The 243,793-nt window shown below is 41.1% G+C and overlaps 3 protein-coding genes across 13 annotated transcripts; 1 reads left to right on the forward strand and 2 right to left on the reverse strand.

The window, feature by feature from the left end:
* Positions 1 to 39,752: 39,752 nt before the first annotated feature.
* Positions 39,753 to 94,104, reverse strand: bcl11aa (BAF chromatin remodeling complex subunit BCL11A a). The gene is made up of 3 exons (XM_031741131.2): positions 93,757 to 94,104; positions 89,178 to 89,627; positions 39,753 to 45,633 (listed from the first exon to the last, which is right to left on the reverse strand). The coding sequence occupies exons 1-3, from the start codon at positions 93,809 to 93,811 to the stop codon at positions 43,391 to 43,393; spliced, it is 2,748 nt and encodes a 915-aa protein (XP_031596991.2). The 5' UTR covers positions 93,812 to 94,104; the 3' UTR covers positions 39,753 to 43,390.
* Positions 94,105 to 107,138: 13,034 nt separating this feature from the next.
* On the reverse strand, positions 107,139 to 223,609 carry LOC116321318 (regulating synaptic membrane exocytosis protein 1-like). Of its 8 annotated transcripts, none has more exons than XM_039621958.1 (33): positions 223,056 to 223,609; positions 218,941 to 219,015; positions 187,608 to 187,818; positions 183,826 to 183,837; positions 161,247 to 161,518; positions 156,836 to 157,530; positions 148,154 to 148,194; positions 146,044 to 146,157; positions 145,814 to 145,913; positions 141,206 to 141,329; positions 138,347 to 138,393; positions 135,968 to 136,080; positions 135,744 to 135,874; positions 135,012 to 135,183; positions 134,676 to 134,823; positions 134,373 to 134,429; positions 131,444 to 131,606; positions 130,893 to 130,997; positions 130,367 to 130,426; positions 126,546 to 126,635; positions 125,270 to 125,353; positions 123,581 to 123,637; positions 123,177 to 123,242; positions 119,295 to 119,404; positions 119,085 to 119,203; positions 117,061 to 117,221; positions 116,757 to 116,971; positions 115,907 to 115,939; positions 114,761 to 114,926; positions 114,190 to 114,302; positions 113,986 to 114,087; positions 113,707 to 113,846; positions 107,139 to 109,533 (listed from the first exon to the last, which is right to left on the reverse strand). In XM_039621958.1, exons 1-33 carry the CDS (start codon positions 223,214 to 223,216, stop codon positions 109,315 to 109,317), a joined length of 4,476 nt encoding a protein of 1,491 aa, XP_039477892.1. In that variant the 5' UTR covers positions 223,217 to 223,609; the 3' UTR covers positions 107,139 to 109,314. The 8 variants fall into 8 exon arrangements, with proteins under 8 accessions (XP_039477892.1, XP_039477891.1, XP_039477890.1 ...); XM_039621957.1 differs by having other exon boundaries at positions 131,444 to 131,609; XM_039621956.1 differs by having other exon boundaries at positions 131,444 to 131,609; positions 135,968 to 136,083.
* A 12,287-nt stretch (positions 223,610 to 235,896) lies between these two features.
* asrgl1 (asparaginase and isoaspartyl peptidase 1) lies at positions 235,897 to 243,412 on the forward strand. 4 transcript variants are annotated; one of them, XM_031741129.2, is made up of 7 exons: positions 235,897 to 236,123; positions 238,404 to 238,636; positions 239,072 to 239,214; positions 239,522 to 239,676; positions 240,230 to 240,351; positions 241,962 to 242,072; positions 242,824 to 243,412. In XM_031741129.2, exons 2-7 carry the CDS (start codon positions 238,441 to 238,443, stop codon positions 243,027 to 243,029), a joined length of 933 nt encoding a protein of 310 aa, XP_031596989.1. In that variant the 5' UTR covers positions 235,897 to 236,123; positions 238,404 to 238,440; the 3' UTR covers positions 243,030 to 243,412. The 4 variants fall into 4 exon arrangements, with proteins under 4 accessions (XP_031596989.1, XP_039478110.1, XP_031596990.1 ...); XM_039622176.1 differs by lacking the exon at positions 235,897 to 236,123 and adding an exon at positions 236,143 to 236,733; XM_031741130.2 differs by lacking the exon at positions 235,897 to 236,123 and adding an exon at positions 237,436 to 237,609.
* Positions 243,413 to 243,793: the final 381 nt, after the last annotated feature.

The raw sequence follows: 243,793 nt of genomic DNA on the forward strand, positions 1-243,793 counted from the left end.
CAAGTACAACTGGGTGTTCATGCACGCGTTCTGCATCCACACTCGCAGCAGATCTCTCAGCAGCAAGTCAAATAAACAGTTTGAACAGGGCGGTCAGGTACTGCATGGTTTAACAGGGTTAAAAGTGTTTTAAAGAGCCTGCTGAAAGGTGCTCGATAGGGAATGGGATTTTTTTTCTGACTAAATCATTTTTTGTGCTCATCTGCTCGCAAAACCCCTGCGATAAAACCAAGTTAAACCAGTATGTATTATGTAGAATTTGGCCCAATGCTGTCACTGCTGTGTTGTGAAAGCATTTACTCTTTTTCTTTTTGTGGTATAGAATTTTCATGTGTTTGGAGCACATAAGTTTAAAATCTTTTAACACGTTAGTTGCAATAGCAAAACATCTGACGCTTCGTTTACTCCACCAATTAGGTCACATTTTTCTGTACGTCATTCTTGCTGTCTCTAAACACGATAGCTCAATGAATTCTGGCAAAACTTTGTAGGGTGTAGAGTGGGGTCACGTTAACGATCCGTTTAAATTTGGCCTATGCCCACCAAAGTCTTCGAGGTAAATCTTAACAATTTATTGATCGAAAACAGCCTTACAACCTCAAAACTATGAGTCTTACAAGTGTGGTGTGCATTGTCAACATGTAGAAAGCAGCGTATAAATATTTAAAATATCCTGTCATAAACCTCTAGCCTGCCCTTCAAGGGTAAAAGATTGAGCTGAAGTTCAAAAAGATAATAGTGCTATATAACATTCATCTTTAAAGACAGATATAAGAATATATCCACTTAAATAAAAAATAATTGTAATCAAAATTATGTCCAGTATATTGAAACAGGTGTCACTAGGCCATAAAACCAACGCCTGCACTTTGGACTTGTTTTTATTGCACTACAGACTTTTTTAGCTCTTAGTTAGTTTAAGTGTATTTAACAGTAACAAAGAAAGCAAAAGTAATACACAGAAAAACAATACTTTTCCCTTTAAAGAAAACACTGAGCGAGCTGCCTCGGTAGAGGTTTGCACTCTCCATATTTTGCATGTATCTAAAACAAACCCAGTGTTAAAGGGTTGCCAATAAAATTGAGGTTGGTGATTAAGCCCTCATTAATTCTTCTTCACAGCTATCTTTGACCTTATGACATTTTCCATTATAGCCAAGAAAAAGTTAGAAAAAGACAATCGAGTTACTTTTTTTGACTCTTTGATTGCAAGAGAGTCTTGTCTTATCTTGTGACTTACTTACTTAAACCTAGAATTTATCATTCTAACTCTTAGGCTTCTTTCATTCAAACTTATTTTATCTACTTCTTAGACATACAGTAGTTATGTGGGGGGATAGGTGGTTCTTACATACAGCCTTTCCATCTGTGAGAGGAGCAAGCACTAAATTATAAAGGGTGCAAATGCCTGACCTCCTTCTCATTTCTGTGACTTCACCTATCAAAAAAACATGCCGAACTTGTACATTGCAAGTGCAATTGTGACAACACACATTATTTTCCTTCCATCCACCTTTTTTCTTCTGCTTATTTAATCTGCATGGGGGCTGGGGCCTATCCCAGCTGTCATAGGGCGAGAGACAGGGGTACTCCCTGAACAGTTCACCAGTCTTTTGCAGGTAGGTACTAATGACAAAAGGAAAAAAAAGAAAAAGCAAAACCCAGTATGCCAGTTTAGAGATGGAAAACATAACAATATTTTATTTGAATGCCATAAATATTTAAGACCACAGAAAAAGTTACTGAACCTAGGCTATAAAGGAGACAGTATTCAATTATGTCCATGTGCTTCGTGTTAACTCTAGCCAGAGTGTGAAAAAGCACTGAATCACGGGACACTAAAGCCAGACAGATGAAATAGTTGTAGGTACTTCAGCACCTTTTTAGCACAGGGTGAAAGAGTCTTTGCTTAAGTTTTCTACTGTGTTATGTAATATCCTCCCACACCACCACACTAGCCTGATTTGTCAGACATCTAATGAAAGAAGCAGACTTCTGCAGACTGTAAGTACTTATGGTGGGTTTATTAAATATATGATGCTTTCAGTCAGACGACCTTGCATCTATATAGATCATCTTTTTTTATTATTATTTCATTTGTTCATTTGAAAAGGGTTTCATCTTTCCACTTGGGGTCATCACCAATGACGACTTAGACCTCAGAGGGTTAAATTCAGTCTGAACTAAACCACTTCACTGATGCACCTCTCTCAGAAAAGGTCAAATATAACTCCTGCTAACAATAAACAAACTTGGGGGAAACAGTCTGTTCTAACACTGGAATTTAATAGAATAAGATTTTGCTTCTATTTGGGATCACGTTTCCAAATATTTTATCAAAACTGTCACTTTTGGTGTGGTGAAACTGCTGTACATGCTGGCCTCAGTGATTTGCAAACCATCAGTGCTAGTTGATGGTTACATTGAGTTAACAGAGTGAGTTTGGTGGCATCATAAAGGTCCTTGGGGCAGAAGTCCAGTTAAAGTTGGTTCATTTCAAAATGCCTTCATTCACTAGAAATTACTACCTGAGGACGTTTTTCCTCCTTTATTAAACAGTGTTGAATGTGGTCATAAATATTGTAGTAAAGTCAGTTCCCATAGACTCCGCATTAAAATGGCCAACTTTACAGTATTTAATAAAAGAAGTTCACACCTTCCCTATAAAAAGAAAATGTTATTTATGCCATACCCAGAACTGCAAAATGCCTAAAATACATGACTTCATGTGAAAAGTAACATCTTCAACTTTCTTATCTGTGGTTTAGCAAATGATGCTTTGAATGCAAGACTTTTCTCACTTTAGCTTTAACATTATAATTACTGAAACTTTCAGTCATGCTGTTCAAGCAGAATTCACAGTGACCACAGAAGATAAACGGCTGCGAAGAGGCAACATTTTCTCCATCTAGAGTTCTTTATGTTGTGACACCACCCCGTCAATCTGTGTTAATTATTATTCATCTCTGGCCTGGTTCTAGCAGAGGTTTCTTCCTCTGGCAAATTCCTTCCCACTGTCACCAAATGTTGTTGATATTTGGTGGTGTAAAATAAAACTGAAAGAAAGAAAAAATAGCAACCATCTCTATTTGGTTTGCCTGCTTAACTCTCTGAAGTATGCCATAATCAGTAATTATGTGATTTTTTTTAGAGCATCCTCTCAAGTCTTGGCAGCCATGGAACAAAGAAAATAAAGATTCTGACATGTATTAAAGTGTATTTACTTTTTTTTTCTTAAAAAAGTACTTTTTTCCTGACTCCAAAAAAAAACAAAGAATGAGCGTTTTGGGGATAGCACTGGGACTGGCAATGTCTACACCTCGCAGGGTTATTGCTGTCCATTTTGACGAATGTGAGACAATAAGACAGGCCCCTCATCATTTGAGAGCCTCATTTCTCTTTCATTTCTAATACATTATATGAATCACTTTCAGTGACCTCAGTTTATGAAATCTCCCCTATAAATAAACGTACTGTTCCTTTTCTTACCTTGACCGGAGCCAACAGTACATCACCGTCCGTTTGGGTTTAACAGGCAAAAAGGTGTAAGGAAGCCTATTTCCTTACACCTTTTTGCCTGTCACACACACAGGCTGAGACACACTCAGTCTTTCCAGGTTCTTGAGGCCCCTCCTATTGTTCACAGAACCAACAGCGCTCTGGTCATTGTGTGTGAGGAGTGAGTGGCGGTGTGGCGGGTTTCTGTCTGGTTAGGCATTGATTCAGTCTGGGACTTGGGTGGAAGGTCGCAGCCTTGACGGTGACCCCACTACCAGCAAGGCGGTAAATGTCTGTGAACCTGTGTGTGGGTTCTTATTCTTATTTAAATGGAAATATATGAAAAAAAATGTACTTTTGTTTTTTTAAGAAGTCTGCTGCATGTCTGCTGTTTGGGGATATTTTAAAAATGTTTAAGATGCTCTTATGTTTCAGAGAGCGTATGTGTGTTATCCCCATGACAAGCTGTGTCTCATTAGGTCCCGGAGGAGGTGCAGGGTCACTCCAAAGGTAGAGGAGATCGATCGGGAAGGATATACCCCTCCGACACCCCGCTATGCCCATCACCTGCTGTACACGCAGCTAACAGAAACAGAAAGACACAGTTCCATCAAATCCCAGAAAACACTTTATTGTTGAAACAATTTTAACACAGTTTCTTACCTTCAGCTTTCACTTCCCTGCACACTCACACACGGACACTGTTAGCGGCCACTGTTTAGTCCGCTACTGTCGGTTTCTCTGCATTGACACGTGACAGACAGGCGCATTAACAAGTAAATGAATACAAAAGAGATGTAGGCACACAGTGAAGGACAAACGCAGTGCAAAATGACCTCAACATACGCACACACACACACACACACACAAACACAAACACATTCCAATCTAAATTACGGGTGCAAATTGGGTGAAGGGGGAGACGCAGGAGGGGGTTGGAGGCAACTGAAATGGAAGAGCCGGACTGATCAATACTGCTGGAGATTTTCCTCCCTCCACTCTCCTCTCAATTGTCATGCTCCCTCAAAGCAATTAAAGGCACTCTGTCTCTCTTTCTCAATCTACCCTCCTTTCTTTCTTTCTTTCTTTCCCTGTCTACATGTATCTCACTGTCACTTCTTTCTTTCACATTTTCTTTCCGTGTCTTTCTCAGTCCTTCATCACCACACTTTCACGCCCTTCTTCAAGCGCATTTATCTTGTGGTAAAAGCATTGTACATTGTCCCGTGCTTTAATACCAAGTATATCTTATGCCTAAGTAGGTTAAAAATAAAGGCTTAAAAAAGAATTTGAAAAATCCTGATCCAGTCCAGCGTTCTGCTGTGTTTGTTTGCCCAACACCTGCACTTAACAAGCTAGCTCTATTTAAGACAAAAAGGGAAAAAAGAAAAGCATTGAGAGTATATGACATTGTAATAATATGAGATTTATGGGTTTGCTTAATAAATGTTCCAACTACGTATTACACTAATCCGACATCACTTTTTTAACATAATCTTGTTTGTTAGTATTAGTGTGACATGTTCAGTGTTATTTGTAGCAGTGTGTATGATTTCATCGTTGCCCAAAAGACTTTGGTGCCTTTTGTCTGTCTTTGTAGTCTGCGGTACACCTTTTCAGATATTTTCTCAACTAAAAGGCATTCATAGTTTGCACTCATGTTTCACTCAGAGGTGTAGGAAAAGCATTAGATACAACCACACATCCAGCCAATCGCTGTGCACTCTGGGTGTCATTGTTTGCTATGCGAGCATTCAAAAATGAGTAGAAAAGGGTTCAGGGTTAGCGAAAGCAGATTTTTTTCGTTTTCCCAGGATTTACAGTCACAAACTTCGAAAAATGTATTTTTGATGTTTGATAACTAGAATTTGATGTAAGTAAATAACTGCAGGTTATACTGCAAAACTATATTAAAAATATTTCAGAGTAATAGGAGGAAACCTGGTGGCTATAGTTCACCTACAGGGTGGTCACAAGATGGTCTGGAGTATTGGATCACGGGCTGGTTCTCTCTTCTTTTAGCTTTTTTCTGGCAAACTCTAATTGACTTTAAGAGTTTTACGTATGGTTAGATGCTCTGAAGTTGTTTTTCAAATCAACTTTCTTTTTTAATTTCCGCCCTCATGGATTTTAGTCATCCTCTGCAGTCTTTCAGTCCAGTGTTGCTGAGACACCCAGTGCATCCAAGTTTTTTAAACGATGAACCAGATTGTTGCTATTATGTCTGCTTGATTTATCATGAAATAACAAAAGACCAGGCCTCACCTGACCATGAAACTGTTTCTCAGTCAATCATCCCATTAAGTGTGAACCTCGGAAAATGGTGTGTATAAAAATGGCTCTAATTTTTAAACACTTAATGTAAAAAAATTTAAACCCCTTGAATTACAGCTGAAAGTTTACACTTCAGTTGCATGGAGGTCATTTGATTTATAACCTATTGTGGTGGTGTACAAAAGAAAAACAACAAAAATTGTGTCTTTGTGCCTGATATTACTTGAGGCACTATATGACTCTTGAAGAACGAACCGATTTCCCAACATAACCTATAAATTTGCGATGGTCCATGAGCTGAAATTACAATTAGATCACAGCAACAACTGTCTTTGTGATTATAGCCTTGTAGATTTAAAAAAAAAAAAAAAAAAAAAAAAAAACATTGAGAAAAACAAATGTATGAGAATATGTATTAAATGTAATACAATAGCATGAAGAAGTCAATGCATCAATTTCATGTCTAACAAGCCTAACTCTTGTCCACTACCCCTATGAAAATGAAAGTTCTGAAAAGGGAAGTTGCACTATTTAGACATTTTTTGGGTAAATGTTATGTTTACCATCACAATTGCAAAGAAAAAAAAGACTTATGACCTGTGGATTTCCTCCATGTCCACCAGCTGCAGAGATCCAACACAGAGTGTGACAAGCTTTGATCAGCTGCTCTGCTGGTTATCCACGTATCCATTTGAGCCCGGCTAAACTGCTCCACGAATGCAGTAAATGAGAAATGTGTGAAAAAATCATAGTCTACATATAGAAAAATGTCTTAGAAGGAGAAAATTAAACTGTATATTTGTGCCAATTTGCACATGCTTGGCACTATTTATTTATTTATTACATGCTTTGAGGTCAAGTCTGCACTATTATCATAATTTCATTCCTGCTCCATCTGTGACCTTGCTGTGAAATGAGAGATTGCCCAGTGTGTATTTGAGACACACAAACACATTTATACACTAACATTTACAGGCCAGTGTCTATTTGCCCTCACACACACACACACACACACACACACATACACACACACACACACACACAGCAGGTGGCCACAAACAGAAGCATACAGATGCTAGGTCAGGCTGTACACAGCAGGTCAGTGTTGGCTTTGTGTAACTCAGCATGGTACCAACATAGATTAGCACCAGTGTGTTGAGGTAACACTTGGCTAAAGAGCCGGTACATGGGTATTTTAATTAGTCATCGACCTTAGCATACACCAAAGCCAAAGCATAAATATGCGTGCTACCGTGTGGTTGTTATAAGAAAACTTATTGATAGCACTTTCTGTTACAGCTGAGTGATAAAGGGGTAATAGTTGGGTAACAAGGGAAAACATGTATGCAATAACCAAAGTAATAACCACTTAATATCCAAGTAATTTCATGGATGCAACCATGGTTCTAGTTGAGTAACATTTATGTAACTTTATGTAATTTCTGTAACTGAATAATAAGGACCCCTAACTGAGAAATTACCACATTACAGTCTTGTTACCCTACTATTACCCCTTTTATTATCGAGCTGTAATAAAAAGTGGTAATGAAATAATAAGGCTACGCTTAACCATCATCAGCCAGAGTTTGCTAAAGATACTGTGTAATACATATTGACATCTGCAGTCAATACAATGTTGTGTATATATATACAGTGTTGGGACTAACGCGTTATTAAGTAACGCGTTACAGTAACTACGTTATAATTGTGGTGACGAGCACGGTAACTAGTTATTATGCCAAAACCAGGAACGCGTTACTCGTTACTGGGATTTAGATAGGCTCGTTACTCGTTACTTCGTGAGATAATAATGCGTATGTGATAGTCCCCGTAGGGAAATTGCTCCTCTGCATTTAACCCATTCACCTAGTGAAGCAGTGGGCAGCCACCAATGCAGCGCCCGGGGAGCAGTGTGTAGGGATGGTACCTTGCTCAGGGGTACCTCAGGGTAGCCGTTCAGTAGAGTTGAACCCATAACCTTCCAATCATGAGGCAGCTGCTCTACCTATTGAGCTATCCCTGCCCCTGCCCTCGTGTGGTGGATATCGCGGAGCTTCCACAGATTCAATAACATTAGCAAGTGGTGGAGGCCAGCAGGTGGATGAAGGAAAAGGGAGGCAAGAGGAGAGACCCGAAGCGGCCGCCGGTCCGCGTGTCAGGTGAACTGAACTTCAGGTAAGAAGTTATGACCTGCAGTCTATCGGAGTCAGATATAAACCAAGTTTAGGTGGAGTTTATTTTCGGTATGCTGACATTTTCGTACTGCGTGCTAGCTAGCATGACGGAGTTTCTATACAGCTGTGTGGGTGCTATGTTACTGATGTTGAACTTTATTTTGTTCATACGGTTAATTATTAGAGTTGCCAAACGTGCCCTAAAAAACAGAGTCGTCTGGTATTCAGAGAAAATATTACGCGTTTCGTACTGAGGTGGAAAGGAACACAGTTTGTCCCGGACTTCAGCTACAATGAAAAAGACACAAAGCTGAAGCTGCACAGCTGCCTCTTCTTCTCTCATTCTCTCCTCTCCTGTTTCTACTTCAATCACGAAACTGATCAATGATCAGCTGATCGGCTTTTCTCTCTTGTTTATTTATCGCCCACTTTGCGCCAGAAAGAGGAAACCAGCGGATGTCGCGTTAAACAACAGCAGCACGTTTAAGCTTGATCAGCTGTTGTTAGAATTTATTTAATATTAATTTCTAGTATCAGCTGATGTTTGCTGGAGCCACAGCTGTAAAGCTGCTGGTCATGATATCGGTTTGGTTATCTGGTGAGAGGGAAACATGCAGATGAAACCAGGAGATGTCCTTACTGAGTCATCAGAGCTGAACAGGTGATGGAGAAACAGGTTTACCTGTTAGGTGACATGAATGAGTTGAAGGGAAGTTATGAGCTGTTTCTGAGAGACAAATAACACCAGGATCCTTTTCTACATAGCTGACAGCTGGTAACTGTGCAGGGGCGGATCTAGCAAAGTGTTGCCAGGGGGCAGGTAGGGCATTAACAGGGAAAGGGGGGCACAAGGAAATACTTTTCTTTATTATTCTCATTTAAAATGTCTCGCTTTTAAAAAAATAATTATCTGAGTCTTACAACAAACGATTGATAGATTGATACATATATACCATCACTGTCACAACAGTGTTTGTTTTCATTCAAAGGCTTTATGATTTTTCCTATAATGGTGGGCCGGTCTCTAGTCAAAATGCCCGGGACGATTTTTTTGTCCCAGTCCAGCCCTGGATGCAGCTCATCTGCAGTCTGGTGTTACCTACATCTTCCTATTCAGAAGGCAGAATTTCCAAGTTCTGAGTACAATCAAAAGCACCACGACTGCAGTTTTTGTGTTGGATGTAAAAAGCAGGCTAGAATCATGGCGGCGGTCAACGACGGTCCAGGCGTGATTTCTCTCGTGGAAATGTGCACATTATTTTTCCTTTCTATTGGTAGGTGGCACAGTGCACTTGTGGCAAGTAAGCAAGCTAGAAGACTGGCAGTCTGGCTGGGTATCCAGTTACAGAAGCAACACATTAACAAGAGAATTCTGAGTAAAACCAAAGTTACTTTCCCTAGTAACTAGTTACTCTGAAAGTAACGAGTAACTTGAAGTAACTGAGTTACTTTTTTAGAGAAGTAACTAGTAATGTAACTAAGTTACTAATTTAAAGTAACTTACCCAACACTGTATATATATAAACATATATATAAGATTGTTATAACCACAGCTGGCCATTAGGTTGTGTCAGTAACTGGTTAAATGAATGAGCAGGAGGTTGTTGGGGTGAATGGTGGGTGTACCCTTTCATGCACTGTCCCATTTATCATTATTTTAGATGGCAAAACCTCAGTGCTAAAGATTTTTGGGAGAACTAGTGTGGGCTTTCTGCTGCTTTCTAGAAAACTTTACAAAATCTTTTTTATCTTTTTTAATCTTTTTAATTTATTTTTTGAGAAATCCAGAAATTTAGACACCCAGAACACATAAGCTATTCATTTTTTAAAAAGCACTTGTCTTGAAAAACTGCACAATAGTTTCTTTACTGACTTGGGAAACAACTTTTTGTTTCCCACGTTTCCCTGATGGAACTGCAGATTGTGATATAACAGCCAAATTGAGGGGAAATAGCAGACACCAGGTTCAAATATACCTACTGCTTGAGGCTAAAAACGGAGCATGGCCTTTAATAAATGTGTCTGGGTTTTAACCCTGTCAAGCCAGAACCATGAAATAATTTCAAGAAAATTTGTATATAAAATTTGTATGTACATTTGTATCATTTTCTGTTACATTTTTTGCAATGCATTGATTAATATTTTATTTTGCAGTTTATTTAGGTTTTTCAGGAAAGAAAAATGACAGTGATGAGGTCTCAAGAACTTTTCATACATTTCATGTATCAAATATGATACACTTTGCTTTACACGGTTAAGTAACAGCTGCTTTTTCTGAATTAAACCACACCGTGGCTGTTCACTAACTTCAACTTTAAGTGCTGCAACATGCCTTCACTTAACCATTACAAATGTTCTGCTTAAATCCACTCCCAAATGTACACCCCCACATCTTTTAAAATATACCATTTTTGCATTATTGCCAAAAATACCATCGTAGCAGTAACTTAACTGGCATTAGTCTTGCAACGGTAGTGATAACAGCATTGTCTGTAGTGTTTGTAATAATATCAGTTACACCGTGTTGTTGTTGTTGGTGAACTTAAGTGTCTTCCCATTCTTTATCCCAGTAGAAGAGTCTCTGTGTCACTTGGGCTCCCTTAGGTGTTTGGCGTGGGGGCGCAATGTCACTAAGAGAGAGCAAGAATTGCATTGTGGTACTCTGAGTGTGACGCTTCGCCTTCACAGACAAATCGATTAGAGACAGTTCACCGCCGTGGATGCTTGAGGCATTTCACATAGAGGAAGAAAGGGAGAAGCAGAGGAGGGAGGGAGCAACGGTGAGCGCTGAAGTTGGCCCTCCCCCAACTCATTTTAAGGCAAGCGTGTCCTGCCAAAAATTGAATGCATAGACACGTGACAACAATACATTGTATATTGTTTCGCCTCTAGACTCATAGAACATTTGATGTGACATGACATGGTAACAACATTGTTTGGCTTAAAAACATATGTTTTTCTCCTTTATGAGAACATTTTAAATATGGAAGGGATTTAGGATTTTTTTAACCCAGCTAACCTCTTATTATGTGTGTAGGTTGGAAATACGGACCCAGATCCCTGCTTGTATTATTTCACACTGTCTTAGAATCCACATGCCTCTAAGGGCCAGAGTTTGTTTAACTTTTAATATAAACCGTTTCATCACAAGGTCTATTAAGTTGAGGATAATCTCCAAGCCTTTCAGAATTTTCACAACAACTAGGGAAATTAATTTGATGAAAAGCTCCAGAACAGCTGTTTAACATACAGTTAGCTTTGGGTTTCCTTGTAGCCACGTACAACATTTTGAAAACTAGAAACAATACTACTTGTTGGCATCAGTGTTTTTCAGTAAAATGTTTTTCATTTGGTTCCAAACAGGAAAGAATCTCCAACATTAATGGACCTGGTCTTTAAACAACTTTCTTTGCTACCCATCTACAAGAATAAACTTTCAGTCTTGAACTGTATTTGGATGAAAAGATTTGAAAATTCTTCCAAGGTCACAAATGAAGCATACATAAGAAGACCTTGTGCTCAGATAAAGGAAAATTTGAAAATTTTCACCCCCTCCATCTGTTAAACTTTTATCCCTCTGAGGTCTGAGTCGTCACTGAAGATAACTCTCACTCTAGGGCTGGGTTTATCACCAATGATGATTTGAGTCTCAAAGATAAAGGAATGTCCATTTTACTTTCTGCTCTGTTGATGCATCTGCTGGTAACTGATCTGTAATTCCAAAACCTGGTTGTACAGACAGATATTTCATGTTGCTTTTACATATATAAGAGGTCAAATGCACGGCAACATAAGAAAACGTAGTAAAAAGTACACAAGACACAACAGTAGTCTAATAAAAGACAATTAAAATAGAAAAAAACACAAAGGAAGTCGAGTAAAACAAAAGAGATCTTGAAAAAAAATATCCGAAACACAACAGAAGAGATCAATATGGTGGAACAGCTGTGGAAGAGACGGAAACCTAAACATACAAAGGCTCGCACTGAGACACAAAAAAGGGAGGATTCAGTGATGTTGTAAGGGGGAGAAAAAGATGCAAATTAACATGTTTTAACTGCATGATTCATAAAATACTTTAGATAAATTTCCTATTAGCCGTTTACTGTTAGCTTGTCACTTCTACAGCTGTTCCATCTCATTATTGTCTCCCCCAAAAAACACTTCTGCTGTTGCAGCTTTCCCCCCCTATTTATGTTGTGTTTTATTTAACTTTCATTTTGTTTTCTGTGCTATTTTTACTATTTGCTAGTGTTTTCTTATGTTGCAGTGAACTGGACCTGTCAGGTCCACCATACACATTTTTAATATGTTGCGCTTAAGTTACAATCACAGTGTGCAATTCATGAAAACAAAGCTCTGCCAAAACGTACACAAAGACAAATAGTGTAATCATCCTTCTGTTGTCAATTTTTGTATGATAGTAGTTAACTTTATATTGACAGGATTTCTTCATATTGTGTTGGTTTTAATGCATTATATTGAAAACTAACTACAGAACACAAGTATATGTTTTAGGTGAAATTATTCTTTAGGATAACATCTTTTAACAAAGGTCCTATATTCCCTTTTATGCTCTGAATATTAAAAAGTTAATTTATTATAAACACATGCAGACACCTTCCTTGTCTCCTCCATCGCACACACACACACACACACACAAACCACAAATTGCGCCTCCCCTTTGCCCTGTCTGGGCTGAAAGGTCAGAGTGTCTGGGAAAGCCTTCCTGGGATCCCCTTAAGTCATTAAAGGTCACTTGCATTGAGAGCAGACATATAGGCAAATATATAGACACTAGCTACACTTATAGCCACGCGTTTAAACATGGAGATGAGCTGCGTAGAAGCGTTCGTAAAATGAAAAATGGCTGTCCCATGTGTAAATTAAAGGACACCACACTTTCAAATGAGCCTGTCAACATGCTCTATAATAAGCCTGAGCTTGGACAATAATGGTGAAGGATATTTAAAAGTGATATTGACTGAAGCCAGACAGTGTGAGCTTCAAGTACTGGTGAATGGCCGCATTTTCATTGCTAATGTTTGATTTTCCTTAAATGAAGTCAGCTCATTTCAAATTAGTGCCGCCGCTGACATGATAGGTGAGAAACTTCTATTGTGATAAAAAGCACAAAAGTGGTGACAACGGTAACACTATTTAAGAAGAGAAGTGTGTAAGACTGAAATGACACCTGTCATGAACATGGTAGAGTCTTTATCAACGTTAATTACTGCTCTCATTAATTGTCCTTCTGTCACTTAAATAATTTCAGAGCCAGATTGAAGTCAGAGATGCTTTTTGTAATGACAGCTTGACATCAGAATTATTAGAGCTCGCTAAAATTAGACTGAAAAATAAATGTAGGTGTGACACAATGTTATGTACTTTCAAAACCAAGTACAATATAGAAAAAACATACAGAAAATCTCTTTAGTTTTAGTCTTTGTCAGTTTAGTTGAAATTTCAACACAAGTGACCTGGTGGATGCTGAGAGGTCAAAGAAACTGGTATATTTCTATTTGTGTATTACCAGCAAATTTAATATCGTGAGACACATTTAAATGTGTTATGAATATTCTTTAAGTTCAACTACAGTTGTTAAATTTGGAGTAATGATTAAACCAGTCATTGCTTGGTTGGTGTTGATCTCTCAAACTAAGTTAAACCTTTAAAATAAAGAGACATGAATGTCTGAAATACCACCTAAACACAGTAATAAACATTAGTAAAATCCCCCCAATGGTGTTGTGAAGTTTTATATCAGTTCAGCTTTGATGCAAGTAAAACTGTGAAGCCACTTGAGATGACTGCCATGGTAAAGACCCTGTCATATCACTCTTATGCATACATTTATTTATGTAGCACCAAATCACAACAGGCGTTGCCTCAAGGCACTTTATTATTGTAAGGAAAAGACCCTACAATAACACAGAGAAAACCCCAACAATACAGAGACAAGCACTTAGTGACATTGGGAAGGAAAAACTCCCTTATAACAGGAAGAAACCTCCCACAGAACCAGGTTCAGAGAGTGGCAGAGACAGAACAAAAAACCCTGTGAAAGAGACCCAGAGATTAATAATAAATAATGATTAAATGAGGAGTGGTGAGTAAGCACATAGCAGTATCGATGGTTAGCTAATAAGGATGGAGGATTTGTACATCCTGTCAGGTATGCTGTTATCCTGCATTTATGTTCACTTTGCCTGAATGTAGTACATGTAGTAATGTAAACTGGGACCATATAGTTACAGAAAGTAATCCTGCAGTGTAATGTGTACCCACTCCTGTCTCCCTCTCATAAAGAGTCCTTGATTTAGCTGATTGCAGACCAGGGGCAAGAGCCATGCTTGCCGATTATGATAATGGCAGTCTGTGTTAACAAGAGGCCTGATCTGAAGTCTGAGAACGGACTGTGGTGATCCAAAAACTGACCCCAGTTTAGCATGACAATGGAGCTGAGGCCTTGTTGTGTTCGTCTTTCTCTCTTTCTGTCTACTTCTCCTTTGTTCATTTGTCTACAGCTTGGAGTAAAACATATAGTGTATTTTTAGACTGGCCTGTTGGTCAGCGATAGAACCACTCACTCCAAAGTCACGCCAGTAGATCAGTTGCTATTTAAGTTCTCCACGGTACCACATTAATGGTTATATGATGTGTCATTCAACCGACATTTAACCTTTTATGAAAAGAAACTGCATGTTGTTTGATTATATATGGGGCCATAAGTACTTGATCATTAGAAACAGGTGAACATGAAACATCTATGATATACAGTTAAGGTGCTCAAAACCATAAACCTAATGCTGGGTGGATCAATAAGATCTATTCTAAAATGCATTGATATTTTGGAGCTGGTAATTCTATAAGTAGTTTTAGGCTAACGTGCAGCATAGTTATAGACAGTGAGCTGCATGAGTCAGAAAATAAAATGCTGATTCTTAGTATCATCTACCAAGATCATTGTTTTACCCAGTGACTGTTGGATGTCAATGCTTCTGTAATTGGTTGGACTTGAACTGTTTAAACTAGTGAGGTCAAGTCTATGCAGGTTTTTCCCTAAAAGTATAAAATATAAAGGAGATCTATACTGGGTGACCTATGACCTGGGTTAGGTTTGGTTCCCATTAATGTCAGTTTCCTTATATATAATTTTAATTTTCACCTGTTAGGAACACCACAATGGAAAAGAGAAAAAATAATATTTTGTGCAAAATGTTGTTGTGGTTGCATCCACACTGATGATAATAACTAATCATAAATTACGAGATTGTTCTAACAGCTAACCTCTGAAAAGAAGACGGGCAATTTATTATTTTTTACCTAAAATCACTGTCACACACTTGAGTACTCACACAGACCATCACACTAAACTGTCTGGGGATTATTCGAATAATTATGAATAATACATGAGTGTTTCCCCTCCCCCTGGCTCCCACTGCTGCCTCTTATTGGCTTTGGCACACTGCCACTCATTCACTACTGTCGGCCAGTCGGTATGTCTGTCTATCTAGCTGTGGGACCTCGACACAAGACGCGCTTCCAACAATCAGACCTCATTTTCCCTCATAAAAAGAAGATCAGTGCTGCCCATGACCACGGCAATCACATTAGCAAAACCCTTTCTTATGAAAACAGGCCAAGTTTATGGAGCAGGGTAAAATATGGGGTAGCGCTCAATCACCAAAACAGAAATATATTGTTCCCAGTTTTTGGGTTAAGTCGGTATGAGTTTTTAAAGGCTGTAATATTTTAGAATGTAGCTGCCTACAGGGAAGAATTTGTGCCAGTATATACTTTTAACAGCATCAGTGTTACAATAAACCATTTCTTTCTTTTGGGATTTGGTTTTCACTTAATTGTCACATTTGGGTCTTTACACCTGTAAATTTCTTTGACATCTGGAAAGCTGACTACAAGAAACGACAGCCTATTTGCCATCAAACATATTCTAAACCTTGACATGCAAAGATATAAAGACAATCGCTGTTAGTCTGCAGTTGATTAATCAGGGTCAGTTCGTCAAATGAAACAAGGTCTGATTGTGGACTGCTTATTCAATTCAATTCAATTCAATTTTATTTATATAGCGCCAAATCACAACAAAAGTCGCCTCAAGGCGCTTTATATTGTACAGTAGATAGCACAATAATAAATACAGAGAAAACCCAACAATCATATGACCCCTATGAGCAAGCACTTTGGCGACAGTGGGAAGGAAAACTCCTTTAACAGGAAGAAACCTCCGGCAGAACCAGGCTCAGGGAGGGGCGGCCATCTGCTGCGACCGGTTGGGGTGAAAGAAGGAAAACAGGATGAAAGACATGCTGTGGAAGAGAGACAGAGATTAATAACGGATATGATTCGATGCAGAGAGGTCTATTAGCACATAGTGAGTGAGAAAGGTGACTGGAAGGAAAAACTCAATGCATCATGGGAATCCCGGCAGCCTCACGCTCTATTGCAGCATAACTAAGGGAGGATTCAGGGTCACCTGGTCCAGCCCTAACTATATGCTTTAGCAAAAGGAAAGTTTTAAGCCTAATCTTGAAAGTAGAGATAGTGTCTGTCTCCTAATCCAAACTGGAAGTTGGTTCCACAGAAGAGGGGCCTGAAAACTGAAGGCTCTGCCTCCCATTCTACTTTTAAATACTCTAGGAACAACAAGTAGGCCTGCAGTGCAAGAGCGAAGTGCTCTAATAGGGTGATATGGTACTACAAGGTCATTAAGATAAGATGGGGCCTGATTATTTAAGACCTTGTATGTGAGGAGCAGGATTTTGAAATCAATTCTGGATTTAACAGGAAGCCAATGAAGGGAAGCCAAAACAGGAGAAATATGCTCTCTCTTTCTAGTCCCTGTCAGTACTCTTGCTGCAGCATTTTGGATTAGCTGAAGGCTTCTCAGCGAGTTTTTAGGACATCCTGATAATAGTGAATTACAGTAGTCCAGCCTGGAAGTAATAAATGCATGAACTAGTTTTTCAGCATCACTCTGAGACAGGATATTTCTAATTTTAGAGATGTTGCGCAAATGGAAGAAAGCAGTCTTACATATTTGTTTAATATGTGCATTGAAGGACATGTCCTGGTCAAAAATGACTCAAGGTTTCTCACAGTGTTACTGGAGGCCAAGGTAATGCCATCCAGAGTAAGAATCTGCTTAGATACCATATTTCTAAGATTTTCAGGGCCGAGTACAATAACCTCAGTTTTATCTGAATTAAGAAGCAGAAAGTTAGCGGCCATCCAGGTCTTTATGTCTTTAAGACATTCCTGCAGTTTAACTAATTGGTGTGTGTTACCTGGCTTCATGGATAGATAGAGCTGCGTGTCATCTGCATAGCAGTGAAAATTTATGCTATGTCTTCTAATGATGTTGCCTAGGGAAGCATGTATAATGTAAATAGAATTGGTCCTAGCACTGAACCCTGTGGAACACCATAATTGACCTTAGTGTCTGAAGAGGACTCTCCATTTACATGTACAAACTGGAGTCTATTAGATAGATATGATACAAACCACTGCAGTGCAGTACCTGTAATACCTACAGCATGTTCTAATCGCTCTAATAGGATATTATGGTCAACAGTATCGAACGCAGCACTGAGGTCTAGCAGGACAAGCACAGAGATGAGTCCACTGTCAGAGGCCATAAGAAGATCATTTGTAACCTTCACTAAAGCTGTTTCTGTGCTGTGATGAGCTCTGAAACCTGACTGAAACTCTTCAAATAAGCCATTCCTCTGCAGATGATCTGTTAGCTGTTTGACAACTACTCTTTCAAGGATTTTTGATATGAAAGGAAGGTTGGAGATTGGCCTATAATTAGCTAAGACAGCTGGGTCTAGAGATGGCTTTTTAAGTAAAGGTTTAACTACAGCCAGCTTGAAGGCCTGTGGTACATAGCCGATTATTAGAGATAGGTTGATCATATTTAAGATCGAAGAATTAATTAATGGCAGGACTTCTTTGAGCAGTTTTGTAGGAATGGGGTCTAAAAGACACGTTGATGGTTTGGAGGAATTAATTATTGAAGTTAACTCAGAAAGATCAATTGGAGAAAAGAGTCTAACTTAACATCGATGGTACTAAGAGTAGCTGTAGATAATATTACATCTGTGGGATGATTATTGGTAATTTTTTCTCTAATGATAAAAATTTTATTTGTGAAGAAGTTCATGAAGTCATTACTAGTTAACGTTAAAGGGATGGTTGGCTCAGTAGAGCTCTGACTTTTTGTCAGCCTGGCTACAGTGCTGAAGAGAAACCTGGGGTTGTTCTTATTTTCTTCAATCAGTGACGAATAGTAAGATGTTCTGGCTTTGCGGAGGGCTTTCTTATAAAGCAGCAAACTATTTCTCCAGGCTAAATGATGATCCTCTAAATTTGTGACACGCCATTTCCTCTCCAGCTTACGAGTTATCTGCTTTAGGCTACGTGTTTGAGAATTATACCACGGAGTCAGGGACTTTGGATTTGAGGCCTTAGTTTTCACAGGAGCTACAGTATCCAGAGTCGTACGTAGTGAGGAGGTAAAATTATTAACAAGATAATCGACCTCTGTTGGAGTAGGTATCAAGGTAGCCTAAAAGCCAATATATAAAATACTCATATTTTGACTTTCAGTTTTTCATTTTCATATATATCTGCAACAAATAGGTACAGAAGAGGATTAGGGCCACTGGAAAAAAAAGATTAAAGTCAGATTTCAGAGATTAAAGTCAGAATTCTTTTTTTTTTTTTCTAGTGGCCCTATTCCTCTTTCATAAATAGTCATAAGATTGTGACATGTAAAAAACTCAGAATTTCTAGTAATCGTTCCTCCCTCGTTGTGTGTTAATTGTGAGCTTTGTTGTCATTGTTGATGCAGTCTCAAGAAAAATTTCAAAAAGCAAATTTTCAACTAATATTTACACGAAAGCATCTAGAAATCTGTGAAGATTTAGTAAACAGATATTTACCACACAAATGTCGCTACCTTTGAAACAAATGGGTTTATTCCACTTGTACAACGTGTGAAGCTTTTTCTAATAATTGAAAATCAAAATTTACCATTTCCAATGTCTCTTTAATTTTGGCACAAATTGTTTAAAAAGCCAAACAGATGACATTTGAACAGAATACTACTTTTTGATAAGTGCACAAAAATCAGAGTGCTAAAAGAGCATCATTGCTCTTTTTCTGCCCAGCAAAAAGCTTGTGTGTGATCGCCTGCCCGTGTTGCAAACAAGCAGGAGAGATGAAAGGTTGGAGGGGAAATCAATAGCTCCTCTGAGGACATCGCCTGACACAACCTTGTCAGACCGGGCAAGGATATTCTAGGACACAGAGAAGTAAGGAAGGAAGTTCACTACCAAATGTAAATACAAACACAATTCACAATGTTGAGGTTGAAATATTTTATCTTTTAAAAACTGCTAAAGAGGAAAAGTCTCTCCTACAAATACTACATTACCCATTAATACTGTAGGGTCCTTTCACAAAAAAGATTTATGCTTCATCGAGGGAAAAAAAAGCCCTTTGTCTTTCTACCATCTGCTGTTGCCTAAAATACTCCAAGTTTTGGTTGAGTTTCTTGGGTTCGGCTGTTAAACATGCACCACATTTCTTCCAATCCATCGTGGCTGCGTGAAATTTTCAACATGGTCAAGGAATGTTTGCGTTCTGTATCTGAGAACCGTTGGATCTAAGCAACCATTAAACCTTGATCCCTGAGACCGACTATCCGTTAATCGCCTGGACGTCACTGTACTTCCTCCCCATTCCTTCGTCACATACGATAATAACATTACGGTCAACTGACACAATGTGCAGTGATGTTGGGCAGGGATGTGCTAGGACTCACGCAATTCACTGGCTCAGACAGTACCACATGGGGGATTTGTTCCAAAATCTCTATTAAGGTGAAAGGTGAGCTGGGGTCACCAGACTGCTTCTGTGCCATCTATAAGTGTGTATGCTGGCGTATTGGGAACAGTACAAGCTTGTGTACAAGTATGCTCACCCTTAGACAGTTGACTCTGAGGCTTTAAGAAGGCGAATCAGGTCATCAGTGTAACCGGGGGACAATCACCAGTCTGCTGTCTGCATAGAAACGCACACACACACACACCAACATGCACACACACACCTCTTGTCCTCCTCTTTCTTTCTTTCTTTCTTCCTTTATACCTACAACCCTTGTAAGAGAACATCATTATACCGCAGGATCTATCTTATGCGTTGACAGGACCATGTAAAATACATGGAGCTTGTCTTGGCTTAATGTATTGCTATGGAAGCAGAGGAGACCAGCCTAATGACCACATGGCTTCATTATTTCAAATATTAATGTAATTTCCCTCCTTTGTGTTTCCTGCACATTATAAAGCAGACCACCATCATGGCAGACCCACTGTAGGATGTAGAAAAAGTAGACCATTTAATGTGCATAATCCACATTTTATCTGTTCAACACTGTCAAATGGTACAACCATCGAGAAAAAAATAAACCAGTGATTATTATGATTTAATCAATAGAAAAAGCATTATTTGTCTATATATAATTTCCATTCTCTGTCCTCATGCCCACAGTCAGTTAATAGTGGTACTTCCTACCATATATTAGTTTTAATGCATTTAAGCCCTGCATTATTACTTATTCTTAAGTCAAAACTAATCAAAAAACAGAATTTCTTTAAATGATGTGTTTATAAATTAAAGCTTATTAGGCTGTTTAAAAAAAAACCCAAAAAAACAATTATTTCTAAAATAAACGTCTGAAAGTTATGATGCTGACCCAAATTGAAATATTAATATAAACAAATAAAGAACAATAATTAAAGCTAAATATGCTGAAGCAAAGGACACTTCACTGCAACTTAGCTAGCTAGTATAGTAGGCTAGCTGTAGGTATATTTTTCTATATGGAGGTTGATAAAATATACTATTTAATATAGTAGATAGTAATCGCCAGTGTTAGGTGTAAAAGTGGCCACAGTTGTTACTGTTAATACAATACTACATGCATACGTTGGCCCTGTGATGGCAGGTGTACCCCACCTTTCACCTAGTGACAGCTGGGATAGACTGCTGCAAATTAGAGACATCACAAGAAAATGGATGGAGGTTTGGATGTAACACATTACTGTACTAAATTTGGTGCTCACATTACAGGTAGTGATAGATGTTGTTACTTGCAATCTCTAACCTTTTCTGTAATCTGCATGATGGACAGTCAGAAAAACAATGTTTTGAAATGCCTTTTTATGAACACTTGCATGAGATTGTTTGACCTTAGTTCATGATGGAGATATAACAGAAACAACAACAGAGGATCGGAGATATACATATTACACTGAAGTGACAGAGAAAATGTGTTCAATGTGCTCACGCTGGAAGCATTTATCCACCACTGCAAACACTTAACCAACTCTTTTTAACTTTTATGAGAACCATTAGATTTCTATGTGATGCTAACCCATGCTGGACCCAGAGCGATGCTCGACTGGAGTATATGCTGACCCCAACCAAGCAATTCAGTTCAATTCAATTCAATTTTATTTATACAGCACCAAATCACAGCAACAGTCTCCTCAAAGTGCTTTATATTGTAAGGTAGACCCAACAATAATACATACAGAGAAAAACCCAACAATCATATAACCACCTACGAGCAAGCACTTTGGTGACAGTGGGAAGGAAAAACTCCCTTTTAACAGGAAGAAACCTCCAGCAGAACCAGGCTCAGGGAGTAGCGGCCATCTGCTGCGACCAGTCCAGTTGGGGAGAGATAAGGAAGACAGGATAAAAGACATGCTGTGGAAGAGAGCCAGAGATTAATAACAAGTATGATTCAATGCAGAGGTCTATTAACAAATAGTGAGTGAGAAAGGTGACTGAAGAAGAAACACTCAGTGCATCATGGGAATCCCCTAGCAGCCTACGCTTGTTGCAGCATAACTAAGGGAGGATTCAAGATCACGCGATCCAGCCCTAATTATATGCTTCAGCAAAAAGGAAAGTTTTAAGCCTAATCTTATAAAAGTAGAGATAGTGTTTGTCTCCATAATCCAAACTGGAAACTGGTTCCATAGAAAAGAGGCCTGAATACTGAAGGCTCTGTCTCCCATTCTACTTTTAAATACTCTTGGAACCACAAGTAAGCCTGCAGTGTGAGAGCGAAGTTCTCTAATGGGGTGATATGGTACTATAAGGTCATGTGGTAAAAAGACAAAACTTTTTACCAGGTAAAAGGTGATATAAAACAACAGCATGTAGCGTCATACATCTCGTCAGGCGATGGAGCTATGGCGGGGCATTTACCAATCAGAAGGTTGGTGGTTCACTTCCTGACTCCTCCAGTCTGTATGAAGCCAAGATAATGAAGCCTGAGTTGTCCCAGAGTTGAAAAGCACTACAGAAGTAGCACTCGGTTTACCATTTTACCCATATATGTTCCTATTGTAGAATCACTATTGCTGTTTGTGAAGTCCACTTTATTAGTTCTAACAAAAATCAATTTGTTCCTTACAAGAACAGAAATTTCTGTTGGTAGGTGTAATATTTAAAGTTAATTTTTAAATTGATTGATTCTGTATACAAGGTTTAGCAAAAGGAATCATCCGATTTTGGATGGCTATGTGTTTCTAAGTAACGGACATAGAAGCTTGTGGTATTTTGTAAAATACATGGATGAATATAAAGTTTTACATAGTTGATATTGTAAAACTTGTAGGGAGTCATTTGATTGTTGAGGTTTTCTCTGCATTATTTGATCTTTACCTTCCAATATAAAGCACCTTGAGGCAACTGTTGTGGTATGGCGCCTTATAAATAAAATTGAATTGAACTTAACTATCTTCAGTTTTTTCTTCTAACTCTTTCTTTTCCTCTTGTCAATCTTCAACCTCTCCTGCCATTCATAATTAGACCGATACAAATCCTTTCTTGATCTTTTCTCATTCCAGCTTCACATATCCATTGCATACCTTTCTTTCTTCTTTGTTTCTTTCACTGTTTTCCCTTTGCCTTTTCCTTCACTCTTTATTCTCCTTCTCCTACATGTACTGATGCCTCTATTATTTTTTCTTTTCACCTCCACTTCTCCATTCATTCTTCCTTCCTTTCCTTCTTCCTGCTCTTCTCACAGATCGCGACCTTCTGCCATTTTTCTTTTTCTCCTCATTTCCTCCCCTTTGCCAGAGAATCAATTTCTGCCCTGGGCATGGTCGACATCCCTTTTCGCTGCCACAGACACGCACGCACACACACACACACACACACACCTTTTCGCAAGGCAAATAGGAATATGAATTACACACATCCACACACACACCCTTGGTGTGGTCAGGCGACTTGGGCTGACCTTTTCACCGATTCCCGTTATTAGAGAAACTGACATTCAAACCTCCCCAGCCCCCAGGACACTGAGAACACTCCTGTACCACACAAACACACATACACTTTCCCTACACTTTTTTGGTCTCAGAACCTGACTGTTCCATCTCTCAAAATTTAACCGTCCGGCTTTCAAACATCCATCTGTGGCTGCTGGTGTAAGGTTCCCTCATTAAAACCAACAGGAGTGCCAGAAAGGTCCAAGTCCATCTAAATCCAGGAAAGGAAAAGTGATCCCTCTGTGGGGTATGCTGATCAATATGTGTGGTTTGAAAAAAAAAGTCTTAGTGTGTAAAACTGTTTTACCACTTTTACATTCCACTGCCAAAAGATTTATAATCCTATATTGTTTTTGATCCACTGTAAGTCAGGCAACAACTCAAAACTTTCAACTCTAAATTAGTTTCATTAAAACATCATCACATGTTCTGTGTGCTTGATTTGTAGGCTGATTGCAGGCATGTTGAGACTTCAGATGAAATACTCACCACATCACAGATAGTCCACTGATTGAGATGATTTGTATGCACTGTTCTGGCAACACAAGGCAAAGCAAGCATGGAGAGTCTAAGTACTTTTTTTAAAGGGGAACTCCAACAATTTATGCATGAAGGTCAATTTTCCGCTCTTGGGGAGTACCCCTGGGGAAGTTGGCCTGTAAACATATCTGAATATCTGAGGCTACATCCCCAGTGATGTCATGCAAAACTAATGTCTTGAGAACGCCTTTAGCTTACCCATGAAGTCACTGATCTGCACCTTCAGCACCTCTGCTTTGAGAGCCTGTAGAGTTTGCAGATCGCAGTATGCATGTTGTAACTGTGTACTGTCACCTGAGGGCACTGTCAAAAATATGTGGAGCAGCTAGTATTGTGGGCTACTCTTGTTTATGTTTTTTCCTTTTGCTAGTTCTTTAGCTTAGCCCCAGCAGCAGGAAATACAGAAGTCTAAGTACACAAAGAATGTCTTTGTAGTCAAGTAAAACCAAGTGTTAAACACAATAAAAACTCTCCATGGATGGCATTATGTGTGCTTCTCATGCTTCTTTTTAATGTTTTTGTGCTTCTCCTCCCTCTGGTTCAAGCCATCTTTTCAAATAGTCATCACTTTATCTTCAAAATGTGCCATAGCAGTGGTTCTCAACAAGAAAAATATGATGATTTATTTTATTAATGGACAAAGGATATCCATAGTTACATGGCTCTGTGAGAAAAAGGATCGCACAGCATTTCATAAAGAGAACATCATACCAACAGTTAAACATGGTGGTGGTAGTGTGATGATCCGGGGCTACTCTGCTGCTTCCGGACCTGGATGGCTTGCCGTAAATGATGGAATGATGAATTCTCCTCTGTATTAGAAAATTCTAAAGAAGAATGTCCAAGTGCATTTGTGTTATGTACCAGGACAATAATCCAAAAACACACCGGCCAGTACACCTTTGAATGGTTACAAAAAACAAAATGAATCCAATTGAGATACTTTGGCGTGACCTTAAAGAGTCGGTTGAAGTTTGAAAACCGTGGCTGAATTAAAACAATCCTGCAAAGAAGAGTGGGTCAGAATCCCTCTACAGTGATGTGAAAGTCTCATTGTCAGTTATCACAAATGCTTCATTACAATTCTTTCTGTCAAAGACGGCAAAAGCAGTTATTAGGGTTTGAGGGCACTTACTTTTTCATTAAGTTCCAGGTTTGAAAACCTTTTTAAGTTAAATAATGAAATCATTGTGCAAAAGACAGTGTTAAGGCCATTGCACACTGACATGTTGTGAAAACACAACTGGAAATTCAAAATTTTTCAGATTTGGATTTAATATGTATATACCAAACACGTGATGCAGGGAAAAAAAGTTCAGTTAACATCAAATGATGATGACAAACAAGAAAAGGAAGAAACATATATTTTGGATTCACCCCATTCCCATGAGAAGGCATCAGTCAGGAGCTCCAGAAGTTGAAATTGTATCAAAACCTCTTTCGTACATATTTCAGGATGTCAATGCCTCAGTCTGAGCTCTTGTTAGCAGAGCTGGAACCCAAATGGATTTATTTTACTATTTCTGTTTCCAGTACTGGTGCACGTTTGAGCTACAGCACACTTGCTGGCAAATGCAGTTTACTGATTGGTCAGATCTTTTTATTTAGATCTGAAAAGCTGAAACAATAATCCTGGTTAAAAAAAATAAATGCCTCAAAATCGTCCAGATTTCACAGTCAGTGTGAACGCAGCATTAAGAACTGATGAGTCCTAAAAATACTTTTAACACAGGAACTATTGACACAGATTTTATGTATACAGAACTTTAGGCTTGATTTTTGTTTTGGCTAGTAACAAGATCTAGACTGGTGCCTGTTTTAGCCAGTATCAGCTAATTTCCAAAAACTAGAAGCCTTTACCTTATAAATGATTTCTGATATATCGTTTTTCCATCTTGGTGTTCCAAATATTCAAAGAGTCTATACAAAAAGTTGATGTTAAACTAATCCATACCCTATTCCTTACCCTAGATAACGTACCAGTGGCCAGGTGGATGTTAAGAACCAACCCAGGGTATAGAAGGCAAAAGAACATTATTCTAATCTGTCAGTCTAATGTAATTATCACTACAGCTTGTCATTTGTCATTTATTATTGCATCTTACTTCTGGGGTGCCAATTCTATGCATTACAATTATGAATAGATTTCTTTATTAATCTTTTTTTTATAAATTAAGTCTTCCCAATCTCTACATTTGTCCAGACTGGTGAAAAGCATTAATGTACAGGAATTAAGTATATACACATGTATGCATTTATTTGTGCATGACCTAACCACAAGCACTAATTGAGCATAACAATACCCTCACTTTGGTCTTATTTAAAATGGGCTGAACTGATTACTGTTATTACAGTGAAATGGTGCCTAGTTTACTGGAGCTGGCCTCAGCTCATTTCAAGTACACACACTCACATACACATGGATGGAAAATAAACACAATCAGCTCAGCCTGTGATCAATCTATCATTACTTTGTTACTGTGTTTTAATAGGCCCAATGGGTGGATGAATGGAAAGAAGAGATGAAAGCAGGGAAATGTTCACATATTGTCTGTGTGTGTGTGTGTGTGTGTGTGTATGTGTGCGCGCGCACACCTCTGTCTACAGTTTGATAATCCTAACAAGTTCCAACATGTGGGCCCTTAGCAGCATAATGGACTCGGATTAAAGCCATCAATCACCTGAAAACTGATTGCACCTAGCAACTACAATAACCTCACACACACAAACCGGTCGTGGAATGACAGTAATGCACAAATCTGCTTGACCGATCCTGCATTGACGAGTGGCAAGCTATGAGCAGTTCTTTGGTCATTTTAAAAACACTGAATGTCTATGTGAGATGCACATGAATGTGTATGTTTGCTTTAGCAGGCAGCCTCCCTGCAGTTTCACTCAGCACTTCTTACCTGTGGGTGTGGCTGATAACAGGTGTGTATGTACCTGTGTGATCTTGTGTGTGTACAAAGGTGTGGATGGGCCAGTAGAACAGGTCAATCATATGACCAGTGCTTAGGGGCATGGAGTGCGTGGGTGTGTGTGTGTTTGTGTGTGTGAGAGAGAGACAGAAAGTGAAAAAGAGAGAGTTTCTTTGTGACAGTTTCTGGGAAAACAAAGGGAAGACTGGCATAGAGCCAGCTGTGTATGTTCAGCTGTGTGTGTGTGTGTGTGTGTGTGTGTGTGTGTGTGTGTGTGTGTGTGTGTGTGTGTGTGTGTTTGTGCGCGCATGTGTAAGTTGAGGTGGACGGGGTTATTCTGAACTACACCAGCCGGAGGCGATGGGACAGATAGCATACTGTACATGTACACCTCTTTTCTTTCTTTCACTTATCACCACTTTGCCTTTTACACTTTTTCGGCCCAATAATTTGATCGTCTTTGCATTCAAATATGTTTCAAAACATGACGAGAGTGATTAGGGTTCCAAAATGACAATGTCTAATGTCTTCTTTGAGAAATAGCTCATCAATTATGGCAGTCTATAACTCTCCCATGTCTATAGACCTGATAGCTTCAAAGAAAGACTACAAAGAAGAGTGTACATCACCCCCTCGCTCGCTCTCTCTCTCTCTAGCTCGCTCGCTCTCTAGCTCAATCTCTCTCCCTTTGTCTTTTTGTTTCTCCTCAGTGACCCAGAAAGAGAAAAAGCCAACTCATCAGGTTCACCCTCCACCTGTAAGTCAAAAATAGAGCTAGTTGAAGAGACAAATACACTTTCTGTTCCAGGAAAAAAGGAAGTAATGTAATATACAAGTAACTTTAGTCAGTGTCAGTGGATTTTAGAATTTCCCAAGCCAGTTTGACCCCATTTCTGAGCGGTGCAAAATGTTGGAAGTATAGAAAACACCAATGATGACAACTTGACCACTAAACCTGTTTATGGCTGCTGTCTGTCTGGTTTCATTTGTCACTCATGAATTCTTGAGAGATAATTTTACTTATGTGAAAGTCTGGAAAGTTTGTGATGAAGCTGTTAATGAAGGCAAGCAGTACTTCCACAAAGTTTCTTTTGTTTGTTTGTTACCTTTTGAAATTAGTTTTTGATTTACTTTAACAGACCCGACAATACCAGTGTACGTTTCTGTTTAAGTCATTCGAACAACTGATCTTTTTTCCTTGTCTGATTTGTAATTTTTTTTTACCAGTCTTTACAGACCTGAAAGGGTTTATTCAAAAACTTTGATGGGAAAAATTATATGAAATTACAGGCAATTCCAAAGGCTTGTTTCAGGCTTTATGAGCTATTTCTTAGGACACTGGTAAAATCTAGCATCAGGATTCTCAAATGTCCACAGTAATAATTTTTCCATATGGATGTTTAGTGGCCTTAATATCTATCATGTTTATCATTTCAATACAGCAGACAGACAAGCTAATATTTGCTCATTTTAATTTTTTAAAAACAGCAAAGATGATGCCTTTGGCAAGGACCGGATCATGAGAGTTAACATCTGGAAGGGAACATGATTATGTGTAACAAATTCCATAGCGTTAAATCCAAATCTTGATGAGGCATTTCAATCAAAGCTATAAATGTGAGCCTCGTGGTGGCGGTAAATAAAATGTTAGGGGATTTCCAAAGTTGTTTTGATGTTTATGAAATACAGATCTACAAATTTCAGTCAGTTCACAGAATAACTGGACCAAAGAGGTGGACCAAGCAACCTACGGACCAATACTGGCATCATACAATGACTAAAAGATAATCAATATATATATATATATATGTTTTAGAAAGTTTTCTTTGCCTTTAAATAACTTCTCTTTAAGATTTAAGAAGCAAGTGGAGTCAAAAACAGGACAGAAATCTGTAAGCAGTTTAAAGGTTTTATTGAAAGAAAAATAAAGAGTCAACAAAAAGGTGGAATCTGAGGTTGGTAAATGGACTGGTTCTTACGAAAGCTAATTAGCAAGAGGAAAGCACAATCCGGTTGTTCAGTGATGACGCGACGAATCCTACTTCCTTTTGTGTTGTTAACATGTTTAATGCTTTGTATTTTCTTCTATTTATCTCAAAAAGCTCCTAAAAACAGTCAGTGATCACCGTTGACCTCCCTCGGCTTTTATTACCACTAATCATTTATTTAAGCTCAGTTTTTAAAACCTTACGATGTAACTACAGCACAGCCCATGCAGCAGTATATGAATAACTAACCTCGTATTGTGGATGGATTATCTCAGTTGTTCTCCTGGCTGAAGTTTGGTCCGTTTACAGCATCCTGCCATGCGATTACATTTGTTCCTGACCACTGAGAACACTCACGTTAACTTTTATCAAGTGGAAAAAAAGTTAGCTTGTTTATATTATGCTAACATAGCTGTGTCGCTAGCGGTCACGTAGCACATCATTATATACCAGCTAGCCAAACTTCAGTAACCCTACAAACGTCACTGCTGTTTAGTTTTCTGTCTTCATTTGTGTTGGAAGTGATAGCAGAGCTGTACGTTTGAATTTGTTTCTAAACCCCTGCAGTCAGGACATGCTATATTGTATTTAGATGGAAGCTAGCGAGCTAACTTCCTGCTAACTTCTAACTCCGTTAAATGTCATAAATTCCGTTTTCATGGATGCCTGGATGTTAAACTCAATTGTTACACCTGGTAGAGAAGAACGCTGATCATTTTATTAAAGATGAAAGACTTTAGACAGTGTTTTAACTCTCAGTAATGCCACAGTGATCATTTGATATATGGACCTGCAGCAGAGTTTAGGCCCAGACACGGCTAGTGACGTCAGACTGAACAACCGGATAAAATAATCCAGTCTGGGCACATTAGAGCAGTGGTCCTCAACCTTTTTTGCGCCACGGACCGGTTTAATGACAGACAATATTTTCACGGACCGGCCTTTAAGGTGTCGCGGAAAAATACAACTAAATAAAATGATACGACCAAGACAAACACTTTGGTATTTAGTAAATACAATATTAAACGCGAATTCACTGTGTAATTGTGTAACTTTATTAGCAGCGTCCTCCTGAAATGCGCCAACAACATTGAGAGTAACATCCTCCTCTCTGCCCCTTAATGCTCTCTGGTTGCTATGGTAACGTGTAAATGGTTCTTTCAAAATAAGACACACAACTATAACACGGGAAAAGACCCAGGGAAAACCATAAATTTCACACCATACGGTACCGGTACCTTGGGGACAGCTGCATTAGAGTATAACTGTGGTTGATGGAACAGTCTGACAGAGTGGCCGGAGAGGCTGGGATATACATGTAAAGTGTGGTGAGATGATAAGGCGTTGGTATTTTACAGCATAACACATACAGAGTTGATGGTAATTAATATTTTATCAAAGATGATTGCTTGGGTCAAGGTGTCCTTTGGTGGAAGAACTTGGTACACTATGGCAATTTCAATATGCTTGCCATTATCCAACAAGCTTGGTTGTAAATCGCAGTATTTTAACTCAGTCGTATAGACATATACTGTGCCTCCAGTAGTGAACACATTGAGCACTTGTGAACAATTTTTGTATGTAAAACTTTATATTGAGCCATGTATTTTAAAATTTACCGGTGCTTCTTTGCCCATTACTTTAAAAAAAAGATTCTTTTTGATACTCCCTGTTTTATGTCCCACGACGGGGTCAACAGGTCTTTCAGGGGTGCTGACCCCAGACTGAAATGAATATAAAGTTTACAAAACCAAAATTAATTAATTAATTAAAGTTGGAGTTGACGTTTTAATGATTCTAGTTTTGATTCCAGTTTTTGAAATAAAGGTACTAATTCCCCCTTAATTTATTTTCAACCGCTCCTTTAAACAGCTTTGTGATTGGCATGGAATATTAAAACAGTAAACCGGTGTAAAAGAAACTCTTTCCATGGAAAGGAGTTCCTGAAGGCAGGGTGAGGCTGGTTTCACTGCAGGTTTTACCAACTGACACCTCTTGCAGCTGTTGGGAGTCTGTATGTAAGTCTGTTGTGTGTATTGTGCTTGTGAGGCGTTCACACGCTTCCATGCAGTCCCGTGGTTTTAAGCAGACACCGAAACCTGGACCTGGGTGAAGAGGTGGGGCTGGAGGCTGTGTGAACGTTAACTAGACGCAACATACTAGATACACCCCCACCGCTTTTAAGTGTACCCACACATGTTTAGTCTTCCTCCTGCAACCAGCAACAAAGGTGTTTAGTCATGTGAAACCCAAGCCTCAAACCCACAGGTTGAACTTTGACCTTTCACACACACAAATGAACGCGCAGGAGGAAAATGAGTGGAAGAGATTAAAGGGCAGAATGGGAGTGTGTGTGTGTGTGTGTGTGTGTGTGTGTGTTTGTGGAGCTGGGTTATAGATGTGTTGTATATATCCACACAGGTTCCAGACATAACATCTTAATTTTTTTTTTTTCTTTTCCAACAAAGGTGACTGCCCCCCCCCCTCATCTGTGTAGCTGCAATTAACCTCCATAACCTCGGTGTGTATGCGTGTATGTTGGAGATTTTGTGTCCTAAACTTGGTTACACAAGATGGGCATGAGTCTCCAGGGTCATCACACAGACACACAAACACACCCACACATATATTCACACTGATAATCCATGCCTTTCCTGGACATCCTTTTATCCAGCTCAGGCCTCAGGGATTTTCCGTTAGCCCAGCCAGGCCGAGAGGCCTCTTTCTAGGGTCAGAGATCAGAGACAGCCCTTAATGACCCTGGAGGATCCGAACCCAGTGTAGCCCTTGCTGCCTACTGCTGCACTGTGAGGTCGAGGGGGGGTTAGAGTACAATTGGGGAGGATGATATAACCGAGAACATCATCAAGTGCAGTCAATGAGTGAGCTTATTCTTTTCATCTTTCAGCCACACTGCAAAAGGGTTATTTGGTGTTTATTGGCCTTTACTGTGTTACAATATGAAATCCCTGAAAAATAACCAGCATTTTAAACTGTCTCTGAAGTGGCACTCATAACATATTAGAAAGGATCATAAATGCTTTATAAGCATTCCAGTTGTTTCGTAATTTTTCTAACTGGAGCAGGAAGCCATAAATACAAGCAAATGATTTAAAGTGTACATCATCTGTCTGACATGTTTAAAGTTAATGATGTGGGTACTGATTTGTTGTTTGTCACAAACAGCTCATTTTAATATCCAGTTATATTTAAGGAAAATTGAAAGATGCTTTTCCTTTGCTAGCCCCACATGCTCATTTGACACATGTTGCTTTGCTTCCTCCTTCACCCTCCCCCACCCCTTCATTCATTCACTCATTCATTCTTTCATTCATTTACTTTGACAATGAATTTGAACTTCAGACTGGGTTCGAGGGGTGGGGTGAAAGAATGAAAAGAAGAGAAAAGGGAGGGAGGGTGCTCTCTTTTCTTCCACTAAGCCTACTCTCTGACCTTGCGACCCTGCAAAGGGCCAGACACCCTTCCCCCTTTCCCCCAGTTTCCTCAACCCTTGGCATTCTCAGTTACACCCTCAGCATATGCAGTTTTTGAAGTGAGTACGGCAATGTTGGAGGGGAGACAAGGGGAACGCAGACACAAATCAACACACCTGCCATCACCTGCTGTTTGATTTATCTTTTCTCCACCTTGCATTCCTTCACTGAAAGGCTATCAATAGACTTTGACCTCTCATGGCTCAGCTTAGCTTTGTGTGTAAGCATGTGTGCACTTGTGTAGGCTGGGGGTTGACTAACTGCTACACCTAAAATTGATTCAAATAGCACTGTATAATATTATCAGCAAGCAGTGACAGAGGAGCCACACATTTCTTACTAAATCAAGAAATTTGCAAATAATCTTCTCTTCTAGGAACGTATCAGAAACACAGTCAAAGCATGGGCAGTGGGGGCATGATTATAAGGCTCGACATGTGATTAAGTAACTTCGAACGCCGCTGTGTTTTCCACGGTGTTCTTTGAATAGTCTCAACAATTCCAGTGGCTACACCAAGGACAGGTTTTGAAAAATAAAGCATTCAACACAGTTTTATTTGTGGGAATAAAAACCTTTTCGTGCTCATGAAACACAAAAATCCTCTTGTAAGAATCAATACTCTCATCAAAACAAGGCGCACGGTAATGACACAAGTTGGTGAAATTGCAGCGTTTTAACAGCGAAGCTTGACATGCTGTTGTTTTGTGAGTGAGATACAAAGATGTACCTGTGGCTTGCTTTTGTCTGTCGGTTGATTTATGACAAATGCAAAAGGAATCTGACACACACAACTATTTGAGTGGATTAAAATGCAACTTTTACCTGTGACATAGACATTGTGCCCTGTGACTTTATCATCCATGCCAATGCACAATGACAGTTTCTTAAAATAAATGTTTTTTGTTTTATTCAAAATCAAGGAGGTCATAAAGTATTTGTTATAAATTAAATTACCAACGGATTATTGTTTGCAGTGGTTATAATGTTGAAGTTCCACTCTTCTTGGGATCTACCTGGAACTGACGATAAATCATAAAGACACCATACTTCACTATTATTACCACAATTAGCATTATTGTTTTCTAATTATACATTTAAACTTTTATTTCTAAACATTTTTACAGTGCAGCATTAGCATTTTTCTTTTTACCGATATGTTAAGTTTGAAAAGTTCATGCACCGCCTCCTCCAAATTCTTGCTCTGTTAACACAAAATAGGGGTACCAACACAAATATTTGAAGAAAACATGGGGTTTGTCCAGCAGTCTGCTGAGCTGGGCAGTTTTTCCTAATGTTTGACAATCAAAAGCCACATACATGTGCTTGCAGTTTGTATGGTGGCCCATGGAGGACAAACACACTCCAGATTAAGAAAGAGGAAAAACACAGGTTTGCACTGGGACACAAGAAGTACAAGATTCTTCACTGTTGTAAGAGAGAAACAAATAGAAGATAATGAGAGTTTTAATCACATGATACATATAATACTGTTGAAAGAAACGTTTGCAATTTACTTTTGCAGCATTTGCAACACTTTTGCAGAATCAGTGCTCTTTGTCACTGAATCTGTTATGGACAGAATTTCTAGGCACAGTCAAGTGGTAGAAGGCTTCATCCATGGTGGTCTCAGTAAAGCAGTTTGCAGCTGAGTGTGAAGAGTTGGGGATGAGAATTAGCTTCTCCAAGTCCAAGGCCATGGTCCTCAGCTGGAAAAGGGTGGAATACCGACTCCAGGCAAGGAACCATTTAGTGCCTCAAGTAGAATTGTTTAAGTAGCTCAGGGTCTTGTTCAGAAGTGAGGAAAGCTGTAGACTGACAGATGGATTGAGGCTGTAATGCAGTCATGTGGACGCTGTATCAGTCCATCATGGTTAAGAGAGAGCAGAACATAAAAGCAAAGTTGTCAATTTACAGGTCGATCTACGTCCCCAACCTCACCTATAGTCATAAGCTCTGGGTAGTGACTGAAAGAATAAGATTCTGGATACAAACAATGGAAATGGAAGAGTTCAGTCATTCAAGAGTAGCGCAGAGTACTGCCGCTACTCAAAAGAAACCCATTGAGGTGATTCAGCTATTTGAACACCCAGGTGACCAGGATGCTTCCTTGGTGCCTCATAGGTGAGGCGTTCATTACCCAGGGATACTGGAGAGATATTTTCTGATTGGCCTGGGAAGGCATCAGTTTCCTCACTGACTAAAGAGGTGTTCTGGGTCAACTGCTCAGGGTGATGTCTCCTGTGACTCAACACCAGATAAGCAAAAAATGGATGGATGGATGGTTCTGTCAAAGGGTATCTGAAGCTGCCACAAAAATGGAAGCTATTTGAACTTTGACATCTCTTTGTTTTGCTCACAGTTTGATTTCATCTCAAAACAAAGCATTGTTGGTTGTGATGGGTTTGAGTCTTGCCTAGTCTGTCCATCTTACAGATGCTCCTAAAGGTCTATGGTGACGTTGGTCAAAAGGACAGAAAAATACGAAGATGATAAGAAAAATAAGTATCTCTGCAGAAGCTAGCTGAATACTTTTTTCTTTTCCTTTCACGTGATAGATTAGCTACCTTTTATATGTTTCAGCTATGCTATACAGGTTATTCAAGTTAATCAAATGGCATCACCACCATGAACCAATAACTCTATTTTCACCTCAAAGGATGTGGACAAAGATTTATTCTGTGGTTCTTAAGTCAGTGTGTTAAACTGGAACTCCTACACAGCGGCGTTAAGTGTGCTGCGGTCAAAGGCAGTCATTATTCCTTTACTGGCTTTGATTGCATTTTTTTATATAGTGGACTGGCCTTGTGGTCATTATAAGTGCTAAGTAATGTTCAATGACTTTCCATTATAGTAAAAGGCATTTACTTTGCTGCCTTTTCCTATAGACTGCGGTGGTCAGTGTATAATAAACTGTTCGATATGTATAGACATAGCTTCTTCTATGTATGGCAGAGGGAAGCTGGCCAAGACAAAATGCACTTCTGTGGTACAGATGCCAACATATAATGAGTTAGAAGTAAGACAGACAAAACACATTCATGCACACACATAAATTCCTTTTCTTTATCAAGATTCCATTGGAACACTGTCACGTCAAGGCCACACAGTGACAAAAGCAATGTGAAAACGTGCTTTCGAAGGTCTTTGGAGAATCTCTTATTGTTGAAATCCTGCAGGCCAAAGACAAATCCACGGGAGTTTATGGAGGACTGCAGGTCATGGTCATATAGATTTTATAATGGTGACAAATGCATTATACTTTTCACATAAACCAGCACAGGAGAGGCCTGCTTAAGCAGAAATGACTTGAATGCTTCACACATTTATAACATGAATTTATCACAGAAAGAGAAAATGAGCGGGCAGTGGTAGGAAGAAATAATGGTGCTGATTTGTTTCATTTGCCCAGTCAGTGCTGCTGATGACCAGCTGTTTAGTCCTACCATGTCAATATATACTATACATATACAAAATATATATACCATGCCAATATACACGAAGTATTCGCTTGTCTGCCTTCACAAGTACATGAACTTGAGTGACATCCCATTCTTAATTCATAGGGTTTAATATGCCCACCCTTCTCAGCTTCAACACTTCTAGGGAGGCTTTCCACAAGGTTTAGGAGTGTGTTTATTGGAATTTTTGACCATTCCATAAGGATATTTGTCCTGGTCAGACACTGATGTTGGATAAGAAGACCTGCCTCACATTCTTGTCTCTAATTCATCCCAAAGGTGTTCTGTCGGGTTATGGTCAGAGTTCCAGACTCACTCATGCATGTCTTTATGGATCTGGCCTTGTGCACTGGTGTAGAGTGCACACGAGTTATACCACTGCATCCCATCCTTTGTATAGTGCTTGGTGATGTAGAGCTTTGATACAGCTGCTCTGCCATGTAAACTCATTCCATGAAGCTCACTACACACTGTTCTTGAGCTAATCCGAAGGCCACATGAAGTTTGGAGGTCTGTAGTGATTGACTCTGCAGAAAGATGGAGACCTTTGTGCAGAGTGTGCCTCAGCATCCGCTGTGATTTTAAATGGCCTACTACTTTGTGCCTGATTTGCTGTCATTCCCAGCCACTTCCACTTTGTTATAATACCACTAACAGCTGACTGTGGAATATTTAATAGTGAGGAAATTTCACAACTGAACTTGTTGCACAGGTGGCGTCCTATCGTGGTACCATGTTGGAAATTGCTGACCTCCTGAGAGCGAACCATCGTTGTCTGTAGAAGCAGTCTGCGTGCCTAGGTTTTTGATTTTATATATCTGCATCCATGGAAGTAATTGGAACATTTTAGAAGTGAATCTCCTAAAAGTCAGGACATGAAAGTAACTTAGCAAACTTAGTTGCACAAACTTTGCTTTTTAGTTTGTTTTCCCTCCATCCCTTTGCAGCCTTTGTTGTTGTAGGGAAATTTGAGGCTTTTGCACCTGAGGGCTGCCCAGTACAAGTGACATCTTTAAATGCTCTTCTCTGCACCAGCTGAGGTTCACTGCCTTGGTGAAGGGCACCTGAAAGGTAGCAGGAGAAGTTGTTACTCCCCCAGCAGCAGTGACTGGAAGATGTTAGAAACCTGCTCCCAGTCCCAACTATACAAAGTAAAAGTGCTTTGTGGAGGAAGTAATACATGTCTCAAAAAGATACTGGTCATCATACTTGTAGTTTTGTATTTATTAGACATTTCAACAGACAGACAACAGACATTTCTGTTCCTTTGAGCCCAGAGATAGTTTAAGCAAGTTAGTGCAAGCTTTCTGACCTTTGACATTGTAGAAATATCAGCAAAAGTTAAAAATCATAGATCATCTCTGAATTGCGATGTTTTGTGCAAATGCATGGCCACTTATTTCAACCTAACATAACTCTGTCTTTTTGGTGCTGATGCAGCAGTATTTCCCACTTCTTGTGGGGTTTTGAATCACATCTACTCTTTAGGTCAGTACCAGCATGCCAGGTTTGGATAGGATGTGAACAAATCATAAATTTGTTTTTGACCATAAGTCTTATTTTTATTGTAATACAGCATGGCCACAGTGCTCGCTAAAGCTACAGTAAATAATAAAGACAAATAATTGACAACAACACTAGTTGTTGTGTTCCCAAGAGGATGCAATATGCAGATAAAATCTGGACTGGTTAGTGAATGGAAAATAACAAGAAACTTTAATAAAGAACTTACTGATAACGGCACTGTGTAGAGTAATGGGAGAGTCCAAAACAGTGATAAAATCTAAAAGCATGAAATCCAAGCTAACAGTAGCAAATGGGAGAATGAAACAAAGGAGAACGGAAACATGAGGAACATACGACAACCTGTCAAAGACTGAGGAAGAAAATGGCATCTAAATACAGACAAGCGTGGGAAATGTGGCAGGATAGTGGTGCATTTGTTAGCACTGTTGCCTCACAAGATGGTGGGTTTCAATGCACCATCTGACCTGGACCTCTTTGTGCAAATTCTCCCTAAACCTACATAGCTTCTTTCTGGGTACCCACAGTCAAAAGACATGCAGTTAATTGATGATTCTTAACAGACAATAAGTGTGAATGTGAGTGCAAATGGTTGTCTATCTCTCTGTGTTGGCCCTGCAACAAACTGGTGACCTGTCCAGCTCATACCGTTCCTCTCACCCTGTGGCAGCTGGGAAGGAAGCTCATACAGATAAACAGTAAGCTCTGGACAAAGGTGAACACAAAAGGCACAGGAAAAAAAAGCAATCAAAACTCAATAAAAACCCAGATGTAATCAAATTCAGGATGCCACATAGATTAAATAACAGACAAAAAAGACCATGACACAGGTTTCATTTAATGTCTTAACATCCACAAGGTTACCAGTGACCTGTCTACAGCAAGAGTTATGTTTTGTGACAAGCACATTAGAGTAAATTAAAGTCTCACACATCATAGCACTAATCTTTAAACAGGAGTGTTTAAAGACTTTTTAACTCCAGACAGGTAAAAATTCTATAAAAAGGAGTCAACATTAACCAGATACTAATCCTAACTCTAGATGGCTCACATCAAGAAAATGTTCATTTTATGATCAGTATCCACTGTATGCATATACTAAAGAGTATGTGGAGTGTTGATCAATATTATAATATTAATAGCTTTGAAAAAGATTAAAACAAAAGAGAGTGTACACATTTCTGGACTGTTTAAAGATGTGTTGATTTTTTCTTATGTTCCTTTAGGTGATCGGGGAAATCCTTTATTATGTTTCCTGTTTTGAATGATTCCCACTAAATGATATTCACAATGAGTAAGTCTTACATGTAATAGAAGGTATGCTGGTGTTTTATAAGGACGCGCACGTGTGTGTGAGAGCTGGATAGAGGGGTGTGGTGTGTGAAGGATACAGTGCTGATTGATCCTGACAGTTTTATGAGGCTTTGTGACTACTGAACAAACAGAGGGGTAATGGTAGATAATGATATTTACTTAAGTACATTCTGTGAAAGTATATGCATTCATATGCAGTAAGTGTATATACACATGTGTGTGTATGTGAGACTGAGGTCCCATAAGGGACATCTATTATCAGCAACAGACACTCACTGTAGTCTGAGGAGTGACAGCATAGTGCACACATGTGCTTTGAGATAGTGAGCAAACTAAGTGGAAATAGTATACCCACGTGCACTAAAACAGCTGGGCTGTGTTGACCAGCAGATAGGATGGCACATGAGTATCATGAGTTCTCGCAACCCCACCCCCCTTGGTCAGTGCACTGACTGCAGACACATGCACACACATACACAGAGCAAGTAATATAGTGGCCATAAAGTACTTGAGCAAAGGCTAGGGTGAGGTTTGGGGTGGAGAACTGAGTTCATTATGTTCAAGGAACAGTGTAAAGCAAGTGTGTCAAACATCAGTCCCGTGGCCTAGAACTGGCCCGCCAAAACACTCCAATTCAACTCACTGGATGGCTTTGGAAGATGTGAAGAAGAGCAAAGATTTTGGACTTTTAACTGTATCTTCATAAGTTTTAGAGCTTTTCCTACTGATAAAGACAGCAAACAGATAGTTACAACAAAATAACTAAGCAAGAAATGAACAATTAAAACTGACAGAAAAAAATTACAGAAAAGTTCATGTTTCTTCACTTTATAAATATATATATAAACCTACTTAAAATGTAGTCCCAAAGAGTCCGTATGCTGACAGATTTCTTCCATGACCATTTCTTCATTATGCAGAAAAACTGTTGAAATTCTACTTATTTGTCTTATATTCAATGTGTGGTTAAACTGTTTACTGAAAGAAAGAGGATTTTCCCTGGTCTGGCCCACTGGCCCAGGTCAAAGTGGGTTATATGTGGCCTTATAGATTCAAAAAGATACAACAGTAATTGTTAGATGACGAGTTTGCAAGTAAAACATAGCTGTAGGGTGGGGTGGGGGTAATTACATACACATACATGCATGCATACTTGAGATAACTTGACACACACACACACACACAGTGGAGATAAGCAACAAGTGCCATTATACTTTCATTTTTTTATTAATTGTTTTTTGATAAAGGGACAAAATGGGTGTGTGAACAGGATTATGCAGACATCTGCCAGAAAACACAGACAGTGGTTTTCCCAATACAACTGAACAGAGACCCCAAACAAGTACAACAGAAATTAAAGAGCTCCAATGACCATTGGCCACCATTACAAAAAAACCAAATTAAAATTTAAAAAATTAAAATTATAACATAATCAAAAAAATAAGAAACCAAAAAAAACCAAAAAGAATCCATTCCATGTCTCTGTTTTAAACAGAGCATATAGGTAATAATAAATAGTAACTCCCATAGTAAAAGATAAAGTTCAAGTTCAAGTTACAACAAACAGCTCTCAGAACAGGAATAGAAAAGGCTGATAACAAAATATTCCGCATTGCCATTTACAAAAAAGTCTCAACTCAAGCAGGCTTCTCCACGTCCCCCGGGTCATTTTTAAATATGCTTTGCATATGAAAGTATACCCAATCTAAATATAAAGCACCATTTAGTATTTGGCAATGAAAAAAACTGCAAAACATTTAATTTCTTTTTCAACGTATTTATTTTGACGCTTTTTCGTAATCCATGTACTGCATATGAAGTTTTTTTTTCCTTTTGTTTTTTCCCCCCTAGCTTCTTGATGTTGGAATGTCGTCAGGTGGGAGGGGTGAGAGAGACAGAAGCACACAACAGAACAGGCCGACGTCAGCTTGCATTACTGCATACAAGAATGGCAGCGGGGGGGGGGTGGGGGGACAAGGGAAGGAGGTCTGAACCAAAAAGCAAAGATATGTACAACCACCTCTGTGGACAGGAAACAGCAGCGGCCATCTGATGGCCCCACGACGCCTCCCAATGCCACATATTTTAGCTGCTTTTTATGTTTTTTTTTCTTTTATTTCTTTAAACATACAAATAATTCGCACTATATTATCCTGCCAAATTAAAAAAATATACCGTGGCAGCTTGGGATTTTTTTTTCCACTACCAAAAGAAGGTATGGTAAATACCTTTAGAGAGAACAAGCAACAGTTAAAAATACGAGCCTCAATATAAATACTATAGTGCCTACTCTAAGTGAACATTGAATTCAAATACAATTCTAGAAATACAGAAAAAGTAGACCATAAATGTGTTTAAGCATAGGAATCGACATGAGTGTGCATTTTCCTATATTTTAAGTTCTTTATTATATATTCATATATAATTTTAATCCTTTCCCCAATGTATTTCAACCTGAAGAGCTGTGAAGAGCCAAGGCAAAACAAAATACAAAAAAAAATAAAAAATCACAGAGTTAGTTTTTTTGTTTTGTTTTTTGTTTGTTTGTTTTTCATCTTTTTTTTGTATCATTTCATATATACTGTGATCGGAGTCTTGAACACCACCAAGACGCTGAGGAAAAGAGAAACGACAATTAAACTTAAATACATCTTCCCCTAAGAGAGCGTGAAGTGTTATTTGAAAACAAAAGTTTATTTTCATATCTATAATTAAAGGAAGATTTATACAAAAAACAGATTCTTGCAGTGTGGGCAACACAACTTGGAGTGTCAGTTGACAAGCCAGCAAGGTCTATAGATTATTCAGGTACAGATGACAACAACAACAGCTCCTTTAAAATAAAGAAGAAAGAAAAAAAGTGGATGTTACAGTGGCCAGCAGGAATGAAGACTGTGTCCATTTGACGGCCATGTAGGAGCATCGGTTACTCGTGTAACTCGCTGTGAACCTTTGAATTTACAGATCTTGCTGACAACAATAAATTCTCAGCCCAGGCTAAATGTTTCGGATTCCAGGGGTAACAATTTGACAAATGGTCAAAGGTGAAATGGCAAGGGTACAGAGGTCATGAGGGTGGAGTTGCAACAAATTATGTGTCTCAGCTTTTACTGTTCAGAACAATGGGACCCTCATTGTCTGACAGCGTTTCAGTGAGGTTTTCGTCCCCTTCGACGTAAACTTGTAAACAGGAAAAAAAGGAAACAGTGCACTTTATGTCCTATAAATGACAATCTAGCTTTTAGACTCAACCTGCATCGGTGTGGGACAATGCACGAGAGATGTCAGTACGTACCCCAGGTGGAGTGACAAGTGCTGCGCTGTGAACGGCTTGAATGAAACAACAAAAAAATTCTGCCTTTGGGTTAAAAAGCAACAGCAAACAAACAAAAAAAATGCTCTGCATTAGCCTATACACACTGATTAAAATTATCTCATTTTGATTTTTTTGAAAGAGCCCTAGAGTACAGATAGATTTTTTTGCAATTCTCTATTTTTTTTCTCTGCAATAATACTTATGACCCTGTTTTGATACTGGAAATGTAAAGTGAAAGACATTGCCTCTAATCCCCGTAATATGTAGCTTCCAGTTCTGTGTAGCTTTCTGTCTGTCTAGCTTGTAGTTATTTCAATGCTCTCAAATAAAGTTAGCCTCATTTGGAGCTCATATATTACTTTATGCATTGTTCCACACACTGACGTATTGAAGCAGCGTTGTAGGTTTGTGCTAACGCAGATACATGACACTTCTCAGCCATGCGTTGTATCCCTCAAATTCAGGATTGTACACTACAGGTTACCGTTGTTTTAAAAGTACCTCCTTACCAAAAAACAAAACTACAAATAATTCAGATATACACAATACTGCTTGTACCATGCTTGCCATGAAATCCACATATTAAAGATAGCCTATTGAACATGTAATAGGTAGCTAAATGATGATTAAAGAGAACTCGCTGATCTTTCATCATGAATCATCACAGTCCATTTGAGCAGTCAGGTGCTTGATGCAAGGACCTTCGCTGGGTGGCTTATGTGACCCCAAACTTATGCCAGATAAGGTTATGGCCAATGCAGTCTAAAGATATCAAAGGCACTCTTTCTTATTCTACCGAATGATAGTACAAATTGAATTCTAGCACACCCTTGTCTTTTTTAAAGAAATTTCGAGGCCCACTTACAGTTTAGTCCTCAAGCCAATGCATGTTGTTGTTTTTTAAACCCTGTCTGAACATGGTATCTTTTAGAAAGATCAGGATAAGTGCATTTCCAGGGTTGTAAGAAATGGATCAAGTCAAAGAATGTTCACTTTCCATGTTACAAAACAGAACTGTACATGATATGTGTTACAGAATGTATGCAGCATGGATGTATCTTTCTTGTCTTTTCTCTTTTTGAAGAATAAAAAGAAAAAAACTGAACAAGAGAAAAACAGCAACACATTTACTCAACAACTAACCAACCAGGGACAAGTTCTTTTCTTTTTTTTTTCTTTGATTAGCAAAAACATACTATGCATGCTGACTAATTCTTAAAAATGGAAAAGGAAAACTCATAAAAGAAAATAGTACACAACATGTAAATTATTGCACAAGAGAAAGGCTCGAAGTTTTGCGTCAATGCAAGAGTATTGCCCCGATACAGATCATGCATTCAATGAGTAATGGAAACAGGGTGTGCTGGTGCAAAGCACATGGTCTTAAACTTCTGCCAGATTGGCAAAAGTGGTGTGTTGGGATTGGGGCAAATCTACAAGGGGCAGGGAATAAACCGGGGACTGATGGTGGACATAACTGCGGGGAAAAGGTCCCATTGTTCGGCCTTCTACTCTGACTTAATTTCGGTACTCAAAGGACGGTCACTGTGCCATTTTTTCATGTGTTTCTCCAAGGTGCTGTAGACACTGAAGGGCATCTGACAAATTTCACACTTGTACACGTCTTTGCCCACCTGACCATGGGTCTTCATGTGGCGAGTAAGTTTGGAGCTCTGGGCACATGCATAATTGCACAGCTCACACTTGTACGGTCTTTCCCCTGTGTGGCTGCGCCGGTGCACTGTCAGGTTACTGCAGTTCTTGAACACTTTGCCACAAAACTCACAAGTATCACTCCTGCGGCCGTCCTTGGAGCTGGGTCGCCCAGGACCACCGAGGTGTGGTGTGCTGCCCCCACTGCCTGTACCACTACGGCCTGACATCCCACCATCCAATTCCCCCGGAGGGGTTGAGAAACGCAGGCTGCCGTTCTCTGAAGAATGCTCCGATGAGGATGCAAAGGGCGATTGTCTGGAATCCCCAAAGTTCAGAAAAGGGTCCTTGAGTTGTCGGGAGGCAGCATAGCCAGCCAGCCACTGAGAGTAGACATTCTCAGTGTTAGGGATTGTAGGAGTGGGCAGGTCAAACTCCTTTTCCAGCTTGATACGTTTAGAGAAAGGACTGAGTGGACTGGGACTACCTAGAAGCAGTTTCTTGGAGAGGCCGACGGAGGCGGACTCATTAGGTGATGCTCCTCGACCGTTGACTGTTGAGACTGAGCCCTCCTCCCCACGATCGGTTTCCAGCACTGAGTCTCCATCGCATATCTCACGATTGTGGTGATGGTCTCGGTTGAGGTGGTGGTGCAGGTGGTTCTCTTGGGCCATGGCATTTCTTTTGTGTGCATTTAGGGCTTCACTGAAGTGCTGCATGCTTGCAGCAAGACCCATCCCCTGCATCACCTCAGGCAGCGAACGAGGGATCGACCCCTCATCAGCCACTCCTCCCAGTCGACTTCCGATGCTGCCGTTGTTTTCATGCTGACGTGCCGTTTCAAGGTTCAAGCCAAAGTGATAGCTGTTATTGTTTCGTCTTGCTACCCTCTCTCCATTCTGCTCTTCCTCCTCCTCCCCCTCCTCTTCCTCCTCCTCTTCTTCTTCCTCCTCCTCCTCTTCTTCCTCCTCCTCCTCTTCTTCCTCCTCCTCCTCTCCATTTTCACGTAGCATACGGTCATTCTCACTTTTCAGCTTGGCCACCACTGACTTGAGGGCATTGCTTGCGCTGCCCACATGCTCACTAGTTCCAGGCTCCGGGGATGAGGCTGTAGAGAGCCCGTCTTCTGACTTGCCTGTATTTGGTGAGGACGATTTATGCATGTGTGTCTTCATGTGGCGTTTCAGTTTGCTAGCCTGTGTACAAGCATGATCGCATAAGTGGCATTTGTACGGCTTCTCTCCTGTGTGGCTGCGCCGGTGCACAATGAGATTACTCTGAAACTTGAAGGCCTTGCCACAAAATTCACAACACTTTGATTTCAACTGGGTGGTAGAGGAGGGTGTAGCCCCTGTTGAGGGGAGAGGGGTAGTGGGCGTGGTCTGAGAGCCTACAGGTGACTGCATGGAGCCTGGAAGAGGCGGTGGAGTAGCAAGATATGGAGGTTTGCTGCCCCCTGCACCTCCTGTGCCTCCACTTCCTCCTCCTGTCTGGAATGGCTGGAGTAAGCGTTGCATGGGGCTTGGTCGGCTCGGGGACAGCGGGGGAGTGGACCCTGAGGTGTTGCCCGCCAGTTCCCGAAGCCGCCTTGAGAAGTCCATTGTTGGAGGGGGATCTAGAGGCAGAGGAGGATTGAGGCGCAGCACCCTGTCAAAGGCACTCGGGTGGTGGGCTGCCAGCGCCAGCTCCTCTGGGCTCAGGTGGTGGGGGTCCAGGTGGTTCCTTGGAGGGGGGCTGAAGAGGGGTGGTGTTGGGGGGAAACGCTGATGATGGCCACCACCAACAGCGCCAGTGCCAACGCCACCTCCTGCTCCAACACTGTCCCTTCCACCTGAGCCCGAGCCAGGGATGCGCAGGAGGTTGAAGGGGCTTGCATCAGGAGGCAGATGAAGGCCATGAAGTGGAGGCTGAGAAGGGCAGTCTGCGCCTCCACCAAGGGAGGAAGGGCCACCCATGCGTGGGGTCAGAGGACTGCCATGTTCACTTTCCAGGTAGATACGGAAGCCGTGGGTGTTCTGAGCATGCTGCAGCAAGAACCAGGCGCTGCCATATGACTGCTTACATGTAGTGCAGGTATAAGTGGTAGGCTCCTCCTTACCTGTTGTGACAAAGAAAAAAAGAACGGGGGTTAGAAGAATTGATCAGTGACCTTCAACACGATGCAGACTTTGTTACATCTGAAACAGTTAATGTTATTGTATGGAAGCTGGATTCTTTTAAACATTTAATGTTTTTCAAATGCTGCTCATTTAGTGTCATTTGACTCATTTTCATTGACACGGCTGTACATGAACAGTGCTATATACGGAACGAAACACATGAAGAGCAACTCTGTTCTCAGCTGAACCAGTCTTTAAACCTAAGGCCTAACTGTTACAGCTTTTAAAAGTGGTCGGCACATGGTGTTGAGGGCTTTGCAAATACAACAGTAGCTTTTATTGAGGTCATGCCCCACATGAGTAGCATGTGAGAAGTGTGTGTGTGTCTCTCTTTTTCTCCCAGACTGCTTTGGGACATAATTTCTCCCTTTAGACTGACTGTGAGTCCTCCATTGTCAGCAGGAGAACAAAGAAACGGGGCTATCCCAGCGGACGACCACTTCCCACTGATCTACCAAAACAGAGGCTCACTGACAAGCACACACACTCCCGAACACACAGGAGAGACAACACAGAAGAATCCTCCAAACTTGTAATTTACTACTTCCTTATTTCTCCAGCAACAACCTAAATACATTAACCACCTGATTCACTGGGTCATTGGAAACCTGTCTGGGGTTACAATTAAGATTAGATCCATCCTGTTTTATAGATTTTTTTTACCTGCCAGGTGGTGTACTGCAATGACAAAATATGTGACTTCATTCAAAATGTAACATGTTCTCCCTTCTGAAAATTTGCCTATTACACATACGGTTAAAGCAAAATTCAACCGTCACTCGTGGCAGGCTCCTGGCAATCTGGTGGGTGACCTGGAGGTTGAAGCCATGAGTAGTCAGAAATGCTTTTCTATTTTTAGAAAAGCATTTTGTATGCAAGTTCATTGATATAGACTGTATTTTAGAGTCATATGTACTGCCCACACTCAAATGTGCATGCACACCCTTATTCACACAAACACAACAGAGCAGCTCAATCGCCCGAGGATGGTATAACAGTAGGAGTGCGAAAACATTTAGGCTCCAACTGGAGAGGAAAAATAACCCCTTGAGTCTGCTTCAAAGCGTCTTCTGTCAGTGAAGCATGTAGAGTCACTTGGAGACAGCAACAAGAGGAACATCTAAAACAATAATTGCCTTTGAATGGCCCTGGTGACGATGACCTGTGGCAGGACCCGCAATGCATGTGTAATCTCATTAGGGCACTGATGGACGGCCATCAGCTCGTTTACAAGATTAGATGATAAACAAACCCCCCCATCACTGCCATTCACAGTGCCTTCCACTATTAAGCACTGTGCAGCGAGGGTACATTAAACAAAGTGAACATGCAGATATGCACATTTTATACATTAATGAGTTTATGCATGATCAAAAGCCCAAAGCAAAAGACAAAATATTCAGGTAGACAGTGCTGCTGTGAATTAAGGTCAGTCTGGAATTTTAATTTACACTAAAACAGAAAGTAGCTTTAGTATATGACTAACACCATAGCTTTGTCCCTTTCACTACCAAAAATCGTAAAATATCTCATTTAATGCATAAAATGCTTGAGCTGTTTTCAGTGTGTGGGTAGAAATAGAGTTATTTATGGAATAACAACAACTGCAATGAAAAAAAAAGTCAAAAAGTTGTAACACATAATAAGCTGAAACAGGTAATATTATTTCAAAAGCAAATGGGTGTCGTTCTCGGGGTCGTAATATTGATGCTAATTATCTCAGATGATTTTTTGGTTAAAAGCTATTTTGTTGAATCGTGTCGTGGACAATAAATTACAAAACACCCCATTAATATGTAAACAGGTTAGGTGGGTTGTAAAAATACACACTAAATTGGGACGTATCACCTGCTAATTACTGGCAGAACAAATATGGCAAATTAACAGTGATACTAAAAGGATGTCATGGTTTACGCGGAAGCTTTTAGACGTCGGCACACTGCAATTTACCTCTAATAGCCAGAAAGAGAAAGTCAAAGAGGTTTTAGGGATGGAAAAAAATACTTCAACAAATACATGCAAAGAGAAAATCTCTGTGTACGAGTGTGTTTAAATGAGATCTAATTTTACTGACAGTACAGAGCTTACAGACAGCGATTTAAATTGACAAAAGATATGTTTTTATTCACATAAACGACAATGAATTGCGACAGAATAGCTTGTCGTCATAAAGAAGACATGATTGAGTTAAAGTGCGTGCGCGTGGGGGTCTGTCTGTCTGTGCATTTCAGCATCTGGTCGAAAGATTCACATTCATTTCCCTTCCCTTTTCCTCTCCCGGCTTCTCTTTCTGTACACACACACTTATCCCATATGACCAACCATTTGCAAAAGCAGCCAAATTATGGATCATTAAAATCGGCACAAATTACCACTAATTGTAGGCACCTGCAAAGGATCTAACCTGTGAATATCATTTGCATTATCAGGACCAGGGAGGATTCATTTATTTATTCATGTTTTTTTTCCCTTTGGTTGATCTGCTCTGGTCTTGGACACTGACAATAAAACTGCACTTTTTCTACCTGAACAACGGCCTTCCCCTTATTGACTCGACAGTAATTTAAATTAAAGGTAAATCTATTTTTTGTTTTGTTTTTTTTCCCCTGACTGCCACGACTTTGGAAAACAATTTAAAATAATACTCTGATAGCCCAGAACTAGGGTGAGAGTTGAGGTTCTATTAGCTTAGAGCCAATAGGTTTAAAGGCATCTGACATCATCTGTCATCATCCCCAATTGGTCACGGCAGATGATTACCCCTCCCTCAGCCTGGTTCTGCTACAGGGTTTTTCCCGTTAAAAAGGAGTTTTTCCTTCCTACTGTTGTCGTTAGATCGCTGGGTTTTTCTCTATTATTGTAGGGTCTTTACTTTACTATATAAATCTCTTTGTGGCGACTGTTAAACTGAATTTAATTAAATCTGTATTTCAAATAATCTAAAAGTTCAGGCTTCAGACTCCTCTAAACACTTGGTTTCCGACAAAAGCTGACTTAAAGAGATGGGCAAGTTGCCTAAAACCACTTGTTTCATTCAGTGGTTGAACACAGGATGCACCGAGGCTCAGTACAAAGCTACTCTAGTAGAATCCAAGCACAAGAATATGGAACTGGAAGTGAAAATAATAGGTCCCCTTCAAGCAGTTACAGTTTCAAGCAGTAATTCTGAATATAATCATCAAGGTGCCAGTCTGACATCTATATTTTCATACACACAAAATGAATGAGTCCAACAGAACATTAAAAAGGTACAATGTGTGCTGAGTTAGCACAGTGTGAGCAAGTTTAAGAACAAAAGCTGCCCTGTATCTCCCAGAAAAATGTCACTCTATTACAGAATTTTCAGGCAGAATAGTATCTGAGGCAGATTTTGCAGCAGTCAAAATATAACTATTAGTAGGAAGGAAGTCTAATATTTGTCTTACTTGTTGAGTAAAAAACAGAAACGCTTGTTATATAAAACTTAACTGGAGCTTCTCAGGAGTTCCAAAATGTGCATATGATTTAGTCCAGTGGGACTGGGAACCCTACAAATAGATGCAAATCAAATCTGACAAAATAGGAAATATGTTTCTCATAAGGAATAACCTTCATGCCTTTGCTTCTGACAAAAATGCCTCTTTGGCTAAAGCGGTCACATGTGCAGATCATTTCATTTGTGCAGACGCTCACAATAAGCTTTGTTTTAAGACATCTTGTGGCAAAATGTTTGGGAATCACTGGTTTATCACCTTCTTTGAGAAAAGTTTCTCTCTATATGTGTGGTTCTGCTCAAACTGATACTCCTACAATACTATACAGAAATCTTTTGCTGAGGATGCGTTTGCTTTCCGGCCGTGGTGAATGTGCACTAAGTGTAAGTCCTCAACTGTGTCATTAAATCATGAGTATCTGCATATTCATAATTTTTGATTTATTCTGTGTCTATCCCCGGGAAAGGACTGTCATTTGATTAAAAAAAGACTTGTAGCATTATAAAATGTTGACATTACAAACTGTCTGAAAACAAAAGAAAAAAATGTTTGTCTCTGTATAAAGATGTGTGTAAAGTAGTAAGTAAAACAAGTAAAAGGCACAATAGTATAACTCTTAAGCTAATATGCGCCTTTTTGACTCGTAGCTCAGACTTGTCTGCATGCTGATTGAAACTGTAAGGTTAATGGATTTTAGAGTAGGCGACCGCTCCACTCTGTCTCCCTGTAATATACTCCCATCAGCCACTTCATTAGGCAAACTCTCCACCACTCCAAGGTAGAAAAATGAAGTGAGAAAGTGGAATGGAGACGGTGGAATGAAGACAGATCTAGCCAGAGAAAGAGAAAGAAAAAAGATGCGATAGAAGTAATCTCTGTGGTTTAAGTTTAGATAGAGGTGACAAATACCTCGCACAACTTTAAAGTTTGGTTGCACGTGTGCACCAGGTATATGGAAGGAGACGGGTGGGCAGATGGGGGAAATAATAACATCCGCTTCTTTACCGAGGGTAAATGTCAGAGCCGTGTGCCCACTAGTGAGACTCCAGAGAACACACACACACACACACACACACACACAGTTTCAGAAATGTCCTAGCACTCAATAGCAGCCATGCTACAGTGACAAGCGCAAGCATTAAGCCTTATTAAGCCAAGGGCATTGCCTGGACACTTATGCGGTGCTAGATGGGAGAGAGAGGCAGTAAGACAGCTTGGCTCATGTTTCACAACTCCTTTGTGTGTGTGAGAGAGAGAAGGACAGAGTGCAGCAAGTTCCCCTGGCTCTACCCATCCCTCTCAACAACGAAGTGTAACACTCTGAGCCAATGGCTGCGTAAGGGGCTGAAATAAAGCCAGTGCACCAAAGTGTACAGCGACAAAACGGATCAATTGAGGCCAAAATACACCAGAGCATCGTATGTGATTCGGGATTATGGAAATTGTTCCCCCAAGTCTTGGCATTCAGAAGGTGAAAAATAATTATTCTAACAGACACACATCAAAATAATTAAATGCATTGCTTGGTGGTCAGGGTTAGGGTTAGGGTGCTGCACTTTGATAGTCTCTCTCTCTGAAGGCTAATTTGTTTTACTTCACATTTAATTTTAAGCCGTTCTTCTGCTGTTATCAACAAATTTTTTCCTTTGCTTTATAATTTTTATGTCAACTGTGCTGTAACACTTTTTTCTTTTTCCCCAGTCATACGGATACAGCCACTTAAAATGGCCGCCTCATCCCTGACAGGACCATGATGGAATCCTGACCAATTGCCGGCTGACAGATGGCCGTAATGATATTCCCCGCCTGTGACGTGGACGATGCAACCAGGAGCAGTGACGCCCCTGAGCATCCTCTCTATCCTGTCACTGTGAACACATGTAAATTGTATTCCAGGAATCACTGATAGAAAGCATTAACAGAACAATCACCTTCTTTGTATTTTGTATAAACTTTATTACAAAGTTCAAATGAGGAATTTTTGCTTTTTTCATTTTAGCGTTTGTTGTTCAGCTGCTGTGCTTCATTTGCATATCGTCACCTCGTAACGATCATGAAATAAGAGCCTTCTGCAGACAAGCAGCAACCCCCATGTGAGAGTAACACAGAGTGTGTTATTGTGGTTAATACACCTGCAATCTTTGAATTTATAACTGTAACTTAAAAAGATGAAGAAGTCATTTCTACTTAACTGAATGATCTCACAAGTCAGAACATGCCTGTTTAGTTTATTTAGGCCTCAGTCAGAGAAACGGTTTTCATTGCAGAGCTGCCTTCAAGAAAACTTCGACATCAGAATATTTGTCTTTTTATCTTCTCTCCTCTTTGAAACAAATTGAAGATTTCAACAGAAACAACAAAAACTGAATTTCAAGTAGGAAAACCCTAAATTTATGGAATTCACATACTAGTATAGACTGTATTTTTTTGGTAGTGTTATAATGTCCCATTGTCGGCCACAGTGAACACATATCATATTGAATACTATAGCCACATTTTTAAGGTTTAAATGGCAAAAAAATCTTCTTTTCTTTAGATATTCAAAAACACTTGCTTACAGTATTTGAAACTGTTTTCCACAAGTTGCTGCAGTGACACATGACCTGTTACCTCCAAATGTTTCATGCATCTCTGTGTAACCAGAACAAGACATGTTGGTGGCACTAAATTGAAAGTGTCAGTGTATCTTTAAGATGGCAGCACATTTACAGTATAAAATGCTTTTTATTGAATCCACCTCAGAACGTCAGCCAGCATAGTGGTCTGTCCTTCAGCCAGAATTCTGGCCTGTAAATTAGCTGGACTGCCACCATTACATCCCTCCACAACCAGCTGGGAAACAAAAATGGATGCCAGGTCTTGGCTACCTTCTAAGACAGACCTACAACTATCCTAGTGGCTTTACATGAATTCTTTTAATTCTCTATCATTTATGATGATTTCTCCATAAATCCATCCTCCTTATTTCCTTTCTTTTCTTTTCTCTTTTCTTTTTTTTTGTACAAGCTAGGACTCTCCTCTTTATAGCCCTCCCCTCCCTTGCTCTCTCTCTCCTCCACCCATCGGTAGTTCTCTGGTGGTGTCCTTGGCTGGGTCCACCTCTGGGCGAGATGATAGTAATTGAGGTAATGGAACATCGCTAAAACAGGATTAGGTACGCATACTGAGAGTGAGGGACAATGTCCCTTAATACAATTTGGGATTTCTATCGGAGCCTCAGGCTTTCAGGATCTGCTGCTTGTATTTACATCTGGGCATCGCTGCTCACCCCTGATGAACCCCTGCTTTACCTTAAAGCGATACCTCAACATTTCACTAGAACTTCAGTTCTTTCCTTATGCTTCAGCAAGCATGTCTTGCAAAACTGGGGTTATGTTCATTTATTGTCAGATTAATTTTCTTTTCCTTTTTTTAAAGAAAGAAAAAAGAATGAGGAATGTGCTAAAGCAAATAAAAAGAGAAATAATTGAGCTGTTATATCTTGGTAAAATGTAAGCCACTCAGTGCGGGTCAATCTGATTTTCAAGGTATCTAACAGAATGCTATTAGAAGAATCTGCAAAAAACTGCAAGAGCTAATGTCTATGATTGAGTTCAGTGATAAATATGTATAACTAATAAACCTAACAATTAAAGGCTTTAATATTTTCAATGATTCGTTTGGTTGGGGCAATAAAAGTTTGCGGAAACATCATGACTTGGGTTAAATGTTCCCCATCAAACAGTCAATTTCAGGGCTGGCCAGACTGTAACTTTAAAAAGGGCACATAAATATAGGCAATAAATATATATTGCAGTGATGCATACATGCATCTAAGGAACATCTAACATATTTTATTGTAACGAGTTCTGCTCACCCTTGGCCTCACTCTCTCTACACATCCTCAGTGACTCAGATACTTCGGTCTCATACTTGATACACTGACTTACTTACTTTACTATATAAAAAGTCGGTTGTGGCACGGGGAGCAAACCATACCAAAGAAAATGATTTTTAAATGGCTTCAACAGGACATTGAAGTTATTGACTCCCCTATCATAAGCCATCCATCGTCTTCGCCTCCCTCCATCTTTCCCCCATCATACAGCACTAAAGTGTAGCAGCTGTGGCTTGCCACTTCTTCCAGCCTACTATACGTCTCACAAGCAGTTAGCCATATCATTGTTGTCGTGTGAAAATCTTGCTACCCTAATTATGGTCGCGTTTCAAGTTTGTCATCTCGGAGCAGCATGTTTGTTTGAGCTGAAGAACATCAGTGCCCTCTAAACGAAACCATCTTGAGACCAAGTGGGTTTAATTCAGAAAGATGAGGCGGTCAAGTTAAAAACAAGGCAATTACAAAAACCATGGTAAGAACAAAAATAAGAGTTTGGCTGCACTGCATACTTGAGTGTCATCCTATTATAGTGTCACTAAATTCCTCTAATTGTTATTTTGCCATCATTTGCTGTCGTGCCCGTGTAGCGAGTTAAATCCTGCAGCTCCTTTCTGTGCAGTCCATAGAAAAGCGATCTGTACAATCCTCCTGTCCCCCAATTATTTTCCCCTTTATGCTCGGGCCTTCTTACTAACTGGACGGCAAACAATTGGAATGCAAACAGTGGCAGCTGGTGTCCTGTCCGCTCACTGAGGGGAACGCTGCAGTCAAATAATAACATTACAGAAATTGCTCAAAAAGAAGCGGCACTATGCTTGGAAGGAAATCAGCCACCATTACCAGCTATGAGTCACCAGCTAGATCAAAGCAACTTCCTCAAACACTGCACTTACAAGGCAAGTATGTCAATCCTATTGCAAAGAACAGTTGTGTATTTATAGACCGGGGTGAACGTACAACAGCAACTACCTTGCAAGATAGGGAAAAGGTTCAGTATTCCTCCTTCTTGCTGTTACAAAGCACCCTGAAGTGTTTGTTCCCTCGAGATGGACTCAAGGACTCGACTTCTTTGACAAATGTAATGACTTTATTTCTACATTCCATACATTTTCATTGGCGTTTGCATCTGCTGGTCCAGGAGGCCTTTGACCTCATCTAGATTCTTTTCCTTACAAAAAAGAAACAGCTGTGCAAACATACAGGTAAGGAATGTTCATCACAGCATTGCTTTGACCCTATCTGACTGTTCACAAAACTGTTGTGTAAAACTAAGGCAAATGCCAGGATGCTTTTAGTACCACCCCCCTACCCCCTGCCCTTTGTTATGATGACATACTAAAGACACTCAAGATACCGAAAAGTCAAAACATTATTGGAGAGTGATGACGGAGAAAGGTGAATTTAGCAAAGCAAACTTTTTAGCATTCCTTTGAATGTGTGAGGGTGGCCATTCAACAAAAAAAACAAAAAACTTTTCACATTCCAACTCCATTCCAATTCGCTGACACATGTTGAACCCTGATAGTGCAACATGGCCTACAAGATGTACTTCCTCAGAAATTATATTAAATTAATTTCTCAGAAATGATGAAGCTATTCGAGCTGCTTAGTGAAAGTAAAAGTAAAAAAGTGCTTGTTTGAATGCGTGTGAATGAGGCAAGTTGTGTTGTGTGTAAAGAGCTTTGAGTGTTCAAGCAGAGTAGAAAAGCACTATAGAACCAGTCCACTTACTATATCCCTTTTATCTGGTTTATTGAGTATGACAGAGTATTCCAGTTTGCATGAATGCACCCATGGCACTCAATGCCATAAGTGCATTCATGCTTGAGTATGTTCATACACATGATGACAATCGTCATACAATCCCCAGTCAATCTGAGAACGTCTTGATAAAATCAATATATATCCCGTGGACCATCAGCTTTCTTTGCAGCAGAATAAAGTTCCAAAGTAAAGACAGAAACTCTGCAAAATAAAAAGTATATATTTTTATCTTCAAAAGAAGGCAGATCAATCAGCAATGAAGTTGCCGGATTTATAGATATTCAATCAAGGTGAACATCCAAATAAAATAATACATAAAAACACCTGCCAATGGCAAAGACCCACAATCTGAACTTAAAATAGCTGCGAACAAAAAGAAGTCTCCAGACCTGACAATAATGATCTGGTATTTTTGTGAGAGAAAGAACGGAGAATGCATTTGAATTACCAAAAACAACAATGAATTATTGAGCCAGTCTGATTACATGCTGTGTGTGTGTGTGTGTGTGTGTGTGTGTGTGTGTGTGTGTGTGTGTGTGTGTGTGTGTGTGTGTGTGTGTGTGTGTGTGTGCCCGAGAATGTGCATGTCAGTGTGATCCTGCTAAACAGCCATACACTGTAGGCTGATGAGCAAAAATACCAATACCGTCTGTCACTGTCTGTGTGTGTGTGTGTGTGTGTAGGATATATCAATACCTTCTGTCTCTGTGTTTGGAACCCCTGCTGGGCTACAGACTGTGCGATCTGCAACTCTCTCACCACTCTACTTGTGTGTGTCTGTGTGTGTGTATGTCCATCCAGCCACCCATTATAGCTGCAATGTGACAAAGTTTCCTTTTCTTTCTCCTTATGGCATACACAAACACACACCACCGCTCACTCGCTCTCTGTCTCTCATGCACACACACACACACACACACACACACACACACACACACACACACACACAGTAATGTATCTCGTAAAGCCTGTTCTAATGACACAGCCTGGGCCCTTAAAACTGTGTTTATAAATGTAATTAAATGCACCGGCCTTTGTAGAAGCATCCAAGCACACTGTAGCAATGATCCAGTGTGTGTGTATGTGTGTGTGAGGGAGTGTGTGTGTCCATTTAGAAGACCAGTGCTCATGATGGCAGGGACAGCCTCCACTTAACCCTAAACCGCCACGGTGAAATTACAGAGCATCCAAATTACAGCACTTATGTGAGCAGAGAAAGAGAGCGAGAGACTGGGGTTTGAAAGAGGAAACTTGGTCCTGACACACAAACACACACACACACAATACTCAGTGACTCAGTGTGTTGACTTATACTTAAAACCCATGATGTAGAAACTTTCCTTCATCTTCTAATCTGTTGCAGATTGCTGACCTTAATCAGATTTGGAAGAATGGTGCAGATATTTGATCGATTACATACTTTATTAAACCCATATCCTTTACAGAAATGATGGACATTCCCATAGGTTTGTGGAGTCAGCTTTGTTTGCAAGATATGGTATCAAAAAAATCAAGAGGATGACTGCCAAAATACAAAGGTTTACCTCTGACTGATAAACCAAGGACACTGTCCACTTATACGATGGCAACTTGTCAATCATAAGGTAGTCACACCCTCGAGTCATACCCCGTATTCAACTCTAAACTGCACCAACTGCAGGCTATGTCCGTGTTTCATGTAAAGTCTATGATCAGACCCTTTATTAAATTATGTAAAATGTTCTGTAGCATTTTTTTGTATCACTTCCTAAAGATGGAGTAAATAAAATGCATCACGTACAGTTGTAGGCTACATTTCTTAGGCCACATCCAGGCTGACAGGCTGCTCACTGATTTGACTGCAGCAGGAGTGAAATATGCAAAAGACTGCAGCAATTAGAGTCCTGTCCACCCAAAAAGTAAAAACAAGTTTGAGCATGAAACTTTTGCTTCAACTCAGTGCAAAATTATCCAGCCACTGCCCTGGCACCAAGTGTTCATGAATATAGTCAATGTTCTGTTCAATTTACCATATGGCTGTTATTTCAGCCCTTAAATGGAAACCTCTCAATCACCGGTCTAGCTCACCAGTGACTGTAAGCACCACCAAAGGCCTTGCTGTGGGGAGAAGGTTTTACTGGCTAACACCAAAAGCCACAGAAACAATCACTTTTCTGTAAATAGGTCACATTCAAAAGCTTATGTTATGTAACAGTGTTATGAATGGTGACGCTAACTTATGACATTCACCAGGTGAACCACTTAGAGGTAGACTGCATTTAACAGAATGCTAAACAAGGATACTTTCAGACCCTAAAGTCACCTTTTAATGAACTGTTAATGCAGTTTGGCTTTTCAGTTCTTCTGAGATTTCCATGAGTATGTCAAACAGGTAAAAAAAAAAAATGGTATGGTGACCCTGACAGGCCAAATGCACTGTCAGGTATTAAGCGTGTGTCAGTGCAATCCTTCACATGTCACTTCTGCAGCTGGTCCGTCACTTTAATGTCTCCCCAAAAACACTTCTGTTGTTTTCTGAGATTATGTTTTTTTTTTGCTTCTATTATGTGTGTGTGTCTTTTTTACTTCTGCTGTGTTTTCTGTGCTTTCTGAGCATGTCTGCAGCTGTAGTGCATTTGACCTCTCAGGGCCACCATACGCCCCTTTGGTGTCTGAAAATCCATCTACTTAGCATGTGGATAAAGCAAAATCCAACCATAACCCCGGATAGTTCACCTGTGATTTGGTGAATATTAGGAGGTTCACATAAAATCCATCAAAAAAATGTAAGGAACTGCAATCTAATGGATATGGAGTCAGCTGGTTGTTTATAAAGTTACTAAATGATCTGAAGTAAACATTTAAAACACTGTTCAGGGAGTCTGACGACAGCGGGAAGCTCTAAAGACAATTTAAAGTCTCTCTTTCACAGGATCTTCTGTCAAATATTCTCAGTCACTCAGTGATGTGCAGGTGTGATTCAGATGCAGTAGGTAACATAAATGATTGATCAGAATAGGTTGATGAACTTTTTCCTAAAAAATACACATGCTTTGTTATCCCTGGAAACACACACATACACACTCATGTGTAAAATCTCTGATGAGATAAAAGCTCATGCTGAGAAGAAGCAGATTTTCTCTAGTGCCACAAGCAAGAGGTTGGTGGTCACTAAAGGCACACGCGCACACACACACACACACACACACACACACACACACACACACACACACACACACACACACACACACACACGTTGGTGTATATACACAAAGCCAGTCTGGTATTGAGTGATCTGAGGGACCTGCAACAGCTGCCAAGTAGGACAATTCAGTCATCAGCGTGTGTGTGTGTGTGTGTGTGTGTGTGTGTGTGTGTGTGTGTGTGTGTGTGTGTGTGTGCATGCATGTGTGTGTGTGTGTGCATGCGTGTGTGTGTCTTGCGGTGACCACAGTGGGAGATCACTCTGAGCCGAGCAAACACCTCAGCTGGCCGGAAGCCCACACACACAATCACACTCACACACACAACACAGCACTTTGCTTCCTCTCTTCATCTAATCCCTCCTGTGTCCAGTTGGCTTCATCCCTCCATCTGTCCATCAACACTGCATACAGGTGGCTGTCCTCACTCTTTCTCCCCCGTATCACTCGATCCCTCCATCCCACTTTTTCATTTTTCCTACACCTTGATTCCGTTCTCTGCCTCTCTTCTTCCCGACAACATCAAAATAAAAATTAGAAAGGAAGGGGAGGGCAAAACCATGGAAATTAAGGAGGTGGTGTGTGAGCAGACACAAGAGGAGCACGATGAGAGCCTGAAACACAAAGAGCCCCACACAAACCCTAACCGCCCACACACACACACACACAAAAAAAATTTACAGCAAGATGTGGACAAGTTGTGACTCGACCGAAGAAGCTGCCAAAAAACCTTTCGCTCACCTATTCTTTCACTCCCTTACACTTTCCCTACTCGATTTCCTCCCTCTATCCTTCCATCCCTCCCTTCTTTTAATCCCTCCATCTTCCCCTCCCAGGTGGGAAGCACTCAGCGCCGTCTCTTTAATTGTATTCATCCGACAAGGCCAATCGATAGAGGACATATTTAATACAAATTTATGACTATCAGCCATCAGCGATAAAAGGCCTTTTTTTTCTCCTTCCAAGATAGCTCTTGCTTGTGGTGAAAGAGAGAAAGGGAGGAGGAGGAGGAGGAGGAGGAAGAAGAGGAAATACAAGCCATCCTGCTTTTAACACAAACAGCCTCCCACAGTCTCACTGTCCGACCTTGGAGAGATATGGTTTAAGCTGTAGGAAAAAACATGAGAATTCAAGATTTTTTTTCCTTCTTCTTCCTTTTTCCTTTTCAGAAACAGCTTTAACTTCAAGAGGGTCTCGGGTGTATTTGGGAGGTTTTTTTTGTTTTGTTTTTTTGTAGAAAGGCATTTGATTTTTAGTGCACAGTTCACAAGAGGATTTCAGAATGGACTCCGGCGCAGCAGCAATTTTTGGCAGGCACAATAAATAATTATATCGACAGGTTATTTTCAGATTTGAGTGTGATAAACTGCTCCTCCACTGGGGGAAATTACAAAAACAGAAGCCGAGTGTGCCATTAAGATAGCAACATGATATACTTTACATTCTCAGGGTTGAATAAGTTGCGTTTTAAAAAGGCCATTTCTGGCTATTTCCACAAATTGCTGCCTCGTGAACTCGTGAAAGAGGAAGAGTCGTGCGTTTGTGGAGAGTTCAATATTACATTGCCTATCAAAGTTTCAAGGTTTGCCCACTGTTCTGTTACTTTCAGAGACAAACAGCAAAAAGGAGTGTTGCAATGAGATAAAGCACGAAGACAAACTCCCCTTCAGCACTCCTTCACAGCCTTGTCTACTTAACAAACACTGTAGGCTTGATTCATTAGCGCTGCAGTCACTACACCCCGAGAGCCCTATCGATCCCCCCCAGACGTTTTCTACAGGCTGGTGGAAAAAAAAAAAAAGACGAGCAGAGAAAGATGGAGAAACCGAGGAAGGGAAGAAGAAGGGAAAAAAAGCCAGAGAGACAGGCTGAATATATGGCTCTGTTAATACGGAGCGAGCAGCAGTTTACCTGCCTCTTTAAATTCATTCTAGTGTGCGAGGCGACTGTGACGGCTCCCGGAGAGAAAAGCCCCCCACTCGTCGCCAAAGGAAATCTTTCTCTCTCCAAGAGAAACAAGGTGTGCATGAGCTGGAACTGAAGTCAGAGGATGGAGAGATTTTGGGGGGTTTGTGTGAAACCACCAGTCAGATACATTGGAAAGGCAGTGAGGGTTAGTATTTTGGGGGGGTTGACTCATCCTCAGTGAGAGAAAGTTTTACCCTGGTTCATGCCCCCGTAAAACTCATTTTTATATAGCATAGTGTCAGCTTTCAATCATCAAAGGAGCTATGGTAATCCTTTAATGCACACACACGGGGTTGGCTTTCTGATAAGGACACAAACTGATCAAACCTGCTGCCCCACCCACATACAGTGTGAGTGTGAAAACAGTGTGACAAAAAAAATCAGATTTCTGTCAAGTAATTTATGGCAAGAACAACCAACATATGCATTATTCATTACAACGTTTGCCACCATTTACCCTGTTTTAGACTTTACAAGCTGCATTTAATGCTTCGTAGCTTTTAAAACATTATATTGTGCAATATTTAATATATAAGAGTTTATGAAGTTGTTGTAAGCACCTGTATAGACTTCTACTATTTTAATATAGCATTAACCATTAATTAATAACAAATTTATAGTTAATTAAACTGTAGTTAAAAATCATTTTTTACCATTACTAACCAATGGTGAAATAAACTTTTATAATTCTTACTTATTAGTTATTAATAGTTTGTTCAACCATGTGACTCACAGGACACAGAGGCCTGTTCACCTTTACTAACTGTTTGGTTAGGTGTAAACGTTACACTTTCTTGGTTGGGCTCTGGAAAAGGTTACAGTTTGGTTTCAAAAGTAACCAGTAACAGAAAAAGATACCTCTGAGTATCTGACAGGCTCATAAAGCTGCACAGTAACACTTAGTAATAATTAACAAACACTCTAAATAATATCATCTCTTATTGGCTTTGACACATAGAAATATCTTGAATTGCTTTTATATATGCAGTATAACATTACTTTATGTATACTAAATATCTATATAAACAGTGTTATGTCATAAGAATATAACAGTTTGTCACCTAAATATAAACCTATAGAATTGCATTATTATTATTTCGATATTTTATGTTTATTTTTTATTCCAAAAACTAATAACAAAGCATGAATAAGACTATTGACTATTAACACAACAATAAGAACAATTATTATTAATTATCTTTTCAAATAAAGTTTAATTAACTATGAGTTTTTAATTTATAACTGAGGATTATTATGAATTGTTAGGGTTATGAAAGGCTGCTGTCACATACAAGTTAATAAGGGTTAAAAACCTTGAAATATTAATATGTTGCTGAATTTCGATATTCAGGTATTTGTGTAAAATAATTATAGTTACAGTTTTATACCTTTCCCCATAATACAACGCCTCACCTGTTCATTTACATGTGTAATGTAAATGTGTATGTAAAACAATATTTTTACAAAAGGAGAATGTGAGGTTGCAACCCTCTGAAACTTCTGTCATGTTGGATGTAAATGTGCATAAGACACTTATTTTTATACGCAAGAATTGAAATACAAAATCAGATGTTATATCACAAAAAAAGAATACATCTCCGAAAGCCACCACACCGTCTCCCATATTGTGTCACCGCTGGGGCTGTGAAAAATGGTTCCAGCGTGCCGGTGACCGGTCAGCACCTGCGTGAGTATATGGTACAGACAACATTTCTGAATGATAAAAGACTTCTGTTAGTGTGTGAAACGGTATTCATTTCTGCATACACAAACATGCTCACACACACACACACACAATGACATATGCCTGGGGCCAAGCCACCAGCAGTGGACAAAAAGGCCAGTAAATAATTGAGAGGTGTGAAAAGCAAAGCAGAGTGGGAAAGGAGAGGGCGATGGGCGGAGCTACAGTACATGTGGAGCTTTTTTTTCTGCTGATCTCGTCAACTTTGAGTGAAATAAGTGCAGTTTAATGCTAGTTTCTCGTGTCTAAACATCTTGTTGTCTGCAGCTTTGTGTGTGTGTGTGTGTGTGTGTGTGTGTGTGTGTGTGTGTGTGTGTGTGTGTGTGTGTGTGTGTGTGTGTGTGTGAGTGAGTCTAGGTGTGTCTGTGTGTGCTGTGTTGGGTCCAAAGATGCTCCATTAGTGATTTGGAAAGTGGTGTGGGGGCCTGGCATTCCCATCAGGCCCAGTATGGCCTAAGTGCTGCACCACACACCCTCTCAAACCCTCACCAACCCCACCCTCATGGACACAGCCTGGATATGGGACCCACCCCAGCCCCCCTTCCTCCCAACTCTCCACCAACCCTTATCCCACCTAGTGGGACAACCTAGTAGCGCCTCTCAGTCCAAAACACCACACACATACACACACACACACACACACTTATTCATGGTCCACTAATGACCAAACCCAAACAGCTCCCAAACAACTCTAAAAAGCTATTAGGAGAGGGCATTTTGATGAGGAAGTGATTTTTTTATATGCCATTAAAAGCCATGGATAAAATGGGCGTTCGCGTAAATACAGCCACAGGTCGGAAGGGGATAGCCAAACAAGGATAATTGAGAAACCATACTTCCCCCCCGAGATAAAGGTAAAGGAGTGTCCACATGTTGCTCTCTGTTAGTGAGGAGTAGTTGGCCAGTAGTTTCCTCAAGTTTTAAACATACTTTTTATGATCTTTTATTCTTTTTACCAATTAATTGTGAACTTGCATTTCTTTTTTTAACTCTTAAGCTAGCTCTTCTTTACTGTTGCTGCGGGGCCTTAAATACTTGTCCTCCATGGCCTCATAATTCATGAGATTTGTTAAAGTTCGCTTATTATCCTCATTCCCTGCTTTATATTTTTGGGAGTTTCTAGGACTGGCTTTGCATAATTCAGAGTTGCAAACAATCCTTATTTATTTTGGTGCAATCCCTTTCATCTCATTCATGAAACAAGTTCCTTTAGCTCCACCCCCTTTCCCTTTAAGCTAACTTGTTTCTGATTGGCTGTGTCCTCAAGATGACCATATGACCACAGTGTTCGTTGGAGATGTGATAAAGGACCTTAACACACTTAAAATTTGCATTTGACATTTTATAATTTCCATGGATGGATTGTAGTGATAGTGGTGCATAATTCTGCATAGAAATTGTCCTCACCTTTTAACTGTCCAACTGAAGAAACTCAGTCACAGAACTGAGTCTGTCATTCAACTCAATGACAAACTTAAAAGTGAAGTTCCCTGAAGAATGAATTCCCATGCACAGACACACCTGCACTCAACGCTAAATGATTCAAAGCATTTTAGTGGCGGTTTTAGAAACATCTGTCTGTTTGTCGATTCCTTTGGACTTACTCTATACACAGGACCTTGAACATCTGTGTTTTTTCCGGATTATGCACCCATCCGTTGTCATGATTTGTTTTATTTTGTATGAAGTTTCACCAAATTTGGATTATAACATTTAAAATCCTCTACAAAAAGCATTGTGTCATTGTAGCATTTAAGATCATGTAGTTAATAAGTTCTCCGTCTAAACCTGCAGCAACTACAGCGGCTCCTGACAGGGAGAAAGGAATTCTGGTTCCAGGGTAAACAGGTTCTGTTCCTCACAAGTGGATAGCTTTGGGAATCTCGTCAGCTCATGCTCAGACATGATTTAAGGCTGAACTCTCCGCGACACAACTTTTTCCTAGAAGGAGATGGCGAGCTTGGTGTACCCATTTATTGCTATCCCTCCTCTTCCATTTCTCTTTGCACCTTAATATTTTTTAACCAGTTTTTTCTCTCGACCATCTCCTTTAGAACAGATGTGGGACGAGAGAGGAAGACAAAACACTGGTCATCATCAAGCAAATTACACCTACACACACCTACATGTTCACACACACACAAACATACACACTCCTGGCTTATTCAGCTTTATCAGCAGGTCATTCAGCACTTCAGCAGTATTTGCACGGCCTCGTGATAAAAGAAAGAACACAAGTGAGAGAGAGGAAACATTCAAGAAGCCTCTGGGCTCAACACACACACACACACACACACACATCCACACATAGAACACACAACATTAAGGGTAGGATATCTTTCTCCTTCTTGTTAGCTTTTAATAACCCACAAGGCCATCATATTCATAACAGCTATTAGGCAATCTTTAGAAAAATGCTTCCTGATGAGAAGGTCAGTCAGCCTATTAGAAAAGCCTATTGCTGTTTTTCTGATCATAAATCCAGCAGAGTGGCCACACGTGTAGAAAGAACTCCTCATTAGAGCCACCAGTTGCTACACTGAGTCTCATAATGACATTAACCTCTATTACTGCTCTGAAGAGCAAGTCAGAGTCTTTGTGCTTTACTTGTGCACACAAAGCATATGAAGAACATACAAAATATGAAGCCTTCTTATAGATTAAACTCCCTTATAGGCTGGGCCATGTCTATTTAATGTAATTTGACCAGAGTACTGCTAATTTTATAGTACTCAACACCAATGGATGAGAGTATGAACAGGACCATGTTACCAACAATTAAGCTGCACAAATAGGACTATAACTTTAAAGTAAAAAGTGTGAATATCGTTTTTGGCACAATGCAAAACAATTATTTAACACAAATTATATTTAAAACCTTAAAAATTCTCTGCACTGATTTTTATTTCTGATTAAATATTTAGATTTTCCTACAAAAAGTAACATTTCCACTTCAGAATATCTCCAAACTTTTATTTTTTATTTGTCACAGCAGGAGCGGTACATGTGTTGGCTCATCTTAACAGGTTTTTCATCTCGCTATTAATGACACCTGATTGCCTCGCTGTGACAAATGTCTTTAATGAAAGAGGCATTTCAAGAGTAAACTTTTCATTTGAACTGTTTTCCATTAAAGAACAGGTTGCTGTGAACACTTCAAGTGTGTTATTTAGAGTAGAGTGACAAAGACACTGCTCACAGAGGACGGGTTTTCTATGGATTGAATTGGAGGGGAAAAAACCCTCAGATCTTAAAATATAGATATCATTATATTCTGTACGTATTGATCCCTCTTTATTTAGCCTACATGCCTCTTTTGTATATGGAGGCCATATAGCAATGTGTCAGGTACACAAATTAATATTTCCTTAACGACAAACTTTAGTTTTACTACAGGGCAGGAGCTCCCTGACCTTGTAAAATCATGCACCACTTCTCTTTAAATCAGTTATACAATTGCTATATTTTCTCAGACCTGCTACCTGTAAGCTATACTCCTCTCTCTCTCTGTCCATCTAAGTCCCTCCCTCTTTTGCTTTTTCTCATTCCCTGCAGCTGAGCCTTGTAAATCAAGTTGAAACATAACTCTGCATATGAGTGTGTGTGTGTGCGTGTGTGTGTGTCCATATACTGCATGCTACCTACTAACCGCTGCCAAAAAATGTGTCCCAACCGCCCCCTTCTCACCTCCCTATATGTCTCTGCCTATAGGAGGAGGAAGAGCCAGAGGGGACGGAGGCGTGCGTGTATGTGTGAGCGTGTGTGGGATTAAGTTTGGCGCTATCTGTCAGGGTCACATGGGTTGAAGGAACATATCCTGGACGCTTATCTCGAGTGGTGCAGAGAGACAAAGTAACCACACGGTCTGCAGGTCTTCATGTAGAAAGAAAGAGTAGTTGAAAATAAACAGCCACTTTATTTCATCGTAGGAGCAGCTGTAAAATTCCATCTGAGTATTAATCTAAGTAACATCAATCTCTTTCAGCAAGTTAGGCATTGGTGATGGATAAAATAACCAGATCCAGCAAATTACATACCTAAACAATAAAGGTATTTCATATTAATCAATCAAGTCCAATAAGGCCATAAAGCAGTTTCCACACTCACTTCCAAGAATGCCCAAATTCCCTTAGTCAAAGCATTAAAGTGCTGCCTAGAACACAATTTTCACAAAAATGTGCCCGCTTCAGTTTTGCTAAAGAATGAGGCCAGGTCTGTTTTCTCCAGTCTGCAGGGCAGAACTGTTTGATTTGAAAAGCCAACACAACATAGTGCAGCATCGACTGAGTACAGGATCAGAAAACAGTAAATGTGACTAACACAAAATAAGTGGAATTAAGTTTTTAAAGACAGACTGCTGATGGTGTAAATTGCACACCAGAATTTATAAAAACAACGACACGTGACACATTTTCTGCCGTCATACCACATAACCCAGTGTGAAGTGTGCTGTGGCAGCAGCTCTTGAAAACAGATATGCCATTAGCTTGAAAGTGCCACAGTCCTGAAACATGGATAATACACGCTTCAGGACTACTCTGTCTTTATCAGAGTGCTCAGGTAAAGGAAGAGGAGGCTGATTCAGGTTCTTTTAATAAACATTAAAATTCTCAGAATTACATCCTGTTATGCGACAATAGGCTCACCCATCCATGGTGTAGTTTTTCTTCTTTGAATGTAGGCTCATCAGAGCAACGCACAGGAAACCAAAATAATAACCAAAAATGGGTCTTTTAAAAGTATCAAGCAAGCAAATAAATGAATAAATAATGCTATCTTTTGAGTTCACTTTTCAACCCCTTTAAAAAAAAGGTTCAAATACTGAGACAAATTTTTTTTTAATTTTCTGCAACATGTCCTGTTTTTTCAAAATGAAATTGATTATATTGATACTATTTCATGACCAATGTAAATCACACTTAAAAGTATGATTTCAGACTACTTGTTGTGTTTTTGTCTTTATGTTAGCTTTCAGAGCAAGCATAATAACAAAGTACCAGGTTTGCAGTAGCAAATGTTGGATATATACTATTCTGTTGAGTTGTTTTGTTATTTTTTTTCCCACTGTGTTATCGTTTTTACATTTATGATAGAACAGCTACACAGTAACACCTTGAGTGAAGTGGGTGGTTGACTTATTGATTATCACTGAAGTAGCATAGATAGGAGTGAGCAGAGTAAGAAAGAAAAAAAAAACAGATTGTAATTTTCTTGCCGGGTATTAACGTATTTGTTTTATAAAAGATAAGCACAACGAACAGTTACTGCAGCATTTACTGTGAGGTAAACGTTACTTTTGAGCAGCTAAAATAACGGACACACAGTGCATAAACCCCACTATGAACAAAGTCACGACTAAAACAGAATTGGAGCAGACTTGATAATCACTGAAACTGAACTGTAATAAAATAGTGTAATCAGAACCTTTGAATTCTAAAAAACATTTGAATTTTAAATCATCAGCTTAAAAAGAAAAAAACAAGGACATCAATTGCCTCAGACAAGTTGAGTTCTGCCAAATTCTTTGGGTTTACAGTGCGGTTTTGGAGGCCCCTTTAATGCATTTGGCTCTTCACCTTGTGCCTGGTAGTCCTTTTCAGTAATCAGTCTTTCCCTTTGTTAGAACACTGTAAATATCACAGCTTGTGTTTACTGAGCTTGCACTGCCTGACTGACTAGTGTGCCGTGTACGTATAAATGTTTGAGAACTTCTGAGACTGAGTTCTGCTTCGGTTGCTGCTGTGGCATCCCTCACAGGCTCGCAATAACACTGCCACTGGTCATTTTTTCATTTTTTTTTAAATGTCATACAGTCAACAGTGTCAAAGACGTGAGCCACAGTGTTTCTGTTACTGTAATACAATGTAAATGTAGTGTTCTGAGAAAGACTAATGTGGTGTCAACTTGTGATTACAGCTCTCGTGTTAAAATATGTTAAAAAGAGACCAGTTTTAACCCGACTCTGGCACGACGGAGCTGAGTAATTTTTATGCAGAAACAGTGTGAATGTAGCTATATTTTTTATACGTTGCCGAAACTGTGCGCGAGAGATGGAATGTGTGTGTGTGAGCGAGAGGAGAAAGTGTCAAAAGCATGCCATATTTAGGCCAGACTGGCACAGAGCGAAGACACCGACTAACTGTTGCTTTTCACACATCGTGCCGACTCTTTCTACCATCTGCCCTCCCTCTTTGTCTCACTGAGCGTCTGTACGTCGTTCTCCTTTCCTCTGTCACTCCTTCCTAAACTGACGCTCTCTGTCTGGCTGATAAAGTCTTGGCTATAACCTCCCACCACCTCCTTTCTTTCTCTTCTGTCCATTAAAAGAGCCTCAAGGTCTCAACAAGGCAGCAAATATATCTATTAAAAAAAAAACCTGACGGCCATCATAGCTCTGTTAATGCACTCTCTGGCCTTAAAATGGTTCCTATTTGAATCTTTTCCCGACAGAAATGGTGTTATATCAGGAGTGAAAGGCAGCGACTAAGTGCCAATATGTGTCAGAGGGCTGGTGGCCGCAAAAAGAAGAAAGAAAGACACAGGGAGAATCGTTCTCATGGTCTGCTGGTATATTTAGACTAGACAACCAGAGCACAGAACACAAACCACCGTGACTCACACACACAGCGGAGAGATTACAGACACACACATATGCACAGACACAAATACACTCATTCATACACAAATCATGCTCAAATCAATCCCGTCGCAGACAGCCACGTTTCGCCTCAACGGCCTTTCGCATTTCTCACTACCCGTTTTCGTCAGGCCTGCAGCCAGATGTTCGCGCACAGGTGAAAAAGAGGAAATGACCAGTATGAGTGATAATACTTGGTGGGGCAGGTGTCAGCAGCGGTCTGAAGGTGAAGTGCGGCTGAAGTTTAGGTGCTAACTGGTACATTCAGGTTCCTAAAGCAGCTTGGACTTTACATTATTTCCTTTCAGGCATGTTACAGGGATACGGTTCAGACTGGCTTACCATAATTGGAACTACAGATCCAATATATGGACACAGTTACCATTTTACATATTTTAAATCAAAATTTCCCCTCCAAAGCATCCCGTGTTATAAGTGTATCCTGTTAAATGCTCAAATTTTGCATCAGAGAAAATATTACTGATGACATCATCACAGAGTTATTTTCTCCAATTTGTTGAAGCTCCTCCAGACACACAGAGGTAAAAATCAATTTATTATAAAATGTAAAAAAAATTGATCTTAGTGTTCTTAGGGACAGCACAAAGTCAAATTCAGCTTTAGTTACAGCCGATCAACTGACCTCAGCGTTAGCCCACATCAGCTCACCACTGACACAACTGGCAAATCTCAGATTGGGCTACTATTTAAACTGCACATCTGCTGCTTTGCAACCCACTTCTTTCTTTTAACTAAGTGGTCCGAACTAAAATACAGTTCTGGTCCCAGTACCACTCTTCTCATTACTAATGTACACTAACTAGAAGCAGTTCATTTAGATTTTCAACTCCATCTACTAATTAAGGTTATTGAAAACAAGTAAGTGGACGTTTATGAAGGTTTTTTTTTTAAAGAAGAATGATTTTTCAGGAGCTAACTAAGTTTTGAGTCTACTCAACTGCAGTCCATTTTGTGTTTGAGGGTCAAACACACAAGCATATGGAAAGTGCAGATTTCACTGAAGACGTCATTAAATATTAGCCTGAGTGGTTTCCTGTATTTGTCCGACCTTTGCTTAGTGCAGTTTTTTGTTACTTATCAGTCTGGATGTGGTATCTGTGATCGGGATGGGCTCTAACTCAAACTGTACTTACATTATGCCCACTTACGGAACCTGAAGGTGTAGATTTGGCTCATTAGCACCAGCAGAGTGGAGCTCAGCACCAGTCTGACAGCAGCGGTTGAAAACATTAGCATTCCACACGCTAACAGCAAGTGCTCCTGTAACCCTGGCCAGAGACCGACGGCCAGCGGTTGGGGGGCCGTGTTGAGCTAATAAAGTCTGTTAATTTAATTGGGCATTGGGTCAGTATGTCTGTCAGTATGTGTTTGTGTGTGTCTGTGTGTGTGTGTGGCTATAGCTGGCTAACCCCACCAGATGAGCCTTCACCCCAATCACAGCCCCCTTTTCTGCTGGCAGCCTGCCGTTCGACTTGGCAGACACACACTCGCGCGGGGTCTGGTGTGCATGTGTGTGTCTGTGACTGTGTGCACACGCATGCATGTGCGCTTGAGTCCGTGTGCGATTGCACAAGGGAGAGAGGATTATAGATGTTGAACATACACACGCAAATGAGCACAGGGCCTGACTGGTCTGCATGGCGTGTGTGTGTGTGTGTGTGTGTGTGTGTGTGTGTGTGTGTGTATACGTGTGTGTGTTGTAATAAAGCCAGCAATGTTTTACTGGCCCGCTGACACAGTGCATAAAAAGATCAGTGGGCCAAATCCATTAGTAGTATAATTGCATTACATGGTAAATATTCCTAAAAGGTCAATATCTCCATTTGAAGCATCACCATCATCACAGAGGGCTGCAAACAAAACAGGAATTCTGGGATTTTACAGAAGCTCGGGCCACAAAATTACACTTCTAGGCATCTATTATGGAAAAGATTTGGCCAGCAGGACCGATTTTCCACCTCAAAATGAGTCAGCGTCAGCTTGTGGCAGTCCAGCCGATGATTGTTTAACATGCTGAGGATCTGAATTTGATTTTAATACTCCGAAATTCAAAATTTCATAACCAATATCGCCAGTGGCGCCTGGTCGCTTTTTACTCGGGGGATTTAATTGAAGTGATCTTGGACTGAAAATGAGCACGGGAAAGAGAGAGAGTGAAGCAGACAGAGACGACGGGAGTGTGGGCGAGCGCGAGACAGCAAGCGTGTGTGAGGAGCTGAGAGTGAAACTAACTTAATTTGGTGTTTATGTAAAGTAAGTCTGTGCATGTGAGCGTATCAGAGATCTATTTTCAGTGACGACGAGGGATTAAGACACTGTTCGGGGGGTTGTATGCAAAATCTTTTCCCTTTTTTGACTACTCGGGAACTGACTCTATAGCTACATAATTTTCCACATGCATATGAATGAGATTCATGATAACAATGAACCAATGAAATACCATATTTGGTAGACAATTACAAATGTCACAGCCCTTTTCTAATTTCCAGATATAACACCCTATGACATAAGCGTATGTGAAAGCGGGGGATGAGTGAAGTGGTGTTGAGGAGACCCTGCAGAGTATGGGAAAAATAATCACTCGCTCAAGCAGGAATTGAATGCATAGCTTCAGCTTGGTAGCATTCTGTCCTGACCAACAGCAGCGACCTGCCCTGTGCTACTATATGAAGAAGAGGCTCATGTTTGGATGGCAGAGGGACCATAGTTACACACTGTGACAGGCTTGTACTAATAAAGTGCAAATTCACATTTGAGGACAAAAATAATGCGTGACGAAGGCTTCCTGAAGATGCCTGCTAAAAAACGACTATATTAAAGCAGCTGCTGGCTAAAATTTGTGCCCACACTATTATTTTGTGTAATTTCCACATGCTCGAAGGGCCCTTTGACTTTTCATACCAGAAAACATAAAACTAGAGTTTTTGCAGGTGCTACACCATGAGAGACGAATGAGAAAGTATTTTTAGTTTTGTGAAAATGCACTTTATATTGTAAGATTAAATCCAACAGTATTAGAAAGAAGCCCCAACAATCAGACAACACTACTCCCCATGAACAAGTCTTTGGCGATAGTGGGAAGGAAAAACTCCCTGTTAAAAGGAAGAAACCTCCAGCAGAACCAGGCTCAGGGAGGGGCGGCCATCTGCCCCAACCAGTTAAAGATGAGAGGAGAGAGATGGGACAAAAGACACGTGTGAAAAGAGGTGAGAGAAGAAGAAACACTCAGTGCATCATGGGAAGCCCCAGGGTCACCTGATCCAACACTAATTATAAGCTTTTAAAAAAGCAAAGTTCTAAGTCTCATCTTGAAAGTAGAGCGGGTGTCTGTCTCTGAATCCAAACTGGGAGCTGGTTGCATAGAGGAGGGGCCTGAAAGCTGAAGTCTCCCATTCTACTTTTAAATACCTTATGTAAGTAAGCCAGCAGTCTGAGGTGTGTCTTTATGATAAGATGGGGCCTGATCGTTCAAGACCTTGTATGTGAGGAGAAGGATTTTAGATGAAACTCTGGAATTAACAGGAAGCCCGGCCACAAACCATGTTTATTTTCACAGGCCCACTGTGTACTGATTCGAGCACAGCGGGCCTGACTGACTGACTCGCCAACACTGTCTACGTTATTAAAACCAATATCTGACATAGTTGCATCATTGACTTCAGAAAATGAGAAGGCAGATGGAGAAGAAAGCCAAAAAAAAAAAAAGAAACAGGAACACAGAAACACATAGAGGCAACAAAAAAGGCAACACATACTGCACAGTATGTACACTCAAACACACACATAGCCTCCAGGCTATTGTCCTCCACATTTAGGTCACACCGAAACTAACAGCTTCACACACACACACACACACGCACACACACACACACACACACACACACACACGTTCCCCAGGAGGTTCTCCTCACCTGCAAAGAGGCCAGTTTGGACACAGTGTCAAAGATTAAACCTGTGTTTTATCTCAGAGAAGGGGGCTGCCTGGGGGGAGAGTGTGTGCGTGCGTGCATGTGTGTAGGTGAGTGTGTGTGAGCTTATGTGTGTTAACTCAGTCCCCGTTCACTAGAGGGCAGAGGGTCACTGGAGAATACACTTTTTCACTGACACACGCACACACACAGCTGCCCTTCTCTGTGTGCGCGGTCAAGTAGAAAGGTGGATCTGTGTCAGGTAGCAAGGGTATTTACTGTTACTGAGACAAGCAGGCCGAGAAAACACAAACACAGCAGGGGGAGAGAGTGAGGGCGAGTGGGGCGAGCGACTTAGAGGAAGACTGGAGGAAGAAGCAAAGGAGAAAGCGGAGAGGAAAGAGGATGGCTCACGATGCTTCTCGAGCCTTTCAGGGGCAAAAAAAAATGCAGCTGTGTGAAACATTGGAGACTTAAACAGGTGGAAACAAAGCACATCATACTACTCTACACTGCACTTTAATAAGTACACATGTTCACGCAAAAAAACACACAAGCAGCAGATGTCTCACAGTGGTGGTGCAGGAGAAGCAGGTGGGAAAAAGTGTGAGCAAAGATCTGACACACTGCAGTTTTAGGGAGGAAAGCCGGGTTGGACGTCCTGCGTGTGGATGATGAAGCAGACTCTATCACAAATTAATTAGAGTGCGACCCAAAAACAGCACACAAAAAACCCTGCACACACTCCTGACCGTTCTACCATAATAACGTCCTACATGCGCACCGCTTTCTCGTCCAAACCAGCTCTTATGTATCAAGAAACCACGCTCTCTTAACCTCCATTAACAACTCTGTCCGCTTATGCTACACTTTTACTCTCACAATGAAAATGTTTTATGGCTCAAACAGGACGCACAAAAGAGGGGATTTACCTGTAAAGCACACTTCTAATCTTTGCTGAGCCTTCATATAAAAATTTAATTCTACTTCTGTTGTTCTTTGCGTGCTTTTTTCTTTTTGCTGATATTTTCTTAAGTTGCAATTTGTTTGATCTCTCAGGACCACTGGAAATAAATCTGTTTTTATAGCACTGAGCTAAAGAGAGAGAAGGAAGAGAGAGAGAACATTATAAACACAGAAAACAATCTGATGAACCAGCGCTGTAAATTCTCCTTCACTGCATCGTGAAATTAGCTAGATTTTCATGTCAAAGGTGAAAGGCCTCTCAAAACAAAGCTGCCAACAAAAATTTTCCCTGACTGCCGGGTTCATATTATCTGTGCAGACTCACAAAAGCTTGGGTCAAAAGTGGACAACAGTGAGGTGGATAAAGAAAAGGAACTTATTTCCTTTTCTGTTTATACATAAAAAATAAGGTTGTATCCTGAACAAGCCCTGGAGACAAAGAAAAAAACTCTGTGCATCCCTGAAAGGCCTTTTTGTTTATCTCTCACTTTGCTTATTTATTTATTATTTCTGCTCTCCTGCCATGCGGCCGGGGGAGCGAAGGACCACAGGTGCTCGGGTGAATCCGATGGACATCTGCAATTTATCATTCATACGCCACTGATGGCAGGCCGGGCCGAAATATGGCACGGTAAACACAAACCATAGATCATTCACGGACGCAGATACACACAGACAGGCGTCGACGCACATAAACACACATCCGTGCGCATGCACGTACCTAAAATGCATCTTTGAAGACAGATGCTTTTATGCGTTCACAGAGCTGGACACGGGTCACACTACAACATGTTTCTTGCAGCGTGGTGTAGATATCTTTTTCTTTCTATCTCCTTATTCCGCTTTATCTTTGTCTCTCTTTTGGGAGTGCTCGTCCCCCTCCCCTGCTTTCACATCTCCTTGTTGATTTCTAATTTGCTTTGTAATGTGTAAAGAGCAAGATTTTGTTTCTCTTGAACAATTACTGCTTCCTTCTCTTTGGAAGTCAGAATATAATCCAACTGACTTCTGACCTTAGTTCAGTCTTTCCTTTTGTTTAGTCATGCATAAATAAAGAGATGATAGCATGCCCCCACCCACCCAGAAAAAAAAAATAGCTCCTATATAAACTTTCCTTCCTTAAATGCTCCCTGCCTCCAAACTTTTAATCCAGGCTTTAGAGGGATATATCACAGTGGGACATCACTGCTGGCCTGCATCTGCCAGAGTGAGCTGGGAGCTGATTTCTGTGTTTACATAAGATTAGAGCACAGGGAGAAAAGAAGGTGGCCGATATGGTAGCTCCAAGCCAAACAGCTCTCATTTCTAATGCAGCAAAAGCCATAAACAGCCTGCAGGAGGGAGGGGGGGGGGGCTGAGGAGTGATATAGCCAAAGGTAGGACCAGTGAGTAACACCACTTCCAAGCCTGAGGCTCTGTGTGTGTGTGTGTGTGTGTGTGTGTGTGTGTGTGTGTGTGTGTGTGTGTGTGTGTGTGTGTGTGTGTGTGTGTGTGTGTGTTTGTATGGGCATGATGGCCTGCTTATTCTGGATTTGGAGCAGTGGTCACTGATCTTAGCCGCACTTACAACACTGTGATATAAAAACCCACATGAGAAAGCCCGACTCAGGTGTTTTTGTCAAAATAGCATTTAAGGGTAAAATTGGAAGGATTTAAGAAGTGTACTTTTTTTGTGAGACAGAATTTGCTTGTGATGGATTAAAGCTGAAAATTCCAATGTGCATCATTGGCAGGGAGGTGTATAGAGGTGGGGGTACTGTGACTGCAGCTCAGCCACCAATTCAAAAAGGCAACAAATTAAATGCTCATAAGAACAGACTTCTGCAACAACTCTTGAGAACCAAAGAAACAAAGCGGCTTTTCATAGCTGGGCACTTCCTCTGTTGGCAGTGTTTGCCAACAGAGGATGCTAATGCTATAATGTGTACAAACTAAGATGTGGAGACACCTGAGGGGTGTGCTACAAAATGAGATTAATGGCTTAGCGAACTATGTCGACCTTAAAGTCAGAGTTTTTGTGTCATGAAAGTGGTGCTCTTTTTACCTGACTAAATGAAAGTTGAACACATAGTCAGGAGCAGGCTATGACCTGGAAGCGCCATGAATGTGGAAACTTTTCATCACAATTCATCAAGTTAACAATTTTCTGCAACACTAATCTCTTATCTGAAACGGCTACTGTTAATTTTTTAATGTCCTTTATATATTTTAAATCACCATTTCATCATTATCATCTGATAAGTTCTCTGATTGGAGTAGGTGACTCTCATAGGGATCATTTTGTGTGGAAGAAGAGTCACATGACATGCTCCCTGTTATATAAAAAGGCCCAGCAATGTTTCAGGCTCTGTAACATGGCCAGGCTTTCTGTTTCAGAGCCTAAAACAGAAATCTTAACAGAGAAAGTTGATAAGCACTGTTGTGATTTCCGTTATCTCTAACTGGGTTTTAGGTTTTGGTAAAACCGTTCACCCAACAAAGAGCTCAGCAAGCCTCAACAAACTGCTCCTTGGTTAGTTAGTAAAGTCTAGTCTACTTTAAGTTGGTTTAAAAGTAAAGTAAAATTTTATTTGTATAGCACCTTTCAAGACAAAAATCACAAAGTGCTTCACAGAAAAGCTAAAACATAAAAACAGAAATCAACCAAAAGCTAGTTTAAGACGATGGGTTTTTAGCTGTTTGTTAAATGAAACCACTGAGTCCACAGATCTCAGGCTTAAAGGAAGGGATTTAGTCCAGTTTAGTCTAGTTTTTAAGGTCAAGAAATAATGTATAGTGTGCCTGCAGGACGGCTTGTTGTAAAAGACGCTACGGCATTCTCAGCATGTATTTCAGGACATGTGTAAAGTCATGGGGTCCAGTTTACAGTGGCACTGAAGGTAAGAGCACACACAGAGTCCACGTACCACCTGGCCTATCATATGTTGGACATGAAATCATACACACAGTATAGCTCCACCAACCAACGATAAATAACATAATTATGTGACAGCCCTGTCAGAAACATGACTCCAAATCTATACAAAAAAAAATCATAAAGATTTCTTGGTCATGGCTTTTAAAACTCTCATGAGGACCAATGATTTGTGTCTCTCCAGACGCACATATTTACAGCAAGCATTTCACCAGAGCACGGCATCTTTCTACACAACTATGTGAGGTTTAGCTCCTGCACACTCCTACATATTGGACCTGTCGTGTACCACTGGTATCAACTATGTTTCTCCAGCCAAACATGCAGCATAAGCAAATTGCCTTTAAACATACAAACTGGCCTACAGAATTCTTTTTGATGTGTGAAAGAGGAGTAAATGATATAAGATATTAAGTTCTCGTTTTAATAACGCTTTATGAGGAACTTCTATTTTTTTTAAAGTGCAGTGGTGTAAGCATACATGTGCTTGACCTGCTGACTATAAAAAGCTTCTTTTCTTGTCTACAACCATTTTACATCAACGCAACTCAGCTACTCCTATCACCTCTGATCCTTGTTAGTGACGGGTTGAGGTGAACATGCCGTACTTTATTATACTGGCAGAAAATACAGCAAAGCACATCCAAGTAGAGGGCAGTGTCAGAGTCTAGAAGAGTCAACATTCCTAACGTAGACATTTTTAGAAGAAAAATCGACGGTATCAAACACCTGTCACCTGCACCCAAAACAACAAGAGTGCTGCAAATATTCCCAGAGCAATGCAGTAAGAAGAAGAACTAAAGAAGCACAGGATAAAGTACTGGCCATGTGCAAATAAATGCATCTTAAAACAAACAAAAACCCCCATGACAGTTAGAGCTAAAAGCTCTCCTCTTTCTTCCAATATTGCAACCAGACAACCAACTGACGTGGACGTGCCCTTAAGCAAGGCATCAAACCCACTGAACCTGCTGGGCAGCAGCAGCAGTGTGAATTCACACATAGTGCGTAACCCTCCCTCCTTCCTGCTGATCCTCCTGACCCCGGCTGTTGCTGTAAATATCTGCGTGCTCCTGCACTGTCAACTCGCGCTCAGTTACACAAGCAACAGTTCCACGGAGGTTAAAACTGTAGATTTTACTTCCTCCTGTTTTCTCTTTGCCTTGCCTGCATCTGTCCCATCTGTCTAACTCTATGTGCGGTTTTCCTTGTTTTCAGTCTTTCCGTCTCTTGACGTGAAGGTCTCGGCAGGTCAGGGGCATTAGTGGAAATTCTGCTGTAAATTTCTCTGTCTATTTGAACTTTTTTGTTGTTGTTGTTGTTTTTATTTCTTTATTTTTTTATTTTTCACTTTTCTGCTTTCCTTTTTTAACCCTGCGTGGCACGGTTTCCATGCCAGCAAACCGGTCTGAGCTAGTCCTGCTGAATTATAAGCGCACGCGCATATCTGTGTGTGTGTGTGTGTGTGTGTGTGTGTGTGTGTGTGTGTGTGTGTGTGTGTGTGTGTGTGTGTGTGTGTGTGAGAGAGAGACCGAAGGCTGTGTGTGCAGGTAGATAAAAATGAGAGTGAGAGCTTACATTGAACACCAAGAGAGGGTTAATATGCAGAGCAGGAGCGAGGAAAGACGGTGTGTGTAATCACGTGTGCGTGATGTGAAGCCCCCCCCAGCACACACACACACACACACACACACACACAGACACACAGAGCCTTATGACACCAGTCTCATCAAACAGTTGGACGTCGGCCAAGTTCATCTGTTAATGGACAGTCGCCACTAGGACCCAGTATTCTCTATCTCACTCCCCTGCCTCTTTCTCTCTCTTTTTCTCCCCCTCGCATCCCCTGTCCCCCTAGGGCGTTCTACCCCTATGCCCTCTCCTCCTCATCTCCCCCATGTTTCTGTCTTTCTGCCCCCTCACACCCATTCCCTCCCCTCATTTCTCTCAACACCTCTCCCAGCATTGCAGATTGGGGCCTGCGTTTCCCTCGAACAGCAAAGATAAACAGTGTGTGTGTGTTTGTGTGTCCCTTTGTCTTGTCTGTCTGTCAGCAGACGGCGCTCGGGGTGTGTTGCATGCACACACAGACACACAGGCATGCACACACACCTATGCAGTGGAGAGTACCTTTGAACAGACGGTTTTCAACAAGCTAGAAACAAAAAAAATAAGGACGGAAATTACACAAAGGCCAAAAGATGAGTTAGCTTCCATTAATTTAAAGGAGACAGACTGTACCTGTGTGTCTGAGTGTGTGCTTGTGTGTGTGTGTGTGTGAGAGAGGGAGATCAGCAGTGTCAGCTACAGTCCTGAGCATGTTGAAACACATCTGTATTCCTGTGGAAAACTGCAGCACAGGAGAAGAAAAAGTGAAGAAAAAAGGGTGAAGACGGACAAAGAAAGTGAAAAGCAGGGAGAGTAATTCATCAAAAGCAGGTGAAAACGTTTAAAACACATGAATTTTTTGCAGGGGCAGGAGCTCAAGGAACTACTCTCACACGTCTTCATTTTTTTTTTTTTTTTACATTTAAAAAGACGTCTCCATTTTTAAGCCCACTTTATTTTTATTTGGCGGAGGTGAGCATTAGTAAGTGTTAAGTGCAGCTGATGTGACGTCCGATGTAATTTGGAGGGCAATTTTGTCATCATAGCTGAGGTTAAATGATTGTGTGATTCTGCTGCAGGCTGGGAAATCTTAAGGACTCTTGAAGATTTTTATGATTTAAAAAACGTTCCCACCTTCACAGGAGAAAAAAAGAAATGAGTTACTTTTTGTTCTTCTTTACATCCACCTTAAAACTTTTTGTTCTTAAACAGTTTTATTAAACATCTGGACAATACTGACTGCCACTGCAGTGTGTTTGGAAAAAAGGCAAAAATTCTCATTTCTTGCCTATTTTCCTCTCCCCTTCCAACAGTGACTGTTTCCACACTGACCACACACACACACAGCAAACAAGTGTACTGCTAAACACCCGCGCACACCCAGACAAAAAAAAAGTCTAAGAACTAGATTTTAGTGGTTCTTTATCTGTTTTTTTGAGGGGTGGGGGGGATAAATTATCCATTAGATTTCATCATATCTTACTGGGGCAATTACATCAAGAAAATGATAGCGGGCACAGGATCAATTATGCATGCCCTTGGCCAAAGACCAAGCATCGGGCAGAATGAGAGGGCATGTATACACACACACACACACGAAGAAGAGGAGGATCTCATAGATGTGGCCCATCAGTTCATCTTACTGCCTAAAAAGTTCATACGCTTAATAATTTAGCTGTGTTCTGGATACAGTTTCCCAGCTGAATATTAACAACTTTGAAGTGAGTAACAGCAGCCAGAGGTATATATTGTGTGTGTGTGTGTGTGTGTGTGTGTGTGTGTGTGTGTGTGTGTGTGTGTGTGTGTGTGTATTTGCAACGGGGCTAAAAGAGACCTCAGGAAACAGGCCTCGTGAGTCCCACCAGAGACAACCCCTTGAAACACACACACAAACACACACACACAAACACTCACACACACACTCCTTCCACTCGACTGCGTCCATTACACCACCGTTTGTAACATTGCTCATTTCTGGGCAATTAAGAATTCCTTTTCATCGCTATGTAGGTTCACATATCTCCCTCACAGCGCTTGTACACAAACTGGGAAGACATGAAGAAAAAGAGGTGTGTTTGTGTGTGAGGCTGAGAGAGAGGCTAAAAAGATGAGAGGAGGAAAAGCAACAAAGGGAAGCGGAGAAGAAAACATGAAGATTAGCACCCTCGCGTTAGTTCTTCTTGGTTGCTGTTCTCACTTTCTTAATTGTCCAGCCTCGTTATTTGATAAAAAAAAAATGGCTTGATTTCATTGACTTTTTCCCCCTTTTGTCTTCCTCTCACAGGAACCTTTTTCAGAATGAGTTTCTTTTTGAAGGCGTGCGTACAGGTGCTTGCATTTTGTGTGTGCACGTTTTTCTGCTGAGTGCAGAACAATGGAATTCATTTTCTTTCCGTCTCTTTTTTTTAAAGAGTTTTCACCGATGTTTACAGAGAAACTCACTTAGCAAGACGAATCGCTGTCTCCAAAATGGCAGCCTTAGATGGAGCTGGGGAGGGACGAGGAGGGAGAGAGAAAAGAGAGGTATCTGACATCTGTTTGTTCAAGGAGAAACAGAAAGCAGTAAGAAGGGGAGGGCGCTAAAAATGAATAGGCTGACAGAACGAGAGAGAGCAAAAGAGAGATGAGCTTTGAGAAATCATTTTACCATGTCAGGACCGACACGTACAGGAGCGAGCCAGATGGTTTGCATTGGGTGTGCTTTGTAAATTTGTGTGTGTGTGTGTGTGTGTGTGTGTGTGTGTGTGTGTGTGTGTGTGTGTGTGTGTGTGTGTGTGTGAGACGAGCAGTGTAATGAGGGAACAGACGAGACATCATGTAAATTAAATATGTCCAATCTCTGGCTCGCCTCTCAATCTTCACACAATAAAAAAAAAAATGTTACTTTCATTTATATCAGCCTAAAAAACACACCCAGCTCACACAAACACACACCCACATATCTCAAATGCAAGGCACAAATGAGAACATACACACACACACACAAACACCCCTTGACATGCCAGCTCTGACAAGCGTGGCTGATGTGCGCCACGAATGTGCATGGTAATAGGCCAATCAAAAATGCAAAACAATTGGCAATTACTGTGAGGACCTAATGGTCATTAGAATTTACAACTAGGTAATGAACTAAAGTCTGCCCACTGCATGCATATTCATAAAGCCATTTGAGCTTTGAAGATTAAAGTAGTGCTTAAAATTCAAATGAGCCTCCGCAAATTATCAGGAAAAGTCAGTGCCGCCGCTGCCGCCGCCGCCACTGCTGCTGGTCCTGTGTGTGTTGGTGACAGCGATGGGGGAGTTCCCCATATGGGCTGTTTGTGCGTTTATGTGTGTGATTTTTTTTTTAAAGTATTACTAAGCGATGTGTTCCTCAGCATCTCAAGATGGAACAAGAAAAATTACAGGTTTGTTTGTTACCTGACATATCACATGAAAATAATTTTCTGTGGCAATGTGATGTTTTTTTTAACTCATGAATGGAAATATTCAATTAAAGGTTTTTAAACGATACCAAATACATTTGAAATGTATTACAATTCTTTTTTTGTGATTCCACTCGAACAGCGATGTTTTTCTTCTTTCAAATAATCAATATTAAAAGAGCAAATACTGCCAGAAACCATGGGATCAGGTGTTTTCCTGGGTTATGATCCAACAACGCTGTCTCCTACAGAACTATTACGTAATGTAAAGGATTCAGAAACTTAGCCAAAATTCGACTATATGCCACAATACCATTTAGTTGAGGACAGCAACTACTGGAACTGTTGAGCGTAACAAAATGCCGTTTGGTTTTTAACAACTCACTGGTTCTGGAAAAAGAAGAAGAAGAAAAGATGATACACAGTGCTGCTACTTGTTAGCACTGTCTCTCATGAGAAGAGTAGGGAGCATCATCAAACCAGATAACAATATAATTTTTCTAAAATGTTGCCATTCGTGGGTAAAGAGTCAAATCTATTTCAGAATTTGCGACAAAGCATTTTAGGAGTAAGTTTTTATTATCTTTTATTAATTGTTCATCAATGCAGATTAATAAAATAGCTGTTTGCTGTTTTGCCTACAAGAATTTGCATTTGCAGCTGGAAATGCTGATTAGCATGTCTGGTCAGTATGATACTGGCTTTGCAAAATAAAAGAGCGAGGCCCATGACATACCCGCTGGAAGTGAATGAGGGAGCGTTTCTGGCTTCTTGTATTTTGGTGATTTTAGACTGCAGGAGTCAGGCAGTTGTCTACTCTGTTGCAGAGAGTTGAACGCGTTAAACAAAAAATGGAATGACATGCGTTATCCTACTTTGAAGAGGACTTTATTTGGCACTACAAAGTGCTTTCAATTTGCTGACGAAGGACAGAAAGTGGAGGGAAAAAGGTGGCGGAAACAACAGAAAGAAACAGACTGATGCTCGTAATGCCAAATAAAAGATTAGAGCCACTCATACAGAGCTGTGCGTGTACAGTAAACACACACACAGTCATAGGGTGTGTGGTGTGTGTGCACGGCCCTCTTCTGCAGTTGTAGTAGCAGTTCAGCCAAGCGGGGAACATAAAACCAGAGCAAGGAGCCAGGCTCCTCCACACATATGAACACACATGCACACACACACACACGCGCATTGCCAGCTCAGCTCTGGCACACTTCACAAAGGGATGTCCTGCATCCACACTGCCAGTTCACACACACACACACTTGTGCCATAGTCATGCAGGCATGTTGTAATGACAGGTACATCTGCATGTACATGTGAATATATGCATGCGTGTGTACGTGTATCTGTGTGTGTGGTGTTTAGAGCCAGGCTCTAATCCAGTGGCCTATATAAATAAGCTTTGTAGTGTATAAACAGTTTTATGAACAGCCCTTCAACTGGCTTCAACATAATAAGAGAGCTGCGTTACATGTGCACCCCCGGAGCAGACCGAGCCGAGTGCGTGTGGAATAAACACACACACACACACAGCGAGCAGCGAGTGAGCCAAAAACAGCAGCTTTCCCTCTCACCACGAAGAAGTAAATGCAGCATGGATGTCGAATCATTCGCATAAACACAAAGAGCCAGATCAATAAACAATCCTCCATCACAGAGTGCGTACAGTAGTGGGCTTTGACGTCACGGACGTCGCGGACACGCTGTCACCGCTGTAAATACAGCAAACTGCTTTTTCTTTTCTCATCGTGCCTGCTGCTGTCATTGTTTTGGAATGGGGTTTTGCCGGCCATGATCATCTGGAGGTGGTGGGGGACGGGGGTCTTTTTGTTTCAACTGGTCTGTCTCCGTGTTTGGCCGACGTCGCTGCGGCGGAGTGTCTCCGCCGCACTTCCCAGGGATCAGCTGTCAGTCAAAGTGTGTGGGCAGCGTGACGTCTTTCCCTCTGATTTTTCTTCTTTTTTTCACCCTTTGATGTTGTTGTTGTCTCTTGGTGGCGGTGGTGATTGCTGTCCATGCCCTGTTCTTTTTATATTTATTCCAAACCCACTGCACATATAAAACTCATCACTTCCTGTGGAAGCAGGGTGTTTTGTCCCAGGAAGACTCAGCAGACAATGCTGTAAATAAAAAAACTGCACTTGTATCCATTTTAAATCATTTCCCACAGAGCTGACAAAGCTGATTTGCACTGTAAAAAATAAACAAAAAGAAAAAGAGCCTTCCATGTTTTGATCTTCCCATTGCACCTCATGTAATTTCCCACTTCTTAGACAGTTCGTGCTCTTCTTCTACTCAATTCAAGTCAATTCAATTCACAACAGCAGGCACTTTCTATCCTCCTAACATTCACGAGGTCACCAGCAACCTGTTCAGGCCTAGGTTCAGGTTCACGTCTAGCCTTTTGTATAATATCTTCATCAATCAGACATACTCAAAAGGAAATCGTACAAGAGAAGTAGCATGAAATACCTGTTTTGCATGAAGCTGAGATGCATTTTATCCCTGACCCTAAACAAGTGGTTCACCTGGCGGATGTGAAGAGGTTAATTAAAGTAAAAACTAGGCGACATCAGAGTGAGATTCCCAATCATCCGACAGTCACCTGTGAGCAAGCACCTGACAAAAGTATGAAAGAAAGAACGCCACATTAAGAATTCTATTGTGTGATTTTAATCTATTTGTTATTAATATAATGAGCACTTTTTATTCTACATTGATTATGCCATGATCCATGTGCAGAGGCATACTCAGCACATGTGCACACGCTCTCTACTCATCTACTTACTCCAAAACCACCATAAATGTAAACAGTGTAACATGTGCAATTTGAAACACACGCTTCCTGCCCAACCGGGCGATGATTCGGAGGAAAAGGCTCCAGCTACTTTTGCAAAACGTTTTGCATAAATAGTAGAAGCTAGCACGCCTTTGCAACAATAATACATCTGCTTTGCATTTGATTGAAACGCTGCCATCTTCTAAGAAGCGCTATAACAAAGTGGATCTGACGGTGACAAAGAAGCTCAACAGATCAAAGGTCACAGCAGCCGAGGTCAGCCTAATATGCGTCCGTTTCAAAGAGTCTCTGCAGGAATGTCACTTTACTTTCCTTTGTTAGTCCTGCTTCAGTCAAGAAAGCAGCTGTTTAATGTCCCCTAGGGGAGTCACAAGTAACCCGGCTGATGTTTCTGTGATGTCATCAGGGTTACCTCACGAGTCAGCCTCACAAACCACAGCAACCGGGTTTGAAGGATGAGGGGAGAGTCTTCTAGAAGCAACTCTCGCTGCAAGGGCCCCCCTCTTTTCTAGGACTATGTAGATTTACTGTCATTTCAGTGGTCTGAAGGACTCACAAACTGCACTTGTACAATCAGCAGTCAAATCTGATAAAGACTGCATTTACTTATTTTGGGGCAAAGTCAGCAAACCTTTGCCCCAAAATAAGCCTTTAAAAAGTTCTACTTCTACTACCATCTTTGAACTCTCCACCACATGTAATGTGTATGATGTAGAGGCAGCGAGGGCTACAAACGTCAGGACACATGATGCTTTTGCTGTGTCACTGTCCAGCATTGCAGAAGTTCAAGATAAATCACTAGAGTAGCTCTCTAAATGAAAATCCAGGCTATGTTTTTGTTCAGCGCTGTGACTTATGTAAAAAAAAAAAAGAAAAACTATGAGCATTACAAAGCAGGATAAAGGGTGAATCAACAGGCTTGTCTTTGTTTTATTGCTACTCTTTAACACTCAGCACCAAAAGGCTTTTTTTCCCCTTTGCTGCTGTCCATATGCAGAGCTTCAGTTACTTAATCATGAATTTTTTTTTGTGAGCGTACATTAAGGCCTCTCTGAAGGATTATGAACTTTTTCCACTCATCTCAGTGTGCAGCATGCTCTACCCTGCTGCTGATGTTTCCTCGCACACACCGGCAGCGTTTACGTTCGGCAGGCTTCCTTCAAGATGCCGACAAAAGCCACATTCCCACTGTTCAAACGCTGCACTCGAGGCCGCTAAACAAAACGCCGAGAAGGGAAAGAATGAAAGAAAGATGGACATAAAGAGAGGGAGGGGGCAGCAACAATAGATTAGTGATGGCAGCCAGCGTGTGAAATCTCTTTGTAGGCTCGCCGGGATGTGCCACAGCACGACACACACGCACACACATGCACACACATACACACACATACACCGAACGTACTGTAATTGATTCAGTATCAATTGGCTGTCCTGGATTTGCATTGACTGTTAATGTTGCAGCGAGATCAAGAGAGAACGAAAGAAAAAGAGAGAGAGACGCAAGAGCCAAAACGGAAAAAAGAGAGGACGAGGACAGACGTGAGATGGAGAGCGAGCGGTCTGACACCAAGCCAGGCAATGAATGGGTGTTAAAAATGCACTAATGTGTATTGAGGTGGGCAGCATTAGCCGGTGATGATAAGCTAATTGCTAATCAGTAGATCATAGACTAACAATGCTCATGTTACGAGGCTTTGAGCCAGGATGGCTCCTCAGTGGGTTGACTAGCATGAAGAGCTGCATTTGCTTTTTTTTTTGGAAGGAAGGAAGGAAGGAAGGAAGGAAGGAAGGAAGGGAAAAAAATGGGAATGATAAATTTGTCTCGAGAAATGTAGCGATTTATCATCGTGTCCAAGCGGCGATAATATCTGGGTTAATGAGCTAATATTGATAAGCTAATTCAGCTTATCAGCCAATAATTTTCAGTGAAATCACTGGTCAGTAAAGACGAGCAATTCTCCGTACTGGCCACGTATCAATTTGAGCTCATTAACACAAATATTAGGACTGGTTTTCAGCCCTTTGTGCTAATTATGAGAAATCAACAGACAAATCGGGACAGCGCGGGAAAAAAAATGCATTTGCCGTCAAAGTAATCCACGAAGAATTGATGCTAAAATTTCAATTTTCAAGCCTCTTTTTTTCAATTTGAGTAAAAGGAGCAAAGATGAAGACGCAGCCATTCACACACAAATACACACACACAGACACACACGCGGAAGCCCCACTCTTTTGAGACATTAGCGATGCTGTTTCTGAATGAGGGATGCCTCAGGGATTATAATCAGAATTTTCATCTCAGTCAGGGATTAATAGAATAAATGGGCAAGAGAGAGAGAGAGAGAAAGCACTAAATGTGTGTGTGTGTGTGTGTGTGTGTGTGTGTGTGGGGGGGTTTATGCTGGCTTTTTTGCATCACCGATCGGCATTTTGCCTGTACAGTCCTCACTCTCTCTCACACACGCACACACAGGTGTGTGTCAGCTCTACTCGGTCGGGGCTGTTTGATATGTAAATAGCAGCGTTCCGGCACAAGTCGGACGCTTTGTGTTCCTCTGAGCCTCACAGCGACTCTGTGCTTCTCTGACCACAGACATATTTTACAACAAGCAGCCGGAGCATCATTATATACACGAGAAGATACGTGCAGGAAAACGTATGCAGCGATAAAAAAAAAGGGAGGGGGGTGCTGTAAAATAATTCCTCCAATGTGAGATGAAAAATATTTGGTTGTTTCTAAAAGAAAGCAGATGGAGACGGAGCAACAACAACAAAAAAAAGGGGGAAGGGAAGGAAAAATGAAGATGTTATGGTCCTATTTTATCTGGTTTAAATAAACAGAGTGCGTAATAATGAGGCAAAAACTAAACCCCAGTAGAAATTGTGAAAATACTGAGATTAATAACAAAGCACGTGTCTACAAGTCTTTGTAGATTTTTAAAGGCATTAATTGTATTGCTGTTTTAAGGCCTATCTGTGGGAGCAGAGGCCTCATACACAGCAAGGAGGAAGCAGCAGCCCTCACCTTGCTTTGCTTGTGTGTGTGTGTCATTGTTTTTGGATGGCAATAATCTCAGCTGAAATTCCGACAGATTATTACTTTTTCTTTCACATATTTACTCCACCGTGACAGTTTGAGGTCAATTACGATGAAAGCTATGGGTTTGGTCGGGATGGGAGGGATAAGAGAAAGAGGAGGAGGAGGGGGAGGGAAACGCTGGCTTTGATTATCGGCTATCAGACTGAATGTGTTGCGCAAATTCAGCATGTGAGGTTTGTGCTGGTGTGGATCCAGCGGTTGGGAGAAAAGAAAAGAAGAGAAGGGGGAAAAATAAGGAGAGCGGACAGGGTGTAAATAAAGCAGACGGACAGTTTAAAGGCTGGGGTTTTCCTTTTCCAGACAAAAATTCCCAACATTTAATAATAATGCTCGGCCGGTCTCCCGTCCACCTCGACATCGACATCAGACAAGATATATAACGCTGCCTTCTGAGTGTACAGCTGTTCCTACCAAGACGTTCCCACACACAACGCTATTGAAGCAACCAGACGCCGGTATTATGATGTAAATCGCTCTAATAACCCAGTTTAGCTGGTGAGCGTCTGAGTGTGTGTGGGAGTGGGGGTGTGTGTATGGGGGGAGTGTGCAATCAAACATGCAGACGCTAAAGAAAGTGAAAAAAAACTCTTTCTAGATCCGTAGAGACAAAGGTCAAAGGTCAAACCCATCCAGTTTCCTCTCCTCCACTGTAAATTTTGAGCTGGTGGTTTAGATCACGTTTGTTTCCTCAAACACTGAAGCGGAAAAAACAAACTGCAACATTTAGGATTCCCGAGTTATGTTCAAGCGACGAAGTGTGCTGCGTTTCACCTCTGATGTGTTTCCGCTGCTCCGTGTCATCTCCCTCTCTCTCTGTAACGGCTAATTTAGTACAGGCAGCCCGCCACTAAAAACTACTGCTAATTAAAATGCACAAGAAAAAAAAAAGAAAGAAAGAAATGGCGCCGCAACAAATAATTAGTGGCGTTAAGATGCTTTAAATAAACGACTTTCCCTCCATGAGCAAAACTTTTTTTTCTCCCCCCATCCCTCGCTCTGCTCGCCTCTCATTTGATTCCTGGGAAAAGGAAGAGAGGCGGAGCGGCTAAAGTGGAGGAAAAATTGCCAGTTTTACCTATGAAGTCTGGCACGGAGGTAAACTCAGAGAAGAAGAAGAAGAAGAATGAAAGCTGATGGAGAGCTGGGCTGCATTTAGTCGGGTAAGATGTGGCGGTGGGAAAGGGGGAGGTGAAAACCACACCAAGAGCAGGACACATCTGCTAGGGCCACATGAGAGGGAAAAACACACACGCACACACACATTTCATGCACACAGATTCTCTGCACCTAAACTCAAAAAGAGGCCGCAGTTACTCCCCAGACTCAAAGTCACACACAAACACACAACTAATGCTGACCAGTGGCACCACAAAGTCAAGGTCACCCTTAGCTCTTTGCAACTGGCCTGTGGGATTTAGTCACTGTGGCCAAGCTGGGCAAACTGGGAAAACACTCACATTCCATAACGCACAAACACACACACACACTGGAATTTTAGGGGAACTATAGAAGGGGTACACACACGCTTGTTGTTGATAATAACACACACGTAAAAAATTTTTTAAAGAAAAAAAAGAAGAGAAAGACGCCCTAAACCACACCACGGGGTGTCAACACAGGTGAACACCTGTGTGTTGTTTGTCTCACAAAGCCCCCCCACACACACACACATACACCTCACCCGCTCACCCCCTTCTAACCACTAACAGCCAATCAGATTTCTGTCACGTGTGTGTGTCTCAAAAAAAAAAAAAAAACAAACAAAGAAGCTTCCTTGGACATAAAATGTGAAATAATAAAAGCAAGAGCTCACGCTGCAGAAAGCACACACATCCGCTCATCCGCAGCAGTGAGCGCATCCAAAACACTGAGGAAATAATCTCGACAGTGAGCCCGTTAAAACACCTACAGGTGACATTTCTGACTGCGTCTTGGTCACTTTCTGGCTTCTGTCTGATTTGAATGGTTTGTTCACACTTAAGCTGATACTGAGGGGTCCTCTGGGGATATGATCTCGCCACATGGTGGCTGTGCTTGAATCCAGAAAGAGGTGATGTGTGTTGGTTGGGTGTGAAAGCAGCTCTGGTTACCTGGGAGGGGCTCCTGTTTGGGGCAAATGCCCCGGGGTGATGAGAACCGGTCATCATCTTCATCTGCCAGTGTGGCCTGGACACCCACTTCCAGCCTCCGGCTGCGCAGGGAGCCCATTGCGGGCGAAGGAGTGAGGGCCAAGCCAGGGGAGGGTGAGGGGGGCTTGTCCAGCCCCCTGCCCACAGTGAGGCAGGGCGGCCCGTGGCATCGCTTCCTCTTGTGCTCAATGAAGAGCAAGATGTCCGCCAGGGGGAAAGTGGCCTGGCACTGGCCGCAGGTCAGCAGGTCCTGCTCCAGAGACGGGTGAGCGTCATGACCCAGCCGGGCCAGCCGGCCCACGTTTGAGCCCGGGTGGTGCCCGTTGAGGCTGCCACTCTCCTCCGAGTTCTCCGAGCAGCGCTCCGACAGCTCCTCCGACGAGACGACAGCCGTGGAGAGGGGCTCAGCTGCTGGCGAGTCAGAGGGGAAGAGGGAGAGAAGAAGACAGGGGTGGGAGGAAAGAGGGAAATTAGAAGGTGATGCTTACTCAGAACAGAAAAGCAAAAACCACATGTTTATATTTTCCTTTTTTTTCTCTCCTGTAATTCGAACCTATTAATACAGTTGTTTTTTTGTTTTTGCAAGAATTGATGACAAGGAAGAATCCACAAAACCTCTCTCAGTGTGGATCACAGTTAGAGAGACACAAAGCTAAATAAAAGGTCGGCATGCGGCACGCACAATAAGGGGGGGGAGAAAATGTGCCTTGTAATGATAGAAAAGCATGTAATACAGGGAAAATGATTACAACGCGAGCCGGTGTGGATCACAACAATAAATGGTGGGAAATTCTATCCTGAAAAGCTGCAAAGCTCCAATCAGATTGCTCCAAGATAACAATTTGGTAGCCAATGAGAGCTTAGAAAATGATGCTTAAACACAGTATTCACCAAAAGAAAAATAAAATCAAAAAAACTAAAGATGTGGACGAGTTTGACTTGCCTAACCTTGTTTGCAGAGGGTTTGATCCTGTAATCAGCAGAAGGGAAAACTGTCACAAACATGTCCAACATATGTGCCGGGGAAAGGGAAGAGAGGGCAGGCTGCACGAAGAGAGTGCATCTGTGTGTGTGTGTGTGTGTGTGTGTGTGTGTGTGTGTGTGTGTGTGTGTGTGTGTGTGTGTGTGTGTGTGTGTGTGTGTGTGTGTGTGTGTGCACGCGTGCCCATGTGTGTGCATGTATGCGTGTGGGAGAAATAAAACTCTTCCCTCAATCCTCGGCCTCGATTACATGTGGCTGACTTATAGTTCTTAGATACCAGGCTCTTGTACAGCGGGAAAATCGCCCCAAAATGAGCCGTTCAACCCGATTCCTCACCCCTCCGAGGCCGGATTAACTCCTCGCTGCTTTTTTTTTTTTTTTTAAGAAGCCTTTTGTGGAGGCCAGACTCGTCCTGCAGCAGGAGGGAGAGGAGCGGCGCAGTCGGCCGAATTAGGGAGGCGAAACGGGAGAACATAATTCACCGTCCCTCTTTTAAAGAAAATCTTCCAGTCCAAGGTGAAGAGTGTGACTCTGCGCTAGCCGCCTGATGCGTGTTGACCTTCTTTACTCAGCCGCCAATTTCACATTTTAATGAACTTAAGACCACAGAGAATCAAAAAATAGATTTTAATTTTCACTGTCTGGCTGATTGGTACAGATTTTGTCTGATAACAGGGATAGGTTAGAGCTCCTGCGTGTGTGTGGGAATGCATGTGTGTGTGTGTTAGAGAAAAACGGGGGGGGGGGGGTCTAAACGTGGACTACATCCCCTCAAGGAAATATCATCAGAATGCCGCAACCCTGCGCGACATCTGTGCGCAAACTGGGACATGAAGATAACATGGTAAATTCCACCAAGACCGCAGCCGCTGCTGCTGCCCCATCAACACCCCCCCACCCACCCACACACACACACACACACACACACACAGTCACACTTCTCCTCTTTGATTTAACTTTGGGTCAACACAATGCCACACAAGTTACACAACAGCTCCCGGGAGGAGGGCCGGAGGAAGAAGAAGGGGGCATTAAATTCTCCGGATAAAACAACAATAACAACAAAATCTAATGGAAGCTGCATACGCCCCTCACCTATAAAGTTGAACTTGAGAGGGGATGTCTGGGGTGTTTAGCAGAGCATGAGGAGGGGAGAGCGAGATATCTTAAATAAGATTTGATTCTTTTAAAAGTCAAAAAGCATATGAGCGCTAAATTCAACGAAACATGTTTAAATGAGAGCCGTGTGTCTATTTTTAGAGCAGTGCAGGTAGGTGAAATAAACAGGCAGAGAGGAGCAGAGAGGAGGATTATGTGTCTAAATCCACATGTCGGAGCATGCACAACAAAGCTATCACATTTCCTAAAGGAAGGGGGGTGGAATGACTGTAAAAAATAAAGGTATAAATGTTTCATCAATTAGGAAATCATTTCAGCCAAGTCCACCGTTAAAGTTCCACCTCTCTCATCGATCTGTAAAAGTAGATGTTTAAACTGCTGGCTGACTGCCTCCCAGAATAATAATAATTTTTTAAAAATACCATCTTGGCAAAACATGAAAATGACTGATAATATAGTTTATTCTAGAGGAGGAAACATCACTGAAAAAAACAAACAAACAAAAAAACCCCACTGTTAACGTTTTAAATCCAGGCTGGTCTGTATGTGTAAAAGCAAGCACTGGGGCTGCGATGAAAATGATGTTCTATAAAAAACAGAAATGTAATAAAATTAAAGAAGAAGAAGGGAAAAATGGATATTAAAAACACAGGTGCTAAAACTGAAAACTGACCACACGATGTTGATTGTTTTTTTCTGAGGCCAAAAAATCTGAATTGCTTTAGTAACAATATTTATGCAAAACTAAAATAAGTGTGTGTGTGTGTGTGTGTGTCAAGTGAGAGCTATAGGGTGGGGGGGGTGTCAAAAGTCTGCAGAGATTATGTATATTCTGAGTGTAAATAAATGGTGCACAAGAACAATAAAAAAGAAAGTAGGTTTGAGGTGATGAAGAGGAATTCAAGATGGGGATGTATGGTGGAGGTGGTGTGTGTGTGTGTGGGGGGGGGGGTGTCTCCCTGCTTTTCTTGTTTTCTCCCCCCTCCCTCCTTCCTTCCCCATGTCTTGTACACTCGTAGTAGCCCGTGCAGATAGGGGCGGCAGTGAAACTCATCAGGTTCAAGTCGAGAGCCGGATTTTCTGATCGCGCTCTGCCTCCTAGCGACGGCACGCGGTCATTGTGACTGTCACCCAACTGGACACACACACAGACTCATACAGACACACACACTCTGTCTCACTCCAATAGCCTAACACGGGCTACAGCCAGTCAACATACCGAAACACCGAAGCGTAAAGATGCCCAAATTCCCTCGTTTTCGTGTTTGCGGGGACTTTCCGTCGCTGAAAACGCTGCGAGGCGGCGCACCGTGCGGCACATGGCGCGGTGATAAACGCCACTTTGCCAGTTGCCCTGCAGTTTCTCAGCACACTCATCTGCTCTCTCTCAAAATATCACGCTGAAATAACTCTGATGAAGTGGAATTAATTAAAAGATCCGGCGATAAAAGAACGCCGTGCGTAAAAGTGGATTCTGTCCACGGAGTTCAAACAATTTTGTCAGTTTTTTTTCCCTCACACACGTTGCAGCTCCAAAAAACCATCAGGCTGGCATTCATATCTTACCTTAGCTCTGTATAGCTTTGGAATATTTTTTTAAGTTGGTCCACATTTATCTCTGTGGAAGGAGAGAAAAAAAAGACGAACAAAAAGACCGAGCTGGCTATGCTGTCGTCCTGTTGCTGTTTCTTGTCTTTAACTCTGAACTGCAGGAGGATCTGCACTTTCAGGAAGAAAGCCTCTCATCTAAACTAAACATCAATAAACAGCTTTTACACGAGGCACAGGAATTTTTTTAAGTGTAAGAAAAATATCGATCTGTGTCGTCCGTGTTGCTGATACAGAGACTGTCAGACACGAGATTTTTGTCCCCCCCCCTCCACTCGGTCCAAAAATCCACCTCCAAGTTTTTTTTGTTTTTTGTTTTTGTTTTGGGGGGTTTTCTGAAAATAATCCAAAAATAGAAGAGATGTGAGAGCGAGCAGATGAACGAGCAGCATGCAGAACTAGCAGGCTGCGATATTCCGGGGTGAGTTCTCCACGAAGCTCTGCGGAGAGGACGCGCTCTGCTACCGGCAGCCCTGCGCGCTTCCACTGACCGGAGCGACCGCGGGGGCACCGGAGCCACAGCGAGTACGTTTAACAGCCCACAGAAGCGAGAAGCTGCGGCGGGTTTATACCCACACACGCAAAACTTTTTCTCTGTGACAGGCTTTGAGGAGGAGGGGGGGAGAGATCTCCGAGCAGCTTTTACGCACGGAGGTGTCGCACTTTTCTCGCCACGCTGTTTAAGTCCAGATGACCGCGGGTCCGAGCGGTGCGTCCGGTGTCCAGGAGCTCCAGCTTCGCTCCCGCCCCCTCCCCCCCGAAAAAATCGTAGCTGAATGAAGTGAAAAGGGACCCAGAAATGACATTTTGTTTTTCTCATCTTTTACTTACGCGAAAAATCCCGTTTGCTTAAGTGCTGGGGTTTGCCTTGCTTGCGGCGAGACATGGTGGCTGGCGGCGGCGGCGTTCAGCGCGGATCACATCGGGGAGAGCCAGGGTTAGAGAGGAGACTCCGGTGGGGCAGAAAAAAAAATATCTTCATCCAACGCCTCTGACATCCACAAGAAGAGGAGGCGGAGGGGCAAGGGGAGGAAAAAAAATAAAAATAAATTAGAAATAATATAAAGATGGCGCGGAGGCGAAGATGGATCGCGGGATCGCCGTCATGGCTTTTTTGAGAAAGGAGAGCAGAGAGAAAAAAGAGAGAGAGTGAGATAGAGGTGGATGGAGAGAGAGAGAAGGGGAGAGAGATGGAAAAAATGGCAAAGCCCCCCCTCCCTCCCCACACACGCCACCCCTCCCCTCAACCCCCCTCCACCCCCCCACCCCCCTCTGAGCCGTGCAAGTTCAAGTGCACGGACGTGACGTTCCCGGCGAACTTGAACGTCAGGCGATGGACAGACACCCGACATACAAAAACATGGGCAGGGCCGAGGCACCCGAGTGGGAGTGGGAGTGGGAGGAGGGACGGACGGGACGCGCAGTAACAACACCAATGGACGGTCATTAGAGAGAGAGAGAGAGAGAGAGAGGGAGGGAGAGGCAGAGAAAGCTCGGAGGGAGGGGGCTGGACATGAGAAATAGACCCGGTGGAAGCCAATGGACACAGAGATCAGGGGGGCCGGACAAGAGGCACTTGGAGGGAGGGAGGAGTGTGTGTGTGTGTGTGTGTGTGTGTGTGTGTGTGTGTGTGTGTGTGTGTGTGTGTGTGTGTGTGTGTGAGCGAGAAAGAGAAAGAGAGGCAGAGATGTCTAATGAAAGCAATATGCAGAAAGAGAGAGAGAGGTGGACGCAAAACAGGGCAAGGGAAACCGCGGACAGGAGCTCACTGGAGGGGGCGGATATGATACTGCTGCATATATACAGGAAGAGAGAGAGCGAGAGAGAGAGAGAGCGCGCGCGTGTGTGTGTGTGTGTGTGTGTGTGTGTGTGTGTGTGTGTGTGTGTGTAAAAGTCTGTTGCATGTAGCGGCTTCTGTTCCGGTTCGACAAAAGCGCGCAAAAAATAAGAAAAAGAAAAAGAAAGGACACAAGCTCACCTGGACCGTGGACGCGCGCGAACAAGCATGTGTCCTTAAAGCGCGAGCTCGGAGGGTTTGAGGTGGGGGTGGGGAGGGGGGGTATCACACAGAGAGATGCATGTGTTAAAATGACAGACAGCAGCTATCCGGTTGCAGTGAACAGGACAAACTGGTCGGGCAGCTAAAGAAGCACAGGCACCGTCTATACATGCGCAAAGTGGGATGTATCAGTGCTGACCTCACGCAGTAATAATAATCACAATAATCATAAAACACACACTCGTGTTTTGGAACAGTGTTAAAGTGTCAGACTCCAAAAGCCTAAAAAGTTTAACAAATGATTTACACGAACGTTGTTTTATGACTGGTTAAGTGAGTGAGGCAGACTGTACAGCACAGTGATGCGCGATCATTTACACCAGCCTGACTTAACAAGGTCAGAGGAAATCAAAGCCTTCACTCCACCTTACAAGCAGGGTTTGATTTTTATTACTGATTGATTTTAAGAAACTGCTTCGTGTCCTGAAGATCATGCCGGGGTCATTCACGCGAGCGTCACACACACTGTGCAGAACTTTAACGGTGATATGAGCGTGTATTTTGAGTGGGGGTGTGGGGAGTATGTGCCCACACACGATGGGCACTACAGGGTCAACCCATTGCTTTCTTTCTCCCTATCCAAACTGCAGCCCCTCGCTGGCGGCGGGACAGTTAGTGCCCGCTGTAACAACTTTGAGATGAGCCTCAGGTTCGAGCTGCTTGCGGTACAGGGGAGGGTGTTTTGCTGCTGCTGCTGCTGGTGGAGGGTGGAGAAGAGGAGAAGGAGGAGGAAGAGGAGGAAGAAGAAGAAGAGGAGGAGGAGGAGGGGGAGAGCTTGTAAATACTCTGGTAATAAAGGGGGTTTGGTGATAGAAGAACGCGGGGCTTAAAACGGCAGCAAAGACGCGACTCCGCCGGTTTGTTCGGAGGACGCACAGAGGAGAGAGTACCGCCGGGGCCGGGCGGAGGAACCGGAGAAGGAGATCGTTGCGGTATACCGGGAGGGGGAGAGAGGCAGACGGAGAGGATCTCCCGGGGAAAAGAAGGTAGAAGCTCGCGAAGCACCAGCGGCTGCTGAGCGGGAGGAGAGAGGAGGATCTGGCGGCTGCTTCTGGAGACCCGGAGATACGCGCACTGACCGCAGAGGACGCGCACTTAATACCGAGGGGGTGGTGGAGGTGGAGGTGGAGGGAGGCAAGGCAGAAAGGAGGAGGAGGAGGAAGAGATGAGTGGGGGGTGGGGGGGAGAAGAAGAAGAAGAGGAGGCGGAGGTTCAGCGTGACCAGTGAGTGAAATATTTCTGCAGGTTGCAACTCGGTGCGTGGCTTATTAGACCGACCGGTTGCGAGGCGAGAGTGTTCACGTGTGTGTGTGTGTGTGTGTGTGTGTGTGTGTGTGTGTGTGTGTGTGTGTGTGTGTGTGTGTGTGTGTGTGTGTGCCGGGGGCGCGTGCACGACGATTATCCCACATAGGGTGATTATCCCGTTTGCGAGCGTGCGGTGAAGTTGAGGCAGATTTAAAGCTGAGCGGAGCAGACGGGTTTGATTTACGGCTCAGAGTTTGATACGAAACAGGAGAGCAGAAGAAACTACAACATCTGCGTTATTATTTAAAAGTACAATAATAATATTTATAAAATAATCATAATAATAATCCGTGTTACGAGCTATTCTGTGTGAGTGTAAATAAGAGATTTGTGGATTATTTAATCCAGTGTGTCAGATTTTAACTGTAACCCGTGTGTGTATGCACTTGTGCGTGGATTTAAAATATCACATTAAGTGACATTTAGTTATTTATTTATTGTAGGTGGGCAGAGAAAAGCAAAGGAATCCAATGACGACAGAGAGAGGCATAAACCTTTCATTTTTCTGTCTTCACGGAGCGCGTTTTGTTTTGTTTTCTTAGACGTTACGTGGACGTTCATTGTGGATTCCCGGGTTTAGTCTGCACAGTTAGGGAGACGTTTGTAGCGATTTGTTGTTAGAAATTTACTCTTTTTTCCCACTGAGGTGTGCATTAATCATTCAAAAGCTGCGTTAAAAAAACAAAACAAAAAAAACTCCGTGCTGAATGTTTCCTCTCTGAAAGCGTTAAACACGGGTTAAAGTTGCCTCTCATTTGATAAATGACTTGGTCCGTTTCAAACTGGGATAAACCGGGCTGGGTGGGGTTGGGGTGGAGTGGGGGTGTTTCGCTCTCTGTCCGGGGCATCTGGTATCCTGGGTGGCCTGTTGCTCCTGTGCTGGCGACAGGCGGCCACCGCTTCCACTAAACCTGATCCTGTAACTGTAGAAGCTGACACGCGGAGGTGCACCTGAGTGAGAGAGAGGGGGGGAGAGAGAAAACACCCAGGAGGAAGCTGGGAATCTGTCACGTGACTGATCACTGCGGACAGGTTGTTCTAACTTCCTGATCAGCGTTTTTTTTGTTTGTTTGTTTTGTGGCGGGGGGGCGGGGGTGAAAATTGGCTCCGTGTGATAAACTCTTCAGGGTTGCGCGCGCACAGTGGGGCACGAATGTGACGTTAAAACTTGTCTTTGCTTGTTGTAAACAGGCCCGGACCATCAGCGTCCTCTGGCACCCGCACTTATATAAGGAGGTTTTGTTTTTGTGTTGTTTATTACCCCCGCGCGCAGATCCGAGAACGCCAACCTTGACCTCTGTCTACACCCATCTCCATCTGTCGGCAACAAAGAATGTCTCTTCCTCTTCCTCTGCTCCCGTACATACACTCTAAGTCACGGCGGGACATTGATCAAAGCCCGCAGAGCTGCTCGGACTCGGGGAGTGAGCCGGGGGGGGAGATATGTAAATGGCCGGCGCGTCGCCTGATTCCGTCATAAATCAGTCAGGCTGCATGTTTAATGCTGCAGCAGGAGTGTGTGTGTGTGTGTGTGTGTGTGTGTGTGTGTGTGTGTGTGTGTGTGTGTGTGTGTGTGTGTGTGTGTGTGTGTTTAGCTCACTGAGGTCCATATGTAATCTTTTATTACATCTCTGTGTTTAAAGTATGTGTGTGTGTGTGTGTGTGTGTGGTGGTGGGGGGGGGAATGCTCAGGTGTGCGCGCGCAGATAAAGAGCAGACAGCAGAATGTTAGCTGCTCCGTATGTAGGCCACACTCCTCCTTCTTTAACTTCACAGTTTCGCGCTCAGCACTTTTATTCTCCGGGCACACCTCAGTACGCACACTCACACACACACCGGGTGACCGGACACTGGAGCACTTTGACGGGGGGGAGGGGGTACAGGGCGTCAGATCGTGGTGGTCACATGAGCGCCTTCCTCTGCACGCACGACAGCTCCGGGGAAATTGAGGTACTGGGGGCGCATTTCAATATATGGAAATGACCGGGGGTGGGGTGGGGTGCGTGAGTGTGAGTGTGGGGGGGGCTCCGGAGATAAATCAGCTCCACACACACCCCCTGCGTCCCTTTCCACGCTCTTTTTATCCGTTTCTCTCCTCCTGTCTCCTGCTTTGATGCTTTTTTAAAACAATCTTAATCTTATCCAGAATCCTGTGCGTAAGAACGCGCGATGTAAACCTATGTTACCGGCCTCACACACACTTACAAGGTTCCACCGGACACGTTCCACAAGCGGATGCGGCCTAAAACGCTCCCGCTTGTGTAAATGAAAGGATCCGATCTCCATCCTGCCAGTAACAAGAGCACACACACCCGAACAATTCGCGCTCGGCTGTTTCTTGAATTTACACACAAGTGCGGATTTATTTGGAGAAGTCAAACCTTTCCATTAATTTCCATTAATCGTTAACTCGGTTAATACCTGCAAACCTGCTTCTCTTATTCGTTCTCTTCGTTCCTGATCCGACAAACCAAACACAACAAAAAGCTATAAGAAAAAAAAAAACAGAAAAAAAGCTCCAGATCCCTGTAAAATCTAGTCTCTGCCTTTTTTATAATTCTTTTTTTTCTTCCTGTCCTTCTTTCTTTCTTTGCGGAGGAATTTCAGGCTCTAGTCCCCACACATCCCCACGCATCCCCACGTATAGAGAGCACACACACACACACCTTTTTTTTTTTTTGATCCCACAAAGCTTTACAATAACGCGAGCGGGTTGGATTTTTTTTCTTTCCACAGCGCGCCCATTATCACATCTGGAGATGTGCGCGCACGCCGTTGCGTCGGAGCGGTGGTATTAGATGAAATCAAGCGGGATTACACGGCTATAGAGCAAATTATCAGACGCCCCCCCCCCATTACACGCAGACACACCTTTATATGCTTTCGTCCTCCCAATCTCCTTTTCTTGTGTGTGATGTGACGGGAAAGACGGTTCTCAGTCAAATTAAGCGGAGATGAGAGATTTTAAACTTCCGGTCAATGTTTAGGAGGCTGTTATTAATGTGTGGCTCACACCGGAAGCAGACATTTATTGTGAGTTTTGCCGACCGATAAGGTCAACTGGGCACGCCTCAAAGGACCACAAACCATCCATCCACCTCCATTTACCCATCCTTAGCATACACAGGGGCGTTAATGGTGGCTAAGCCTAAATTGTTGTTAATTTTTCCCTAAATTGGTTCCTATGGGGATGAACGGCAGGAGGGGAACTGGGCACTCGGAACAGCCGAGTATTCGTCTGTCTCCGGGCCTGCAGATGCAGGGAGGGATGTCAGGATGTCAGTGATGTCAGAGTCTGGAGATTCCTGAGGGCATCACGGCTGCGAGGTAGCACCATTTTAAGACTCGACTGCAGAAAGCTGACAAATAATCCAAAGCCATTTGGAAAGTAATTTAGGACCAAGTATTATTGAAAACAGCTCACTGACTGAGTCACACTGGAGGAAACACACAAAACAAAACTCCAACAAACTTCAAAGCTGCTTTAAATTAAGAGCTGTATGGGGTGCTTGCTGTACGGGTGCATGGTGTGTGCTTGGATGGTGTATGGGTGGATGGTGTGTGGGTGCATGGTGCTGATTAGGGTTCAAACAGCGACTAGCTTCATCAGGTCTCTGACACTCACCTTTTCCTGATCAGAATGAGCCCGGCAGCGCATGCGCTTGAAGTGAACGAAGCCTGCCTGATGTGTTTTATGTCGGGGTGAATAAAACCACAAACTCCATGATCGCTGTGACATAACAGCATAAAGACCGCCATTCAAATCAACAAGCTTCCAGTTGCGGTCGCGCTCCTTCTTTATCGTGTCCAAACGCGGACTCTAGCGCCCCCTTGTGTCCAATTGCGATCAGTCTGAGCACGCGTGTGAATATAAAAGGGACCCCCGCTTTACAAAGCGCAGAGGGCCCGGAGACTCGGGATAAAATATAATGGAGATTGATTTCAAATGAAAATAAATAAATACAAATAGTATTTGCTTTATTTGTTCTTGTTTTTTCTCATATTAATAGCAGGAAAAAATACATTTTGGCAAATAATTAGGTGATTTTACTTTCTGATACAAACTGTTTTATTCATGTTTTTTTGTTTTTTTTTTGGGGGGGGGGGGTTAAACGTAATATAAATATAAATTCACTGATGCCTCAAATCACCGAAATCATTCAAAGATTAGAAACTTAAGAAGAGAAGCAGCAGCGTGAGAGCTGCTGTTCAAGCAAGAACAAAGAATCTCAAATGTCGTTTTTGTTTTGTTTGTTTTTCAGGAATTTTTTTAAAGAAAAAAAACTAATTAATTAAAAAAACTCAGAGCCCAGAAATCCGGAAACAAATCCGCAAACAAGCTCACCTCTCTGCTATCTGCTCATCTTCACTGAAAACACAGCTTAACGGTTAAATGCGCCGTTTATGATCATATTATTCTTATTTGATTTTTTTTAAAGCGCCGAATTTAAATTGTTTTGAAAGATTTATAAATGAATATTTCAAGTAAAGGTACCTGTGCAGTGAGCTGTCACTGTGCTCTGAAAAATCTGTAAAATATTTTATTATAATAATAAAATATTTGCACATCTTTTATATATATTTTAAATCTTTTATATTATTATTATTATTATTATTATTATTATTATTATTATTATTATTATTAAGAAATCGTGATCAGAGGCTAAATGATAGCATACGCCATAAATCGGGCCGCTCATCGGAGAGCTTGAAATGATGAATCCTGCTTTTTTCCTCTTTCTGTTTTTGTATGAATATCAATATTTTGCAAAAGCCGCACAGAAAGAAGGGGTGTGAGGCAGAGGAGGCCAGAGCTGTACCCACAGTGAGCGGCGGTGCGGCCCGGCTGAAGGAGCGGGGAGCAGTGAGTAAGGACTGATCTCACGGCACCGACTTTCTAATGAGCTCTGAAGCGCTGACACACAGCCCTCCACGAGGGGTGGGTGGGTTTCAAACCATTAGCACCGAGTGGAGCAGTGTGTGTGTGTGTGTGTGTGTGTGTGTGTGTGTGTGTGTGTGTGTGTGAGGCTGGGACTGGTGGAGTGAGGCTGCATGACAAATCTAATGTGACATGACACCCTTCTGTTTCAGTGTGCCTGTTAACCAGCGGCCGTCACACTTCCCCAATCAGTTGACTGCGAACACACAAAAAAAGAAAAAAAAAAAACTTGTGTGTTCGCAGACTGCGTCTCAGAGGACGACGCGCCACGGCTGACAACATATCATTATCATAAGTGCTCAATTATACGTTATATTGTAACATTCCACAGGACGGAGGCCCTCCTCCTCCTCCTCACAGCGGAACTGCGTCCAGCAGAAGAGGAGGTGACCACACTCACTCAGGTTAGAGCAGCAGATGGAAGCAGCCCAGTGTCCTGGTTATTACTGCCTGTGGCTCGTGCTGATTAAGGCCGAGCACTTTTCAACATGAAGTCACGACGTGTTCAATAAAAGCATAGAGAAACCACAGTAATATTATTAATAATAAAGAAAAAAAGGGGGGTTGGGGGGGCGGCGCAATATTGGATCAGACCGACCAAATTTTAATATGTTAAATTTACACGTGGCTGCTAGTTAGCGGTGTCATTTAAAAGATTACCGGACAGGTGATCTGACTGGGACTTGTGATATGAAATTTCACTCCTTATCCTTGGCTTCTTCTCTACATTGTTATTTGTGCAGTAATAAAGTAGCTATTTATTTTATTACTGAGAGCCACAAACTTTTTTGTTTTTATTTGTGGAACCAGGAACCCACCACGACACTGTTCACGTGTTACAGATGTTCTGTAGTCGGTCTACAGTTCGGTACAAGAGCGCAGCAGGAATGGAAGATTTTACTTTTTTCGTTAAGTTTTTTGTCTCACTGCAGTGAGTGCAAACTGTAGACTTGTGTTTTGGGAAGCTAAATGGACTTTTCTGATTTGCAATATGTATATGAGACCAGTTTGTGCCATAACACCACAGATGCCACACTCGGTCATTTTAACAGAATAAAATGTAATGAAATCTTGTTTCTCTTGCTGTTTTTATTATTGTCTCTTTTTGTTTGTTTATTGCACTGAGTTTGACACATGCTACGCATATATGTCATATGGGATTGAAACTCAGTAAGTCTGTATTCCTGCAATCAAACGCTCAGAACAGTGGTATAAAAATAAAGATCACGAACAAAAATCTTTTGCTTTTTAATGCTTTTTGGCTCCACCTGCCCCCCCAGAGGTGAATCATCACTGCAAATGGGTACAAATTTGTTTGGAGCCATCACTTTGATCATTTCTGTCGATCATTTCCACATTGTAGATGTTCCACTTACGCGTTTTGGTGATAAAAAAAAAAAATACCTTAATGAGAGCTTGAGGTCTTTTTTCCTTTAATTTGTCACCTGTTCGTGTGAGTATGTCACTATATGAAGCATTTAGTATTTTGAATGAATTTTATGGGAGCTTTGGGATCGGGATTCACAAAGTAGCATTTTTATGTAAAAGAACAGAAAAAGTACTATCAAAAAAGCAACTATGAAAATGTACAGTATATGTATACAAGCTGGACGCATTCCTTCTGAAATATTTGTCAGGACAACAGTGCATCACCTGTCTTAGTGTAAACCACGCATGACAGAGGGAAAATGAGATCCAATGTTTCTGCCAGATTTGCAAATTGATTCGTTTCAAGTCACCACTAGATGGCACTAAACAGCTACAAATGTTGCACCTGGGGCTCAAGCGCTTCTTTCACTAACGTACTGTATGTGTGTCAAGTAGTTTAGTAGCTTTATGAGTTTAATTGTGAGATTTAAAAAAAGCCAGAATATTTGTTTTTGTGGCCAGTGAAGACAAAACCCATGAGAAATAAAAATGAAATCATGACACAGGCTGAGTGTAAAGACAGTATTTGCTCAGGAGGCTGGATGTATTGTTTACTATCAATCAATCATAAATGCGTCAGAGAACTTTCCATTCTGTCTGCTCTCGTAAATGCACCTCCTTCATATCAGCTCACAGTTAGTGTGTAACAAGGTTTTTATACTTAACTAACACTAAACTAAAAACTAGAAGTGAAAATACATTTTTGTTAAATAAACTAGACTTTTGGCACTGTTGCTGTTCACAGCAGGTTTTTTCTGTGTGGATCGTGCATGTTCTCCTTGTGTTTGTGTGGGTTCTCTCCAGGTACTCCAGCTTCCTACCACAGTCCAAAGATATGAGGTGTATGGAAATCCTCCCGATTTCCATACACCTTTTGTCCTCAGGGGTCAAAAATGACCCGAGGACAACACAAGGGTTAACCCTTCGCGTGCCAACGGTGGCACGTGTGCCTAGGGTTGCCGACCCCTGGTCTAGAAGATCTCAAAAGCAATGCACCGTGTCACATTTTAAAGAAACAGCTAGGACACAAAGTCACTGACAGCTCTCAGTCTGGAAGGGGTTTCAAAGCCATTTCTAAGGTTTTGAGACTCTAGTGAAATGGTGAGAATGATCACCCACAAATGGAGAAAACCTGGAAGAGCGCTGAATCTTCGCTGGAGTGGCCAACCAAGGAGGTCATAAAGGAACCCAGAACAACATCCAAAGAACTTCAGGCCTCACTTTTCTCAGCTAAGGTCAGTGTCAGGGCAAAAATGGCCTCCATGGGAGAGTTCATGGCACATGTCACATGTTACAAAAAACATCTCGATAATCCCCAAGACATTTAGGAAAATATTCTGATGACTGACAGTAAAAAAAAGCCAAACTTTTTTGAAGGTTTAAATCCTATTACATGTGGTGTTAAACTAACACAGCATTTTGTGAACAGAACATCAAACATGGTTGTGATAGTCTGATGGTCTGGGGCTCCTTCAGGACATGGATGACTTGCCATAACTGGAGCCTATCCCAGCTACAATAGCGTGAGAGGTGGGGTACACCCTGGAGAGGTTGCCAGTCTGTCGCAGGGCTACCACATAGAGACAGATAACTATTGGCACCTTTGTGCAATTTAGAATCACCAGGTAACTGATGGCACGCACGACCATAGCTGGACTGGCCATCGGGCATAAGGGCATTTGCTCGGTGGCCCGATTATTTTATTTTTTTATTTTTTTATTTGGTGGTGGATTGGCCAGACGCTGGTCGGTGTGTAAAAATAAGTCAGTTGTTTGGTGTTGGCTATGGCGGAGCTTCCACAGATTCAGTAAAATTAACAAGTGGTGGAGGCCAGCAGGTGGATGAGGGAAGGGGAGGCAGGAGGAGGAGAGACCCGAGGCAGCCGCCGGTCGGAGCGTCAGGTGAACTGAACTTCAGGTAAGAAGTTATGACCTGCAGTCTATCTGGGTCAGATATAAACCGAGTTTAGGTGGAGTTTATTTTCGTTGTGCTGACTTTTTACAGTCAGTTACAATAACTCGTATCATGTGCTAGCTAGCATGACGGAGTTTCTATACAGCTGGGTGGGTGCTATGATTTTATTGATAGTGAACTTTATTTTATTCACAAGGTTAGTTAGTAGAGTTGCCAACCGTCCCGTACAAACGGAATCGTCCTGCATTCAGAGAAATTATTACGCGTTTCGTGTTGAGCTGAGAAGGAACACAGTTTGTCCCGGACTTCAGCTAGGATGGAAAAAGACACAAAGCTGGAGTTATTGTGTCTTTGCTGCACAGCTGCCTCTTCTTCTCCTCTCATTCTCTCCCCTCTCTCTCCTGTTGCCACTTCAATCATGAAACTGATCAATGATCAGCTGATCGGCTTTTCTCTCTTGTTTATTTATCGCCCACTTTGCGCCAGAAAGAGGAAACCAGCGGATGTCGCGCTAAACAACAGCAGCACGTTTAAGCTTGATCAGCTGTTGTTAGAATGTATTTAATATTAATTTCTAGTATCAGCTGATGTTTGCTGGAGCCACAGCTGTAAAGCTGCTGGTCATGATATCGGTTTGTATATCTGGTGAGAGGGAAACATGCAGATGAAACCAGGAGATGTCCTTACTGAGTCATCAGAGCTGAACAGGTGACGGAGAAACAGGTTTACCTTTTAGGTGACATGAATGAGTTGAAGGGAAGTTATGAACTGTTTCTGAGAGACAAATAACACCAGGATCCTTTTCTATGTAGCTGACAGCTGGTAACTGTGCAGGGGCGGGTCTAGCAAAGTTATGCCAGGGGGGCCAGGTAGGGCATTAACAGGGAAAGGGGGGCACAAAGAAATACTTTCTTATTCTCATTTAAAATGTCTGGCTGTTATTAAATAATTATCTGAAGCTTACAACCAAAGTTTTTATCTGACGTAAATGAATAGAAATCATACATTTACCAACAAGACAGTGTACATCACTGTCACAACAGTGTTTGTTTTCATTCAAAGGCTTTATGACTTTAATATCTGGGGGGCCGGTCTTTAGTCCAAATGCATCCATAGACTCGAGACACAATGCATTTTTGGGACTTTCAGGTGTATGGACCAATGTTTTATTTTCTGATCAAACCAGAAAGCTTTAATGAGCAGCTAGATTTGTCTGGCATTAACTGGCTGAGTTAATGCCAGTTAATGCGACATCAAAGTAGCTGGAATCCACAGCTGTGTGTGTTCATGGAGCTTGCATTTTCACCTGCTGGACATCACTACCTGACAAGTTTAACTGTCTTCAGAACATTGCAGAGGCCTTATTGACAGTATTTGGCTCTACATATCTGTGTGAGCAGATTTTCTCTCACATGAGTGTCCTCAGTTAGCCGTCTGAATGTTGGACACTCGGAGACCTGTGTCTCTGAGTGGGAGACCAGAGATCACATTAACATGTGTGTCTCTGTATTAACAAACATACCATATTGGCCCAGTTTATTTTTCTTATCATTGTTGTGAGGAGACCATAAATAGCATTTGTATTTTCTGTTGTACAGTTCATTTTCTGTTATGGAGTTCTTGTTATGAATAAAAAGTGTCTTTTTTTTGTTTCAAAATAGCTGATAACTATTCGCTGATAGCTGCCAACATTTGCAAACAAATATAATTCTATAAAGTGGTTCTATATAATGTGTAACTGTTCATATAGAGCGTTATTAAATTTATTGCTAATGCAATCATATGGCACACTGACTTCTGAGGAAATTTTAAATGGCACTCGCCATCAGAAAGGTTGCCCACCCCTGTTCTAGACGGCTTCACTTTATCAGACAGCTTCTATTTGATTGATTTCTTGATTCAACAGGTCTGGCAGTGTGACTGTGAAAGTGAACTCAGCTTTCAAAAAAAACGTGGTTAATGACAGTTAATTCATCATTTAACAATGGGGGTGGCAATTAGGGCCAGGCTGCTGCTGGCATCATTGGTCAGGTCCAGCCATCTTCTTGCCTGCCTTAGATGCCAATCAACCCGCACTCTGCATACTTTCTATCTCAGTGCTCCTCTGTCATTTTGTGCAACTCACCTCCTCAGTCTTTGCCTTGCCCTGGTCACTCAGAGCTCCATCCAACCCTCCATCTTCATCTTCATCACCACCAGTAACTAGACTCCAGGGGGTCCTGTCCTAATTCTATTACCACTCGCATTGCATTGTGCAGTGATGGGTCAGTCTAATTGCCCAAAAGCTTAATTCATTTCTGCAACTCTATAAATTATGCTCAATAATTCCAAATGACCTCTCCTTATTGAAGCATATTTATAGCCACTTGGAACTGGATCTAAAAGTGAGACAGTTAAGACACAAGTGTACCATCATGTTGCTCATTACCATCATTCACCAAGTTTGTGCTTCGGAAATTGTGAAGAAATGCATAAAAAAAATCACATTCAGCATATGACATGTGCCTTTAGCCATCAGCTACACAATAACCTGGGAGCACTGGGTTCAAAAAGGCCACGCTCTTCTTCCACACAGTCTTTTATTTGTAAATAATAAAAATGAACTCTTGAATATAAAACATACACATCAGTAGAGCCACATCTGTTATACAAACAAGAACTGTTGCAGTGAATACTTCATCTTTCGTCTAGTATCGTGGTTTGGGAGTGGGGAGCCATGGGCTGTAAACAATCAGTATTCCTGGAGTAATACTGACAAAGGAAAGGGGCAGTCGGCCGTACCGCCAAGTGCTTCAACAAAAAAACATCTGCAAAATATGTCCGCAAAACCAGGTTTCTTGTTGGCTTTAGAAGTCCAGTCCAAACCAATAGTAATAAACGGGGGGAAAAAACATGGTTTTCAGGAAGAGAAAGTAAACTTTGCTCCAATTGGTTCTGCTTGTTTTTCTGCAACTGGGACAAAATCAAAATAAAGGCCTATTGGCGCCCACTTGTGTCTCGTAGCCACTCAGCAGCTCAAGCACTGGACGCGTATTCCCCTCAACAAGACCAGGAATGTTTGTGTGTCAGCGATGCTTTTGTTCGTTCATAACTTAAGTTCAAGCCTAATTTGTATGTACAAAGTGTGCATGTCTGCGTGTATTGGTGACGGGTGTACAGTCAGATACACTCTTTTTTATATTCATATATCTATATCTTTATAATTTATATCAAACTCATAATGATACTTCATATACATTTAGCTGTTATACACACATTCTCTATCTCTGTCTCTAGCCCCGACCGTCATAAACTACAGTTTAGACACCTACATCCTCGGATACACCAGGGGTTCGAGTATGCTCAGTACTACAGAACAGTACTGTTGTTCAAAGGGTTCAAAGAGAAAAATAATTCAGACAATTTCTTTCTTTTTTTTTTGGGAGACTTCCTAATACGGATATTTAGACCCAGAGTGGTAGGCGAGGCCTGGGTGGAATTGTCACCCTCCTCCCCCATTAGATCCGCTCCTGTTAGGGGGCGGGGATGGCTTGGCTTTTCTCGGTTTGTATTCATATTCAGTACGAGCAAACTGTACAAGAACATGCAACATACAAGCTGGCCTAAAAGTATGTGGAACTAACACACATAGTCTAGTCTTTTTTTCTGTTTTTCTGTTTTTTGAGAATTGTTCCTTAATTTGTCTCGTCTTTCGATTTTACAAAAAAGTAGAGAAACGAACCGAAAAAACAAAACGGAACGAAAGAAACGTGCATGCAGCTTGGGGGCCGGGGAGGGGGCGTCCCCGAGTCATGCTGCTCCCTCCCACAGGGGGAGTTCGAGGGGTTCGGGGAGGGGAGGAGACGGGCGGTGGCGGTCGGGCGGAGGGTATTCAAAGAAATGCGGCCTGGCCTTTGTCATTGGCCATTGGCATGCCATCGCTCAAAAACCAAACATAGACATACACAGAGGGAGTCTGCACCATGTGGCACCATTCTGAACAGTAGGCAAAAACAAAGGCAGGAAAAAACAAAAGATCCAAAATCAAAAGTGAAATTCTAATCAGCAATTTGGTCTATGTTTTCTTTCCACATGGAAAGCGTTTGGCCTCGATTCGAATGAACGAGTCCAGCTTTTCTTGTCAAGGCTAAGAATGTGCGAGTGCATGTGCAGGCTCCCTTTCCATCACGGTTAAACGGGGCCAAACGTCTGTCCCCTCGAGCTCATCACTATCGCCACGGTAAAACCTGAAGAGACAACAGCCGAACCTGTGAAGCCGCAACTATTTGCTACTTCCACACTTTTCCCCTGTGGCCTGGCTGTAAGCTCTACTCTGATTGGCTGGAGGGTTACTAGGCAGAGAACCCCACTTTGTTTGGGTGCTCTGATAGAGGATGCACAAGGAAATATGGAAAAAAGAAAACAATGTTGGACAGAAGCTTCCACTGCTGCAGGTCAGAGGAGAAAACAAAGAAAGCAAAACTTTGAACACAAAAAGGTGTAAGGAGGAGGGAGAGGGAAGGTGTGAGACGTGATTGTCAGACTCCAGCTAAGCTTTGATTGGCTAGTTCTATCTCTCCCTCTCTTTCTCGCTCGCATTCCCTGTCTCTCCGTCTGGCTTTTCATCGTTTGAACGAGGGCTTCTTGTCGACATCCTCGGGGCGTGTTGTCACCCCTCTGCTCAGTAGTGGTCCAGTAGCTGTGGTCCATTATTCTATTTTGTCACTTAAGGGGTGTTGAGGGGTAGGCGGTCACCGTCCGGTCACTAGGACCGAACGCCCGGCGGCGGTCCTGAGCTGTCCAGTGACGTCTGAGACGCCAGCCGTGTGAGCGGAGCTAATGTAGGGTCCACCAGGGAGGATGGTGGAAAAAGTTTGTACCAGCCGATCACCGTACTAGAGAGGTCCAGCTCCTCCAACAGTATCTGTGCTACACCCATGAAACATTTGTGGTCCAATCGTCCATAGTCACCCCACACTATCACCTGGAGGAAAGAATGGCAGATGAATTGATTTAGGATTAACTGAAAATACAAAGGTACAATTACCGCAACACATAACCTTAAAGATTTCCAGGTTCAAAGTGCAAAGGAAAACGAAATGCTCATCATAAAAGATTTTAAAATGCTTTATGCATCACTTCAAATGACTTACTTACCATTTCATTTTACTTACAGTTAATTATTTCTTTGTTTCCTGTAAAAACCTGATTGCAACTAAGTATTTGTAAGCAAATCAAATCACATAATTTCTAATAAAATACACTGAAATTCCTTTAATTACAGGGGACTTATACCCGTAGTTGTGGCCCGTATCATAGTGTTAATGTGTTCAGTTCTAATCCTACTAATTAAGTCACTAAAAACAATGCACTTTCCCAGCACACTAATTTTTGGGGTTAAACAAAACCTTGTAATTCCAGAAGAAGGTTGTAGTTCTGGAAAGTTCTCTTTCCACAGAGGAATCATGGAGCTCTGTCAGAGTGATCATCGGGTTCTTGGTCACCTCCTTTTCTAAGTCCCTTCTACCTCGATCACTCAGGTTACCCAGGCGACCAGCTGTAGGCAGAGTCCTGATTAGGGATGGGTATCGTTTAGGTTTTATCCGATACCGGTGCCAAACCGGTACTTTTGAAACGGTGCCGGTGCTTAAACGGTGCTCAAACCGGTGCTTAAAGAATGGAGAACACAAAATTGGTCCAAAAACCTCTCATGTTTAGCTGTTTTCTGGTAAAAAGATAACAATGTTAGCCTTTTCTGCAGCTATAGGGCATATATGGTCTCACTCTTGGCTGGAAGCAGTGCTTAAACAATGGAAAAAACACAAACTTTGTCCAAAAACCTCTCATGTTTAACTGTTTTCCACTTTTTCTTTGGTCATTTTAGCCTTTTCGGCCAGGGTGAAGGGAGTATCTGCCATCAAACAAGACAGCCGCATGTAACTACGACGGTGTTTGCTAGTTCACCTTACATGCATTAATTTAATAACGTGGTTAGCGTACTCAACGTTAATTACACACGAACAACATGAAGCTACTCACGCAGAGGAGAACGGCTGCTGCTGCCATCATCATCCGTCATCATTTCTGCTACACTGACAGGGCTAGGGGCCAGGACTCTCCTCTTCGGGTTTTTGGGGGATGTTGCTAACTCCGGGTCCGATAACAGGCACCACACCCGCAGTAGATGTGCTCGGTGTGAGGTCTCGCAGCAAGCTATCAAACACGGCGCATTTCTCGGCTTTAAAAAAACCCGCTATGCATCGCCAGGTGTTTCATCAGATTTGAGGTGTTACCTCCTTTGACAGTATCACAGTATCAGCTTAAAGCACTTGTTGCAGGCTGCTGAGTTTGCATCTTTTGCTGTGAAGTACAGCCAGACTTTTGATCGCTTCGCCTTGGGCATTTTTAATCTGTAGCTCTGCTCTAAAAGAACGTACGTACCTGGCCCCGCCTACTATCCTCAGAAACGTAAAATGATTGGCTAGAATTGGCTCAGGAAAAAAAAAAGCACCAAAATAAAGCACCGAAATGTGCGCTGCTTTTCGGTCTGGTTACTACCGTTTATGTCAGCACCGGACACCGGTACCCATCCCTAGTCCTGATGGTTCCAAATTTCTTCCATTTACAGATGATGGAGGCCACTGTGCTCACTGCGCCATTCAGTGATGGAAACATTTTTCCCCTGCCTGTACCCTGATCTGTGCCTTGATACAATCTCGGTGTCTCTGAGGCCTACAGACAATCTCTTGGACTTCATGGCTTGGTTTGTACTCACACGCACTGTCAACTGAAGCTGAATTTACCACCAAAATTTACCACATTCCCAATTTACCACTTCCCGAGCCTTCCCATAGGAACATGAAAGGTAACCTTCCGCGTCCCTATGATACGCGCCGGATTGTGAATGGACTCCAATAGAATGACGCTCCCAGCGGTAACAAACGTTCCAGCCGTGTATTCCAGCCCTAACCCTAACCTTAATCCAAACCATAACCACAACCTTAATTGCATTAGCCAGTGTTTTCCAAAGCGATTCATGACAAAGTAAAATAATTGTACAAGTGTAGATCATTGCAAATGGTTCTCATGTTTCCGAACGCGTAACATACAGACGATTTGTCACATATCGTCGGTATGGTACGCTTTGGGATGAGAACGTGTTGCAGATGGACTGCAATCAATCAAACTGCTGACAGGTGATCAGTGGAAACAGGAGAGCGTCTCGGAAAAGCTTGTGAATGTACATGTTATATTTAGTTTTTTGTTTTCAGTAAAGCTGCAATAAACCTTATTTTACTTTGTAATTATGGGGTACTGTCTGCATGAATCTGAGGTGAAAAATGAATTTAATCCATTTTAGAATAATGTTATAACATGTGACATGTACAATAACATTAATGTGGAACACGTTAAGCACTGTGAATACTCTCTGGAGACACTGTGAAGGCTAAAGACAATTGGAAAGTACCATAAGTCTATTGTTCCAAGAGATATTGTTGACCATAATATCCTATTAGAGCGATTAGAACATGCTGTAGGTATTACAGGTACTGCACTGCAGTGGTTTGTATCATATCTATCTAATAGACTCCAATTTGTACATGTAAATGGAGAGTCCTCTTCACACACTAAGGTCGGTTATGGTGTTCCACAGGGTTCAGTGCTAGGACCAATTCTATTTACATTATACATGCTTCCCCTAGGCAGCATCATTAGAAGACATAGCATAAATTTTCACTGCTATGCAGACGACACGCAGCTCTATCTATCCATGAAGCCAGGTATCACAGACCAATTAGTTAAACTGCAGGAATGTCTTAAAGACATAAAGACCTGGATGGCCGCTAACTTTCTGCTTCTTAATTCAGATAAAACTGAGGTTATTGTACTCGGCCCTGAAAATCTTAGAAATATGGTATCTAACCAGACTCTTACTCTGGATGGCATTACCTTGGCCTCCAGTAACACTGTGAGGAACCTTGGAGTCATTTTTGACCAGGACATGTCCTTCAACGCACATATTAAACAACTATGTAAGACTGCTTTCTTCCATTTGCGCAACATCTCTAAAATTAGAAATATCCTGTCTCAGAGTGATGCTGAAAAACTAGTTCATGCATTTATTACTTCCAGGCTGGACTACTGTAATTCTTTATTATCAGGATGTCCTAAAAACTTGCTGAAAAAATGCTGCAGCAAGGGTACTGACAGGGACTAGAAAGAGAGAGCATATTTCTCCTGTTTTGGCTTCCCTTCATTGGCTTCCTGTTAAATCCAGAATTCAAAATCCTGCTCCTCACATACAAGGTCTTAAATAATCAGGCCCCATCTTATCTTAATGACCTTGTAGTACCATATCACCCTATTAGAGCACTTCGCTCTCGCACTGCAGGCTTACTTGTTGTTCCTAGAGTATTTAAAAGTAGAATGGGAGGCAGAGCCTTCAGTTTTCAGGCCCCTCTTCTGTGGAACCAGCTTCCAGTTTGGATTTGGGAGACAGACACTATCTCTACTTTCAAGATTAGGCTTCAAACTTTCCGTTTTGCTAAAGCATATAGTTAGGGCTGGACCAGGTGACCCTGAATCCTCCCTTAGTTATGCTGCAATAGACGTAGGCTGCCGGGGATTCCCATGATGCATTGAGTTTTTCCTTCCCAGTCACCTTTATAACTCAGTATGTGTTAATAGACCTCTCTGCATTGAATCATATCTGTTATTAGTTTCTGTCTCTCTTCCACAGCATGTCTTTCATCCTGTTTTCCTTCTCTCACCCCAACCGGTCACAGCAGATGGCCCCGCCCCTCCCTGAGCCTGGTTCTGCCGGAGGTTTCTTCCTGTTAAAAGGAAGTTTTTCCTTCCCACTGTCGCCAAAGTGCTTGCTCATAGGGGGTCATATGATTGTTGGGTTTTTCTCTGTATTTATTATTGTGCGATCTACTGTACAATATAAAGCGCCTTGAGGCGACTTTTGTTGTGATTTGGCGCTATATAAATAAAATTGAATTGAATTGAACTGAATATAGAGTCTATGGCAGTTTCACTGTAATGTCCCCAATAACACTCTGACCTTTCACTATTGATACATTTTTAACTAGAGCTTCTTCTTTCAACGAGTTTTCCCATAAAAAAGTGATTCATGAAAAAATGTGATCATTACCTGAAGCACCTTGCCCTGGGGACTCTCATCGAAGAGCAGGTGCTGCTGGTAGAGCGGCTCCAGGGTCTTTCGTGCAATCTTAGTTTTCTTTTTGGCTTTACATGTTCCATTATCCAGCAGGTACACTTTTACATAGGGAGCTGAGAGAGTAGTGAGGAAAGGGTAAAAATAAGTTTTATGGGAAAAATCAGGGACAGTAGGAAGGTTGCTTTAGGTTGCATCCACCTTAATTTAACTGTAAGTGCTACAAGGAATTAGTTTTGTATGAAAGTGTGTTACCTGGGAGGGATTTAGAGCCTGGTTTGGGGGTAAGGCCTCGTGCCCTGATCACCTCCACCTCCAGCTGGCCTTTCTTGTCCATCAAACCAATCTGAACATCACCTGTGGAGGTTTTTACAAACAGACCATTTCAGAGAATACTGTGCAACACACAAAATCTATCTTTCTCAAGGGAGCAGCAGAGCTGATGAAGCTGTGACTAACCCATAGCTGGTGTCGCCAGCGTTTGTCTGCCCACTAGCTGACCGGGGCCTAATCCATCCAAGAAGTCGCTGAACTGACTGTCAGCACCCAAACGCATCCCTGAGAAGATCAAACTGACATACAGAAACACAAATGAAACCTGTCCTCAGTTTTTGACTCCATCTAGTTTTTAGAGAATCAGTAAAAACCTTTTCCAAAAATTGTTAACAGCATTTTGTGTTTGTTGTTTAGAAAGATAACTTTCTGTGTTCCCTGCAGCCAAAATAACAAAACAAAAATGATCTATTCTGATTGCTAAGAGTGCTACAAGTAAGTAGTAGTCGCAGAGTATTCACTGATGACAACTCAGACCTAAGAGGGTTAACGATCAATTTAATCATTATTCAGAGAACTAGTATGTTTGTTGGAGTTTAAATGAAAAAAAGACCCCAAAAATTGAGCTCTTAGAGGTTTGATAGCCCCCAATTCCTGCAGTGCAGACACAGGAAACATATAAATACATCAGAGGAACACTGACAGTGCCCTCTGTGTGTTGCCCTGTGTTTTGGCAATATTTTCAGCATGTACGTACTTCCCCTCAGAGCTGTAGCTGTTCATGCTGCCGTCGGTCGACTCTCTGCTCGCCTGTCGGTTCATGGCTGACCCTCCTCGTGGATACTCCACCGCCATACCCGTCTCCACACTCCTCTGGATGCTGCTGCTGCCGGCCTTACCCACCTTCTTACCTGCTGACGCTTCTGTTGCAAACACAGGAAAACGGGCTTTAGCCACTGGTCTTTGGATGTGCCATTCAACCCTAGGTCCTAATCAGTAATCAGGCGTCTCTGATGGATTTCTCTTTTTTTTGTTGCAAAAATTCAACATGATAACTATAGCCTGAGATGTCTCTCTTTGCAGGCCTTCCCATGCAAAATAACATCCCGCGGTGACCTCACCAGCATTTCAGTAATACACTACTGTATGACAGACAAATCTATGCAAATCTTTAGACAACACTTTTATTTGGGAATTGTAAAAAAAGAAAATTAATGGTACTTAGGTGATGAGGTCACTGCAGGAAAATCTGACTAAATCTGACTCACACCTCAAACGTTTAGCAGGGATGGAAAGGCAAAACTCAGAGGGTTGAGGAAATAATACAGTGTGTGCATCAAAAAGGAAGAGTTCAGTCATTTTCAAAAGCCTGCTGTTTGTTCGTTTGTTTTTATCATAAACACAAAGTTCTTTCAGACCCACTTTAATTTTAAATCTAAAATTCAAAGACAAATATTGAATTCTCAGCTCATGAGAACACTCTGAATTCACTGAGTCAGGCTTCTTCCATGACCGAACCAGCCTTTAAGCATAATGGTGAAACAAGAGGGTGGAGTAAGGAAGCGTGCCAGAAACAGGGTTCAGGAACGGCTTACGGAGTGCTGGGAACATTCATCCTTCCTAACTGAACCACTTCTCCTTATGCTTTCTGTGCCTGACTTTGCCCTGTTCTGCCTGGGTCTGTGAAAGTGGGACGTGAATGTGATGTTACATCTAACTGCTGCTATACAAAGTACTTAAGGACTAATGCTCCTCCTAGTGTACAATGTGGTGTCACGCTCTGTTAATGATCCTGTATTTACTATTCTGTGTGGGGCAATTACAAATCAATTACTATTATTACACAGTTAACCTTCCTCCTTGTTGTATCCTACAGTCTCTGACTTCCTGCCTTTTGCTTTACCTTTCTGTCTGTCCGCCGCCTTACCCGCCGCCTCTGAAATAACACACATAACAACAACAAAGCCAGTAAACAATAGCAACATCAGCACACTGGTTACACTGGTAAACTTGTACATATTTTTAAACTTATTCTTCAGGATTTAGTGACCACACTGTATTTATATATGTGTGCTTGCACACTATTTAAACCCTTTAAAATCAAATTACTACTTATGAAATCCAGCTTGCTTTGTGTAGATAAAGAAGCATCGGATTAAGGAATCGAGTTCAGTTTAAAATGTTATAAATGTTATAAATGTGTCCCTAAAGTCCTTGAATTGTGTATTGAAGCGATATCAACTAAAATTAAACTAGGGCTAAGCCATACTTTTGTGCAATGTGCACCAAAAGATGGTGCAGCAATTCATTGTAAGTCATTGTCATTGTAACCAGGTCCATTATTAAGAGTCTGTTCTCGTTTACAGTAATGCCTGGGGAAAGACAAAGCCTCTCGAGGAAAGCTGGGGCACGGCAAAAAGTTAAGAAAACCAAAAAACCTTCCAGTACACCCACCAGTACACCGCTGTCGTCTGGGGGTGAAATATTTAGCAAAATTCTGCAAAAAGGTAGCCTATTAGTAAGTTAACTTTTCTTGATGAGTTCTTGAGTAAAATTGAATTTTTAAGTGAAAACTGTTAACATTCTTTCAGAGTTCATTTTTGTAATGTGGAGATGTATTTTGGTCATTTTTGAAAGTTAACAGACTCACAACACAGAAAGACAGAAAAAAAAACAACATTCAAAAGCTTTTCCTTTTGGACAAATCTTTCCACGTCGTTTTTCTTGGACACTTGGTCAGTCTGTTGTCTGACCTGTCTGGCTGAGCTGCGAGGTACTTCGACTCCTTCTGGACGGCAGGATGGCGACAACACGCTGGCTCAGGCTCGAGCGCCGCTTCTTGATCCCGCTCCCCAGGCTCCCGAGTGCCGTGTCTGACTGGCTGCCGTCAGCGTGCTCCATGCCGTAGATCTCGCCACTGATGCTGGTGCTCTTCATCATGTGGCGACCCGATGCGCGCATGGCTCGGCTGATGGTGACATTATAAATGATTACACATGTTGTGATACCCTATTTCAAAATGTTTAAATGAGAGTGTGTGTGTGTGTGTGTGTGTACCTGAAGCGTCCCCGGGGTCTCTCTGACTGGATGGACATGTAGCTGGTGCTACTGATGCGAGAGGCACTGCTGGTTCGAGAGATGGCTGAGACGTCGCTGACATCACTGTCTGAGGACTTATGGGAAACATTTTCACTACTCCTCCTCTGGTCCTTATAGAGCTGCATGAACCACACATCATAAAACAGATATTTTAGAAAACTGCTGTGAAAATGAAGCAAGTAATTGTCAAGCCATTGCCATGGTGACTCGACACCAATCACATGCTCCAGGTTTAAAGCTGTAACAATACACAAGCAATAGATGGATTGTAATCACCTGCAATCATCCTCAATGACTAAATGAATGAAGCTAAATTTAAATAATTATTTACGCTTGTCAATTTTTACACTTTCTTCTGGGAAAAAACCCCAAAACAAAACTGACATTTATTTTAGTTTTGACAAACTCAATCAATATGAATAAATTTAATATAAAACAACAAGAACACTTATCTATGTCCTTATATGGAAGCCTACTTTCACTATAAAATGCTAGCACTCTGCTGCTGCATCCTGATTGGTGCATTTGCTGATAGCACTACACGCTGGTTGATAGAAAACTGCTGTTAGTTACAGAAAGGGATTTTACAACATTACATTTGGCGTACAAGCTATTAAAAATCTAAAACTTGAACCATATCTATTGTCTTAATCAATTACCAGGAAAAATAAAACTGCTGCTCTTTGGCTACAGCTCACACGCACGCTTTATAACACTGAAAGTGGTGAGAGCTCTTGACTGCCAGCTAGTAAACGGATCAATAATAGCACAGTCATCTTAGAAGGATTAAAGAAAATATTAAAGTGAGTTGCTACAGATAGTTGCATGTGCATTAAAGTACCTCAGCCATTCACCATAATATGTTAACTGCTAAACTAAAAGTTGTTTTCCATATAGACTGTGCATCATGATGCATCTTTTGGTCTGAAAAGTGAGTTTGAAGAGGAATAACTGCAATCTTTCTAATGACCAGGAGAGGGCAACTCTGAGGTTTTCATAAAGAAGTCTTCTTGTATGGACAGCTAAAGGGAAAGAACACATTTCACTCCATTTTTCATGGCCTCAGGAAACTCTTTCCTGACATGTTTATGGTCTCAATCACTAGTTTTAAGCTGGTTGTTTTGTAAATCATAGTACTCATTAGAGTGAAAAGGGAGGATCAAGCAGCACAAACCTACTGGTTGCTACCATATGTCTCCCTTGGTTTACCAGTCAGATGTGCTACTTGGGATCAGTGGGTGACATCACCTTAGCCATGCCCCTCTTTTAAATCTTTTTAAAGTCCATGCAAGCCTGTACAGTGACAGAGTTTGTCTGTTAGTGGTTGCAGTCAATGAGGAAGTAATCTGCTTCCAACTTTCCACCTGAACATTTACTTCATTAAGCAGCCAGACACTCGTGCATTGCCATATAGGAGGATGACAAATTGCAGGGCAACCGGCAATCTGAGTTGTTAGGTGGGACGAGGCTACTGTACACTGGGAACTCCAGCTGCTGCTAATGTTTTTAGATGCTTAGATGCATCCAAGCTCTAATCACCTTCCACCTAAATGTTGTGTTTGTTTTGTCTGCTATATTAAAACAGCCTTTATTTTCTGATTAGCCTTCTGTAATGCATCACACAGGCAAAAAGAAGAAGTTAAACTACTGGCATATACATATTTTTAAATGTCACAATATCAATATTAAGCTATCTTTTCTAAGGGAAAAAAAATAGAGAAAGCAGCCGGTATGGATTATACATTTCAAGATTCCAAGCGTTAACTCAGGTCTTGAGTGGCTGCCCATTTGGAAATGATTCATTTTATGGAGTGGTCTTCACCATTACCGTACTGTAATTTATTACTTTCTCAGACAGTCAATGTAATTCGCTGCGATGCACTTGAGCAGCATTATGGTTCATTCTTTCTGTCTGGCTGGAACCTTTATTGTCCTCCTCCACTCTCCAGACGAGCTTGTTTTAAAGCGAACGGTCAGGCTACCTCTCGTTTATTCTTGAGCGCTCGGTCCAGGTCCTGTTGGCTGGAGGTGGCTGGAGCTGAGACCCGATTGGAATGAACCCTCATCTGGAGCTGACGGACACGCTCCTCTGCTACCAGGGCTGCATGGTGAAGAAAAGAAACTTGATAAACTAGTACTTAATCGGACACTGCACAAAAGTGAACCCTATGTGGATCAACCTTTATTTGTACCTTGTTCTACAGTGCTGCTCTTGGGGGGAAGCTGTGGGAGTTGCCTCACTCTGCGAGTTGATGAGGACGTCACCGAGGAGGAAAGAGACCCACCACTTTGGAGGTGTCCCCTAACACAAAACAACATGACGGAAAGCAGAAAACAGAAGGGAGAGGGGAAGGGGAGACATGGTGGAGAGAAGAAGTGTGAATACAAAGGAAGGATGAAAAGTGTGAGTATGGGAAGAAGGGAAAACGATATTAAAGTCATCACGTTTGCAGTCGAGAGTGCCATTCGCTGGTGGAATTTGACATGTCTTCACGTCATCCCATTCATACAGTGAACAAAATGTTGACAAGTACTCAACACCGGATGAACCTGCTGCAATTTCACATTTCTTGACGTTAGGCGAGTATCACTTAACATAAGGTTGCAAAACAAAGACATGACGACAGAAGCTATAGGAAGAACATCGATGTTGGAAACAAGACAGCAGCAGCAACATTTCGATCAAACATCATATTCACAGAGTGAAGCAAAGTGAGGCTTGTTTGGGGTTCACAGTGAGGGACTCTGTTGCCAGTAAGAGAAGCAAATCAAGATTTAAACAGTGAAACAACGCACTGAGAAAGTGAAAGCCTTCAAGCACAAATCCCACAACGACTGTACACATCCATCCATTCGACACATCCATTCTCACATAACACATATTCCCTCTCCTACTAGAAATCTTCAAAGTTGGGGCTCCTTTCCACTGGACCACTAAGAACAAGGGTTATTCATGACATTTTGTCATTTTATTTGAATTATAGACTGCAAAGAAGTGGTTTGCAGCTTTTGGATCTGGGAAGTGACACAAATGTACAAGTGCCTATAAACCAGCATTATTTCTAATGGCCAGCAGGGGGCGACATCTCTGATTGCGAAAAAGTCTGGCTGAGTAAAAGTCTCTTTTGACAATTGGCCGCCTTTTCACTCAATCTAAACATTTTCTTGATGAGTCTATGGTTTCATCCTAGTGTCAAGTCTTCTTGACACCTTCAGGTTTTTAAGTTTTATAACTTGGATTTTAGGAGACCTGGTATGTAAATGGAATGATTGAACACATTTAACACAATTTATTGGGCTATATGCTGAATTTAGAGGTTAGAAACAAAGTAGAAACAAAGTTAGAAACAAAGTATCGTTCTGATACCAATACCAGCGTTGGTATCAATACAATACGCACCTCTACCGGGTTTGTCAATCAGAGGCACCCTTAGCTCACCCATTCCTGGTCATTGATAAAATTACTGTTAAATGAAGCTTATTCATTGTCTGAGTATTAAAATGTTGAAATATGAACACTTACCACAAATTTCCACATCCACTCAGAAATTACACATACAAACAATGACTGCAGAGTCCACACAACACATATACAACAACTACACAAACAGCAGCAGCATCCGATGAGATGCGGCAAAGACATTTCACCAAAAACACATACAAATGCTGACAGAAGGATGCAGCAGCAGCCCTGTGTCTTTCCTCTCCACGAGTCTCTACAGTGAGCAAACAAGACTCTGCCTCTGGTTAAATGAGTTAGAGGAAGGCTGATTTAAGGGGAATCCCCTTACCAAGGGGACACAGTGGGGCTTTCTTTCCCCTGGAGCCCATTTAAATGGAGGTGGACTTGTTTCTGGTGTGCATACACACGAGAGCCATAAAATCCCAGAGCCTCAGCAATACAGTGTGTAAGAAGCAGCATGCAGGGACAGAAATGGGGTTGACGAATGGGAAAAATGCGGGGAAAGGAAGAATACATAAAATATACAAGAAATAATGTTAAATGAAGGCAAACCTAAGCAGAGTCGTTTTCTTATGAGTAACATTAGTTTAAATTTAATTAACATTTTAACAATACAAACTTCATGAGAAAAGCATGAAAAAATTTGGCACGAAAGCAATTTATACACTCTTAACCATGTCTCCAAACACAATGAGGACTATTAATAGTTTTATGCTTATGTGTTCGCAGTCTGAAGTCGCAAATGATTGCATGTCCCTCAGATAGCGCTAACCAGCATATGTCAGCTAGCTTTATGGTAGTAGACTGCACACTGGACCAGCTGGACCAAAATATATTAATGGATCTTGATGGAAGACAACAGCAATTTCAGATTCAGTCCCAACATTAAAACCAGGCAAAACAAGTAACACACTGATTTCAGGTGTTACAGTTTACAACCGCAGCCATCTCATTACGCTTTATATTGTAAGGTGAACATCCTATAACATTTATATTAGAGCACCCCAATGATGAGACAACCCTCTATGAGAAAGCACTTGATTGTTGATTATGAGAAGAAAGAACTCCCTTTTAACAGGAAGAGACCTCTGACAAATCTGGCAAAGCATCAACAGGAAGTAATAAAGAAGCAAACCAAAGGATTTGATGCCAGCATCCCAGTGCAACAGAACAACTGTAGGGGCAGACTCCATGTCCCTACAGATCTCTCCCAAGGTGTCATAAAATTTTACAGGGTGGTTTTAATGTTGGTGTCTATATAAACATTACAGAGGGTAATGTATAACGCAGATGTTCTTATAATGAAAAAGTGTTTACATTATTTTTTAAATATGTTTAGCTGGGTGTGCAATTAAGGCTTTGATTCAGTGCATATTTCCATGTGCCTAATGAAGCCCTGACCCCTGGGTACTCTACTCAGTGTTAATAACTGGCATTTTTACACATTATCATGTATTATCAGCAGCTCCTATTTTTAAGAAAATATTAAACACAAAACCTAATTTCCTTTTTTATAAGCATTTTAGCACTTTCACTTTGGAGATGCTAATAGTAGCAATTATTCATCATATAAAAAACACAAAGATTTTTCCTACTACTTAACTGAAAGTCTTTAGTAGCCTAAACAAAGGGACATCTCTATGGTATACATGCAGTGGAAGAATCTAACACTTGTGTAGCACTGTCTAAAAAATAAAGCCCTGCAAAACATATGTGGTAAAACCAGCAACATAAATTCCTGGTGTGACACATAACATTTGTATCAGAATATCTACAAGGACCACATGGAGCCCTTGGGAAACATGTACTGACACTATGCTCCATATCTCTATCATTTATTGCACGATGATGTACTACACTGTCACTGCAGATCAGCAGATACATTCATCTCCACTGAAATCAATGTGCACTTACAGGCTCTTTCTGACCACGACAAGACAGAAACAGCCAATGAAAAAGGACCCCAAGTGATAACTGAAATTAAACTCACTAATTAGCTTGTGCTTGAAATTAGACAGTGGCAACCCCTTGAACTGAAAATCAAACTGTCAAAACTGCTGTTCCTGCAGTGGTTCCTTGCATGTCCTACAATCTCCACAGACTCTCATATTAAAATGCTGATACAGGCAACTTTACTCAATCGGACTAGTGTCATTTGTGTCAGTGACCTGGTTCTCTTCATCTTGTTTGTGCTATTGGTGCTTTTTGGGATATTTTTAGTATAATTATATGACAAATAATATCACCTGCTGTCTGGTACAATCCATTAATGCTACTTTATTAGTCTGCTTACTTAGCTCTAATTAGCAGATATATATGATGCAAATGTGCCACCTTCTGGCTCTAGCAGCGAAACACAGTAGCAGCCAAGGTGCTAGCATTATGACTTTGAAATTTTAGAAATCCATGCTAGATTTCACAGTGGTTGTGTCTAACTGTGGCTAAGCATTAAGGGCCTCAAAAAATACGTGGACTTATTTATAACTTTCACAACTACTATCTGCTTCCAAGTACTAAAACACAGCTTCTTGCCAGCTGGTGAATGCATCTAACAAGCTTTGTGTGTAAACAAGCCACCTGAAATATGCTGAGCGTGCAGCACACGCCTTACCTGCCACTGTCAAAGAGCTTCCTGCCAAGAGTGTGACTTTCAGGTGTTTCCAGGGTCCGAGGCTTCCTGGAGAATGGTGGATGAGTAAAGAGGACAATACACCACAGAACAAAAAAAGATGGATGGATGGGTGAATGAGGGGATGGAAGAGAGCATGATGGTGGATAAATCATTTCAATTTAGAAGGGCCTGACTCTGTCTGGAGCAGTCACTGGCCTTATAAGTTTATGATCTGTAAAACAGGAAATAGGAGGAATCCTGTGATGGATGGTATGATGATGATAGGAATAAGGGGTGTTATACAGTCATGCTTCATCTGTAAGTGTGCCTGTGTGTGTGTGTGTGTGTGTGTGTGTGTGTGTGTGTGTGTGCGTGCGTGTTTGTGTTCATAAATGTGTGTGTACCTCTTCTTTGTACTGAGGTGAATTAAACTCTCTTGAGACGGAAGTAGCATCCATATTCTCCATTCACGGACATGAAGATGACAAGGATGATCCATGCACCGCCCCACGCACAAACACAAACACAAACACACCCACACAGACACACACACACACACACACACACGATCACACTTATGATGTGAATTGTGGATTGCATGAATTTTATACCACTAATGAGCAATACGCCTTCAAAAAGAGACTTCTCAAAGACTAAGAGGAGAAGGAAAGCACACAGAAGCTGCGGATGCAAATTCCTAAAACAAAAATGTAACTCGGAGAGACTGTGGGAAGCAAATGCATTTGGGCAGGATTTCACACCAGAGCCAGTACAAACTACCTTAACTTCAAACGAGCACAAACCTGATACTAAAAATCACAAAGAACAGAAAGTCAACTAAACAAAGATACAGCAACAACAATCACGACCAAAAACTGCTGCTACCACTCTTTGCATCAAAGGGCAAGCCAGAAAAACACAACCCACACACTAAAAGCCACACAAATAACCCTTTACACAATGTGAGTGACAAAGTTAAACAAAAAAATCAAACTTGTATATGCCTACAGGACGTTTTTTTCATTGGGACAAGTTCTACTTTGTAGATCGTATTCACTGTGATCAGCTCATCTATTACTAAAGTTTGCAGCAGAAAGGCTAAATTGCCAAAAGTGATAATAGATTGTGATTTTATCTTGTATTTGTCCAAATAGAAATGTAGTCAAAGTAAAAGGTAAGTCAATAGCAATAAACCTATATTTCTTGTGTATATTCTTGTCTGATTGATGTGCAACTACAACTAGAAGGTTTTAGCGTAGCCTAGCATACAGTCTTAGATTAACGAAAAAGCTAGTCTGGCAAAGTCCAACCAAAGTATTACTGCTGGTGATATATTTTCATAAATGTTACCTAAAATATCCTTTGTAATTGATTTATGATGACCTCATGAAATTTGAAAGCCAAAACCTATTGCTCTAGCAATAAAGTTGTACTACATGCTACAAGTGTTGCCAATGTTTTGAAATCTTTAAAACTTTTTCCTGTTTTTAATTTTGGAAGTAGATAAAGTCATGTCCAGACTTCCCCTTTACTAAGGATCTAAACCTTATCCACCCAAACCTCTAAAGCTCACTAATCAGTTGGCATTTGTTATTTATTGTATAATTAGGACAAAGTCAGGCTAGTTATTACCCCATGTACTGAGTTTAGGCTAGTTTGCGCTATATTTTGCACTAAAATTAGTTTAATTACACTTGTTTTATATGATACAAGATAAAGTCACTTGCCAAACTTGAATTGTGGAGAGCTGAAGAGTTGGAAAGTTGAAAAGGTTAAATTGTAAAATCACTACTAGCCCTTCATAGAAATATAACAATCTGGCAAAAAGAGCTTGGCATTTGCCTCAACCCAATAGGGTTTGACAAAAATGTGTTTCTTACTAAAACTACTGTAAAAAAAAAAAAGAAAGAAAAAAAGAAAGAAAGAAAGAAAGAAAGAAAGAAAGAAAGAAAGAAAGAAAGGAAAAGAAAAGAAAAGAAAAAGAAAGAAACTCGGCAAACTTTTGTGTTTGGGTCATAATGGCGTGAGATTTTAAGGCACAAGTCAAGCTCCAACAAGAAGCAATTGGGTGAGAATGGTCCACAAAAGGGTACCTGTCATCTTCAGGGGAAGCATGTTGAATAAGAATCCTTGGACTTGCCGGACGTCTTCGGGGCAGGGAATGGGACAAAGATTTTCTATGCGTACACATACAAAATACATCACCCATAGGACCAAATTAGCAAGTCATTAAAAATTCAAGAGATTCATGCTTTTCCAGTGTCAGGAAAGCACACAATAAAAAGTTGTTTTTGCTTGCCATTGCTATGGGTACATTTTGACTACCTGGGAGTAACAGAACAGGCTGTAAACACAATATTAGCACGCTATCACCTTATAAACTGAATATGGCAAATTTGTTAGCAAATGTTTCCCCATTTTCACATTCCACATTAGCTTTATTTTGTGTTGTGTTTCTAGACACTTAAACGCAAGTCTATATTTTTCTTTTAGCTTTAGCTTTTCTTCTCATTTTCATGGACAGCAAAGATCATTGTTTGGGCATTTGTTTCTGCATTAAAAAGTGATACACGTATATGTGAATCCCATTGTTTACAGTGCAGTTATGTTATCACTTTACAACCAGAAGGAACAACATGAACAACACAGTGACTCTGAAGTAAATGGACAAATGCCAACAGGACTTTTGTATTAAGCATTAAAAAGACAAAACTAACTGAAAAGACGGTCTACTACGAAGCAAGTTCAGAAGAACCAGGCTTTTTTTATCTTTGCTTGCAGGGTGGGTCTACCTTTGATTAATGCTTCGCCTGAGGTTTTACAAAGGGATTTCACTAACCAACAGGTGACATCACAGTGACTACGTCCATAACTTATATACAGTCTATGGGCTCAAGAGGTTTACTTATCGTGTCTCTTAGAATTAGTAAAACTGCATCATTTACACTTATTTTTGCTAAACAACTGATCTTGCTTCGTAGTACATCCTTTCGACCGTCTAATGTTGGGAATAATTTCAAGGAAGTGACAAATCAAAAACTGTAAGGTACAAGTAAGGTAAACTGATTCCTTTGTCTGATAGCTGGTTATGGAGTTGTCTTTAAACTGACCCGAATACTCAGAATGCTGCTTGCCAATGAGACTGTTGAAATGAGCGAAAATCACAACACCTTCATGCACAACCTTGAGGACAGAGGTAACAAAGGGGATTTGCTGGAATAGTAGAGTGGTGCATAATAGTGGTGTAGGTGGGGTGAGGAGGATATCAGGCTAGTGTAGGATCATTCAGAGGTGAAGGAACTACAAAGACCAGGGAAAGCTGAAGTGCAGGAGGACTACAGGAAGGGGGTTGGGTACAGAGGCTGGTACCTTTCAGTCTCTGGTGAGGGGGCATGATTGTTTGGAGCCAGACAGTTGGCACTAGCGCTCCTAACCCTGTCCAGAGAAGGCTGCAGATCACTAGAGGCACCACAGCACAACATGCCATCCAATGGAGGAAGAGGAGGAGGAGATGGAGAGGAGACAGGGTGGGAGGACAAAAACAGACACAAAGAGAAAAACAATGGACAAACAGAAAAAGTCTTTTAAAAGAAAGTCTGGTTAGATTTCCTAAATCATAATGTTGTTCTAAGAAATTAAACCATGACTGACCCAGCTGGTGTCAGGATGGGAGTGTCTGTACATTGTAATGGTTGACATGGAGATGGAGTATGGAGGAAAATGTGTCTTCTAGCTGTTACTGCCAAAACTAGACTGATCGATCTCTGCACTTTTCCCAACGCAGAACACTTAAAAATCCATGTTAACCATCAGCCATCATCAATGTGTGTGTGTGCCTTACCGATGTGTCACCTCATCATTAGACCACAGATGTGTGGTGGAGCGGCATGTCGCCATGACCATTTTCAGTCTCACTACAGAGTTACTTATTTAATATGCAAGCAGTGTGGAGCTAATGATGAAATGGAAATTTCAAAAAGTGGAAGCGTTTGTTAACGAAACTAAAGAAATGAAAGAAAACAGGTTGGAAACTAATCAGAAGCCCCTGCTGTGATGGAAGGACTGAACCGTTAACCAATCCAATATAAGTTGACACTGGTACTACAAATTGCCTGATGGCTTCAGTATGCTTCAAATGGAGCGCGAAGAGCAAGAGCAACATCTAATAGCACCTCAAAGAACATTTCTGACAATGAAAATGTCATCTGAGTCGATTAGTTTGTTGTCTTTTTTCAATCTCACAGTCATACTTGTTCTCTGTCGCTCTTGGCTAGGAGTGCTCAAGTTATGACAGCAGACAAAAAGTAGGCACCATTTTTTGTAATCAAGTTCACACAAGTAAAGGTTCTGCAGAAACCCTTTAATAACTGCTGTTAATAAACAGTAAAATGATAGAAACTTTTATTAACGCCTTAATGACCGTGAATGTTATGCTACATAACATTATACTGAAGCTCTTCTGGTTGTTTATCCAGTTATCCAAAAACTGCATTAGATCAGTGATCGCTAAAGTGTGAGTTCTGCAAGAGGTCATTTACAATAAAAGCTGTTGATGGTGAATCAATTTCAGAATGTGAGCCAAATGAATTTATGAAAACAAAAAGATGAATAATAGAATGTACTCATGTAATAACTTTTGTGGATGCTCCTGAAGAAGACATCCATGCAGGAAGCAACAAGGACTGATATGCTTGAACTTTCTCAACTTCAAGGCAAGTGATTGTATGAAATACCAAGAAGGATGCTGTTGGCTGGAATGTGAGTGCATATTAAATACAATATAGCGTTACTAAGGCAACTAAAGCCTGGATTGTCCTCAAGCGATTAAATGTCTGCAACAAAGCTGCAGGTGACGAGCAAATTGTTCCCTGTGCTGTTGCCCCTTTGGTATTGTGTGCTGATAAGAGATACTGCATTCTTTTAAATGGCCAGCAGGGGGAGACACCTGATGTCCTTTTGAAAAGAAACATATGGGGAAATGAGCAAACACATTCAAGTAAAGATCCTTCTGAAAACCTTATGGGCTCAAATAAACATCTGAAGTACTATATAATGCAATTAATATTTATTGGGCATTTTTTTTTATTACGGTCCCCCTTAGAGGGATAACTTTATTTATTTAAAAAACAAAAAGCAAAATGTTCAGCTTGAGGATTCACCAACAACAGGTGACAACTCTGGGCAGGTCAGTCTTTTACATACAGTCTATGATCTACCTTGGTAAAATGCAAGTTTTCTAAAAGCGGCATGAGAATAGGAATACGACACAGGGAAAGTCCCTTCAGATTTGGACACTTTCTCCATTTGAACCATATTGAACCCGTAACTGAAGACTTACCTATTTGCCTGTTTGTGGAAACCGCTGAACAAAAGTGGCATCTTAGGTGGCAGTGTGTTATTGTGCCTAGTAGGTCTCCTGATGTTAGCATGCATGCAGCAGACACAAGCAGGAAAGGAAGCAGGAAGGAAAAGGAGGAAGAGCAGAAAAAAAGTGTATAGGTGTGCATGGACAACAGAAAGATACAAAGGGGGAAAGAAGTGGTATCTTATCCAGTGATTTCATTGATTTTTGATTTGTTAATTAATTAGATTTATTTATCAACATGTTTCTAGATATTGTGGTCATTGCAAAAATCACTGGCTAAGATTTTAGGGTGTTAAAGCATAAGTAAGCACATTATCTCTGCATTAAGAGCGTACAGTCAGCAGCAGCCAGATCTCTTCTCTACAGACAAACTTAACACTTTACACCCTCCTTCCCTCAAACACTTCTGTGTGTATAAAAAGTACAAAAAGTGTCCTAGGTTTAGACACTAACACAACTACGGTTGTATATACCTCTAACAAAGGTAGATATAGTGTAACTTACCTCTTTGGCTGTGTGCTCAAATGGCAATGTGAGAGTCATTACACTACACGTGAACTTAAAAATATAAATAATAATCAGTAAGAGTCATTACATGAAAACTGTCACGTTTGGGTTCCTAACATTTAAAGGGAAAAACAAAACCCCAGAAATATAGTTTCCAGTGACCAAACACACTAAATCCAAAAATGTCTCCTGTGTCTCATGTAATATATGTAATAACTATTTTGTATTTTGTTTAAGCAGCACCAACACTTGTCTCTTAATGAGAAATGTAGCAATCAAGTGTGAAAAAGAAGTATTTTTGGATGAAATAATATTATTCATGTTTTGAATTCATTTAAATTTTTCACGTAGAGCCATGCAGGTTTACATAGGCTTACAAACAGCACTGTATATGTGTATATGTGTGCATACTGGTGTTAACTTTGACCACATAGAGAAATTCAGACACATTATTTTGAATTTTTCTATCCAATTGATTCTACCTCGTCTCAGGCTATAGTGTTGGCTGTATTCCTGTGACTGGGCCAAGCTAACTAACTGACAAACGAGTGTATTAATAAAAAAGATATTTGACGAGTTTCTGAGCTTTCAAATCTTGTATTATTGCAGGTTTTAAAATATGCTATGAAACATAAAATTCATTGTTTGGCTTTGACCAGAAACAGGAGGACCAGTACAGTTTCCATGGAATGACCCAAAAGCCTTCAGACTAAATAAAGATATTGGAGCATCATGCAAAAAGTGCCCTAAATTGTTTCAGTCAGAGACAGAATTGGTGCATATTCATCATTTAGATGTATGAAAGCAGGTGAACACTGAGCAACATTTAGTTTTAAGTCTAGCCCCTGCAAACTGTACTGTTGGACTGATTCTTGAAAAGCAGTAAAGTCTGAAACCAAGCATGGTCCTGTAGTGTCCTCTTGTGGATCTGAGGCAGCAGTACAGCTCGATTACCACAGGATTTCAGCTCACTGGCCTCCTTTTTGTCTCGTTATTTAGAGATGACACATTGTGTTTTTCTTACAGTTAATACATTTAATGAACGGATTAAAACCAACTAATGTGTCTGTGTAAGGTCTGATATAACTCAGTTCTCTTTTGTAATGCTGGGAAGTCAAAGTTTGCATGGCATTTCTTTTTTTGTATACATTTTACATTACACAGGATTTTTTTTACCTTGATTTCAGAGGCATATTTGTTTCACTCTTAAATCTTTTCCCAAACAGTCTTGAGCGACAGACTGCAATTAGAGACAATCTGACAAAAACACACCTCATCCACAACCAACATGTAAACATGTCACGATTGGCCAGTTTACCTGGTGTGCAGGCACTCAGCACTTTTGCCTCGCATTGATTGGTGGATCGTGAAGACCTCACTGTGGTAACCATGGGGATGGATGACATATGAGGAAATCAACAACAGTTAAAAAAAACCCAGAAGAGCAGAGGGGAGAAGAGAGTGAACAGGAAAGAGAGCTTTGGCTGGTTCCACACAGTCACACAGATTCAGAAATTCAGTTTTGCAACCGAGAGCTTTCAACCTAAACACTGCGGTCTGAGGTCACCTCGTGCAACATGAAACTCAGATCAAACAGATAGCTACGGCATCAAACGCTTTTCAAGAAACAAAACAAAAACAGACAAAAAGCAGCAACTATTTAAATCTAAAAAAATAGAGACCAGTAAACAAAATTAGACTTGGCAACACTGATACAAGCACTCACACTCTGTGCACACTTTTTCAGCGGATGCGGATTTGCACAAAAAACTAGGGCCTCGTACAACATAAAGCAACTCTGATGACATTTACACTACAAGTGGTGACCAAACACAGGCACGCACCTGTCGTCCAGATACCCTTCCCCTTGATGGCGACCTCTACCAGCGTCGTAGTAGCGGGACGGAGAACGAGAACGGCGACCGTGAGAAAGCTCATCATCCAGGCTCCTGAAGGAAATGTAAATAAATAAATGGATGGATGGACGGATAAATGAGAGACTGACTTGTGAGGTTAGTGGTCAGGTGGTATTGCGGCACACTGCTGCTCGGCTTCATTTAGCTCAGTCACTAAAAGCAGAGCTGGCAGCACTGCATGTTCTGAGCCAGACAGACATTTCATTAGTAGATGGACTCAGTTTGCTGGCTTCCACAAACGCTCATGTCCTGTCTGTTTTTCCTGAATCTTAGTTTTGCCTCTTCCATGCATTCACTATCCTCTCCCTAGGCCGATATCGGTCTTTTTTAAGTAATCATCGTCAGACATGAATCGACAGAGCTCTTTCACAGGACTCAGCAATCAGTCCAGGGCAGTGGCGTTCAAGACAATTTATGGCTAAAATATAACCATTTGGGAAAATAAGGGGGAGTAAAATCCTGCCTTACTCAACCCTCACCTCTGGGGGGGGACATTGGGTGGCCGCGACCGGATGCGCCCCTGCTCCTCTCGATGAGGGGAGACTGAACGAGAACGTATGTGATGGGTGGGGGTCCTCTGCTGCTCAGGCACCTCCAGGGTAGATGTGGGCTCCCGCTGCCTCTCCCTGCCACGTCCATCTGCTGCTATGGAGAAATGGCAGCACACATGCACACGTACATAAACAAGATCATAGCAAAGTAAGTGCAATTCAGAGTCTATACTTTAATACTGACAAAAACTTTATCAGTCTGTTAAATTCATAAGAAAGGAACGGTATTAAGTAGTACTATATAATCCATATACAGTCTCTCGTTGAGTGAATAATATTACTAAAATGGGTTTGTTAACTCTAAGGTTTCCCATATGATCCTGGCAAACATTAATGATATACAATGACTGTCATTATGCATACATGGGAAGATGCGTGGGCCTTGAAGTTGCAAAAATGTGCTAATGGCTTTAAAATATGGCTGCTAGTCAAGATCAGTAGTGGAACATATAGCCAATATAGCCAGGATGAATTAGAGTGAAATTTATTTCTCTACAGTATCTTTTTTTAATCTGCATTGTTCCTTATCCACCACCATATCTGCATGCCAAAAATTTATACCAAAGCCATACATTAGCTACAGTCAGGCCGAATTACATTTATTATTTGCCTACAAGACAGAGAAATGATCAACTTCTGAACTGTTTCCACTTATAAAGAAAAAAAAAATCATATTAAATCATAACATCTGTGACTAAATCTGTTAACAGTTTACTGTTTTTATACCATGTACATTTAATTTCATTCTAGTCACCTGCTAAGTTCTGAACTAAGCTAATGTCTATTACCCTTACAACATGCTATTAGCCTTCTACCCATTAGCACTAAAAATACAAAGGAATTCATGATACTGGCTTACTACCTCATATATGATAATTAAATTCATGTTCATTTTCTGCTACCTTACAGCATTTGTTTATAACTAAGCTAATGTCTGCTACCCTCACAACACATTCTCACCAGAGTGATCATAGTGTATGTATGTCTGTTCCTTAACTCTTCCTCGATGCATTAATCAGTCTGGATGAAACTTATTAAATAAACCGTGTAGGGTACCAGGATTACATCTGTATAGCTTTTGGAATAAATCTGTATACATGAGGTTGACTGTTATTAAATTTAGCAAAAAGCCTTTTATTTCGGTGGTATTTTATGGTCACTGGAATGCGTTGTCATGCATGTCTGTAAATACCTGTTAATCAAACAATGATGCTAACACTGCCTTTAATTGATTTGTCTTATTACATGAATATGTAGCTTGCAATGAACAAGAAGAAAGAAATATATGTAATTTTTTATTCATTTGGTGTTTATGTACAGAAGTTTTTGCATTCTCACTATATACACTGATATAGATAAAATAAAAACAACAATTTAACATACGCATCTGTGTTTTAGCAAAACACTGCAGGCCTAGCTAGTTTAAGTTACATTTTTATACCCAGAGAGGGTATAAAAAACACAAGAATTCATGCTCATAGCCCTCACAACATGGATGATTCACTTAATGTCAGTAACCTGTTAGATGCATTCCTCTCTATAATTATGTTCATGTCTGCTAGCCTCACAGAATGTAAGTTTAGCTTTATTCCACATGCAATTTACTTATATGCCAGTAGCATGTTACCTTAAAAATCTTATGTTAAAATACTTATAATTTTTAAAAATTTTGCTAATAGCCTATTAAATTACATTACTTGCAAGTTTAAAATGGATGTAGCCTCCGAATTCGAATAAAAAAGGCAATATGTGCCTTTGCCTGCCTTCTGAAGGCCAATACACCAAGGCCAGCTGTGGTTGTAAAAACACTTTATTCCTACAGAAGGCTGTGGGAAAACAGCCTTCTAACTAAACACTTTCCTGATGAGTTTATGTGCTCAGTAAATAATTTTTAGTCATAAATAAAAAAATATGATTTATTTTGTAACTCTTGTTCATACTTTGTTTCACCATAGAACAATATACAGGGTATGGTCATTGGCTAATGACGTGTGAATGACTGATTGTCGTTAGCCAATGACTGAGACCCCTTCCTTGTCACAACACTTTTCTGGAAATCAGTGTGGTGATGGTAAAAACGCTAAGCCCATGGCTTCAAAACAGAATGTTATAAACCTGTGGATGATCTCACAGTACACACATGCATCTTTTAAACAAAACACTTCTGTTTTGTTTGAATTTTTTTTGCAAGCTTTTGCAGCATTTTCTTTTTCTGTTTCCCCTGTGTTCAACTACTCTGCTGTTTTTTTTCTTAACTTGCATTTGACCTCTCAGGGGAATCATAGTTATCTCCAGTATGGGCCTTTCAAGCACACAGGCCCCACAAAAAAGCCCCACTCACCTCACCACATGATTTTTCTGTTTAGCAGCCAGTAAGCTGGTTTTAAGGGTTTGCACTGGAAGCTAAAACCGCTTATTTTAGACATAAAATAGGCTGAGGGACTGTACCAAATACAAGTATAAGATAAATGAAGATTATTTTAAACTGTAAATCTGACAGATTTGGTAAAGTACACAAATATGCAGTTATCTTTGTACACTACTAAAGTACTACTGCACCTACTATCCACATTGGACTTATTGTGAAATGACCACAATCGGTCCCTATTAATGGATAATTAAAAAAAACCCAACAACAACAACAACATCTGGTGCAATCTAAGAAGTTTTGGGGTCATTTTAAATCTCAAGTTATCACTTTTTAACCAAATAACTTCTGGATTACGAACCAAGTCTAAATGTAACCACTCTTCAGCAGCTCTCATTTTTTAAAAGCTATAGTTACAAATAACACCAAGAACAGAAGTGCAAGCTGCAGAAAACCTGCAAGTAAAACTAAGAAACAGTCCCAACCCACCTTTAGATACTACTGCTGTACCCTCATCAAATTCAGCCTCTGTTACACGCTGAGAACCTAAACAGTAATAGACACACACACACACACAAAGATACCCACAGATGTGTACACACACCACACACACATATATATGGATGCACACATCAAATGCAGTATGAGGGAAATGGAGTGAAAGCAGACATTTACATAGACATGCATGTTAAACTTTGCTTATGGACAGGATGCGTACACTTACAAGCAGAAATATATGAAATAGCTTATGCATGTCATGTTGCACACGACACGAGATCTTGACAGACTTACGCTGCAATTTCTTGCCAGGGGCGTCTATGTGTCGTCGGGGCAGGTATGGGGAGGGCTGGGGCAGTGGTATGGATGAGACATCATGAGTTTGGAGGGGATACCAGTGAGGCTTGTCATCCAGTAAGGCCGTCTCTAGCTCCACCAGGACCTGTTCAAGTCATCAACCACGCAGTAAATATGTGCTTTATAAAGAAGTTAGATGTTTAAAGGTTAGGGTTAGGCATTCGTTTTTGATGGTTAGGGTTAGGGTAAGGGGCTAGGGAAAGCATTATGTCAATTAGATGTCCCCACAAGATATGAATACCCAGCATGTGTGTATGTGGATGTGTGTGCTACCTCTCCCAGAAAGATGCTGTCCTCCTCTGGAGACCTGGGTTGGTCCCACACGGTCAGCTCCAGCATGTGGTTTCGGAAATCCCTGCGATGGACGTGACTGTAGACAAATGTCTGGTTCCACTTAGGCTCACAGGTCTTCTTCACTGTTTTTGTCCTTCGTTTGCTCTTGTCGCTGTGTTAAACAACACAGATTCTTGCCTTTAAAGTCAGTTGAATGTTGATTTTGATTCTAGTCCCATTTGTGCTTTATTCAGCTGAATGGAACTGCTTTCCTTAAATATAAACGAGATGCTAAACTCACAGTGTCTTTTCCCAAAAAACCCCTCTTTGATTGTGTTGTATAACATGATTACTGAAGATGTATTTTATGCATGTGAGGTCAAGGTCATCATCTGTGATCACCCTAACCCTGACTATACTATCAGAACATGCAATTTTTGTTCTTTTTCCAAACTGTTCTTCCGAGTCTAAGGGACTAAACAATACTCATTCAATATCAAAAACTTGTGCATATTGTATTATATAAGTATATTCGACCCCAAACTCCAATGTTTTACATTAAAAGTCAGGTGCATGATTTGTGCAGTTTGCATAAAAGAACCGTGTCCTAGACTTCGTGCCACAAGGGTTGTGTTTTTTTTTGCAGCTCTTTTGTAAATGGCCATAATTTTAATGCCAAATGAGGGCTAGGCATTGTGACTGTTCAGAGTGCCTGTGTCAGGGTTGGCATACCTGCGGTCAGGGAGGAAGTACATTTTGACATAGGGGCTCCTGGGCCGCCCATCAGGCCGAAGAGAAAGCTCCACAGCCTGCAGCACGTTCACTATGAGCTGGTGACCCACTTTATCGTACCACAGCTTCAACTGGATAAGAAGCAAACAAAAACAAATTCGATGCCATGTCTTCACATTTGGCAAACTTGAAAGGTCCGCCACAGTTCAAGTGCCCATACTCACTGAGAGTCGCCCTGGCATTAACTGCGGAGCATCTTGGAGCATCCCGGGACTGGAGGGAGACAGGACATTTAAGGATGGTCTCTCCATCTTCTGGGACTCAAAAGAACTGGAACCTGCTATGAAGGCAGGGAAAGCAATATGTTTGAAATCCCGAGCAGGAAACGCCAGCTGTCTTTCAGAAGGGAGTCAGACTGAAAATGTAATCTGCTCCAAATCCAAAACCAAAGGTGCGTTTGTTACAGAAACTCCAAACTCCTCAGAAAAGTTCACACAGAAACAGTTTAAAGTATAAGTCAGCTAACCTGTCAGCATGACAAATCACCACACTTCTGTCCTAGTTAGAGTCCAGCAGGCTTCAGTGTAACTTGGGTCACAAAAGCCTTATATTCAATTACATGATCAAATGTCATCTAACTAACTGCCTACAAGGAAACCGATCTTCTTCCTCTAACATTCATCACAGATGTCAGACATCAGTTAGTTTCAGGAAAAAATGAGTCTAATTAGTCACTCCATGCAATATTAGAGGACATTATCAGCCACATGTTCAGAAAGGGAACAGAAAACATCTAGTACTCATCAATCTCCACGTGTTTCAAGGGAACCGATTATGCTCATTTCAAACATGAGATTTTTATTCTTAGACTCTATTAGGAGGGGCGCACATAAGTGGTCCGCAGGTGCGCATTCGCTGTCAAAATAAAAGACGCGCACCAGATAAGAAGTTGCAACGCGCGTTTGCGTACATAAGATTTTCTGGAGGAGGACAGACATTTGTTTAGGACTCTTAAAGATGTCGAAGAAGCAAGCTCCTTTAAGCAATTACTTTGGTGTTCCTCCACCTCCAAGGAAATGTCAGAAGGAGTCCGAACCGCAAAAGAAACGCGTATTCTCAGAAAAGTGGTTGCAGGAGGTGAGCTGGCTTCAAACAGATGATGAATGCACAGAGATGTGGTGCAGAATATGCCGTGAAAATCCCACTCTGGTGGACAAAAACAGTGCCTTTTATATGTACGCAAACGCGCGTTGCAACTTCTTATCTGGTGCGCGTCTTTTATTTTGACAGCGAATGCGCACCTGCGGACCACTTACGTGCACCCCTGTCTATTAGAATACCTTTGCATGATTTATTATTTGAAAAAAATCCTTATTTATGTCATACTGGGCTTTCTGGGCACCTCTTCATCATCCTTTGTCTTAGCAAGAGCCGTTTGGCTTAGATGATCATATTAGGACTATCTGCCCTTAGTGATGTCTCGCAGAGCCACAGATAGAAAAAAACTGTAAAGCAGTCTGAATCCTGAGCTCTGCAATCAATTATACATACATTTACCTCATTATTTGATACTCTGGCTATGTTTAAGATGAGTGTCTGTTTTAAAGAAACCACTCAACATTTTAAGGGCCAATATTTATCTTTCTTGCTGGGAGTTAGATGAGAATATAAATACCAGGAAGCAATCAGTTTAATTTAGAATAAGAAACGAGGCAGGAAAATTTCACCAATAAATTAGCTCTTAATTTAAACAATTCCAAAACAGAAATAACTGGCAGAACCACTGGTGGATGTCATCTATTTAAAAAAGTATAATTTATCTATTAATTAGAAAAGAATAGGATGGGAAAAAAAGCACGTAGTGTACAAATGGCAAGGCAACGCAACTAATAGTCTTTATACCTCACCTTTACAACTCTACTAAAATACAGAAGGCGATATTTTTTTAACCAGTGCCTATGGTACATTTGTCTGACAGTACTGTAAGTTCAAAGTATTATTATGATGACTTTTACGCATAAAAAGCTACTTTCAGGTGCCCATTCGTCACAAAGGGTCACCACAGTGGGCAGCTGTGCATGTTTTGATTTAGCAGAATTTTACACTGGATGGTCTTCCTGACACAACCCCAAAAGGATCTACGTCTCCAGCTAGAATCAAACCAATAACCTTTTGGTTGCCAGGTAAATTTGTAAACCATTACACTATTGAAAGGACATTTATGAATTTTTTAATTAAGTGAATTTGCTCATTAATTTTTCCACTAATGAAAACCACAAATGTTAGTTTTTTACATTTTTGTGAACAGTTGAATAGTGTTTTTTAAAAACCTTTGAGGTAGTTCTTTCAGTTTTTCTTGACTCATTCACACAAAACCTAATTCTTAGAAAGGAAGCAAATATTTCAAAATTTTGGACTATTCCTGTAAGTTTATATGACATAATATGACATCCATAACATAAAGTATATTAGTACATCGACAAACTTATTTTTTGCTATAATTCATATCATACAAATGAAATCAGCCAGATATACAGACATACGACATACATAGGTGGCAAACAAATACAGAGCTGTCTCAACATGTCAGAGGAGATACCTACTAGATTCTAATGGAGGGTGGGACGTGTCGGGGATTCTTGGGATATCACTGAAAGAGAAACAGCAAAAGCACATGAGTCACAGTTGTACTAGCACTGAAGTCAGACTAAGAATGTTGGATGTAAAAGTGACACACAGGCGTGCATGCATATTCAGACAGTAGTTACCACGCAGGGAGAAAGCAGCACTGTAAACAAAGGTTATTTGGATGTTGAGATTAAAGGATCATGTGGTTAAAAAAATGGAGAAGCAAAGGGAGATGTGAGTAGAGCAAAGCTCTTCCCGTGACTGCAGTGTTTCCCAGACTCACTCAGTTCTGTTCGACCAATCACAACTGGAAATTATAATGGGTGAAAACCATTAGCTCATTAGCGTCTATCCACACCGCCATCTTTTCTTATCCATCACCACAACCCATGGGAAACACCAGAATCCACTGCACCAGCTCAATGTAATGTAAAGGAAAAGAAATGGTAATCTGTGTAACACTTATCAGTGTAATTTTCTTTTTCAGTTGAATTTTAAAGTGTGCTAATCTTGGATTCACACCAGGTATGTGATGGTTTTACACATGAAGAGGCAGTGTTTTAGAGGTTTACTTACCAAACAAACCAGTATTCAACAATCAAATCCCTAAAAAACATTCTTTCTGAGAGAAATTCAATTCAATTCAGTTTTATTTATATAGCGCCAAATCACAACAGCAGTCACCTCAAGGTAAACTAGCATAAAGTCTGGAAATAGCTAGGCTAGTCATCTCCTACCTTCAACTTTGTACTTAATGTATAACTGTCAGACTGAAATTTTCTTATTTCTATTTCAAGTTGAAAGAAAACTGCTTCATTTAGTAAAATTTTTACTAGTAAATTCAAGTATTAAACTGATAAGTGTTTCATGGATCATAGGTTGCCTTGAAACACATTCCAAAATCAAAAATAGGAAACATGTATATGGAAAAAAAAATATTGCTTGCTTTATGAAACCCAACTTCAGTAATTCAGAATTAAGGTACCAGGGATACCGTGTGCTGGATTTTACTCATAGACTGTATATAAAAGACAGACGTAGCCATCACAACATCCAGTCTTTAAGTGATAACGTGATGAACCCTGCTTCCGGGCCCAAACTACTGCGTTTAATAAGGCTGTTGTGTATTTAATATGTTTTAATGATGTCAGACCAGATTGGCCAGTGCTTTGAAAAGTCCTGTTCTTCCAAGTCCTGAGGATTGCTTAATGTTGCCATCCTTAATTTTTAAAAACAGAAGTCGCAGCTGCGTAGTCATTCTAACTTGTCAATCACAAGGAAGGCTGTTTATCTGACATGCCATTCTTATCGCCCTTTTTGACTCCAAGTGGGACCAAAATTTAACAACAAAACCCATCATGTTGCATTCTATAACAACTGACACTAGAGACTGAGACCATAAACCCGTCAGGAAAGTCTGGGCATAGAACAAATGAGCAGCAAGGCCATTTCCTCAAAGACTTCAATACAATAAGACTTTTGAAAGCCAAAGGAGTCGCCCTCTTGTGGCCATTTAAAAAAATGCAACTTTACTGGCTTGCTGTGACCGTCTTTTATATACAGTCTATGAATTTATTCGAGGGTAAGACTTAATCAGGAGTTTAAAAAATAGGAATTCCAGATGCTGCACAAACAGCTTAAAAGCTTGCGAAAACACTGATACATTGATGGATGTTTTCCGCTGGCCGTTTTGCATCCCAACAGGTAAACTTGCAGTTTAATTTAGCACACAGTGCAGCTACTTTCATAAAACCGTATAGTGATATCAATTAGATTTTTCACTTAACAGTATAACAGTTAGTTCCTTTAGGGATGCAAAATGGCACCAGCAAAACCAAAATAGTTTCCATAAGCGTGGCAGAATTAAAGGTCCTAAAAAAAAAAAATTAAAAAAAAAGATTACTTACTGATATTTTCTATACACCCTTCGTGAGTGTTTGGAGAGAAATTCATATATTCAACTTTTTTTTCCATCAATAAGCAGAAAGGTAAAATTTGAGAGCTGCACCAGTAGGCACTTTACTTAACCCACTGGACTGACCTTATTACACACAACAACAAAACATATTCAAAATACCTGAAACCAGCTTGCACCCTGGTTTGTGTGACGTTTTTTGGAATGACAGCTCTTGAACAATAATAAAAAATGAGAGGGTGACACCTCAAAGTCCCTCTCTTTGAATTAAATTTTTCCAATGCTTTGCTAATGTTAGCAATGTAAGAGTTAGCGAGTCTGCTAAATATAAGGCAAAGTTAGTGTACCAGAAAGCATCAAATTCAAAGTATCTAGAGAAAAATGAACTTTTTTTTGTTTACTGATGACTTTTGATACTAATGATTTGAAATGATACACTTAGAGTTAAAAATAAATTTTACTCAGGGACGTCTACTGCCTTCAGAAGTATGTTCATAACTGTGCTTGTTGAGTTTTGCAATCCATCGACTAAAAACCTCACATGCAGCTTCTCTTGTCTTTAATGGAGCTTACAGACAGTTTTATTTGGTCAATAATAATTCAGCTTTTACCATCCGACAAATAAAAGCAAGTGCTTTTTTAAAGGGGACATATGAGACATGGCTATCTCCCATTCCAAAACTTGGCAGCTGCAGGCAATGGCCGGTTGTTTTTAATACGTTGAATGCAGCTGTACACCCACCATCAGAATACAAATGTGCATCATAACCTCCTGCTTTGTCTGAGGTCAACTCTGAATCCAAATAAATGTTGCCTAGTTAAATAAGGGTTTAAATTTACAAATAGACTAGTACCTGACAAACCAGGCAAAAACATATGATTCTGACAGTATATTGGACGTGTTTCATGCCTGACTTACCCAATAGGCCTGGATACCACCAACTCCACTTGAGGGTCAGCTTGAGACTCCAAGATGATGTTGTAAACCTCCTTCATAGTCGCTCCCGGTAACAGCTTCCCGTTCCACTGCAAAACCTCGTCACCTGAAATCAAATGTCCACATTGTCATAACTAGCTCAAAAGCCATGACAAAGTAATGACTGTTGACAGGATTAATACAAAACAAACTTTTTATTTGAAATTAACAAAACTAAATAAAGTTATCAAAGGACAAAAAACCTTAACATGACATATGTCAGTAAATGAGTCAGGAATATTGGCATGTTTGAACGTGTGCTAATGTAGCAAGTGAAACATTGTTTGGGAAAAGGAGAGCACAAAAGTCTGCAGCAATAATAGCTTAGGTGCAAAGTTATTCTTCCCCCTGAGGTAACAAGTGGAGCATGCTTTTATACAGGGGAACACTGGACCTAGGTGTTCCCAATCCATCACCACCCAACCACACCCCACTGGACACCTGCAACACAAAACACAAAGACAAATACAACCTCCCAGCCTACGAGTCAAAAGAGACAGTGTCGTCAACTGGCAACCTACACCACCACAGCCTACATACTACCTTAACCTTAGCAGCATGATCCCACGTAAGAACATCTGTCAATATGTGTGACCATGACCACTTCCACATTTTTAGATCTCTTGATTAGCACACACTAGAACTACAAGTTCAGAGACCACGCATCGTATACCACAGATATATAGCATGTGCCTTCCTCAGACTGGTAAGGGAAGTGCCATCTTCCAGTAAAAGTTCCAGCAGAAACTGTGGTAATATCCGACCATGCCTAAGAATTACATCAGCTCTTTTTTTTCTTCTGTTCTCTGGCCAGCGCCTTCCCTTGGCACCCCTTGTTGTGGCCACAGCTGACATCGGCCAACAGCATGCCCGTTGTAGATTACTAATGGATAGCAAATTCACATTTAGCCAAGTCAGTGTTCAGTCGGACTGCAGACAGACATTTAAAAAAGGAATAAATACACAACATATGAATGCCACAAATGTGATTCTATACAACAACATCATCCAGACAGACAGTATAGCATTCCAGATTTTTAATCAATAGGACCTGCCAGTATCACTCGAACAGATAAACTTTACTCATAAACTTTGCACATCAAACTTGGTCAATACAGTCATCCAATCATGGAAGTGGAAATGCAACAGGCTTAGTGATACTGACCTTGCCAAAGGTCTAAACAAAACCTGAGAGTGTTGTCACATAATGGGACAAGAAAACAAGGGCGCTAGAAGCTAGCCAGCTAGAAGATGATGGGTCGATGATGTTGTTTTAAAGTATGAACTTGACTTCTGCATCCAAGTACTTACACTTGTCAGCTGACACCTAGTAAAAGTGCTGCTTAATGGGGAATATCAATAATCATATGAATCATCAAATGAATATGGTGAGTTTGTGAACGTGTGTCAGCAAATAAACGTTTGAAATTTTTCCAACTCGTCACACAGAACTAACAAATTATTCATATTTCTGAGAGTTTTGGTGCTTTAAACCAACCACATGCCTAATTCCCAATACCAACCTTTTCCCTTTCTGTTACTACTAGTGACTGGGTAACCACAAAAGTGTGGTTTCAACAGACAGAGCTGTGTTTTCTTAAGCAACTCTGGTGTAGAAATTAAACAACTCTTTCGTGAGATCTGCTTCACCACTGTGGAAGGACCTGGCCTGAAAGAGGCATCCAACAACAGGCAGCACTTGATCATCAGGACTGAACTGGCACCACTCAGCCTGCTTCGTAAATGAGCTTCATCATTCCTTGCAATGCAGCCAACTTCTATTTTGCCAGCTGCCTTCCAATGTATAAACTATGCTGGAACTCATTCACATAGTCAGTTTAGTTTTTTTGGAACATTGTCATCCTTAACCCTCAACAAACCCTCAACACCGTATACAGAACAGGCAAACACCGTGTCATTGGGGCTAAAGCCAGTTCTCACTTGTGAAACGTCTCTGGCTGTCAACATTAAGCACTGAAAAACCCTTCTCCCAAAATCTGCCTAAGAATAGTGGCTTTAGCATCTGATGAAAATGCTCCAACAACCCTGACTTGACCTGTCCAGGGTGTACCCTTCCTCTCGCCCTAAGACAGCTGGGATAGGCTGACCCTGACCCTAACAAGGATAAGCACAAGAGAATGGATGGACAGGCCCTGACTTTGTGCTGATAGGCTGATGACTGGAAGTGCTGCACCTGAACTTGTTTTAACAACTGGGCAAACATGGGAGGTAAAAAATAGAACCCTGATCATTTTTGGATCACTTTAGGGATTTCAAAGATAGAAATAAATTGTCAGCACGTCACTACAGACCTGGTTGTTACCAGTTGTTAAGGATATGCAACTGGGTGATATGACATATGACAGTAAAAAGATATTTTAGCTCCAACATGGAGGGAGGCAAAGGACCCACAAGTTAAGGAGCATATGCTCAAAAGGTTCTTCTGAGAAGGATATTGGGTATTCTGTCATGAAAATAAAACCATCCGGTGTAAACGGTAAATAAGCACCATCACAGGGAAGTTCTTCACATAAGGAACACAAGTGGAGTGTAGCCTGATGTGTTTCAAAACAAGGTAAGTTCGTAACCATACTCTCAACTGAAACAGCTAGTCTAGCAGACAGATTTACTTGTTTTTTTTCTTCATAGCTTAACAATATGCCTTCATATGCCCTTTTTCCTGACAGAACTTTTTGAAGTGTTCTTCCAAAACAACAAGACCCAAAAACTCTTAAAGAGATTTTATTTCTGAAGCTTCACAACACAGGTTGATATTATTCAACAAATCAAGCAAAAACTCCAGGTAGTAGCTTATAACCTTTCCTATCATTCCAAAACTCCTGACGATATGAACCATCCCAAAACAGCTGCTTTCACTAACTCAGTGAGTTGGGTTTGATGCCTACATTTGGCTTCCCAGGTACTTGCCATGAGCAGTATGTTCTAATATATTCCAACACGATTTTTGTTAGTTTTCTTGCGGCCAACAAAAGTATCGCAATATTCGGTCAAACTCCCACATACTCTGACTGGTCACAAGACAACTGCAGCACCAAGGTGTAAAATTTGGATAGAACCACAATCTGAAAGGCACCCACTTCTTTATCAGTAGACCACTGTCAAGGAAATAGCCAAGTGACTTGTTCCTAATCACTGCCACACAACTCTTCAAGAGGTTTTACCTCTGAAGATGCATGCCCAAGGCTGATATTATTTAACAAATCACATGGGAACTCCAGGTAGGGCTGCTTATTCTCTTTCCTACCATTTCTAAACTGGTGGCGACAGCCTCTGAAATGGTAGGAAAGCTAGGTATAGCCAAAAAGTTGCATCGCTTCTAACTGCCTAAACAACACCTAACTAACTCAGGCCTAGTCTTCAAATTGAAAAGGATAGAACAAGGAAATAACTAGCATCTGGCAACAACCTCACACCGATGAACATGCACACAAGAGAAAAAGTTAAACTGCATTCAACCTGACACACAACCTAGCAAGAAACACAACCTAGTAAATCCCAAAGGAACGGTGCTGCTATGCCTTACAGGAGAAAAACTCCAATTCAAATTGTTACACATCAACATGTCAACACTTACGTTTCTTTGGTCAGGCAAAAACATGATTGTTCCAAACAACAGAAATTTTTCTCACCCTTAATCAATCAGGTGGAAGGACAAACCGGAAAACACCAGCTAATTGGGAAATTATCAAAGACCAAGGCCCAACTTGTTAAGACTGGTTCAAAACCCAATATAATTAATGGGACGTTACACCATTAGTCAAGTAAATGAATAGAATTGTTCTTTTTGAAAAACTACATAAAGTAACCAAAGGGGAAAAAAATGCTATATGTCAATCAATGAGTCAGTGGTGCTAGCATATTTGTGCTAGCGTGGTGTGCGAAATATTATTTAGGTAGAACAGCTAATTTTGGCTGGTCCTCCAAGGAGTTGCCACAACGGGTAGCTTTGCATGTTTGATTTTTTTTTACACCGGATGCCCTTCCTGACACAACCCACAAAGGGATTTGTGACTGGATCAAACTAGGAACCTTTTGCCTGTTAGCCAAATGTGTAAACCACTACACTAGAAAAGCAAAAAGGTCTGCAGCATATGGAGTTAAGGAACACACAGGAATACTGAGCCCAGGTGTTCCCAGTCACTGATGACACAACTACACCACACCGAGCACCTGCAACACAAAACAAAAAGATACTAGCCCTTCTAAACGTACTAGCGAAAAAGCGAAAAAGACAACCTGCAGCATGCAGCAGCTGAATAGACGAGGTCGTCAGAACGTACAGCGCATCAGAAGTTGTTATGGTAACAACAACTAAATTTTCACTTTGTTAGGCAGGATAAGTGTCAGGGTATCAGGTAAAAAAAATTTTTTTCTTATATCATCTATTGCAAGACATACAATAAGACTCTCTATGTGACAAAGCTTATTAAACAATAGTAGTTAAGACATTTCGATATTTATAAAGACCTTACATTTGACATTTGACTTCCCAGCATTTGTGAGAGGCTACTGTGACAATTTAGTGGATACCTGCTCTCAGATGTCCCACCACATCAGCTAGGCTTCCCTTCTTAACCTTGGTGATGAAGGCACCTAATCTCCCTGACTCTGTTACTCTGCCTCCCACCACCTGAAGAGAAGCAGACAGCAACAGTTAGTGAGAAACATCTGACAAATGGACAACACAGGATGTCTCAGTTAGAATTAATAGACAAAAAAACAATTTAAGAAACTGTTTGGATGTCTGTGTGACCTCTGACCTTTAACCCCAGTAAAGCGCCAGCTTCTTTAGGCATGGCAGCAGTTCTCTTGCTGAGGGTGATCCGTCCAATCAGATGGTCTCCCTCCTTGGATGGCTGCCAGGTTACAGGATGCTGCAGCAGGACACAGGAAATGGTAATAAAAATGAGCAAAGTGACACTCAGACATATTCACAAATATGCACACTTATGTCACTGGTATTTACTTCATATACACTTTGACACAACACTTTGAAAACTATCAATAATTCAAACTGATTACATAGCTAGAGTTAGCTTTAAAAGACATAAGATGTAGCTTTTCAATTCAAATTTTAAGTGCACAAAAGTCTTGTTTCCTAAAAGTTGTTTCTAAGAGAAAAGTGGATACTACTCATAGAGCTAGGGTCTGAATGGTAAGCTTAACTAAGATAATTACCTCCTAGCTTCAACTCAGTACTTACTGTAAAACTGTGAGACTGAAATCAGTTTTTTATTTTCATTTTTAAAAACTTTGATTACCATTTTTTATTCTGGATTCATGTACTAAACTGATAAGTGTTTAATGGACAAGGCTTGAAGGCCATTCCAAAATCCAAAACAGGAAGCATGTATATGGAATAAAAAAAAAAAAGTTCTGCTTTATTTTTGTAACAGGCTGAATTTCTGTCTATACTGTAGCTGTAAAAGATGCAAGCTCTGACAAACCAGGATTTCTTTTGGATTTTTATCTTACTGACTGAACTTCTACTGGCCACAGTACACAGACATTGCATTTAGCTCTGCTCTAAGAAGCCTCGATACAGCAGAACTGACTCATTGCAGTGCAGCTATAACGATAATGAGTGTAACTCTCCCACAGGTACAAGAAGAAATCATACCACACTTAATGTTTTAATAATTTCAGGTACCATAATAAGAGCTGTAAGCCCATATTAGACTATTTAAAACTTCATAAATTATTTATCACTCTCAGTTAGCTGCCACACAGTTCAGATCAGTCAGGAGGACCTCAGACAGCTGAGCTGAGTTTATTCATTCAAATAATTCCAAGTCAGTATCTGCCTTTGTAATTATAGCATCATTGTTTTGGCATGGATATTTACCACAAATAGCATGACCTCTCTAGACTCAGCACACAGTGATTGTTTTTGACCAGGGTTTTTAAGTCACTGGTCACCACCACGGTCTTTAACAACATAAACATACTATCCGTGTACTTCACAACAGTAAAGTAACCATAGTCTTTCAGTTTTGCTCCTGCTGTAAATGCTAAAAATCCTGCTGTTCATTTTCTAATATTGTTTACACAAGACATCATGTGTTTTACATTAATAGATTCTTCAGAGTAATTTAAAAAACAAACTTTGTGGTAAGACATACAACCGACGATGCTAAACGAGGACAGGGGGATCAGACTGAAAAGAGACAAACACTCCATTTGGCACTATTTAGCACTCCAGTACAAGGAATCTTGACCGTCTCCAGTTAGTCCAGAATGCTGCTGCAAGGCTTTTAACCAAGACACGAAAAAGAGAGCACATTACACCAGTGTTATGTTCATTACACTGGCTTCCAGTACATTTTAGAATTCATTTTAAAATCTTGGTACTGACTTTTAAAGCTTTGAATTGTGATGCCCCTGCCTACATTTCTGATCTTTTAGAATCCCACACTCCCTCTCGCAGCCTGAGATCTTCTAATCAAAGGCTGTTGGTAGTCCCACGAACTCGTTTTAAGACTAGAGGTGATAGATCTTGTAGAGCGGTGGCCCCCAGGTTGTGGAATGCTCTCCCTCCATCTTTACATTGCCTTGATTGTATTTATTCTTTTAAAAAGCAGCTTAAGACTCATTTATTTAGATTGGCTTTTAATTAGATTTGTGCTGTATGTTTGATTATTAATGTATTTTATGTATTTCTGTTTTATATTACTGTGAAGCACTTTGTGGTTTTTATCCTGTGAAAAGTGCTATATAAATAAATTGATTTGATTTGATCCACATAAATGTAGACACAGTTGGGACTTTAATTAAAATACAACAATAACACCTGAACAACTTCATGCTGATTTTCAAAACTAGCTTTAATGTATGAAAAAATATTAATCAGAAGGAAAAACACTGACTTACATGCCACACAGTGGGGTCATGTGGGTAGCATTCCCAGTCGCCTGCAAGAGAAAAGAGATCAGTTGAGCTGGATAGATGTGGAAGTCGCAGAGGAAACAATGACCTCCCTTATATCTTCTTCTTCTTCTTCTGCTTTGCACACACACACACACACACACACACACACACACACACACACACACACACACACACACACACACACACACACACACACACACACACAGACCCTGTATACACAGCACATACCAGGAGTCCTCACACACACAGCTCAGCCAAATTTGGGGGCTCTTCAGAAGGTACTTGTTTACAATGGGGAGGCTTAAGTTTATTGAAAATTCAAGCCTGGGCTGGAATTAGAAATGTATCACCACGGCAGCAGGTGGCCTAAAAAGTTTTCCACCGAGGCAGCGATGACACCAAAGGATGGTTAAGCCTTTTAAAACGCTTTAAATCCATCCAAGACACTTCAGAGATTAGGTGTTATTGATCTCCTCCAGGGGTAATGCAACAATGTAAGGCGAAATGAAAGTACAAAAGCGCGTCAATAACAGATCTTTTCTCACATTATTTAGGTATCAGGCATAGGTTGAGCCAATGAAACAAATATAGATATGTGGTAATAAATTATATTTGTTGATAAATATGTTTTAATAACCACTAAATTGATTAGCTTATTAGGTGATAATAATACTAACGATCAGTTTTAAAGCTGCTATACATCATAAAAGTTCTCAGATAACTTAATATTGTTAAAGTCTAAATCACGAAATAATTTCCAGAAAGTTCTATTGTCTTTTAATATGGAGCATTTATTCACCGTTCTGACAAATTTATAAAAATTAAATATTATTTGCACATTATTCGCACTTTTTCTACATCCAAAAATGTTTGCAGTTTATTGCTTAAAAATGTATCATGCAATTTACTTTTTTTTCTGGGCGGGCCAACCGGTCGCAACAGATGAACCACCCTTGCGTCATGCGATTGTTGGTCTGTTCTCTGTTGTCTTTATATGATTGTAGGTCTATGCCTTTCAACATGTTGCTGTGATTGGGCGCTGTATAATAAAAACTGAAGTGAACTGATGTAGTCTTAAAAACTCTCAAAAACTGTATGTATCAAACATGATACATGAGACGTTGAGGGTTAAATGCAAAGATATTGTTATGAAACTTGAGAAAATTGAGCTAAATAAATGCTAAAATTAAAGCTATGTAAATATTCATTCAAGTGCTTTTCAAAAGTATACAGTGGAAGAAACTGAGCACAAAAGTAAGAATAAAGTTATTAAAATGAGTAATTAATGATTAATGTTTTCTTTGTGTCTTTAAAATGTAAATTGCAGAATCATTTAAAACTGAAATGCAAAATGTTATTTCAAATTAATAAGCACAGAGTTTAAAGGTCATTTTTTGTAAATAAATCTATAAATCTTCCAAAACAAACCTAAGGCATCAACAGGTTTTAGAAAAATAACAGATATGACTTTATGCCCCCAAAAATCTATATATTTTGTTGAAGAGATATCAGATGAAATCATGAAATCAAACTAGCCCCAGCCATACTTTAGTATAACATTTATCTATACCACAAGTAGACGTAGCACGTCAGTGTCACCTTTGTTTACGAAGGCAAGGCATTTACATATTCAGATTTACAATGGCAGCCTCCTAAGGCAAAGCCTCTTTAAGAAAAGGACTAAAAATAAATATCAGGAAAGGCAGCTGTCTGGTGTCGAAGGTTTTTGTTATACTTTGTGGATAAAACTTACAAAAGCAACTTTGAACCAAAAATCAGAGAGTGAGTAAGTTAAAAAGAAATTTTATAGCACTTTTCACAGATAAAAAGCCATAAAGTGCTTCACAATAAAACACAAGAAATAAAATCATAACATATCATAACAATGTAAAGCCACAGAATAAAACATAGTCTGTATAAACATGTGCTCAATTGCTTTGTGAAGGAGTTAATGGAGGCTATACAATGTAAAGACAGTGGAAGAGAATTCCACAACCCCGGTGCCACTACCTGAAATGCTCAATCTCCTTTTCTATTAATTAATTATTAATTTATTCCTAAGATTGTGTTTAGCTTCAGCTGGTGACGTTGACCAAAACCCAAAGTCTGTACACACGGGCTGCAGGGCAGTGCTGCACCGTGCGCAGGACCTCGACGACACTGTTATGACCCGGAGTAAAACAGAGCCGAGCATTCCTAGGAGCCGGGGAAGCTATGAGGTTAACGGCTTGTGACAACTTATAGTGATATTATGTAATCTTAAAGCAAATGCTCTGGTGATAGACAACCCAGTTCTTAGTTTCATAATTTGAGCGTGAACATAATTTAATGCAGTGGGTAAGCCACATGGCTGAGTGTGTGTTTTTGTGTTTCGGCACTTTTAATGGCAACAAAGAAAGAGAAAACTCCACTACGATCCTAATAATAAAATATTTACAGAAACCCATCAGGGTGTTTCATGGCCTACAAGGAGCCTTTGTGGAGGGTGAATCCACACATAAGGTTTATCCACGAAATTAACAGGCAAATAGTCTGAGTTACCGTGTGTTAATTTTATGACATTTCTGGAGATTTTACTTTGACTGTGGCTAAAAGCTCTTTGGGAAGGTGGCTATGCAGGAACAGCCTTGGCCACATGGCCTAAATAAAATTTATTCTTTATAAAGAAGAACCTGCACTTTGACCAAAACCACGGGAACAGAATTTATCCAGTCACAGCTCAACAAGACTTTGGCATTTTGTTTTTACAGTGTTGTTAAAACCAAACAAAGAGGAGAAAAAGCATTTGGAATGGAATGTCAAATAAAAGCTGCAAGTGTTACCATGCACGGTTAACTAGCTTACTATGTCTAATAGAGTGTGAATTGGTCCAGGATCAGTATTACAACTCAGCAATTACATTTTCTGAGCATTCTAGAGCAGGAGTCAAGAAGTTAGCCAATTCTTTTTAACTATCACTAGCAAACCAACATGAGTACCCTAAATTTGCCTAAACCAGCAAACCTAACTTAATAACATATTTATTATGTTGCATAAATTAATAAAGAAAACATTTGCAATGCTTACCATTTATTCCAGAAGAAAGCTTTACATAAGCACAGACTTTTTTTGTTGCAATGCTATAACATCATAATAATGTGATTGGTCAGTTGTAATGCTGATCATGGACAAACATTATTACGAAAATACAAGAACAACACCAACACAGGGATACAGATACACCCTCTAGTAGTACTGTAAGTTATAATGACTTTTTGACATTTATCCATAGCAAGGATTGGAGATTACCCAGATGGCCACTTGAGGACTCGAAACAATAAGCTCCGTTGGAGCAGCCTTTCAACGCCTCTCTCTGTCTCTTGCTAGCAAAGTTGACCCAGAAAACAAAGTAAAGCTAGTTTTCAGCTACGAGCCCGACACAGAATCCAATGTATTAGCCAGAGGTCCCTTTACTACAGTTCGGAGGCGCGGACCTTTTTTATATACACGCGGAATAATTTTCTATACGAGATTGCTGCAAGTAAGTGCAGCCTTACCTAATGTCCACCCTACTGTTACTCATTTTATATTAATATTTAAAAATCTAGTTGGTATTGGTATGGCGAGTAACCTTAATAGTAATAAATCACACAGAAATAGCACATTCATGTAGTTGTAAAAAGCTTGATAACATATTAAGTAATCCAAAGTATTCAGAATACAGTACTCTAACGTAACAGAATACGTTACAAAATACATTTTGGGGCATGTATTCTGTAATCTGTAGTGGAATACATTTTAAAAGTAACCTTCCCAACACTGGTTTGTTAATTAGTACAGACAACATTTAGTACAAAGAACATGGAAATACCCTACACTGTACGAGTACCATCTACTGTTTATGACTGTTTATTCCCAAGTACCAACTACTTGACATTACTTACCCTATCACTCAAAAGTCAGTAAAAATCAAACAAGTACCAATATTGTACTTGTTGTACAGTGGCTTGCAAAAGTATTCGGCCCCCTTGAACTTTTCCACATTTTGTCACATTACAGCCACAAACATGAATCAATTTTATTGGAATTCCACGTGAAAGACCAATACAAAGTGGTGTACACGTGAGAAGTGGAACGAAAATCATACATGATTCCAAACATTTTTTACAGATAAATAACTGAAAAGTGGGGTGTGCGTAATTATTCAGCCCCCTTTGGTCTGAGTGCAGTCAGTTGCCCATAGACATTGCCTGATGAGTGCTAATGACTAAATAGAGTGCACCTGTGTGTAATCTAATGTCAGTACAAATACAGCTGCTCTGTGACGGCCTCAGAGGTTGTCTAAGAGAATATTGGGAGCAACAACACCATGAAGTCCAAAGAACACACCAGACAGGTCAGGGATAAAGTTATTGAGAAATTTAAAGCAGGCTTAGGCTACAAAAAGATTTCCCAAGCCTTGAACATCCCACGGTGCACTGTTCAAGCAATCATTCAGAAATGGAAGGAGTATGGCACAACTGTAAACCTACCAAGACAAGGCCGTCCACCTAAACTCACAGGCCGAACAAGGAGAGCGCTGATCAGAAATGCAGCCAAGAGGCCCATGGTGACTCTGGACGAGCTGCAGAGCTCAGGTGGGGGAATCTGTCCATAGGACAACTATTAGTCATGCACTGCACAAAGTTGGCCTTTATGGAAGAATGGCAAGAAGAAAGCCATTGTTAACAGAAAATCATAAGAAGTCCCATTTGCAGTTTGCCACAAGCCATGTGGAGGACACAGCAAACATGTGGAAGAAGGTGCTCTGCTCAGATGAGACCAAAATGGAACTTTTTGGCCAAAATGCAAAACTCTATGTGTGGCAGAAAACTAACACTGCACATCACTTTGAACACACCATCCCCACTGTCAAATATGGTGGTGGCAGCATCATGTTCTGGGGGTGCTTCTCTTCAGCAGGGACAGGGAAGCTGGTCAGAGTTGATGGGAGGATGGATGGAGCCAAATACAGGGCAATCTTGGAAGCAAACCTCTTGGAGTCTGCAAAAGACTTAAGACTGGGGTGGAGGTTCACCTTCCAGCAAGACAACGACCCTAAACATAAAGCCAGGGCAACAATGGAATGGTTTAAAACAAAACATATCCATGTGTTAGAATGGCCCAGTCAAAGTCCAGATCCAAATCCAATCGAGAATCTGTGGCAAGATCTGTAAACTGCTGTTCACAAACGTTGTCCATCTAATCTGACTGAGCTGGAGCTGTTTTGCAAAGAAGAATGGGCAAGGATTTCAGTCTCTAGATGTGCAAAGCTGGTAGAGACATACCCTAAAAGACTGGCAGCTGTAATTGCAGCAAAAGGTGGTTCTACAAAGTATTGACTCAGGGGGCTGAATAATTACGCACACCCCGCTTTTCAGTTATTTATTTGTAAAAGATGTTTGGAATCATGTATGATTTTCGTTCCACTTCTCACGTGTACACCACTTTGTATTGGTCTTTCACGTGGAATTCCAATCAAATTGAATCATGTTTGTGGCTGTAATGTGACAAAATGTGGGAAAGTTCAAGGGGGCCAAATACTTTTGCAAGCCACTGTATATTGTGCATTTATCCGTACCTGTTAAAGGTTATTAAACACAGAAAGATAAAAGAAATTCTCTTACATTTAACAATATGTAGTAATTTAAACTAATCTGTGATCATGTGGTTAAAAATTCTTTTTTTAACTGCTGGCTGCCTCGGAACTGAAGCTAATTTTAGCTTTACACTTCAGTAACTCCATTTAACTAAGATTTAACCACAAAGAGACAAAACTCCTTTTATTTTGTAGCCTTAAAAGGCTACTCTTTAAACAGACTACATTTTCAAAAACACAAATACGTATCTATGCTAAACAGGCTATGCTAGAACATGACTTTACTTGTTTATCTTAGCCTACATCTTACACAGGGCTAGCTAGCTCTACAGCAAAGGGGCTGTTTGTTTATTTCTGTCTGGTGCCTGGTACAAGGAGACTACATGTAGACATTGAGTACATAAAGGACCTTTTCACAAGGTTCATGTTTATAACAAGACTAATGGAACACCAGCACACAGAGTAACTATTAGTTAGCTTTTAACTGTAGCTGATAAAACCTGCCAGCAACAGTTATTTTACCTGGCAAACTTGACTATAATCAATAAGTCTGCCTTTATTTACATCTCTATAAAATCCAAGTAAAACCATTTAATCTAAAATGCAATAAATTAAATACTGCGTGACAGAATTCTCATGTGTTTGTATCATGTTTCCCTTTCTTCTGTTGAGAGTGTGAGTTGGTAGCGCCTGTTTGTATGTAGGACAATACTTGCACAGATCTACTGTGCCCCGAATTTACAATGATTTACATGCCTGGATGCTCCTTAGCTGCCAGCAACCACATCTTGGCGCTGACCTGGTCTCAGTCTCGAGCTAAAAAAGGAAGCAGCGAATTGCTGCCACACCAATGTGTTTAAAACCTGGCCTGACAGAACACTCTCATCCTAAACCTCCACATGATAAATGTCACAGCGGCTGGTGTGGGTCCAGGATGGCGCTCCACCCTTTACTCCACTTGACTCCACAGAATGCTCCACACTTTTGTTGGTTTCCAGTGAAAATAAAATTTAATGTAGCATGAGAATACAATCAGTGTGATTGTTGGGTTCTGTTAATTATTATTAGATGAGATGAGGAAAAGAGAGGTGAACTCTAAGAGTCATGAGTGGTCTTTAAAGGCCCAAAAACCTTTTTAGAAAATCTATGTATCCTTATGTTATCATTTAGCTGAATGACATTACTTAAGTTTGCTGTTACAGTACATGTCTCAAAGGGTCGAACTGCTATCTAACTGCTATTTATGACTAGCTACTAACTACCTAAGAACCCAACTCTCATCACCAGCTACGATCCTCTGGACTAAAATTCAGGTAAGTTTGTGAGAGGAGTTTGCTCTCTACGCAAATTTCTTGATCCATTTTGAAATGACAGGGCCCACAGGACGCTAAAAGTGGCAAAAATGGGACTCCCAGGAAGTGATATAAAAACAGCAGCTCTGAAATATGAGACTGGTCATATTTAAATCAGGCAATGCTTTTGTAGCACTGGTTACAAGCTGCTAAACAGTGAAAAATATGACTTCCTTCCAGCTGTGTATATTTATTTATGGCTTGTATTATTTTTAACACAGTTGGATACATAGCAGCCAGCCCAAATGCCTTGGAATGGTTAGTAGTGAAGTGACATAACCCAGCTTGGACATGACAAGGTTAGAGTGTAAACAGTTGTGTGTGCTCAGGCTTGGGGACATAGTTGGCTACGCAAAGCCACAGAAGGTCAAGCCTGGGATTAACTGGGGTCAAACTGCCGCTGTCACAAACACACTACACACACACACGTACATGTGTTCTCAGTGTGGGATTGTCCTCCCTCAGGGCCAAGCTGAAAACAATACAATATGACACACAGGAAAACGTTCAGATACACACACTTGTTAACGTGCATGGCAGTTTATTGGGTAGCTGCTCATTTTGACAACCCGGACTGCCGGCTACAGCCTGCTGCATGCACGGCACACAAAACATTAGAGAATATCACAGGACTTGCCACGTTTCTGCAGGCGCAGTCAGACCACGCCTCTCAAATGTTGTCTTTGCAAAGCTTGTTCTCAAGCCGTTTGGTGTGTAACACATGAGGTTTTAGCGCTTCACTAAGCATTATAAAAAAAACTGATAAACGAGCAGTGCTTCTCCAAATCAGGAGGTTACATCAGAGTCGCCTCACCTGTGATCAGCGAGCACACGCTGTTAAAGAAGCAAAACGTTTGTAGACTCAGAGACTGACAAAGTGCAAGTGAGGATCACAGATGGAAACCAAACAACTCTCTGCACTTCTTAAATTCATTTCCCATAATATATTGGTCAGATGGGAGCGTTCATACACACTACAAATGCAACACCAATACAATGAAATGCATGATGTGAAATAAATTCTGTTAGTAATGTGGGGATTTTTATGTGCCTAACGCTAAAGACCAAATACAGGTGACCCACACAGTCTACTGGGTGCCCTGGAGACTGGAATATAATAAAAAATAATATAACATTAACACAATGACCTCCAGGGATCCCACTCTGGGTTGTCCATCGGGATCTAGTTTGGTTTTTTTTTAAGTAATTGCTTCACATGTTACTTAGTATAGCTACAGTCCAGCATTAAACTCTTTACAAGTGAGAAAGCACTAAATGAAGATTTATGTTCATTCCAAATATTCTAACCGATGATAATCCAAAATCAGTGGATGAATGTGAGCTAAGAAAGTAAAAGAATATAAAGTTTTAATCTTTATGTGGTGGTCTTTATGGACTTTCCAGCTGATTTTATATATGCAAAACATAATAATAACAGCCGGCTAATAAAATATATAATATTTATATTTTAAAATATCTAAATCAAAAATGTTGTTGCTTGAAGAACAAGGCTAATGTACCGCTCTGACTTAAGATGCCATAAACAAAGGGTAGGATGGATCATTTCCTCATCTTCTGTCAAAATAAATATCTCATGTAATTGAATGGACGGATAAACAAACAAATGACCAGACAGATATCAATATATGCCACAGTTTCTTCATGAACAGAAGGTAATGATGGATATTCTCTCACCTCTCTCGCTGACACTTTCAATCTCAGCATCCTCACAGCTGCTGTACTCAGGCGTGGTCCCGCCCTCCTCCTCTGAACTACTGATGCTCGTTTGTCTCTTCCCTCCGGCCCCCTGCCCTCGTTTTGACTTGTAGGGCCGCGGTGGTGGCGGACGCAGAGATTCCGATTGGTCAGAGCTTAGCGAATCGTTACGCAGCATGCTCTCAGCTTTGTCCCGTTTGGTCCGTTTCACTGAGGGTCCCTGGCCCGGGGCTGAGCCAGGACCTGAATCAGGAGGTTCTCTGAGTTCAGGGGGAGGGGCTTGCTGTGAAAGAGCATGTTCATGCAGCCCGCCTACCCCACCCGCCGTCCTCTGTCCAGGTCGGGCACCGTCCCCGACCTCACCTCCCCCTACGCCTGTGCCTCGACCCTGCCCGGGCACAGGATGTCCCCTGCCTCCAGGAGGGATGGGCCCTGCTTGTCGAGGGGGCGCACCGGTGTGGTCCATGTGATGGTAATCCCCCTCTTCTGTCCGTCTTACTCCAACACCTCCCACAGGATCGTGCTCCAGAGAACGTCCCTTTGTCAGACGCCGACTTTCCCTGCGTTCCCTAGACTCCCCCCTGAGGTCCCGATCCATGGAGACTTGGGTCTTCAGCCGGGGCTGGCCTTGCCGCCGCTCTCCCCGACCAGCTCCTCCACCCCGTCCATTCCTCCTGAGGAGGGAAAGTATACAGAAGAGGGGTGATGGCAGACAAGATACTGGTTTGCTTAGAGAACTGTTCAGCAGGAAGCTTACAACGGCAACGTGTTAGTGACAATGTTACACAGGTTAATGCAAACTGAGTCATTGTTTTAGCCTTCACTGCCAATAATAATTAACCTGTAAATCAGTATCTGTCACTCAGGGTGTCACAGGGCATTACATCATCACTTAACAAGTCAGCGATAGGGTGTTTTGTCAGACGATCTGAAATTCCAAAGTTTTCTGTTCCCATTGAGCTAACAATAAATCATCACATTTGCGCGTAAGAAGGCGCTTCAATGAATATGATTCATTTGGCGGAAAGTGAGTCACAAACCGAGCATCACAGACAGCTGTGACAGCACGTGGAAGGTGGAAGACTTTGGTTAATGTATGTGGCTGCTTTTAGCTTCTGCTTATCCAATGTATCCACTTAAGCCATGTGTGACAAATGCCACTGGTGTGATTTGCATCTGTTACCATTTCATTGTTAACATTAGTGTCCACTAATAGAATGTCACAAGTGAAAACTCATTCTACTATTAAGTGTGCTGGAAGTAGCCTCATTCTTCCATTACAATGAATGGCATAGGAAACAATGCTAAGAGGCATAATCCATCATTGTATAATGGAAGCAAATGAGGAATGTGGGAGATGGTGCTCAATAACACAAGCATTAGGACTGCTTTCTTTCTGTTGGCTGAGACAACACAAGATAAAATGGGCACTTTTTAACAATTTTACAAATTTCAATCACTTGCTATAGCTCTGAAAGCAATATTTTCACTTGCTCTTGAGGAGGTTTATGAAGTTTGATTATCTGCTGAATCCAGGAATTGATGGCTACCAGTACATTGTGGTTCTTTTGAAAGACATGGCTCTTGAAGAGGAGCATCTCAAGAAAAGCAGTATTAATCAGTGAACCCCACAAATCCCAAATTATGGAACTAGCAGAGGTCAGAATTAATAGACTAGAAAATCAAGATATCTTTGGCTCTGCCTTTTAAAAAATGTATTGTATGTATGTATTGCTAGTTCTCCAGCTATACATAAAGGGAGTGCTGAAATGCCATTAGTGCAATAAATACAAAGCAAACATTTGGTCATCGAATAACCATTGGCTGGCCATCCTTTCCACACATCTGATGTGGGATTTATGGTTGTGTGATGATGTCTGCTTGCAGACATCTCTGCAGAGATGCACTTATGTGCAGTGCTCTTGGAAGCCAGGAGTGTGATGGTGATGACAATATAAATAGGTCAGAGACTGACTGGTGGAGAACGCAAAAGGATCAACCATGAAGGAGAAGAAAACAAATGAAAAAGTTACAAGAAATATAGAGAATGACTGCCATGGACACTTTAGATAATAAATAACATTTTGCTTCACCTCATCTATCCATTCTCCTCCGCTTATCCTTATCAGGGTTGTGGGGTGGCTGGAGCCTATCCTAGCTGGCTTCACCTCATTACAAAGATTCTTTGCATAATATGACTCCTGTCTTCTCCACTCCACTCTGCCCCCTAGTGACAACTCTAAGATCTAGTTGAGGATCTGCAAAGCTCCATGAAGGAGTAATACGTTATGTAACATTAACATGTCTCTGCTAAATTTCAGACAGGTAAGCACATGTAGATATATGAACATGTTATTTTTAAATTGATTTTCAATACAGGTATCTGATCACACCTCTTCTTAACCAAAAAGGCTGTAAATCAATTGGGTTTTAGTTTTTTTTAAAGAAAACAAAAAGACATGTTTTTGCTGTTTATTGCAATAATATGAGAAATATTCCTGGTGTTAGAGGATTTGAGTGGACCCACTGCTGTTCATGGAAACAATGTCAACATCTGTCTTTTTACAGTGTAGTTTTTATTGTTCTGTCAGCACCAGCTCTGGCGTGGGAGATGACGTCCCAGTAAATATTGTCAGTAAACATTGGGAAAGGATATACACCAACAGTATATTTTTACTTGCTTTACGTGTTTGTTTGTTTTTCTGTTTTTTTAATTCTTCAAAACAACCTAATGCAGCGATGTTAGTGGTCATTGTCTTTGGAAGTGATATGATCTGAAAGAGAGTACCATCACTCCAGAGTGAGTCCAGCGCGTGCAGCACCTTCTCATTTTTCAAATTAAGGTGGACCCCTCCATTACTGAGTCACAGTATCAGAGAGTGACAAATTACGGGTGAATCATATGCTGTTGCCTTCACAGTACTCAGACCTTAGATGGATTGATCACATTCTGTGTGGGAGTTTTTTGAGTATTGAGCTCTTGTCACCTCATTATGTAAATGTAGCAGCAATTTTACACGTTGATCTTCATCTCTGTATCTGCATGCTACCATAAAATCCACAGGGTACCTGCACAGATATTAAATGTTGCTGCAAACAGAGGAAATGTATAAAATTGAGAGGTGTACATAGACTCATCATGGGCATGGACACTTAATGGAAATATTGGGCTTTTAATTGTGTTTAATTAACTGTTCTTTTTCAGGGATAGAAAAAAATCGTACAGCATACAATGTTAATTACTTTATAAAACAAGAACTGGGTGCACATTTTTATTTATATTAGTATTATTATTCTCATTATTAATATTATTATTTTCTCTAATCCACAAAAGATCTAAATTATACACACAGTCTCAATTACATGATTCATGTAGAAAGAATGATTGATTACAACTGGTAGTTTCTCTTTCCAGCATAACGAGTATTTGTTTTAGTATTTGGAGTATTTGGACTGACCAATACACAAATGGAAAGTGTGCTGCCACATGAACAAGTCAAATGCCTGAAACGTTTTATGGTCAGACAAATTTAAGCTACTAACCACAATGACAAGAGGTATGTTTGGAGGAGTAAAAGCGACCCTTTCAGAGCTAAAAAAAACTGTACCAGCAGCCAAGCATGGTGGTGGTAGTGTTCTGCTCTGGGCTAGCGATAGTAGTACACTGTAAAAGTTAATAATGGAATAATGAAGAAGAAGGACTACCTCCAAATTCTTCAACTTCCCCACAGATCAACAGCTGGATGGTTGAAACAAAATTGGGTATTCCAACAGGACAATGATCCCAAACACACATCAAAAGTGGTTTTGAGATGGTTAAACAGGGTCATATTAAGCTTGTGGAATTCCCAACGCCCCAATCTGAATGTGGACTACATTTCAAAGCTGGGTTCATCCCAGGAAAACAACCAATTTGAGTAAAAAATATCAATTCTACCAAGATGAGTGGTCAAATATCCAGCTAGAATTAAGTCAGAAGCTTATTGATGGCTACCAAAAGTATGTGGTTGAGGGACAACATGCATATAATTAAACCTGTAAGTCTACTTTGACCCCATGTGGATTTGAGAAAATCCAAAATAAATGCAAACCTGTGCAGCCAATTCTTGTTTTGTAAAGAGATTAAATCAATCATTTCACCTTGGGAAAAATAACTTCTGACCACAACAGCATTTAAAAAAAAAACACTTAACACATAAACAACTGTTTATGAGGCTTTGTCAGGAAATTACTGTCTCTCCTTTATATTTTTACATTGAACATTTCATACTTTTTCAGTGATGTTCGTCGCACCCATTAGGTAAAAGAATAAAATATGTCTTTTGTTTGCCCATGTCTGCATATCATTCTGCCACAGAAACACAGGTTCTACTTTATAGCTCTGCCTTACGTGTCTCGTGGTGGTTCACTGAGCGACCGAGCATCAGTGCCAGGTGCGGTCCCAGGTGCGCTCGGTCGGTTGGGGTCGTAGATTGCAGTGGTGGACCCCGGTGGTGCTTGGGAGCGAGATCTGAGCTTCTTATCCCCCGGAGCTTGGCACACTGACGGCTCGCTGACGGCTGAACCGAGTCCAGCGGGCTTCCCGGGCGGCCCGGTGAACCACTCCCCTGGCTTGGTCAGAATCTCCTGCTGCTTTCGGCAGTTATTGCACACCCAGATCACCTAAGATAGAAGGAGCATGGGTGGGGATTACAATGACAGCCATACGACACATATATCTTTATCAGCTAATCTGCCAACAAGCTGTCGTCACGGAGGTTCTGCACAAACAGATCAGATAATATATGACATATACTTGCATAACGCACTAGTGGTGTAGTGGTGAGGGGCTGAACGCTTTTCACATTAGTATCACAATATGGTGTCGAAGAGAAAGGAACTATACTTTACTGCAGTTAGTAGAAATCATCTCAGCCAAGTATTTTGCCAAGCACTAATCTGAGGCACGGCTGTGACTGTCAAACAGGAAATGGAACAATGCACTTCCTAAAGAGCTGCTCTGCTGCCCAGAAAAAGGTTTTTATGGAAGCTTTTTAAGATCAACATCAAGGCAGTTATAGCAGGGAGCAGCTTTGCTTCCACTGTGGGCCGCTCTTGGCCTCCAAATGAGGAACACAAAGCCAACTGGATAATGAAAGGATACTCAAGTCGCTGCCAAACTGATATCTCCTGTCTTCTTTCCTTCTATTTGTCCCATCACACATATGCACACCGACTATACATTGGCTGTGCTGATGCACTACGGCAAAGAGTGAGTCCAAACGCAGACACGTGACACACGCATCAGACCCACACAGCTGAGTGAATTGCATAACCACTTCGGGATGTAGTGATTACTTGATGTTAACCCTTTTTGACAGTGACAGCTAATTCAGTTTCAAGCGACCAACAGACTTTGTACCACGTACAGTATGTGGCACACTCAGACTCGGCTCCAAACAAAGCATCAAAGAAGCCTTTGACGCCAGTTTCCACTACTCAGCTGCTGTTAGATACTGCATTCATTCTATGAACAGACTGTAATCACTACGTTAAAGAAATGGCATCAAGTATAAATTGACACTTTTCCCCTCTCTGGTCCACTTGTGCTGTGCAGCTAATGCCTAAACCTGCATTTCCTTCTAATGGCCATCAGGCGGCGACTCTGGTTTCAAAAAGAAGCGTGATTGGAAGCTTTCAGCTACTTTGGACTGTAACCTCAGTAACCTTTATAGTTTAAAGTCTTGATGAGGACAACATAATGTTTATTTTGTGCACCGTGGTCCCCATTAAAGCTGAAAAGCTTTAGGACAGGCCTACTGAGTGACTGACTAGTCACTTCTATAGACTGTATATTAAAGATGGATGCAACCCACCACCATCCTAGCGCTTCCTATTTATCATGTTTTTGACTATATATGCTGGGTTTATAATTGTTTTTTTTAATTGTTTTTAATGATCATTTCTGCTGTGTAGCTATTTTATATGTTTATATGTTTTTTTGCATTTGTTGTGGACAGCAAAGAAAAAATATCATTGCACAGGGCAACATGTTTTCCACTGTGCATATAGCAAAAAACTTGAAAACTTATTCAGTGTCTGTTCCGGACTTGGCCTTTCTGTTGCTCTCCCCAACTTCAGCTTTCCATGTATCCACTATCTTCAACCGTCTTCTTTTGACTATATTTCTAGTCAAAAGAAGACTTCAAAGAATCTAAACTTCAGAACAGGGTATTGCGAAGATGAGTCAATCTATGGTGTTGAAGTATTCAATTCAGTTCTATTTTGTTCTGTGTTTACTATACCAACACGTCAGCTGTGAGTCTTCACTCATAACACTTTGGAGGTATTTCATACCTGCTACAGTAGCTTTTCTTTTTACATCTGTAGAGCTTGCAAAGCTTGCAGTCGTTTTTTGTGGTCAAGTGAAAAGCTCAGGAGTACACAACTCTTTTTCATGCTGGCTTCTCCTTCATTTTGGTCTAATACTTAGATTTCGATTTTGCATTATTATGATAACATAAGGTGTCGTAAAACCACCTGATGCTATGTCATCATCAATGTCTCTTGTCAGCTCCACTCCACGTGCTCAGATGAGGAGGTGTTCTCACAGTGAGAGCAGGGAAAGCACCCTGTCTGTAAATGACAGCAGTAAACATTTAAGACTCTCACACTAAGACTTTTTCAAATAAATTAGGTGAAAAAGATTAACACTTGATTTATTTCAATCCAGTTCCCATTTATTATTTTATAAATAAATACCAGAGCGATACACATTTATACCTGGACATATTTATTTTACCTTAGAAAGTTGCAAAAACAGTATAACAGTGTAACTAAAGCCCGATGTTGCTTAACACATAAATTTTTAACAGTGCTATAGGACTGACACTTGGTATCTGCATGGTATCTTGGTATCAGCATCAAAATTGGAAAAAGTTTGCTACATTTTTGTACACCTGACTCACCTTTCTTGCTTTCACTGCTAAACATGGAGAGATCACTTTCTGATACCTTGAATAGTTTTTCTATCATTTCTTTTTTTTCTTAAAAAATAAAATGAAAAAGATTCAAGCTGAGAAAAGGCAAATGTAACATCTTTGGAGCTTCAGCTTTAGCCTAACTAGATTTGTCAAAAAACTGAGCACAGCAGCAGCTGGTAACATCCATCCACCCATTCATTTTCTTAACTGCTTATCCAGTTCAGAGCTGCGGGTGGGGTGGGCTGGAGCTTATCCCAGCTGTCACTGGACAGGTCGCCAGGGCATCACAGCAGCTTGTTACAGTAAACTTTACTCAAAAGGTCACTAACAAAACTAACAGAGGGCTCTGTTCTTCTGCTGTGCTACATGGCGGCTGGTCTTAAAAACAACAGTTTCTCTGTGCGCATTCTTCACCACCATCAGCTCATATTGATAAGAGGTGTGGGCTACAGCCCAGAATAGAAAGGCAGAGAGAAGCAAGGACGGCTCGCAGTGTGAATGTAGCCTTACTCAAAGTGATATGAGAGCCAGAATGAGGAAGAAGGAGATGACAGAGGAAGTGAGGCTGGGCGGGAAATAAAGAGACAGTGAGTGGATGGAGGAGGAGGAGGGTGAGTGGAGGTTAGAGCCGGTCCCACTCCTCCAGCCACCAGGGTTCTCATTACTCCTGAGCACTCCCCAATGACTCTTTAAAGAGAGCTAAAATAAAACACTCTGGCATCACCCCGCTTTCCCAACTCTTCTTCTTACCATCTCTCTCGCTCCTCTTCCTCCTCCCTCCTTCCCGCTCCCTCACCCCACCACTTTCCCTTCCATTCCTCCCTCCTCCAGATTGCTTTTGATTAAAGCTACAAAAGCCGAGGAGAAAACAGCTTTACACCAACGCAGCTATATTTATCCTGCCAAACACCCCAGCACCACCGGGGAGAGAGGGAGAATGTGTGCGCACACAAACACACACATATACACAGAGCAAAGAAAGCAAAGAAAGCAAAACACTGCCTCACGTGGGACATTATAGCTTCGGTGAAAACATCCACCAATCTGTGATTTTTCTGCAGCCAGACCGCCAAGGCTGATGGCTGCCAGATCGACACTGCAACGCTAGCCTATTCGTCCGTACATTGACAGGTGGGCCGACATGCCTCGCAGTCACACAGGGAAGTTCAGTGCTTTCCTAACAAATATTATTGGAACATCTTTATTTCATTTCTTCACTTGGTCAAAAAATCTTTTGATGTTAAAAAGGTGAAAAGAGAAATTTAATTTCAATCTCAAAATTAATGAAAAAAAACCAAAAAACACTTGAGTCACATTTGCCAGCAAAGCTATCGTTTATGCTAATGTGCTAAAAATCTCTTCAAACGGGACCAATTAAACTTTTACTTAGAGATGGCACGATACCACTTTTTTATGTCCGATACCGATACCGATATCATAAATTTGGATATCTGCCGATACCGATATGAATCCGATATTGTGTGTTTTTTAATCAATAAAACTGTTTTTTTTAATATCTTGCTGCATTTTGTATAAGTTCATACTCAAGTTTAAATAAACAACAACACTAAAGCTATTCTGTTATACCTGTGTGTAAAAAATATACTGCACCCAAAATATTTCATAGTTCAGCAACACTGATCAATCTAATAAACCTTACCTAACTTAAAACCTAACTTAAACCTACTCCATCCTCCCTATTCTGGTATTTTAAAGAGTACTTAGCAGAAATATTAAGCAACCTAACTAATAGGGTTGCAAACTCCCAGCAAAAAAAAATAGGGAACCACCCCCCACCCTCCACCTCATGATGCTTAATCGATGTAATCAACTTTAATTTGATGCAGGGTGAAAAAAAATGCACAGAAACAAATTATTTTTCAAGAATAATGAAATAGATTCAACATCTTTCTTCAACAGAATTGCAGAATTCACAGACGGTACCTTCCCAAAGGAAAAAGTACTATAGCTTACTAGGGTATATTAGACTTAACAGTTACTATATGCAGTAATGGACTTCTATACATTTTACATCAGATTAAAACTTTGGTTGTAAGATTCGGATAATTATTTATTAAAAGCTAGACATTTTAAATGAGAATAAGAAAGAAAAGTATGTCTTTGTGCCCCTTTTCCTGTTCATGCCCCATCGGCCCCCTGGCTAAATTTTGCTAGATCTGCCCCTGCACAGTTACCAGCCGTCAGCTACGTGAAAAGGATCCTGGTGTAGAAAGTAATATTAAATAAATTCTAACAACAGCTTATCAAGGTTAAAGGTGCTGCTGTTGTTCAGCCGCTGGTTTCCTCTTTCTGGCGCGAAGTGGACCAAAAACAAAGAAGAGAGACGGACTCCCGACAGAAAAGCCGATCAGCTGATCGTTAAGCAGTTTCACGATTGAAGTAGCGGCAGGAAGGTGAGGGAGAGAGAGGCGCAGTCGCTCCATATATCGGTTGTTAAGCTTAACATGGGAATGCTTTACAAACATTCAGAGATGAACTTACACACTTGCTTTACTTCTCTCTGGGATAACTTCCTCAGAGATGAAATGCTGGTTTGGTAGTGAGGCTACAAATACACACAGCCGCTCTATCACGTGAGCACACTGCTCCAACGTGCTACGGTTATGAGCCGAGTTACGCGGTGTTGCAAGTTTTGTGAGGTGTTTTTTTTTATATTTAATGGATCGGATTACATTTTTTATTTTTCGCCGATATCCGATCCAGTAATTTAGGTCAGTATCGGACCGATACCGATACGTAATATCGGATCGGTCCATCTCTACTTTTACTTATTATCTGGAATGTAATGTTGTACTTCTAAATTCAGACATAAGTGATTCTAAGAAACACCATGTCTACTTGGTCTCCAATAACACTGTGAGAACATTAGACTCCCTTTTGACCAGGATCTGTCCTTCAGCGTCCACATTAACAAATGTTCATGATGTCTTTTTTCTTCTGCACAGTATTGCTAAACATCCTGTCCCAGAATGATGCAGCAGGAAAACAAATTTGAGCATTTGTTATTTCTAAACCACACTTTTGCAATTTCTTTTTATCAAGTTGTTCTAAAAGCTCCTAGATAAGCCTTTAGTAGAGGTGTCAAACTTATTTTTCATTGTTGGCCACATTGAGACCACTTTACTTTTTGGTCCCATTGTAAAAAACCTAAAATTTCTATAGTAGGTAGTAAAAAAACTATCAGCAGGCTTACTTGTGGTTCCTAAAAGTAGAATGGGAGGCAAAGCTTCCAGCTTTCAGCCCGTCTTCTGTGGAGACAGCCACCCACGCTTCTTTTAAGGCTTAAAACTTTCCTTTCTGATAAATCTTAGAATTAGGACTGGATCAGACCAAACCATCCCTTAGTTATACTGCTATAGGTTATGTGCTAACCCAAATTTTGTTTCCTCTGTCATAGACTACAAATTTTAAAAACAACTTGCCTTTTAATTGGGAAATTGTTTTTGAAGCAAAAATGCTGTTGAGGTCTTTCTCTCATCAGCTGTGTTTGGTACTGAAGATGACACTGATACATTTTGCAAATTACCTTTGCTGATTTACTCATTCACAGGGTGTGCTTTATACTTACAATACACAATTCACAGAGAAACTTTTTTTTTACACTTTAGAAAGTATGCAAAGAAAGCTTGATCAGAACAACACCATTAATACCTTTGGCTTGCTTCCCGTGAAAAGAAATAATATGGACAAGATGTGGACAATTGTCATTTTAGTCACATGACAAAAAACTATGGAAAAGTGAGGCAGGGAAAGGAAAGTAGAACAGAAAGTAGAACACTGGTGAAAATCTATTTCCGAATCCCCGTTTTATGTTCCAACTTTAAGTTTAACACAGACTTCTAAATGAGCATTGTTCATGATAAAACTAAAGGCCTTCAGACAAAGAGGATAATGCAACATTTAACAACATTCTGACAGAGACGCCTGCCGCATATTTTGCTGTCAATGCCAATTACATTTGCCTTGATTTTACAGTGTTTCATTTGATAAAACAGGCTCCTACACCACCAACTACAGCTGATGATGGGGTGCAAGGTAGAGGGCTGTTGTAACGAGGACCTGCAGCCGCGAACAAAAACAAGCAGTTGTGGTCAGAGTGCATCTGTGGGTTAAGACTTGTTTGTGATACTTTTTCTGACACAAAGTACTTCGAAATTTAAATCTCTGCAAAAGAGAAACTTCAGAAACAGTATTGTTCAGTGTATGTGTTCCACTTTACAAGTCTTTTTGAAGTCCTCCCCCACCTACTACCATAAACAGAATCCAAATCTGTGGGAAACCTGCAAAGATACATAAAACGTACCACAACTGATCACTTGAACAATTTTACACTCTTTCTCTGAGCGATCCCTTTTTTAAATACAGCCAAATTGTCAGCACAGATGCTGCTTTTAACATATACCAACAGTTAAAAACATTTCAGCGGTGCAGCATCGTGGTAAAAGCTTGCATGTGTTAGTGGCAATTTTAGGTGTAGCGCATGATACAACAACATAACGCGTTACTGTTGTCACTTGAGTAATCACGTTGCAGTTTCAGTTTTGTTGTTGCTAGTGTTACAAAAGTTCTTAAATGGTCTGCATGACTGGCAGATAGAAAAAAAACATCAAACATGCCATTTTCTTTCTATTTATACATTTACAGTTTGTGTGCAGGGAAGAGGAAACTAGTGACGTACTCTATAGTTTTTTAAGGGTGTGGAGATATGGATACTTACATTTTGTTTGCACTAAACCATAAGAGTGTGATGGTGAAGTGCAAACTGCATCAAGGACATGAACAACTGCATAATACTGCTAACATAACATCAGGCGAATCTACATGTGGCCCCTTAAAATAATCTCTTGCCATCCCTTGTGCCACCCTAGTGTTGCATATGACAATGCCTATTTAAAAAAAGCTACCATTAAGCTAGCATTAACACTTTGAGCCTAGTTACATGTAACACAGAATATGTAGATTACATAATTGTAACCCCCCCTCCCACCCTCACCCTTTGAAAAATAGTCTAGCCTACAGTGTCCCCACAAAACTGCTTTATTAATTGTTGCCAATAGCAAACAGTGTCTATGGCTTCGGTGAAAAATATATAATTTAGTTCATGGCAGTACAGATTTATGATTTTTTAATGTAAATGTAATCATGTAACACACTTTTGAATATATATCTATTAAACAAATAGTGTGAAACTTAAATTGGGCTATTTTCTCTGCCTGTGCCACTTGGAGTAACAGTTTCTATATGGCATTAGACACAGGGGCACCTCACAACTCTGGCACATCCAAGCAATGATAACTGTTGCCTCTACTGGACTTTGCAGTAGATGCACCGCATATTCCCAACAACCTAGTACCACTTGGTAGGCTCAGTGGTTACAGGAAGGTATCTTGACATGCATCTCCTGGGCCTGAATCCCTTGATATGTATCTTCTAGGCCAGTACCCCGTTGTTACATATATTCTAGTTCTGTATCTTCTTCGGCAGCAGCAGCATTAGCAGCAATGCCTGTATCCTAAATAAACAGGCTCCCTAGATGCATTATATCCTCTCCAAGGTTTTGACGCAGTAGCTCTGCGGACACTGGGCTCTGTTGGGGTGACAGACCTGGTCCTTGGGAGCCTGGCGGTGCAACGACACTGACACTTCTTGAAATGGAAGTGAAGCACTTGATGGTGGAAGCAGTTCCAAAGGGGAGGGGGGAGGAGCAGAAAGCCACCAGGCATCATCCTGTGACATCACAGCACCCTGTTTCTCTAGAGTTAAACTACGCAAACAGAAAGATAAGGTTTGAATGACTGGACTCAAACTAGCTGTGTACGGCTACTTTCATATCTCCTGAATTTTTAGCCTCCCTCAACATTAGAGAAGCACTGTGGAATCATTTTGACAGAACAAAAGGCAGCCAACATCCAACAAAGTGCTTTTGCTATCCTCCAAGCAACCCGGAAACTATTCCTGAAGACCACTTAAAGAAAATACAAGAACGCTATTCAGGCTGTGTTAAAGAATAAAGGCAGCCATAGCAAATATTGACTTTCAAGCTCAAATTGTACCAAACAATACAAATTCAGTTTCTGTCATATATGCTATACTTCACGGTAGGTCTTTTGTAGCTTTTGTTTTTTGTCCTGTAGATTTCGTGAGCTACAAAAGAAGAAAGTGCCCCTTCCCCCCCAAAAATAGCTTCTCTTCTTCATTCACATTTTTTTTCTCTAATAAGACCTTATATATCGCGAAGAGTGGCAAACACAACTCACTTTATAAAGCTTTGCAGATCAAATACTTCTGGTTACTCTAACATTAGCTGTTTAATATATAGTTGAATTCTCTTGTTAGCAAGAAATTTGATGTTCACCTTCTAGCTAGCTAGCCTTCCACAGGCTAAGTGCAGACACAAGGATGTTGCCATAAGCCCATGGACCAATGACTGTAAAATGATTGTACTGTACTTCTACAGTCATTGCCACAGACCTGTAATACAACACTAGTGCATGTTAACACATAGCTAACCAGCTAGCTACCTCTACTAATAACTAAAGTTGAGCAGAGACTAAACAACGAGCTCATTCCTCATCAGTCACACTGCCACACTAGCCGTTGGGGTAAAATAGTCCCGTGTTATCAGTGACATTTTTTTTCCTTTGAAATGATTCCTGCGTGTGCTGCACATCAGTTACCAGTAAAAGAAAAAACTAAAAAACAAATTGCGCATGTCATGATACTTACTCCTCTCAGTCTCCAGCCATGTCGGCGTCATCAGAATACTGCAGGTTTTTAGTGCGGACACCATAGCATTCCTCCCATGTGGGTTTCATATCTACAACCATTCTGACGTACCTGCCTGGCATCGTCCTTGAATTCAGTATAGCCGCTACTTTTTGTTTTTTTGTTTATTATTTCAAGTACATATACAAATATGCTAATTAGTGTTGTACAAATTCAAAGGGTACAATGAACTGCCAGAAGGAAAAGCGATTACAGAATCAATATAACCATATAAAACAGAGATAATGAATGTTGACATAGATACAGATGTTCACATGACCAAGATGCAAAATGTGTATCTGTGTTAATTTGTATTTCTGTAGTACTCCTTAAGTATAGCGTTCCATGTCAGCTATTACTGATATTATATATTTAAATAATAACTACACTACTTCTTTTCCCCTTTTGACTGAATAAAATAAACAAAAAACCTGCAGTCTTTTTAATGCTCACCAGAGACAATCCCAGCCTTTGCAAGAAGGCTATGATTCTGCATAATGAGTACTTTTAAGACACTATAGGTGTGAATTTTATTCAAGTAAATAGTCTAAATATGTACTTGTTTTGTAATTTTCCAAAACAGTCGTTTGATATAAAACAAACATTAAACTCTTTTCATTTAACACATCTGTTAGGACACAAGGCTGCATGTGAACCGTCTTTTATTTAAAATATTCTGACTTCCAATGGCCCAGAGTTTTCCAATGTCTGCATGTAAGATTTTTGCTGACATCATTAACTCATACATCACAGCCAATCATAGAGCAGGATTTTTAGTACGCAGTAGTACGCTCTGCAGAGATATTTCCCTTATAAATCATCTCTTTAGAAGACAGTTGACTGACCAGAATGAATTTAGGCAAACACAGTTTTCATTATAAAGTAAAACATGTGAAACAGAGCCACGCTGCAAGCAAAACAGAGCATTTTCATTGTACACCAAGCCACAGTTGGCATGTTTCTACATCTACATTATTGTGTGGGAGTGACATGTTTTTGGAGCACAGTATTCAGAATGACCCCCTGACCCCAACCCTAACCCCCAAACTCTGGCTCTTTGTAATCACATTATGATTAGCAAGAGCATTCAGAATGCAGTTTTCAGAATACAAAGCAATGCATAATGTTGTCTGTCTTATAGTGTGACAACGGTGGCCTGTCTTGTAATCTGTATTCAATACTCATCAGGTTATAACATGTCATCACTGACTAAAATTTAGGAAACCTTGTCCTACCCAGCAGGTCTCGATGAAATGAAGAGCCATAACGGATTTTTAGATCTTGCCTGGTATCTGAAATCTACAAAGAAATAAGACGGTTCTTTGCTGAAGTGTTCAATTCTCCACTGTGTTCACCATCCCCTTACTTACTTCGCAAGCTGTCATTTGGAGCAGATAAGGAGCGTGGTTTTATTTGTGCTATTGGAGAACGAACCAAACCCTTCTCTGTGGGTTCAGCACAACATGCAGCATCTCTTATTTCCAGCAAAAACTCAAGCCAAGATCCCAGGAAATCAACAGGTACAAAACCACCGACTGCTGACCAATCAGTTCTCTGGAAAATACCATCACCGTTCCAGGAAGAGCCCATGGCCCTCGATGCACAGATAGTAAGAGAGTGTACAGCTTTGTAGGTTCACAGTCAACCACGTCACGGCAGTCTTAAGTGGTTGAGTTGAAGGCAAGTGCACTTTTTTTAGGTTCTTGAAGACATTTCTCCTCTCATCTGAAAGGGTTCTTAGTTCTAGCAGCTGATGGGTTAGTCCCATCAGGTTTGTTATTATAGAAATGATATTATATATATATTATTATGTTCTTGTTATATACCTTCATATAGTTACATACAACAGGTTATCACACAACAGGTCACCCAGTCCTGGTGCTTGACCTTATTTCGAATTTACAAGTAAGCCTACTTACCATTTGTTTTTTACTTTTTTCCTTACTTACTTTTAGACTCTTTCACAGTCCCAGAGCGGCCGCTGAAAAACACTGAACTACAACTGAAACTTTCTTCCACACCATAACAAAGTATCAAAGCACCACGTACACAACTTTAATTCATGTAAGACCTCCCTGTGTCTTCATGACAGAGCAGTAATAACTTACTAACTTAACACAGTCAGTGTTTCTGGCCAGTTTTCCAAAAATAGAATTTGTCATAAACTGCATGAATGATGAATGTGTATATGTGTGTGTATGTGTGTGTGAAAAATGAAACCATGGAGTTAAATTTGTCGGTTGGCTTTAAGGAAAAACATGTTTTAGGTCAGTTTCTGAGGCTGGTCATCTTCCCTGCCGGTGTACTTCCTCTCTTGCGAACACTTGACTCCTGTCTGGAGCATTTTTCATGTTTCACTCCTATGAGATGTTCTCGACATGTTGATACTCCATAACAAATGTCCAGTCTTGTGGAGATATAGAGCCGGTGAGCTGTTCTTTTATGAGAGACTCACTTAATCCCAGAGTAATCCCTGTATTAGATCACACTCTGATGGAGAAACAATCAGAGAAGAAGGAGGAACTGTTGGCAGAGAGACTCTTACACACACAAAGAAAATATATATAACCGGCTCCTCACAAGAGCAGTGATGCAAACATGAAGATCCAAACGTCTTCTCTTTTTCACACACACACACACACACACACACACACACACACACACACACACACACAAATTGCGACAACAGCAGCAACATGTCATGTGACCACAATGAGACCAACACCAACACCCCCCCCCCCTCCTTGAGATGAGTTTGTGAGTGAAGGAATGAGCAAGAGCAGGAGAACAGCTCCTCCACAGATGGAAACTAGGACACCAAACCCCTGTGTGTTTGTTTAGCATCCTGCTGCATCAGAACGTGTTTGTGCGTGGCCATCTGCGCCTATGTGTCTGCTCCTGTCAAGGAGAGTGGCTATGCATGTGTGCATCATTACTCGCACACATGTGTGTGTCTATATATATATGCGTTTGGATAACAGTGAATAATCCAGTGATGGAATCTTGAAGTTTGAATGCGGCTTGTTTGTTTCCTGAAGAAAGGAAGCATCCACCAGGTCACTGGCAGACCTCTTCAGCACAGATTTAGGTATGTTACAAGCTTGTCACATGATCAGAAACTTGAAACATTTCAAATCAACTCTTTCACAAACATTTCACCTTAAAATTCCATCTGGATATGATAAGTGAAAATTCCATAAGAAGGAGCAGATGTAAACTTTTAACCCCAACCGTAAACAGGTCTCTGGTGACCTGGTAAAAACGTTAACACTGGAAAGAGAGGCTACCTGTATTGAGCCAGTCAACATATTTTAAGTCAGATTTGAGTGAACCAGAAGCTTTAATATTCTGGTCATCCTCCAGTTTATTTCCATCCAGTTTACTCAAAACATGACTCACTGTCATGTTACCCCTGCCAGCCAATATTCTACTAACATCTTCCGACGCCTGCTGCTTAACAGGTGAAACAAATAGCACATTAAAACCCAGGGAGGGAAGTGGGTGGAGAGGAGGTAACCAGGAAGTAAGATCAACCAATGACAGCTTGACGTATTGCACTGGCAGCATGCGAGGGCGTCCATAAATCCTGCAGTAAGGATGAAAGACTGCCACAAAGGAGATTAGTGTCCACAGCAGCTAATGAGGTACTATATCAGCACAACCCGGCACCCGCAGCAACACATACACACATACATTACACACATCTCCATACACAGAAATCTCACACACTAATAAATGCACTTGCAGGCACCCGAGTGTATTGTATTTGTACCCATGAAACAGTGGTCTCACAAGCAAGCACAGAGCATGACAGGCTGCACACACTAGTACAGCACAGGTGTAGATACAGGAGCCGGCTTTACCTGCACCTCATCTCTGTCTCCAACCTACAAATATTGGGGTTCCCCTAAAGTGAGAAAATTATTAAGGACACTGTGCCTTATCGTGGCAGTTAATGTTTGATTGCATGTTGGAACACTTTGTCCCCAGTCACCAACACAGTTTCCACTCATACACTGAGTTGTAGTACTGCAGGTGAGTTCAGTGATGACGCTGTGCTTACCTTTTTTACCACTGTATAAAAAAGGTAAATTTCTAATCTAATCTCTAATCAGCACCTGTTAATGAAGGTTTGCTTACATGAGAAAATGAGTAGCCATTTTCTTAACCCATTATCCAAACAGATTTGCGTTGGGGTCGAAGCCCTTCTCAGCCGATATTTGGCAGGAACCGCAGTGCGCCCTGAACAGGCAGTCAGTCACAGAAAACTCACACAGGCACAGAAAGGACATAGTCAAGCAACAAGTTCAAACCCAGAGTGTGAATGGTTGTCTGTCTCTCTGTGTTAGCCCTGTGACAGACTGGCGACCTGTACCCCGCCTCATGCCTTATGATAGCTGGGATAGGCTCCAACCGTCTGCGACCCTGATAAGGATAAGTGGATGGATGGATGAAATAAAGTGAGAGAAAAAGACGTTCACACCTCCACAGTTTAAATCATGAATTTTAAGACAAAAAACCTACATAAATAAATAAACTAGAATTTTAAATAAAGTTGAGATGTACTCTTCAGCCCTGTTCACTAAAAACACATTAAAGACTTGCATTTGAGAATCTATGAAATCTGTGCTATGAACCTATGAAAATCGATTCGCCCCTCCCTGGACAGCACCTGTTCGACCTCATGACCTCTCGTAGGAGGTACAAGTGTTTAAAAAGCAGGACAGCCACGCTGAAAAGCTGCTTTTTTTTCTCCCTTGAACACTAAGCCCAGTGAGTGGACCCAGTGAGCCACACTCACCATACTTTTATATTTTTGCACATGAGACATTGGGTCTCAATGGGACTACCTCCATAAATAAAGGTTAAATTTTTTTTAAAAAATATGCTTTTTTAATGTTAATATAGTCACTATTTTTCTCGCCATTTTAATTTTGCTCAAGTACAGCAACAATCTTTATCCTTTTATCTTTTATTTCATAAACTCTAAGATAAAGTATTTCTGAGTATTTACAGCTCACAGTTTTCACAGACTAGAAGGTGGTGGCTTTCAAACTGAGTCTCATCTGTATATTTTTACAATTACAGTATCCCTCAGAAGGTTTTCCAGCTGGGTGGTATCTGGTATCCCCAACATGGTGTTGTTCAGATATTAATCATCATAATAATGTTGATCCAAAATCAACATTGCAACTGCCCAGTCACATTTTTGTGATCTCATACCTTTGCAGGGGGGAAAAGTGAAAAAAAAAGAAGATTTTTTTCTTTATTAATTTATACAGTGTAATAAATATATTATCAAGTTAGGTTTGCTGACAGCCAAATTTAAGTTCCTCATGTTGGTTTACTAATGATAATTTTTAAGAGCATTAGCTAACTTTTTGGCTAAAGCTAACTGAATGATCAGGCCGTGTTACTGATCCTGGACCCACATTATTATGATTTAGGAACGATACTAATATGAGGATATCAGATCGTGTGCTATTTCACAAAACTCAGAATTCTACATAAAGGGGTAACCACTAACCCAAAAACTACCGCAATGGGCAGGGTTCAAATGGATGTTAAAAGATTAGCCTCAAGCTACAGGATTCATGCCTACTTGCCATAGCAAAATTGAAAAGCTTATGAAAGACTAACTTTTAGGCCAGTGTGCATGCTTCAGACATTATTTGAAAAATATCAATTGCTTGCCACTGCTGTTTCTCAAAATGTGTTTGATTAGCAGGAGACTAAAACTACTAACTAAACCCCTTTTCCACAACTAAATAAATCACCTACTGTAAAATCTGATGGATGGTAACAAATTAATCCTCCAAGATCTAAGACACCCCTGACCCCAACCCTAACCCCTAAACTCTGGCTCTTGGTAATCACATTATGTCATGTTTGTTATTATAATAATGTTTTACTAAGTATTGGCAATCATGGAACACTGAAAACAATCATTCTAACTAACAGAAGTGCATCAATTGTGCTTTTCTTTAAAACATAGAGTAGGGTTACAGTTTTCACCAGTGATGACTGAGACTTGACAGAAAGTTAAGCCTATAATAAGTAATTACTCATTTGCTAACTTTACTGAACTGACGAAAGATACAGACACTAAAGGCAGCATTAACTGTCTATATATGATTTTTATATGAATAATTTTTTACATTAATTTCTATGAATAATGTGCCTTCCTCAAGTACAAGGTGTCTGTGTATGTGTGAGTGTTTGCTCTTAAGAGTGTGTGCCGCAACAACCAGGAAAGAGATGGCCCCCTTAAGGCCAGTCAATGAGAGACGGACGCGGAGACGGACGCAGTTAGCAAGACTGGCGATCAATAGTAATCATGAGGCGCTGTGGCGTTTACAGCGGATGACACATCGCTCCGGCTTTTTCTACAGCACTGCACACCGACACACAGTGGCGGTCCTAGCCTGTTTGTTTGCGAACACTCCTCTGCCCCCCACACACACACACACACAAAAAAAAACATGTTAAGGATTGTACATTAACATAAAACTGTTGTCCGCACACACATATGAAGAGCGAGAGAGTATGCATAGTATGCAAACAGCTACCAAACAGCCATCATAATTCGTCATACAATGAGAACAGGACAAATCAACAATTGACAATGACTAATTAATATTGAAATCTGTAACATAATGTATTGTTTGGAGTTTAGTCTGCTACTGTTACTATTTTTACCATTTCTTCTTGGAGCAACTGTAACCCACATAATTTCCTTAGGGATTAATAAAGTATTCTGATTCTGATTGTTTCAGGATGACCTGCCATTATCCAATGATACATCTGCTTACCTGCATCTTTTGTTCGTTTCTCCTCCTCTTCTTTTCTGTTTTTTCTAAACTGAGCACCTGATGGCTTTGAACTTTTCTTGTCCATCTTCTGTTGGTTTTAATTTTGCACTCCAGTATGACCCAACCCGTGGATCACCACAACATAATCTAACAGACCTACACCTTAGTTCACAGATTCACTTTGTCTAGGGTGTATTTCTGGGATTTCACACAACCCAGGATTCAAATCATGAATACATAATGGGCTTGGATTTACAACATTATGAATGAAATGTGCTCTATTTGGAAGCAGCAGGTCTCCCTCCCCTTTCGACGGGTTATGTGTGAGACTTTAAATCATCAAACTGTAAATTATAAATTTTAAATTGTTATTGATCCCTTTACCCCGAGTCCTAAAGTGTATATTTATTTTCTTACTCTACTATATTTATTGTTCGTTTACTTGCACTGCTGTAACTGGAGCCTCGTCGTCTCGTCTCTCTATATACTGGACTGTATGTAGCGGAGATGACAAAAAGTTTACTTTGACTTCAGCAGCGCAGGGCGCACCGAGGGCTCTCGCGCACTTTTCGTGTATAGAATTTCGAAAAAACATCGGTGCAAATTATAAGTCTGCATCATGATGTCTGGTGTTTTCGTGTTTGTTGGTTTGTTTTTATTTTGTTTTATTTTGCGAGTTGGCTATTAGATGCTGCTCCAGCCAGCCAGAGAATCCCCCGCCGCTCCGCCCTCTCCTCCCTGTGCCGCAAGTAGCAGTCGCACCCTGCAAACGGAGGGCGCCCTTACTCCCAGCAAATGGGCGATAGAAAACCGATCGGTGCCTATGACATTCCCAGTATGCGCTGGCTGCCGTCGGGGCAGCATGAGTACGAGCATTTTTTTTTTTTTTTGCCGATGCTCGTGATGCCGCCCCCCATCACGATGCCCGTATCTAAAACCGCTACTGCCGACACAAAGCAGCACAGAGCCATAATTCCTTGTAAGCCTAAATCAATAGATATACATTTACACAAGTGTGAGGCACATACTATTTTTTTAAGTATCTTGGATTGGATTTTATTTCATAGGATAAAACTAACTTTTTGCCGTAGTGGCCAGCAAATGGAAGTAGAGTTAGCTACATGCTGTCCACTATACAACACCGTGATGCTTCTAATAAATCAACACAAGCATGACACAAGCGTGTCCGTGAGCTCATAAACAACACCCTCAGGAAAAGATAAGTGTTACATTATCATGAGGGCAAGATAAACTGAGGTGATGAATGTACATGCTACCAGTCTTAAAGATAAGACATTGGAGGAGGCTTGAAGGGAGGGGAAATACACTGCTAAAAAAATTAAAGCAACACTTTAAAAACACATCACATCTAAATGAAAAAAAAAACATGCTGGATATCTATACCAACATGGTCCGGGTCATGTGTTAGGAACGAAAGGATGCCACTTGGTTTGATGGAAATGAAAGTGATCAACCTACAGAGGGCTGAATTCAAAGACACCCTGTAAATCAACGTGAGAAAAACTCATGCAGCAGGTACTCAGTAGTTTGGATGGACCGTGGATACTGTCCTGGAAAATCTCCTCCCAGTTCCGGACTAGGGGATTACTGAGATCCTGAACAGTCTGAGGTAAAACCTGGTGGCTGGATAGAATAAAACATGATTTCACTGAGGTGTTCCACTGGATTTAGGTGAGCCAGGAGTGGGGGGCAGTCAGTGATATCAATTTCTTGATCCTCCAGGAACTCTCTGCATACTCTTGCCACATGAGTTCAGGCATTGTTGTGCACCAGGAGGAACCAAGTCCCACTGCAGTAGCGTAGAGTCTGACATTGGGTCCAAAGATTTCATCCCAATACCTTAATGGATATGCCTGCCCAGACCATCACTGATCCACCACCAAAGTGACCATGCTGAACAAAGTTATAGACAGCCTAACATTCTCCACGACTTCTCCAGACCCACAGGGCGCAAGTGGAGGCCTGCTGGAGATCATGTTGTGGATTGGCAGTGCGCATTCTGTCCCTCCTTGCATAAAGGAGCAGATACCGGTCCTGCTGATGGGTTTCTGCGGCCCTGTCCAGCTCTCCTAGGGTAGAATCTTCACCACATTCTTGAGACTGTGCTGTGAGACACAGCAAACCTTATGGCAATGGTACGTATTGATGTGCCATCCTGGAGGAGCTGAACTACCTCTTCAGCCTCTGTAGAGTCCAGGTATCACCTCATGCTATCAGTAGTGACAGTGATCCCTAGCCAAATACAAATCTAGTGAAAAACAGTCAGAAATGATGAGGATGGAGATTGGGGGTTGTCTCATTGTTGCACCTGTTGTAAATTTCAGTAATACTAAGCAGCTGACCCTAAACTTAAGCAATCAGAAACGATTTATGTTAATGGTCATAAAAAACAACCATATACAGTACAACCTTCAATTTAGGTGAACAACAAATTCATTTTCAGGAGACACAACAGGTGGTATTTAGTAATTGTTTTGACACCCAATCACGACTGGTGTATGAATATTAGCTGCACTATTCATACATGGGCACAATCCAACATGACACAGAGATTGTCATAGGGGCCTGACAGGTTACAGACTGGCTCATGTCTTTAGGTGGAGCTAATAATGTTAAAGATGGCCTTTATACAGCCATTTAACTCCATTTCACTTTAGTTTCAACCTCAAAATAATTTAACTCCTAAATGTATTACTAAGAAAAAGGAAGGTATAATGTCTGCATTCTCTCGATTTGCCTTTAGAGTTCTGAAAGTTTTGTATTGTTTTGTATCCCTGCCAGTAATTCTGAATGAGAACTGGTCTAAAAAGAGCAATCTACCAGCACCTAGCTGGGTTACAGCCACATAAAACCCACCCCCCTGATAGAAATACAGCCCTGGACATTACCATGAAAGCAAAGAGAGAGAAAAGAGGTGTTTGTGTATTTGTGCATGTGTGACGGTGAAGTAACACAAACAGCTCTCCTGTAGTTCCCCATGAGAGGAAGAATCAAGACTTCAAAAATGGCCCTCTCTGCAAGAAACACTTGGCTTCAGTACAACAATACACACTCATCTCTCCACTAGAGCACAGCTATCACTGCAGATAATGAGCACTGAATATCATTAGCACAACACGCTAGCCTGCGTGCTACATGCTCCACATCCCTGCGCCTATTAAAACTTTATTTATCCTTGTATGCATCCATCTACTTTCAAAAATGCTCTTTGAAAAGCAAAACAGCTCATTTACCACACTTCAGAACACGAACACGTGTGAGAATGACAGGGAAAAATATAGTGACTATTAGTGTTTTTTTCAGTTTCCTGCTTTATATTACCTTGGAATGTTTAATGAAAAAAGTGTTCATTTTTAAAAGCATTAGTATTTTTGGTTGCTGTTATGAAACACCAACAACTTTGTGCGGTAAGCGCTGCCAGTTCAAACATGGTTATAGCCAAAGTAGTACAAAAATGGCAAAGTGGTGTTAAAGCTGTTACGAGAGGAGAATTAAGAGTTGTAAAGACAGAATGATATAAAAACATCCTGAGTGGTTATGAAAACAAAAATTATATTCTATACTTTAATCTTCTTCCTTTGGCTGCGCCTTCATCACACCCTATACCTAGCATCTTCTTCTGTCACACTAAGCTCCTCCTTCACTACACCCATGAACTTCTCTGTGGTCTTCCTCTTTTCCTTCTGCCTGACAGCTCCATATTCAACATCCTAGCAACTCCAAAATTGAAGGAGCACAAAAAGTAAAATTTAAAGACTGTCGTATGCTAGCTAGCTTAATGATTGTTAAATCAATTGGGTGTGATTTTAATAGCGACTAAGGAAATGCTGTAGTTAAACAATGGAAATGTCAAACTGTTTTAGAAAGACTGATGAAATCTATGCAGAAATACAATGAGTTGTGTTTACTAACAAAAACCCTTTTAGCCTTCAAGGTTTTTAGACCTGAATACCAAATAATGATTAAAACATAAATTATAGAAACTAGAAAAGTGACAAAGTAGTTAAAAAACACATCAAAACGTTTTAATATAAGCCAGTTAAAATCTAAGATGACAGACTTGCATTCATTCCTAATATACTTCTTGACTTGTCCACTGCCTGGGGTGCATGCGCAGTTGGTGCATTGTAAAGTCTCTCATGCTCACCATGTGAAGACGAAGCTTATGCGTGGAATCACAGACACTTAAACTGTAATTAAACTCTTGGTGGTCCCAGGAACAGCACTGAGCTTGTAAGGTCATATGACACGTCCTGGTCCAAAGAAACTGCAAAATTCAATTAACACGAATACAGTCCAACTACACCCTATATCAGGGGAACCTGCTGTGAAACTTATTGTAGAACAATTTACTGTTTGACCAAAATTCCACAAGGATAAGGACAAAGAAACATTCTGCCACCTACATCTTCAGGAAACCATCATGACAACAACTAGGACTTCATCATGTGATTTGCCAACAACTAATACTGCTTCTGCCACTGAGAGCGCCCGCAGGGGGTGCATTTCAGAGAAAACTGTGTTACGTCCATGGAATGAAAGATTAATAATGATAATGACAATGGCACAATATGGAGTATCATCTAATAATATGCACTGTCAATTGTCACTTTTGCTCTCTTATAGTTTTTTCATATTTTTTGTCATTATCTTGAATTGCTAACCAGTCATTGTTTTCTATGAACTGAAATAAATTCAAGTGTGTGCGACCTCATAGACCAAACACGACCCTGTTTAGAAACACTATTAAAAAACATTTATAGTGATCTGGGCTTTACAAACTACATATCATTATATCGCTCAGAGCCAGAATTATACTTGCCAGTGCTTTCAATTTAACTTTGAGCGTTATATTTGAGTGCAGTGGACAAAGCAGGGAGTAACTTTCGGTTCACTGTGCCAGCCAAAATTAAAGTAATTAAATGAATCCGTGTCAAGAGTAATTCAAACCTGGTCTAGTGTCCGGCTACATAAGGTCTCCATTCTGCCAAAACCTTCCTCTTTAGAGCCGGTGCCTCGCGTACCAAGCTTTAGTAGGGAGGGACCACTATGTACAGCACACCAAAGCAGTCTTGGACACTCGTGGCAATCAAGCCCAGCCAAACATCAAAGTGCTGGTTTGACAGCTGCCCTAAGGAAAGTCAGAAAGATGCTAAACCCACACACAACTACACAAGTAGGGGAAGATGTTAAAGGCATCTCCACCAGGTACACCTGTGATGCAGTATCATGTTGTTGAACAACCAGGCTTAATGAGAATGAGGAATTTCTCTTTACAGCAGGGGACCAATGCACTGAAACACTTGGGTCAGTAATCCCAACATACAAGCCACATATGACAGCCAGTAAGGTGTTATTTAAGCTAGGCTGCAAGTTCTGATATGTTTGGCCCATTTTGACACGTACAAGAGTTAGTTGTGGGTTCTTTGGGTCGGTTTTAGTGTCCAACAGTTCAACATTTGGAAAAACTGGGCAATTAAAACTAGATTTAGAAACGTATTATATCTCTTGTGGTTGCCTGACAGCTTAGGAGACAACACCAAAGGGTTAACAGACAAACATAAATCAGATAAATCAGTCGGATAAAGCGGATGAGGATGGATGGATGGATGGATAAATCAGATACAGTTTTTGTTTTTTGCAGGCAAAATCTGTGAAATTATTGTAAATCATTACTATAGCTAGACAGCTAGTGAATATATGCTGAATGTGTTGACAGAAGGTGTTCACAAAAAAGACAAATCCTGCTTTAAAACAACACCATAAGCTAGCTACAAAGCAAACATGTCACAATCAACAAATGAGAGATGACCATGGATAGGTAAAACAACAACAGACACACCAGCTACCAATATGTAAACACAACATCCATTTCTTGCAAGAATTAGGATTTTGTTAACTACTTGTGAACATGCTTCCAGTTAACTACTAAATCCCTTTCTAAACGGATATATAATAACTAAGCTCTGTTCCACATTGACAATATTACACATCTTAAATGTCAAGATGATGAGTATGTTTCTTTTCTGGGCCTTGTAATCTCCCTATGTTTGCCTAGGACTGCTGCCACTTCCTCCCACATGTTTTCATTTGCAAATCTAAAGTTGTTCATACAGTGTATTGGTCTGTGTGCATCATCTGCCTCTGAGGTGGCAGCGTGCATCTGACTGCAAGAATATCTTTAAAGCAGATGAGTGTTTAGTTTTAGTCTCGTTATCATGCAATAAATTAAATTGTAATTGTGCTGTATTCACAAGGTAATATTTTCACAATAAAACTAATAGACGTGTGAAGACAGAAGACAGGGTCTGTTTTATGTACATGCATTTTCTTAAAGGTTTTGAGTTATGAGCTCCAGAAAAGAGAGAAGAAAAGATGCATCACTCACCACTTTGTCCTCCTGCAGCCCAGTCAGCCATCCATGTATAATGAAAAGAAAGACAGAAAGAATGTGAACTAAAAAATGGTATCTGAAAGCATGGCAATGATCCTACGGTGCAAGCCTGCAAGTCACAAACACTGTCATATGCAGATATTTCAGTTTCCAATAATATTCCCATCACTGACGATGAAAGAAAATGCATTGCTCTTTAAAATGCCTCATTTACATCCACCAAAAACCCAAATACCTAAAGGTTGCTGGCCTACAACAGCACATGACAAGACTCTTCCATGGTTTTAGCCTCACTAAATTAACAACGCTTTCAAAATAACTTTTTTACTTAGCCTCTTAAAAGCCACCAGATCATCTAGTGTTACAGTTGGATTGATGTTACCCCCATTTTATAGACTATAATCTGTTTAGAACACTCCAATGGAAAAACTTTAACTAGATAAATCTGAAATGTCAAATGGCGTGAGACATATTTTAAAACGTACGATCTTCTGGTTTATGAAAATGAGGTTAAAGCAAAACTATAAACCAACTTCAAACTGAAAGAAGAATACAAAAATCTATATGCTCTCTTCTCAGTTCAAATATGAACATAATCCATTTCATTGTTTAAAAGCAAGTAGAGCTAAAGCACACAGCTTAGATGCCATAGGAATTAAAGGCAGGGAAAAACTGCTGAAGCTCTTTACTCTGTCCAAAGGCCTACCTACCAGCTCCTCTTGAGTTCACTAGATAATAACAATAACAATATAGTAATGTAACAGCTTCTTCTCAACCTAAAATGAATCTTTAAGCCACTGAGGCCACCCAAGTGATTAACAGACTACAGACTGTCCACAAACATTAGCAACAAGTAGTAGCAATCTCTGGTTACAGCTGATTCCATCTAAAATCAAAACTGTACTGTTTATGTACAGATTAAACCAACACTTAGTTTAATATTGAGTTTTAGAGGTAGGCATATATTTAAATTAATGTTTGGCTAAGTGTTATCAATCTACAACCTTTAAACAAACCTAAGCTAATCTGCTAATGAATCTGGCTCTAGAGAAAGAGACATTATAAAAAACACAAGGCTCCAACTCTGCAACAGAAACTGTAACAGTTAAAGCAGAACTTCTCTTTAAAACCCTTTCCTGGGTTTTGGTGATGACCATCTTTAATGATGACCCGAATTTGAGCTGTATGCTGTCAAAATGTATATTTTTAATTGTTCTATAAAGTCTTGACAATCACTGAATGAAAAATAATCATCAATTCTTTGTCTCCAAAACATAGGGTTGGGGTTTGGGGCTAGGGTAAAAGATGATGACTAGAATTCTGATATTTTACTCAAATTCCCAGAAAGAAGAAAAAATAATTTGTTTATTTTTTAGTTCTTTTTTTTTATTTTTTTATTTTTTTTTTTACAGTGGCCCTAATTCTTTTTCTCTAATTCTTTTTCAACAAAATACATGCAGTTTTGTATCCTAATGACCACTGAATAACAAATTATTACTAATTTTTCTGTTTGACTCTCGCGTTAATGAAACTGATAAAGATTTGCTTCTGTATAAATGATTGTATTCCTTTAGTTATTAGAGTAAATGTCCAGTGGTGGTAAAAATCAAGCCGGTATTCTTGAGTAATTTCATGTCTTCCCTGTGTCGTAGTATACATGAGTTAACGCATGTTTTCTGTTCACACTGAGCAAACTTAACAAAGTATAATTAAACAGAAAGTCAAACACACTAATAAACAGTGCTGTGCGTCTGCTTGTGTGTATGTGTACCTTAGATACATGTACCTTTCAAACAGGTTCCACTAAATGTAACACCCACCTTTTCCTGCCCCCCACCCACCAGCTGAACTCTCCCCACGTTAGCCACTAACTAATTAGGATGTACTTTTGAGCATTTGTGTGTTTGTGCATGTGAGGTCATTAAATGCCACAGCGGCAATTCAGGCGAGGGGGGGGGGCAAGAGATGGGATGTCACTTATTTCAGAGGAAGACTTGCCTCCCAGCATCAACACACATGCACATACACCCCACTGTGTGTGTATAGGGCACCTCCGGACCCCTGGCAGAGCGAGACAGAGTGGGAGACACCCCCCCCATCCACTGCTCAGTCTAATGCCCAATTAACCTTTACCAGGTCTCTCACACACACACACACACACACACACACACACACACACACACACACACACGGTAACACACACAGAGCTCATATACAGTACATTTTGACACACATGGCGAGCACATACAGTACGACCCATGGCTCATCAGCTCCATCTGAGTTCCAACACCTGAGGCCTGATGTGATGTTCAGTGTGTGCTTTTATCACCAGCTAATTGTAGGAAGTATACTGAGTGTAGATTTAGGTTCAGTTGCTTATGTGTGTTTACAAGGTTACCATAATTAAGATAAAACCCATTATATTGTATAATATAAGACTTGCATCTTGAGGATAACAGCATAAACTCAGCAGGAAAGCGAACATGCGTAGGTTGTGCACAAACAGCGTCAGTCCATCTAAAATCAAACAAGCCTGCTGCTCAACCATCTCAAATTTCCTAGCAATAATTATACATGTCCAAACTTTGGCTCATTTAGTTTTAATGCAAATCAGAGATGGTCGAGCAGAAACTATTGTAAAAATGTGATGATTTGAGATTTTAGCGACCCAGGTCTTTAATGAAACGTATGCACATATTTACATACCTTCTTTTCTGACTTGTGATTAGAGCGCCATCTGGAATCTCCAGTATTTTGTTCCTCCTGAACAAGACGACATGCTGATTTTTGCTTTAGTGGCACAACTTGTCGTACTTGCTCAATCCAGCAAATACAACAAGTCGATTCATGCTGGAGTCATTTTTGCAACTAAGAAGTTTATGTTAAAAAGTATTGTGCATGCTTTATTTTACATTAAACTATATGCCAATCAGAAATGGTCACAGTCTTTTTCAATATTTGTATTAAGGTGTGCTCAAATATGGGATTTTGCAGGACTGCTGGAGTTTTATTTTTTCATATTATTAGTAGCCAATACTTAGACATCTTTTGGGGAATCTGTCCCAAATGACAGATTGTGGTTCATTTTGATGTTAAGAAAGATCAGTGAAAATGTCAGACTTTTATCTTTGAAATATTCCTGTTCTAATGTTGCCATGTCTGAAAAAAAGGCTCGAAAGTGGGTCAATGGACGCGTAGGAATAAAACTCAGCATAGCTCTTAGTTCAGTATAGTTTACACACAAATAAAAAAAAGGAAAATACTTCTATGTTTATATATTACTGTGTTTTTTTACATTAACCTATTTAATTCTGTATTATGGTATCTGTATACTGTTCATTTTACTAACATATAAAGCAGTTTGGGTCGTAGGATTGTGATCATGTTCTTTTTTATAATACAGAAAAGAATCCATATTGACTTTAAGATATACAAATTAAAGAGCGTGTATATCACTCGATCTCATACTTATGATACTTTTTAATATCAAAACTCTTCAAATGTGACAGTGCTTTATTTCTTCCAGACAGCTGCAGCTCCATCCGGGAACTGATGCATGGTGTTGTTTAGGAGAATGAGTTTCAATTCAACCTTTAATAACGATATAAGTATTATCTTTTGTCCTCCATTCTTTTTGCCCTTAGCACTGAAACGTGTGGAGGATACTGCATTACACTTTTGTGAAGGCAGGTTTAATATTTGCTATATTGCTGTGTGCTACTTCACAAGGATAAAAATATGTGTTTTTGTGCTGAGAAAGTGTAACCTTCCCTCACCGTGTTGGATCGCAGGGACACTCGCCCCCCACAGCGAGCACAGAACTTGGTCTGGCAGTACGAGCACAGGTTCCCACAGCCATCTGCGAACTTGGTCTTGTGGCAGATGCCACAGGTCGGCGCGTCGTCCCGGTGAACGGCCGAGCCCGCCGCTGCCGTGGCCTGTCGGATCACAGTCTCTCTGTAGCTGGATAACTGCTGCTGGATACCTCTGCAAAAAAAATCAAACAGAAGCATGAAGACTTCTGCATTTTTGAAAGGAGGTCACATTATAAGTTACCATCTCGGGATACATCTCAAAAACTAAATGTGCAAGTAGACTTAAAGGAAAGGATGTGTCAAATGTCACCCAAGCTCTCTTGAATTTCACAGATGTTCTTTTCACTTCAGTCCAAGAGTATTTCACTCCTTACTGTGTCGTAATCGAGCTCTTTACCGTTTCAGTTTGTGAGGACATGTTTTACTTTCTATTTCACCATCCTCAGCAACAATGCACGTCTCGGTGATGCTAAACACAGCAATGGTTTGAGCTGTGAGCTGTGGATTTATGTGTCACCAATGCTACAATTTACTAATCAGAACAAGAGTATAACTTTTTTTTAATGCTAGCATCCACAGCTTCATTATGAAAGTTAATTTAATTTATTAAATGTGCACTCATCCCACTCTGTGAACTGGGAGGTAAAGTATAAGTTTGAGGTTCTATCCACATTAAAAACCAAGAAAGAGTCCAGCATGCATATTTTAATCTAAACCATTAACTTTTCATAAACTTAACCAGGAAGATTTGTTTTGTAAACCTAAGTAAAAAAGAACTGTTTTGCAGCACCACCACTGCCTTAAACTTTCTCTAACAACCACTTGAGGCTGGTTAATCTAACTGGCTAATACTCAAAGTATCACACTGCCTCTGCTGGTTTAGTCCTCATGCAGAAGTGCATCCTGCTTCCAGGTGTTCCCCAGGTAAGGGACACAAATGCACCTAGCCATCCATGTGAAAAGAAAGCATGACCAGGACACTTTCTTCCATTGCTCTGGGGTCCAGATCTGATGCTCTTGTGCACATTGTTGTTACTTTTGTACAGGGGTTTAGCTTGGGCAGCCTGACTGGTCTGCAGCTCTGCTGCCCCATGCACAACAAACTGTGATGTTCTGTGTATTCTGACACCTTTCTACCAGAACCAGTTGTAACTTTTTCTATGGTTTGAGCTACAGTAGCTCGTCTGTTGGATCGGACCTCACGGGCCAGCCTTCACTCCCCATGTGCATCAGTGAGCCTTGGTCTTCATGACCCTGTTAATGGTTCACCACTGTTCTGACCACTACAGACTGGGAACATCCCACAAGCGCTGGAGATTTGGAGATGCCCAAAGCTGACCCAGTCATCTAGCCATCACAGTTTGGACCTTGTCAAACTCACTCAAATCCTCACACTTGCCCATTTTTCCTGCTTCAAACATCAACTTGGAGGACAAAATGCGCACTTGCTTCCTGATATATCCCACCCACTAACAGGTGACAACATAATCAGTGTTATTCACTTGTCAGTGGTCATAATGTTATGTGTGATCGGTGCAATGTTTAAAGTGGCTAAAAATAGAATGAAATAAAGATCCTGCTGCATCTGAACAAATTCAACTCTTGTAAAAAAACAAACAAACAAACAAACAAATGGTATGAAAAATCATGAATCCACAGACTACTACTGCTTTGATCCACTAGGTTTCAGCCTTCCACAGTAATCCCACACACTGTGGATCACTGCAAACGCAAAAGGTTAAAGGACAGAAAGATACAATACGGAATTACAAAAGAATGATTGTTTTATTGGATAAATAATAAATAAAGGGGAGGAGAAATGAACTGAAACCACAGTATGAAGGAGACAGTTGTTGCATTAAGTTCAGTCGATATCAGCCGCTCTCCATACTCTCTGTGTTTTGGTGCAATCAACTTTTTTTGTGTGTGTGCTTTTGTTTCAGGCTGCTTTGCCAATACAAGAAACTCTTCGAATCGATATGAGAAAGAGAGGGGAAGAGTATTGGTTTTATCAAAGGCATTACAGTATGCTGATTAATTGGATTTCACACTGTGGAGATTGAGGAGAGAGCAAATAGAGGGGAAACAGACCAAAGAGGAGAAGAGCTGATGAATAAGGTGAGGACACAGAGGATATACTTTTTTATGTTTCACTTCCAAACACTACTCGGCAATAACATGTACTAGGCCACAGGCATTTATTAGAGCTGAAGAAGACCAGCCAAATTACACATAATTAAAAACTACATTGAGTGAAATGACAAAAATCATAATACAAAGACACTGTGATTTAATCTTAAAAGCCAGGAAGAGCACGCAATTTAAAAAAACAGCAACAAATGAGGGCAAACTTACAGACAAGGAGACAAAAGTAGGACAAGCATGGTCCGGAGCCCCTTCTCTTCATCTTTTAACACAGGGTACCCTCCTCAATGCCATTTTCAATGTGCTTAAGAACAAAAACCTTAAAAAAGTGCAAGTTGGGAGGCAGGTAGAATTCAATTAATTTCAATTTTATTTTTATAGCGCCAAGTCACAACAACAGTCGCCTCAAGGCAGACTGGGACCAGTTTTTTCTGTTTTGACTCGACGTTAAGTTAAAGCTAAAATGACAAAGTTTTCAGTTCAAATATCAGTTGTCTATCTGCATCATGGTTAGACTCATCATGACAACACCATCTTTTGCCCAAAACTTCACACCTTCCATTTCAGACATTGAAGGACTCCTACAAAATTCTGTCTGCCTGCCCTGCATGTTTAAGAAGAAAACATCCAGTGGGTCATAATGTGAATCTGCACATCCACACATGTGCTCCTGACCAAACGCCAGTATGTGATGACCTGCAGGTGAAAGCGGGTTGACTGTTAGTCCATTCACTGTTTCACGACAGGAAGCAGGTTGAGCATTTCCCCATCTTGGTCTCATGAAACTGAATTTGTCAAGCGACGGGTGGACAAACCATACTGAAGTCTCACGTACGTCTTGATGGTCACCAAAATTTGTATCTGCAAGGGAATTTCATTCAACTCACTGCTAAATATGGAATGAAGAATGAGACATAAAGTCCTTTAATATCACGGACATATAGAGCAGCTTAACAGTTCATCAAGGTAAAGCTCAAGACATTTTTTGACGACCATCAGGACTGAGTGAACCCTGTGGCAAGTACTGCTATGATGATATGTCATTTAGCAGTACTTGCCCTAACTTTATTTTTCATTGTAAATGAAAACAAAATAGAGATGTAGAGATTTATATAGAGATATTTATATAAAATATAAGCAAATTACTATAAATGCAACAATCTGGGGTTTAATTATCAGCCTGCAGGTAAATTTAGATGTGACCTGAGTAGGATACAATTTAAGGTTTTACAAGTGGAATCTTAAATTACTGACCAAAGAAATCAGTGCATGTGCTGTGTCCCTAAATGCCACAAGCCTGGCAAAAAAAAAGTGCCTGTAGAACGGCTTTTTGCTAGTAATGAAATAAGACGCCAGTGAGCTTAGGGATGATGTGACATTAATATTTATGATATGTTAGAGAGGGAAAACAAAGAGGAAAGGAGCAAGTCGTCAAAGAAGAGGTGGGAAAGGGAGAAGAGACCTTACAGGAAGAGAAAATAGATAATTAGAAGAATAGAAGAAAAAGGTAATAACTGGGAAAAAGGAGAAAAGACCAAAAGGATGTAGTAAAATTAGAAGAAAGGAAGGAGGATGGACGAGAAGAAAGACGACAGGAGAGGACATACAGTAGGGAGAAAGAAAGGGAAGAAAACAAAGAGGTGAACTGAGGGCGGAAAGCAAGGGGAGGAGAGATGAGGATGAGACGAAAGAAGAGGTGGGAAGAAAAGAAAAAAGGGGAGGAGAGGAAAACAAACCAACAAGTCACAGAGACAGAGAGGATCCATGAAGAAGTCAAAAGAAGGAAAAGGGGACATGAGGATTAAAAAATAAGACAGGAGAAAAGGAGGGGAAATGAGGAAAGGAAACAAGGTGGAATGGTGGGGGGAGAAAGTGAAAGGGAAGAAGAAGAAGAAGAAGAAGAAGATGGAACAGGAAATAAAAAGAGAGATGAAATGAAAAGTGAAAAGTGAAAGAATGGAGCAGAGGGACAAAAGAGAAGCAGGCAAGTGGTTTATATAAGAAACAGCAACTGTTTAATCGCACTGTCATAAAGACAAACTGCTCCTTATCCCAATCATCTAACAGAAATCCATGCCTTTGTGGCACCCCGGTAACAAATCAAGGGGAGAAAAAGTGCATACAGAGATGAGGTTGTGGTGGAGGAATGGATCAGACACAGGACACACCAGATATTAATGTCCCGTTGTTATTTTTAGATTTATTGCTCTCAGTTTAAATGTATTTTTATCTCTCCATCATACTTTGGGCAGTTCTGGTTACGTATAACAGCACTAACCCTGTTACAGCACTGTCTGTCAGACAGGCCTGCTCCCATCTGATATCTGTATCAGCAGATAACAGAAGACCAAGATACTGGTACTGTGTGACTGTTCCCACGTGAAAAGTCACAACATAACTTCTCCGTCCCAGCGGTGGTCCTAGAGCAACGTTACCTCAGATGCTTCAGGAACAACATCGAGTGTAGCTGCTAAACCCAACAGAACGCGATTTTCTGCAGCACTACTTACAGACCGGGGCTCAGCGGTGCAGGATGCTCCCCCATCGGCTCAGGCGGTAAAAAAAAAAAACAAGTTCCAGCAGCTGAGGCCCAAGTAATCAAAGTCCAACAACTAGTTGTTTGCTTAAGATTTGGCCATTGCTCCTTTGGGTGCAACAAGACAAACCGTTGCCTCTAAATACACCCTTCAGAGATGTCAGGGCCCAGTAGGTGAAATACAAGCTTTGCCTCTGTAAATGTTAGCACCTGCCCACACACACACACACACACTTCCTGGGAGTAACAGGCAAAGGGCACAGAGAGGTCACCTGCTGCTGCAGCGCTGCAGGATTTACTTCCTGATCCGTGGCTCTCACTGAGCCCGCCCTAACCCACGGCTCCATTCAGCTGCTAATAGATTTAGACCGGTATCCAGTACGGACTTGATTTATGGAGCCTGCGTGGTTGATTATGCGTATTGTCGATCTGATCAATATGACACCAGTTGTCCGTGGGGAAGCCTTCAACCTGAACTGAATGAGACGCTGCTGTTCAGATTCAGCATGAGAGGGATTTACATTGAGCCTTTTATGACAATTATCAGCATCTTATTTGTTATTTCAGAGGTGTTACTGTTGATGACGCATGGCTGCAGTCCAAAATAGCTTCTACTGGTATTAGGTCTAATAAATCCATGTTGGCTGGAAGTAAGTATTCCGAGTATTAAATGCACAGAAGGTGATCGGGGCATTTGCTCATCCTTAGTACGTCTCATTTTCCTCCATCCTCAAGATCATTCTTTGTTGGGGGTTCAGTGAGTTCTTTCATTTTTGCCCCCAAACATTTAACTTCTACGTTTCCACACATTTTGACACATTTTACCTTTGTCTGTTATTTTTCTATTATTTCAATGTAATAGGCTGTATATAAAAGATGGATGTAGCCACTGTGAAGTCACCCATTCTGGGCCAGTCGTACGGTTGGATATATTTACAACTTGTGATTTTTTTTTTCATTCAGTGACCAAATATATGAAAAAATCAGAGGTCACACCCCCACTCTCACATCCACAACTGTGGGGACTTTAGTTAAGCTAAAGTGCAGCTAGATTTGATTTAGAAAAGCTGAGAGTAGTTATTCTAAAGACAGAGATACAGAGAGCCTCACTGAGCCATGCTGAATTGTCAGCTGGTACCAAACATTGTGTTTTCCAGGTTGGGTCTAAACTAGAGATGGCACGATACCACTTTTTTATGTCCGATACCGATATCATAAATTTGGATATCTGCCGATACCGATATGAATCCGATATAGTGTGTTTTTTAATCAATAAAACTGTTTTTTAATATCTTGCTGCATTTTGTATAAGTTCATACTCAAGTTTAAATAAACAATAACACTAAAGCTATTCTGTTATACCTGTATGTAAAAAATACACTGCACCCAAAATTATTTTATAGTTCAGCAACACTGATCAATCTAATAAACTTAAACCTACTCCATCCTCCCTATTCTGGTATTTTAAAGAGTACTTAGCAGAAATATTAAGCAACCTAACTAATAGGGTTGCAAACTCCCAGCAAAAAAAAATAGGGAACCACCCCCCACCCTCCACGTCATGATGCTTAATCGATGTAATCAACTTTAATTTGATGCAGGGTGAAAAAAAATGCACAGAATTAAATTATTTTTCAAGAATAATTAAATAGATTCAACATCTTTCTTCAACAGAATTGCAGACTGCACAGATGGTATCTTCCCAAAGGAAAAAGTACTATAGCTTACTAGGGTATATTAGACTTAACAGTTACTATTTGCAGTAATGGACTTCTATACATTTTACATCAGATTAAAACTTTGGGTGTAAGATTCAGATAATTATTTATTAAAAGCTAGACATTTTAAATGAGAATAAGAAAGAAAAGTATGTCTTTGTGCCCCCTTTTCCCTGTTAATGCCCTATCGGCCCCCCTGGCTAAACTTTGCTAGATCCGCCCCTGCACAGTTACCAGCAGTCAGCTACGTAGAAAAGGATCCTGGTGTAGAAAGTAATATTAAATAAATTCTAACAACAGCTTATCAAGGTTAAAGGTGCTGCTGTTGTTCCGCCGCTGGTTTCCTCTTTCTGGTGCAAAGTGGGCCAAAAACAAAGAAGAGAGACGGACTCGCGACAGAAAAGCCGATCAGCTGATCGTTAAGCAGTTTCACGATTGAAGTAGCTGCAGGAAGGTGAGGGAGAGAGAGAGAGAGGCAGTCGCTCCATATATCGGTTGTTAAGCTTAACATGGGAATGCTTTACAAACATTCAGAGATGAACTTACACACTTGCTTTACTTCTCTCTGGGATAACTTCCTCGGAGATGGAATGCTGGTTTGGTAGCGAGGCTACAAATACACACAGCCGCTCTATCACGTGAGCACACTGCTCCGACGTGCTACGGTTATGAGCCGAGTTACGTCGTGTCGCAAGTTTTGTGAGGTGTTTTTTTTATATTTAATGTATCGGATTACATTTTTAATTTCTCACCGATATCCGATCCAGTAATTTACGTCAGTATCGGACCGATACCGATACGTAATATCGGATCGGTCCATCTCTAGTCTAAACTGGTGCATAAAACTTCAGCAGTATGGAGGACCACAAGAGCCACGCGCATCGAAATAAAAATTTCTGTGCTTAAATAATATTCATTATTTAAGCACAGAAATTTTTATTTCGATGCGCATGGCTCTTGTGGTCCTCCATACAGCAGAATGTATAAAAAAAGTATGTAAAACATTTTATTTCATCCCAAATGCTAAAACCAAACCTATGTCTATGCTGCTATCTGTTGTCTATTCTGAGAGTAGTCATTTCCAAAGTGTGGGTCGATGCCCCCTCGTGGGCCGTGAAGCTACTGTAGTGGGCCACAGAAAAAACAGAAATTCAGTTTGAAATTAAGTATGTACAGTTACATATTTATATAAATGTATTTGTATAAAAAGTAGATGAAAACTGGTGATAGGAGGTGGTTAGTTTCTGATGTTACTCATTACTCTGACATAAATTTACTGCTCTTGTGTTAAAGTTTGTGTGCCAGTGGTAGGTGGTAGCAACAGAGTAGCAATTTATAGTTAACAGCCTGTGTTGTTTGCATTTCTTAAATGAAATTTTCAAGAAAATTCATCACTTTCTCTTATACTTTGAGTAAAGTGAAGATTTCAGATTGGCTGGGCCCAATGGGATTTTCTGGTTTTTAAGGTGGCCGCGGGACTCTTGGCTTTGGGAATGGCTGCTGAAGAGGATCACAGGGGGGATGGGGCCCAGCCCAGCTGTTATGGTAGCACGGTACGACAACGACAAAATCACCCAGAGAACATCGAGAAAACACGTAGAGTAGGAACATACAGTATTTACACAAAGGCCACAGCTAACCTGAAATGGTTTTTTCATCTATGATTTACAGTTATGGGTCAAAGGATTTTGATCACATGACATCCCAGCTTGTGTAAGCCCATAGAGTGAGGGTTCTCAAAGTTCCCCCAAAGTCCCCAAACAGCCACTAGAGGAATTTTGCGCAAGTGAGAAAAGGAAAAGATTTTAATTCATTTAATACATTTAATTCATTCAAATTCATCCACAGTAACCGTGAGCACAAAGCCAGACTCTACTCAGATTAGCTAGCCATCACGTGTTATGTAAAAGCTGTAGAGTGCCCTCTGGTGGTCAAACTATGCAATGTCAACACACATAACACGGTTGCAGTCTCATCTAATATCAACAGAAACTCAGCAGCAGGAACAGTAATGTGCTCTTGTTTCTGTGTGTTTTTGCTACAAATCTGAAAAATCAAGTTATCAAATCTTCTGTCACAGGTGAGAAAAAAAACATCTCCATCAAATAACAGCCCTGGAAAATGCAGACATGGATGGTAGTAGATTTAATGAGAGCAAGAGAGGGAGAGGACAGAGAACAAAGGGAGGGAAAGAGAGGCAGTGAGCGAAAAGATCAGAGGGAAACGTACAGAGCGACGGAAACACGGACGGCGAGCTCATTAAGAAAAATATCCATATTCAAATGTAGTGAGACACAAGGTTAAAGCAAAGTGAGAATAAATGCTTCACTTTCTTATGCAAACACACACATGCTCCAAACAAACTCGCCTCATTTTCCCATCACAACATTCGATGGAGCTCACTGCTAAACAACTAAAACAATAAACCATGTGTGTGCGTGTGTGTGTGTGTGTGGTGGGCGCATATATAAATATTTTAAACAAAGGATCCATGATTCAAAGCAGAAAACAGCATTAACATAAAGTGTCTCATAATTAAGCTTAGCAGTACTAACAAACTCTGCTCTCTGACTCTTTGCATGAAGGGAAACCAAAGTTTTGTCCGTGAGAATCTGAAATGATTTGGATCGCATACGCATACCAGATACAGACAACAAAAAAAGGATTCATCATTTAGTCTGGTACTGAGATGGACAAATCCTGTTTTGGTCTGTTTCACTTGTATCCAAAGAAGAACAATCCCAAACTTGGATTATTTTGTTTAACCTCTTAACATCTGCCAGGGTTAGGACTGAGGGTAGCTTTTATGTGTGTGTGTGTGTGTGTGTGTGTGTGTGTGTGTGTGTGTGTGTGTGTGTGTGTGTGTGTGTGTGTGTGTGTGTGTGTATGTGTGTGTTTTTTCCTTTCTGAAAGCAAAATGCTAAATAGGAACATTTTCAGAAACTAGACTGTGTAACATTTAAATGATGTCACACATTTGGGATTACATTTTTCTGTTAAAGGCTTTTTCCAAACAGATGAAAATTCTAAAAGAGCGGACACTAACCAAAACCAGGCCCTCCTTATAATACAATACATCATGTCTGGGAGAGAATATATATATATATATATATATATATATATATATATATATATATATATATATATATATACATACATATATATGTATATACATATATATATATATATATATATATGTATATATATAAAAAACACCCATCTCGCCCCTCTGCGGGGCGGTTTATCCTTCAAGCTCGGGTCCTCTACCAGAGACCTGGGGGCTAGAGGGTACTTCACGTAATCTTGGTAACGGCTACGGGGATCCAGGTTTCAAGCTTGGCCATGATCCTATCTTTCAGGTCAGTTCCTCTCGCACTCAACGATCCTTCAACTATCGCATTTGGGGCTGTGTACCCAATCTCGGGTGGGGGGTGATGAGATATATATATATATATATATATATATATATATATATATATATATATATATATGACCTGAAGGATAGGATCATGGCCAAGCTTGAAACCTGATCCCCGTAGTCGTTACCAAGATTACGTGAAGTACCCTCAGAAGGTCTGCTAGATGATGTTAACGCAGCACTACGGATGATACCTATAAATGGTGGTGGCTAACCAACCGGACATAGTGGTGGTAGACAAACAGAAGAAGACGGCCGTAGTGATCGATGTAGCGGTTCCGAATGACAGCAATATCAGGAAGAAGGAACACGAGAAGCTGGAGAAATACCAAGGGCTCAGAGAAGAGCTCGAGAGGATGTGGAGGGTGAAGGTGACGGTGGTCCCCGTGGTAATCGGAGCACTAGGTGCGGTGACTCCCAAGCTAGGCGAGTGGCTCCAGCAGATCCCGGGAACAACATCGGAGATCTCTGTCCAGAAGAGCGCAGTCCTGGGAACAGCTAAGATACTGCGCAGGACCCTCAAGCTCCCAGGCCTCTGGTAGAGGACCCGAGCTTGAAGGATAAACCGCCCGCAGGGGCGTGCTGGGTGTTTTTTTTTTTTTATATATATATATATACATATATATATACATATATATATACAGCCCCAAGGAGTTAAATAATAATAACATACAGGTCCCCAAACAGAAGATGCAGAAGCCACCTAGTATCAGACAGAATTGCCACCTTAATACACTCTTGCGCCCATGTCCACGGAATCAGGCAAACATGAGAGACGTACCTGTGTGTGTTTGTGTGTGTGTTGACTCAGCAGGGATAATATCTAACGAGAAAATGTCAGAATAATTCATTGAACGTAATACAGAAAACCTCCAGTGCATTTTAGCCTGTGCCTGAGTTTTATCTTTCATGTAATACACATCTGCACCATGAGCTGATGGAGATGCAGCACAAAGTGGTGTGGGACTATTTTCTTCTGTGGATAAATACACATTTAGTCGTGCCTATTTACAGAGGCAGGATGGTATAGGTGGGAATTTGAAGTTTGTCACCTAGTGTTGCAGCGTGTGTTGCTGTAATATTTATTATAATATCTATTATATTTTGCTCATTTACTTTTGAAAAGTAAGAAAGCATTTGAGCTACAATCCAGCATGTATTTTTAGTCTTTAAGTCTATTTTTTGTTTGTTTGTAACTACAGCCATACTGGGCTCAGAGACAGGTGACCTTTGCTCTACACTGCTTGAATTCCTCCTGTGCGGACACACAGACTGAACTCCAGTTGGTGCTACCCTTTAATAATTTGACTTTGAAGTTGTATGTCTATTAGTGTAATTGATATTCAAATGTTCCATACAAATAAAATCCTTCATTAAAACATCCCAGTCAAGAAAACTGAATGCAATAGCACTGGCATGTGACTTTAGCACATAAAGTTTTCTTTTGAGTGCTGGCTACAGTTTGGAAACTGCAGGCCACTGTCCTTCTCAACTGCTCAGCTCACAGGTTCAGAGGAACTGTGTGTTCCAACCTGTGTGCCTCTCATGACCTCCCTTGAAACTCTGCTGCTAAGTTGTGATAATGTATAAATATATAAAGCTTTACACAATATAAACAGATACATAAAATACACAACCTATTGCTAGTTGGCTAAGCCTATCACCAGTTGGTTTCTTTTCTTTCTTTTCCTTTTTGGAGGGGGGGGGGGTCATAGGTTGTTAGCTATGACAAAATAGCTAACAAGCTAACCTGAACCTCCTGCGTGTTAGTTATTTTTTTACTACATCTGTCAAAAGTTTTAAAAGGTGCATTTCATCTGGCAAGGACAAGCCACACAAGTAGTCCTTGCCTAGAAATTTAAAAACAGATTTCGATTAAAATCAAAGTGAAAACAATCGCTGTCATAAAACTTCTCTCTTGCCAACATCCGTTATACTTCTCACTTGTTTGTATCCATCCTTTACATCACTGCCATCTTGTGGCTGCAGTTGGCTATTGTCTCTGGAAGCAGGATTAATCCTGCTTACCTTTGACTCTACTGACATCCGTAGTATGCTTCAGTTTTATGGGTATGTTTGCGTCTCATTAACAATGGACTGAGCTTGTCAACCTATGAGGCTAGCAACTTTTTTCTGGTTATTTGTACATGCACATTGTGGACAAATCTATATTCTTTCATAGGAAATTGCTAGAAACCACTGTGCTATGACGTTACCTCTGGCTCTGTTTTCACTGCTCTGAGATCAGTTTCTCCACCTTTTACTAGATTTACAATTAAATTAACTTCTGTCTTTCATTGTCATAAGACATATGTTTACTCTTACTTGCCATGACGAACTTAGACCAAAATAAGACGTTTTTAATAATTTTTAATAATACATTAGCAAAGAAAGCCTTGATGATGGAGAGGGGATATCAACTGCAGATGTAGGCTCCACCAGCATTTTCAAATTAGCATCTAGAAAAACCAGTGGGTTAAATGAATGTATGAAGTTCAACCACCTGTTTTCATTTTTAATTAACATTCTAATTCTCCTGTAAATTTTAACAGTTTATCATGTCCCACAGTGCTCAATGCTTTTATTTCAGCTGCAATTTTGTACAATATTAATAAAATGCTGGCTTGGGGCACACTGTACACCTCCAATGAGCTGAAGGAGGTGGCTGAGAAGAGGGAGGTCTGGTTATCTCTGCTTAGACTGCTGGCTGGCTGGCTGGCTGGATGGATGGGCAGTTTGAGTTTTGAAATCTTTTATTTTCAGCAGATATTTTCTGGTTGGTTTCCTTATGTTTATATTCTCAGGCCATCTTAATTCTAGTTTAGTTACAACCTACAAGATCTAAAACACGGGTGCCAGTAGGTCATGAGCAAGACTGTATAGAGCTCGACTGCATCCTGAGGTGGCAATTCAGCCATTTAATTCGTGTTACAGCAGAACATGAGTGAAAGAACATGGTGTAATAAAAGTACTTTTTTTCCAAACACTTACATTTATTTAAATTTACTTGAGGGAGGTTAGGGGTTGCCATCTCAGCATCCTGTCAAGTTCATCTCTTGCTAATGACCTACTAAATTTTATTCAGGTGTGTTACAGCAGGGGCACATTTAAAAGTTTCAGAACAGCAGCCCTCAAGGACTGGAGTTTGACACCCCTGATCTAAAGGATCCACTAACAGTGTCAGTGGACAGCAGCCAGTGGCAGACACCACAGGCCTCCCCTAGAGGGCCCTTGTTCACGCTTTGATGGATCAGAGCTGTTTTAGTGGCACAAAGGTTACTTAAACATAACTATGCAAGTTTTATTGTGGTCGCTGCTGGGTGTATATCACATCTATTACTAGAATTGCACATAGGGTTCTTGAGTTCACTGCAAAAACAACAATTAATCTTCAGGCTAATTGCCACAGAGTGAACGAGAGGCTTTTGGGACCTGATGAAGTTGCCCATATAACCTTATTACCAACAAACAAATGCACCAATTCTTCACCAACACTGTCTTTTTGATTTATATCAGCTGAATCTAAAGCAACCAGCCATTTTAAGAACTTAAATTACTAGTGTGTTTCATGTCAAAGGAATTTGCAAAGAAAAGCGTCTGGACTTCTTTGAGTTGCTTGAAGACGTTTCACCTCTCATCCGAGAAGCTTCTTCAGTTCTAAGGTCAAATGGCCGAGAGTCCCAGATTTAAACCCAGTGGGAGTATCCCCCCAAAGAGGGACAAAGGACCCCCTGGTGATCCTCTAATCACATGAGCCAAGGTGTGAAAGCGGGTGTGGTACCTAATCAGCCAGGGTTTCGGGTGAGCTCATTGTGAAACCTGGCCGCACCTTGTCATGTGAATTCCTGAGGTCAGATGGCCCAGGATGTGAGTGGGCGTTAAGGCGTCTGGGGAGGGAACTCAAAACTGGATTATAGATGGCAGACAGTTGGTGTCTTCAAGCAACTCAAAGAAGTCCAGACGCTTTTCTTTGCAAATTCCTTTGACTACGATGACCTGGATGACTGAGAACCTTCACAGACATAGTGTGTTTCATGTTTTTTTAAATAAGAATTTAAAATGGGAAATCAGAAATGCTACACAGCTTTGTTGAACTTTTACACAGAAATGTGCCAGTCTGCACAGGCTAAGATAAAACATACTAAGCAACTATGCAGTTTTAATGAAGATTTTCTTAAATTTTAACCACAGTTGTTACAGTGTGTCCTCTCTGCCTTTCAATTTCCCCAAAATGCTTCCAAAATGGTTCTGGCCCTCTTTGTCTCTCTCAGAGCCTGGCACCTCATTCAAAGCTTAAAGTTACACTTAAACAACTCCAAAAAAGTTAAAGACCCCATCCTTGACATGACAGTCGATGTGTCCAAAAATAAGGCTGATAAAACAGCTGAGTCCTGCAGTCCTTGAGCGTCATTACTGCTTCTAAGCCAAACGCTGGCACCGCATTCACTCGTCCTGGGCTTTCACAAAGCGTGGGGGTTGGGGAGGAGGGATGGGATTGGGAGGGCATCAGGTTGGGTATGGGTGCCAGCTTCAACTCGTTTCCTGTAGTGACTCAGGCCTCTACGGCAGCGTATGAGTCACTCCTCTAGTTCTGGGATCGATATTCAAAAAAGCAGGCAGACATGAATCAAATAACAATGAGTCAGTGTCAGAGAAAACCACCTCATGGCCATTTAGAAATTAACCACTCCAACTTTTCCTCGTCTCATTTGCTTTCTAACACTTTTTGAAAAGCATTTTTTTAACTGACTTCAGTCTCTTGTTACTCCATTCTGTTGTGAGAAGTTTCGCTCTCTCCAATTCTCAAACTCTCGCTGTCACCATCCTCTTTTCCTTCCTTCCCTCTCTCTGCTGTCTTCAATCTAATCCACACACACATGCGCACACACACTTTTACTGTAGTCATCTACAAGACTGATTGAAACTCATTTGGTGTCCTATAATAGATGAGTATTAAAAAACTTTCCTCCTCCTCCATGCTATTTGTGAGATTGAATAGAAGGTAAAGTGCATGCCAAAATTAAAGACGAGTTTCCTGTTTGCAGCAGCCGTGTGTGCCTGTGTGTGTGTCTGTATGTGTGTAATGTGGATACACAAAAGGCATTTGTTGGTAGACAAAAGAAAAAAATCCTCCTCCTCTCCCTTTAACACCTTATTCTTTCCAGAAAATACTTTATCAACTTTACAGGCTTCAAATTGTGAAACAGTAACATGCACACTGCAGTTATTAGGCGAACATGAAATGCATGTAAGAAACAAATGACAAAATGAGTCAAAACTATGGTGTACTATAATCTACATATAAAAAAGACATGTAGGATCCAGGTAAAGTTAGCCATCTAAATGCTCTATTCCAGAACTTCTAGTATGCACAGTCAGAGACATTAGAAGAGACAGACACACAACAAATGGAAATCTGTGGACATTAACAAGGGAAAACACTTTTAAAGAACGTGTTTTTTGAGGGAAGTTTGGGCAGTTTAATCAGGTTGAGGTGACCATTGAACTCAAAGGATTTTTTAGATTAAAAAAGTGAATAAGTGCCCAAAAGTGTTTCCAGACAGCTGCCCAGTTGCAAAACTATGTCCTACAAGGAATTTGGCACATTAAATGTAAAGTGTTCTGAAAGCAACCTCAATCACATTAAGCTTGAATGTCACATAGTAAACAATACTAAACAATTCAAGTGTTCAACCCTCCAGCAAAACAAGCTCAAACAAGTTCAAAACCAGCTAAACTTTCAATTATTTATTAATTTGTTGGGTTTGTATCACAGTCTTATCTGTGACTCCTGAAGTGGATCCACAGTGTGAGGGTATGAGTGGAGAAGCTTGCTAAAGGTGGTGGCCAGCAGGCTACCACATACATAGATATATACAGTGGCTTGCAAAAGTATTCGGCCCCCTTGAACTTTTCCACATTTTGTCACATTACAGCCACAAACATGAATCAATTTTATTGGAATTCCACGTGAAAGACCAATACAAAGTGGTGTACACGTGAGAAGTGGAACGAAAATCATACATGATTCCAAACATTTTTACAAATAAATAACTGCAAAGTGGGTGTGCGTAATTATTCAGCCCCCTTTGGTCTGAGTGCAGTCAGTTGCCCATAGACATGGCCTGATGAGTGCTAATGACTAAATAGAGTGCACCTGTGTGTAATCTAATGTCAGTACAAATACAGCTGCTCTGTGACGGCCTCAGAGGTTGTCTAAGAGAATATTGGGAGCAACAACACCATGAAGTCCAAAGAACACACCAGACAGGTCAGGGATAAAGTTATTGAGAAATTTAAAGCAGGCTTAGGCTACAAAAAGATTTCCCAAGCCTTGAACATCCCACGGAGCACTGTTCAAGCAATCATTCAGAAATGGAAGGAGTATGGCACAACTGTAAACCTAGCAAGACAAGGCCGTCCACCTAAACTCACAGGCCGAACAAGAAATGCAGCCAAGAGGCCCATGGTGACTCTGGACGAGCTGCAGAGATCTACAGCTCAGGTGGGGGAATCTGTCCATAGGACAACTATTAGTCGTGCACTGCACAAAGTTGGCCTTTATGGAAGAGTGGCAAGAAGAAAGCCATTGTTAACAGAAAACCATAAGAAGTCCCTGTCACGGTTCTGGGTCAGTGTTGACCCAGCTTTTTGAGTTTCTTATTTTTTTAATTAATTCTTGTAGTGGTGGATTGTTTGGTGATGATGATGATGATTCTGATTGTGATGGTGATGATGGTGATGATGATGATGATGATGATGATGATGATGATGATGATGATGATGATGATGATGATGATGATGATGATGATGATGATGATGATGATGATGATGATGATGATGATGATGATGATGATTATTTAGAGTTTCATGTTTCTGTTTATTTGTGTTTTAGGAATTGTGGTCATGTATTGTTTGAGTTCCATGTGTTATATTCTGCCTCTCAGTCTGCGTCCTTGTTTAGTGGTTTATGGTTTCCTGTTTTGTTTTGAAGGAGTGTGCCTCATGTTAGTGTGTGCAGCTTTGTTCCCCCTGTCTCGTCAGCCCTGATCTCCCAGCTGTGTCTGCCTTCTGTTGCCCATTCCCTCATTACTACCCCGTGTATTTAAGCCCTGTGTTTTCCATGCACCGGTGTCGCGTCGTCACCATCAGATTATGCCTGTGTGTTTCCGTGTCAGTGTTTCAGTAGTTTCATGTCAGTACCATTGCTCAGTTAATGTTTTGTTTTCTGCCAGCGAATAAAGCTGTGGTTTTCTGTTGACATTTGGCTTCACGAGTCCTGCGTTTGGATCCTCACCTCCACCTGCCGCACACAGAGCCCTGACAGTCCCGTTTGCCACAAGCCATGTGGGGGACACAGCAAACATGTGGAAGAAGGTGCTCTGGTCACATGAGACCAAAATGGAACTTTTTGGCCAAAATGCAAAACGCTATGTGTGGCGGGAAACTAACACTGCACATCACTCTGAACACACCATCCCCACTGTCAGATATGGTGGTGGCAGCATCATGCTCTGGGGGTGCTTCTCTTCAGCAGGGACAGGGAAGCTGGACAGAGTTGATGGGAGGATGGATGGAGCCAAATACAGGGCGATCTTGGAAGAAAACCTCTTGGAGTCTGCAAAAGACTTAAGACTGGGGCGGAGGGTCACCTTCCAGCGGGACAACGACCCTAAACATAAAGCCAGGGCAACAATGGAATGGTTTAAAACAAAACATATCCATGTGTTAGAATGGCCCAGTCAAAGTCCAGATCTAAATCCAATCGAGAATCTGTGGCAAGATCTGAAAACTGCTGTTCACAAACGCTGTCCATCTAATCTGACTGAGCTGGAGCTGTTTTGCAAAGAATGGATGTGGAAGAATGTCAGTCTGCAGATGTGCAAAGCTGGTAGAGACATACCCTAAAAGACTGGCAGCTGTAATTGCAGCAAAAGGTGGTTCTACAAAGTATTGACTCAGGGGGCTGAATAATTACGCACACCCCACTTTTCAGTTATTTATTTGTAAAAGATGTTTGGAATCATGTATGATTTTCGTTCCACTTCTCACGTGTACACCACTTTGTATTGGTCTTTCAGGTGGAATTCCAATAAAATTGATTCATGTTTGTGGCTGTAATGTGACAAAATGTGGAAAAGTTCAAGGGGGCCGAATACTTTTGCAAGCCACTGTATAAGAGTGGAGGAAAAAAACAGATACAGCACAGTACTGTGATAATTATAAACATGTCGCCTCCTCTCAGGCTCGTTTGACCTGATAGGAGGCGATCTTTCTGCAAACAGCTCCAGTTTGACTTGTACTGACTGCAGTCGCTCTCAGAGAGATTTTTAAAGGTTTGCAAATAATTGCTATCGAAAGTATGATGCAGACAGCAGTACAACTCCAGGGGACTCAACTTAGCTGGATGCCAGCTGGTTGTATTCTGTTGAACAGGAAGGTTCTTGAGTGCAAATGTAATACTTAGATACATAACACATCTTGACTATTGACTATTTACTGTGGGTAAAGTATTGTGATAATATCATATCGTGAGGTGTCTGGTGAATCCCATGTCTTCAATAATCATTTTCATTAGAGCACCCCATAAGCAAAATAAAGGCTAGATGACTATCCCACCTTTGACCTTTGTAGAAGACGGGGCTTTAAAATTAGAAAAATTGAAGGGGCTGCTTCGTGGCACCAAAAGCTGTACCATGGTAACTGCCTTTGAAATCCCTCTTGGCTTGGGGCCATGGGACAATTCTATTAGCGGTTTTAGCCTTGATCCAGCCTTGTATTTACTTGTGGGTGAATAGAACAAAGAACTGAAAGTAAATCTACATGCACACTTGGAAGAGATCAAATCACAGGCAGTTTTGGGCAGGAGGAGGGATTACCGTCAGCTCTCCATTATGCCATGGGTGTGGTGTGGAGCTCATAAAAGAAAGGAACAGACTTGTTGGAGGAAAATAAACTACTTGAACGCAGTGTGCACAAATGAATTTTCAAAAAATGAGAGAGAGAGATCTAGTCCACAAGGGACCCAGAGCCACTATCGAGCCATTAGTTAGAGAGGAAGAAGAAGCAGAAGCCAAAGAAAATCTCTTTATATTGTTCAGAGACAAACTTACAGTGAAATTCAGATTTTCAGATTTTATTCTTAAAGGGATTCACACGGTGGTGTACACATTGACACACAGATCCAGTAAAACAAAATTACCCAAGCTGGCTTCAGTGCAGCTCTGGTCCCAGACTGGGTCTGGGCTCCATAGAACTGGTTGGACAGTTCAAGGTTCAGGGTTCTTTATTTGTCACATGCATAGTTATACAAGTATAACACACAGTGAAATGCAACCTGACACGTGCCTCGACATGTACAAAAAAAAAAAAAAAAAAAGACATCCAGAGTCTTATAGTAACATTTTGCCTTAAAACCTGTTTTTTTTATAACCTATTATTATCCACCAGCTTGCCAGCGATCTGGTTAGTGTCATGGTTTTCCCCTTATTAGAATACCCTAAGGAACATTTTATATAGTTAAAGATACTTTTTTTTTTTAATAACACCACCCTTCTTCTGTGCCTGCCTCTCCATTAGAGCATGTATGTGCTGTGCTGTGGCATGACTGCTCACCATATGGCAGCAGGGACACGGAGAATCTCTTGCTCTCTAGTTTTCTCTCTGTGTGCCAAGCTCTGCTGTTCCTCCTCCATCCCTTCCCCTCCCTCTCTTCCGTCAGAGAACTCACCATGCTGAGCTGCCTGGGTGTACTCTCACCTCCCCCACTCCCTCCATCTATCTATGCTCCCATCCTTTCCTTATATCACGCTTTCTCTTATGCCCCTACAGTTTCTGTTGGAAATCATAACTTTTTTTGAAGCTGGGTTTGAAGGTTTGAAATCTTATAGAAAAAGAACAGATTATAGTTTCGGGAAACCCCACCAAAGGGAGGAGGGAGGGGGGATTATTCCAAAACTGACAGTGGTAATTTAGTACGCATCATGATGAGCATACAGTACGCACTGCTTCTCAGCTCGCTAAATGATTTTCTCTTTCTTGTCATTTCTTCCTCTACTTTTCTCACCTCCCGTTCCTGCTCCTTCTCCTCATATACTTCTCTGACTGCTTTTCCACCCACTCTCTCCTCATCCTCGCTCTTTCTCACTTCTTGCCTCTCCTTTTCTTTACCACTCTAATGTGCCTTCCTCATTCTGTTGAAATGATGCTCATCTTGCGATCGGGAAAAGCGTCTCTGGAAATAAAAATGTATCTCGACTCTTCCGACTAATTTCATCACTGGTTTGTCACCGTCTGAAGCAAGCAGCTCTCGCTCACGAAGGCCTCTGCTGCAGGGAATGCCTGTGCGCTCAATATAATTTCACTCCTTGGTTTATCTCAGTAGAAGTAAGAAAGCCTGCTTTTAAACTGCATTCAACAACAGTCAGCCAATGTTTTGTCTTGTGAGCAGCCCTTGTTTCCAATCAAACAAGACAAAGGGCAAATTAACTGTACAGAAAAGATGGACATAGTCGTGACAGACTCGGACATGTTTGGAATTCTCTGTCAACATTACTTTCAGTACTTTTAAAGTATTTATAGCACCCTATAAATCTCCATTACAATGTGAGGGGCGTTCTCTCAGTGTTGTTAGTCAAGGTCTGTGCCTCATCCCGGTTCTCTGCCGAGGGGCTGCTCGAAAAGCACAGAAGCAGCGGAAAAATGGCTAAAAAGGAAAAAATGTGAGGAGAGGAGTGAGAAGAAACTCTGGCTCTGTCACATAGACTTAATTACTCAGCTTCACACACGCTAACATACAAACACACACATATAAATAGACAAATACCAAGGGATGACTTTTTTGGGGGGAGGGGATTATTTTTAAGATGAGATAAAGCACCGAGTGTAGAACAGTGAAGGAGAGTGAGTGAAATGAAGCCAAGCTGTAAGACAAAAATAAAAAAATAAAACACAGAACAAAAGATAAATTTAAGGAGAGAGCGAGAGAGAGAGAGGCGGGACAGATGGAGAGAGCACCAGAGCCAACAGTGGAGCTAAGTGGGTAGTGTGCTCCCCAGACAGCGCTCCATATGGCCTGGCAATGCCATACACAGCCAGGCAGCACAAACACACGCATACACACTGCACTCAGACACACACAAGTACCCAAACACTCCCCACACAAACAATCAAATTCGCACACGTAGTGCATATTGACACATTAATTACCATGTACCCACACATGTACAGAGTTCAGTCTGAGGAGCGATGCAACTCCAGCCACTCTTTTAAAGAATACTAAACCATCACGTTTGATGTGTTGATATCTGGTGTTTAAAGGCACCAAATTTACTCCAAAATTAGGTTAACAACGGCAGAGATTTGTCCAGCTGGACAGATTTAAATTTTACCATGTAAAGGACACTTTTGTGCAGCCTTCGGTTGTCTGTTCACAGAATACATACTGTATGTACAACATTTGTTCGTGTGATGTCGAGCCAAGACGTGACAAGAAACTTTTTTTTTTAATCGTCACTCTCAGATATTCGTCAGATATTGCGTACTCTTCGTGTTGCTCCCAAGCATTGAAAAATTTGGAGGGTTGTGTCAGGAAGGGCATCCTGTGTAAAAGGTTTGGCAGTTCAAATATGGAGATCACAGTGATTCCATACCCGATTGGTCCGGGCCTGGAAGGAGGCGGCTGTGGCGACCTCTGAAGGGAGCAGCCCAAAGAAGAAGAAAAACAAAGATGGCTTCTAATGCAGTTTTAGTAAGTCCTATAAAATTTGCCAACACAACACGTAGCAGAAAACAGGAAGGTAGATTTTGCCCATTTATCTGACAGAAAAAGCAGAAGGTGAGATAAAGTGACCAGCAAACTTTACAGCCCTTCACAGTTACTACTTTGATTTTATGTTCAGAAAACCTCTACACATCGCTGCAGTGAAGAATAATAAAGTAATACTTGTATGCTCCATTATTTAATCTTCTAAGGTCTAAACCATCATCTGTGACCCTACACCTAACCCTAAATTATTATTTTTTTAATCTATTTTGGTCTTTCCCAATTAAGGTGCTTGTTGGATTGTCTTTAGAGTTGGAAGCCCTGCTTCGGAGGGTGCAATCATTATCTGAAACCGCAGTTTCAGAATCAGAATTAGAGAAACTTTATTAACCCCAGAGGGAAATTAAGTTGTCATAGCAGCAAATATACAACAAACATCAAGCACTTATATAAAATGAGTGTAGAAACAGAGATATTAATAGATAAATATTAAGATAAATAGATAAATATAGGGATATAGGTATAAATATACATATACAAATAAATATAAAAGGACAACTGTGTGCAGATATTTGTTTGTTTTATACCTCGGTTTTTGGTGATGGTTTTGATTCGTAAACTTTTTTGAAGGGGGGGCTGGTTGAAAACTGGAAGGAATGAGAATATTTGTCCTGGTCCTGGGTCTTTGAGCTACCCTTTTGATTTTTGACTTTTAAGTTTGATGAATTATGTAGCTGGGAGGGACACAGGTGCACACGATTAACATAACAATGGGGGAGGAAGTAAAACTAAATGCCAAACACACTAAAACAGGAACTAGTGGATATATTAGAAAAGGATGTTGAATATGGAGCCGCTAAGCAGGATGAAAGGATAGACTACAGAGGAGATTCATGGATGTAGTAAAGGAGGATATACAGAGGGTTGGCGTGAAAGAGGCACACAGGGATACGGTGAGGTGGAGGCAGATGAGTCGCTGTGGCGTCCAAGGGTAGGGTATATTTAAATCATGTATCTGAAACAAATTCAGAGCTGATCTGTACAAGCCTTATTCCTCCAGTAACAATTCAAAGAAATTTTGACCCAGCACCCTTGCATAATGCAAGTTATTTTGCTGCCTCCAGAAGCTTCTCTTCCCTTTGCATTGTGATTTTTCTAGTAGTTTCTTCACTAAATTTGTCTGCTGCTTTTTTACATATTAAAGGTGGCGACTGTTCAAAGGTTTAAGGGCAAATAAGTTGATTGTTTCTCAGTGACAATCAACGGATTGTCACTGAGAAAAAGAATGAAATTTAGTCCCCTTCAAAACCACAAATGGACCCTCCAAAAAGCACATGTGCATGGTCCATGTGTGATGTTTCAGAAAAAGGGTTGATATTTGGGTTCATGACAAAAAACGTTCTCCAGTGCAACACTAAGCTACACACTTGAACGTCTTTGTTTGAGTCACACTAATCATATCATACATTTTCCATCCTTTCTGCTGAAGTCTGTATAGCAACTTCCAGTCAAAACTATTCACATAACTGATGCTCACTGTGAGTCTTATCCAGTACACATGGAAACCTCTCACACATACAGAAATGTGAGCGTGTGTCAGGTCCCTTCCAGATTCCCGCTGGAGCAGAGACTTGCAGGAAGACCAGGATAACAGCCAATCCCTGAAGGGAGTAAGGAAGTGACTCCTCGCCAATCCCAGGGCTCACCGAGGTTACTACGGGGCTGCTGGGCCACTGCCATGGTACCCTGCCATCAGGGGACACCTGGCCAACCACATTTGTTGATGTGAGGTGTAAACATCCTTACACTACAGTACGTCCATGCTGCCTCTACATTAGCTCTGAGGGAGCGATGAAGATGTAACCAGTCTATGGGAACTGTCCAAAAAAGTGTCAACCCTAATCAGAGACAATAATCACTCAATATTATGAAGGCTGTACTTCCAAATGTCATGTAATTATTTCAACAACTTTACACAAAAAAAAGCTGAAATTCAATTTCATAAAAACCTGGGTAATTATTAAGACCATTAATTTTGGCAAATTAGTATTCTAATAAACACAGGGTACTGCACAAAATATGATAAAATATTAATAAAACAAAATGTACTCATTTAAAATAACACAAGTTCTTTACTGACGTACATTGTGACAATAGTAAGATAACTGGATGAAAGCCCTACATATGGTGATTAACTACAGCTGAAGGGTTACTTGTTCCCATACAGACAGAGAAAACGCTACAACTCCTGGTTTTATTTTTTTATTTTTGGGTTGTTTTTTTTTTTTAAATAGATTGAAAAAGAAGACATGAGATTAACTGAAAAAGGGCACAGTATTCAAGTTTAGAACAAAATGTTTTTTCTCACAGAGCTTCCAGATTACCAGCAGCTCCACCAGCAGCTCACCAGAAGTCCATTGCTGTGACTACTGAGCTAATCAACCTGACAAACGGTTGGCATAAACTGACAATAACGAGCCAGGTTTCCTTCCTACGGTTGTTACAATAATTCTGTGAGTTATGGAGATGTCAATCCAGAACCAGTTCTTGTATAGAACCACTTCCCAGTAGTCTGTTTGCCTAACGATTCCGCTTATCGGTTCCACTTGTACTTGAGCTACAATCAGCTGATTACAGTTGGGCACCTGCACAGATAGCATGCTAAGGCTAAATTAGCCAAGAACCCAGAGTGATGTTAAAGCTGAGTGAATGCCAACCCCAGCCCAGCAGCCAGACCCTGAACTTCAACAGGTCACAAACGCATGAACAGTCAGACTGTAGCCTCCATTTCTACAGCTCATTTTTCTACAGTAAAATCACCATGGCGATGGCTTTAAAGTCTCTTTGTGTTGGTTTCCATCTTTGCTTTGTGTTCACACCTAAATGCTAGGAGAAAGATCATACGTGTGTCCTCATTAGGATAGGGATTTGTGTTAGTGTTGGCCTCTAGCCCATTGGCTTAAATTGTTAAATGCTAATTATAAAACAATGTGTTTCAGGTCATTTTACAGAAAAACGCAAAAGTAATGTATTGAGTAATATAGTGAATTATTGTCTCCTGGGAGTAACGAACTGCATTACTTTTCAGAAAAGTGATGCAGTCCACTCCACATCCACTCCACTCTGATCACAACAAAGAGGGGGAATTCCTCCAACATGACCACACTTTGCAACGCAAATGAGCCAATGAGAATCGATAAGAGAATCCAATGAAAATCTCTAAAATCTTATGAATTCCCATTCCCAGTGAGTAAACACTATACCGAGGTGTACATAATAACTAGTTGATCAGCTCGTATCGAGTTGCTCAAAAGCCTGCCGCACCATACCATAATGTTATTTAAATAAACAAATCGTATTCTCTCAACTTCATTAGACACATATTTAAATAATAGCAAAATTCCACAGCTGAGATGCCTTATATGCTGCTAACTGGCAATAGATCCTGTTCATCAGACTTAATCTGGCTAACAATGCTAACTCAACTAGGTCAGTAGGTGATCAGCTTATTAGCCACTATGATAAGCTACAATAAGCTAAAAACACTTCAAAAGTCATAAACCAGGTACCACATTATCTAGGTTCTTTAGACTGTCTGTGCTAGACGCACTGTTTGAATTTCTCTTGCTGTAGCTTTTTAGCTGCAGCTAAATATTACTGACACTATGTTTGTAAAGAGGAAAATACAAAACTTTTAATTCTTTTGGAAAAGATCATTTCTGAGTAATGTTAAGCTATAGTACTACTATGAATTCAACCCAAGTGCAGCCTAGTGTTTGGTGAGGAATTAAAAACTTCATCCTATCACGAGCCAGTTACGGCTAAGGACAGATTATCAATCACAGTAAAAATTAAAAGCTGAACAATTCAAGGCTAGGAGGAGGAGTTGGCCGTCCGACTGGGGTCTGGAATGTGGGGCCTCCCTGCTGCTACGGAGTCGGGGCGGTCTGCTTCTCCCCACCGCAGGGAAAAGGGTGCAGTTTCCGCCTCCAGGGGCAAGGGTACCCAGACCCGGTTCTTAGAGTACGCTTGGGGAGAGTGATTGTGTGTACAGCGTCTCTTTATGTCTGTCTCCACGCTGGTTGAGTGTGGAGTAATTGCTTATGAGAGCATGAGGGTGGGAATGGATGTTTGTATCTGTGTGTGCCTGTATGTCTGTGTCTATATGTCAGGTTGGGTATCAGACGCCACCTCTCTGGGGACATCTCAGGCCCTCCAAGGCTTGGAGGCCTATCTCCCCCTACCACTTCCCCTGCCGGTGGCGGACGCCCTCAGACATCGGTGCATTGGTGGTTCTGTGTGTCCGGGGGTGGGCGCCCAGGTACACACCGGCTCACTCCTTGGCGGCTGCTTATCGGGCCTGGAGCCTGGGGCTCGCTCGGGCCACTTCGGAGGCGGGTGCCCTCGGCCTCGGCCTGGAGCTCGGTCACTCAGGCACAGCTGGCTGCCGGCGGAGCTCACGGGCACGTCACTGCAACCCCCCCTGGCTTCTGCTCCGCGGCTGCTGAGTGACCCCTCATCTGGGACTCTCCTCAGCTCTTTCTGGGATAGTGACGCGGCTGCCCCTCTGTTGGTCTTCCTTGGTCTCTTGTGTTCTGGGGGCCTCTGGATGTCTAGAGTTTTGATCTCCTCCATACCTGCGTCATGCCCTGGAGGACGGGGCAGTGGCCCCCCACACCCTCTAGCAGATCATTACATGAAGGAACCTTTTTAAAAAAAAAAAGCGCGCGTCCATGCTCACAGGTGTACACACGGGTGCTCACACACACAACACCCTTTTTTGGCTCCTACCTCAAAGCACACTGTGCACTGTCGATCTTACGTGCTGCACAATAATGTTTAATATTTAGTATTTACTGTCATATTCCCATAGATCATTGTGATGATGTTTATTACTCTCGTTTTCTTCTGCTTGCTTTCTTCTTTCTTTCTCAACAGGTGATCCAGGTGATCGATATATGTATTTTTTGTCTGCTTATTCTGTTGGTTTTGGTTTTTGCCCTTTTTCCCCGTCCCTCTTCCCGCTGTTTTTCTTTCCCTCTTTCTTTCTCCCTTTCCTTCCCCAGTTAAGTCTGTCCCGTATTCAGCAAGTGAAAATAAAATAAACAATAAAAGGTGAATCAAATGGACCATTACGGCAAGGCTGGGATGGTCCATTTGGTAAAGTAGATCCGTTGGGCATCTTTCTTCGCCTTTAGACAATAATTCTGATGGCAAAAGAACCAAACGGGACAGGTAAAAAAAAAAAACAAAAAAAAAAAACAATTCAAGGCTAGCAGACAGTGCTTGGCTACAGCTCCCTCACCACACCGGTAAATGAAAGCACACTGATCTCTGAGTTTAAGTCTTACCACTATCCAGGTGGACGGGTTAAAAAATAATCCAACAAAATAAAGTTGTTATGAAAGAGGAAAGTATCATTTACTCACACCAGGCTGTACTTAATTGTTGTTTTTATTGGTATTTTAATCCTATGGTGTCTCTATTGGCCACTCTAGGAAGTGAAGTTTTTGACATTTCCACATTTTGTTCATTTTTTAGGCCCCAGATGCTGCTAGGTGGTGTCTGCTCAATGCATTTTTATTTTAATTTAACCAAATCTCAGAAATTACATGTATGTTTGAAGTAGCTCAGCAGTTATTCCGGCGGTTGCTTTACAGACATGATATTATCTCTGTTTATCCAGTGCCCATGAAAGGCTGAAGGAATAGTGACTGTAACGTCTGGTGTTCACAGGAATTGCGTGGGGAACACGAACTGGAAAAGCACAGATTGTATAATGTTAAAAATGAGGGTCATATTGTGGGATTCCTCAGAGAAGCAGATGTGCTCCAGCTGACTTACTCTGTAATCCCACCTCACTTTCTGATCCAGCGACACACTCACACACACTCCAACACACATACAGTGCAAATAGCACATAAACAAGCTTTATCCTTTGATCATTGTGTGGCAGAAAAAAACCATTTCTGGCTGCAGATGTCACTGCAAACAGGAATGCATGGAAACCCGGTTTTCAGCGCACAAATAAGCCAGCGAATACGGGGGTCCTCGTATGACATCAAAGAGTGTTTTTAAAGCAGAACTGGCAATTCAGGTCTGTATTAACGACTACTGATCAAATAAGCAGACTTTAAAACACACACACAGACAGACACACACGCAGCGGTGGAAAGATGATCACTGAGCAGTTCCATTATAAAGAATTGTTTCTGACCAACCCATCAAGCATCCAATTCCCACTAATTGGAGATGAGATGGGAAGGGTTATTTCGGAGAAAGCTAACCTCTAACCACCTGCACTCTCAGTAGGATGTTTGCTGGAAAGCTTGCAAATGAACTGGAGTGTTCAATTTACAAGTTTGTAGAAGTAAATAGGCTTTGCTGGCAACGCTAAAGCCCAAAGTATATTTCACACAATAAATCTACACATGAAAGTTTCGTTTTTGCAATAGAACCATTGGAGTTTCCTAGATAATTGATTGACGCGAGTATCATGATCAAGCTTCTGCCGTACTTGGATTGCCTTGTTATCGTATTCGCCAACAAACGACTGCACAAGCTCAGCAAACAGACGTTCCTTCATACAATCCTGCATCAAACTCATAGGTGACTTTTTTAATAATAGATTGCGTCCAGTTTTTCATAACTTTGTACTGTTTTCACTAAAGGATGCCAATTGAAAAGCTGAACATTATTCTAGTGGTTAATGTTGAGTTTTTACTTTCACTTCCTTAAGAATACTACAACAAAACAATTTGCAGTACTATTCTTGAAACCTGATGCAAAGTTGGAATAAAGATGGCAGGAAGAAGCAACTTTACTGATAAGCATTATTTGTAGGTATGCCATGAAAACATTTAATCACATACTGAATAAAAGGACCTTCACCCTACAGATGAAAGCTCGGCCTGACGATATATCATTTCTATTGAAAAGTACTGACAAGGGGTGGAAGAAACAATCGGTACTGTATATCTCACAATAATTTCTGCAGCAATACAGGGACACCAAATATCGATATTTTATCAAATAAAACAAAATACAGTGGGAATACGGTGAATAAGAGGTCTCATCTCATGCACCCGTAAACTTACATTGAATCAAATCTGAATGAGTCTTGGCAAATGAGCATGACTCAAGGAGACTCGACTTAATGGGCTCAAGTTAGTTGTATTCTGGTTATATATCTATAGAACAGGAAGATAGCTTACAGATGATTTAACATGTCCGTCCAAAATCCCCAGTCATTATACACTGGGTTGAGATCTGATGATTTTGACACTAATCAAACCATTCAGGGACCCATATACCTTATAGATGGGGGTAGTGTTATTCTAGGAGACCACTCCATTGGGATAAATGTGTCTTATAGTCAGAGGATAAGGGTGATCCCCCCAAAAAACTTTACTTTGATTTGCAGTGGCTTTTTCCCCGAAAGCTAGGGTATCAAACATAGGGACCCCAAATCTGGCCCACTACATTAGGTTTTGAAAGAGGGCATACGTTTTGGACTTTTAACTGTATTTTAAAAGGTGGAACAGCTTTTGCTACTGATAAAGACCTTCCCCATGACCATTCATATGACACAAAAGTAAATAAGTAAGTAAACACTGAAATGACAGGAAAGTTCCTGTTTTTTCACTATCTACTACAGGAGTTTCAGTTTTTTACAGTGGGGCCACATAGAAAAAATGAATTTTTAGTGAATTAACAAAATGTTTCTATTTCGTGGCTCAAGAGTTGGGAGTTCGCCTTGTAATCGGAAGGTTGCTGGTTCGAGCCCCGGCTCGGACAGTCTCGGTCATTGTGTCCTTGGGCAAGACACTTCACCCGTTGCCTACTGGTGGTGGTCAGAGGGCCCGGTGGCGCCAGTGTCCGGCAGCCTCGCCTCTGTCAGTGCGCCCCAGGGTGGCTGTGGCTACAACGTAGCTTGCCATCACCAGTGTGTGAATGTGTGTGTGAATGGGTGAATAACTGGATATGTAAAGCGCTTTGGGGTCCTTAGGGACCAGAAAAGCGCTATATAAATACAGGCCATTTACCATTTACCATTAATAATAACAGGTTAGTCTGGCCAATGAACTACTAGAACTTTTTCTGTAATTTAATATTAAGATGTCTCAGGGATTAAGTGTGTAGTTACACTTCTTTACACTTATAGAAAGGGGGAGTTTCACTCATCCAGCCCACTAGAGATCAAAGTGGGCTGTATGTCGCCCACAATGTAAAATGAGTTTGACATCCCTCCTCTAAGGGGTCAAATGTACCCAAACCATGTCAGCAAAATGTCCCACACAGTAACATGACACTGGATTCACCTAGCAAGCAGCCAGCAAACAGCTAACAGCCAGTTAGCTTGAAGAGCATTTCAGACTGTATGTAGGGAGAGTGTTTTCCAGGTAGAAAGCTGCATTATGCTAGCTAGGGGACAGTGCTTACCTTCTCTATGTTACATAGTAGGTGAACATAGCAGTTTCTTTTCATTCTTCATCTCTACCTAAAACTGTTTTATGTGTCTTCAGAAGCATGCATCCAGGCTAAAAGTTTGTGCACAGCACCGGCTTCCACCAACAAATCTAGTGAGTAAACATGACCAGAACTAAACCTAGTTTAGATACTCCACTGACATTCCCATTCTTTCTAAAGGAAACGATAAAGCCTTTCAGCTGAGACATTGCTGCTAATTCAGCTTTTTAGCAGTCTTTAGGATGCACCATTTCCCATAACCCTCAGTGCTTTGTGGCCTCAACGTCACAGCTCAACAGAAGAGTACAGGGATCACAGCTAGCTTACAACTCTATAAAAAAGACTGAACACTTATAGGTTACTAGACAGCAGAGATTTTAAACAGCTAAAACAAAGAGAGGATTGCTAAGCATTTGAGATATGGACGAAATCAAAAAAATGTAACATTGCATCTGATTTTAGAAGGCAAGAAAACAAAACATAAATCCCATTTGCTTTTGAAACTTGGATTTAAGAATCTTAGGTGGGTTTTTTCTAAAGGAAAATGATGCCTCATGTTGCATAAATTTGTTCGAACATGTGAGAGGAAGATGACGCAAAAGTCACACAACCACATGATAGAAGTCATTCCTCCAGACGAGCAGTTTTGGCAGAAGAGACAAGCAAATTGTGAGACACGCAGAGCATCTGAATCCAGCCTTTAGCCAGCCACTCTACGGAGGAGGAAGATAACATCAGCTAGTCTCTAATGACTCAGGCTCTGGACTGGACTCATCAGACCAACCATGTCCATCTTTACAGCGGAAGCTCTGTAGGTTGCAGCCTGACAGATGACAGACAGCAATTGGTCTGTTTGTGTGTGTCTTAGAGACACAGAATGCTAAAATAAAAGTTTAATAAATATAAAAAATAAATTTAAAAGTCTAAATGATGTGCCGTGTATTTCTGTTCCACTTAAGGTATTATGCAAATTGCATAATAATGGCTTGAGTCACACTTGCAAAAAATAGTCACCATCATGTGTGTTTATCTTTAATACCGCTGATTCATCTGAGGTGTAAAACTGAATTTCACAACAAACATGAGAAACACCGTCTTGATTGGAGATTGAGGCCAGAAAGGCAACGTGACCCTAAAGTGACGCAAAAGCAAATGTTAGCTCACATTTTTAGCAACTTAGGGCCAGTTCCACATCGATGGGGTGGTATTGACCTGGTGGTTAAAGAGCAGCTGTTGGCACTCACCGGACGTCATTTTGCTGCGGGGGTTTCTTCTGTCCAACCAGGTTCACTGTTCGGGCTTGGATAGGCTTTTCTTCTCTGAAAAAAACAAAGTTAGAAAAGTGCAGTTAGTCCAGCGTTTTGCTATGATTTTGTCTGATTTATGTGCTTCGTCCTCCTAACATCCAACAAGTCACCAGTGGCAGCCTTGGGGTAAGGGCTAGGGTTAAGTTCACATCTGTCCCTTTATAACTTCTACGAGGCATCTGCCCTGAATCCTACTGTCTGACAAAGCATGGCAGACTTGTCTTAAAGTTTCTCTCCTATAAGTTGAAACACCTAAGAATGACAATTAGTCCAGAATTCAGTTACATATTGGTTCATTTTGGTACATTACAAGCTAGCTTCCTAATGTCAGTAATTATCTTCTTATCCTCATAAAACTTTGTGTCCTGGCATTATTTTCTCAGTCCTTATTCAATTTTATTTATTTATTTTTTTCAAATTTACTTGTTCAGATTTAGCAGAAATCTGCTTGAAACAGGTTTGAATCAACACTTTTTATGTTGGGAGCGATCAGGATACGGCCAGGCATCGATGACGGGCCTTAGACAACACTGACATGCTTTCAGTATGTCCGCTGACACATCCACAGTGTGATTCAAAACCATCTCATCCATAAACATGAACAGCAGGCTCTGATCAGTCTGATCACAGAGGGAACTCAAGAGAGAATTCCCCGCCAACACCCACGCTATCTAAAACAGAAGACGTTTCTTTTTATTGTCAATACCGTGGGTACCCCACTCGTTCATTATAAGACACTTTTGGCACATCAGCAATCGAGATATATCTTCTACTGACTGTTTAAGTGCTTATACAGTGACAGTAAAGGTAGCTTTGAGAACCTTGGGTTACCCTGGTATAGAATATGACATTTCTTTCAAAAAAGGGGGTTAAAAAAAAGTACTGTCTTACTTTGTACATGGTACGAAACTCCTAGTGAAACATCCTTGGGTTGTGTAATCCATCATAGTAAGCATCAAGGCTGAATATTTCATGGTAAAGATTCCACTGTGTTAGCTTAAAATCACAGCCTAATATTTGGTACAGTAATAGATTCAATATTATATGAAACTAAAACTTATTTGTAATTCATACAAAAGGCAGAATTCAGCGCCCTCATAGCCTACATGACAGTTAGAACTACTAAGCTGTATCTTAGGCACAGGCTAAGCAAGCACATCTTCAGAAGCTAGAAGATGTCTTTCTAGAAGGTGTTAGACAAGCAGAAATTCCATAAGAGGTGCATGTCTAACTCTAACCAGGTCAGCAGTCAAATTTGAGGACATATCACATATGTATAGAACAAAAGATTCTTCATCTATTTGAGCTTCTGGTGTTTCCTCTGTTTTTTGTCTTCAAGCTGAGACAAGTAACACATGGGAGCCCTCTATAAAAATAGAAAAATAAGTTATCAATTTGAGGAACCTTTAACATACAGTACTTCTACACTGTACACCCATTAGGTGGTGCATCTAGGATTAGAGTTAAGTTGACGTTTTTGCCTGTTTGGAGCAGCCAAAGTCCTCCCTGTCACGGTCCTTGACTCGGCATCCAGGGAGCTGTGGGAGGCTGCGGTGGCCACACCCTCGGGCTGGGCCGCCTCCAAACCACCTGCGTCCCATCTGAGGCAATCACCGGAGGACTACTTCAGCCAGCTCTGACGGCTTCTCCTTGCCAGTCCGTAAGTCTCCTCCCAGTGTGACTAGCGTTCACTCCACGGTCCTGCTCTACCTGTAAGCGTCTGCAATTTATGGAGTCTAGCTGTTTCGCTCCTGGCAACCTGCTTGCTGTTAACTGTGTCTCCCCTTTCTGTTGCAGTTTCTCCACGGTCCCGATTACGGCGCTCCTGGGCTCCATGCTCCTCATCTCCCCCCCCCGCGGCATGAGCCTTAGTTTTTCGTTTCCTTAGCTTTGTTAAAAGATTCCTCAGGTAAATAAAACTTGTACATAGTTCTGAGCTTTGGTGTGCTGAGTCTGCTTTTGGGGTCCTGTTACCTGTACACTCCGTGTTTTGTGACACTCCCATATTCTGGTGACTTGTCAGGAGTGTACCCCAGGTCTTGCCCTATCACAGCAAGGACTGGCAACTCTGAATTAGACAATGTTTGAGAAAATGGATGGATGGAACACTGAAATGAAAAAGCTTTTAGAAGAAAAACTGTAATACCAAAATGGATGTATGAGACTACAATTTAGCATGTGGCTTTGAAGCCAACAATAACTCTAAACCTAGACGGGTCACCAGCGACCACGTTTTAATGGGTAATGGCCATGGAGTTTCTGCTTAACACCGGATAAAATGCACACATTTATATTGAATTTAAACCAGAGTGTGGCCAGAAACACCACTCATCGATTATTGAACTGTGCTACTTTCCTTTGCTTTTGATTTCCATTTTTCTACCTCAGATCATTGAAAGCAGAATACAAATCATGCCCATTATTGCTGTGGCTTTAAAGTGAGGTTTGTACGCATGCACTGTGAACATACGCACATTAATAGAAAGTAAACTGATGTGAGTATATCTTAAACAGTTCATAAGTGGAGCGTATTCTCTGCCTCTCTGCATTACAGCCCACACTTCCCTACTCCTGGTACACTTAGCACGCATGTATTAGTCAACCAACCAGTGCAGCTTTTCAGTGCAGACCCAATCGTACGAACACATACACACACACACACACACACACACATACACACAGCTTTGCTATCTCAATCCAAACACTGGTGAGAGGAAACAGTGCTGAAGCCTATATAGGCTTGGACATGTGTGTGCTGACAGCCCGCCTTATCCGCATCTTCCTCACTATGACATGAGTGAATCCACAGCTCTTTAATACATCACTGAAAATGATGCATAACCACTTAGGGCCGCAGCTATATACTGGACATTTCCTTCTTTAGAAGCAATGAATCGATCTTCCGTTCCAGTGCTGGGCCATCGTTCCGCACAGAGGCTTAAAATAGAACAGGGACGTAAAGCTTGAGGAGCGCCTCTCTTAGGTGGGTCATTCTGCTTTTCTATTTGCACATGTAAGCGTGTGGCTCCCGTGCATAACATGCAGAAAACATGAGAAAAGGCGTCGCTTAAACTTGATGCATTTTCTGGTCCTGGGGGTGGGGGGGGGGTAAGGAGTGTGGGGGATGGTGGAGGGGGGTGAACATATAGGTTCGTTCCTGAGCCTATTGCTGCAACAAACTGGAGCAGACTTTTCTCCATTTAATGTGGGGGAGAAGAGGTAGGATACACACAGCGATGTAAGTCACTCTTGATTCAAAATAACATGACACAGGCACCTTTTCCTTCCCTGCTAGAGGCCCACTGTTTCTTTAACAGCCTGTGTGATGTCTGCTGCAAGAGCACTGGCCTACATACAGTGCATAAGGCTGGGAAAGGCTCAACCGCACCCCAGAGCTGAGAACAGCAGCTGTTGAGATGGATGCTGCACAGATAAAAGCCAACAGGGAGGGCTTTACTATTCTCAGTGCCAGGCTTCACTGAGCCTCCTGCAATTTCCTGCTGCAGCTCTGTCAGTGAAATATTTCAGGGGAAGTACAAATACTCTCCACCTGACTCGGGCAGTGGCGTTGGGTGATGATGACAATCTCAAGGAAAGAAGTGCAGAAGAAATGTGTATGATTCATCTGGGAGGGGGATGCTGCTGCTGCTGCTGCTGCTGCTGGGTGACACACCCCTTCCCCTTCTTCTTCTTCCCTAACAAGTTACACCTGAGCCCTCACATCCAGCGGGCCTCCCCACAGGAGAGTTCCAAATCTGTGAACTTGGACATGCATGGACTAAAGCCTGTGAGGTTCCTCCGGCACAGAGCTGCAGGCTACGTGGGCCTGTGAGTGAGTGTGTGGAGTGACCTGCAGGATGTACACACACACATACACACATGCATACATGATCACATACAGTGGAGAGGAGCACGGGTCCTGCAGCTGTCACACTGTGTCCATACAGAGCAGACTTTCATGGACTTCAGAATGGAAACTGCCCAGGCCTAGTCTCTCTCTCTCTCTCTCTCTCACACACACACACATTATCTTTTTGCTTTCCCTCTCTTACTTTAATATGGCCTCCTCTTTCGCCTCTTCCTCCCGCTGCCGAGCCAGCACAGCCATGATGATCTTCCTCTCGTCCTCCGTCAGGTGACTGAGGTCCGGCTCCGGGATGGCCGGGGCGACGGGTGGGCGCGGGCCGCCCCGAGGGCCCACCGAGGCGAACATCTTCCCCGCCGCCGCCGCCACCACCACCACCACCTTGCCCCCCCTCCTCTTCCCTCTCTCCCACCTCCTCCTCTTCCTCCTCCTCTTCCCTCCTAGCCTCGGTCGGGATCACGGATAGAAAACCCGCTGGCGGAGCCCACGGATCACGACATGGCCCACGGACAAAGCGGCGGTTGGAGCATCTGATGCGGAGTTCCCATGACGGTGGCGGGGGGCACCCAGGGCGGCGGCGGCAGCGGCAGCGGGCTCGGCGCTAGCTGCGGTAGTAGTAGTAGTAGTAGTAGAGGAGGTGGTGGTGGTGGTAGCGGTGGATGTGGCGCTTCGGTTCCCGGTTTTAGCCGCTCCTTCTCCCTCTTGCTGCTCCGCTGTCTTCTCCCCCCTCCCACCGCCCGCCCGCCCGCCTCTCCCCTCCACCGCCTCCGTTTCACGGGGAGCCCATGTCTCCGGCGGTCGCTCGCACGCTCGCTCGGGATGATGACACGCGGGAGGAGGACCTCTTTTCCTTCCTTCAGGCCGGGCAGAGAGGAGGAGGAGGTGGAGGAGGAGGGGGGAAGCGGGGGGGTGGGGGTCCCCCGAAGGCGGCTCAGGTCTTCGCTCGGTGAGCCGGGGCCGGCTGTTTGGCTGCGGGGCGAGGCGGCGACTTCTTGTTTTCCAGCGCCGCCGCTGATGCTGCTGTCAGGGAGACGGAACAGTCAATGGGACCGCAGCCCCTCGAGCGCGTTCACTCCTCTTGCGGCGGGAGTGCGCAGCCCTCATTTGAGAATGGGGGCTCCACTCACCGTTAAGATGCGCGCTCACGGCTGTCTATAGCACACACGGGAAATAAAGGGTTCCTTTAAGGGTCCACTGTGAGGGTTTAACGCTGTGTGACCGCATCCAAACACGAATCCTTTTATTCATAGCGTTGTGTTTTAAAACAAAAGTTCTGGTGTATTTTTCACTCCATACCGGTTCATAATCCTAATTAAAATGTGGGAGAAAAAAATGGGTAGCTTCGGGATATTTTGAAGGAAAATATCTATTAAAAAAAGTGAGTCGAGGTTGGGGCTAACCTTCCCTTTGTTACACTATAATTACATATTACTATAGAATTATATGTAGCTCTTAATTTATTCTTGTTGTCTGTTTCAAGAGTTTAAACCACATTTAGACTTAATTAGGATACATTTTATATTTCATTAAGGAGCTTTAATTGATGGTCAAAAAAACTGAGGATCCCTTTAATAAAGGAAAACTATGCCCGTTTTTAGCTTAACTTAGAAAAATACTTTTTAAAAAAAGCTCCTTAAATGGCAAACTCAAAGCTACCATGATGTCATCCATGAGTTGGCAAAGTGCTGTTTTTGAAGACTCAACTGACCATTTTTGGTTTTCACCATCTTAGCTTTTTCAAACCAGATGTCACAATCAAGGAGTGGAGAAACAAAAGGCACTGTTTTGTTACAGTAAAGCGGCTTGTCACTCACAAGGTAGGCCGGCCCAAGCTGCACTGTAGCACAAGCTGCTTTTAGACTCCAGTGGGGGCCACAATTGACCAAATAGATATTATGTTGTTATTAGTAAGACTTGAAAATAGTGACTGAGATCATAAAATCTTCAGAAAAGTCTTTAGTAGCAGCACATAGAGCAAAGGAGCCAGAGGCTAGTTTGCTGTGGACCTTCATAGAACCAGACTTCTTTTCCAACCAAATAAGTTGCCCCCTGCTGGCTGTCAGAGACAATTCAGTTTGGAGGCATATGTGCACTTGATTCACATTTCATCCATTTTCAGTATACAGTTTATGTAGCACACATAACATCAAATTTACAGGTTACACCAAGAGACGTCAGCAAAGGTACAATTGTATTACAATGCATGCAGGCAGAAATATGTTTTTAAAAAGATGTTGATGATATAATAACAGGTTTACAGTAACATGTTAATCATGTTTGGGTCTTCAAGTTAACAATGAGAGCTATTTACACCTTCCATGACTCCAAATCTAAGCGATGCTGTTTCTTCCATTGTTATTTCTAGGCTTTCTCATACAGAACAGAAAAATACAGTGACAGAAAGATTCTGAATCAAAATTCTTATAAAAAGGGAGAAATCTAAAACACACAGGCTGGATTTAAATGAATGAATGCAGGGCTAAAGAACCCTTTTCTAGCACTGCAGGAAACCCTTTGCAGTAAGAGTGCAGGGACTCTTCTCCTCCTCCTCCTCCTCTCCCAACAATGATTGCGTGTTAGGATGACGCGCATCTCTCTTTTTTCTCCCTCGTTCCTTCCTCTCTTCCTCTCTCTCTCCTTTCTATCCTCCTTGTCTACCCTTCTAGCAACCCTTACTCCCGCTACACACAGTACTTCCCCATGCTGAAAAATAGTCAGAAGGGAGCGTGAGGTTTACCACATAGCCATACATGTACGCTTATAAGGTGACAGTTACAGTATGTCAGTATGCAACCCTCTAGTTACAGAATGTGTGGTCTGCCCAAACACCCCTATTCATATACGGGAAATAAACCACAGGTGGGGAGTGTAGATCACACAAACTGTGTAAGACAAGATCGTGTGTTACAGTGATCTAAATATAGAAACACATCTGGTCTATTTTTATCCCGAAATGCAGATTTGGCAAGAAAAAAAGCTTTATTATTAAGCATATTTTGATTCCGAAATAAACAAAGTTCCACAAGTTGCTCATTAAGTTCCTCTCAAAGATCTCTGCATGTTGCTTTGTAAACCACACGAGCTCAGACCTCACTGTAAACGCACAGTTTCTGTTTCAGCACCACGGTCAGCGCACTGGTGGCCTGCTGCTGTTAGTTGAGAGCCAGTGGCACGCTGACACACGAGACACCAAAAACATCCCTGCCTTAGCCTAAAGTGACTATCAAATAATGTTTTTGTAAATTATTGCTGGAGACTAACTGTACAGTTCATCCAGCCACACCTGTCTCACATAAAACTCTGAGTTTAATGTAGTACGGTTACATTGAGGGCTGGACCCTGACTGAGTGGAAGCTTCTGTCAGGTTTTAAGTGCTTAAAATGTCTTTTGTCTTTGTTGTATGTAAAAGAAAACAAGAAGTTAATAAAAACACAGAAAATTATGATTTTCTTGAATTCAGCTATAGCATTAACACATTTAGCTCATAATAACAAATATTAGTTAGTCTTGTTTCCACACGCCACACGTTAGATCCACAGGACACACCCTCTAATAGTACCTTATCAATATCTAGGCCGTCATCTTTTGGACTTTAAAGTAAAAGTCCTATGAATTTTCCTTTTTGAGTTACTCTTTCAATAACTTCAGAATTCTGTTAAAAAGAAAATTCCTGTTTCCACAGGCTGATTGCAGTCTATAGAAAAGTTAACACCCTCACAGGGGTATTATGTCAATGTCAAGTCAATCTGATATTTAATTTCAAAGTAAAAGCCCACACTTCGGCATGGATAATGCAATAATTTAAACACAACATACTATAGCAATGAAAATCATTTTCCTCTTTTTGTATATTGTTACTGTGTTGGTCTTCCAGTTCATCCAGTTTTTAGCATGGACACCCAGATAGACACCATGTCCAGCGGTCCCCAACCTTTTTTGCGCCACGGACCGGTTTATGGCCGACAATATTTTTACGGACCGGCAATAAGGTGTCGCGGATGAATACAACAAAATAAAACTAGTGCCGGTACCGAAAAAAAGAAGATTTATTCATAACACACACCCAGGAAAACCGAGTTAACGATAAAAACGATAACAAAATAACGCTGAAAACCGATAAAAACCCTGAAAACCATACATTTCACACCTGAGCCTCAACTCTCGCGGCCCGGTACCAAACGACTCACGGACCGGTACCGGTCCGAGGCCCGGGGGTTGGGGACCGCTGCCATGTCAACATCCTGTCCTTTATCATCCTTTATCACACATGATGGCAGTTGGTTGATAGTTCTTAAACTTTGATGGTGTTGACTTCATCAATACAGGAACCAGACAACCTGCAACTCACCTAAGTCCCAGTAATTATCTTTATTCCTTTCTGCACATCCTTCATGCTTTTTATCTGCAATTTGAGCTCCAGCCTTCTGTTGTATTAGTTGTTACATTTCAGTACCTTTACCCTAAAATATGCTTGGGCTTGAGACTCATCAGTTCTTCCCTGTCACATGACTTGAGTGCTTTTGATATTAAATATATCAGAAGGTTTTCATTTTGAAATACAAAATCAGAGTCATTTGATTATGACTGAATCAAATCATAAAAGGTGAAGTAAAATCAAGCTGAAATTGCTAGTACCTCATAATTGATGGTACCTCCATGTCTGTGGAAATATGATATCATTCTGAATAAAGAAAGCAAACTGCCTATAAAACATTTCCAAGGGAAATTTTTTTTAAACCCAAGACCAGAAAGACTTGATTTTGACAGTGTACAGCTTTGAGGCAGTATGTTATTGATTTAGAGTGAAATTATTCCACGAGAACAGGGATTTTCCTTTTAACAGGATTTTAAAGTCACTGAAAAGTAAGGTCACATAGACAAAGTCAAAGGGCTTTTACTCTGAAATGCAAAATCAGACTGATTTGAGATTGACATGGTACCACTGTAAGGACTTGTATGGTTGATATGAACTCAATGTACTGTGGAAACAGTAATTTTTCTCCCTCATTTAATTATAAAAAGTAGCTCATATACAAGCAAATTCAAAGGGGTTTTACTCTGAAATGCAAAATCAGATTGACTTGATATTAACAATATGCCACCTTGAGGGTCTGTAGTGTCAAAATATACTGCAATTGTGGAAACAGCAATTTACCTTTTAACAGCATCCCCAATCATTTGAGAAGTTGTGCATATAAAGGGCTCTTACTAAGAAATTCACAATCAGACTTACTTGACATGGACACAGTACCCCTGTGAGAGTGTATCTTGTTGATCTAGAGTGAAATTAGAGTTTGGAGACAGGAATTTTCCTTTTTACAGCATTCTGAAATTCTTGAAAGAGTAGCTCAGAAAGGAAAATTCAGAAGGCTTTTACTTTGAAATCCAAAAAAGGACTGCCTTGATATTGGCAAAGGTACTACTCGAGTACTAGGGTGTGTCCTGTGGGTCTAACATTAAAATGTGGAAACAACACTAACTAAAATTTGTTATTATGGACTGAATGTGTTAATGTTGAAGCTGAATTCAAACGAAGTTGGCTTTTATTTTGAAATCAGGTCTCCACATCTCTTACCATATAACTTAATATACACACTCAAAACTAAGTTGGGGCTGGCTTGACACCAGTTTTATGCTTGCTTCTCTTCAGCAGGGCTAGCTAGGTGCTGAAACACTGCAACTTACGGGAACCTGCAGTTGTTCTGGTGACATGAGTGAAGTTAGCCCCCCACCTTTTCTAGTGTCAAATGTTTTTGCTACATTTGTGCTGGTTTGTGCCGCTATCATTTTAAAGATACTAATAAAAGTTTCCAGATGTCATCCATGGTCAACCAGCACCCCCACAATACCCAAATCAAACAAAATTGATGTCAAGCAATTGTGCTACGTTTGTGCTGCTAAAATTTTCATTTGTGCTGGTTTTGTTTTAAAGAATGTATTAGTGAAAGTTTAAAGGTCAAAAGATCAATCATCACAACCTTTTCACAATAAAGAAAGGGGCTGGTTGACCTTGGATGACCTCTAACAAAAAATTTGCAGCACAAACGTAGCACAATTGACTGACACCAATTTTGTTTGATTTGAAGGGGGGGGGAACTTCACTCTGGTGTTATGGCAAAAACAACAAAAACACATCCCCACCTTTAACCCCTGACTTTGGCACACGTCGTCTCTTTTTATGCAACATTCTCTAATGATTAATAAAGAAACAGAATTTCATTTCATGTGTTACTGTTTAGGTTCAAATCGGGTTGATGTTTAAAGGCTTGCAGTAAGGAAATAATAACTCGACCCAAATCCATTAAAGCAAAAAAAAAACAAAAAAAAAAACAAGCCTGTTTTGAAAATTTAAGGACTAGAAGTACAGATATTGTTTGTTTTTTTTGGTTTGTTTGTTTGTTTTTTTTGCCTGTCCCATTTGGTTCTTTAGCCGTCAGAATTGTTGTCTGAAAACCAACAAGGATACCAAATGGATTTATTTTGCCAAATGGATCATCATGGCATTGCCGTATTGGTCCATTTGATCAAACTTTGTTGTTATCATTTACTTTATTTTCAGTTGTTACAGATGGGACAGACATGACTGGAGGATAGGAAAGGGAGAAAGAAAGAGAGGAAGGAAAAGAAAAACAGAAGGGAAAAGGGACAGTTAGAAAGGGCACTTACAAAGACAAAGAGAAAAAAAGAAAATCTCCTGGATCACCTGTTGAGAGAAAAAGAAGAGAAAACAAGCAAAAAAAACAAAAAAACAAAGCAACATACTAAACACAACACCATCAGGTTAATCTAGCTAAGTGTGAACAGCAGTAAATACTAAATATTGAATGTTGTTGTGCAGCACGCAGGACAGACAGCGCACAATGTGCTTTGAAGTAGCAGCTAAGAAAGGTGTAGTTTATGTCTACGAACAGTGAACACCCGTGTGCACACCTGTGTGGATCAGCGCTTTGTATACAAAAAAAAAGTTTCCCCATGTAACGGTCTGCTAGAGGGTGTGGAGGCCATAGCCCCGTCCCCAGGGCATGAAGCAGGCATGGAGGAGATCCAGGCTCCAGACATCCAGAGGCCCCAGAGTGCGAGAGCCCAAGGAGTACCACCGGAGGGGCATCCGTGCCACCCTCCTGGGAAGGGCTGAGGAGATCCCCAGACAAGGGGTCACCCAGTAGCCACGGAGCAGAAGCCAGAGGGGGCTGCACCGGCGTGCCCGCCGGCTCTGCCGGCAGCCAGCTGTGCCAGAGTGAACCGAGTTGCAGGCCCTGAGGCCGGAGGCCCGAGGGCCCCCTTTGCCCCGGAAGAGGCCTGACCGAGCGACAGGCACCAGGCCCTGCCAAGTAGCCACCGGGAGTGAGCTGGTGCATACCTGAGCGCAGATATTGTTTTTTAAAAAATGGCTTTATTTGGCACAGTGGTACTGTTGCCTCAGAGCAAGAAGGTCCTAAGTTTGATTCCACCACCTGGCTGGGACCTTTCTGTGTGGCGTTTGCATGTTCTCCCCGTGTTTGCTTGGGTTCTCTCAGGGTACTCCGGCTTCCTCCTACAGTCCAAAGACATGCAGTCAGTGGAGTTAGGTTAATTGCTTATTCTAAATTGCCCATAGGTGTGAATGTGGGTGTGAAAGGTTATCTGTCCCTCTATGTTGGCCCTGCGACAGACTGGTGACCTGTCCAGGGAGTACCCTGCCTCTCACCCTCTGGTAGCTTGGACAGCCTCCCTGACAAGTATAAACAGAAGAAAATGGATGGATGGATTTGTTTAAAAATGTAGGGAGTAAATGTAGTCAGTAAAAATAGTCTGTGTTTTGATAACTGATCTCGAACCAATATAGGGTGTAAGACGTCTCTAAATCTATGTGAAATGAACTTGGCGCTGTCACTTGGTGTTCGCTCGCTTTGTGGTAGAGTATCACTTCCTGTTCCTGCTCAAACACAGTGGTGTTTCTGAGTAGCTTTTCTGCTTAGCAATTTAATTTAAATCTTTTGATACATCCCTTTTTCATAGTATAATCTTAACGTGCTTCATCTGAATCACCCTTTCTGTGTGCTCACTGCCTAATTTATAGCCAAAGTATTCACTCACTGTCTCTGTACTGTTTCGCTAGCTTAGCTTAGCTCGTAGCCGACTCGTTAGCACCATGGCTACTTCACCTGTCCCTCCCCCACACACAACCTCCTGCACTTTCCTGCTCATTGTGTCAGATGTTTAGTTACTCCTCGGCCTCCTTTAGCAGTAATGATACCTGTAACAAATGTAGCATATTTGCAGCTCTGGAGGCCAGGATTACTGAATTGGAGACTCGGCTTCGCACCCTTCATTCACCCGTAGCTAGCCAGGCCCCTGTAGCTGGTGCAGCCGAAGATAGCGTAGGCCCCGCTAGCTGTTCCCCGGCAGACCCCAAGCAGCTGGGGAAAGAGGGCGGCTGGGTGACGGTGAGGAGGAAGCATAGTCTTAAACTGAAGCCCCAGGTACACCACCAACCTGTTCATGTGTCTAACCGTTTTTCCCCACTCGGCGACACACCGCCGGGGTCAAACTCCGTAATTGGCGATTCTGTTCTCAGACATGTGAAGCTAGAGACACCGGCAACCATAGTCAATTGTCTTCCAGGGGCCATTGCAGGCGACATTGAAGGAAATTTAAAACTGCTGGCTAAGGGTAAACGTAAATACAGTAAGATCATAATTCACGTCGCCAGTAATGACACCTGGTTACGCCAATCGGAGGTCACTAAAATCAATATTGAATCGGTGTGTAGCTTTGCCAAAACAATGTCGGACTCTGTAGTTTTCTCTGGTCCCCTCCCCAATCAGACCAGGAGTGACATGTTTAGCCGCATGTTCTCCTTAAATTGCTGGCTGTCTGAGTGGTGTCCCAGAAACGATGTGGGCTTCATAGATAATTGGCAAACCTTCTGGAGGAAACCTGGTCTTGTTAGGAGAGACGGCATCCATCCCACTTTGGATGGAGCAGCTCTCATTTCTAGAAATATGGACCAATTTATTAAACTCCCCAAAATATGACTATCCAGAGTTGGGACCAGGAAGCAGAGTTGCAGTCTTACACGCCTCTCTGCAGCTTCTCTCCTCCTGCTACCCCCCAAAAACCCATCTCCATAGAGACTGTGTCAGCTCCCAAACAGACAAAAAACAAACTAAAAACCAGCAATAAACAACTTAAACATAAAAATCACAAAGAAAGAGCAATACAGTATCCACATCTGAACCAAAGAGTAAAACAGTGAAATGTGGATTATTAAATATTAGGTCTCTCTCTCCAAGTCTCTGTTAGTACATGACTTAATAATTGATCAACAAATCGATTTACTCTGCCTTACAGGAACCTGGTTGCAGCAGGATGAGTATGTTAGTTTAAATGAATCAACACCCCCGAGTCATTCTAACTACCAGAAATCTCGAAGCACAGGCCGATGGGGCGGTGTGGCAGCAATTTTTCACACCAGTCTATTAATTAACGAAAGACCAAGACAGACTTTTAATTCATTTGAAAGCCTGATGCTTAGCCTCGTCCACCCCAGCTGTAAAACTCAGAAACCAGTTTTACTTGTTATCATCTATCGTCCACCTGGGCCTTACACAGAGTTTCTCTCTGATTTCTCAGACTTTTATCTGATTTAGTGCTCAGCTCAGATAAAATAATTATTGTGGGTGATTTTAACATCCATGTAGATGCTAAAATGACAGCCTCAACATCGCATTTAATCTGTTATTAGACTCAATTGGCTTCTCTCAAAATGTAAAAGAACCCACCCACCACTTTAATCACACTCTAGATCTTGTTTTAACATATGGCATAGAAACTGAACATTTAACAGTGTTTCCTGAAAACCCTCTGCTGTCTGATCATTTCCTGATAACATTTACATTTACAATAATTGATTACACAGCAATGGAGAGTAGACTTTATCAAAGTAGATGTCTTTCTGAAAGTGCTGTAACTAAGTTTAAGAATATAATCCACCCACTGTTATCATCTTCAATGCCCTGTACCAACACAGAGCAGAGCAGCTATCTGAACGCTACTCCTACAGAGGTTGATTATCTTGTTAATAATTTTACCTCCTCACTCACGTACGACTCTGGATACTGTAGCTCCTGTGAAAACTAAGGCCTCAAATCCAAAGTCCCTGACTCCGTGGTATAATTCTCAAACACGTAGCCTAAAGCAGATAACTCGTAAGCTGGAGAGGAAATGGCGTGTCACAAATTTAGAGGATCATCATTTAGCCTGGAGAAATAGTTTGCTGCTTTATAAGAAAGCCCTCCATAAAGCCAGAACATCTTACTATTCGTCACTGATTGAAGAAAATAAGAACAACCCCAGGTTTCTCTTCAGCACTGTAGCCAGGCTGACAAAAGTCAGAGCTCTACTGAGCCAACAATCCCTTTAACGTTAACTAGTAATGACTTCATGAACTTCTTCACAAATAAAATTTTTATCATTAGAGAAAAAATTACCAATAATCATCCCACAGATGTAATATCGTCTACAGCTACTTTTAGTACCATCGATGTTAAGTTAGACTCTTTTCTCCAATTGATCTTTCTGAGTTAACTTCAATAATTAATTCCTCCAAACCATCAACGTGTCTTTTAGACCCCATTCCTACAAAACTGCTCAAAGAAGTCCTGCCATTAATTAATTCTTCGATCTTAAGTATGATCAACCTATCTCTAATAATCGGCTATGTACCACAGGCCTTCAAGCTGGCTGTAGTTAAACCTTTACTTAAAAAGCCATCTCTAGACCCAGCTGTCTTAGCTAATTACAGGCCAATCTCCAACCTTCCTTTTATATCAAAAATCCTTGAAAGAGTAGTTGTCAAACAGCTAACAGATCATCTGCAGAGGAATGACTTATTTGAAGAGTTTCAGTCAGGTTTCAGAGCTCATCACAGCACAGAAACAGCTTTAGTGAAGGTTACAAATGATCTTCTTATGGCCTCTGACAGTGGACTCATCTCTGTGCTTGTCCTGCTAGACCTTAGTGCTGCGTTTGATACTGTTGATCATAATATCCTATTAGAGCGATTAGAACATGCTGTAGGTATTACAGGTACTGTACTGCAGTGGTTTGTATCATATCTATCTAATAGACTCCAATTTGTTCAAGTAAATGGAGAGTCCTCTTCACACACTAAGGTCAATTATGGCGTTCCACAGGGTTCAGTGCTAGGACCAATTCTATTTACATTATACATGCTTCCTTTAGGCAGCATCATTAGAAGACATAGCATAAATTTTCACTGCTATGCAGATGACACGCAGCTCTATCTATCCATGAAGCCAGGTATCACAGACCAATTAGTTAAACTGCAGGAATGTCTTAAGGACATAAAGACCTGGATGGCCGCTAACTTTCTGCTTCTTAATTCAGATAAAACTGAGGTTATTGTACTCGGCCCTGAAAATCTTAGAAATATGGTATCTAAGCAGATTCTTACTCTGGATGGCATTACCTTGGCCTCCAGTAACACTGTGAGAAACCTTGGAGTCATTTTTGACCAGGACATGTCCTTTAACGCACATATTAAACAAATATGTAAGACTGCTTTCTTCCATTTGCGCAACATCTCTAAAATTAGAAATATCCTGTCTCAGAGTGATGCTGAAAAACTAGTTCATGCCTTCATTACTTCCAGGCTGGACTACTGTAATTCTTTATTATCAGGATGTCCTAAAAACTCCCTGAAAAGTCTTCAGCTAATCCAAAATGCTGCAGCAAGAGTCCTGACAGGGACTAGGAAGAGAGAACATATTTCTCCTGTTTTGGCTTCCTTCATTGGCTTCCTGTTAAATCCAGAATTGAATTCAAAATCCTGCTCCTCACATACAAGGTCTTAAATAATCAGGCCCCATCTTATCTTAATGACCTTGTGGTACCATATCACCCTATTAGAGCACTTCGCTCTCGCTCTGCAGGCCTACTTGTTGTTCCTAGAGTATTTAAAAGTAGAATGGGAGGTAGAGCCTTCAGTTTTCAGGCTCCTCTTCTGTGGAACCAGCTTCCAGTTTGGATTCGGGAGACAGACACTATCTCTACTTTCAAGATTAGGCTTAAAACTTTCCTTTTGCTAAAGCATATAGTTAGGGCTGGACCAGGTGACCCTGAATCCTCCCTTAGTTATGCTGCAATAGACGTAGGCTGCCGGGATTCCCATGATGCATTGAGTTTTTCCTTTCCAGCCACTCACTATGTGTTAATAGACCTCTCTGCATCGAATCATATCTGTTATTAATTTCTGTCTCTCTTCCACAGCATGTCTTTCATCCTGTTTTCCTTCTTCACCCCAACTGGTCGCAGCAGATGGCCGCCCCTCCCTGAGCCTGGTTCTGCCGGAGGTTTCTTCCTGTTAAAAGGGAGTTTTTCCTTCCCACTGTCGCCAAAGTGCTTGCTCATAGGGGGTCATATGATATGATTGTTGGGGTTTTCTCTGTATTTATTACTGTGCGATCTATTGTACAATATAAAGCGCCTTGAGGCGACTTTTGTTGTGATTTGGCGCTATATAAATAAAATTGAACTGAATTGAATTTAAACTAAAACTTAACAGGCTAAACATGGTTTATGCGATTTTACTAATTTTGAACTTCCATTATCTGTTTGCTTCATGTGTACATACCTGCAGAGAATGGCAGCAGTCTGCATGTATTAGAGGGCCTGTAAACTATCTGCAGGGTTACAGAATGCCATAAAACATTGCACAATAAAAGATAGCCTGTACATTTGGGCATATCTATGCAGTCTTCCATTCAGCATGGTCAATTTGGCATAAAGAGCTAGCAGAGTCTTAAAATTGTCCGGTACAGGTGTAGATTATTTGAACTGAGTCCTCATGCGCTGCAGTAAGTAAGCCACACCATAAAAGGAAATCAGCCATGTTTTATTTCTTAATAAAAACAAATCTGTATTAAAAGACTTGGAATAATTTTTTTAAAAAGCATCACTCCAGTTGGTACCTTAAAAAAAATTATAGTATAGTATAATTACAATAGCCTGTATGATATCGTATAGACCAGATTTTTTATCAACATTCTCCCATTTGCAGATTTCACCTTTGTCGTGTGCTGCCCTAATGTAAACATAAATATTGTTGGTCTGGTTTAAGGAGTCTTTTTTTTTATTATTTTGAAAGCGTCAATTTCATATACCGGAAGTACTCCTGCTTCTTCTGGATTTTGCATGCCTGCAGTGATATTTGAAGGTGCAGACGCGTGTGTTTGGATCCATTTGCTGCGTGGTAAGTCAGCATATGTTTATATGCTTACTTTCATATCATCATACGTTTACGTTTTTCATACGCTGGCGGTGAAAAAGGCGCGTGTCCGGTAGCGTGACGGAATAGTGAGGATTAGTTTGAGTGCACCGAGAATAATTTTAAGAAAAGAATTTAAGAGATGTTGAATTTTCTATACCATGAGGCCTGCTGGTTTGCTGTTACACTGTTAGACAAACTGACCCTATTTGCCTCGGCTTTTCAGTTACCATATTTCGGTACACGGCTCCTAAATATTCAATTATTCCCTGTAATTACAACGGCCTTTGTTACTGAGTCGCGTAAATGGGGAACAAATAAGGCATCGTCACATGACCCATGTGCGCCTTCAGATAGTTCCCGGAAGTGTTTAGCCAGTAATTCGAGTGTGTGAAACTCCGTTGTATTTTAAATATGCAGGATAGATATTCAAATAATTATTCCCCTTTCGCCTCAGCGGGCAAGTTCGGGTCCTCTACCAGAGACCTGGGAGCTCGAGGCTCCTGCGCAGTCTCTCTGCGGTTCCTAGGACTGCGCTCTTCTGCACAGAGATCTCGGATGTTGTTCCTGGGATCTGCTGAAGCCACTTGCCCAGGTTGGGAGTCACTGCACCGAGCGCTGTTACCTTCACCCTCCACATCTTCTCGAGCTCTTCTCGAGCTCTTCTCTGAGCCCCTGGTGCTTCTTGAGCTTCTCGTGTTCATTCTTCCTGATGTTGCTGTCATTACGTCTATCACTACGGAACAAACAAATATAGGCCACCCCCGACGCTGTTAACGTTAACGTTGTGGGGAATCTGCGCTTTATGTTCATATTTCCGTATTTTGTTACTCCGATGTCAGCGTTGTCGCTTCACAATTAAAGCGTGCAGTTTACTTTGTGTGCACTCAAATTAAGTCCAGTATCACCACCTGAGGCCAAGTGCCATAGCTTGGAACCAGATTAACGTGTGACACACATCGCCACATAATTGATCGACACAGTGGCGGTCCTAGCCTATTTGGCGCCCTGGGCGAACACTCCTGTTTTCCTGTTGTTAGTTTGTTTTTATTTTGTTTTATTTTGCGAGTTGGTTATTAGATGCTGCTCCAGCCAGAGAATCCCCCGCCGCCCCGCCCTCTCCTCCCTGTGCCGCAAGCAGCAGGCGCACCTCGCAAAAGGAGGGCGCCCTTACTCCCAGCAAATGGGCGATTGAAAACCAATCGGTGCCTATGCCATTCCCAGTATGCGCTGGCTGATGTCGGGGCAGCATGAGTACGAGCAATTTTTTTTTTTTTTTTTTTTTTTTTGCCGATGCCCGTGATGCCGCCCCCCACCACGATGCCGCCCCGGGCAACCGCCCGTGTCGCCTGTATCTAAAACTGCTACTGGATCGACAGATCTGGGGAGAGTTGGTTGCTCAACACCATTGTGCAATAGTGTTGAGCAATAGTTTTCCAGCCTTTCTGAAAGTCTGAAAGTTTTCCTTTGGGTAAACAACTCTTTCACTCATTTTCAGTCCAGTCCTTGTACCTGACCATTTTCAGAGAAATGTTTTTGTTTGTTGAGCCAATTAACACTTTCACATTCAACATTCAGTATTCAGTATTCTGATCCTGATTTAAAAAAAAAGTTGACTGAAAGAATAAATTTTAAATTGCACCAAAACACAATTTCCTCCCAATTTGTTTAGTTGACTCTGCAATGACAGCTCAGTTTGACAGGCTTAAAATCATATTTTTGCACCAACAAGGTGAATTCCCATAGAGTTGGCATATGCGCATATGGTGTGCAGTGTGTTCTTTTAAAAAAACTTAAAAACAACCTCGCTGATAAAGAGAAGCTCTTGACCAAAACATGCAAATGATTTACCAGTTGGAGATAACTTTTTTTGAATTTCTGGAGCTGGACCTCACCCAAACCATTCACCTTCCGGTCAGCAAACGCTTTTACTTGCACAGCACAGCAATTTGTTCTCTGCTCATCAAACTCTGTCAGAGTTATCTAAAGAATCTGCCATGTTTGGGTATAAATTTATTTATTCTTTTGCTTTTTTTGTTTGATTGTTTTTTTTAACAGATGTCTAGAATATTTGTACTTTCTTGTTTTTATCACAGGTATAATATATCTGTTAAGCAGTGTTTGTGCTGCAGTCTTATTTTGTAAAAAGACATTTTGGCCTTTTTATACCTGTTGCTTAACACAACCCGTGTGTGTGTGTGTGTGTGTGTGTGTGTGTGTGTGTGTGTGTGTGTGTGTGTTAAAAATATCTGTTTTCACTGAAAGATTCACCAGATATTATTTGAGTGACACTTCTTGCCAGATGACTGACCTCTTGCCAGTGGTGGTGGTGCATGGAGGGGCAGGGTTTATCCCAAAGGAGCGGTTGCAACTGTCCATTTCAGGGGTGTGTGCAGCAGTGCGGACAGGGCACGCTATCCTCAAGGGAGGGGGCAGCAGCATGGATGCTGTGGTGGAGACTGTGATCCAGCTGGAGAATAACCCTGCCTTCAATGCAGGTAATGGAGAAACTCATAGAGTTTTACTATGTATTGTCACATACTATAGATATGCTATTACTATGAACAGAAAGAAATGAACATATTACCTATTTAGTTTTTTTTTTTTTATACTGAGAGGGTGTAAGAAAATTGTAAATATTGGATTGTACAAGGAATCAAAAACCACTGCAGTAAAAAAAAATATGACCAATATACCACACAGATTTTCCTTAATTATATGATTTTATATATTTCACTGATGTTGTGGTATCTCTTTTGTGAAAGTAAAGCAGTCAATAAGAATCTGTTGGGATGAAAAGAAACAAACAGTTTAACTGTTGAGTAAACCTGGTGCCTGCAGCCCTGATCACCTAAGAAACACCAACAGGCCATATGTCACTGCAGGACACTAAAGATTCTTGGAGCTGCATCATTTCTCGAATTATATTTTAGGCTGTGGGTCAGTGCTGAACGTCAAAGGAGAGGTGGAGATGGACGCCATTGTGATGGATGGCAAAACACTGGCAAGCGGAGCGGTGTCCGCAGTACGCAACATAGCTAACCCCATCCAGCTAGCAAGACTTGTTATGGACAAGGTATGTATGTTTCTCCTGACTGAACTGCAGGAACTGTGTGGAATCATGCATGTGTGGATTTTTATAGGAAAACACACGATGGATGCGTAGAGGACCTTTCTGCCTTCATCAGCACCTTTATCTATCCATGTAGATAAAGGTGCTGATTACAGCCTGTTTACAGCTGTAGCTAGGATTTCTTCTTCTGATAAGAACAAAATTCTATATGCTTGAACTGAAGCCATCAGTATAGTGTGGACGAAGCACAAACAGTATTTCAAATGTGCTCTGTAACTGTTTACGGTGTGAACTTTGATCTTTGCTTCAGACCAGTCATGCGTGTCTGACAGCCGAAGGTGCTAATCAGTTTGCTCGATCCATGGGGATCGAGGAGGTCCCTCAGGAGTCCCTCATCACTGAATATTCCCGCATGCGCTGGAGGAAGAACCTTGCACCTGATGCCAACCCTGTGGAGTCCCAAATGTGAGACATAACAGTTTTAAGCTGCTACCATTAGTTTTTTTTGTTTTTGTTTTTTTTAAGTAATATCCAGAAATGCATTGACCCCTTGTAGTAGGTAACCGATCAATAGACATCTCTGCCGTGCACGCACTGATCCATAAGCTCAGTGTTGCATAATGTGGACCCTGACTTCCTTCACTCACGTCTCTTAGTGTAGATGAAGGGAGGAAGCAAGTCTTTGCAGGACTTACACAAACCCAGAAAGATGTTATCTCACTTTGAATTAAAAAAATGACTGAAAAGGAATATTTGGCAACTAATTGGGTGAATTAACAGCGGGTCAGCAACATGATTAGGGATTTAAAAAACAAGCATCTTAGAGAAGCAGAGCTTTTCCAGGCCTTTTTACCAGTCTGCAGAAAACTGCATAGACGTCTGCATTAATGAGCAGTTAAACAAGAGTACCTAATGAATTGGCTGCTGAGTGTATTCGACAGACGGAGAGGAAAAAGCAAAACAACAAAATAAAACTAGAGCTCTCAGACATGTTCTGCTGCTCTGCTCTCTTTTGTAGGGGGAAAGCAGGCACGGTTGGTGCAGTAGCAGTTGATTTAGAGGGCAACGTAGCCTGTGCGACTTCCACTGGTGGGATGCTGAACAAGATGGAAGGTCGTGTGGGTGACACCCCCATCATAGGTCAGGTCACACCCATCTGGTAATTTACATACAGTTGTAATAGCTTTTGTGTCTTCGCTGGGCTGTTAACCTTTGGCCAGTCTTGGCCAAAATGAATAGTTATTTAGTGAACAATGTGAGCATGGTTAATATTTGATTCAATTCTTCTTATGGAGGGAAAAAAGCTCTAACCTAAATTATATTTAAATGTAGGTGTACGCTGTGATATCAGTGGCTAAATCCTAGTCCAGTTTGGTAAATGGCAGCAACTCGATTTTGGTCGTTGTGTCAATCCCGTCTAATCTGTCACTATCGATAAATGAGTGACAGGAGTGTTAGGACACTGTGGACTGATTTCAGATATGTTTTGAAACAAATGCTTGAATTAAAAAAAGAAAAAAAGACTGTCTGCAAAACTTGGGCAAAATGTCCAAAACTAGTGCAGAACATTGATTAAAGAGACAAATGTGCAGAATCAAAGTTTTAAAGCAGTGGGCTGCTTTTGCAAAAGGAACTGGAATGAAGGAATTCACTTATTTCATTCATTTGATTAGAAGAAGCAAAAGTCTGAATCACAACAATACAGTGTTGCTGCCTGCTGTGGTTCAGTTCAAGAGAATTTAAGGGAAAGCCTTAGTCTTCCATCTAGTGAAATAAATGTGTAATTGCATCCATGTGCAGATGAAAATTTTGCTTTTAATAACAACATCTTCAACACTTCATAGCAGAACCTCTTTATTGACAGTATTAAATGTCCAAATGCTATTTCAAGAAAATACAAGGTGGCATGCAGATAGACTGTATATAAAAGACAGATGTATTCAGTCCGACACCCATGTGTCTAAGTGGCTTGCTCAATGACTTGGATATTGCATTTAGTGTTTCAGCTGCCACAATGTTGCACAAACAGCCATAATATTTGCCAAATAATTACATTCAAATGTTCCAAAAGGCACCAAAACCACAAACTTGGTGGGGAGATCAGACTCGAATGAATGGAAGTAAGGTTGTCTGGACTGCTGTTGGCTAAAGCTGACTTAAGAAATAATTCACCCCACTCAGAAGAGCAAAACTATCCACAGATGTTCAAAGACATTAGCTGGAAGGTATGGCTTTACCTTGGCTAGCTGTCTCAAATGAAAAAAAGCTGGACTGGACTACTGCGCTAACCATTGACGTACACACCAAGTTTTTTTTACACTTGACAGTGCTCTGGGACGATAAGGGGCCCGGAGCACTGGCATTACCTTTGAATTTAGATGAAAAAGATACATTAAGGACAATTACAGGCATCAGGGGTGGCCTCCTACATGGGCTTCTTAGGGGTGGCGGCACACACAGAATCTATACTTTCAACAACATCAAAATATTAAACAGTCATCCTAAAATTTATGATGCTCGACTGGTGCACATAATAACATTAGCCGTTCAATTATTAGAAATGTGACTACACAACAGCAGCATTAGCCATCTGTTAGTTTATCATTAAAGAAGCGGCTGTTCTCCCAGGGCTGCCACTGGGTGTCGCCAGTATTTTCATAAAGCTTCCAAACCTGCTTATAGCTGCAGTTAGATCCAGAGGGTATCTCAGTAAGCTGTGCAGGACGGCTGTAATATTTTGTCTTCGTCAGGGTCTGGAGGCTATGCTGACAACCAGTCAGGAGCAGTGTCCACCACAGGCCATGGTGAGACCATCATGAAGATTACACTGGCCAGACTCATCCTGTTCCACATGGAGCAAGGTAACACACACACACACACACACACACACACACACTTGTTTTCATATCTTAGTGAGGACATCTTATTGACATAATGCTTTCCCTAGCCGCTTACCCTGGCCCGAAACATCAAAAATGAATGCCTAACCCTAACCATAACCTAGTTGTAACCCCGACACTAAAACCCCACTTTGGGCTTAAAAAATGCCTTCAGACTCGTGGGGATGGGCATTCTGTCCCCGTAAGTGACTGTTGGTCCCCAAAAGTATCGTAGCATGCCAATTTTCTGTCCTCACAAAGATGTCTAAACATATACACACACACACACACGCACACACACACACACACACACACACACACACACACACACACACACACACGTTTATATACACAAATCTGTTGCTGAGGGAGTTGAGAGCCAGCTGCGAGGTTGGTAACACTTTGCCACACACAGCTTCAGCTCTCACATTTGTTTTATTTGCATCCCGAAAAAAAACTCGTCAGAGGAGCCACGACTAAGCCTTTTTACCCATGGAACTGGCACACACTGTTTCTGGGGTCCTGGAAACTATTTGGACCTAGGTTTTTGTTTTTCCTTGATTTGCCCTTCAGTATACCAATTATCCCAGTAAAGCTTGTCTTCTTTTCTTCCTGAAACCGTTTGAGTTTTGACTTTAGCACAAATGCTAACTGTAAAAATGAGCTCGTCTCCGGACTGTTAAGTTAAAACAAAGAGTTAAAGTGCTGTTTCTTGTGTCTCCTCTTTTGTCAGGTCGGTCGGTAGAAGATGCCAGTGACTTGGGCCTGGCCTGTATGCAGTCCAGACTTGGGGGGCTAGGCGGGGTGGTGACAGTGGATCCTCAGGGCCACTGGGCTGCCCGCTTCAGCAGCAAACAAATGTCGTGGGCTGCAGCCCAGAGGGATATTATGCACTATGGCCTGTACACTGGAGAACACTTCACCCAAAGCATCAACTGATGGATGTTGTTGTTGTTGTTGTTGTTGTTGTGTTTTTTTTTTTTTTTTTTTTAACTATCATTTTTAAGGGAGAATACTACTTGGACAACAAAAGAAATTCAGCACAAGTCAAACGCTAGTTTATCCAGGTGCTAAGATAGATGTCATTGTGTCTTTAATTAAAACACAAAGCATTAACACAAAGTGTTTTTACCTGCAAAAGGCTTACAGAGCCTAAGAATTCTAGGCTGGAACTAATTTCAGATTACACTCTTAAAGCTCCTGGGGTCCGTTCTTCGTACCTCGCTAAGTAAGTTAGCTGGATTTGATTGTTGACGATTTCGCGTGATCTTGGATCGTTCAGTTCTCCGAAGCTCATCCGGGACTTGCTGTCATAGCAACAGATCCGTAAGCGTAAACCTGCTTGGGAGCAGGCTTACTTTATGTAAACAGGATTAGATCGCGGCCACTCAGGTATGTCCGCTTCATTTATACTGAAAGCAACAGCGATATTTCTCCACTGTTTTTCCATAAATAAATATTATCAATGTAACTAAAGATAATGCAGTATTTGATTCTGTTATTGATTTCATACAGATACATACAGGTCATTTCCTAAAAAAAGGGAAATGTACTATTAATCATTCTATGTCATGTATTTGATTATTTCAGATGTAATTCATATTTTAGAGTAGTAATAGTAAATTACTTCGTGTAATCAAGATGAGAGACCACGGCTATAAAAGCGAAGGTGGATTTGGGAAGTCTGTCGCAGCCATGTCCTG

Source organism: Oreochromis aureus, linkage group 13 (assembly GCF_013358895.1).
Source record: "Oreochromis aureus strain Israel breed Guangdong linkage group 13, ZZ_aureus, whole genome shotgun sequence".
Lineage (NCBI taxonomy): Eukaryota > Metazoa > Chordata > Actinopteri > Cichliformes > Cichlidae > Oreochromis > Oreochromis aureus.

Excerpts from the sequence above, each read along its gene's own strand:
- LOC116321318 (XM_039621956.1), bottom strand. The coding sequence starts at position 223,216 with ATGTTCGCCTCGGTGGGCCCTCGGGGCGGCCCGCGCCCACCCGTCGCC. Across the intron at positions 187,819-218,940 it reads CCGCAGCAAAATGACGTCCG|AGGTATCCAGCAGCAGTTAT; the intron begins GTGAGTGCCAAC and ends TTTTTTTTGCAG. Across the intron at positions 114,088-114,189 it reads GCTGGCGACACCAGCTATGG|GTGATGTTCAGATTGGTTTG; the intron begins GTTAGTCACAGC and ends AAACCTCCACAG.
- asrgl1 (XM_031741127.2), top strand. Across the intron at positions 238,637-239,071 it reads TAACCCTGCCTTCAATGCAG|GCTGTGGGTCAGTGCTGAAC; the intron begins GTAATGGAGAAA and ends ATTATATTTTAG. Across the intron at positions 242,073-242,823 it reads CCTGTTCCACATGGAGCAAG|GTCGGTCGGTAGAAGATGCC; the intron begins GTAACACACACA and ends CTCTTTTGTCAG.
- bcl11aa (XM_031741131.2), bottom strand. The coding sequence starts at position 93,811 with ATGTCTCGCCGCAAGCAAGGCAAACCCCAGCACTTAAGCAAACGGGAT. Across the intron at positions 89,628-93,756 it reads AAGCAAACGGGATTTTTCGC|CAGCTGAGCCCCTCTCCACG; the intron begins GTAAGTAAAAGA and ends CTGACTCGCCAG. Across the intron at positions 45,634-89,177 it reads CAAACAGGAGCCCCTCCCAG|GTAAGGAGGAGCCTACCACT; the intron begins GTAACCAGAGCT and ends TTGTCACAACAG.